The following is a 288358-nucleotide window of genomic DNA, read 5'->3' as shown; positions in this document are numbered from 1 at the left end:
TCCAGCCATCCCACTCCTAGGAATTTACCCAAATGAAATGAAATCAGCATATGAAATAGTTATCTGTACCCCCATGTTTATTACAGCTTAATTCACAATTGTTAAGCAATTGAATCAACCCAGATGTCCATCAACTGATTAGATATAGAAAATGTGGTACTATGGAATATTACCCTGCTGTAAAAAAGAAATATTTTGTATTAAAAATGAATTCCACTGGAAACTATTATACTTAGTGAAACAGGCCAGTCCCCAAAAGAGAAATGCCATGTTTTCTCTGATCTATGCTAAGTTATAGAGTGCAAAAAGTGTAGCATGTAACTATTTTCATTTCAATCTGCATAAAATGATCCTTGTGCATGAACTGTTGAGTCTAAATGAAATTAATTATCATCTTGTTACCATATAGGAAATTTTAGATATTACATTTTCATTTGTTCTATTTCATTTAAAGAAATTATGAATTACTGACAAAAATTCTGTAAATGGGTGAAATGGTCATTTATGCATTCAATTATTATTTATGGCCATTGTCTATATTCCCATTAAACTAGGAGTTTTTTTTGCTTTTTACTTGTTAAACTTCTTATTTAGTGAAGTATTAAGCTTTTTTACTGTGGTATAAATTTAAAATATCTTATCTCAAAAACTAAAATAAAAAAGAAAGGTAGAAGGGAGAAGGGTCAGAGGGAGGAAGGGAGGGACGCAAAGAGGAAGAGAACATCATTATATACTTAGACTTGTATCTACAGATCATATTGAAACTGTTAAAATTAATTAAAATTAAAAATAAAAGTGAAAAAAATCTTTTCAAACAAAAAACCTACTACAGAAACCACAAACAGCAGCATTACCTGGTAACTGGGAAAGCTACATAAATTTTGGTGTTTAATGTGAAATGAAAATGCAGGACTCTTTGTTCATAAATTACTAAAAGAATTAAAATGCTAACAGCAGAAGATTAATTCAAGTGTATGGTCCTTGGGCAACTTCACAGGTCAAACATCTGTGACTCCAGCTCTGCCTGGGATCTTTTTAAAAATACAAAACCTCAGATACCATATCAGACCTACTGAATCATAATATTCACATCAGCAAGATCCCTAGATGATTCATATGTACATATGTTTTGAAAAGAACTGATTTACTAAATGATTTTAAAATGATACAGTAATTTATACATAGAAATTATTCATCCATATCCAACTAATTCTTTCTATAAAAGAGAAATGCACTGTGAATTTCTTATAAAACTGTTCACAAAATAATTGAAAATTTAGCATAGTCAACTAATATTCTTCCATATACCTAACTAATCTTCAAATTAAATTATTTGAATACATTTTGAATTCCTTCTCTCAATCTCAAGGCAACAAATTGGTTACTGAGTGCTGACCATTCCCTCTCACAGCATTTTCTCAGTCTTGCAGCACCTATATTGGCTAAGAATGTTCATTGTGGAGCTGAGTGCGTGGGTTTGTCTGCTGGCTCCACCTCTTACCAGCTGTTTGGTCTTGTGTAGGTTACATAATTATCCATCTGTTTTGATTACTTCTGTTAGGATCATAATTCAAACCATTACTATGAGGATTAAATGAGCTTTTATATGTTAAACATTAAATTAGTGTTTCACACAAGGTAAACACTTACAAGCATTACATAACATGATTATCTATCAATTCTTATCACCTTTATCATTCTTTGGGTCCTCATAATCAGTTGCCTGAGCTCTTGAAACATTAACTGTTCTCAACACGATGTGGAAATCAGGATTCGTGGCACAGTTTAGGGGAACAATGTTCACCCTGCTGCTGCAGTATATAAAAGACAAAAGGGATTGGGGTATGTGTCTGTGTGTGTGTGTGTACGTGTTTGTGTGTTTGTGTGTGTGTGTGAGAGAGAGAGAGAGAGAGTGAAAGAGAGAGAGAGGGAGAGAGAGAGAACACAGAGAAAGAATCAATTTCTTGGGAATCAGATAAAGGTAAAAATAAATGAAATCAGCATGTAAAAAAGAAGTCTAGAAATTGTGTGTGATAAAGTTAGTTGAGTCCAAACAGATCTTGAGATTAAGGGTGAGTAAATTTTAGAGCAGGGATCAGCAAACTATAACCATTGGGCCAACTCTTGCCTTTTTACAGTATATTTTTTTGAATACAGATTTATTGGAACAGAGTTATGCTCATTCTTGTCAGTGGCTGCCTTTCCACTGCAACTGTAGACCATATGGCCTACAAAATCTAAAATATTTACTATCTGGCCTTTTACCAAAAACAAAATAAAACAAAAATCCCTCCAAATTGGCCTCTGAGTATGAACGAATGCAGGCAGAATTGGTCAGGTTTTCAGACAAAGTACAGTCATTAAAATAATCTTCCATAGCTGGCCTTTTGGATTTGCAGGTTAAGCTGTTGCTTGCAACATGGACATCCTGTATGGGTGCCCATTCAAGGCATAGCTGCTCCACTTCCAATCCAGCTCCCTGCAAATGTGCCTGGGAAAGCTGCAGAGGATGGACCAAGTGCAAGATGTCCTGCACCCACTGGGAGACCTAGAAGAACCTCCTGGCTCCTGGCTTTGGTCTGGCCCAGTCTTGACCATTGTGGCCATCAGGGGAGTGACCAACAGATGGAAGTCTTCTCTCTCTCCATCTCCCTGTCAATCTATATAACTCTGTCTTTCAATTAAGTAAATAAATAAATCTTTAAAATTTTTTTTTCCAGAATGGAAAAAAATGAAGTTGGAAGGAAACCCTGGTTTTCTGATTGAAAATCAGGTCCTAGAAAGTAAGTGGGATTCAGGCCTAAGGCCCAGAATATTCAGGGATTTTACTGTTTCTTTTCATTCCTGAATTATTTGGGGATTCATTCCCACTGAAATTAGTTCTAAAACATAACTTTAGGTAAATAAATATTATAATAAATCTGAGTGGCTCCTGTGGACTCTAGGGAGGCATAGGCAAGTTGTCTGCAAGTTTTGTGGTTATTCTAATGGTCAACATGTCACAAATATTATCCTAAAGCAATCCAATTGTATAATGTTTTAACATCATCATAGTACAAGCTCAAAACTCTGATAGATGTATCAATTTTTTCTTGAAACTCATGTAAATTAGAAGTTCAGAGATGTCTGTGAATAGTTGGCTTTGGCTATGAAAATATCTGGTTTTGAACTCAGATTTTGCAGAATTTGTTTTTATAACCTGAAAAACCTCTTCTTGTCTTTCTCCATAGAGTAGGTTATAATTCATCCAATAACAGCTAATTCACACACCATCTGTTCTGGAAATTCTTTCCATAGCCTTGCAGGTATAATTAGTTATTCCTTTCACTGCAAGTAGAGAAGATCATGTAATAACCCAGGGAGTTAGTGGACACATGAAGCAGAAATCCAACATAGCCACATGATATTCTCTGAGACTGGATGTCTTTTACATACAACAAGCCAAAGTAACAGAGACTCTTCTCAGAGTTGGTGGGAATACAAAGTAGATGCCCACCATTCCTGGGCCTCATCCCAAGAGTGATTTCACATAGGTAAACTCATATAATAGATGTTCTTCCTGAGATTAAAGTGTTCAACAAACAGGTCCCATCCAGAATATGTTAACACATATCACCATCTGGCACTCAATGCTGTGGTATTATAAGTTAGTAGGTAGTGTCTCCTCAGCATAATATGGAGAAACGCCATTCTGTGAAACAGGCATTTTGCAAGAAAGAGGAGAATATAATAAATAAATTTGGAGGGGTGCTACCATCATAACAAATCATAAAGGAGAAGTTCAAAGCTTTTTGTCCTCCTTTATTCCAATTGTTAAAGTTTGTCTGTGTCCCTTTTGAAATAAAGGCATTGTAAATATGTTGGTTCTAAGAGGTGGGTCCTTTCAGACATGATCAGGCCATGGGTTTTCCTCCTTGTGCATGATATCAAGGGAACACAGGAAAAAAAGACTTCACACTGCTTAATCTTGGAATTCTCATCCTCCACACAGTGAGCAGATAAATTTCTTCTCTTTACAAATTATAAATTCTTCACTTTGTAATTATGGCATTTTGTGATAGCAGCACACAATCACTAAGGTCATCATTCCGCTTTGTGGATGAATTTTCCTTTCACAGTTTCTTTTGATTTACAAAATAGAGATAATTTTACACCATTTTTATAATTCTGTGGTAATATATGAGGAAGTGTAAGTGAAAGGCTTAACACAACAACTCATCAATAGCACACTCAATTAGTCATTTTTATTGTTATTCTTTGTTTATAGGAGGAGTTGGTATTTTATTGGCAATAACAGAAAAGATATGAAGAGGTTATGGGCATCGACTTAGCTTCAAAAAAATTATAGTATTAGACAATATGGCCAAAAGTATGGACTAAAGTATGCTAGAATAACAAATAACTCCCCAAAATTTCTGCTCAAGATAATCAATCTGTATGTCTTTTATAGCCTGAATTTCTACTTCAGGTCAACAATAGGGATGATATGTGAGAGGTGAGAGTGCTAGTCTTTCTGGTCAATCCCTTTACGATTCATATCAACAAAGGGTTTATTTACCTTGACCTATGTTTGTGCAAGAGTAGGAGACGAATGCATTGAATCATTTGTCTTAAATTTTCTGGGCAGAGGTAACACATTTCAGTTACACTCCCATTTCATGGCCCAAAAAAGCTATATGTCTAACTGTATCTTCAAATGGATAGAAAGAAATCTTAAACTGAGGATGAAAATTAACAAATTGGAAATGCTGGCTGAAGGGACTAATGGTCACCCCAGAAAAATTGCCAAGAAAAGTTGATGGGTTTGCTTTCTCATTAGGTTAATTTGCCTGATAAGAACAATGTTAGGCCCAAAGAAGTTCCTGTATCCCAGGAGATAAATAAATACAAGTATATCTTCTCTAGCCTCATAGCAAAATAGATACCCCAAATCATTCTATTGCTAAAATGCTGAAAAATATTGAATATAATTTTAAAAGGAAGAGTTTAAAATTCATGTCTCAGCTAGCAATAAAGCAAGAGTAATCCTCAGAGGCAGAAAGCAAATAGAAAGCATAAATCTAGTGTAATAAGTGAAATAAAGTCCATAGCTTCCCTGGGAAAACTTGCAGATTCCTTAATATAGAGCTTTGATTTTAATAACATATGTGTGCCCCGAGCCCAGACAAAGTGAAAGATCAGATCGGGGACCACAAATAAATCTGAGATATAAGGGTAACAATCTCGGGGAAAGAGTAAAGCTGGGAAAACAAATAAAACAAGAAAGCAATCATTTACAATGCCACAATGTTCAAAATCTTGCTTGTCTTAGCTTTGAGTTTCAGAAATTTTAAAGCAGGCTGGTACTCATGTGGTTTTGTGACCCATTTTCACTTACCTAAGTACTCTGAAAACCCCAAGAGGAACAAAACTGTTTAAAGTCATCCCACAAGGTTATCGTGTGGTGTCAATATTCTAGGTACCAAAAAAGAAACATGTAATATTATCTAAAGAATGAAAATTTGGTCTGATTACATGGATTTCTAACAAATACAGGTTTTTGTTTTATCTGGAAGTCAATTCTCAATCAAAACAATGAAAAGCAAAGGAGGAAGCAGGGCAATATAAATGTTAGTTGATATGGTGGACAGCCTAATCAAGTAAGAATAGTTTAGATGTTGGAATTATACCCTACAAGTGGAAAGTAAAAACATTTAATGGGCTAAAAATAAAAAAGGAAATCTAAAATATGGAAATAAGGAAGATAATAAAATGGATTATTCACAGTAAAAAATGTCTAAATATACATCTTAGACATATAAATGACATTGAAATTGAAAGCTCTAATATTTTTTGTGGGATAAATACATATAATATAAAAATATCATATAAGTAAATCTAATGTGTTTAGGTTAGTGGCTTTAAGTACATTTGCAATGTTGTATACAACACTTTATCCATCAACTCAAAGAAAATCCAATAACAATTAAACAAGGAGGCTTTTTTTCACATTTTTTGAGTGTTTCAGAATAGGTTTCAATTTTTTTTAACTTTTATTTAATGAATATAAATTTCCAAAGTACAGCTTATGGATTACAATGGCTCCCTCCCCCATAACTTCCCTCCCACCCGCGACCCTCCCCTTTCACACTCCCTCTCCCCTTCCATTCACATCAAGATTCATTTTCGAATCTCTTTATATACAGAAGATCAGTTTAACATATATTAAGTAAAGATTTCAACAGTTTGCACCCACATAGAAACACAAAATGAAAAATACTGTTTGAGTACTAGTTATAGCATTAAATCACAATGTACAGCACATTAAGGACAGAGATCCTACATGAGGATGAGTGCACAGTGACTCCTGTTGTTGACTTAACAAATTGACACTCTTGTTTATGGCATCAGTAATCACCCTAGGCTCTTATCATGAGTCGCCAAAGCTATGGAAGCCTTTTGAGTTCACCAACTCTGATCATATTTAGACAAGGTCGTAGTCAGAGTGGAAGTTCTCTCCTCCCTTCAGAGAAAGGTACCTCCTTTTTGATGACCTGTTCTTTCCACTGGGATCTCACTAGCGGAGATCTTTCATTTAGGGTTTTGTTTTGTTTTTTTTGTTTGTTTGTTTTTTTTTTTTTTTTTTTTTTTTTCCAGAGTGTTTTGGCTTTCCATGCCTGTAATACTCTCCTGGGCTTTTCAGCCAGATCCGCATGCCTTAAGGGCTGATTCTTAGGCCAGAGTGCTGTTTAGGACATTTGTTGTTCTATGAGTCTGCTGTGTATCTCTCTTCCCATGTTGGATCGTTCTTTCCCTTTTTTATTCTATCAGCTAGTATTTTCAGACACTAGTCTTGTTTATGTGCTCCCTTTGGTCTTAGTCTTATCATTATGATCAATTGTGAACAGAAATTGATCAGCGGGACTAGTGAGATGGCATTGGTACATGCCACATTGATGGGATTGAATTGGAATCCCCTGGTATGTTTCTAACTCTGCCGTTTGAGGTAAGTCAGCTTGAGCATGTCCCGAATTGCACATCTCTTCCCTCTCTTATTCCCACTCTTATATTTAACAGTGATCACTTTTCAGTTAAGTTTCAACACTTGAGAATAACTGTGTATTGATTACAGTATTCAACCAAAAGTATTAAGTAGAACAAATAAACAACAACAAAAAATACTAAGAGGGATAACGTATTAAGTTGTTCATCAACAGTCAGGGCAATTGTTCTTTAAATGTTAAATAGAATTCACTAGATAGATCACCTGGTCCTGGATTTTCTTCTGTTGAGAGGTGTCTGATTATTGATTTAATGCCTTTAGATGTAGTTTTACCAGGTGGGCATCGGGTACAGTGAGCTGGACCTACTCCAGGGATGATGGCAGCCCATATCAGAGTGCTGGTTCAAGTCCTGACTACTTTTCTTCCAATCCAGCTTCCTGCCAATGCATCATGGGAGGCACAGTGATAGCTTAGGTTCAGAAGCCCCTGAAAACTGTGGAGGATATCCAGATGTTCCAGCCACCTTGCATCTTCTTGGCCCAGCTGTGACTTTGGCAGGAATTTAGGGAGTGAACCAGTGTATGGAAATTTTCTCTCTCTTTCTGTTTAACACTGATTTTCAAGTTGGAGAAAATAAATAAAAATTAAAAAGTTATAATTCCATTCAGATTTTTTAAATTTATTTTTTATCAGCTTTATTAGTTTGTGGCTTCTTAAATTGTTTTTCATTTCCAAGTTAGCGAATTTGTTGGTATAAAATCATTTTAACTTCCTTTAGGGACTTAGTCAATCTACATTGATTTGTTCATTTTAAAAATCTTTTCAAAGAACCAGTATATGATTTATTGATTTTCCTTATTGTTTTTCCATTCTCAAATCTTTTACTTCTTGCTTGGTAACCTTTGTTCATCTTCTCATTTTAGCTTTGTATTTAGTTTATGTTTCTTTATATATTATTATTTTTTAAAACTTTTATTTAGTAAATATAAATTGCCAAACTACAGCTTGTTAATTACAATGGCTTCCCCTCATAACTTCCCTCCAACCAACACCCTTCCCATCTATTGCTCCCTCTCCCATTCCATTCACATCAAGATTCATTTTCAATTCTATTTATATACAGAAATTCGATTTAGTATATATTAAATAATGATTTCAACAGTTGGCACCCACATAGAACATAAAGTGTAAAGTACTGTTTGAGCACTAGTTATAGCATTAATTCACATTGGACAACACATTAAAGACAGAGATCAACATGAGGAGTAAGTACACAGTGACTCCTGTTGTTGACTTAACAATTTGACACTCTTGATTATGGTGTCAGTAATCTCCCTAGGCTCTTGTCATGAGTTGCCAAGGCTATGGAAGCCTTTTGAGTTCGTCAACCTCAATCCTATTTAGACAAGGTTATTGTGGAATTTCTCTCCTCCCTTCAGAGAAAGGTACCTCCTTCTTTAATGGCCCATTCTTTCTACTGGGATTTCACTCGCAGAGATCTTTTCATTTAGATTTTTTTTTTTTTCCAGAGTGTCTTGGCTTTTCATGCCTAAATTACTCTCATGGGCTCTTCAGCCAGATCTGAATGCCTTAAGGGCTGATTCTGAGACCAGAGTATTGTTTACAATATCTGCCATTCTATGAGTCTGCTGTGTATTCCGCTTCCCATGTTGGATCATTCTCTCCCTTTTTTATTCTCTCAGTTAGTATCAGCAGACACTAGTCTTGTTTGTGTGATCCGTTTGACTCTTATACCTATCAGTATGATCAAATTTAACTGAAAAGTGATCCCTGTTAAGTAAAAGAATAGGAATAAGAGAGGGAGGAGATGTACAATTTGGGACATGCTCAATCGGACTTGTCCCAAATGGTGGAGTCAGAAATGTGCCAGGGGATTCCAATTCAATCTCATCAAGGTGGCATGTACCAATGCCATCTCACTAGTCCAAGTGATCAATTTCAGTTCACAATTTTAGTTTATGTTTCTTTTTAACTTTCCTCAAGTTATCTTCTCCCTTCTGTATTTTTTCCCTATTGGTTGGTCAACAGTATGTTAATTTCCACATATTTGGGAATTTCAATACACAGCAGACTCATAGAATGGCAGATGTCCTAAATAGCACTCTAGGCTTGGGATCAGCCTTTAAGGCATTCAGATCTGGCTGAAGAGCCCATGAGAGTATTTGAGTATTTTAGGCATGTAAAGCCAAGACACTGGCAAAAAACAAACAAACAAACAAACAAAAAACCCTAAATGAAAGATCTCTGCAAGTGAGATCCCAGTAGAAAGAGCGGGCCATCAAAGAAAGAGGAGGAGTGAGCTTCCACTTTGACTATGGCCTTGTCTAAATTAGATCGAAGTCAGCGAACTCAAAAGGCTTCCATAGTCTTGGCAACTCATGACAAGAGCCTAGGGAGATTACTGACGCCATAATCAAGTGTGTCAAATTGTTAAGTCAACAACAGGTGTCACTGTGCACTTACTCCTCATGTAGGATTTCTGTCCTTAATGTGTTATTCAATGTGAATTAATGCTATAACTAGTACTCAAACAGTATTTTACACTTTATGTTCTGTGTGGATGCCAACTGCTGAAATCTTTACTTAATATATACTAAATTGATCTTCTGTATATAAATAGAATTGAAAATGAATCTTGATGTGAATGGAATGGGTGAGTGAGCGGGTTTTGGGAGGGAAGTTATGGGGGGGAAGGCATTGTAATTCACAAGCTGTAGTTTTGAAATTTATATTTACTAAATAAAAGTTAAAAAATTCTGCTTTCATTCCATTTTAATTGGAAAAGACACTTTATAAGATTTTAGCCTTCTTAATATTGCATTTTTGTGATCTAATATGTGGTATGTTCTAGGAAAAACTTTCATTGCCCTTGGAAAAAATGTGTATTCTTTTCTTACTAGATAGAATGTTATATATATGTCTTTTGGGTCCAATTGTATTATAGTGTTATTCAGGTCCTCTGTTTCCTTATTGAGTTTGTTTTCTATTATTGACAATAGCAAATTGAAGTTTCCTACTGCTACTGTGTTGCCATTTACATCTCCCTTCAATTCTTTAAATGTTTTCTTCATATGTTTGTAAGATCTGATATTAAGGTGCATATATTGTTATTGTTATACTTATTATATCATCAAGGTCAACTGGAATTTTCTAACTATGGAACATTTTATCTCTTGTGCCAATTTTGACTTAAAATAAAAAATAATAACATCAATTGTAACAAAAATCAAGTGCAACAATCAGAACTAGACAAAGCGTTTAAATTGACATCTCTTCAAATATGATGTGCATATGGATAAGAAATTACAAAGTAATGATTAACAATATTCATCATTAGAGAAATGCAAATCAGAACCACAGCTAGATATAACTTCACACCTATTAAGATTACTACTATAAAAAAATGACAGCCTGAAGAGTACCAATGTTGATAATGATATGCCCACAGTTGATGGGGATGTGTAAATATTGGGTAACTCCTATAGAAATAAGCAAAACCTTCTTAAAAACTTAAAAGATTGGATTAGCATATTATCCTGTAAATCTATTTCTGAGCATATATCAAAAAAAGCAGAATCTTGTAGAAATATATTTTCACGCTTATGTTCATTGCACCCTTATTCAGAATAAAAAGATAAAAACATCCAAATGTCCCTTAATGGAAAAATGGATAAACATATGGTGCATACATAAGATGAAATATGATTCATCCTTAGAAAAGAAAATTCTGACATATAACACAACATAAATGAAACTTTTGATATTGTGCTAAATGAATAAGCCAGACAAAATTGACAAATACTTTTTATGCAGAATCTAAAGTAGTCAAATCCATATGAAGAGAATGTAGAATGGTAATATCTTGGGGATAGATACAGGAAGAAATAAAGATACTGTTTCTAAAGATAACAGACCATTCAGAAATATACACAAGATTTTCTTTTAAGTTTTTGCAACTATATATATATATATATATAAAATCTATATATGTATATAGAAAAAGAAAGAGAGAGAGAGAGAGAAAATGAGAGAGAGAGAAAATCGCATCCACTCTTTCACTGCTTAAATGTCTACTACATCTAGGGCTGGGACAAGTCAAAATTAGGGACCAGGAACTCCATTCAGGGCTGCCATATGGATGACAGGAACCCAGCTACTTGATACAATGCCTGCTGCCCCTCATGGTGCCCAACGGTAGGAAGCTTGAACCACAAGAAGAGTCATAAGACTGAAAACTGGGGCTCTAATATGGTAGATGGTCATTCCAAGAAATGTCTTAACTGCTGTACCAAATGCCCACCACTGAATACATCGTCTTTTTTATCATCTGTTTGATTAAAAACAATTATGAGGTGGTCCATCACTGTGGTGTATGTTAAGCTTCCGCCTGCAGCACCAACATCTCATATGGGCACCTGTCCATATCCTGGCTGCTCCTCTTCCAATCCAGCTCTCTGTTGCGGGCTGAGACAGCAGTGGAAGATGGCCCAAGTGTTTGCACCCCTGCACCCTCCAGGGAAACCTAGGAGAAACCCCTGGTTCTCGGCTTTGAATCTGCTCAGCTCCGGTTGTTGCTCCCTCTCTCTCTTTCTGTAACTGTACCTCTCAAATAGGTAAATAAAATCTTAACAACAAAAAAGTAATTACAGGGCAAAGATCAGATCCAGAATAGGAGAGCACTAAAAAGTTACAAGGACAAAAGTCATGGAAAAAGAGAGGTGCTGGGCCTCAGAACATGGTGCCATCAAATGGGGAGCCTCGGCATACTGAAAAATTTAAAGTGAAGAAAAGAGACCCAGAAGCAAGATCTTTCTGAAATTCTCCTCTCTCTTTCTCTTTCTTCTCTTCTTACTACAACATGGCCCATAGAAACTAGAATATTTTTTTTCCCCTTGGTGAATCACAGAAACTCTAACAGCTCTCCATTAAAACCCATATATGTCTAGAAGTATTACTCTAACTTTCCCTTGAGCTTCCATGTAAGAGTTAGCCATAAAAAATTATCTGAACTACTTTGTCTGAAAGTAAGACATAAGATCCTCATTCCAAAAAGGACCTGCTCTGTACCCAGGAGGAAGGAATTACACACAGAGAGATCAAGACTGGTAGCCCTTGCTGAGTTTCTTGTCTCACTCCATGAACTTTAGATGACTTTTACAATCACTTTTCTACACAGCTGTTCATTCTTCAATAAATCTACACACAAAAATGTGGAGTTTTCAATGTGTCATGAAAAACATTAAATAAGTATGTATGCTTTCTCCTATTAATCTTTCTTTGCTTGTTTCATTTCAGACCTAACCAAGAGTCCTAGAAGGATGAGGTAATTTTTCTCCTTTACATAAGACATTGCTTAGAGTCATTAATGCAATAAATATACAACAATGTAAATAATTATTTTTTACTTTAAGCTATTTTAATATTTATTTTAAGTTTTTAATTTTATTTTGCTAAGCAGATTTTGCTTTATTTCTCTTGCTTATATTTCAATATTCCAGATTTGTCTCCACTAACTATCAGCATAAGGATCATATGGGAGTTGTTTTTTGGATAGATTTTTTTCAGATTCTTGTTTCCTTATATATACTATTATACTATTGATATAATGAAAAGTAGTTTAAAATATAAACTCTTTGTAAGTAGACTATAGGAAATGGCTTCATTTTTCCTAACCAAATTTCGGTAGAACAATTTAAAAAATATTTTGTAGTATTCACTGAAATTGAAGATAGAAATACTTATAACTCTGCAGTTCTATTCCTATGGGTAAAACCTATGGAAATCCATGCTTGTTTGCATTAGAATATATGTTCAAGAGTATTCAAACTAGGGATAGATGCTTAGCCTAGTGGGAAGGATGCCTGTATCCCATATTGGAGAGCCTAGGTTTGATTCTCTGAAATGCCTCCTGGTGCCAGCTTCCTGCTAATGCAGACCCTGTGAAGCAATTGGTTTCCAGAAATTCAGGTGGGAGTCCTGGGTTGAATTCCTGGCTCCTCATTTAATCCAGAACCAGTTGTAGCCATCACAGTCCTTGGGGAATTGAACCAGTGAGTGGAAGCTCTCTTTCTTTGTCTCTCACAAAAAAAAAAGAAAAGAAAAGAAAAGAAAGAAAAAAAAGCAAAAAATTTTAAAAAGTCCATAGTAGTAATAGTTATATTAGAAAAAATGAAATGAAAGCCCCTTGTGAATCTACTGTAATATAATGAATACAGAAAACATGAAATATTCTGGCTATGATATACAACATAATGAAAAAGAACAGCATGAATAAATCTTAAAGATACAAGTTTGAATGACAGAATGGAGACGTGGTGAATAGATCATGTACAATTTCAATTTTTTTACAGGCAGAGTGGACAGTGAGAGAGAGAGAGACAGAGAGAAAGGTCTTCCTTTGCCGTTGGTTCACCCTCCAATGGCCGCCGCGGCCGGCGCGCTGCGGCCGGCGCACCGCGCTGATCCGATGGCAGGAGCCAGGAGCCAGGTGCTTTTCCTGGTCTCCCATGGGGTGCAGGGCCCAAGCACCTGGGCCATCCTCCACTGCACTCCCTGGCCACAGCAGAGGGCTGGCCTGGAAGAGGGGCAACCGGGACAGAATCCGGCGCCCCGACCGGGACTAGAACCCGGTGTGCCGGCGCCGCTAGGTGGAGGATTAGCCTAGTGAGCCGCGGCGCCAGCCAGGAAGTATGTATGGTTTTTAAAAAATGAATTGTGAATGCTGTTAGAGTACTGGTGCCATGGGGATGGGTGAGGGATAATGACTGGTAAGGCAGATGTGGAGACATTTGTGGTTCTTATTTTTTTGATGATATTACTATGACTTGGGATGAAATGAGAGGTCATTTACAGGACTGTCTACTTGTGATAACTGTGATATATAGAGTTGAAATATTGGAAATATACTTGGATATATGTACATGGAATTTGGGGTGTAAGTCTGGCTTGAGGCATCAACTAAGGAGTCTTTGGTGTGGACACATAAAGTAAAACCATAAATATGAATGAAATATGGAACCATGCTTAATTTCTGAAAGGGAAAGGAAGAAAAGAGGAATGATTTGTTGTGGGTTGAATTATTTCCCTCAAAACTCAGAGGGAAGTTTTGGTCCTAACCCCTAGTGTCTCAGAATGTGATGCTAGTAGGAAATAGAATCAGTGCTGATGCAATTAGAAGGAGACCTGGACATATAACATGCAGGAAAAATGCCTCATAAAGAAGAAGACAGTTTGGGGTGATGCAGTGGAAGCCAATAACCACTGAAAAAGTAGAAGAGAGGCATGCAAGATTCTTCTGCACATATCTTAGAAATAATCAACCCTCTCAACACCTTGACCTTGAGCTTTTAGCCTCCAAAACTATGAAATAATTATTTTTTTCCAAAGTAAATTAGCCAATCTTACTGATTTCAGTAGCCCTAGGAAATGGTGCAAGGATAACCTCCAATATTAAGATTCTAAAGAAATGAGAATGAGTCAAAATTGAGGTCAATTTTGTAGAAATAAAATCTGTAGCATCCAAGTAACAAGTGTGTAAGTAAGGACTGGTCAAGAGGTCTAAATTGATGGGAATGGAGAATTCATCATTGGATTTATGAAAGTTAAGCCATCTGTGATATGACCAGATATATTTTTAATAAAGTGGTAGAAGGCAAGCATTCATTAATGGAGTTTAAGAGAAAATAAGAAGAGGAGTAGAAAATGGCTAGACTTGTTAATTCTCATGAAAAGTTTATAGATGAGCAGGGAAATGATTCAACAACATATATTACATTTTTTTTAATGTGGAAGAAAAAGGAGCATGATTGTAAACTAATATGAATTATCCAGTAGTGAAATATATATATATAAACTCTTTGGAAAATCAATTTAGATATTTATATATAAATTGATACATAAATAAATATATATTTATTTATTATAAATATAGTAACTATTATTATAGAAATAATATATTATAAATATATTTATTATATATAAATAAATGTTATATAAATTATATATATTTATATATATAAATTGATTTTCTAGAGAGTTAAAACTAAAATTTTGAATCCTGTCATTGAGATCCTACTCAGAATAGATATTGGGAAGACCTCTCTTAGAAAAACAGATATTTTACTCACAAAAAAAAAATGGACTGCATACAGGAAGGAGGCACCTAAAGACTTTGGAGTGTAGATGAGGTGGGACTGGTAGTAATTCTCCTCAGATTATTAGTTTATTTACATGATACCAGAAACAGAGATAGAGACAGACATGAGAAATGAGTTCTTTTGGCTGATTCACTCCCCAAATACCCACAAAAACAAGGACTAGGCCAGGCCAACACCAGGAAGCAAGATTTCAATCCAGGCCTCTCACATGAGTATCAAGGACTCGATCAAGTGAGTCACCACTGCTGCCTCCTGGGGTCTGCATTAACAGGAAGTAGGAGTCAGTAGCCAGACCTGAGCATTGAACCTAGGCAGTTCAATATGGGCCACAGGCATCTTAACCGTGTAGTATTCACCAGACTGAACATTTACCCCCTCCTCAGATTTTTTGACTTTTAGTTTCTAAGGTTAACTAGGATCTAACCTTTCAAGAATGAAGGAGATGGTGCCTTTCTTTACTTTTCTTTTCTTTCTTTCCTTTTCTTTTCTTTCTTTCTTTCTTTCTTTCTTTCTTTCTTTCTTTCTTTCTTTCTTTCTTTCTTTCTTTTAAAGAGAATATGTACAAGGTTAATGAAAAAAATAGAAACATTAGAGGAATGGAACTTCAAGAACCCATTTGAGTTCAGAAGCCGTGAATGTGAAGTGCCGGAATTTAGTAAAATTGTTCTCTTACCAGACATGGCTGGGTAGTTCACTCAGCTGGCCTTATGAAAGCTAGGTAGAAGAAATAATAGACTAGCACAGGAGCCATTGATATCTTGTAGTTGTTCTGTGGGTGAACAGCTGGGAGATAAATTTAGAAAACATTTCCTGAAATCCCTTATTTGCCAACAGTGGCACTAGTGGAATTTCTTTACTAAAGACTCTTCCCAGAAAGAATGAATGCTAAATAAATCTTCATTTCTCTTTTAATTATGGCAGATTTATAGGGAAAAATCACAACATAATAAGCTACATCTGTTTAAATAATGATTAAAATGGTAGAAGTATATAATAAATCCATATATGGTAGAAACAGCAGTAACTAACAATTTAAATGCAATTATCTCTAACAATGTGATTTGCACGTGTAGATTTTCATCTATTTCCTACACTTTCTCTGTCAGGTGGTTTTGTCTTCCTTTTGGTTATTAGGAAACTAAGCTTCAGAAAGATTGTTGTGATTTGTTTTAATTTTCATGTATCCCTTAATTTGCTGCTTGACCATTAAAACATGAACAGTCATTATAGCAGTTGTTCAAAATAGTATGCTTCTTGCTAGTCTTCTTGCCTCAGCAATGTTTAATTTAATTTCAGAACAAACATGGATTTAGCATATTATTTATATCTAAAGAAGAGAAACAGATCTTTGGAGACATTTCTCCTAAATGCATGTGAGTCATAGCAAAAGTACAAATGTATGAGATATTTGCTCTGTTTTTATTGAATGAATATTATCATAATTATCAAGGATTAGGACAGAAGCAAATTTCACAAATGTAAGCTAAACTACATCTCTTATGTTGTTGGTTTTGCTCATTTTTAACTTCTATAATACTGTATTATAGAAGTCAGAGTTTATTCAGGAATCAAGACATTTTAGTAGATAGGATTTAATGTATAGAACTGGGTTCTTCTGAAAACACTGGCAGGTCTGGGTGACTAAAGGTCAGAGAACTGTTACTGGTGTTAGGGAAATTGGAAAATACAAACTGTGAACTCAGCTGTGGAACTGAAGAAGGTGATTTGAAAAAAGCTTCCCAGGGTGCCTCTGAAACTAGCAAGTACTGCCTGGCTCCACATGTATCAGCCACTACCGAAAGAGAAAAATAACTTCCGCTTTCTTCCTATGTAATTTCATACAAATGCCTATTATTTTCAAAATCTAAACTGGAATTCTGCTGACAAGAATCTGAAAATTGTAGTTTTTAGGGTTTCTAAGAGAAGGTTTGGAATAATGGGGATAGTGTTAAATATCAACAAACCACATATCAATCAGTTCTCTCCCTTGGATTTCTGGTATCTGAAATATTTTATTTACATTTAAATTTAGAATGATAATAAAGTCAACATCAGGTATCCCTCTGCTCTGGTTTGTATTTTTATGTGTCCCCTAAATTCATACACTGAAAGTTAATGCTCTAAGTGTATTTCAAGGTGGGCCTTGGGGTGATAATGTCAAGAGGGTGGAATGGAATAAATGCTGTTAGAAAAAGAAAAAAAAGAAAGCTCAGAGGAGTTAATTTGCCCATTACACCTATGAAAAACACGGTAAGATGTCCCTCATCATATAACGAATCTACAGGAATCTTGACTCTAGACTCCAGAACTGTGAGAAATATATTTCTGTCTCTATAAGTCACACAGTTTATGCTAACTTATTGTAGAATGGTCAACAAACCAAAGCATCCTCTAAGATGCTATTAGCTTCTTTTTTTGCTGTATTTTTGGTTTTGGTGTTATGTTCTTTCTTTCTTGGACTAACAGTCTAATACACATGAAGATGCATTTACCTACATCTGTAATATAAAAAGATACAAATTCACATCAATTGTGTATCCAACTCTGTGTGATACTTACTGCATTTCTAGTTCATTCACAAGATTCATTTACATTCTGTAACTTTAATAGAAAATGATAAATCTAAAAAATTATGCTTGTGCTTATGGAAAATAATGTTAGAAGAAAAAGAACAAAATGAGAAATTGTTAATATGTATAAATCCAACAGCTAACCAGGAAATGGTTCACAAAGTGAAAATAGTTACTTGAAGAAGAGGACATTACTTTGCTTCAAATGAATAAGAACCACACATTTCATCCTTGTTAATGATGGACACTTTGAAATATTTGCATCCTTAGCTTCACAATTTCGAATTGGCTGAGCATCTTATGTTTACTGAAGAGAATTTACTTTCTCTGATCCTCACTTAAGTTCTGTGGCTTTGGGCTTCTTGGTAAATGGCTGGCAGTTGCATGATCAAATACGGCTCAAACGTGGCTGCAGAGTGCTAATGTTGGACCGCTGTAGAATGCTGCCTCTTTTTCAGTGGTAAAGTATAAGGTTTAGCAAGCTTGCTTTCATTTAGGAAGGGACTGCCAGAAAAGCTTTCAACAGCTTAATGTATAATCAGGATGGGCTTGAATTCTTAAACTTTGTCTTGACAAGCATGTGTCTGACTAAGTCACATGTGGTATTTGCTGCAGCTTTCCTGCCTGATTCAATCAACATGGTAAATTAAGATAGTGTTTTAAACATACATCCTGTTTATCAAGGCCTCTGCCCTCTATTGTCAGGCATTTTCCTTTGGATAGCACACTCATTGATTCTTACACACATTCTCTGATTTTCATGGTATAAATTAGCAAAATCACATTATGAAATATTTTGGTTTATATATTTTCTATTTCCAGAGTAAGGTGGAAGTTTTTTTTTTTTTTTAATAAACTGAGATTTGACTTCTGTTATGGTCTATAGAAATCAAAATTAGGTAGGGATGGGTCTTGAGGACCCATCTAACAGCTCTTTAGATGGTAATCATGTCATCATAGGATTTTCCAGCATGAGGAGGAAGATCATAGATAGATGCAAGGAATTGATTCAGCAGGGAGAAAAAAAAAAAACAATAAAATTTGGAATTCTAAAGTATTCAAAATCAACAGGATTCAACAAATCCTACTATTATAAATTTCTGTGTCATTTTTAAATTTGCTGTTAAATGCATAAACTTGCATATAAGAGCTCTGAAGAAACTTTTTATTTCAACTAACTGTAGTTTTGGACACTGAATGATTAATGTGGATCTTTTCATCACTGATTCAGAGATAACAGGAGAGAGGAGATTCATTGAAAGGAGCAATGGAAGTGTCTTTTTTACATTTAATTTAAATTTGGTTTTTCTATCTTAGCCTGGACCCAAAAATTTAGAGTTCTAATTTTGTCATTTATTTTATTAGGCTAACCATCATCAGCAGTAGCCATCATATTGTGGTTATAGGTTTTATTTCCACTACATTGTACTTCTACATCAATATCCATCATGGTGTCCCAATGCTGTACCTTTAAGGATTTTTTTTTCTGGTAGTAAACTATAAGCATGCCAAGGTCTACTAGTATTCCATTTATCTTAGCAATGATGTTATTACAGTTTTCAAATAAAATTGGATCTGATAACCGATTCCCATTTTCCTGCTCTAACCCATTTATGCTATGAAATTCTGTGTCAGTGAGGGGTTTGGTTTGAAAAACAGAAATCACTCTACGTATCTTAGTGGGAACAAATGTAATACAAGGAATTAGAGACTTACATCTGAAAGACTGACAGAACATAGGCCAAGGGAGGCTCTGCTGGAGTTTTTGCAACTAGGAAGTAGACACATTGTGAGAAATGCCAGGGGAGTACTGAAGCTTGAGAATCAAAATTTTCCAGGCACCTGTTGAGAGCTTCATAGATGTTGTCTCTCATCCAATTCCTTGATGTCTCTAAAGGAGGGAAACTATCTGATCTCTTCTGTGTCTTAAATCTCAAACCCATATTTTCAATGTTGCAGTGTAATCAGGATGTCTATAGATAAAGAATGCTGGAAGATAGTCTAGGTTTTCAGATTCTGTGACACTGGGAAGTAACTTAGGTGGTTGAGAAATGCAGTGCATACTTAAAACATATGTGATTTATTTTTAAACAAACTTTGCATAAGGGTCATCAATATGGGAATTTCTCACAAACCATGTTATTTGTTACAGTTTCTGACAATTACTCAGTGAGTTTGACATGGCAACTCTGCCAAACAACCATGCTGAAGTGTCTCACATTGACCCACTTTTCTCTATCCCACTCAGTAGTTTTTAAATCTGCCCATCATCATCTCTCTTTTGGTTTGCTACAACAGCATATAACTACTCTCCCTCCATGAAGAATCATTTGCCCCCAACATATTCTTTCTGAAGTAGGGGCAGTATGTTAAACCACAGAGTGATTATGACATTTTATTACCCAAAATGCTCAATTTTCCCCAGTGTTATTATGCTAAAGAAAACTTAGGAAATGATCCAACTAAATTTCACTATTTGGAAGTTACTTTTTTCTAGCTTGAATATTGCTACAATTTGTAAATAATATTTTTTATACTTCATTATTTGTGATTCTTAGCTACATGCAAAATTCAAATTCTTTGATTTTTTTTTCATTTTTTCCCAGTTTACTCTGCATTTTCTCTACACTGACAAATTTTCTATGTCTGAATAACTCTAACCCTAAGCTTAACAGTCTAACTTCTCATCCAAATAATTTCTTTCAAAATTTGATTCAACCAAGACAGGACAGCAGTGTCTTCTGCAGTCAATAACTTCAGTCATTCCTATTCCACCAACACTGGTGTCACAACTGGGATCTGCATTTCTTGAAGTCTGTTAGTAATTTCTTGGGCATTGCTGTTTAGACCATGTAAAAACTCTCGTAATTTTAAATTTGACCTCAATTTATTATCTTTTGATACTGTCATCTGCTGTGGCCCTTTAGCACATGATTCAAGTATTCTTTTTATTCTAAATCCTTGCGTTCTCTACAATGACTTCAAAAAATCATATTTATCTATCCTACTAAATGCCTCATTCTTATAGATGCTTGACATCCCGAATTCCAGTTCTCTCAATATCGATCCTACCTTAGACAACTATCCCTGTGGTCGTGCTCTGGATTTTATTATCACTTACAATTTTATTACCACTAATAAAATAAGTTCTAAAGTACTAATTTCTGATCACAGGCTCTGTTCATTCCAGCTTTTCACTTCATTACTTTCATTCTATACTATGTTAATTTTATTGTACCTTTAGATGTTCAATTTCTCCTTCACTTTCCTCCCATTCCCCTTGCTTCAGTTTATTTCCTGTGAAACCCTGTCTTAGAAGTCTTATCAACATTTTGTTTATAATTTCCTTCTTTGATTAGGTAATCTTATTTATTTCATTTATTTTTGCTTTCTCATTTACATGATTTTGGTATTAATACCATAAAAATAATTTGTTCAATCAAGTATCTACTACATCTTCTGAGTATCATGGAGAAAATCATAGACCCTGAAGGGCTGCTGGAGAAAATCATAAATCCTTAGAAACCAATACATCTGTAAATTGTTTCCTTCATTCTCATTAGACACTCAGCACTCACAGCAGCCATTTTATTTGTTCCTGTTCATCTTGCTTTCATTTTTCATAACACATATTGATTCTTCTTCAAGACCAAAAAATATTTTACTATCAATGAATTATTCCCTTTATTCTGTATACTCTTTTTGAATGAAAATATCTCGTCTATAGTTTAGTTACTTTCTATATTCTCATAATTTTGAAATATCCATCTTTATTCAAGACCTTCTGTTTGAACTTCAGATTTATATGTTCAACTATACAATAATTACCTGCACTAGGATATTCCATATTTACTTCACATTGAAGAAAGCTGGAGTTAGCAACCAAAGTCTTTTATTGAACCCATAAGCTCCAATAAAGAATGTAGGTGTCTTAACTGAACTCTTAAGTCTAGACCAAATGCTCAGCATCATACACGTAATTCTTAATTTTTAAAATTTATATTACTACTGATTCTACTGTCTTAGAGCCCTTGAATCTAGTTTATTTATTTATTTATTTATTTGACAGGCAGAGTGGACAGTGAGAGAGAGAGACAGACAGAGAGAAAGGTCTTCCTTTTGCCATTGGTTCACCCTCCAATGGCTGCCGTGGCTGGCGCGCTGCGGCCGGCGCATCGCACTGATCCAAAGCCAGGAGCCAGGTGCTTCTCCTGGTCTCCCATGCAGGTGCAGGGCCCAAGCACTTGGGCTATCCTCCACTGCACTCCCGGGCCACAGCAGAGAGCTTGCCTGGAAGAGGGGCAACTGCTACAGAATCTGGCGCCCCAACAGGGACTAGAACCCGGGGTGCCAGCACCGCAGGTGGAGGATTAGCCTATTGAGCCGCGGCATCGGCCCCTTGAATCTATTTTTAATATTTATTTTAATTATTTGAAATGAAAGACAGAGAGGGAGAAGAGGAGAGAAAGAAAGAAAAGGGCGGGGGGAGAGAGAAGAGAGAGAGGATCTATGACTTCTATTTCCAAAGCTGGGACCAGATAGAAGGCAATAGCCTGGAACTCCTTCTGAGTCTCCTACCTGGGTGGTGGGAACCCAAGTGTTTGATCTATTATTCACTGATTTCCTAGTCATGTTAGACAGGAGCTAGATTGGAAGTGGAGTGACCAGGACTCAAACTGGCACTGGATATAGGATGTTAGAATTGCAGGTGTTAGCTTAACCAGCTGTGCTGCACAACTGGCTCTAGATCTCTTTATTTCTCCAACACCAGTGTTACTCCCTACGCAGAACATTATACCTTTCTGTGATTCTCTAAAACAGTCTTTCGGTTATCCATTTCTTCAACTTGTTTAATATCTATACATTTCTACCGTTATCACAGTTAATTTTTTTCAAATACAAATTTTGTGATGTAATTTCCCTGCTTCGAGTTCTTTTTTGGCTCTTAAAGACCCTGCATCAAATTCTATGCTTCCTGGTGTGAAATAAACAACTCTCATTTGAACTGTCTCTTTTCTACTTCCCTAATCTCATTTATTGCCATATCTCCTTATTTTTTTCAAGAATTGCTTAGGAATTGTGTTGTATTTTGTGGCCCACAGGCCATGCACGTGTAGTTCCATATGTCTGGAACATACTAACTATTCCAGTAGTACCCTGTGATTGTATGTCTGATAGCACATTTTATTGCAATCTTCTATTTACTTGCATATGTTTTCCCATCAACTTTTAAACTCTTGAGAATAAAATTTTTAAAACATGTAGTACTGGGATAAAAGAACAGACTAATATTCCCAAAAATATAAATTTGTTGAATAAATTAATTTAATAAATATCTAGTAAACAAACATATTTTGCTGCAGTCTTATAAACAAGAGTTCCTTTGTTCTTTGTTTTCTGGTAAAATGTTAAAATCTCTATTTAGATGTATAAATTATTATAATGGCATTACTTCATAAGCAATGATGTTTAATATACTATGTATTTAGCCACACTAAAATATAAGCTGGATTTGAACACCATAAATGGATTCATCAATTTAACTTGTACATAATACACAGTTCACTATCTTTGATATAGATGAATTAATAAAACCAAATTATTCATCATGTGCCAGCTGATACTTTGCTCAATTTATAATATATAATAAGGCAGATGTGGACTTTTTAAAGAAAGCAGGAATTTACCAGTTTACATAAGATTGTATGCCAACAGTGAGACTAAAGGTGATTGTACAAAGACATTCATTTGAATTTCCTGATATTAAAGGTGAAATGTAGACTATAGGAGTAATATACATATTTCCTCAATTTACCACCCTCTTTTGTCTGATGACTTATGGATTATCAAGAGTCATTTTTTATTTCCTCCCAGTTTGTCTGAAATTCTATCCTGGAAGATTTATTATGAGTTTAAGATGTCGATCACTTAATATTTACATTTCATTGTAGTTTTCTACTAATCACATTGTGTTTGTATTATTTGTTTGAGAATCTAGATGTGACAAAATATCTCTGTGACATGATGAATATCATGCACCTCTGCTTTTATAGGGGCTACAATTTACTTTTCCAAATATCAGTGCATGTAAATTTTTCTGTGTTAGTTTTATGACACAAGTTAAATGCACTTGAGTGAATGTGTTTATAAAATTTCATATATGATTTTATTTTATCAAGTATTTTAGAGAAAATTTGCCCTAAAAAGTCTTAAAAACAATGAGAGACTCAGCTGTACCTTTCTCCCATGAACTGCAGATGAGTTTAATCTTAGAAACTAAATAAGTTCAACAAGAGCATGCCATCTATCACACCTAAACAAAGTCCAGCATCCCCCAGTTTAACCTATTCCCATTTTAATAACACAGTGGAGAGATGTTTTCTCCCATAGTGCACACACCAAATTTGTTATTGATTTTTCTCTGCTGATCCTGCAGGCACTGTTCCCACTTTGTGTCTCCCTTTGTTTCTCCAAAACTTCTGCAAACCCTCTAAGTAATGTATTCACAGTAGAGATTAGGTCATTCCCTTGTACAGTTGTACTCTCATTTGGCTGCTAAGATATTCTTGCACTTTATATGTTCAGCAGCTTTTATGCCTAATTCAAGCAGTCCAAAACATACTCTCCTTACTTGCCTTAGTGTTACTACCATGTAATTCAAGCTACACTTACCACTTCAGGCATCCCTGCTTACATAGTGAACTGTTTTTAAGAGTATTTCCACTGTTCTAGCCTTATTCTTTTACATAAATGATAATTAATAATTCTCATTTTACATGAGTTTATTTCCATTAAATAGGCAGAAAATTTTTTCATGATGTGCTGACTGAAATGACAGTTCATTGATGAGAACTTTCTAAATCAGCTTAATTGTATGCTCGATCACTTCCTGATTATAAAACTGCCATAAGAAAGAACACGGTAAACCCTAAAATAACTTTGATTCTCATTTTAAATCACCATGGAATCAGCCCTGCCTCATAGTTGGTTGAATCCCTCCCCCACAAGAAGAGGAAGCATGAGTTCTAAATATCTGCAATAGTTTTGATCAATTTTCAGCACTGAGGTTATGTTTATGTCAGTGCATTATCCATCACTGACCATTGGTTCCATAAATCTGTGTGGCGTTACAGAATGCACTGTGAAAAATAGTCTGCATTTACATTCTCATAAAAATGGACAAGTTGTAGTTGTCACAGTAATAAAACACAAACACTTGACCACCACCACCAACAATAATGAGGTCAAGAGGATTGAAAATCTCCTATCTGAAAGAACTCCACCTCTGGGGTAATTTCACTTCACATTCCAAACAGGGATGTCAGGACTCAATAGTCAAACACTTTGAGGAAGGGAGACAGTATGTTCTGTTTTCCCTTTGTTAAATTTCTTAGGCTAGATGACTTGTGATCCACAAAGCATTATATCATCATATTCACCCCTTGTATGATTTTTACTGATTTTCTTTTGACTTAATAGAAACCTAAAATATTGGTTCTTGAAAAGTGTTGAATTTCTTCATCTGACACCTCACCTCTTGTCCCCAATTCCTCCTACATTAAGACAGGCAATATCACAGGGTCTGGAATAGAAAAGACCTGGTACAAATGACCTGAATATCATCCAGGCAGATACTCTGGTCTTGGATGTTACTGTCACTGTCAGTGTGAAAAGTGAAAATGAATAAAATATGATGCTTACCCAGCATACTTTCAAGACCCCAAGCTGTGCCATTTGGAAAGAGGTCACTTGAGGACTAGTTTGAGTGCTTTATATAAAAGGTAGTGTGGGCAAATGAAGAGCTTTTGCCGCTTTTAATAGCTTTTAGTGTCATATAGTTATCCATACATGTGCTTTTCCAATTTATTCTCTGCTGGCTTGTGTTTACATTTTTGTCAATCAATCTTTGCCTTTTCTTTGTGTTCATTTTTGAGAAACTGTCACATGAATTATGTCCATTAAATCTTAGTGCCAGCAAGTCTCAGGTAAGAATAATTTTGTGTTTAAGCTTAGAAAATGGAGGAATGATAGAATAAATTCCTTGAACAAAATCTACTTTTTTTGAGTTATATTTCAATCTTTGGAAAAGCTGTTCTTTTCTAAGATTACAAAGCTAACAATTTTGCAAAAGAAATAACAATTACTTTCGAAAAATTATTTTAACTTGAAGAAATCTAGGTTACATAAGATTTATGATAAGAAAATCTATCAAAGTTCTGAAAAAAAGACTTTCTTGTTATTTTTCCATTTACTTATACAGCAAATATTTTTGAGCATTACCAAGTAATATTTACATGCTAAATGGTAATAATATGGACATTTACAAAAAGATATTTTAGTTTACTTCTTGTAGTTTGATTTCTAGTTAGAGATATATTAATAATAATTATAAATATATTTGTGTCATAAAAATATGCATAGATTTTCTAAAGAATGCAAAAAGATCTCATTTAACCTAAGAGCCCAAGTGATGTATTTTCTGTGAAAACAAACTTAGTTTGTTGTTTGAAATTAAAATGGAGGCATGATGTTGGACAATGCCATATAAAGAGAGTAGCAGGTGAAGAGCCCCTCATATGCATAAGTATAGAAATGGAAGATTGCCTGAATAGCAGAGAAAGACATTCAGGGTGACTTTACAGTATGGTCACAGCAGTAGTGAGGAACCAGACTATACAAGGTGTTTTTGGCCAGTCTAAAGATTTTTATTATAGGAAAAACTTGAACCTATTGAAAAATTTTTTGAAGATCTATCTAGTGAAATGGCAGAGTGACAGGGAAACAGAGAAACAAAAGGAGAGAGGAGAGAGGGAGACAGAGAATATGGGAGAGAAAGAGAAGAAGGAAATATTCTTCATCTGCTGGTTCACTCCCTAAATGACCACAACAGTCCAAGATGGGCAGGCTAAAGCCAGTAGCCATGGACTCCATCCTGTTCTCTCCCGTGGGTGAATAGGCCATCATCTGGTGCCTTTCCAGGTGAATTAACAAGAAGCTGTATCTGATTCAATTCACTGGGTCTTGAAATGACACTCTGATATGGGATGTTGGCACCACAAGTGACTGCTTAACACTCTACACCACAACCCTGGCTCCTGAAAGGGGTTTAACCAGGGAAATGCCCTAATTACGTTTGTGTTTTGAAATGATCATCCTGTGGCATTCTTTCTTTCCAGTAGGAAAATAATGATAATTTGATCGAAATCAAGGGAGTTTACTTACATGGATCCACTGGAGAATTAGAAAGTGTGGGGAGCAACTCGGACTAGACTAAGTTACTGGAATTAAGACTTATTCTATGCATCTGCTCTCCCACAATATGGCGCTGAGAAGGGAGAAACAGCTTCTACACAGCTGCCTCCAGTTCAACCAATAAACTGTAGGACCTACTCCTGATTGGAGGAGAGCAGCGTACTCAGCGTGTGGGTAGCAGAGTTGGGATTGGTGGAAGGACTATAAAGGAGGAGAGAGACAACATGCACCAGGAACATCTAAGAGGAACACCTGTGCAGCCCCCGAGAGAGCCGGCCGGCGGTGTGCCGCTCCCCTGCGGAATTGGGAAGGTGGCAGGGGGAACCGCCCTTCCACGGAGGTGGAAGGGACGGTAGCCAACCTGGGAAGAACCAGCAGCAAACCCGGGGAGGGCCGAGCAGACAAAAGAACAGCGCAGGGTCCTGTGTCGTTCCTCCACGAAGACGGGGAGCGACAGAAAGCAAAAATTTCAGGGCATTGTGTTGGAGTGGAAATTAGGTGTGGAAGGTGAAGTTTCTAGCTTGCAAAATGGATTGATAATGATGCCATTCACTGAAGTAGAGAGATAAGGTGGAGAAGAAGGGTAGCATGGTACCCAGAGCGAAGGACTGAAATGGAAATGTGGAGCTATTGTCATATGAATAATAAGTAACATCTTGGGAAGGTGTGAAATTTCTTGAGAAGAATTTGCAGTGAAAAGAAAAACCCTAGGATAGGTCATAACTTAATATATTCCTGCTTTTAGTGTTGTTTTCTCTAAGTAAGTGAGATGAGCAAGTTAATATGTTAATGGAAAGAATACAATTAAAAGAAAAACTTTTTATGAGAAAAAATGGAATGGTAAAGAAAATACTTTACATGTTAAAAGGAGTGAAGCTACAAAGCACATAGATAGCAAGAACAATATAGCTTGCACATGCAAGTGTATGAAAAACATTACTATGTGTTCTGCTTGAGGCAAAAAAGCATTTTGGATTTTCCACTTCTTCATTTTTTGATATTTAATTTTTCCACAGTGACAATATGGAATGCTCACAGGTTTATTATGAAGACTAAATGAATTAGTATATAAAAAACATCCAATATAGTTCCTGGCATAGAATGAAGACCATAGATATAGATACAGATATAGATAATATAGATATAGATAGATAGATAGATGTTTAAAACAAGTGATTATATATATACATATATAGAAATAAGTGGTATATATATTGCATGGAAATATTCTGTATCATTATTATTTTCTCTATAAAAGAGATGGCTCTCAGAAAATGAACAAATTTACTTATGTACCTTTGGGGTCAAACTCAATTTAGAAAACAATACTCAATTTATATCTAGTGATCAGAATTTAAGTGAATCTTACAACATGCAGGTAAGAAGTGTGGTGTTTACACACTAGTGGAAGGATTTTCTAACAAGTGGACACCCAGTTCCAAGCATTGAGTTAATATACTCTAAGATAACAGTAAAATTTGTCCGGTTAAGAGCTGTGGGGGATGTAATCAAATATTTGCTTTGAATGGATTTTCAATGCTGTATGTAGAATGATGACAATAGCATTATCCTTTCATAATATTATGTGTACTCTTTCCCACTTTATTTATCCAAAACTCTCCCGAATCAACAAGGTTGGATTTTGCTAGAGTCTTTTGATCAAATGTTATAATTGAATCATGCTGGATTCAGGACTTCAATCAGGTAATTGATAGGAGGGCAAGAAAAGTGCGTAATTCTCTAGTTAATGGAAGGTCTTATTCAGTATAGTAGAGATAGATGCAATTAGTTTTGATTGAATTAAATTTGTACCTTGTTCTGTTAAGCTTTTTGGTTTCCTATGGACTTCCTATTTTATGATGAGTGGGAGAGGGAGAGGATGAGGTGAGCTTAGAGAGAGGGAGAAGGACAGGGATAGAGATAGGAGACAAGAAGGGGAGGGAGAGAGAGAGGGACAGTAAGAGGCTTACTTATTAATTTTTTCTTTCATGTCTAGATTCCTAGGATATTCTGAGGACAAGTCATACTCATATTCATTGAGAGAAGTCATAGTTTCCACATGTAATAATTTTATTCAGACATTTTGACATTTTTAATATGGATAATTAATCTAAATATCACGATCAGTAATAGTTTTATTTCTGATTTATTTTTAAATTTAGGGAGTGAGATTATAGAGATTTCTTGTTATATTCCATGTCATCTCCATTTTTCCAAATTACCAAAGTTGTTCAAAGAAATATGGGAAAATGCAGAAACAGTAATACTTAGGACTCCTACTTTACATTATAGGTGCTCAAATATTTGCTAGATGAATACATATACATATATGTGTGCATATATATGCTATAAAAGTATTTATGTTCATTTATTCACCAGCAGCTCCATGTCTGCAGATGATAGAAAATGATGTTAGGACACAAACAATATTTCATTGTCCTTAGAAATAGAGGCTCTAAAGCCGGCGCCGTGGCTCACTAGGCTAATCCTCCGTCTTGCGGCGCCGGCACACCGGGTTCTAGTCCCGGTCAGGGCGCCGGATTCTGTCCCGGTTGCCCCTCTTCCAGGCCAGCTCTCTGCTGTGGCCAGGGAGTGCAGTGGAGGATGGCCCAGGTGCTTGGGCCCTGCACCCCATGGGAGACCAGGAAAAGCACCTGGCTCCTGGCTCCTGCCATCGGATCAGCGTGGTGTGCCACGGCGGCCATTGGAGGGTGAACCAGCGGCAAAGGAAGACCTTTCTCTCTGTCTCTCTCTCTCTCACTGTCCACTCTGCCTGTCAAAAAATAAAAATAAATAAATTAATAAATAAAAAGAAATAGAGGCTCTATAAAATCAGCCTATAATAATACTTGCGTGCTACAGTGGATTAGTTCTACTTATAATTCTACCTTGAACAAATTAATTTTGTGGAAGAGTTTAGAAATTCAGAATTGATAGTTCAAATTGGGAATTTTCTAACCTCAAAGCTTACCCACTGTTTCATTCTCACTTAATCTGACTTCCAAAATGTCGTGCAAATGTGAGATGGTGGGACCTATTCACAGGGTGAAATAATTATTTCACCTTTTGGGATATTTTGTTATACTACTAGAGTGAATAAACAAAGAAGTATAATAAAATTCTTCTTAAATTGATATTACTGGTTTTGTACTATATGTTGTTTTTATATGATGAAGGCATAGATATATTCTCTTTAATTAGTTAATTCCTCAAAAAATCTAATTCCCAAATTTGGTCAAGTGCATCTAATATAGGAACTTGATAAAGGTGTTCATAATAATTGTTATTCTACCTTGTTCCCACTTATCACATTTATAGCCAAATATTTTATGTAAATGAGGCTGATACTGTGGTGTAGTGGGTAAAGCTGCCGACTACAGTGCTGGCATCCCATATGGTTGTCGTTTCAAGTTCCAGCTGCTACACTTCCCATCCAGCTCTCTGCTATGGCCTGGGAAAGTGTGGAAGATGGCCCTAGTCCTTGGGTCCCTGCACATACGTGGGAGACCCAGAAGAAGCTCCTGGCTCCTGGCTTCAGATCGGCTCAGCTCCAACCATTGTGGCCAACTGGGGAGTGAACCAGTGGATGGAAGACCTCTCTCTCTCTCTCTGCCTCTTCTATCTCTGTGTAATTCTGACTTGCAAATATTAAAATCAATCTTAAAAATTCATGAAGTTACCTGCTTAATCCTTGCATTTTTAACTAAATTGTAAGAAGTACAAAGGCACTTTAAAGAGTTCATGGAAGGCCGGTGCCGTGGCTCAATAGGCTAATCCTCCACCTAGCGGCAACGGCACACCAGGTTCTAGTCCCGGCGGGGCGCCAGATTCTGTCCAGGTTGCCCCTCTGCTGTGGCCCAGGAAGGCAGTGGAGGATGGCCCAAGTGCTTGTCCCTGCACCCCATGGGAGACCAGGAGAAGCACCTGGCTCCTGCCTTCGGACCAGCATGGTGCACCGGCTGCAGCGCTCCAGCTGTGGCAGCCGTTGGAGGGTGAACCAATGGCAAAAGGAAGACCTTTCTCTCTGTCTCTCTCTCACTATCCACTCTGCCTGTCAAAAAAAAAAAAAAAAAAAAAAAAAGAGTTCATGGAATTGGAATTAAAACACTGGTTTATTTTGGTAGAAAGCGATTTTGAAATCCATGATTTTTTTTTTCATAATATGCAGCTTTCATGACCATTTTGAATACTCTCTTGTTTGGAAGGATTTCAAAATTTTTTCCACTGAAATAAATTTATTTTAATTCTATTCTCTATCAACTTACTTAACAGGTAGAGAAAGAAGAAAGAAAGGGGGATTGAGAGAGAGAAAGAAGAGAGAGAGCACAGGTATATTTCTATCTGCTCCTTCACTCCCTAATGAACTTCATTGTAATGGGGATGAGGGGGGCTGAAGCTGGGAAATGGGAACTGAATCCAGGGCTCCTAAGTGAAAAACAGGACTCCAACTACTTGAGCCATAACTACTGCCTCGCATGCTTTTCATTAGCTGAGAGCTGGTCAGTAGATGGAGTTGGAATAAGGAAATGAACACTGGTACTCTGGTGTAGGATGTGGACATCCTAACAGATATTTTAGTCTCTAGGCCAAAGGCACTCCCCTCTGTGAACTTTTTGAAGTATCTTGGTACATGAATTTTGGGCTCCATATGTGTTTTATCTATCACATGTAATAATAATGCAAGCAGAATAAATATCAAGGCATTCTGTTGCTTAAATACAAATTCTAATGTATGCTCCAAAAATTTAATAAATTTATTAATCAATATATATTTGTACATATTCAACGCAGACTTTCTGCTATTTCCAATGAACCACAAATTACAAATTCTAGTGGGTTGAATAGTGTGACCCTCCCCCCAAATTCATGTGTACTCAGAACTTCAGACTGCGTATTTCAAAATTGAGTCTCTGAAGATGTAGTTAGTAAGGATAGTATATTAAATTCATTTCATGAATAGTGCCCTTCTAAATTTAATAAAAAGTATCCTTATAAGAAAAGGAGAGGATATGAACACCATGTAGGCAATATTAAGACAGAAGAAGAAACTGGAATTCAGTGCCATAGCCATGGAATTCTTGTAGCCACTGGAAGCTAGAAGAGAGTGAAGATTCCATAGTAGAAGATCAAAGTCCTGCTGCCACTGTGATTTCAGACTTATATCCTCCTTCTGTTTCTGTTGTTTGCTTATTTACACCACTGGATTTTCTGTATTTTTAAATGCCAGATCTGAAAACTAATCAGGTACTTGAAAGTATAGGTGGAGTCTTGTTCAGTATTTAATTTTTAGGATCATCTTTGATAATATATGTGAGTTGCATAGAATAATTAAAACAAGTTTAACAATAGGATAAATTTCCCTAGTAGGGTCATAAGTAGATAAATATAAATCAGTAGTATAAGAAAGAATTAGGAAAATTCATTAAGTGAGTAAATTTAATACAGCACATTTAAATGAATCAGACTCACATTCACGGCTAAAATAAAAACATCCAAAAGATTTGTCTTTCTTTTTTAGCAATATATTTATTTCTTAGAAATTTAAAGTAGATCAAATGGCTTAAATTTTTTTTCTACATATTTCCTGAATGGTACCTTTATATTGGAAATAGTTTAGTTGACAGCTTACCATTCAATATTGATTAAATGACTACTTAGAATATAAAAACTAATGAATAACATATGCAATGTCAATAATGATTTGGAATAATCAAGGAGATAAAGAATATTAAAACTGAAAACTGACATTTTTCTACCTTCTGAAAGAATTTTTTGAGGAATGATTTCCAAGAAAAGACAAGCATGATGACTTTTTTAAAAAAAAAAAAAGATTAATTTTATTTATTGGAAAAATAGAGTTACAGATACAGGTAGAAACAGAGAGGTCTTCCATCTGTTGGTTTATTCCCCAGATGGCTACAATGGCTGGTGTTGCACCGATCCAAAGCCAGGAGCCAGAAGCCAGAAGCTTTTTCTGGGTCTCCCACATGGGTGCAGCAGCCAAAGGACTTGGGCCATCTTCTACTGCTTTCCCAGGCCATAGCAGAGAGCTGGATTGGAAGAGGAGCAGCCGGGACTAGAACTGGCGCCCATATGGGATGCTGGTGCTTCATGCCAGGGCTTTAACCAGCTGTGCCACAGCACGGGCCCAAGCATGGAGATTTTCTAGAAACTTTACATGTAACTCCAGTGATTAATTTTTGTCAAAATATTATTTGTTTTTTTAAAAAAGTTAAAATATCTGTTAAAAGATCTGTGGTTTTCTTTGTTCAAAAATCAATATGCAATCAAAAATTAAATGAATATGGCAAGTTGGAAAACCTTGTTGTCTATGTTTGCCCATTGAATTATCTTCTATTTCTGCATTATTTAGAGTTTTTTAAACTAAAAGAGCAAAAAATGGCCAAAAAGTTATATTTTTCATAAAGCAAATCAGCTTTTAATCAGCTTTTCTCCCTGTATTTCTTTTTTTTAAAGTAGTGGTATTGTACAAATTAAAAACATGGGCTTCAATGTCAATTAGAAGTTCAAATACTTTGATAAAGTCTATAATTAAATAGCATAATGTATTCAAAGTATTTAATGCAAGATGTTTCTTATAACACACTTTCCATAAATGTGAGCTGTGATTGTTCTAATAACACTGTGAATTTCTTTAGGCAAAGATTTTGTTTTATTCATGTCTGCTACACCAATACGGTGACACATAATAAATGTTCAATTAATTATTATTAAATGAACATATTATTAGAAATAAATCATCAAAGGAGTATAGTCATCTAATATTTTAATAAATTTAAATTCTACAAGCAAATAATTCAGATAGTTTCACATTATAAGTGAAATAATAGCTATTTCTTAGTAGGTATTTATTATAGGCTGGAACCATTAGAAGCTTAGGACACATCATTTTATCTGAGCTTTAGACGAAGTCACTGAAATCTGTGAGACATTTTAAGCTAGTTTTCACTTTAAGAAAATAAAAATAGGGATTAAGAGAGTTTAACTTTTTCTCTTGCAATCAAATAAGTTTGATATTTGAAATCATATCAAAAGGGATGGAAATAAATATTATTTTCTAATCTACAAGATTAATGAAAACTGCATATATGTTTTAAATGTTCTCAATTATAACCAAAATTTTGAAGGGAAAAGTAGTTGTCTAATAAGCCATGATTATGTACATGAATATACGTGAATAAATATTGGTATTTCTGGCCTCTATACCGTAGAAAGAATCTTGTGGTCCCAGGCTGTGGTGTAGCAAGTAAGGGCACTTCCTGTATCATCACCAGAATCCCTTTCAAGTGCCAGTTTGATACCAGTTTGTTCCACTTCCTATCTAGCTCCCTCATAATGGGAAAGTAGCAGAGCATGGTTTAATTGCTTGGGCACCTGCACCCAACTCTGAGAACCAGAATGTCCTGGCTCCTGGCTTTGGCTGGGCACAGTTCCGGCTGCTGCAGCTATTGTGGAGTGAACCAGTGAATGGAAGACCCCTCTCTCTCCCTCCTTCTCTGTGTGTGTGTGTGTCTGTGTGTGTGTGCACACATGCGTGTGTGTGTTTTTCCCTCTGTCTGTAGTTCTACCATTCAAATAAATAAAAAAAATCTTAAAAAAAAAGAAAAGGGCCGGCACCATGGCTCACTAGGCTAATCCTCCGCCTGCGGCACCAGCACCCCGGATTCTAGTTCCAGTCGGGGCCCTGGATTCTGTCCCGGTTGCTCCTCTTCCAGGCCAGCTCTCTGCTGTGGCCCAGGAGTGCAGTGGAGGATGGCCCAGGTCCTTGGGCCCTGCACCTGCACAGGAGACCAGGAGAAGCACCTGGCTCCTAGCTTTGGATCAGTGCAGCGCACTGACCGCAATGCACCAGCCTTAGCAGCCATTTGGGGGGTAAACCAACAGAAAAGGAAGACCTTTCTCTCTGTCTCTCTCTCTCACTGTCTAACTCTGCCTGTCCACAAATAAAATAAACAAACAAAAAAGGAAAGAATCATAATGGTTTTTCTGAAGCATGCACACACACAAACACACACACACATGCAGAACCCAATAATCTACCATTTGGGATGTTAGGAAGGCTTGATTGATTCTGGTTCCTATGCTATTGCAGGGCTTTTTCTTAGCCCTGTACTACCCTAACTTGAAATAATTAATGATAATTCAAATTAACAGTATTTATCATTTAATTTTCTCTTGGAAAAAGCTTATGATTATTCTAAAGTGAAAAGGGGTCTGCTCTTACAAATTGATGATAATACGGAATAATCCAAGAATTTTAGCAATGCTATACCAAAAATTTCTGAAAGTGCCTTTTTTGCTATAGTAATTAGCTCTGCGTGTCATTAAGAGGCATTGTGGGGCAGGTATTGTGGCATAGCAGGGAAAGCCTCTGCCTACAATGCTGACATCCCATATGGTTTGCGTTCCAACTGCTCCATTTCCAATCCAGCTCCCTACTAATAGCCTGGTAAAAGCAATGGAAGATTACCCATGTGCTTGGGTCCTGCCACCCATGTGGGAGACCTGGAAAAATCTTCTGGTTCCTGGCTTTGGCCTCACCCAGCACTGGCTATTGTAGCTATCTGGGAAGTGAACCAGCTGGTGGAATGTCTCTCCTCTCTCTCTCTCTCTCTCTCATTCTTTCAAATAATAAATACATTTTTCAAAAGTCATAGTGGAAAATATTTTTCTCAACTAAATTTTTGCCTCTCAGAATACTTAAACACAATTATACTTCATTTATATTGGTGTTGAATCAAGAATTATATTGATATTTTACTTTTAAATGGCAGTAATGATTCACAGACACATTTAATTACAGAAAATACTTCAGAGATCCTTGTTGGCTCACTGATGGAGAAAAATACAACAATCATTTTATGATTCAGTGATTTCATTGAAACAGGACTTTTATGCATCAAGGTTTAGGTGCTGACTTAATAAATCAAGGAAAGGGACTCAAAGAAATGATGTTACTGTGGCACTATTTTGGGGTTAAAACTTTTTTTAAAATTTATTTCCATGTATTTCATAAACACAACTTTAGGAACATATTAATTCTTCCCACCATACCTTACCTTCCACCCACACTACCACCTTTCTTCCTCTTCGCTCTCCTGTTCCCAGTCTTGTTTTTTATTAAGATCCATTTTCATTTAACTTTATTCACAGAAAATCAACTCTATTTTAGATAACAATGAGAAAGAAAAAAAAAAAAACTGTTCCTCAATGGTACAGACAAGGATTGTTCAAAGTCATTGCATCTCAAATGTATTTTCACTTTCTTTTTGGAAACTAATTATTTTTAAAGAAGAAACCAAAAATTGTACATCTTTTGTGAGCACTTAGACACAACTAAAACGTATGAGATGTAAGGATATCTAATACACTAAAATGAAGTAATTCTTTGAGAACAATTTTACTATTAAGTTTCATAATAAAACTCTTTGAGGACAGAAGTCCTGCATGGGAAGTTAATGCACAGTAACTCCTGTCGTTTATTTAATAATTAACATTCATATATATGACATCAGTGATCAATCAAGGCTCTTGGCATGAGCTGCCTAGGCTATGGAAGCATTTGAGTCCACAAACTCCATCAGTATTTTGACAAGGCCATATGTAAAGTGGAAGTTTTCTCCTCTGTTCAAAGAAAACTACATCCTTCTTTGATGAGCACTTCTTTCCACTGAGTCTCACATACAGATGTCCTTCATGTAGAACATTTTTGCCGCAGTGTCTTGACTTTCCATGCCTGAAAGTCTCCCCTGGGTTTTTCAGCCAGACCAGAATGCCTTAAGGGCTGATTCTTAGGTCAGAGTGCTACTTAAGGTGATTATAATTCTATGACTCGGCTGGGTAGACTGCTTCGCATGTTGGAGCATTCACTCTTTTTTATTATTATCAAATGTTTAGTCCTATTTATATGATCACCTTAACACTGAATCCTATCCATATGATCTCTATAACAATAAAATGTCATTTTTACCACCCAGCTTAATTGGATTTGGGGTCCCATGGCAAGTTTTTAAACTATACCCTTAGAAGTAAGTCCTTAAGAATGTATGCAAAACTGTACTGCTTTACAGTTACAAACTTCATGCATTTCACAATTACAACTTTAGGATCATGGTGATTTATCCCACTGTGCCCATCCTCCCACCCCCCATCCTCTTGCCTCTCTTATTCCCCTTCTTATTTTTAACTAAGATATATTCTCAATTAACTTTACATACATATGGTTAACTATATGTTAAGAGTACAGCAATTATTATGAAAAAAGGATAAGCAAAATAAGATAAAAGGAAAAGAAAAAAAAAAAAACTATTCCTCTACAGTCAAGACCAGGGCAATTCAAAGTCATTGCATCTCAGAGTGGTAATTTCACTTCTGTCGATTGCCTTTTATACTCTATTAATTATCACAAATCAGGAAGAACATATAATATTTGTCCTATTTGTCCCTTTGGGACTGCCTTATTTCACTAAGTTTGATGTTTTCTAGTTTCATCCATTTTGTTGCAAATGACCACATTTTATTTTTTTCTGCTGTGTAGTATTCCATGGTGTACATATCCCATAATTTCTTTATCCAGTCTTCAGTTGATGGACATTTGGGTTGATTTCATGTCTTTGCTATTGGGAATTGACCTTAAAGTTTTCATCATGAAATGGTGCATTTTCTCAAATGCTTTCTCTGTTTCTATTGAAAAAAATCATATAGTTTAAGTTCTTCAGTTTGTTAATGTGATGTATCACATTGAATAATTTGCAAATGTTAAACCATCCCTGCAAACCAGGTAAATAATCTTTTTGATGGGTTGTTTGATTCAATTGACTAGTATTTTGTTGAAGATTTTTGCATATAAGGTCATATATGTTCATCAGGATAATTGGTCTGTAGTTCTCTTTCTCTATTGTATCTTTTTCAGGTTCAGGAATTAAGGTGGTGCTGGCTTCCTATAAACAATTAGGGAGGGTTCCCTCCTTTACAATTGTTTTGAATAGTTTAAGAATCAGAGTTAGTTCTACTTTAAGTGTCTGGTAGAATTTAGCAGTGAAGTCATTCAGTCCTGGGCTTTTCTTTGTTGGAAGGATCTTTACTGCTGATTCAATTTATGTTTTGGTTATTCATTCCTTTGTTTAGGTTTTCTACGTCTTCATGACTCATTTTATGTAGGTTGTATTGTGGTGGAATGAGGCAAAAAGGTCATATCAAGATGGCCACTGAGGTGAAAAGATCATGCCAATATGACAAACAAAAAAAAGATCATGACAACGGAAACTGCCTGGCAGCAGGCTGTGATTGGATGGCTCTGGAAAAAGCCTGGCAACAGGCTGTGATTGGTTGGGGCGTAGACTGCCCCTTGACTGGATTGGCTGGTCTTGGCTATTTAAGCTGTTGTACTAACTCAAACAAACGAGTCTGCGGGCTGCTCGCCTCAGGACTGCTTTCACCCAAATCCCGGGGTCTGTGTGGTGACTCCGTGCCTCTTGTCCCCACCATGTTCCTCCTCTCAGAAACGAATCCACTGCAACATTCTTGAGAAATCAACTGCAACATTGTATGTATCCAGGAATCTATCCATTTTTTCTAGGTTTCCCGTTTTGTTCGTATATATCTCTTTGTAGTAATTTCTGATGATTCTTTTTATTTCTGTGGTGCCTATTGTTATATTTCCTTTTTAATCTCTGATATTACTCATTTGGGTCTTCTCCCACCTTTATTTTGGTTATTTGGGCCAATGTTGTGTCAATTTTGTTTATTTTTTTTCAAAACACCTGCTCTTCATTTTGCTTATCTTATTGTTTTATTGGTTTCAATTTTGTTTACTACTTTAATTTTAACTATTTCTTTTATCCTACAAATTCTGAGTTTGGTTTGCTGTTTTTTTCTCTATGTTCTTGAGATGCATTGATAGCTTATTTATATGGGGCCTTTCTAGTTTCTTAATGTAGGCACCAACTGTTATAAACTTTCCACTTAACACTGCTTTTGCTGTATCCAATAAATTTTGATACATATTTTTTTGGTATTTCTCTTTGATTTCTTCAATTACACATTCAGGAGCATGCTGTTCAGCATGTGTTTGCATATGCTCTGGAGATTCCTGAGTTGTTGATTACCAGCTTCATTACACTGTGGTAAGAGAGGATGCATGGCATGATTTTAATTTTTTGAATTTGCTGAGACTTGGTTTATGGATTAGTATGTGGTCCATCCTAGAGAAAGTTTTGTACTGGTGAGGATTCACCTTGCTCCATTTAGAGTGGCTTTCATACTGAAATCAAAAAATAACAAATCTTAGCAAGGATGTGGGGGAAAATGTTTCCACTGTTGGTGGGAATGTAAGTTGGCAAAGCCACTGTGGAAATCAGTATGGACATACTTCAGAAATCTGAACATAGACCTACCATTTAACCCAGCCATTCCACTCCTGGGAATTTACACCAGGGAAATGAAATCCATATATGATAGTGTTATCTGAACCCCCATGCTTATTGCAGTTCAATTCACAATAGCTAAGATATGGAATCAACCCAACTGTCCATCAGCTGAAGGCTGGAAAAAGAAGTTATAGGATATAGACACCTGGGAATATCACACAAGGGTAAAAAAAAAATCTGTTTTTTTTGCAATAAAATGGATGAAACTGCAAAATACCACACTTAGTGTAATAAGTCAGTCCTAAATGGAAATACTATATGTTTTAACTGATCTATTATAACTAATAGAGCATCTAAAAAGTAATCTATAGAATTGAAATTGCCTTTGAACCACCCTTGTCTCAACTGCTAAGGAAGAAATTCTATATAATACTATGTGTTGAATTCTTGTTATAGAACTAATCATATGTATAAAAAGTTAATTTGAAAATAGATCTTGGGACCAGCTCTGTGGCAGCATCCCAAATGGGCACTGGTTCAAGTCCCGACTGCTCCACTTCTGATCCAGTTCTGTGCTATGTCATTGGAAAGCAGAACAAGATGGCCCTTATCCTTGGGCTTCTGTACCCCCATGGGACACCTGTAAGAAGCTCCTGGCTCCTGGTTTCAGATCAGCACAGCTCCAGCCATTATGGCCAAATGGGGATTGAACCATCAGATGGAAGATCTCTTTCTCTCCCTCACTCTCTTTCTCTCTCACCCTTTTTTTCTCTCTCTGCCTCTCCTTCTCTCTCTGTGTAACTCTTTCAAGTAAATAAATAAATCTTGAAAATAGATCTTATTAAAAAATAAGAATGGAAATAGAAGAAGGATGAAGGCAAAGGGTGGGAGTATGGGTGGGAGACAGGGTATAGTGGGAAGAATCAGTACGTTCCTAAAACTGTACTTAAGAAATGCATGTATTATTTAAATAAAAGGTTTATAGGGAAACAAAAACACAAAAAACAAATTCCTCAAATTTGCCTTAGTCGATAAATAAACATAGGTAAAAGTTATATAGAGATCGAGAGAGCTAAGAAGTACTAAAAGTATGTAGTGTTAAGGTAAACTGCATTGCCTTTATTTGTGAATTATTCTGTGAACATGTGCATCATTCAATAGACACAAGTTTAATGCCTTTTATTGCCAAACACTGTGGATGTTTGTAAAGCAAGCATTACAAAATAGTTCCTACCATTGACATTTAGAAAGTTTTATTCTTTAATTCACAGATATTTATTGTGCATTTACTATTATGTAACATGCTGTTGCAGGGAAGACTGAAAGAATAAAATTAGGTAAAATCCTTGCCTCATGGATTCACCAAAACCCAGTGATGTTGTGTTGAAAAGAGGTGATCTCCTAGAGTGAAAGATTTAAACAAAACCAAAACGAAGTAAATAGGCAGTACAAACAGAAGTATGAGGATAATGGAATTATCCTAAATGAGAGATTGAGTTCCATTAGGTTTCTATTAGACATCATTAGATAGTACTAAGAACTATGTAAAGACTAATTTAATTTTCCAGGGATAATTCAGTCATGGAAAACTGGAAACCTTTTGTGGAACAGATTCAATTAGATAATCATAGAGAGATTCTTGAAAGTTGATAGCACCTGAAAGCTGACTTGAATTGTACAAGCATAATGTGAAAACTAAAAGTAGTCTAATGGCTGATGTTTGTAAGCACACGCAGACCCTCTAAGTCCATCATCTACTATTATCTACCAGGAGAAACACAATCAGGAGTTAAAAGAATCTATACCTTAGCATGTGTCCTTCATCTCACTACACTTGATCTTAGCCAAAGGGCTGAGAAGTGATGTGTCCTTCATCAAAACCTGAGTTTCTATGTAACCTTGATCTTTCTACACCTACACTTACTCCAGGAAAAAGAAGAAATATTGTTGGCTTAAAAAGGTCCTAATAACTGCCCAATGCATTAAGAATAGAAGCTTAGTTTTCTTTTACTGAGGCACTTTATGTTGTAATCAAGTGTGATTTTCTGCTGAGTGTTCTCCACACTTAGGCCCACTCACTGAAAACAAAGAGCTTTTTCTTTTCCAGGAAAAATCAAATTGTGATTTTGGCCATCTCTTTGTTAATTTGTTTACTTTAGATAATGATTGCTTTGATCTTTAGAACTGAGACTCATAAAATCTGTAGAGGAAGATAATATAGAATGTCCCAACACTCAGATCTCTAGGTAGTTAAATGTTACTGTAATATTAACCATAGAATTCCTGAATTATTGCTGTAATATTTCAGTAACGAGATAGAAGTTGTCAAGTCAGTACAGCCACACTAGGGAGATGTGTAAAGAGAAATCATTAGATCTAAAAAGTGCAGTTGTAGCTGCTCTAAGGAATCTTTTTATTAAAGTAATGGACCAAATGTTATCATAGTTCTTTAAGATCTCAGAAAACACTAAGTGGCACATATGCTCAGAAATAAAAATAAGTTTTCATTTCTGTATCCTATGAAATTAGCACATAGAACACCTTAGTACCTTTCATTCCAAATAATGAATACAGTAAATATACATAAAACTTAATAAATGTGTATTTTTCCCTGCAGAAGTTAGATTTAGATGACTTTAATTGGGATTTCCAGGTCATTGAATACACAACATTTCCCTGATTGCTAGTGATCCTGAGCATTTTTTCATTTGTCAGTTGGCTGTTTGGATTTACTCTTCTGAAAAATATCTGTTTAAGTTCTTTGCCCACTTCTTAACTCTGGAGTGTTTGTTTTGTGGTTGTTGAGTTTCTTGGTTTCGTTATATATTCTCATTATTAATAGTTTATCAGTTGCATAGTTCTGTTGATTGTCTTTACACTTACTTTGCTGAATATTTATTTTGCAGTGCAGAAGCTTTCTCAATTTGATGTAATCCCATTTGTTAATTTTGGCTTTGATTGTCTTTGCCTCTAGGGTCTTTGCCCAGAACTCCTTGTCTATGGTTATGTCTTGGAGAGTTTCCCCATTGTTCTTTAATAATTGATGGTATCAAGTTATACAGTAATAGATTTAGGTCTTTGATCCATTTTGAGTGGGTTATTGTAAGATAGGGGGTCTTGCTTCCTACTTCTGCATATGCAGATTCAGTTTTCCCAGCACCATTAATTGAAGAGTCTGTCCTTGATTCAGGTATTGAATTTAGTTCCTTTGTCAAAGATAAGTTGGTTTTAAATGTATGGATTGACTTCTGGCATTTTTGTTCTGTCTATCCATGTGTTTTTGTATCACTACCAGTTTGTTTTGGTTATAATTGTCTAGTGTATTGTGATGCCTCCAACTTTGCTTTTGTTACTTAAGATGACTTTAGCTGTTTGGGTTTTCCTTTGTTTCCATATGAATTTCAGCATCATTTTTTCTCTATCTGAGAAGAATGTCCATGGTATTTTGCTTGGTATTACATTGAATCTGTAACTTGTATTCATTAGTATGGACATTTTGATAACAATGGATTCCTCCAATCCATGAATATGGAAGATTTTTTCATTTCTTAATTTCTTATTCTATTACTTTCCTTAACATTTTGTAGTTCTAATCATAGAGATCTTTTACATCATTGGTTAAATTTATTCTAAGGTATTTGATTTTTTTGTCACTGTTCTGACTGGGATACATCCTTGAAGTTATTTCTCAGCTGTAGCATTGTGTCTGTATACAAAGGCTGTTGATTTTTGTGTGTTGATTTTATATCCTCTCACTTTACCAAACACTTCTATGAGTTCCATTAGTCGCTTAATAGTCTATTGGATCCCTTTTACATAGAAACATGTCTTCTGCAAATAGGGCTAGTTGGATTTTCACCTTACCAATTTGTATCCTTTTGATTTCTTTTTATTATCTAATGATTGTGGCTAAAACTTCCTGGACTGTAATGAATAGTAATGGTGAGAGTGCACATCTTTGTCTGGTTCTGGATCTCAATGGTAATGTTTCCAACTTTTCCCCATTCAATAGTACATTAGCCATGTGTGTGTCATAAATTGCCTTGACTGTGTTGAGGAAGGTTCTTTCTTTCCCAATATTCTTAAAGTTTTCATCATGAAAGGGTGTTGTAATTTATCAATTACTTTCTCTGCATCAATTGAGATCATCATATGGTTTTTGTTCTTCCATTTGTTAATGTGATATATTACATTGATTTATTTGCAAATGTAGAACCATCCCTGCATACCAGGGATAAACCTACTTGGTCAAGGTAAATGATATTTCTGATATATTGTTTGATTCGATTGGATAGTACTTTATTAAGGATTTTTGTGTCTATCTTCATCAGAGAAATGTCTCTGTTGTATCGTTTTCAGGTTTAGAAATTAAGGTAAAACAGACTCATTAGGAGTTTGGGAGGTTTCTCTCCCTTTCAATTTTTTTTTTTTTTTTGCCTTCTAAATCAGTCATCATGAATGCAATAAGATTTTGCTAGAATAATATGGACTATGTCACAATTGTGAGCACTATTGCCAGGCATGGAATTTCTGGCCATATTGGTGTGTGTTGCTGTTTCTGAATCTTTATATGTACCTTTTTGGGGGAGCATTTCTGAAGAATAATAAGCTTCTCTGAGTATCAAAATGCATGTAGGGCATGCTTTTTTCAAACTCTCTGTACCCTGTGTAGAAGGATAAAATCACACATTTGAAGGAATACAGCTATAGTGAGGATATATTTTATCTTTAAATTGTAGAGCTTGTGAATTTCAGGATAATATTTTAAGGATATTTCATACTTGTTGTTGTCATTATTGTATCTAAAGTTTAAGGGTGATGAAATAGATGATTATCTCCTGTAGTCATTTCATTTTCAATTTAAGTGCTTTTAAATAAATCATATCACCCACCACACTGTTCTCTTTCTCCACTGCAGCTGTATAGTAGATTAAGTTAGGCTTTAAGGGATTCTTTTAAAAGAAGTTCTGAATTTGCCTTCATAATGAAAATGCTGCTGTGCTTTTTCTAAACAGAAATATTCTGTCAACTCATTTGTGAAAAACATCATGGCACCACTTTATTGGTATTAAATTGCATTCAGTTTCAAATATTCAAGAAGAATGTAAGAACTTTTATTTTTAGTCTTCTCACAGAGCATAATGCACATTAATTCAAATCCCTAATGATACTAAATTACATGATGATATGAACACCCAGAGAAAGCAAAACAAATAATAAAAATAAATCTAGAGTTAAAAAAACAAATAATGTTTCTACTTCTTAAAACCATTTTGGATATATATGGAAACATATCCAAATGTCAACTTCCAAAAGGACACCATATACTTTTTCTGTTCCCCATTTATTTTTCTGATTTCTTTATATAATGTCAAACAAAACTGAATGTACATTACCATATTTAGAGTTACATTCTTTTTAAATTTTATTTAAGTTATATGTTTCATGTATTTCATAGATACAGTCTTAGGAACATCATGATACTTCTCTCCCTCCTGTCACACACCAACATTTCTTCCTCCAAATTCTAGTAGACAGCTGTGGGGAATGAACGAGAAGGTGAAGTAAACTATAGAAATCAGGAACTCATCAGTCATTCAAATTTTTCCCTAATCTGGGCAATTTCCGCCCAGATTGGCCTTGTGTTAAGACACTGATTTGGAGGCTCATGCCCCACTTTGGGTTTGATTCCAAGTTTCAGTTGCTGACTCCAAGGTCCTGCTAATGTGCAACTTGGGAGGGAGCAGTGATGGCTCAAGTCACTGACATCCGAGTGGCAGGACTGGATTGAATTCTTGGGACCAGGTATCCATTGCAGGCATTTAGGAAATGAATTAACAAATGGGGTCTTTCTCTCTCTCTCTCTCTCTCTCTTTCAAGTAAAATATGAAAATTATTCATTAACATCTAATCACTGTCATACTCACTCTAGAAATCCAGCCTATAGCTGAGAATTGTAATCTTTTCTCCCTAACTCAAATAATGTATCAACAAAGAAAAAAGTAAACTATCTTAAGGATTAATGTCTTATTTTATATATCTCACAACAAAAGCACAAAATAAGAAGCATGGCTTAATTCTTAGTTTGAGAGGCAAGGCTACATAAAAAATAAAGCCACTCATGCTTCATTGCATTATATTCACACACACATGTACACACATCAACACTAATTGAATATCACACAATGCTAGTCAAAAGAAATAATGAAATTGGAAACTTTAGACCTTCTTTCACTTCAAACCTTATACAATCTGTGCTTGTATTTGTGATTTTTGTAGATTAATTCACATTTCTGTCAAAAATAATTATGAGAGCTCTTTTAAAAAATGAGCAGAAAAACTGAATTGAAAGAAAATTATTTTGGTGCATAAAGATAAAGGTTTATTAATTTGGTGGTAAGGATAGAATGTGCTAACTTGAGAATCACTGAGTACTTATTCCTAGAGTGATATAACCTAAGAATCCTTCCCTATTTTGTATGCCATACATTTTCCATGAAATTTTTGACACAGCCTTTTAGATCGATCTATGCATCTGTTCATCTATCATCTATCTCTGATCTATGTGTGAATATTCATATATATGGCATATTCTTGTGTATGTATGTTATAAATAATATACAACGTAAGATACATAGTGTAACATAACATACGAAGGGACTGCTTACTCAGAATTTAAAGAGGCTACCGTGGGTTTCTCAATTAAGTAGCAAGGAAATGAAGGAAAGGCTGAGATCGTATTTCCCCTCTTTCATTCTCTATAATTATTTACATCTTTCTACTATTCTAAAATTAGATAAGAGGCTGGTGTTTAGCTCAGCAGTTAAGATATCCTGTACTGGGGTCAGCTCAACTTCCTATCCAGTTTTCTGCTGATGCATACCCTCGGAGGCAGCAAGTGCTGACTCGCATACTTAGGTTCTTTCCCTCCATATGGGAGATCCAGATGACATTCTGTTCTCCAGGCTTTAGCCTAACACAACTCCAGCTATTGTGGGGACCTGAGAGTGAGCTAGAGGATGGAAAATGTCTCTCTAACCCCACCTTCCAAATTAAAACTAAGAATAAAGTACAGTAAAACTGTACTAAATGAAAAGTCAAGGCAAGAGAGGACCAGTTGTGCTAATGATTGCAACTTTGTGTCTTCAAACATATTGTTTTCTCTGTCTTATGAACATAAAAGATCAACATAACTTTTGACATTCAAATGATCTAATTTCTGTCTTTGTAGAATAGTTGAAGTCTCCCTTGTGAAATTATCAAATCATCTTAGAAAATATTAGGACTTAGTAATTCATTCCTCTGTTCGACTCTCATCAAAGTCTTGCCACGATCTAAGCATAAACTCAAAATCCTAACAAGCTTGTAAAACTCTGCCTGATCTTCCCTCTGCCTCTTTACCAGCTTCACATCAAGGACTTATCCCAAACCACTTTTCGCTCCAACCACATGACCATTTTGTCAGCACTCTAAGTTTTTCAGGAATACTAAATGAAGATACTTTAAAATGTTCATAAAAATTTAATATTATGCAAGGATTTTGAAACATTTTGTACAAAAATAAACATCTTTGAATTTCATTTTTTCAGGAACCTTTGAAATATCTTCATATTCTCCCTTGTGTTCTTCTACTTCTCTGTCATTTTGACCAGTTCCCTTCAGCTCCCTCTCATTTACTGATCCCATGCTACTGTCTTTTCATTAAATAGCCTCATGGTGCTCTGTATTTTTCCTTGATAGTACACCAGGGTTTAGTGGCTATATTCTTATTCACATGAACATTTATGTCCTATATGTCTTTCCCACTATGTTTAACTTCCACAAGGGAAAGGGCTCCTCTTCTTACAGCTATTTCCTGGTGTCTAAAGGCAGTGATTTATATACAGTTAAGTGCTCATGGCACTGTGGGGCATCATGAGTTATTTATTATTTTTAAGAATTATTTTTTTATTTGTAGGGCAAAAAAAAAAAAAAGAACAGCACATGGAGAGATCTTCTACCTACTGGTTCATTTCCCAGTAGGGATCAGGCCAGGCTGAAGCCAGGGCCCTAGAACTCCACCAAATTATCCTAACTTCAGGGGCCCAAGTACTTAGGCCATCTTTCTTTCCTTTTCCATGTGCATTATCAGGGGTGCTGGATCAGAAGGGAACCTCTGGAAATCAAACAAGCACTCTGAATGCCGGCATTGCAAACAACAGCTTAACATGCTGTGCCACAGTGCCAGCCCCTATCATGAGTTCAAATAAGCTCTCTAGGATTGTGAACAAAAGTAGACATCAGCTTGATAAATGTCTTTTCCACCTTGGCCAGAAATAACAGAAATCCATAGCACAGAAGTAATGTTATCCTCATTGTCATTAAAAATAATGGATTTTCTTTTTAATGGAAAAATAAATCTTTTGGAAACTGCAGCATTTTATCATTGAAATTTTTTTTAAAAAGAATTAATAAGAATGATTAGTCCTTCTCAAATTTTTTATTCACATCATGGTTCACAAAGAGGATGGTAATAATTACATATGAGGCCAGTGTAAATGGACAAGGCAGCTTGGGTATCCTGAGGGTGAGGGAAATTGGGCACATCTGAAACTCATAAATATAGAGGAATTAGAATCATTAAGTCCTGTTAACTCTGTGCTTTAAACATTTATCTCCTATTTTTCTAGTCCACCATCATTGTCCCAGTTAAAACTTTTGTAATTTTTCACCTATAAGGCTTCAATTATCTTTTAAATAATGCTTCTAAATTTAATATTTCCATAACCTATTCTTTCATCATTCCAAAAAGTAATCTTTTATAGCAAATTTGATTAAGTCACTTTTTGGCTCTAAATTACCCAGTTAGTTCACTTTACCTCCAGCAGGAAACCTAGAGCACTTTCTCAGGTACACAAGATTATTTTTAAAAATATTATTTTACTTATTTAAAAAGTAGAGAGACAGGGAGAGAGAAGGACAGAGAAGGACACACACACACCTCTACCACCACCACCACCACCATACATCTCCTTGTTCACTATCTGAATGCCTGCAACAGAAAGAGCTAAGTCACGTCTAAGCCAGAAGCCAGGAACTCAGTCCAGGTCTCTCATGTCTGTGGAGGGGATCCAACTTTTTGAACCCTTACCTGCTGATTTCCAGGATATGCATTAGTAGGAAACTGAAATTGGGAGCAAAATGAGGATTTCAATCCAGAACTCTATTATTGGAATGAATGTGTTCCAAGCAGCATCAACATCTCTGCATCAAACTTTCTCTCTCCCTCTCTCCCTCTCTCCCTCCCTCTCTCTCTCTCTCTCTTACTTGCTGTGTGTGTTTGTGTGTGTGTGTGTGTGTGTGTGTTTCAGACTTCTCTGTTGCACAGCAACCAGTATTCAGTCATGGGGCTCTACTCTATGGGCATCTATTCCTAGTCATCTCCTGAAAACTCTATCTCCAAACGCCATATTCATACTGCACAAAACGCCTCTTCATACCGCACAATGGAAATTAAATTTCAACATGAGTTTGGGAGGGAACAAACCATATTAAAACCATAGAACCCTATCCTAATGTATATCAAAGTAAGTATTCATTTGAGATTTGTAGAAATATGAACTGAAAATATTCCTTTATTTTATGCTTACTTTTAATCACTAAAATATTTATCTCTAAAAACGTATCTTCTTACAGAATTAAGCAACTTCCAATTATTTGTTAGCTTTTTTTGTTGTTTCATTGTAATTGATTACAATGCCTTAAATTTTCTACATTTCCTTCTACTCTTCCATGTGCCTTGAGACACATGAAGATATTTCCATTCTTCACCTCCTCTAGCTATATCTTGCTAACTATTCTACTCTCCAGTATTGACCCTTCAATCTCAATCTGACCATCACATTCTGCACCTCCACCTCCAATTTTCCTTTTCTCCTTGATCCTGAAAAAAAATTCTGCTTTATTCCATCATTCTAATTTTACCAAAGTTTTCAGAAATAATTTCAGAGCACAGAATTAGATAGGAGAGAGCTTCCTTATTTGTATATATGGAATTCTACTTCCTACTTCGATATCTACTCCTGAAAAAACACACGCTATCTAGAGTTTCACAAGAATTGCATTGAGCCCTGTCATATTCAGTTAATAAAATATACTCTCTCTCAGGGCTTGCATTGTGGTACACAGGATTAAAGCACTGCCTATGACATTGGCATACCATATGGGGCCAGTTCATGTCCCACCTGCTGCACTTCCTATCCAGCTCCCTAAAAATGACCTGGCAAAAACAGCAGAGTATGGCCCAAGTGTTTAGACAACTGCCATCCATGTGGAAGATCCCAATAAAGCTGACTTAACCCACTGTGGCAATGCCTTCTCTTGACTTCATAATATTAGTCCTAGCTGTACAGACCAGTTTGGTTGCTTTATGAGTCATAGGTGGATAAAGAGTAAAAAGGATTATATTATTTTGAACTTTATGATTCAGATGCAATGGATATTTTTATTTCATTGATAAGCTACATTAGTTAGCTATAAGTCACTATTTTTTCATATAAGAGAAATTTCAATTGATTTAACAAAATATTGTAAATGCTGTAATTGTAATAAAGTGACAGCTTAAGGAAAACACAGTATCTTGGAAATACATCTCTCAATACAGCTTGCTTCTTAATGTATCACTTTTGAAAGTAATCATATTAAAATTATCAGCTTTCTATTATTATATCTACAGGTATGGATGAGTAAATATATATGCATTACAAGTTATTGCTAAAAAATTAATGCCTGCAGAGATTCTAAAATATGTGACCATTACAACACACATTGATAATGGGAGTGTAGTTGTGAGATTAGGCATCTTTGGTTTTAGATTTTATTGGAAATGTTTTCAACTTTCTTCCATGCAATATGCTGCTAGGTATGCTTACCATATACTGCCTTTATGACATTGAGGTATGTTTCTTCTATTTCCAATTTTCTTAAAGATTTTATCATGCAAGGATGCTGTATTTTATAAAATAGTTTTTCTTCATCTATGGAGATAACCATATGTTTATTATCCTTAATTCTGTTGATGTGAGGTATCATATTCATTGATTTGCAAATGTTGAACCATGCTGGCATCCCTTGGATTAAATCTCAGTTAGGGTGGGTAATCCTTTTGATTTGTTTTTGATTTGATTTGTTTTTGGATTATTTACTAATTTTTTCTTTTGTGTTGGTTTGTTGGTTTTTTTAGGATTTTTGCAAATATGTTTATCAGAGATTTTGTGGAAAGTTCTCTTGGTTGGCCGGCACCGCGGCTCACTAGGCTAATCCTCCGCCTTGCAGCATACCGGGTTCTAGTCCTGGTCGGGGTGCCGGATTCTGTCCCGGTTGCCCCTCTTCCAGGCCAGCTCTCTGCTGTGGCCAGGGAGTGCAGTGGAGGATGGCCCAAGTCCTTGGGCCCTGCACCCCATGGGAGACCAGGATAAGTACCTGGCTCCTGCCATCGGATCAACGTGGTACACTGGCTGCAGCGCGCTGGCCGTGGCGGCCATTGGAGGGTGAACCAACGGAAAAAAAAGACCTTTCTCTCTGTCTCTCTGTCTCACACTCCACTCTGCCTGTCAAAAAAAAAAAAAAAAAAAAAAAAAAAAAAGAAGTTCTCTTGGTTGTACCTGTGGTTTTGGAAATAAGGCAGTACTGGCCTAATAGAATGAGTTTGGAAGGGTTCCATAACTTTTAATAGCTTTAAGTAGTTTAAAAAGAATTGGTACGAATTCGTTCCTAAAAGTGTGGTAGGGTGGCCAGCACTGTGGCAAAGGAGGTTAAGCTGTTGCTTGCAGCACTGACATCCCATATGGATACCAGTTCCAGACAGGGCTGCTCCTCTTCTAAGTCTAGTGTTAAGGCTTCCAATTGTACATTTATTTGACTTATTGAATATTTAATTCAATTTTTTTTGACAGGCAGAGTTAGTGAGAGAGAGAGAGAGAGACAGAGAGAAAGGTTTTCCTTTTCTGTTGGTTCACCCCCAAAATGGCCGCCACGGCCAGTGCGCTGCGGCCGGTGTGCTGCGCCGATCCGAAGCCAGGAACCAGGTGCTACCTCCTGGTCTCCCATGCAGGTGCAGGGCCCAAGCACTTGGACCATCCTCCACTGACTTCCTGGGCACAGCAGAGAGCTGGACTGGAAGAGGAGCAACCGGGACAGAATCCAGCGCCCCAACTGGGACTAGAACCCGGGGTGCTGGTGCTGCAGGCAGAGGATTAGCCAAGTGAGCCACAGTGCTGGCCGAATACTTAATTCCTAATGTTTCTGATTTTTTTTTTTTTTTAGTCTGTATCTCTTTGCCAAATTTTTCATTCGTGGCATGTATGATTTCTCAATTTCATTTAACTGTTTATGTTTATGAGTGACTTTGTAATCACTCTTTTTAATTCCTTTTAAGGCATTTTGTCAAATACCCCCCCCCCTTTTTTTAGGAGGACATACCTTTCTCTGAAGGGAGGAGAGAACTTCCACTTTGACTATGACCTTGTCTAAATAACATCGAAGTCAGCGAACTCAAAAGGCTTCCATAGCCTTGGAAACTCATGGCTAGAGCCTAGGGAGATTTCTGACGCCATAAACAAGAGTGTCAAATTGTTAAGTCAACAACAGGAGTCACTGTGTACTTACTCTTCATGTGGGATCTCTCTCCTTAATGTGTTGTCCAATGTGAAGTAATGCTATAAATAGTATTCAAACAGTATTTTACACTTTATGTTCTGTGTGGGTGCAAACTGATGAAATCTTTACTTAATATACACTAAATTGATCTTCTGTATATAAATATAATTGAAAATGAATCTTGATGTGAATGGAATGGGAGAGGAAACGGGAGTTGGGAGGGTTGCGAGTGGGAGAGAAGTTATGGGGGTGGGGGAAAGCCATTGTAATCATAAACTGTACTTTGGAAATTTATATTGCTAAATAAAAGTTGAAAAAAAAAAGGAAAAAAATCCCCTTTCTTCACAGTCCAACATCAATCTACTGTTTGTTCTTTGTGGAGTCATTTTGCCTTCCTGTTCATGTTTCTTGTGTTTCTACACTGATATTTATGCATCTGGGGCATCTCTTGTTTGTATCTCTTCTGGGGGATTTATTTTTTTTTACAAATGCCTTTTTCCTGGAAATGTGCTTCTGGGGCTCAGTGGAGTGCCTAAGGCTTATTACACTAGAGCTCCAGATGTACGTTGTGGGTGGTTTCCAGGAGCTCTGGCCACTGTTGGTGAGTGGGGCAATAGTCCAGAATGGCACGAAAGATGGGTGTCGGGGAGCACATTTGCCTATAGAGGGAGGAGGCATTGCAGCCAGCTAGCAGGTTCACACACCCGCTTTTCTCCATGTGAAGGCAGATCAGTTGATCTACAGTCCAGAATTATCTCAGTGTTCCAGCAAAGTTCACCCACCCCACCATGAGCACTATGCAGAGCACCAATTCACTTTGCAGTGTGTTCCCTGATCCCACCTTGAGATCCCTCTTCTGTGTGCAGGGAGCTCTTGGTCTCTGCAGTCAGACTGGGGTGGTGCACAGGAACCCAGCCACACCCATGATTTTCTTAGCTCCAGGTCTTATGCCCAATACCACCAATGGGAGTCACAGGGAACGATGGATCTGCTCTCCATCCTGCAAACTGCCGTGACTGGCTGCAGGGGCCTCCAGCAACATTAGGACTGCTTGCTGATCCCTGAGCCAGAGAAGAGTTCAGAAGCAACTCTCACACAGCAAAATGAGTGTGGTGCTTTGGTTGGGACGGGTAGGAAGGAGGCAGTTTATCTTCCCATTTCAAAGCAAAGTAGTCATTCAGACCCCTGTCAGCTCCCCAGGATGGACTTGAAGTCAATGGCAACCGTGAGTTCGGCCTCGGTTAAAGCTGACAGTATCTTTCTGTGGCTGACGTCAGTGTGGCTTATCACTATTCAACCACCTTGGATCTTGCCACAAGTCCAGCTGGTGCTGCATATTTGGCACCTCCTTTTTAGAGTCTCTAGATATTATTATTATTATTATTATTATTATTATTATTATTGGTCACTCATTAACTTCACACACTTTCCCTGAAGGCCTTGTTCAAGGAATGTGTCAGGCAATACAGGAGTGTTGGGTTAAGCAAAACAAATCTCTTCAGAGATGTACAAGGAAAGGAGCAGCTGTCGAGATTCTTCAGGCTGACCTCTTCAAGCAACTATGTATTTCTGTATGTAGTTCTTTAACTAGGAACAAACATAGCAAACAACCAATTAATATCTTATTGACTAACACTTTGGCTTCACACTGTACGAGTGCACTGCATATCTCATGATGATTGGAATCACATCCAAATAAATTGTGAAATAAGAAGCTGTTTGTAATATAGCTTAGTTCATTAAGGTGTGATCACTGTACTAACAGTACCAGCAGTATCTAGGAACATATTAGAAACGCCTATGCTAAGAAGTTATAATATTTCATTTGGGAAGTTTTGTTAAAGCAAAATAGTATGATGAGGTCATATGTGTGTGTGTGTGTGTGTGTGTAGGGAGAGAGAGAGAAAAAGAGAGAGGTGGAGGAAGAAGAGAGTTTTTATATATGTAAATATTTGTATTTTTATATTTCTGAATAAAATCATAATGATTGAAATAATAAACATCCATGTGTCTACCACCTAATTTTCTAATTTATAAAGCTTGCAATATAGGTTTTAGATTTGTTTTTGGCCAGCGCCGCGGCTCACTAGGCTAATCCTCCGCCTTGCGGCGCCGGCACACCAGGTTCTAGTCCCGGTCGGGGCACCGGATTCTGTCCCGGTTGCTCCTCTTCCAGGCCAGCTCTCTGCTGTGGCCAGGGAGTGCAGTGGAGGATGGCCCAAGTGCTTGGACCCTGCACCCCATGGGAGACCAGGATAAGTACCTGGCTCCTGCCATCGATCAGTGCGGTGCGCCGGCCGCAGAGCGCTGGCCGTGGCAGCCATTGGAGGGTGAACCAAAGGCAAAGGAAGACCTTTCTCTCTGTCTCTCTCTCTCACTGTCCGCTCTGCCTGTCAAAAAAAATAAAAATAAATAAATAAAAATAGATTTGTTTTTAATTATAATAAAATATTATAGATAGTTTTGAGCTAGCACTGTGATTTCTATCAATGCAATCACTGTATATGGTGTATATAATCCTGTATATGGTGCACATTTTTGTAAGCATGTTAACTATGCTTTTATATTTATGAGGAACATCAATTTTTATAAAGTGGATAATACATTAATGGTATTTTGCTTTTTTCTTTTCTCAACCAAGTGTCTTTTCTTTATTTTTTCTTTTTGCTATTCCAAAGTTTTCACTATTGTAGTAAATATAAGTGATGGTAGTATTCATTCAGGTATTGATCTTGATTCTTAACAAAATGCATGTAAAATTAGTACCACAAATAATACTATTGATTGTATGCTTGTGGTCCCTTATGAGGTTTAAAAACTTGTATTTCTAGTTTGCTGAATACATTTCTAAAAATCATGCATTATTTTTCTTCCTTTGTTGAAATTATCATATTGCATTTTTCCTTTAATCTGTTACTGTGTTGATGTTGTCCTTCTTGCTGTGACTTCTTGCTACTGAGTTGATGATAATGATGATATTCATGAGCCAGAATGTACAGAGGATCCACAAGTCACTGCATGCTATTGGCTAGATGCCTCTTCCTTCACTCAGTGTCATCATGAGCAGAAATAAAGAGGTTGCCAACAAAAACTCAGGTACTCAAGGCTCTGTCACCCATGTATGTCCTTCCTCATGACCACAATCTGCCAGTCTAGTACTCAAGGGCAAATTAAGATAAAACTAATCACCTGCCTCTTCAAAGAAGTGAAACAAAATACAAATCTTTTTATGCTTTTTGTTTCTGTTTATTTCAATTACTAACTAGCCCAAGACTTCACAAACATCAACTGTCTCTTGAACTCTTATCCACTCTGCTTATCTCTTCATCTGATACAGTCTTTGCTAACTTCTGTATCCATAAACACATTCACTCTGGAATGCAATATCTGTCATCATCTGCCATCATCAAAATCCACCCCTTTTCTGCAACTTCCTTTCACCTTTTTTCTATGATGTAATCTGCCTGTCCTCTGAGGCTGTTACTTCTCGTGCAGTTTTTTCAATTATATTTTTCTCACTGTAACACTTTGAAATTTGTAACATCAAACTTTATCATATTATTACACTTCGTTTTTGTAATTCATTGCTATCCATGTCTCTTCTTTTTATTTTTATTCATTTGAAAGGGAGAGAGAGAGAGAGAGAATCTTCCATAAGCTGGTTAAGACTCTAAATGTCTGCAATGGCCTGAGCTGGGCCAGGAGCCTGGGTTTCCCACATGGGTGCACTTGCTGCATCTTCTACTGCTTTCTCTGGCACATTAGCAGAGAATTGGATCTGAAGTGGAACAGCTAGAACTCAAACCATCTCTCTTATATGAGATATACAAACTTCATGCATTTAATAAATACAACTTTAGGAATATAGTGATTCTTCCCACCCTACCCGCCTCCTACCCACTAATCATGTTTTTAAGATTTTTTTTATTTACTTGAAAGACAGAGTAAAAAAGGAATAATGGGGGAGGGAAGGGAGAGAGGGCGAGAGGGAAGGAGGGAAAGAAAAACAGAGACACACAAAGAGAGAGAGAAAGAGAGAGAGGGAGATCTTCCATCTTTCATCTACTAGTTTACTCCCCAAATGACCACAACAGCTCTGTCTGGCCATGATGAAATCAGGAGCAAGGAACTGGATCCTGGTCTCCCACATGGATGACAGTAGTCCAAGTACTTAGGACATTATCTGCTCCCTTCCCAGGAACATTAACAGAAGCTGAATGGAAGCAGAGTACTTGTGACTGCTATGGGCATGATGATAAATGATGCCAGAACCAGAAGGAGCAGCCTAAACTCCAGTGCCACAATGTCAATCCCTATCTCAATAATTCTATGGTAAAAGTTTACACCACCTGTGATGTGTGTACCCCATCTTTGGCCAGCACTTCTGTATGTCTACGTGGTTTAACTGTTAGGGTATTTGAATATTTGAGTCTGAACATATATGAGGTTACCTTTTTACCTTTTATTTAATGAATATAAATTTCATGAGTACGTCTTGTAGAAATATAGTGATTCTTTCCATCATACCCACCCCCCCCACTACCTTTTCCCACCTCCTCCTCCCTATTCCATTCCCAGTCTCATTGTTCATTATGATTCATTTTCAATTAACTTTATCCATGGAAGACCAACTCTAAACTAAGTAAAGATTACAACTATTTGCACACCTGCATACACTAAGTAAAAAAAAAAAAAAAAACTGTTTGAGAGCAAGTTTTACAGTTAAATCTCATAGTACAACTCATTTAGGACAGAGGTCCTGCATGGAAAGTAAGTGCACAGTGACTCCTGCTGTTAGTTTAACAAATAGCACTCTTATGTATGAAGTCAATGATCACCAGAGGTTCTTGACATGAGCTTTCAAGGCTATGGAACCTTTTGAATCTGAAACCTCTCTAAGTATTTAGACAAAGTCCTAAGCAAAGCAGAAGTTCACTTCTCCCTTTAGAGAAAAGCACATCCTTCTTTGATGGCCTCAGCTTTCCATTGGAGTCTCATTCACGGAGATCTTTCACATAGGGCATTTTATTTTTCTTTTACCACACTATCTTGGCTTTCCATACCTGAAATGCTTTCATGGGCTTTTCAGCCAGACCATATGCCTTAAGGGCTGATTCTGTGCTCAGAGTGTTACCTAAAGCGATTGTCATTCCATGAGTCTGTTTCGTGGACTGCTTCCCATGTTGAAATATTATCTCCATTTTAATTCTATTATTATTACCAGACACTTGATTTTATTTATATGGTCCCTTTAACATGTAATCCTATCTATATAATCACTTTAACACTTAATATGGTCACTTTAACACTTAGGGTGGCATTTCTACCACCCAGCTTACTGGAATTAGGGTCCCATGGGAAATTTTTAAACTGTTCACTTTGTACTAAGTCTGTAGAAACAAATGCCGAATTATGCAATTTTAAAGCTACAAACTTCCTCCTCCCTCTCTTATTCCCTCTCTTATTTTTAACTAAGATCTATTTTTCATTTGACTTTATACACATATGATTAAGTATATGATAAGTAAATAGTTCAATCAATGGTATTAAGAAAGAAAACAAAATGATAATAATAAAACTGCTCATCATCAGACAGGACAAGGACTGTTCAAGTCATTGCTTTTCAAAGTGTCAATTTTACTTTTACATGTTTCTTTTTAGGAGCTCTGTTAGTTATTGCAGATCAGGGAGATCATATGGTATTTGTCCCTTTGGGATTGGCTTGTTTCATTAAGTATGATATTTTCTAGATTCATTCATTTTGCTGCAAATGACTGAATTTCATTTTTTTACCACTGTATAGTATTGTATGGAGTACATATCCCATAATTTATTTATCTAATCTTAAATTGACTGGCATTTTGGTTGATTCCATGTTTTAGCTATTGTGAATTGAGCTGCAGTAAACATGGAGGTACAGATAGCTCTTTTATTTGCTGATTTCATCTCTCTTGGTAAATTCCCAGGATGGGTTGGCTGGGTCATATAGTAGGACTATATTCATATTTCTAAGGTATCTCCAAACTGCTTTCCATAGTGGTTTTACCAGTTTACATTCTCACCAAAAGAAAATTACAGTACTTTTACTCCACACTCACCAGCATTTGTTGTTCGTTGATTTCTGTATGAAAGCCATTCTAACTGGGGTGAGATGAAACCTTATTGTAGTTTGAGTTTGAATTATCCTGATAGGTAGTGATCCTGAGCATTTTTTTTTTCATGTCTATTGGCCATTTGGATTTCCTCTTTCGAAAAATGTCTGTTTAAGTCCTTGGCTAATTTCTTAACTTGGTTGTTTGTTTTGCTGTTATGGAGTTTCTTGATCTCTTTATATATTCTAGTTATTAATCCTTTATCCATTGCATGGCAAGAGGTTTTCCATCAGCTGGTTCACCCCCCAAATGACAACAGTGACTAGAACTAGGCTGGACCAAAGCCAGAAGCCAGGAGCTTCTTCCCCATCCCCCACATGTATGCAGGAGCCCAAGGACTTGGGCCATTTCCTACTGCTTTCCCAGGTCATAGCAGAGCTTGATTGGAAGTGTAGCATCCAGAACTCAAACTGGCACCCATATGGGATGATAGCACTGCAGGCAGCAGCTTTACCCACTGCTTCACAGTGCTGGTCCCAGCCTCTTCACCTTCCTGACTGTATCTTTTAAAATACAGAAGTGTCTCAAATTGATGTAATCCCATTTGTGAATTTTGGATTTGAAACTTGTGCCTCTGGGGTCTTTGGTTTCAATTTTGTTGATTTCTCCTCTAATTTTGATTATTTCTTTCCTCTGACTAGTTTTGGGTTTGGTTTGTTGTCGTTTTTCTAGATCATAGAGGTGCATTGATAGTTCATTTATTTGATGCCTTTCTAATTTATTTATGTAGACACCAATTGCTATAAACTTTCCTCTTAACACAGCTTTTGCTTTATATCATAAATTTTGATATATTTTATTGTTTTCCTCATTTGTTTACAGAAATGTTTTGATTTCTCTTTTGATTTCTTCTATGACCCACTGTTCATTCAGGAGCATCTTGTTCAGTCTCCATGTGTTTGCATGTGTTCTAGAGATTCCTGAATTGCTGATTTCCAGTTGCATTTCATTGTGTTCTGAGAAGATGCATGGTATGATTTTGATTTTTTTGAATTTTCTGAAACTTGCTTTATGGCCTAGTATATGGTCAATTCTAGAGAAAGTTCCATGAGCTGGTGAGAAAAATTTGTATTCAGTGACTGTAGGGTGGAAGGCTCTGTAGATATCTGATAGATCTATTTGGTCTATAGTGTCAATTAAATCTGTTCTTTCCTTGCTGCTTCTCTTCAGATTGATCTGTCCATTGTGGGGTATTAAAATCCCCCATTACTGTTGTATTTGCATCTATCTCTCCCATTGGATCCATTAACAATTTTTTGATAGCTTTAGATACCCTGTAATTAGGTGGATATATATTTAAAATAGTCACATCTCCCTGTTGAATTGATCCTTTAATCATTATATGGTGTCCTTCTTTGTCTCTTAACAGTTTTTGTGTTAAAGTCTATTTTGTCTGATATTAGGATGGCTATGCCAGCTCTATTTTGGTTTCTGTTAGCATGGAATATCTTTCCATCCTTTCACTTTCAATGCATGCATCTTTGTTGGTGAGACGTGTTTCTTGTAGGTAGCAGATAGATGGATTTTCCTTTTCAATCCATTCAGCCAGTCTGTATTTTATCTGGGGAGTTTAGACAATTTACATTCATGGTACCTTTTGTTAATTACCGACTTTGTGCTGCCATGTTTCTGTCAATAGAATTAATTATGTATTTTGGGTTTACTTTGTGGTTGTGCTGGGTCCTTTTTTGCATTCATCTTTTTTTCCTAGTGAGGCTCCTGTCTCTGTGTTTCTTTATGTAGTATATCCTTGAATATCTTTTGTAGGGCTGGGCAAATAGTTATGAATTTTTTCAGTTTCTGTTTGTTGTAGATCCTTATGTCTCCTTCATTCATAAATGAAAACTTTGCAGGACACAGTATTCTGTTTTAACACTTTTTTTTCTCGTAGGACTAGGAATATATCTTGTCATTTTCTCCTTGCCAGTAGGGGGTCTGATGAGAAGTCCTGAGTGAGTTTAATAGGTTTTCCTCTGAATGTAATTTGACATTTCTCTTGTGCATATTTTAAGACTGTTCTTTTGTGTTATACTGTGGTGAGTTTTACTACGATATGTCATGGTAAAGATAATTTCTGATCATCTCTTTTGATACTTATCTATACCCCTATTTTTATGGCAACTCAATTCACAATAGTTAAGATATGGAATCAACCCAGATAAACTGTGTTCTAGATAAAGACACTGAGGTGTATATATATATATATATATATATATATATATATATATAGTATGGAATACAATATGAGTAAAATAAAACAGAATGGGTCAATGTCATTATCACAGAGTGAGTTTGCAAAGCATTTACTTTTACTTTTTACTCTCTCTCTCTCTTTCTCCCCCTATCTCTCCAAATTGTGCTATTCACCATGATTTGATACAGCAACAGCAAAATGGTCTTCTCCAGCATGGACTGTGGTATTCTGTTAAGCCATAGAAAAGTAACACTCAGTAATGTGCTTACCTAGAAAAGGCCCATGCACAGGTTGCAACTTGAGATACTGTACATTAATATATAATTTTAATATGCAGCCCAATAGAAACTAATTTGCATGTTATAATTACCTCTCCAACTGTCTTTCATAAGATAAATACATAGCCATTAACAAAAGTTTAATGTATTACAATTTTTTGCTAAATAAATTTGCCTTATGATATTGCCTAATCTGTTGAAAGAAATGGCAAACCCCTTGATGCTTCATTAAGCACAAAGAATTGGGAATATTTGAAGTTTTGATTTTAGTGTGAAAGAATACTTCATAGCAGTAGCTAAATTAATGACATTGTTTTTCAAATAGTTGCTACACAATAACTCACAGCTTATTAAAATTATTCATTTAGGTTAAATTAGGTCTTGGCTTATGCAAAGCTTGCTTTGTGACAATCAAGATGAGAAACAACACAGGATGCACAAAGAGAGATTACTTTTTATGCTTAATTCATCTTCTGATGTGTTGGTTTCTATCATTTCTAGGAAGAATAGGGAATCAATCCACTAATATAGAAACAGAAATGCTGAAAAACAATTTCCCAATCCCCTAGGAGGAACAGAGAACAGAGAAACTTATATAAAAAATGTGTGTTTGAACAAAAGTTATTTTTTTTTAAATTAATAAGCAACACCCACTTAATATGAGATATTAATAGGAAAACTGGGATGAGGAGTATTTGGGAATCACTACCTCACAATTTTTGTTTTGTAAATAAACTATTCTGGAATAAAAGGTTTAAAATGTAAAAATAAAATTATTTTCAATGGGCACAAATCAGGGAAAATAGGACTTTTAGATGTGACTATAGGGGGCAGCACTGTGGTGCAGCTGGAAACACCACAGCTGGCAGTGCCAGCATCCCATATGGGTGCCGGTTTGAGTCCCAGCTGCTCCACTTCCCATCCAGCTCTCTGCTGTGGCCTGGGAAAGTACTAGAAGATGGCCAAAGTCCTTGGGAACCTGCACCCACTTGGGAGATCTGGAAGAAGCTCCTGGCTCCTGGCTTCAGATCGGTACTGCTCAGACTGGTGTGGCCAACTGGGGAGTGAACCAGTGGATGGAAGACCTCTCTCTCTCTGCCTCTCCTTCTCTCCCTGTGTATCTCTGACTTTCAAATAAATAAATAAACTTTAAAAAAAACATGTGACTATAAAAGTCAAGAAACCAATATCAACTATGAAAGTGTTATTCTGACAAATTCTTGACTGCCTAATGTGTGACCTGCTGTATGATCAGACTACATTGCACTTCCACTATAATCTGCCCTGGTGAGATCCAAGTGCTAGCTCATGTGCTAGCTCAGCTGGCACACTCCCTAGAGCCAATGGAACCAACAGCAGTCCCCACCTCCACATTACCTTTTGGCTCAGGTGAAATAATCTACTCCACCTTCCCCACAAGCTGAGATTCTCACATGCTCTCAAGATGAACTCAACTTTCAATTACTCTAAGTGCCTTTCTGGAATAATACTTCTTACAATAAATTGTATTCTGTTCATCTTAACAATTTGATCTATTAAAATTATATTTGTTGCCCGGCACCGTGGCTCAATAGGCTAATCCTCCGCCTGCGGTGCTGGCACACCGGGTTCTAGTCCCTGTCTTGGTGCTCCGGATTCTGTCCCAGTTGCCCCTCTTCCAGGCCAGCTCTCTGCTGTGGCCAGGGAGTGCAGTGGAGGATGGCCCAGGTCCTTGGGCCCTGCACCCACATGGGAGACCAGGAGAGGCACCTGGCTCCTGGCTTCAGATCAGCACGATGCGCTGGCCGTGGCGGCCATTGGAGGGTGAACCAACGGCAAAGGAAGACCTTTCTCTCTGTCTCTCTCTCTCTCTCTCACTGTCCACTCTGCCTGTCAAAAAAAAAAAAGTATTTGTTTATTTTTATTTGAAAATAACGGAGACAGGTTTGTGAGGTAATTAACATTCCACCACCTCGTTAGTTCCCCACATGTTTACCACAGCAGCCCAGGAGCTCGGTTTTCCATCTGTATATCCCACATGGGTAGCAAAGACCCAAACACTGGGCACCATCTGATGCCTCCCAGGATGCACATTTGCAGGAAATTACATTAAAAGCAGAGGGGCCAGTGCGCAAAGAAGGTGTTCTGAAGTAGGATGTGGCCATTCCAACCAGTGACTTAACTGCTGTGTACTTGGTCTGGAAAAGTAAACTCATACACACTCACAGCTATCTCTTATCCTGTCTACACCACAGAATACTATAAGATAGGAATTATTAGGGTTGGTTATGGAAACAGATCATCTAGGTTTGAACACTGAAACTGCACACTCCAGCTTTTTCATCTTGCCCAATAACATACTTTATAGGATGGTACTTAGTATTATATTGAATGAGACAGTGTAATTTAAGTTTGAATTACACATGTGAACATAGTAAGCATGTAATAATGATTGTTAAAAGTCTAGATAATTTTCCTACACTTCTTATATAGCTAGTTTTACAATTTACTTGTTTTTTCATCTTAAAAATCTCTTGAATAAGTCCCCATTTTTCTGTTATCACAATCAATTCCTTATGTTATTATTATTTATAGTCATAACTAAAATATTGCAAAAATCCTCTAACCAGTCAAGTGTATCTTCATTTTTATATTTTGGATAATAGCTTACATGCTATCACAGGCCCATGTGTTAAAGATCTGGTTCAAAAAGTCTCATGTTAATGGTTAATGGAATAAAATTAATAGTTGAAGAATTAGTGGTAGAAATGATCCAATTATGGTATCCTGGAAATGGACCCAGTGGTAACTCTCTAGGTCAATGAGGGCCTAGGTTTTTCTTGAAATAAGGTTGGTTATAAGAGCTGATTTGGGCATGATTCTCTGCTTCCTGGTCCACCATACGATTCTCCATCCACACACATTCCATGACTCAGCAATTGCCAGACTAATGAGGCTCCTTGATACTTGGCTTGTGAACCTCTAGAATTGCAAGCAGTAATAAAACTTCCTTTATAAGATTCTTCTCTCAGGTGTTTCAGTTTTAGTAATGAAAACTTGACTAACATAAGCCCCTATAACCTGGTCTACCTCCTGATGCCACAGTGCTTTTGCTAAAATATGTGTTGTGACGTCCAGTGAAAACATAACAAACAGTTCACTTTGATACCACAATCTGCCTATTTGCAATGCCAACATTACATATCAGAGTACTGGTTAAAGTCCAGCTACTTCAATTTTGATCCAGGTTCCTGCTAATGCACCTGGGAAAGCAGTAGATACTCAGGTCTCTGCTACCTATGCAATGTCACCTGGATGGACTGCCTGGCTCTTGCTTTAGCCTGGCCCAGCCTTGGCTATTTTGGGCATTTGGGGAGTGAATCAGTAGATGGAAGATCCCCATTTTTCTGTCTCTTATTCTCTCTTTCACTATACCATTTGAATGAATGAGTAAATAATAAATAAATAGATAGATAGATAGATAGATAGATATTTAGAGCTGTAAAATAACTGAAGAGATCATGAAATGGACAGAAAATGCAAACTCCTAAAAGTGGCTGACATGGACCTCTTAGGCAATTGTTTATAGCTAGCACAATGAATACCCACTGGGTATGTGCTCTGTGCCAGGCATCATGCTGGGGTTGGAGTTTACACAGATGAAAGACACTGATGATAGTGGCAACATAAGGAAATGAAATCAACTTTATGTTATATTATGATTAGGGTTATGAATGAGATACACTGTAATTAAGGCAGAAGACTGCTGCTCTAATGACTGATATTTCTGTTACTAATTGCCACCCCAATAAGAATTCCAATAGTTTTAAAAACACATTGAGTACAAGCTGGCGCCACGGCTCAATAGGCTACTCCTCCGCCTGAGGCGCCGGCATACGGAGTTCTAGTCCCGGTCAGGGCACCGGATTCTGTCCCGGTTGCCCCTCTTCCAGGCCAGCTCTCTGCTGTGGCCCGGAAGTGCAGTGGAGGATGGCCCAAGTGCTTGGGCCCTGCACCCGCATGGGAGACCAGGAGAAGCACCTGGCTCCTGCCTTCAGATCAGCGCGATGTGCCGGCCGTGGCGGCCATTGGAGGGTGAACCAACGGCAAAAAGGAAGACCTTTCTCTCTGTCTCTCTCTCTCTCACTGTCCACTCTGCCTGTCAAAAATATATTGAGTACATACACTTCAAAGTGTTTTATAGTTCATCCTGACAACTCTATCAAGTGAACACTACTGTTATATATCCACAAATGGGCAATGAATCCAGTCAAAACTACTTGGTTGTGAAAGCTGTGGGGAGCTGGTGTGAGGTGGCTTGTCTGATGATCTAGTTAGCTGTGTCTATTTATCTTGCATTTTTCAACTTTCATATGCTAGTTGCAAATGTATGAAGAATATGTAGTGAATTATATCTTTTGTTTAGTACAATAATTCAGTCTATTTCATTCAAGAGAATGTAATTTAATTGCCTATGCTTTATCCACTTCCCTAAAGCCATAGTCTTAAGATCTCAAACTAAATGGTATTCCTGCGTCAAGGCACACAGTCATCATATTGCCCTATCCCATTTCTAAAGGAAGAACATGGTATGTTCCCTTGGTAGACATACAGCTATTGAAAATCAAATGATACAGGCCAGACAAATTGTCTCTGTGTAGTTCACTGCTGGATGAATTAATTGCTTTTTGTGTGTTTCTATGTGAACTGTCAGTCCATAGTGGCATATTACTGGCAAGAGAGAGAACAACCGTTTCATAAAGCTTTCATGAAACATTTCTACTTGTTGCTTAAGTGGAATGTCTAAAAATGTCTCATGTGGACTGAATAGAGGCAGTAATTAGAGTATTTTCAGGTAGAAATGAGTATTAATTCTATTATTGCAATTGTTAGTTTCTTATGTTTTCTACATAAATGCTTTTATCTAAAGTACTAATATTTTTAGTCCAAAAGAGTAAAAATTCTCCGATACTCTGCTAATATTAATAATTTTCTGAAATATTTTCTCTCATTTCATTTATGAATATAATGATGGATAATCAGAAGTTAGCACACAGTCTAATTTTAGTCACATAGTACACAATAAAACACTGTCCCATTCCTGGATGGGAGATAGAAGGCTATTCAGGCAGTAGCTGGTTTCTGCTATCAAAGTCATAGGGAGCAGTTAGTGGGTAAGATTTGGAGTTAGAAAAGGCTGTGTTGCACCCTAAGTCCGCTGTTCACAGGTTTTAAACCTCTGTTACTCAGTTGAAGTTTGCTGTGAGGGTTAGACGAGGTCATACTTGTGAAAACAATACTGAGCTCCTTAGATCTTTGATGTGTGACCATTTTTTTTCAATTTAACTGATATTTGTTCTTGGCCATAGTACCATTTTTAAAGTTTAATTTTTATTGAAAACTGTTTATAGATATTATATGAAGAATCTACACTGTTTCACACTAATACTTGACTCACATAATAAAACTTCAAATTCTATAATATGGAAATCAATGCAATTGTTGTTCAATGATTTAGCAAATGAATGAATGATAACTTAAGTGATCTGGAACTTTAATCAATGAAAGTATAGAGTTGCCAAAAACATAATGTACTTTGTTTTTCATTTATCTTTGACATTGTGAATATTGAATCTTCATGAATCTGTAGAGAATTCCTATTTTCACAAAGAATTGTGTGTGTTTATGAATAAGGTGTTTGCATTTATACCACAACCTACAAACCTTAACGCATAATAAATATCAGAATGTGGAAAATCTAGGATCCCGTGCTGCGGTGCAGTGGGTTAATGCCTTGGCCCCAAGTGCAGGCATTCCATAGGGACGCCGGTTCGGCTGCTCCACTTCCAATCCAGCTCTTTGCTATGACCTGGGAAAGCAGTGGAAGAGGGCCGAACTCCTTGGGCCCTGCACCCACCATGGGAAACCCGAAAGAAGCTCCTGGCTCCTGCCTTCGAATCAGCGCAGCTCTGACCATTGCGGCCAATTGGGGAGTGAACCAGTGGGTGGAGGATTTCTCTCTCTCTCACTGCCTCTCCTCTCTCTGTGTAACTCTGACTTTCAAATAAATAAATAAGTCTTTAACAAAAATAATGTGGAAAATCTCATGACTGGAATATTGAGGCTCAAAGTCAATATTTCCAGGTAAAAACTGATGGATGAGATCGCGTGATTCCAGGTATTTACTAGAGAATATCAAAGATTTTCTTTTGACAAAAGAATATTCACTTCAATTGAAATTCTGAAAACTACTACTCAAATATATTTATGTAAAAATATAGATAACTCTCTTATACATTTAAATTTCTATTGCATTCTGACTTTCTCTCCCCTTCCTCTGTTCCTTGTTACCTAAAATTTTATAAAGAGCATTAGATAATCTGAAAAAATACCCTTTGAAATTCTTTATTAATTTTATCTCTTCCATAATGAAACTGATTATCTATTAAGTTCTGTAAAATATGTCTTAATAGTTTAGGATGATTATATTTTTCAAAAAGACAAATGCATAATTTCAAAAAATCCCAAATGAAATAACATGAATTTCTCTCTTGGTTACTTTTAAAAGAAGCTGTGATAATATTCATCATAAATCCAACAGCAGAATGTAGAAGATATGAGAAATCCAAAGATGATATTCCTTCTACATTTTGAGAATTAAAAATTACTTCTTCAATTATTAAAATTGATGAAATTTCAACATAGTAATAAAAAGTTATCACAATTCCATGGTAATTTGCAAAAACGGTTATATAATAATAGGTAACAGAATTTTATAAGCATTATAACATCTTCAATGCTTATTCTAATATAAACTAAATCATTTTATGAACATATTTTTGCATTACTTAGAGTAACAGGTTTATTAAAGAGGAAATTAAAGCTGTTAAAGCATATCACTGTGGAAATTAGTGAAACAGCCATGATTCGTAGGCCACAAGTGCATTTTCCAGTAGTCCCCTCATTTTTCACAAGTGAAAGCCAGTGCATCACTCACTCTATAACTTGGAAGGAGATTGAAGCCCAATGAGATAATTGCTGACCTTGCATTTCTTTATCAAGCACAAAAGTAATAGTATGTTTTCACTGAGTAAGTGTTAAACCATTGCTCAGTTACAATTATGTTTGACATATGTCCCTAATAAATCTATTTGTAACATTGATTAACAAAAGTTGTTTGCCTTAATCTAGTAGAGTTACTATCATATTTTTTAAGTTAGTATAGTTGAGCTCAATGATAATCGGGTTACATTTTATATATCAATTCTAATTAACTGATAGGAAGTGGAGCTCTGTGTTAAGATTGTTGGGGCCTTGGCTTCTTTCTAGGGAATAAATATCAGCAGATATAATGTGTACCTGACTTAAAAATAACTGATGACGAATGATATTTATATATATATATATATATATATTTCAACACTCAGATAAATAAATTTCAACACTCAGATTATATATATATATAATGTTGAAATTACATTACTTCACTATCATCATCATTACCATCATCATCATTGTTTGCCTCATATTTTCTTCAAGAAGTTAAAACATTTTGAAATCATTTACCTTTGTTTTAAAATTATTATTTTAATATTAATATCTCGAGGGTCCTTGTCATCCATTTAGATAAGATTTCTAAGTATCAACTATTTGTAAATGAAACACACAACATGATATGCGTTAGCATTTACTTAGAGAGTGAGAGAAATATGCAGGAAAGTGAGGGCTTTGTAACAGGGAAAAGGAGTCAGAAATTAAAACTGGGAATTGCATAACAGGCTTTTCTAGGGAGTAGACCAGAGGCTGCAAGGGAGAGAGAGCATGGGGGCAGGAGAGCAGCTCTGCGGGTCCAAGGGTGGAGCAGGCATCAAAGGTGGCCAAAAGGCTGCCGTGGCCAAGAGACACTGGGGTGAGCAGAGGGGCAGGCTCGGGGCTCCAAAAGGGAGTGGTTATGTAGTGAGTGTATACAGGTGAGGTCACATAGGTGCATGAGACCATGCAGGGGGAGAAAAGGCATGGTTTTCCAGCTCATGAATCTAATTTAATCCTGTCTGCCCATATCAACTTTTTGCTTAATATTTAAAGCAGTTACATTTAATCTATAGCTGACATCAATCTCATAACACTACATGAGCTTTTCCAATTAAATTCTTAATTTGAGGAACAATCATTTATTATTTGTTTTGGATTCCCCTGTGTGCATAATAGGCAGGGGTATTTTATAGTGGGGGCGAATGTTTATGTGTATGTGTACCTACACACAATAAAGCAAAACGCAAGCCTTGTCTGAACATGCCACAATTATGTTTACTTTAGTACATCTGTAAGTCTGTCACTGCAGCGCAATACAATGTGAAGGTTCCCTGAATGCATAATTTTCTTCATTAGTTCTTTAATTAAAAGACAGTTCTTTTCCTATCTGAAGTCTATCATTCTAATATATGGTCTATATTATTTCTATGTTTCATATAATGACTTGCAGAATTTATTTTCGTTTCTCCATTTTAGCAAAGTTATGTTTATATAATATATATTTAAGGTTTCTATATATAATATATAAGATATTATATATACTATATTAATATGGATATCATATTTATATATCTATATATTATATTTATATTAATTATATATTATATATTATGTACCTATATATAGGAACCTTATATACATATTATGTATTATATATTACATTATTATATTATTATAGTATTACATATTATATTATATATAATTATAATATTATATATAATTATATATAATTATATATATTATATATAATTATAATATTATATATATATTATATATAATTATAATATTATATATAATATAATATATAAATATAATATTATATATATATTATATTATATATATATTAAATATAATATTATATATAATTATAATATTATATATAATATGTATTTAAGGATCCTATAAAATTAATTTCTGCTGAACCAACTGTAAATATACTGTGTTTGTCTACTTGGTATAATTGGATGTATATCTACACAAGTTTCATTCAATTTTCACAACTGTTTGTATTCAAATTCTAGGTCTGCCAACTTCACATAATATGCAGTTCTATGCAAACTGCTTAAATTTGACTTTGCTAATCTATAACACATAGATGAGAAGAGTAATCTTCATTCATAGCTATAATGAAGATTAAATCAGATTCCAGATCTAAAGCGGTAATATCGATAAAGTCAAACTCAGAAACTGAAAAAGGAAAATAATTTTATTTGGGGTTTTAGCAATTGCAATATTGAAGATACAGGTTCAGATAGTTCTGAATCAGTGTTCCAAAGAAGGTTGGAAAGTGGGAAAATATATGAGCTATTTAATTTTGAGAAGGAACAGGGTCTATGTGATTGGTAGAAGATAAAGAAACGCATGCATAAACAGAATGAAAATGCTCATAGAACAAGAGGTTGAAAACCTCTTGGTGTACATCTTGAGCCTCTAGATACAATGTAAATGTACAGTTCTTTAAGTCCCTCCACATGCTTTGGACAAAGAGAAGAGGTGACTGAAGTTAATATTTCAGGCAGCGGGTAGGGAGGTGTATAATTCCTGCTTCCGAAATGACCTCTTGACTCCATTTCGGGCAGCTCTTTTGATGTTGCTCTCATTAGAATTTTCCTTTTATTTTCACAGTAACTAGGAAATTTGCTCTATAGTATACAAAACCACGTTTGCAATTATCCTTGGGGTGGGAGGGACTTCCTCTCTTAGAGGGAAAGCCATGCATTTTTAGTACAAAACTTTTGGATTACAATTTCCTATATATTTTATACTTTAACAAGTACAGCCAATAGTTTAGCTTCAGTTTCACCATCACATTGATGTCTTATTGTGTGTAATGAGTTTTCCCTACTATGTTTAAAAATTGTGATATTTTTTCTATGTTGTTAGAAGTTACATGGGAAGTAGCAGAAGTAGCAGAAAATACTATACACAGTCTGTTATTATGTCAGAGACAGCTTCTGAAATTCTCTGTATTTAATAGATTTCAGGGATAAAATGTTTCACCTTTCACCATAAATTGCTTTACTTTAATTAATGAGCTATTCCCCAAACAATTCTTGATTTCTCATTTGGAAGTGGAGTTCTTTTAGTTCTTAACTCCAAACATTTGGCTAATGATTTTCCAGTGCCATTTACTCATAAACACGCCTTAAGATTATCTTTTGACTCATCTGTCCTTCTAAAGAAAGACAATAAAGCATTAACAGTGGCTTTCTGTGGCTATAAAGAAGTCCTAAATTCTTTAAACAAATGGTTACAATCTTGCTGTCTCATCTACTTATTGATGCTATAGCTCCCTGTCATCAGAGTGCTGTTGAACTTGCAGTGTCTCAGAGTTACAGATAAGCTTTAAAGAGTAGAGATAACTTTTATTTGTTATGGACCATAAAACTGGAGTCTCCCTGACTATCTGACAAGGAGGCTTCTGATGATGCGTGTTCAGTCAAGCAGAGCAAAAATCGAAATAGGTCTGAAGGGCATGGTCCTGGAGGCATCAGCAGTATAAAACATACACAATAGACTATGAGGCAGTGAGATAAAATTAGAGAACAAGGAACACAGGAACCAATTCTTTCATGGGAAATTGTACCAGCATTCACAAATCTTTTCATCGGGTTGTCTGATAATGTCTATTCAACATGATTTAATGAAAACAAAATCTGGCTAGCAATAGATTTCTCAGGGCTTATCATATATATATATATATATATATATATATATATACACATACATACACACACACATATATGATCAATCTACAGTAAACTTTTAAAAATTCTTTGTTTTTAATTTTAATTTTTAACAGACTCAATGTGATTTTTAGACACAATTCCAAGAATATAGGTCCTACATATTGTGCACACACACACACAGGTATGCACTGTATGATGATGTTTCAGTCAACGATGGACCACATAAACAAACTCAGTCCAATAAGATTATATTTGGGCTAAAAAATTCCTATATTATATTGTGGCATCATAACTGTCATAACACTTTAGCACAATACATCATTCACATGTTGGTGATAATCCTGGTACAAACAAAACTACTATACCATCAACTGCATAGAAGTGCAGCACATACAACTATGCACAGTTCATAATGCTTGATGATGGTAGTAGATGACTATGTTATTATTCATTTACTATATTATATTTTTCATAATTATTTTAGAGTCTTCTCCTACTTACAAAACTAACCTTGAAGGCCAGTGCTGTGGCGTAGTGGATAAAGCCACCACCTGCAGTGCCAGCATCCCATGTGGGCACTGGTTTGCATCCTGGGTGCTCCAGGTGCTCCATTTCCAATCCAGTTCTCTGATGTGGCCTGGAAAAGCAGTAGAAGATGGCTCAAGTCCTTAGGCCCCTGCACCTAAGTAGGGGACTCTGGGGAAGCTCCTGGATCCTGGCTTTCAATCGGCTCAGCTCCAGCCATTGTGGACATCTGGGGAGTGAACCAGCGGATGGAAAACCTCTCTTGCTCTTGCTCTGCCTCTCTATAACTTTGTCTTTCAAATAAATAAATAAATCTTTATAAAAATAAATAAATAAGCCTTACTATAATACACTATACAGTATTACCCCCCAAGAGTAGCTTCATATATATTGTTTAATGAGTATCTTAACTATGTTTTCTTTTGGCTGATTTAATATTATGTTATTTTGTTCATGGTCTTAGGAAAATAGGCTATACTATACAGCCTAGTTGTATATTTGGCTGTATCAACTCTCATATAGGTTTCTATAACTATTCTCTATGATGGTGGCACAGAGACAAAATTGTTTAAAAAATACATTTCTCAATGTGTCAATACAATTAAATTATATATGAATATATATATCTTATTCATATGATTTGTTCTATTAAGTATTTTAAAACTAACTTTATTTTGTTAATTGTGAAATTTAATGTCCTTTTAAATATTTGTCTGAGGTTTGGAAGGAATCTATAGTGTTAAAATAATTAAATATTTCATAAAATATTGTATCAACTCATGATCCTCTGATAACCAATTACAGAGACTAGAAGCTATCCATCATGTTTTTCCATATATCTGACTCAAATTCTTCTGAATGAGTGCAATCATTTGTTTAATGCATATAAGTAGGAGTTAAAATATGGTGAGGAGAATAAACTATCATTAAGAACACACCAGTTCCCGGTTGCTCCTCTTCCAGCCCAACTCTCTGCTGTGGCCTGGGAGGGCAGTGGAGGATGGCTCAAGTGCTTGGGTCCCTGCACCCACATGGGAGACCCGGAGGAAGTACCGGGCTCCTGGCTTCGGATTGGCGCAGCGCCGGCCATAGCGGCCATTAGGAGAGTGAACCAACAGAAGGGAGACCTTTCTCTCTGTCTCTCTCTCACTGTCTATAACTCTCTCTCTGTCTCTCTCTCTCACTAACTCTTCCTCAAAAAAAAAAAAAAAACAGTCAAAATATATATGAACAAATTACATAAATATGATGCTTATAGTCACAATTTTATTTCATGAAACGTGATTCTCATGAGAGCATAATTATATTTGTAACAACATATAATTAATCTATAAATATTGTTTAATTAATTTCCCACTGTATGTTGTCTAAAACGTTAAATGGATTTTTGGCTTCTTCCTAATCTGGTTACCAAATCCGAGAACAGAGAGAAGATTTCATTGCTTGAATTCTTTAGATAATCACTACAGTTGACAAGGCTCAGACAGAGTTACAAAGACCCTTAATTACATCGTTTGAAATCATCTTTAAAAATCTGTTTAAAACCTGCAGCATCTCCTTTTAATAGTTTTGTTTAATTGGTGACTGTCAGTTTTCTAGCCAGCTCGTTAGTTATTCCCTCTTCCCTAGTACTGACTCTGATAAAACTGCTCCAAATTATTGGATATGATTCCATGCACTGGCTCTTAAATTTAAGATTCTATTTGCAATGTTTGGAATGACGAAAGAGGCACAGATTTTGTATTCTGTTGAAGTAACCTATGGTGTTCTCTTAATGTCTCTATTAGGTTCTAATCGTTTAAAAACAGCTGAATTTTTTTGTTAAGAGTTATAGTTTGTTTAGATTCGTGCTTATTCTAAAACATTTGAGTAATCATCTTGTAATAGTGATCAAATCTGGTCTGTATTATGTTGCGATGATAAGGGATCCTATTTCTACTATATATTTTAAACTCCTTGGCACCCTTGACAGTAATTCAAAAAATCAAACTTCCAAGATCTTTGAATTTTGACATTTCCAGTTGGGCTCCTGAAGATATCAAAGGATATATGTCTCTCATCTCATAGAGACGCCAACTAATCAAGCTATTTGGATTATATTCCAGGTACTGCCAAGATGTGAATTGATGCTAAATTTTAAGTTATGATAATAAAAAAGGCTCCTGATACAAATGTCCAAAATGCAAAAAGTCTAATGATCTACGAGACCAGATGGTTATCTTAATGAGAATGTCTCAGTAGTCTAAAAGGGTTAAATGTTTTCTAAAATCCCATAGGTGCTTTCAAAAATATGGCATGGAGTAAGCAAGTGCCTCTTCTTGTTGGTTAATGAGTTTATAATTTTAAAACATGGCTATTTAATGTTTTTTGTCATTCGTAGTTTCCTCTTGGTTTCCTTTCCACATCCACTCTGAGTTTCTTGACACCATTGTCTTTCAGTAACACCTAGTTCTCAGGGGAAGTGAGAAGGAAATATCAACAAAACAACTTCTGGAAGTTATCCACAGCAACTTAGAGTTGCAATGTCTTAGGCCTGCTCTCTGCTTCACAGTCAACAATTTTGAATAATGGCTTTAATTCTTGTTTCCTTGTTCAACCCTATGTGACAACTTCCACTTGTTACCTCTATAAATAATATCCTTCCAAATTACTCACACCTGCTTCCCCTAGTGCAGGTGCAAATTGGATCCAAAAGATCACTGAAATCTAATGAAAGTTATGTCCTAAGTACTTGGCTAAAATCTAGTTCGTGTCTTTTATTCCTCCCTGTCTGCAGTTAACCTATTCAATATTTCAACAGAGAAGTTTCTGTTTTATTATTATTTTTAAGTCTTTCAAAATGAGCAGTACTTTTTTTCTTAGATCATCAGTTCTCTAACATCTCCCATTGTATTTCTGTCTGTGTTTATTTTCTCTGGTATATCTGGATACATCATTTTTGTTAATGAGAATTTTTTCAGTACTGCTTCAAACTGACATCATTAGAATAAAAAACATTTTAATTAAAATGGAGGTTTTATGGAAGCTTTTGTCTTCTCTTTGATTATACCTTGTCCTGGTTTTGTTCACTTCTTTTCCTTTTTTGTTTAATCATTTCTTTTATGGGTGAGTAATTGAATAAATGAGGCAGTTATTGCATGCAGTGTACTCTCAAACATAGTGAATTTTAAAAGAATTTATTTCTTATATATTTTATTTTACACTGAGAAGCAAATCCCAGACATCGTTCTAACCTGGCATATTCTATGTCATGATTGTAACAATCTTGATCATGCACTAATAATAGCATTCAGAGCATCAGAGACGTTGAAGCCTCTTATCCCAGTGCGATCTTTAAAGATTCTAGGCTGCAGACACAGTGAGCTGCTCAAACATCTAATACATTGTCATGTCTTCATAATTTTGTTCAGGTTCATCCTTCCCTGAGATGGAAAACTTACTTATTCCTTAAATCTAAATTCAAATATCATTTCTCTGAAGCAAGTGAAAAATTTGTGCTTTCTCCTTATTGAACTCCTATGAATTTAAATTCTATGTTCATTGTAACACATATTTATTTGTCCTTGAATCAGAATCAACTCTTTTCATGTATGCCTCACAACTATATCACAAACTCTAGTCAGAACCGCCCTACAGCCCCCAAATTGGGTATTCCAGTTAGTTAATTATATAATGAAACCAAAACAATGCTCCAATAGAAAGAGAAGCTGGTGGCTAACATATTACTTTCTTTTTCATATGATTTGAAATATATAATTGTTATAAGATGTGTTAGTAATTGCATATTCAGTGATTATGGTATCTAGCCACTATGCAAGTCATTGTGGATAAGATTAATAAGATGCTTTCCACATGTAAGAGTCTAGTGAAAATTGCGGAAAATAGAGAGATAATTGTACTTTTTTATGAAAAATATGAGATGGAAAAGTTAATTCAAAATGACAATAAACCAACATGAAGGCAATTTTCCTAACTAAGATAAGTCAGGGAAAGTCTTCTGCAAGAGCCTTGACATAAACTTAGTTTTTAACGTTGGAAATGCATTGATGAGATACAGAGAATATAGAGGACATTCAAGATAGAGGACAATAATTCAAGATATAGCTGATTACTAAAAAATATCACTGTTTGGTGTTGACAGTAATTTTTATGGAAAAGCAGTCAGTGGTGATGGGTGGTACTGGTGGTGAGGTGGGTACTATAACTTGGAGTGACTTGAATCTATTGTTAGGAAACTTTGAATTGATCACACATACTGGAAATGTCCTAAGTGCTCCCTGTAGGACTCCAGTATTTTCAGGAATTAATTAAAAGGGGATTCTCTCTTCATAAATGTTTAAGAGATTATGTGGCTACAAAAAATTAAACAGATGTCTTTACTACAAGACTTCTCAAAGTTGCAACACAAATATATGTATTGTGACTATTCAAAAAGGAGATCTAATCCTGAGAATTTTATAAACATCCCTGTTCCCATGCATATGCTTCCTCTTCAATGACCACCAATCAACAGCTTCTAGAATCTTTGTGTTCTGTGATCTGTGACTTGGGGAACGTTGAGGGGACAGGGGAACACTCTGCTACAGATAATGAGAAATCATGAAAGAGAGGTTTGTAAATGATTATTATGTTGGTTTTGGAGAGTAGAAATGAAGTGAAAGGATAAAAGAGATATAAGGAATACCGTGGATGTCCTAAAAAGTATGAAGCATTGAAGTAGTTACGTATCAAGAAAAGATAGAAGCAAGAAAATACATTGGGGAGATTTCTTAGAGGTATAATCAATAGGAGTATGAATTAAATTGGGGGAAACAAAATTCAGGTATGATGTTCAGTGTTTTAACTTATGTGAGTAACTCCTTGTGGGTTGCCAATAGTCTGGTTATGGAAGTAGAAATTTATTTAGATAAGTAAAGTAAAAGGTCATTTTGGTTTTGAAAATGTCTATTTTGAGCTTTTAGTGGAAATCCAGATAGATATATCTGGTTTGAAGTGAGATTTAGGACTCAAGATTTTGGCAGAGTGACCTCAGCTGGAAATAGTGTTTATAAATCACTATGAAACCTGTGGAAATGATCAGTCATCAAAATGAGGTTTTCATCAGTCTTTGGTTTCAAAGCGTGTATACTTCCTTAATAATGAAAATTATGGCTGACAAAAGTTGAATGAAAAATGTTTCAGACAATTAAAAAATGTTTGTGAATATCTTCATTTTGCAGATAATAGAAGGTTATTTTTTCTAAGAATTCTTGCTCTCATAATATAAACTCTATTCAGAAAATCAACGATTCACCCTGCAAGTATTATACTTTATAAAAAAGACTAAATCCTATGTCATGGATGAAAACATTGGTAGTATTTTATTCTACTTGTTTTGATTGTACCTTGAGACCTGAGAGTACCTCACTAGATGCATTTTACAGAGCCAATGGGACAAAAACGTGTTCAAATGTAAACAAGTTCTAACACACTTTTGATCAACACATATGTCCTTAGGGTAAACATTTAGTCCTAGCTGTGACCAAAGGGTGACAAATTAGTAAGTGATGAATTATTTGTACTAACACTTCTGTCTTCATATACTATACTTCTTAAAATATTTAGACAATGTTAGGTATGGGGATTTAGATTGCATGTGTTTGGAAATTTACATCTGCCTTTTCTCAAATGCTATTTCCAGTAGAAAACACCATTGGCACCTGGAAATGTATACACATGCTGATCTAATGCCTTTCTTAAATTATTAATGCTGAGTTTATACTTGGTCCAAGTTAGTATAAGAAAAAGTAGCAAAACTCAGAATTTATTAGGGTTGTTAATATAGATAGCAAAGCTGTGTTATTTTCATATTTATGTACAAAAATGGAGTTTTGTATTACTACAAAGTACATTGGAACAAAAATGCACTAATTCTGCAGAAAGTATGAAAATAAAGAAGTGATATTGATAAAGGAATGAGATTAATGAAAACATTTTAATTTTTATGTCAATTTGAATATATTTCAAATTTTAATGTTTTATTTATACTGTACAAATGACATTTATTATGGGGAACAACTCATTGTAATACATACAATATGGCCATGTTTTTAAAAATGCAAGATTAGGAATAAAGAAAAAGTAACAGTTTGAAAATTTTATAACACTATAGGTAAGATTTATCCTCTGAAATCCACTGTAATTAGCACTAAACAGTATAGAAAATTAGCAAGTTGTGTTGAATATGTTCACCAAATCTAAACATGGGGATAATATAGATACAGTTGAAATTGAAGTTCTGTGAGTCCTTGAGAATACAAAAGTTGATTGGGTCATTCTGTGAGGAATACTTAAGGTGTCTAGGTCACTAATGTTGAAGTTTAGACTAAAAAGGTAACAGTTCTCAATGTAACATTTTCTCCTTTTCCATTCTTCTAGTAAGAATACCAATGTCCATTTATACTATAGGGCAGTAAATTGACAAGATCGTTTTAGCATCAACAAGAGATAATTGGAGGATAATGCTGTAGCCTGCCTAGGAGTTAGGAGCATATGAGCATATTTCAAAAAAGAAAAAATGAAGGATAGAGGTCATGTATTTTCCATGAACTTTTTTTTCTAAATTTCAAAAGTTGATATTTATTAATTTATAAAATGTTATAATAGAAAACAATGCAGGTATCATAATATAAAATATTTTTAGAATTCCAAATCTACCCAATCATTAAAATCAAGATATTTTTACAGTAAGCAAAATCTGGATAGTCACCAATCTTTGTGCAAAACATCATCCCTACCCACCATATATATGAGATATATGATTAATACAGTTATATCTGATTTCAGTTATATTTATTATTCAAAAATAATTCTAGTTGACCCTGAGCTAATTGTCAGTGTAAGCAGTTTCTGCTTGCTCTATATCTAGGTGATACTGGATGAGTAAATATTGAACTTTATTAGTAGCAGGAAAGTGTGCAATGCTGTTTATTCCTCCAACTATAAAAATATATATTTCTAATATTTTAATATATTTCAATCATTGATCAAAGGGACTATTGGTCAAGCAATTCACATTTGTATAACGATTCCCAAGGACTTAGGTAATTGAAAAGCAACAATATTGTCTTCATATACAGATATACAAAATTAAATGGGAGGGGCTGGTGCTATGTAAGAGGAAAAACACACTATTCTTCATCAGTAGAGATAGGAGCCATAAAAAAATCATTGAATCTCAAAATATCAACCTAACTGCTATACATTACATTTTTGGGTACTCTATTATTACAATCAAGGAAAACATATGGTATTTGTCTTTTGAGGATTGAATTATTTCACTAAGAATAATGGTTTCCACTTGCATCCATTTTGCTGTGAAAGACAGGATTCCCTTCTTTTATATGGCTGAGTAGCATTTCATGTTCTCTCTGTCACTTTCCTTGTGTGTGTGTGTCTGTTTATAATGTTAAATATGATGTTTATATTGATATGATAGTATATATGGTGTATATATATATATATATATATACACACACACCATATTTTCTTTATGCATTAATCAGTTGATGGACATCTGTGTTGAGTCCATATCTTAGCTATTGTGAATTGTGCTGCAATAAACATGGGAGTACAGATAGTTCTTTCATACGCTGATTTTATTTCCTTTCAGTAAATTCTCAGGAGTGGGATTGCTGAGTCATATGGTAGATCTATTTTCAGATTTATGAATTATCTCCATACTGTAATCCACAATGCCTATACTAGTTTATATTCCCAGAAACAGTGGACTAGGGTGCCTTTTTCCTAATATAATCACCAGCATTTATTGTTTGTTGATTTCTGAGTGGGGTGAGGTGAAACCTCGTTGTGGTTTTGGTTTGTGTTTCTGAATGGCTAGTGTTCCTCAGCATCTTTTCATGTTTCTGTTGGCCATTTGAATTTCCTCTTTGAAAAAATGCCTGTTCAAGTTTTTTGCCCAGTTCTCTTAATTGAATTATTCATTTTGTTGTGGAATTTCTTGAGCTCTTTATAGAATCTGGATACTAAATCTTGATCAGTTGCTTTTTACAAATATTTTATCCCATTCTGTCAGTTGCCTCTTCATCTGTGTTTCTTTTGCAGTGCAGAAGCTTATCAATTTGATATAATCCCATTTGATTGCTTGTGCTTCTGACGTCCTTTTCAAGAAGCCTTTTCCTATGCCGATGTCTTGCAGAGTTCTGCTCTACTAATTTGATGGTATCATTTCAAAGATTTAGATTTCTAATCCATTTTGAGTTGATTTTTGTATAAAGTTAAGATAAGGGTCTTATTTCATAATTCTGCATGCAGAGATCCAATTTTCTCAGCACCATTTGTTGAATGGACACACACACACACACACACACACAATGCGGATGAGAGGGAGAGAGAGAAATATTGCAAATGGTGGTTAATTTTCAAATGGCCACAATGGCTGGGGCTGGATCAGGCTGTAGCAAGGAGCCAGGCATTCCATCTGAGTCTCCCACATGGTTCAAGGGCCCAAACGCTGGGTCCATCTTCCAGTATTTTTCCATGTGCATTACCAGGGAGCTGGATTGGAAGCAGAACAGCCAGGACTTGAACTAGCACTTATATGGGATGCCAGAGTCACAGGAAGAAGTTTAAACTGCTGACTAGTTTTAGCCCCTCCAAGAACTTTAGAAAGAACTTTCATACAATAGGAAGTATAGCTGGTTACAAAATCATGGATGTTTCTTCACTTATGTAACCAAAATATTATAATATTTAATTGAGTAGCTGTTATTCCTTACCAATGAGAGTAGTTACTGGTTTTGATAATTCACAAGAAAATGCACTGTAACCTTACTTCTGATTAATACAAGTGGTACATTTAGTCACGAAAATCCCTTTTGGAATAACCCGTTCCTTACTTGTTGGATAAGGGGGGAGTTTGCGAGTGTCTGAGATAGATGAGTGGCTGAATACAGCATCAATTTGCAAATTGGTTGCACATTTTCCCAATAATATAATTGTTATGGTATACATCAGCCGAACGTGATCTTTGCCTCTTTGTCTCTCCAATATTATGTATACCTTAAACTTGGTAAGATAGTAAATTACAACAGGGGCCATGCTATAAAAGATGAATAATTATGAAGAGTTTATGGGAGATTTTCCCTAGGGTAACATGACCTCGTTAGGTGTAAGTGAGGCAAGGATCAACTGACCATGGTTGCTACCCCAAAAGCTCTTTGTTCTGATAATGTTCTTTATCCCCTTTACCCCTTGCCCAATACTCTTATGTTCCTTCCCCTGGAGAACAACTTAAGATATAGAGCTTCCAGTTTTCGTCGAACAATTGAAGTTGTTGCTGAAAAATCTCAGAAAGAAAAGTGAACCATTAATAGGAAAAGATGGCAAATTAATGAACTAGACTTGATGATCCCAATTTTTTTCAGAATTAAATAATCATGTGGGAAATATGAGTCTGCAAGCAGAACTTATGAACAAATGCCCTTTAAATGCAAACTGCATGATATTTTTCATAACAAAAACATTGTATAGCATCTATAACACTTAGCTTTTAGAGTTTTAATTATATTTTTGATAAACCTCTTTGTATATGTTAATATATGAGCTGCCCATAACCAGTGGTAATAAATTTAGAATCCTTACACACAGTGTTATTCCCAACCATATGTGAGAACATCAATTTTAGCAACAATTTAAAAAATTTTGCTAAACATATAGTGACTTTTCCATCTCTACTAAAGTATACATTGGAAAATTAAATAGCTCTTATTTAAAGTCAGCAGGAAGTTTAATAGAGTTTTGTGTTAAACGCCTAGTCCTGAAATGGTCACATCGTCTTTCACTACTTACAAAATTCTTTGATGTGTTCTTAAGGGTTAGACATCTTATCCTGCATTCAGTTACTTCCCTTGGTTTCTAAGTGGTGAATTTCATTTGTCACTTTGTATAGGTTATGATGCCCAGGTGAAATATCATTCTAGATATTGCTGTGAAAGTATTTTTAAGATGCACATAACTTTCAAATCAGTGGATGCTGAGTAGAGCAGATTATCATCTTTAATGTGGGTGGACTTCATCTAGTAATTTAAAAGCTTTAAAACAAAAAGGCCAAGAGGGAGGATTTCTGCCTCCACATTGTAACAGAAATTCTTCCTAAGTTAGCAGCTTCTAGTTGTCTGACTACATTGTGCATGTTTTGTAGAAGATGTTTATTTATTTGAAGGGCTGAGCAACAGAGAAGGAGAGACAGAGAGACATACAGAAAGACAGAGAAATCCTCCATCTTCTAGTTCACTATTCAAATAGTTCCAACAGTCGGGTCTGGACCTGGCCAAAGCCAGGAGTCAGGAAGTCCATTCTGGTCTCCTACATGGGTGACAGAGGCCCAAGTACCTGGATTATCTTCTGTGGATTTCCCAGGAGCATGAGCACAAAGTTCAGTTGGAAATGGAGTAGCTGTGATGGGAATCAGGACTCTTTTTATATGGGATGCTGATGATGGTCACTGTGCCACACTGTTGGCCCCTGCAAATTTTTAACTTTTCAGCTCCCCAGAATTATCTTTGTATATGTACATCCTAAAGGCTCTTTGAAGAACCCTAATAGATTTAGCCTGTTTTCTACAATTCCTTCAAAGACAAATATCTGATTCAATAATGTCCACATTACCCTAATGTCATCATTCCTGGGCCTTACTGTATATACAGTAAGTAGCTGGGATAGCTTTCGAGGTGGGCCTGGGCCACACCCGGGAGCAATTTACCTGATCAGCAGATGGCAGGGATAGGGAGAAATGTGCCTGGGGGCCCTGCTGCCTACCAGCAGTCAGGCTAACTATGTGGGCTAGGCAGCCTCACAGGATCGCCCACAGGTAGGGACCCCAGTACTGTTTCCTTATTTTCTGCCTCCCAGAAACATATGTGAGAAGCTGGATCTTCATGCATAAGAAACAGAGGTGGAACTCAGTCCTAGGCATTTCAATATGGAATGAAGGTATCCCAAAGAGCTACTATGCCACAGCACACTTTCTTTATTTATTTTTAAAATGATTTGTCCATTTATTTGAAAGTCAGAGCTACACGGTTCACTCCCTGGATGGTCACAATGGCTGGGGCTGGCCATGACGAAGCCAGAAAATTCTTCTCGATCTCTCATGTTGGAAACAGGGGCCCAAACAATTTGGTCAATACTCTGTTGCTTTTCCCAGGCTATTATCAGGGAGCTAGTTCAGAAGTGGAGTAGCTAGGACTCAAACTGGCATCCATAGGTGATGCTGGCATCAGAGGCAGCAGGTTTATCCACTGCACTACAACACTGAATAGGGAAAGGACATACTGCTTTAGGTGAGGGAAAAATCGTAGAAAACATGTGGAGGAAGTGCATTTCCAGGGGAGAGTTGGAGAGAAATCAGCTGTGGAAATTCTACATTAGAAAGAGGGACACTGTAAATCAGCATGGAAGGTTCAGACATGCAACAACAATTGTGGAAACAACACACAATCCCTGCAGCTGAGAGGCAGACGAAGCACCAGCCCTGGAAAGAGATGAGTGAAGACTGCCACTAGTGATATTACTGGAGGGAGAGCCTGATGGAGCACACTATCTTTGAGTCTGGCCTAGAACCCTACATGGGGAGAAGGTACCCACCTAACCCATGAAAAAAAAAGGACACATTTCTTTCTTCCCTTCCCCCCAGCAAGGGCACCTGGTAACTGGTAGGGAAAAGGCATCATTTTGACACAAATAGCAGCTGCAGTGGATCATGGGTATGCGTATGACCAGGGGATTTTATCTGAGGGAAAAATCTGCATTCTCCACTGACTTTGAGTCTGGCTGGTAAGGGATGGGCACCCACATGGGAATGTGAGCTCCTCCCAGACTCACAACATATTACAGACTCTGGGGCTCAAACCGCCAAGGCGGAGTACACACACACAGATGGCTGTGTGAGCATCTCTGCTCTCTCCATGGATGGGACAGGATAGAGGTGCGGAGTGGATCCTCTGCACACCATGATTCTGGGAGTCTTGAGTGCTGAGACTATGGGAACTCTGTGACTGCCAGATTGGATAGTGTGTAGCTGGGTCTCTGGGCAATCATTGTGTATGTCCTCAGAGTCTCAGAGATCCCTGATTGCCTGGGGTAGGTCATTGCAATGGGATCAATGCTCAAACTGAAGAATGCACAGATCCTTTGTGCAGTTCATGTGGCAGTGCTGGTGAGTGTTGCACACACTGTGGGCTAACACTGGGCATTGATTAGTTGGAATACAGGAAGTGAAAGTATGATTGCACCAATAGATGTGATCATAACCTCCTCCTCCCTGCTGACAATAGAGAAGACCTACCATGCCCAACTCGGTTGTTACACTGGATACTCATTCCAATGTGTAGTACTGACCACAGGTTCTTGGTCTCACCCAGCACACATGCCTGAGTATTCATTGAAAAATTAGACAATCCACTAAACCACAGAGGCATAGTTCAAATATAAAAACCATCAGAGGGAAAAACTAGCAGGTATTTCTACAAATGTCTGAAAATAAATGCACAAATTCAAGAACCAAGAATAAGAAAGACAACATGATTCCCCCAAAGGGATACAACATTTCAATATTAGACTGTGAAGACAAAGACATTGATGGTATGCCTGAAAAAGAACTTAAAAGATTGATCATAGGAGTATTCAGAAACAGTGAGAATCAAATTCACGAGTTAATAAAATCCATATGTGATGTGGAAGAAAAATTTTCCAGGTAAATTGACATTTTGAAGATAAATCAAGCTAAAATATTTGAAATGCAGAATTAAATATGTCAAATAAAAATACTGTGGAAATTCTTAACAACAGATTTGGTGAGGGAGAAGAAAGAATATCTGGGCTAGAAGACAAATTTTTGGAAATGTCTCAGTCAGATAAAAAAAGAAGAAATTAGAAAAATTAAAAATAATGTTGGAGATTCATGGAATGCTATACACAGATACAACATATGGATCTCAGGAGTTCCTGACAATGTGTAAAGAGAGAATGGATTAAAAGGCCTCTTCAGTGAAATAATTACAGAAAACCTCCACAATTTGGAGAAGGAAAGGGACATCCAAGTGCAGAAATCACATAGAACTAGTAATGGACATGGCCAGAAAAGATTTTCACCACAACACATTATAGTCAAACTATCAACAGTAAAACATAGAGAAAATATTCCAAATTGTGCATGAGAGCAATGACAGAATACTTTCAGAGGATATCCAATTAGACTCACAACTGATTTCTCATCAGAAACCTTACAGGCTAAGAAAGCATGAAGAGACATAGTCCAAGTCAAAAGAGAGAAAAAAAAAAAACTTTCAACAAAGAATATTGTACCTTACAAATATCTCATTTATGAATGAAGGTGAAATAAAGACTCTCTGTAACAGAAATTGAAAGAATTTTTCATCACTTGTCCAGCCATTTAAGTGAAGCTAAAGGATATGCTACACACAGAAACACATAAAAATAGTCATCAATATGAAAGAACATGAAGGTAGAAAATCTCTCAAGAAAAACAAAAAGGAGGGGCCCGCACCATGGTTCACTTGGTTAATCCTCCACCTCTGGCGCCAGCATCCGATATGAGTGCTGGGTTCTAGTCCTGGTTGCTCCTCACCCAGTCCAGCTCTCTACTGTGGCCTGGGAGGGCAATGGGGGACGGTCCAAGTGTTTGGACCCCTGTGCCTGCATGGGAGACCAAGAGGAAGCACCTGGCTCTTGGCTTTGGGTCAGCACAGGGCCGGCTGTGGTGGCCATTTGGGGAGTGAAACAACAAGGAAGACCTTTCTCTCTGTCTCTTCCTCTCACTGTCTGCAACTCTACCTGTCAAAAAAAAGAAATCCAAAGCAAACAATGAATACTTATGGAAAAATGGCAGGGTCAAGCCGTTACTTATAAATAGGAACCTTGAATGTAAATGGCTTAAACTTTCCAATTAAAAAATACAGACTGACTGAATGGATTAAAAAATAAGACCCATCTATTTGCTGCCTAGAAGAAACACACCTTACTAACAAATATAAAGGCAGACTGAAAGTGAAAGGATGGAAAAGATGTTCCATGCTAATGGAAAGCAAAAATGAGCAGGTATAGCCATCCTTATATCAGACAAAATAGACTTTTAACTTAAAAACTGTTAAAAAGAGACAAAGAAAGGCATTATGTAAAGCTTAAGGAATCAATTAAATACTATAGTAAATGTATATGTACCCAATTACAGAAGGCCTTGCCATTAAAAAGACATATTAATGTATCTAAATGGAGACATAAACTCCAACACAATAGTAATAGGGGACTTCAACACACCAATTCCTTCAATGAACAAATTAACTAGACAGAAAATCAACAAAAAAACAACAGAAGTAATCTAAACTATAAACCAAATGTACCTGATATCTACAGAACCTCTCATTACATGGTTGTAGAATATACATTCTTTTAATCAATGCATGGAATTTTCTCTACAATAGACCACATGCTTGGCCCTAAAGCTTCCCTCAGAAAATTCAAAAAGAGTGCATACAAACCATGCATTTTTCCTGACCACAGTGGAATGAGCTGGAAATTAGCAGCTCAAGAATCTTGAGAACATATGCAAACACATGGAGATTGAACAACATGCTCCTAAATGAACAGTGGGTCATAGAGGAAATCAAAAGGGAAATAAATAAAATCTTTGGAAATAAATTAAGATTTCAGTACAGTATATCAATATTTAATGTAGAGAGCAAAAACAGTATTAAGAGGGAAGTTTAGGACCAGGATTATGGCATAGTGGGTTAAGGCACCACAGCCAGAGTCCCATAGGCATGCTGGTTCAAGTCCTGGCTGCTCAATATCTAATCCAGTTCCCTGCTAATATGCCTGGGGAAACAGGAGAAGATGGTCTAAGTACTTTGGCCCCTGTGCCCATGTGGGAGATCTGGATAATGGTCCTGGCTCCTGGTTTTGGTCTGGCCCAGCTCTAGACATTGCAGATATTTGGGGAGTGAACCACTGGATGGAAGACTTCTCTCTGCCTCTACTTCTCCTTTTCTGTAACTCTGCCTTTCAAATAAATAAACAAATATTAAAAAGAGGGAAGCTTACAGTAACTGGTGCCTACATAAAAAAATTGGAAAGACATCAAATAAATGAGCAACCAGTGCATCTCCAAGGACCTAGAAAACAACAAACCTAAGGGACCAGCACTGTGGTGCAGCTGGTTAACGCCCTGGCCTGAAGCACTGGCATCCCTTATGGACACCGTTGAAGACCCGGCTGCTCCACTTCTGATCCAGCTCTCTGCTATGGCCTGGGAAAGCAGTAGAAGATGGCCCAAGTTTTTGGGCCCCTGCATCCATGTGGGAGACCTGGAAGAATCTCCTGGCTCCTGGCTTCAGATCGGTACAGTTCTGGCTGTTTCCGTCAATTGGGGAGTGAATCAGCAGATGGAAGACCTCTCTCTCTCTCTCTCTCTCTCTCTCTCCCTGTCTATCTCTGCCTCTCCTCTCACTGTGTAACTCTAATGTTCAAATAAATAAATAAATCTTTAAAAAAAAAAAAACAAACCAAACCCAAAATTAATCTGAGGAAATGAAGAAAGAAATAGTTAAATTAGAGAAGAAATGTACCAAACTGGAAACCAAAACAATACAAAAGATCAGTGAAATGAACAACTATTTTTTGAAAAAATAAACAAACTTGAAACACCACTGTCCTAACCAAAAAGAAAAAATAAAAAAGAGGATAAGACCCAAATTAACAAAACCAGAGATGGAAAAGGAGATATAACAACATATACCACAGGAAAAAAAAAAAAACTATCAAGAATTACTACAAAGAGTTGTATGCCAACAAATTGGAAAATCTAGAAGAAATGAATAGATTTATGGACACATACAATCTACAAAAATTGAGTCATAAACACACAGAAAAATCTAAGCAAACCAATAACCAAGACTGAGATTGAATCAGTAATGAACACATTCCAAACACAGAAAAGCCCAGGGGTGGATGGGTTCACTGTTGAGTTCTAACAGACTTTTAAAGAAGAATTAATTCTAATTTTTCTCAAGCTATTCAAAACAATTGAAAGGTAGGAAATAATCCTAAACTCCTACTCCATCTATGAGCCAGCACTTTAATTCCTAAACCAGAAAAAAAAAAGCAACAGAAAGGAGATCTATAGGCCAATATCTTTGATGAGCACAGATGCAAAAATCCTTAACAAAATAGTAACCATTTGAATCCAGCAACATATCAGAAAGATCATTCACCTGGACCAAGTGGGATTTATCCCTGATATGCAAGGATGGTTCAACATATATAAATAAATGTGACACATCACTTTAAGAAATTGAAGAATAAATCTGTATGATTATCTCAATAGATTCAGAGGAAGCATTTGAAAAAATGCAACATCCTTCCATGATAAAAACAGGAACATGTGAATAGATTAAGAAGTTGATAGACTTGTTAATCAAAGCAATTATAATTTAAAAAGTCAATGATGCACTCTGAAAAAGTCTCAAAAAGAAAATGCTGATTACCTTTAAAGAAACTGTTATTGTTGCTTTTAGACTTTTCAATAGTGTTCTGGATAAAAGATGCTTATGGAATAATATATTCAAATTGGTAACAAAAGGAACTTTACATGAGGGATTTTATAGTTTGATAACCTAGTATCTAAACCTGAGATGCTGTTAAATGTACTCGCAATCCTGATTTAACTACCTAGAGTAAGGACAGAGGATGAATTTGAGAGTGCAAATAATGGAGAACATGCTAAAGTTCTGGCAAATCTATGCATATCTAATGGACCACATTGACATTGTTGAGCATGAGAACATCATAGGGAGAGAGCATTTGGCCTACTGGTTCAGATATCCTTGAGGGTCCGGCACTGTGGTGCAATGGGTTAATGCCTTGGCCTGAAGTACCAGCATCCCATATGGGCACGGGTTTGAGACCCAGCTGCTCCAGTTCCTATCCAGCTCTCTGTTATGCCCTGGGAAAGTAGTAGAGAATGGCCCAAGTCCTTGGGCCCCTGCACCTGCATGGGAGACTGGGAAGAAGCTCCTGGCTTCTGGCTTTGGATCTGCACAGTTCTGGCCGCTGTGGTCAATTGGGGAGTGAACCATCGGATGGAGGACCTCTCTTTCTCTGTCTCTGCCTCTCCTCTCTCTATGTATTTCTGACTTTCAAATAAATAAATAAATCTTTAAAAAAAAGAAGCCGGCGCCGCGGCTCACAGGCTAATCCTCCGCCTACGGTGCCTGCATCCTGGTTTCTAGTCCCAGTTGGGGCGCCGGATTCTGTCCCAGTTGCTCCTCTTCCAGTCCAGCTCTCTGCTGTGGCCCGGGAAGGCAGTGGAGGATGGCTCAAGTCCTTGGTCCCTGCACCCACCTGGGAGACCAGGAGGAAGCATGGGAAGACCTGGCTCCTGGCTTCAGATCAGCGCAGTGTGCCGGCTGCAACGCGCCGGCTGCAGCAGTCACTTAGGGTGTAAACCAACGGAAAAAGGAAGACCTTTCTCTCTTTCTCTCTCATTGTCTAACTCTGCCTGTCAAAAAAAAAAAAAAAAAAAAAAAAAAAAAAAAAGATATCCTTGAATTGTATTGGAATACCTGAGTTCAATCCACAGTGCCACTCCTGATCCATATGCCTTTGCAGACCCTGGGAAGCAAGAGTGATAGCTCACACAGTTGGCCTCCTGCCATTCATATGAGAGATCTGGATTATGTTCCAAGCTCCTGGCCATGTGGGTATTTGAGGAGTTCAGTAGATAGGAGAGTGGGCTCTCTCTCTCTCTCTCTCTCTCTCTCTCTTTCTCTGTCTGTCTCCCTCTCATCCTCTCAATTTTAAAAAACAGTAAAATGGTAAAAAAATTTAATAATAGTGAATTTTGATAAGGTTTCTAATTCACTTTTTAAATATTTTTCTTTAAATTTATTTGAAAGAGTTACAGAGAGAGAGGGAATGATGGGGGTGGGGGGAGAGAGAGGGAGGGAGAGAGAGATTGTCTCTCCAGATGGCAGCAATGGCCAGGGCTGGTCCAGGCCAAAGTCAGTATCCAGAAGCTTCATCCATTCTTCCATGTGGGTGTCGGGCCCAAACACTTAGACCGTCCTCTGTGGCTTTTTCCAGGCCATTAGCAGGGAGCTGAACTAGAACTGGAGTAGCTGGTACAGGAACGAGTGCCCATATGAGATACTAGCATCATGGTAGCTGCTTCACCCTCTACACTACAACAATGGCCCCAATAAGATTTTTTTTTTAATTCTGGAAATAAAAATTTCATTTAATAGTGAAAGGTAGAAAAAGATATATTATTAAGCACAAAATAAAATAGCAGAATAACTTCTAATATATTTGAGAGGAAGAAATGTACATACGCTAAACTCATCCAGGGAGAGGGACATGGTGATGGAGAAGAGAAGGGAGGAAATGGCTAGGACAAGGAAGAGGAAAATACCAATAATATTTTGCTAAGAAAGTCCTCTTTAAACAAGTCTATAATAAAAGTAATAAAATAAAAAACAGTAAAACCTGTATCAAAAGCAAGCTTTATAAACACTATAGACAAAGGGCCTGCATTGTGTTTCAGCAGGGTTAAGCTACAACTTCTTTGCTGGCATCTAACATCAGAGCACCAGTTGGAGTCCAGCTTTTCTACTTCTGATCCAGCTACCTGCTAATAAGTCTGGGGAAGCAACAGAATACAGTCCAAAGAAAATGGGCTCCTGGCTCCTGACTTATCAAAAAACCTGGGCAACTGCACACACATGAGAGACCTAGATGGAGTTCCAGCCCACTGGCTTAACCCTGACCCAGTGTGGCAGTTATGGCCATTTGGGGAGTAATAGGCAGTTGGAATATATCTGTATATTTCCTTCTCTCTTGGACACTCTACTTTTTAAAAAAAAAGAAATATAGATGAGCAGTGAAAATTTAAAAATGAAAAATAGATCATGTACTTAAGTCTCTCTAAATATATATAGACCATAATTGAAAAACCAAGAATTCTGGAACCTAGGAGAGAAGCCAGAACTATATTAAAGTAAATGGGATGGCTGAGGGTGGGAGTGAGGTTATGAGGGAAAAAGCTACAACAATGCAAAAGTTGTACTTTGTAAATTTACATTTATTAAATAAAAAAAGAAAAAAGAAAAGAAAAAAAAAGTAAATGGTTTGGGATTTTAACACTTGCCGAAATCTGAGAGATTTAAAAACATCACAGGTAGGAATATGAAATTCAGTTCAGGGCCAGGTGTTACCAAGCAGCTGCTTAAACCATAGTTTGTGATGTCCACATTCTATATCAGAGTGCCTGGGTTCAAGTCATGCCTCTGCTTCCTATCCAGCTTTTTGCTAATGTACCTGGGAGGCAGCAGATGATCCAAGTACTCGTGTTCCTGCCACCCACATGGGAAACCTGAATGGAATTCACAGCTTTTTGTTTCAGCCTGGCCCAGCTTCAGCTCTTGCAGGCATTTGGGGAGTGTACCAGCAAATGGAAGACTCGCTCTTTCTCTCTCTCTCTCTTTCACTCTCTCTCTCTCCTTTCTCTCTCTAACCTCTCAGGTAAATAAACAAATCTTTAAAAAAAAAGAACTGCAGTTCAGACTAATATAACTTAACATGTACTTAGTAGCTGATAAACAAATAGCTATTCTTTGAGCGAATCATATGGAATAATTTCTCTTCCACACACACACACACACACACACACACACTTGACTGGGGGTAGGCCTTGTGCAAACAAAGTCTATTTGCTTCAAAAACTATCACTATCATATAGATAATACCTTTTATGTCAAATTGCAAAAACTAACACATCTATGTCCGAGTACCAGAAAGAGCAGCCTGTATATTGGGAGTACAAATAAGGGATCACACATGACTTTTCAATAAATTTTTTCATCATCTGTTAAATATTTATCCCATCTTTCCCTCTCTCCCCCCACACTCTACCTGCTACCAAACTCTTCCTTAATTGTCCCTTCTGGCCATTCCCTGCCCCTTCTCAAAGGCTGTGCTTTAGACTACTGGTCAGCACTACTCTCAGGGTTGCACCACCAGCCTTGGTATTATGGTGAATGTGATTCTCCATATTATTAGGTTTGAAATTGAAAATGGGAAGGGGAGTGTTTGGTTTCCATTGTTTTTATCCTGCTTACAGAATTTCCTTTTTCATTTTTCTTCTTCTTAAAAAAACTTGTTTTATTGCCAGTGAATTCTATGTCTTTTTGGAAGGAGGAGAAAGGGTTGGCACCTTGAAGCTTTCCTTTTGACAGGGCATAAACCAGAGACATTCTGACTGCTCTGGGATTCTCTGTGATGGGGTGATATGGATGCAGCTCAGGAAGCATTCCCACAGAGATCCTTATAGGCTATCAAGACAGTGTATCTGATTGCAAATCAACTACCCAACTGCTAGAACTAAAATAATTGGCTGAGGATTAATCTATTCTTGTGGCTGATGCCAATAAGCAAGTGTGTTTTTACACAATTTATTTATGGAACACATATTGATTTCACTAGGGCTGCATGGCCAGCCACTGCAAAGAGGAAATAAACAATTTCTTTCAGTGCTTTTAGGAATCTACCACCATAAAAGAGGCAGTATATTTTGAAGTGAATATCACTGAGTACTAATAAAGTAATGAACAGTGCAATAAAGAATACTAGATGAAATCTTTCTGGAAACCAAGCTATCATATGTGTTGATTTACATGTGAACAATGTAATCTGCACCATCTGAATTGAAAGGAAGAATGCACAGGTACAGTCAACCACTTACATTATACAAATAATGTTGAGAATAATTACAATGGTGTTATGTGTTGGTACAACAGTGAGAATCATTTATATCCCTTAATTAATAAGAGTGATATTATTGGAAATAAAAGGGACAAATTACATGTTAGAAGAAAACACTTTTATATAAACACTCACACACACACACATCACTTTTATATATATATATATTTAAATATAAACACACAGTTTATAATGTGTACGCTAAAGTAAGTAAAAAATATTAGTATCAGGATTCAAACAGAAAGTATTGTATGTGCCTGGTTCGCCTTAATCAGGTGCAAATTTGAAACTCCTAACAGAAAAAGAGAATTATATTTAAATATATAAATTGATTTTATCATCTGCAACTAAACATCTTCAAATATGAATTATTTTAACTGATTTTACAAATAATAAAATAAAAATAGTATATTTGGGAAATATTCCAATACTGCAGAGGGCGGATATGCAAAAATAAATGAAATGTGGTGACTGATAATGTGTTAAGGAGTACCAAGAGGCTCTTTTGGCCCTGCAAATACATGTATACTCATCCTGGGGAGATATGGAAAACTGAGGTATCCAAAATATTAATAACTTATATGACATTTTGATTACTTAAAGTAGTTGTTAGTCTCTATGGTCTCTATCAATTAAGGTCATATAGAATTTCAGGAGACAAATGTCATATGAATATAAGATTTTGGTTAAATAAGGAAATTACTGGGAAAAGACTATGGTTGAGGTAGTTGAAAACTTATGAAGGCATTATTCACTTTTGCTTCGTGTTTATAACAATTTGAGTCTGGAAACTATGTCATAGTATTTACTGTTATTAAATGATCAGAGTAGCCACTAAATAACTGCTCTTGACACCAAAGTCTTTTAATACCTGATCCATAGATGTTTTGATTGTTAGAGTTGGCAAGATATCACATATAAAAAAGTAGTAATCTTCTCACAGCTAAGCCAAGTTATATTTTCTATACTGTAGTTCTGTAATACCTAATAAATTTGAAAATAAATAAACTCTATAAAACCAACATTCCATTTGCTGTTTATTTACTTTAGAAACACTTGTATACTTGAATGTAAGGACAAAAATTTATTACAATAGTGATTAATACTGAAAAAATCAGAAACATTCTAACTTCCAGTAATTAGAAAAACTATGGTATATGTTTGGTGGAGTAACATATAATTATAATGATGACCTAAATCTATGAATTAGGTCACTGTTTACCATGATACTTAGGTTTTAAAACCAACATTGAGTGAAAATTTGTAATATGCCATTATGATATGAACAACCATAAAGACTACACTCTCCAAATAATTTGTTCATGGAGATACATACATGGTCAAACATACACTGAAAGGACACACATGGAATGTATTTTGCAGGTCGAGTATTGCTTAGATGAAAAACTTGAGGTCAGAAGTGTTCCGGCATTCAGATTTTTTTTTTTTTTTTTTTTTTTTTACAGGCACAGTTAGACAGTGAGAGCAAGAGACAGAGAGAAAGTTCTTCCTTCCATTGGTTCACCCCCCAAATGGCTGCCACGGCTGGTGCAATGTGCCAATCCAAAACCAGGAGCCAGGTACTTCCTCCTGGTCTCCCATGTGAGTGCAGGGCCCAAGTACTTGGGCCATCCTCCACTGCCTTCCCGGGCCGCAGCAGAGAGCTGGACTGAAAGAGGAGCAACTGGGACAGAACCAGTGCCCCAACTGAGACTAGAACCTGGAGTGCAGGCGCCTTAGGCGGAGGATTAGCCTAGTGAGCCGCAGCACCAGCCATGGAATTCATATTTTTTAAGATTTTAAAATATTTGCTTAAGCATTATGAGACATTTTCTATATGAGATCCAAAGTTAAATATAAATCTACTTATGTTTCACATATACATTAAACATATAGCCTGATGGATGATTTTATATAGCAATTGTAGACATTATGTACACATATGTATTTTTTCTTGAAAAGAGTGATATTAATATCACAGGGTTTAATGTACATCTTAATTTCTCATTCATCATATCACCTAATCCTCTGAAAATTCTTGGATGCTTTATGCTTTTATTTTCTTTAATTGCATAAGAAGTAAACATGAAAAAAGAGTTTAAATTTTAAAAAATAAAAAGTGAAAATTTCAAGTAAATAAAAATCAAATACTCTTAGTCATTACTTATATGTGAAGAAGACCATATCTCTGCTAGCTTTTGAATATCATTGTATAATATTTTCAAATAATTGATAACAGTAAAAATTACAGTACTATGGAACTGTCAATGTAAATATAAAATTTATACATACTACTATAAATTATAGTAATAGTAAAATATCTGAAAAGCAAAGTAAAATAGAAAATGGCATTAAATTTTATGGAAATGACAATTCAAGCTTGTCATTTGGGAAGAAGTTAAAAAAATTATCAGGTAATATCCCGGTGTTTCATATTATTTACTAAAATTCTGATCTTTAGCATTGTTCTCTTCCATCTGTAATTGGGATTTCCTATATAAAAGAATTGAACTTCAAACATTGTTAGAAAGATAAACAATGAAATGTTACTGTATAATTGTGCAAAACAAAGCTAAAGTATGTACATCCAAGAGAAAGAGAAGGGATATGTTTCAAAGCTATTGCTTGTATACTGGCATTTTCCCACTTGCATGACTCAAACACTTGACAATGCCCTAAGCAGCAAGAAGTGTTTCTGGTGGTAGTACTCAAGATTCCATTATTAGTGAAAAAATACATATCACCATAAAGCTGTTGGGGCTATGTTCCTTGTCCTGTAATTCTCAGGCAAAACAAAAGGATGAATATTAAAGGGAGATAAAAGTGATGTGTGTGGCCATGTGGCCGGCGCTGCAGCTCACTAGGCTAATCCTCTGCCTGTGGGCTGGCACACTGGGTTCTAGTCCCGGTCAGGGCACCGGATTCTGTCACAGTTGCTCCTCTTCCTGTCCAGCTCTCTGCTGTGGCCCGGGAGTGCAGTGGAGGATGCCCCTGCACCCACATGGAAGAACAGGAGAAGCACCTGACTCCTGGCTTAGGATCAGCGTGTTGCGCCAGCCACAGCGCACTGGCCCCAGTGGCCATTGGGGGGGTGAAACAACAGAAAAGGAAGACCTTTCTCTCTGTCTCTTTCTCTCTCTCACTGTCCACTCTGCCTGTCAAAAAAAAAAAAAAGTGATGTGTGTGTTTGTGTGTGTGTGTGTGTGTGAGTGTTTAGGAAGGTGGAAATGGTGTTTTTTAAAAGATTATTTATGTGAAAGAGTTACACACACACACAGAGAGAGAAAGAGAGAGAGAGAAACATCTCCCATCTGTTATCTCACTCTTCACTTCCCAAATTACCTCAATACCTCAATGGTTGGGGCTGGGCCAGGCTGAAGGGAAGAACCAAGAACTCCCTCAGGTTTTCCTGTGTGGGTAACAGAGGCCTATGCTCTTGGGTCATCGTCTGCTGCTTTTCAGGAGCATTAACAGGGATCTGGATTGGAAATGGCACATCTGGGACTGAAACTCATACTCAAATGGGATGGTAGTGGCTTCACTGCCTCACAACTATACCCCTGAGAAATGATATTTTGAGTAAGGAGTGAGTATTCATTAGTTTTTTCCAGATCTAGTGGGCACTGCTGGTAATTAAAGATACTTGAGAGCTTACATCTGAGATGACAGTGTTAAATTAATCATATGATTGAGTTATCTGGGGTTTCTGTTTTAAGATTTATTTATTTGCTTGAAATTCAGAGAAAGTGGGGTGAGGAGGATAAAGAAATAGAGAGAAAGATATCTTCCATCCATGTGTTTAGTCTCCAGATGGTCCCAAAAGCCAAGGCTGGACCAAGTTGAAACCAGAAGCCAGGAGCTTCTTCTGGTTCTCCCACATGGGTAACAGGGGCTGAAGCACTTGGGTCATCTTCTATTACTTTCCCCAGACCATTGACAGGGAGCTGAGCTGGAATGAAAATGGAGCAACTGGGACTTGAACTGGTGCCCATATGGGATGCCAGCTTTGCAGGTGACAGCTTTACCCACTATGCTAAAACCCCAGACTCAGAACCAAACTTAAAACCATAATTGATGAAAATACTGTTTTGACAGGGTTAGTAGTTAGTGTTGGCACAATCATTTATTGTGTCTGTGTTGCTTGGGAATCTGTGCTTGACTCTCCTGCTGAAGTAACATCATCACTTAGATAAAGTTTGCTGACACAAAACATTTATTTTAATCTGACATTATTGGCACAAATGTATGGGAAGCTGCGTTGTCACAGATGGTTACTTCTGTCTTAAACCCCATTCGTTCTTGGTAGCATTTATCATATTTAGCATCTCAATAAAATTTTCTATCATTGCTAAATTATAGAGAATATAATCAAACAAAACATCAATGATTTTCCATAGAATAAGACTATTTTTCCAAAATTCACTTTTTATCATAAAAGTATATCAAAATATGGGGCTAGCCTATGGCTTATTGGGTAAAGCTGCTGTCTGCAGTGTTGGCATCCCATATTGGTACTGGTTTTAGTTCTAGCTGCTCCACTTCCGATCCAGCTCTCTGCTATGGCCTGGGAAGGCAGGGGAAAATGGCCCAAGAGAAGCTGCATCAGAGACCCAGAAGAATTTCCTGACTCCAGGCTTTTGATTGGCCCAGCTCCAGCCCTTATGGCCATTTGGGGAGTGAACCAGAGGATATAAGAAATATCTCTCTCTCTCTCTCTCTCTCTCTCTCTCTCTCTCTCTCCCTGTCTCTCTCTCTCTCTGCCTCTCTGTAACTCTGCCTTTCAAATAGATAAATAAATCTTCAAAAAATGTATAGAGAAAAATTACGCATAAAATATATCAATTGTATATTTTTAAATGTTCATATGGGCTTTCTAAAAAAATTTTATTTTCTTGAAAGGTGCAGTGATGGGGCAGGGGGCAGGAGAGAAAGAAAGAAAGAGAGAATGAGAAAAATCCTCCATCCTCTGGCTCACTCTTAAAATGTTTGCTATAGCTGGGGCTGGGCCAGGCTGAAGCCAAGAGGCTGGAGCTTTAGAGGTCTCCCACGTGAGTGGCAGCAGATCAAGCCCTTGGACCATCTTCTACTGCATTCTCAGGCTTGTTAACATATAGCTGGAACAGAAGTGGAGCAGCCAGGAGACAAACCAACGTCTTTATGGGATGCTGAAGTTGCAGGCAGATTGTTAACCCAGTATGCCACAATGCTGGCCCCAAGGGACCCAATCACTTGAGTCACCACCTCTGTCTCCCATTGTCTGCATTGACAGGAAGCTTAAGGCAGGAACCTTAGCCAGGAATCAAACCCTGATACTCCAATTTGAAACGTGGGTGGTTTACTGACTAGGCTACCCACCCACTCTAACTTTTGTAATTTTCAATTCCTAAGGCTATTTTACAACAAACTTGATCCCTGGAAATGTGTTGTTTACCTCATAAACTTATCTTGTCTCTTCATGAAGTGGTGATGCCTGTCATTTAGTTAGAGGTGAGAGAACCCTTATTTTGTGAGACTTGAAGTTAACTGTCACGTGAATCTGTTGGACATTAACTCATGTTAATCCTAAGTTCAGATGTTGTAGCACATTGAAATTTAAAGTTTTGTTCAAATAAATTAGTATATTGACAGATTAATAGGTTAAGTAATATTGTTATTGCACAAATATGTGCATCCAAGCAATTTTCTTTCTTTTTTTTTTAATTTTTGACAGGCAGAGTGGACAGTGAGAGAGAGAGAGACAGAGAGAGAGAGAGAGAGAGAGAGAGAGAGAGAGAAAGGTCTTCCTTTTGCCATTGGTTCACCCACCAATGGCCGCCGCATCATGTTGATCTGAAGGCAGGAGCCAGGTGCTTTTCCTGGTCTCCTATGGGGTGCAGGGCCCAAGTACTCGGGCCATCCTCCACTGTACTCCCTGGCCACAGCAGCGAGCTGGCCTGGAAGAGGGGCAACCTGGACAGAATCCAGCGCCCTGACCGGGACTAGATCCCGGTGTGCCGGCGCCGCAAGACGGAGGATTAGCCTATTGAGCCACGGCACCGGCCAATTTTCTTTCAACATACCACAAATTTGATTAGTTGAGGAACAGATGTAAGCATCTTGAAGTCCAGAACAAAGAGGAGTTTTGTTAATTTATACATTTTTCATAGAACTTGAGATTAAACAATTTTTTAAAAAATCAGTATTCTTCTAGTCACTGAATGTTATTTTAAATAAATTGTTTTAGTATTTGTTCTCTATCTCCATCATAAAATATTCATGAAACTGATTTTCCAGTGGTGTGCACAAAGTCAACCTGAGTTTTATATATTCATACATGCTTTGGGTGACAGTTTGTGAATCAATATTCTCTACCATTGGGCCCTAATTCATTTTTACCAACACATTTTGCTCTTCCACACTTGGCACTGCTGTCTTCACTACAGTTGCTTGAACTTGTCTAAAGGCCATTCCTTACCCTGGCCTGAGAAATCACTGTTACTCACAGAGCAAATAGGTGGTATCAGCCAGCGCTGCGGCTCACTAGGCTAATCCTCTGACTTGCGGTGCCGGCACACTGGGTTCTAGTCCCTCCAGCTCTCTGCTGTGGCCAGGGAAGGCAGTGGAGGATGGCCCAAATGCTTGGGCCCTGCACCCCATGGGAGACCAGGAGAAGCACCTGGCTCCTGCCTTCAGATCAGCGCGGTGCTCCGGGTGCAGCGCGCCGGCCGCGGCGGCCATTGGAGGGTGAACCAACGGCAAAGGAAGACCTTTCTCTCTGTCTCTCTCTCTCTCTCTCACTGTCCACTCTGCCTGTCAAAAAAAAAAAAAAAAAATAGGTGGTATCTACTTCTTACTCCAATTCTACATCTGATGCATAAGCCTCTTTTTAGATAGGAAAGCATTGCAGAGTGACCCAACATAAAATCACCTCCCGTCTTCCTGACCTTCTCACACGTTCCTGATTTCTTTACTTCCCCAGATGTGTTTGATCCATCCATATTCTGTTTCACATGTTGACAGCCACTATACCACCTGGAAGCAGAAAATGGAAAACAGAAGTGTAATAATGAGAGCTTCATTAATCTCTAACGAAAGGTGAAAGAAATTTGAGGGTAATATTCAGTATTGATAGGGAAGAACAAACCATTGCACATTTTTTTAAAAAAATGCATTATCCAATGCCATGAACATCTCACATTTTCCATTTAGTGCTCTCCACTGCAATTTTGAAAATTCTAACATGAGAGAAATAGGAGTGATAGGAAAGAAATACTCTGATTTCCTCTCTGTATCTACAAAGCAGCCAAGTATAAACCACATGAAATTTGGGTATAATCAAACTCACAAGTCAAGTGGAAAATATACAATGTTTAAACAGGTTTTTACTGAGAGGCAGAAGCAAGCATACAGTAAATAAAAAAAAAAATTCTAAAAAAAATTGGGAGAGCCATATGGTTAGTTGAATTCTGTTTTCATTTGTTTTCTGTTGTTGTTAGCAAGACCTGTGAAATACCCCCAACCGTACTAGCATCTGCCATTTAGTGACACTCATTTCTTTTTGGATGATACAATGCAGTACCTATATGTTAGAGTCATGTCAGTTTTTTTCATTATGTGATAAAAGAAAATAATATTCTGTTAATCATATTGAAGATCAAATTTTGGGCAATTAGAGAAAAACTAATAAACTCGCCAAGAAGTTTTCTGTGTTTTCTTTCTTCATTATTTTCAACTTCTTATCCACTTATCAACTCACTTCAATCTGCCCTTAGTCTCAGTTTTCATTAGAATCACCAATGACTTACCTCCTTGTCTCTAAGTTTGCGGGGAATATTCCAGTACGCTTTTCAATTGACCTTTCAGTAACACTCCACATTTTAAAATAATCCACCCATAAAATATTCTCCCCCCAACACATCATTTTCCTGTTCCTCTGACGTCCGTCATTATTTTTTAGCTTCTCGTTTGGAAATGTTACTCTATTCATGTTCATTAGACATTGGATTTACTCAATGTTTATTCTTTGGTTCCTTTCTTTTTTCATTCTGTAACTTGTCCTTAATGAATTGATCTCCATGCTTCAATTTATACCCTATCCCATCATCTCACACATTTTCAAGCACCAATCTAGAACTTGTTGAACTTCACTTTCAATCTAGAGTACTGAATACTGAATTCTTCCCTCACTCCCAAACCTATGAAAAGTATCTCTATAGGAATAAACGTTTACACATCCATACCTAACACCTTGAATTCTGTGTATCACTTTATTTCCTAATGTTAATTTGTAAATTTTTCCAAACCCATCTATTGACCGGCATCTTGCTATCATCATTTTAAGATAAACTGTCATCCACTCCAAACTATGTTAGCACTGTCCTTTAAAGGGCTTTGTCCATGTTTACTTTTTTCTCCACTTTTCAAAAAATACTACCTATGATATCTGGCTGCTTCTTAGTTGATTTCCTCCTGACTTCCCAAATTCAAGGCTGTATTTCCGCATTCCTTTCCTCAAAGTCTCCCTGTCTTATTCTTTCACAATAGGTTTTGAAATCAGAGATGACCCCCTAAAATTTATACAAAAATGTGGCCCTTTAAAGTTCCCCAGAAGTGCCATCTGGGGTGCCACATACGCTACCAGAATTTGGGTTGCCATACGATATCACCATATGCTTATTAATAAATCTCCAATGTTAATAAGCCCTAGAGGGTTCTTGCCTAGTATTTAAAGAAGAATTCTAAATACCGGCACAGATAAACGAAGAAGCATGGTACACTTTAAGCCTTTATTTAATGAGAAAGATGCATAAGAGAGTGAGAGCTTTATTTAAGAGAGAGAGGTAAATCTGGGTTCATACCGAGCACAAGGAACCAGCCATGAGGAGGAGCATCTAGGCCTGGAAGACTAGGGTGGGTGGCCTGAAGGCCACGCACCCTGGAGGTGCAGGACTACAGCAAGCCCCCTCCTGGAAAGAGGCCAGGGAAGAAGAGAAGGTGGGACACACCTTGTCCCAGGCTTTTAATCCACTTCCAAAAAGGAGTGGTTAATTAACCTGATTGGCTGGTGGGCACCCAGGTGTGGCCAGGTAGGAGCATGAGGTCACACAGGGGCTTGGTGAAGGTATTAGGTAGGGCATGAGGTCACACAAGAATGTGGCGGAGGCATGGTCTTCCAGCTCACAAACCTGATTGATTTTAACCCGAATGCCTGCCTACCTCAGGTTTGATCATTTTTTTTTTTTTTTAAGTCCCTGCTTTCTAGCACATGGCCATATATACACATAAGAACCCAGACAGAAAACTTCCTGTCATGCAATCTGGACATGTACAGAAAAGGGAAAATCTAAGTGGCAGAACCAAAGAAACCAGGGCAACACCAGAACTTAAATATACTGGGACTCTTTCAGAAGCAGGAGGCCCCTTAAACACAGAAATCCGGAATTAGAAATCCATCTTACCAAGCTGGCCTCTTTCCAGTCCCCTCCATTCAGAACTTGTCTTGCTGCCCATTTCAGCATACCAGTTTTTCTCCTACCTAATGCATATAGCTTTCCCCAGCCCCCTGGTCAGCAAGTCCTAGTTGAGCCATTTTTCCTGCTTCCTTACTAGCCAATAATAAACCTTTGTCTTCTCAAAAGATCAGCACCTTTGGCAGCAATGGTTAACAAACAGACTTTACTCCTTATCAATAACTTCTATTATTTTAATAAATTTACATATTTATTAGGAAAATACCAAATTCCTTAGCCTGTTGTTCAAAGCATTAGATGCAAGATCTTCAAAGAAGTTCATGGAAAATGTGTACCATGAAACATGTATGCACCATGAAAAAGTATTGCACCAAAAGAAACCTATGTATAGCTCCATTTTCCACACACTTTTTGAAGTGCCCTCATAAGAATGGATCCCTACCTCAGTCATCTCATTTCTCAGAGGTGTTTAGCTCACATCCTGTATTGGCCTCAATTTTGTTTCCAATCATGCCATTAACCGGCTTTCTTGAGTTCTCCTTTGCCTGGCTCACTGCCACCTCATCCTAAAGCTCTCTCATTTTAGGGATTAATTTCCTTTCATCCCTTTGATGTTCCTGACTGGTTCAAACCTCTCTGGTATGTGATTTCATAGCATGCTGCACTGCTTGTTCATATTGGTTATTATAGGCATTTTTATTTTTTACAGGCAGTGTGGACAGTGAGAGAGAGAGACAGAGAGAAAGGTCTTCCTTTTGGCACTGGTTCACCCTCCAATGGCCGCCGCAGGAGCCAGGTGCTTCTCCTGGTCTCCCATGGGGTGCAGGGCCCAAGCACTTGGGCCATCTTCCACTGCACTCCCTGGCCAAAGCAGAGAGCTGGCCTGGAAGGGGGGCAACCGGGACTAGAACCTGGTGTGCTGGCGCCACTAGGTGGAGGATTAGCCTATTGAGCATGGTTTTTATAGATCCATGTAATCATTTAATTCAGGTAAAAGTTGTTAAGTTTCTGGGGCAAGTCTTGTGGTGCAGTTGGTTAAGATGCCACTTGGATGCTCACCTCCCAAACTGGAGTGACAGGATGGTGTCTATACTTCACTTCTCATTCAATTTTCCTGCCAATTAGAGCTCCTGGCTGGTGGCTTCTGCTTGGCCCAGCCCTGACTGGGACATCTGGGGAGTTAACTAGCAGATGGAAGATCTCTCTCTTGGTCTCTGCCTTTCTCTTTGCCACCCTGCCTTTCAAATAAAACATTTTTTTTTTTAAAGTGTAAATTTCAGTCTCAAAATAAAACTCATTCTGAGCAAGCTCAGTAACAGTACTGTGCTGTTACTGAGCAGTAAGACAATATTAAAGGTGTGTTCTACGTTTCTATTGTGTATATTCACATTTGCTTCTCAGAATTGCTTTTCATTTTATTATCTCATAGCTTGAAATATGATGTATGCTATATTTCTACCTGTAAAGCCACTTTTCCTTTCCCTTCGTACTGTTAAGTTTTAATGAAAACAATAAAATAAAGCAAAATAAACAAGACAAAGAGAAAAATGGAGCAAAAGGATTTGACTGCTTTACTTTGAATGTTTTAAGAAATCATTTTAAATCTATTTGTTCTTTTTTGTATTACCACAGTGCATAATGACAGTACTTGGAATTAATGTGCATTCACATGCATTACAATGGGTATTTGCTGTAACTTAGCAACAGCAAGTCATGGCTTCTTCAGCTTGTTGATTTCCATTGCTGGACCTGGAAGGCCATAGGAAATTCAATTTACTCTAAATTTCTTATGTTAGCAGTTAAATGTTAAGCTCCTGTTTACAGAAAGCTCTTTTGTGAATTGCCAGTTAGAATTCAGCAAACACCCTTCCTCACAGTAGGAAGTGATAGCCATTTTCTTCTTGGGGCAGGGTAGGAAAAAACAAGTTCTCTGTATCACTTCTTCCTGTCCCCATATTCTCTCCCTGAGACATCATGATTCTGAAACAGAAAACACAGGGGAATTATATCAGCTCACAACAGTTAGAATGGACATTATTGAATTACTGCACATTAAATTTTAATGTCAAAAAAGCCCTCTCCTGTATATTCTTGTGTGTGTATATGTGTGTGTGTGTGTATGTGTGTATAAACACCTCAAAATTGTGAAAAAGGAAGTGATAATGTTTACCTAAGAAAATCTTTGGGGAAAAGCCCTTCTTATAATCTTCCCTCAAATTTTGTTTTATTTCTTCAGTAATTTGATATATAATTATGTAAAAATGATTAATTATCTTAGCATGTTATCTTTAAAAATAATGTAGCTTTTCTCCTTGGTAAGATTGAGTTGAAATCCCCTGGCACATTTCTAGTTCCACCATTGGAGGTAAGTCCGAGTGAGCATGTGCCAACCTATATATCTCCTCCCTCTCTTATTCCCACTCATATGTTTAACAGAGATCACTTTTCTGTTAATTTTAAACGCCTAAGAATGATTGTGCATTGATTACAGAGTTCAATCAGTGGTCTTATGTAGAACAAACAGAGCAACAACAACAACAACAACAACAAAATACTAAAAGGAATAAAATAGTAAGTTGTTCCTCAACAGTCTAGACAAGGGCTGATCTTGTCATTGTCTCTCATAGTGTCCATTTCACTTCAATGGGTATCATTTTAGATGCTCATTTAGTTGCCATCGATCAGGGAGAACATATATTTGTCCCTTTTGGACTGGCTTATTTCACTCAGCATGATGTTTTCCAGCTTCCTCCATTTTGTTACCAAGGAGGCAAGTACCAATGCCAGCGCACTTGGTAAAGTGATAAGTATAAATACACAACCGATCAAAAAGATAGGGTATGTATCGATGAGCTTTCACAAATAAGGCCAGTGTAAGCAACTAATGAAGGATAGAATTAAAAGGGAGAGAATGATCCTGCGGGGGAAACAGGACACACAGCAGACTCATAGAATGGCAGCACTCCTGCCTCAGAATCAACCCTTGGGACATTCGGATCGGGCTAAAAGGTCCATGAGAGTCTCACAGGCATGGAAAGCCATGACACGGTGGCAAAAAAACAATCTAAATGAAAGATCCTGGTGAACAAGACCCCAGCAGAAGGAACAGGCCATCAAGGAGAGAGGCACCTTTATGAAGGGAGGAAGGAAGCTCCACTGTGATATGGCCTTGACTAAAAAAGTTCAGAATCGGTGAACTCAAGGGGCTTCCATAGCCTAGACAGCTCATAGCAAGAGTCTCGGGTGATTGCTGACGTCATAAATAAGAGTGCCAATTGTTAAATCAACAACGGGAGTCACTAGGTACATGCTCCCCACGTAGGATCTCTGTCCTTAAATGTGTTTTACTATGAAACTTAAAAACAACACTACTAGTCGAACAATACCCTATACCTTGTGCAGTTGTGTGAGTACAGCCTGTTGAAATCCTTGCTTAGTATATACTAAGTTGATCTTCAGTATATGAAGGAAATTGAAAATGAAACTCGATGAAGGGCGGGATGGGAGAGGGAGTAGGAGAGGGGAGGGCCACGGGAGGGAGGGAGGTTGGGGGGGAGCCACAACAATACAAAAGTTGCACTTTGTAAATTCACATTTATTAAATAAAAAAACTATATAACAAACAAAAAAAAGAAAAAAAAAGAACTTAATACTTTACCCTTTTAGTATTTTTTATGTTTTACTTAAAACTATTGGTTGAACTCTGTAATTAATACACAGTTACTCTTAGGTGTTTAATTAATGCTATAACTAGTACTCAAATAGTATTTTACACTTTGTGTTTCTGTGTGGGTGCAAACTGTTGAAATCTTTACTTAATATATGCTAAATTGATCTTCTGTATATAAAGATAATTGAAAATTAATCTTGATGTGAATGGAAAGGGAGAGAGAGTGGGAGAGGGAGTGTTTTGGGTGGGAGGGAAGTTATGGGGGGGTATTGTAATCCATAAGCTGTACTTTGGAAATTTATGTTCATAAAATAAAATAAAATAAAATAAAACTGATTTACCTCAAACGGTAGAGTTAGAAACATACCAGGGGATTCCAATTCAATCCCATCAAGGTGGCATGTACCAATGCCATCTCACTAGTCCCAGTGATCAATTTCTGTTCACAATTGATCATAATGATAGGACTAAGAACCAAAGGGATCACATAAACAAGAATAGTGTCTGCAAATACTAGCTGACAGAATAAAAAAGGGAGAGAATGATCCAACATGGGAAGCAAGATACACAGCAGACCCATAGAATGGCAGATGTCCTAAACAGCACTCTGGCCTCAGAATCAGCCCTTAAGGCATTCTGATATGGCTGAAGAGCCCAAGAGAGTATTACAGGCATGGAAATCCAAAATACTCTGGCAAAAAAAAAAAAAAAAAAGTTTATCTTTTTGACATTTGATAGTTCCCTCTTCAGTTTTCAAGCATTTCTTATTTGGTTATTCATGTTTGTTAACTACAAGATCCTTTTAACATATAAAAAGAGCAGCTGTATTTTCAATATTACTCTCATTAAATCAGAAGTAGTTGTGTGTGTGTGTGTTCATTTTTTATTTATTTATTTATTTGAAAGTCAGAGTTACACAGAGAGAGAAGGAGAGGCAGAGAGAGAGAGGTCTTCCATCCACTGGTTCACTCCCCAGTTGGCCACAATGGCCAGAGCTGTGCTGATCTGCAGACAGGAGCCAGAAGCTTCCTCTGGGTCTCCCACACTTGTGCAGGGGCCCAAGAACCTGGGCCATCTTCCATTGCTTTCCCAGGCCATAGCAGAGAGTTGGATTGGAAGTGGAGCAGCCGAGACTCTAACTGGTGCATATATAGGATGCCAGCAGCTTTACCCGCTACTCCATAGTTCTGGCCCCAACATTCATTGTTTTTTAACAGAACAAACAGAAAAAGCATATATGTAGAGTTCTTGCACAATATACATAAAATAAATATTTTCTGATCTTTCTGTTATTTTTAAAATTGATTTTTTTAGCTAGCCAACGACACTTTTTAACTTTTTTTAAATATTGAAAATTGCATAAAACCACAAGACGGCTTGAATAAATATGTATTATTTTGGAAAAACTACATGCTTTTAAAGTTTATTCATTTATTTTCACCTTATTTGAAGGGCAGAGAAACAGACAAAAAGAAATCTTTTATTATTTGATTCACTCCCCAAATGTTTGAATACTACATTGATTTGTAGTTGGGAGCTGGTAACTCAATCCAGGTCTCCCATGTTAGTGGCCAGATCAAAACACTTGTGCCATCACATGCTGCCCCCGGAGTTCCCAACAGCAAGAAGCTATATTGGAAGTGGAAAAGCCAGGACTTTAACCAGGCATTCTGACGCAGGATGCAGGTGCCGAAATAGCATTCTAATTTCTGTGGCTAACACCCAATCCCCAAAACTATATACTTAAGGCTGGTATGATTACCATTTTTAAAATCAAATAATATTGCCTACAGAAAAATATAGCTAAAGAAGGGATTGATATTTGAAGGAATGCTATAAATAGACAACTGAAAAATTTTAGAGTACTATTCGTTCTCTTGCAAAGCTTATGGTGACTCATTTTAAATAATGATCATGAGCATCTTCAATTTTAAGTCATTTTTCTTCCTGCTGCTCTCTGCTGCTACTGTAGAGTAAAAGATGAGGTTTTATTGTTTATCAAAACATAGTTTATATTCCAGTTTAAGACCTTCAATACTACTGGATAATTACTGTACTTCTCTCTGATGGCGCTCATGAAATACATTTCATTTTTCACAGTCTCATCAAACTCAGCATCATCACCAACTTCCTACTTCTAGAAAATGCTACTTCTAAAAAATGCTGTTTTTCTTTATTAAACTGGAAGACAGAAGGCATAATTTTAGTTAATTTCTTATCTTCAGTCATTCACTCATACAGCATAAGGTTTTAGTCTTCCCTCTGTTGTTTATAGTGGATAAACAAGAATGGAATATGACTTTTATCTTGAGTACTCCAGAGACTGATGGAAAATACATATGAAAGCAAAGGACAATGTGATTGTGGTGTGCAGGGGTATATAGTATATATGCTGCAGGTACAGAATTAGACACACGGTCATTCTGACAGAGAAGGCTTTATAAATTATGAATACATATTGGCATAAATCCTGGAAAGAACATTTCAAGCAAAGGCATCCCCATGTAAAAAGTTTGCAAAGTTTGAAACAGAAGTTGGATCAAGAACTACAGTTAGTTATTATGATAAAATCAGGGAACTAAAATTTCAGTTGCTCATTTTAAGACTTTAACTTGAGAAAGAGTATAACTTGGTTCACAGTCTGAAAAATTGAAATAAGGATAGCAGTTTGTGGATTTTTTACAATAGTTTAGCGAATAAATGACGATGTCTAATATGAGGCAGGACCAATGAAAAGAAAAAGGGGTATCATAGATACTGAAGAGCTTGAAATGGAGAAGTTTGGAGACAAATTAGATGTAGGAGATGAGGAAGGGAAATGGGTCAATATTGTTACTTTTCTCTGAGAATTGGAGTATAGGGAAAAAGTCAATTTCTGAAGGAAAGATATTAAGTTTTGTTTTGGTCATATTGAATTCTAGGTACATTTAAAATGTGCAGAAGGAGACTTTTAAACATTTGAATACCATTTTGACTCCAAATATGCTAGTAGGCTTTCTCCCTTCACACAGCCTTAAAAAAAATCTCCACAAGAAATATTATTTGTACTTGAATTTATACCACATAACTCATATTCTGAAAGTGTTTTTTTTTTTTAATTTTTTCCAATTTCTTCAAAGCATTGAAGTGATATTGAGAGAACACATATTAGCCTGAAATAACTTTAATCAATGCTAATTTGAAATACTTGCAGAAGTCACCCATAAAAAAGCAAAATAAGAAGTAAAGAAAATTAACACCAATTAGTCATTATTCCTGGGAGCATGACCTTACAGATTAAGGCTGCATATCACTATAAATAAGGTTGTTAAATAATTTATAGATGTAATAAATGGTTATAGTAAAAGTTACAAAGATATTCAAAAAAATGTTCTGAGATTATATGGATGGTTTACTTATGACTATGGATAAAATTATAAATGACAGTATAATACATAGTTCAACATTGCCCTCCTATCTATAATTATGAAGATAATATCCATAAATATCTGTGTTACATAAATTCCAAAATGTCATTCCAGTAATGTGAATCTGAAGTTGAAAACTAAAGTGTGAATAAAATAATTTCATTATTATTTTATATGAAATGTGGTTTAAATAAGTATGTATAAGTAAATTAAAGATTATAATTGGACTCTTGAATACTTAATCTACAATCTGAAGGTAGAGCACATATTAAAAATTCCCTTTGGTAATATAGGAGATGACTTTACATTTGTGTTTCTCTTGTAGCACATATTAAGTAGATTTCAAGCTTTCAATTCTGATATGTACCATATCTGCCAAATAATGATCGGGAGCACATACCATGTGCATTAAATTATCAACTTTTATTTTCCATTAATAAAAATTCTACTCAACCAGATTTGCTCAGTTGGTGGAATTTAATTTTTTCAAGTTCTTACCATCCTTTCAGTTTCCTAAAATAACTCAGCCTAGCCTTAAAGTCAGATCACAGCACTAGAGTTCACAGTTCTCAACACTTAGTCACTTCCTACCTGGGATATTGTATTAAAAGTCATATTACTCCCAACTACTAACTTTTGTTCTGCTTTAATTTAGGGATGTCCTTTCTGGTTTCAAAATACAACTGCCCTCTTGATGCAAATACAGGCATTGGCCAGAGACAATCTTTGCTATGCTTCACCTACAAATTAAAGTCTTTAGGTGCTATAGTAGTCATAGTGGCTGCATAATCAGCACTTAATGTTCAATGGACAAGATCTTACAACCACAATGGGAAGTCAGTTGATGTTATGGAAGGATGAGGCCAGGAAATGAAAGAAGCAAAGCCCATGAGCAATATTTTAAAACCTTCACTCAAAATCCTGAATCTGCTTAAGTTCTTGCTATGTGATTCAGTGACACTCCTTTATTATTAAAGCCATTTTGAGTTCAATTTTATTTTATGTGTAACCCAATTCAACTTTATTAATATTTAATATCCTGCATTCTTCTTCAAATATTGTCATTTCCCTTTCCCATTGTAAAGGCACTCTCACTGGTCGCTGTTCTCCTACATTCACAGCACCTCTCAGCTGAGTGTGTATGGAAATTGTTATAACCTTGTTGACTCTGCCCTCTCTTATTAGTGGCTCTAAGTGTCATATCATGACTTTCAAGAGCTTTATATTCTAGTTCTATTTAAATTCCCAGAGACATCTCGAGACATTTCTGAAAGCACTGTCTGTTCCAACTATTGTCCCCTAAGTACACGTCTCTGACAGCTTGTGGTTTGTAGGTTGGTTTCTCTATCAGATATGCCTTTTAACCTTTTCTCTGGTGAGTAACCTATTCCTCCTGCAGTACTCAGATCAGTTCTAGGAAGCACCTGATATTCACCTACAGAGTAAATCATTACCCTTTGTGTGTTTCTTTGGACCCTTGATCATTTCACTATTAATTAATTGTCTTTTACTTATACACATTTACTTGATGCTTAGCGGATAATACAACGGCAAGGACTGTGTATCATTCATCTTTGTTTTTTAGGAACCTAGCAGGAAGTATAACAAACATAGATGAATGCTAGATGAAAATGAAAGAAAACAAAGGAAGTAAGAGAAGAGGGAAGATAAGACAGCTTTTGTGGAAGAAGAAAAGTCTGAGTGTTGGAGACAATTTTTTCAAATGAAGAGTATAACTAACACTAACTGCAGATGACCGCTATCTGAGACTTAATTTACAAAATCTGTAAATGTTCCTCCACTAGGAATCATGGATAGGGCTTGCTATTTCAAAGTAAAATGTATCATATTAACTTGACTATTATAAAAATCAGCTTATTCCTAAAGGTCCAAGCAAGAAGAAAATCCAAATACATTATTTTGAAAAGCCATTTTGATCAAATAATGAGTTCTTAGCAATGCATCAGTAAACATGAATGTACAGACTAGCATGCGATTCATTGGGAGAAGAAGGTAGTAACTAACGATGACCATGCCCTCTATGGGAACTTGTTCAGAAGATTACAGAGAATATTCTGAAATGGAAAAGAAAAAGTATTATTTCTATCTTCATTGTTACTTATAAATATGTTTTCAACCAATTAAGATTTTTTTAAAAAATCAATATTCCTGGTATGGTTTGAATATGGCTTATCTAAAACTGATCTTGCATTTCAAACTTTATTGTGAAGTATTAGGAGAGTAGAAACTTAATCCAACTATGGTGTTTAAAGCAGGGCCTTGGGAGATGAGTAGCATTTGACAAGTTCATCAGGGTGGAATCTGTGATTGAACACTTAATAGCCTTAGAAGATGATATACATAATGCCTTCACTGCCTTGGAACTCCCCCAGCAATAAGGGATCATTGGATATGGGACGCTAAACTTGCACCAGAACCGTAAACTAAAATAAAAATACTCTTTTTATAACTTATGCAACTGTTGTGTTCCTGCAATGGAAAATGGACTGACAATTCCTTTATCACTGTAAGAACTAAATATTTCTTTTTTGTTTTAATGTTAAGCTCTGGTCCTAAGATATTCATCAAGTATCATTAAAAACATTAAAAAATCATGACACTTCTAATTTGGGGGGGTAATTTTAAGCATTCCAGACAGCTGGATTGATTATAAGTATGAATATACCTACCTGATACAGAAAACTAATTTCCAAGGAGAATAATTAGAGGACTTATCATTAGTCTTACAGGAGCTGTTTAACATCATACTAGGGACTGTGAGCAAATCCAAATTTTTCAGTCTGGAAACATTCTTCCTTGCAGAAATCAAAGTCCAGGATGGCTATATATGTATAACTGAAAATACTCAGCTTACCAAAATCAATAACACTTGAGATTATAAAATAATATTTTATTAAAATGGGTGCTTATAAAATTCCATTATAATAAAGTTACAAGGGTATACTTCCTCCTATAATTTCTATTTTGATAAATGGCATTATTTTCCAAAATGTCAACCAACCCACAGAGCAAAGTCCATTTGACTTCTTCCCTCTTTCATTGTTTCTATTTCCTAATTGTCTCTTTACTTTATATTTACTCAATGTCTCTACTTTTTTGCCATCACTTTCCTCAATTGTATGGCAATTCCTCAAAAATTAAACAATTACCATATGATCCAGCATTGCCACCTCTGGGCTAGATGCAAAAATAAGGGAAAGCAGAGACTAAAACAGATTTTCTTTGCCTTTTTTTAAAATTAAAAAAAAAATTATTTATTTTTTTGAGAGTTACAGAAAGGAGAGACAGAGACAGAGAGAGAAAATTATGTTTAATGCCATATACCAGTCACAAAAAGCAAATATTGCATCATTCTATTTATATGAAGCACCTGGAAACTTGAGTTCATAGAGATGCAAAGAAGTAACATGCTAGTAAGCTGGTGGGGGACTAGACAAGTAGTATATAATGGGTACAGAGTTTCAGTTTAGAATGATGAAATAGTTCTAAATATGAATGGTAATAATGGTTGTACAATGGTTTTATGTATTTAATGCCACTAAACTTTACATTTAAAAATAATTAAAATATAATTGTATACATGTTTATCACAAACACAAAATGAATGATTAAAAGTAGTGCTCATCAACATATTATTTAATCAAATATTAAAAGATGAGAGGCTTAGCCATATAGATGCTCCATGGTAGGAAGACTATGTTACTAGACTGGAGTACAGAGAAGTAAGGGGGAGGGAGTACAAACTGATATGGATGTTAAAGCTGAAAACTGTAATAGATAATAGATTTAGAAATATACCAGTCACTGTAGTGAGTAGTTATTGGAAACAAAAAGTTGTCATAGGGCTGTGGTCTGAAAACCTTATTTATGAAATATGCAGGAGAATTTTATGGAATATGTAGGAGGAAAGTATTTGGTGAATTCTCAAATAAAAGAAATATTTATAAAGTTTTGAGTTAAAAAAAATCTTTCATCTACCCACACTTTATAAACAGCAAAATGAATTTTATAATGGACCAAAGAGTGCTAGAGTACTTACAGATTTGTTGAAAGTTTTGCAACGTAGATGTCCTGTGTAAAGATTTCTTATTATCTTGTTTGAACACAGAATATATTGTGTCTGTTTTCACACAGCTTCTCCATTTACTCAAAGGAGTCTTAGTTTATATCTATTAGATCCCCAATTTGAAACACATTTCTTCTTTATGGTTGAAGATAAATGCAATAATTAAAGTCAGGTTTTGTTTTTTTTTTATTAAAAAGATACAAACAAACCATCATGAGTCCTGGTTCACATTTATTGAAAATTTCTCCTTCTTTTTCCATTCTAAGTAAATTAAATGAAATGGCTTCCAAGGTTATTACTATAAGCAGGCTATATCTGAGTACAGGGTATTGAATTATAATCTACTGTAATCCCATTAGAGATATGCCACTCTTAGTCTTCTGTTGTGATTAGACAATTAGATACAAATGGTTTTTCTAATGGATTTGCTACAAGACATTAGTGGAGGAACATTTTATCTTAGCTCCTTTATCTTCCCTTTGAAGTATAAACTATTAACAGTTATAAAATTCTACTAATTTAAATCTTTCATTGATGGATTTTTAGTGATAATTTGACAGATAGCACTATTTTAATTGTTAAAAAAGATAACTAGATACATTTACCTTTTTTCCTATATCATTAATTATTGTTACTATATTTCAAGTCCTTATTAAGCTTTATTCCTGGATTAAGGCAGGAGTGTCCCAATTGGTTTCTGGTTCTAGATTCTCTCATCCACACTACAAAGTACACAGTTTTTATGGTCAATCATTTTAAATCAGCTCTCACTAAATTACTCCTTTGCTTTAAAAATAGGGTTTGCTTCCTAAATATTGGCTTCCTTATATTGGTTAGTGATATGAATCTTGTTTATGCATAAAAATGGATAGCTGTGTCTCTATTGCAAAATAAGACTTTTTTATTGACTGTATAACAAATATGCTTAATTTATTTCTTCATCTACCTATTTATTAACTTTGTTTTTTTCTTTGAAGTGAGAAATTTTTTGTTAAAATTATAATGTATTTCCTAATAGATAAAATTTCATATTCACAGCCTGGGAGAGATCTCTGGAAAATGTGCAGGTACATAAAAACTGTTATGACATAGCTATTAAAACTGTTTCATGTTTTGGGGCCTAACCTATGGCAAAGCGGGTTAAAGCCCTGGCCTGAAGCGCCGGCATCCCACATGGGCACTGGTTCTAGTTCCAGCTGCTCCTCTTCCCATCCAGCTCTCAGCTATGTCCTGGGATAGCAGTTGAAGATGGACCAAGTCCTTGGGACCTGCACCCACATAGGAGACCTGGAGGAAGCTCCTTGCTCCTGGCTTTGGATAGGAGCAGCTCCAGCCGTTGCGGCCAATTGGGAAGTGAACTATCGGATGGAGAACCTCTCTCTCTCTGTCTCTACCTCTCTCTGTAACTCTGTCTTTCAGATAAATGAAATAAATCTTTAAAAAAATTGTATCATGTATGTGTCTAAGTGTATGTTTATGTGTATGTGTGTATGTATATATCTATCTTAAAGTCATGTCAAGTTTTATATATATATATAAATTTAAAAAATCTTTACTAGAAAAATGATTTTGTCTCAAAACAGCAAATAAATATATTTCAACCCAGCATAGTATAACCAGCCTTTCATTGGAGACAAAGCTATAAACAAAGAAAAAACTGGAATGTAAGTGAAAATTTATGAAATGATGATCATACATTGGATATCATGTAGAGTAAAAGTCTTATCACTTGGAGAAGGGAACAAAAGAGATTATTCATACTATGTTCCTGGCTTTCTGCCTGGAGTCCTTTTCCAGAGGGGAAATTTGTCCCAAGTAGAAACTGCAATTTTGTTGAGATAAAGAAATAGAGGTAGATGTTGAGTCAATTGATATAGCTGGAACTATTAGGCTAGATGGTAAGAAAAGAGTAACTCAGAGAAATAGTTTCAGACATCTGCACTAGGATCATCTAGAATTTTACTCATCATTAATCTGCATATGTATTAATTGAAAAATCATGTAATTAAAGAAAATAATATTTGTTGTAAATTAAATAATGAGCCATTTCCAGGGCACCACAAGGCCGAGAGAGAGTACAGCAACTTATATTAATACTTTGGGGCCAAGGCTGTGGCTCACTTGGTTAATCCTCTGCCTGCAGTGCCGGCATCCCATATGGGTGCCGGGTTCTAGTCCTGGTTGCTCCTCTTCCAGTCCAGCTCTCTACTGTGGCCCAGGAGGGCAGTGGAGAATGGCCCAAGTGCTTGGGCCCCTGCATCCGCATGGGAGACTGGGAGGACGCACCTGGCTCCTGGCTTCGGAAGACCTTTCTCTCTGTCTCTCTCTCACTGTCTAACTCTATCTGTCAAATAAATAAATATATAAATAAATAAATAAACAAATAAATAAAATACTTTGAAAAACCAGTGGGGACCATAAAACAGCCATGCCTTAGCAATTGTGCTAACTCTGGCGAAACCTGATATTAAATACAAATTTTGAAAAGATCAAGCTGTTATGCAAAGTATTTACCTGCTTACCAAAAAAAGCAATTCATTCTTTAAAAGGAGAAAACTAAATGCAAGATTTAGCAACCGAATACAGTGACTGGGAACAAATGAAAATTCACTAGAAATGTATGCTGCTTTTCTCTGGAAGCCATTAGAACCTACCACAAACTTAGTGGTTTAAAGTATATACAGTTAGTATTTTACAGTGTTCTTGATACACACTGAATTGAAATTAAATGGTTTGAGATGTTACATTCCTTTCTGGGACCTCTGAGAATGAATTTGTTTCTGATATATTTTTAGTGGAATTCAGGTAGGTCCTTGAAGTTTTAGGATTGTGGTCTCCTTTAGCCCTATTTACAGTCTCATGGCTGGGTAACTTAGAGTCATTCTCAGTTTCTAGATCCTATAGGACTCCTTGGCAGTTGACTCCCTTCTTCCACTTCCAAATCCAGTGATTGGATGTGGATTCCTTCTTTTCAGCATCTTTCTGAACTCAGCCCGGAAAAGCTACCCAGCTTTAAATAAGTCTTTGAATAACAATTAGTCTTTCAGTTAGATGAGCCCTTGCAACTATGTGAGGATAATGAAACTGATATTCTATACAGTGATGCAGCTGTTAGATAATATCTGGCCCTAGTCTTCCACAGTCTCCTACCCTTCCTCCCTTATTAAAGTTTCGTGCTGCTTTCACTAAAATTAACTTACTAAATTGAGGAAGTAGCATGGCCAGACCTACAGGGTCCTTGAACACAAGACTGATGAGGTCATTCATCCTCCCTACAGATACCATTTTGATGTTTGATCTTGTCTTCAGGAGTTTCTTTTCCAGGAACCTGAGTGCTGAGAAAGAAGTAACTGTCACCAGATGACTGGAGCCCAATTTGCCTTCATCACAATTCTCAGAAGAATAAGAATCAATATCATCAAAATGTCCATTCAATCAAAGGAAGGCCACTAGTGGACTTGGGCACAAGCTGAACATATTCAATTCCAACTTCAAACCATAAGACATTTTATCCCATGAGGGCTGACATTATTGTGGTGTAAGGGGTTAAACTGCCCATATGGGCACTGGTTCAATCTCCCATGCTCATGGATTGGAAGAATCAATATCATCAAAATGTCCATTCAATCAAAGGAAGGCCACTAGTGGACTTGGGCACAAGCTGAACATATTCAATTCCAACTTCAAACCATAAGACATTTTATCCCATGAGGACTGACATTATTGTGGTGTAAGGGGTTAAACTGCCCATATGGGCACTGGTTCAAGTCCCTGCTACTCTATATGTATTTTTTTAAAGATTTATTTATTTATTTGAAAGTCAGAGTTATACAGAGAGAGAAGGAAAGGCAGAGAGAGAGAGAGAGAGAGAGAGAGAGAGATTGTCCATCTGGTGGTTCACTCCCCAATTGGCCACAATGGCCAAAGTTGCGCTGATCTGAAGCCAGGAGACAGGAGCTTCTTCTGGGTCTCCCAAATGGGTACACAGGCCCAAGAACTTGGGCGATCTTCCACTGCTTTCCCAGGCCAGAGCAGAGAGCTGGTTGGGAAGAGAAGCAGCCAGGACTAGAACTGGCACCCACATGCAGATGACATGATTCTTTATTTAGGGGACCCAAAGAACTCTACTAAGAGACTATTGGAACTCATAGAAGAGTTTGGCAAAGTAGCAGGGTATAAAATCAATGCACAAAAATCAACAGCCTTTGTATACACGGACAATGCCATGGCTGAGGAAGAACTTCTAAGATCAATCCCATTCACAAAGCTACAAAAACAATCAAATACCTTGGAATAAACTTAACCAAGGACGTTAAAGATCTCTACGATGAAAATTACAAAACCTTAAAGAAAGAAATAGAAGAGGATACCAAGAAATGGAAAAATCTCCCATGCTCATGGATTGGAAGAATCAATATCATCAAAATGTCCATTCTCCCAAAAGCAATTTATAGATTCAATGCAATACCAATCAAGATACCGAAGACCTTCTTCTCAGATCTGGAAAAAATGGTGCTGAAATTTATATGGAGGCACAAGAGACCTCGAATAGCTAAAGCAATCTTGTACAACAAAAACAAAGCCGGAGGCATCACAATACCAGATTTCAGGACATACTACAGGGCAGTTGTAATCAAAACAGCATGGTACTGGTACAGAAACAGATGGATAGACCAATGGAACAGAATTGAAACACCAGAAATCAACCCAAACATCTACAGCCAACTTATATTTGATCAAGGATCTAAAGCTAATTCCTGGAGCAAGGACAGTCTATTCAATAAATGGTGCTGGGAAAATTGGATTTCCACGTGCAGAATCATGAAGCAAGACCCCTACCTTACACCTTACACAAAAATCCACTCAACATGGATTAAAGACCTAAATCTACGACCTGACACCATCAAGTTACTAGAGAACATTGCAGAAACCCTTCAAGATATTGGCACAGGCAAAGAATTTCTGGAAAAGACCCGGGAGGCACAGGCAGTCAAAGCCAAAATCAACTATTGGGATTACATCAAATTGACAAGTTTCTGTACTGCAAAAGAAACAATCAGGAAAGTGAAGAGACAACTGACAGAATGGGAAAAAATATTTGCAAACTATGCAACAGATAAAGGGTTAATAACCAGAATCTACAAAGAGATCAAGAAACACCACAAAAACAAAACCAACAACCCACTTAAGAGATGGGCCAAGGACCTCAATAGACATTTTTTCAAAAGAGGAAATCCAAATGGCCAACAGGCACATGAAAAAATGTTCAAGGTCATTAGCAATCAGGGAAATGCAAATCAAAACCACAATGAGGTTTCACCTCACCCTGGTTAGAATGGCTCACATGCAGAAATCTACCAACAACAGATGCTGGCGAGGATGTGGGGAAAAAGGGACACTAACCCACTGTTGGTGGGAATGCAAACTGGTCAAGCCACTATGGAAGTCAGTCTGGAGATTCCTCAGAAACCTGAAGATAACCCTACCGTTCGACCCAGCCATCCCACTCCTTGGAATTTACCCAAAGGAATTTAACTTGGCAAACAAAAAAGTGGTCTGCACCCTAATGTTTATTGCAGCTCAATTCACAATAGCTAAGACCTGGAACCAACCTAAATGCCCATCAACGGTAGACTGGATAAAGAAATTATGGGATATGTACTCTGTAGAATACTATACCGCAGTAAGAAACAACGAAATCCAGTCATTTGCAACAAAATGGAGGAATCTGGAACACATCATGCTGAGTGAAATAAGCCAGTCCCAAAGGGACAAATACCATATGTTCTCCCTGATCGGTGACAACTGACTGAACACCAAAAAGGAAACCTGTTGAAGTGAAATGGACACTATGGGAAACGGTGACTTGATCAGCATAGCCCTGACTGTTAATGAACAACTAAATACATTATCCCTCTTAGTAGTTTTTTTGTCTGTTCTACTTAATATGACTGGTTGAATTCTGTAATTAATACACAGTTATTCTTAAGTGTTGAAAATTAACTGAAATGTGATCCCTGTTGAACATAAGAGTAGGAATAAGAGGGGGAAGAGATGTATAATTTGGGACATGCTCAAGCTGACTTGCCCCAAATGGTAGAGTTAGAAACATACCAGGGGATTCCAATTTAATCCCATCAAGGTGGCATGTACCAATGCCATCTCACTAGTCCCGCTGATCAATTTCTGTTCACAGTTGATCATAATGAAAGGACTAAGAGTCAAAGGGAGCACATAAACAAGTCTAGTACCTGCTAACACTAACCGATAGAATAAATAAATGGGAGAGTGATCCAACATGGGAAGTGAGATACTCAGCAGACTCATAGAATGGCAGATGTCCTAAACAGCACTCTGGCCTCAGAATCAGCCCTAAAGGCATTCTGATCTGGCTGAAAAGCCCATGAGAGTATTTCAGGCATGGAAAGCCAAGGCACTCTGGCAAAAGATCTCTGTGAGTGAGATCCCAGTGGAAAGAACAGGTCTTCAAAGAAGGAGGTACCTTTCTCTGAAGGGAGGAGAGAACCTCCACTTTGACTATGACCTTGTCTAAACAAGATAAGAGTCGGAGAACTCAGAGGGCTTCCATAGCCTTGGAAACTCATGACTGGAGCATAGGGAGATTACTGATGCTATAGACAGGAGTGTCAATTGGTAAAGTCAACAACAGGAGTCACTGTGCACTTACTCCTCATGTAGGATCTCTGTCCTTAATGTGCTGTGCATTGAGATTTAATGCTATAATGAGTACTCAAACAATATATTTCACTTTGTGTTTCTATGGGGGTGCAAACTGTTGAAACCTTTACTTAATGCATACTAAACTGATCCTCTGTTAAAAAAAAAAAGAAATTATCAATTCCCAACTTGACTCTCACTGGGATTAAACATGACAATAGGTCTGCTCTGATTTCATCATCATTTAAAAAAAATCATCTATTATTTTTCACTTTATGTTTCTGTGTGGGAGCAAACTGTTGAAATCCTTACTTAATGTATACTAAGCTGATCTTCTGTATATTAAGATAATCGAAAATGAATCTTGATGTGAATGGAAGGGGAGAGGGAGTGGGAAAGGGGAGGGTTGTGGGTGGGAGGGACGGTATGTGGGGGAAGCCACTGTAATCCATAAGTCGTACTTTGTAAATTTATATTCATTAAATAAAAGATAAAAAAAAAAACAAGAAATAAACCAATAGCCAACATATCTTAACCTGTGGTATACAGCTTAAGCATTAATAAAAGAAAAAATTGATGCCATTGAATGCTTGTGTTCAGAAAAAGCTATTTATAATCAATAACGTAAGCTTGCAATATAAGAAAGTAGGAGAAAAAGAGAGAAGCAGAAAGAGAGAGAGAGAGAGAGAGAGAGAGAGGAAAGGAATGTCTCTGTCCTTCTCCAAACCCCAGAAGTTCTCTGCAAGTATTTCACTAAAAAGGACTTCTAATCCTTTCTCTCTCTCCATGCCTTCAGGAACTCCTAGAACCCAAATGTTTTTTTTTTTTTAATAGTATCCTGTAGATTCCCAACAATATTTTTTAGATTTCTATTTTCCTCTTCTTTTCTTTGGTTTGACTGTATACTTTCATGTGCTCTGTCTTCTACGTCCGATATTCTCTCTTCTGTTTCATTGACTCTGTTTTTAAGACTCTCTAATGTGTTCGTAATTTGATCTATGGAGTTCTTCATTTCATATTTCTCTTCACTATCACACTTTCCTGTTCTACTAGTTTCTGCTTTTCATTTTGATTCCTCCTTAAGATTTCATTTTCACGAATTAGATTTTCTATCCTGTCCAGTAAGGATTTCCATTGCTCAAGCATTTGTTTTTGAAAACTTCTAAATGTTCTTATCATAAATTTTTTGACATCCGTATCTTGCATTTCTTCCATCTCATCATCTTCATAATCTTGGCTTGGGGTGTCTTGTTCTTTTGGGGGTGTCATAATGTCTTCCTTGTTCTTGTTTCCTCAGTTTCTGCGTTTGTTGCTTGGCATTGTGGAGATATTCTTTGGATTCTTCTTCCCTCACTGTGGTGTTTTTTTCTTATTATACTATGACTGTATTAAGTGGACTGTCTGCTTTTGATGGAGCCTTAGAGGCTTGAGATGGGTGTGGCCTGAGAGCTCTGTTTGTTTTCTCAGGGTTAAGGGTGTGACAAAGGAGATACTCCCAGGTTAGGCATGGTAAATCACTCTCAATTTCTTTTTTTTTTTTTTTTTTTTGATTCAGAAGGGAAGTAATTCCGCACAGCTGAACAGGTAGTTAGCAGGTAAGGTAAATACATTTCATGTATTTCATGAATGCAGATTTAGGAGCATAGAGATTTTCCCACTCTACTAGACCTCCACTAGGTTCCCACATTGTTTCCTCCTTCTTTTCTTATTTTTTAAAATTTTTACAATGATCTACTTTCAGTTTATTTTATACTCATAGGATTAACCCTACACTAAGTAAAAAATTCAACATATAGCTAAAAAAAAACAAAGCCCTGTTCCTCAACAATACAGACAAGGACTATAAATAATTATTGAATCTCAAAATTAATTTTTATCATATATATTTAATTTTTGTCATATATATTACATTTTTTTACTCTATTAGTTACCACAAATCAGGGGAAAATGATATTTTTTCGAGACGTACTTATTTGACTAAGTTTAAAGGTTTGCAATTACATTCATTTTGTTTCAAAAGTCATGATTTTATTCTTTTCTTATGGCTGAGTAGCATTCCATGCTACATATATATCACAATTTCTTTATGCAGTCATCAGTTGATGGACATCTGGGCTGATTCCATATCTTAGCTATTGTGAATTGAGCTGCAATAAACTTGAGTGTACAGATAACTCTTTCAAATGCTGACTTTATTTCCTTTAAGTAAATTCCCTGAAGTGGGATTGCTGGGTCATATGGTAGATCCATTTTCAGTTTTCTAGTTATCTGCATACTGTCCTACACAATGGCTGCAATAGTTTACATTCCCTACAAGAATAGATTAGGCTACCTTTTTCACCAAATACTCCCAAAACTTACTGTTTGTTGATTTCCGTATGAGAGTTGTTTTAACTGGGGTGAGGTGAAATCTCACTTTGGTTTTGATTTGCATTTCCCTATGACTAGTGATCCTGAGCATTTTTTCATCTGTTGGCCATTTGAATTTCATCTTCTGAAAAAATGCCTGTTCAAGTACTCTGACCATTTCTTAACTGGATGTTTACTTTGTTGTTGTGGAGTTTCTTGAGCTCTTTATAGATATTAATCCTGTATAAATTGCATAGTATACAAATAGTTTCATCCATTCTGTCAGTTACCTCTTCACTTTGTTGAGTGTTTTCTTTGCTGTGCAGAAGCTTCTCAGAAGATGTAACCCTATTTGTCTATTTTGATTTGGACTGCCAAAGTGCTTCTGTGGTCTTTTTCAAGAAGTCTTTGTCTATGACAATATCTTGCAGAGTTCTCTTCTACTAATTTGGTAGTATCAGGTCATAGACTTAGATACTGGATCCAGGTTGAGTTGATTTTTGTTTAAGGTGTAAGGTAAGGGTCTCTTTTCATACTTTTGTCTGTACAGGTACAATTTCCCCAGCACCATTTGCTAAAGAGAGTACTCTTTCTCCAGGGATTTAATTTAGATGTTTTGTCAAAGATTGGTTTGTGGATTGATTTCTGGACCTTCAATTCTGTTCCATTGTGCTACATTTCTATTTTTGTGCCACTAGCAGGCTGTTTTGATTATTTTTGTTCTGTATTATGTCTTGAAATCTTATATTGTGATGCTTCTGGCTTTGTTTTTGTTGTATAAGATTGCTTTAGCTATTCTGGATCTGCTATATTTCCATATGAGTTTTAGCAATGTTTTTCTAGATTTGAGAAGAATGTTGTTGATATTTTCATTGTGATCACATTGAATCCGTAAATTGCTTTTGATAGTATGGACATAATGATATTAATTCTTACAATCCATGAACAAGGAACATTTTTTCCATTTTTGTGTCTTCTTCTGTTTCTTTCTTTAATGTTTTGTGATTTTTATCACATAGATCTTTCACCACTTTGATTAAATGTTTTCCAAGATATTTAAACTTCTTCTATCTTCTGTGATCTTACAAGTTGTTTCTCAGTAATGACATTGGATGTACAAAGTTTATTGATTTTTGTGTGTTAATTTTACATCTTGCAATTTTACCAAATTGTCTTATGAGTTCCAATAGTCTCTTTGTGGAAGCTTCTGAATATCCTATATATAGAATCATGTAATCAGAAAAAAGGGATAATTTGACTTCCTCCTTTCCACTTTGTATCTCTTTTGTTTCTTTTCTTCTTAATGGCTCACATTAAAACTTATAGGAATATGGTGAATAGCAGTGGTGAGAGTGGGCAACATTATCTGGCTCTGGATCTTAATGGAAATGTTTCCAACTTTTCCCATTCAATATGATACTGGCTGTAGGTTTCTTATATATTGCCTTGATTGTCTTGAGGAATGTTCCTTCTGAACCCAATTTGATTAAGGTTTTTATCATGAAATTATTTTGTGTTTTATCAAATGCTTTCTCTGCATCTAATGAGATAATCATATGACTTTTATTCTTCAGTTTGTTGATAGGATGCCTTACAGCTATTGAATTGCATATGTTGAATCATCCCTGCATACCAGAGTGCATGTTCTTTCCGATGTGTAGTTGGATTCAATTAGCTATAATTTTGTTGAGGATTTGTGCATCTATGTTCACCAGGGTTATTGGTCTATAGTTCTCTTTCTTTCATGATACATTTTTATGGTTTAGGAATTAAAGTGAAGCTGGCCTAATAGGAGTTTTGGAAGATCCCCTCCCTTTAAAAGTTTTAAAAAGCTTAAGAAGAACTGGAATTAGTTTTTCTTCAAATGTCTGTTAGAATCCAGCAGTGAAATAATCTGTTTCTTGGCCTTTCTTTGTTGGGAGAGCCATCTGTTTCGGTTTTCTGTGTCTTCATGATTCAATTTTGGTATATCATGTATTTCCAACAATCTATCCATTTCTTCTAGGTTCCTGATTTGTTGGCAGATAGTTGTTTCTAGTTATTCTTGATTATTCATTTTATTCTGTGATATCCATTGTTATATCTATTATTCATCTCTGATTTTATTGATTTTTTTATTTTGATCTTCTTCTTCTTGGTCAGTTGGGCCAATGTTATATCAATTTTGTTTACTTTTTATTTTCAAAAAATAGCATGTCATTTCTCTTATCTTATAGACATCAGTTAGTTCTTTATAGTATAGAAAAACTCAGTTGTTAATTTTCTATCTAATTTATCTGTCTACTGATTAAGTGGGGCATAGCTGGGTGCTGGGGAATCACTTTGGCTTCAGAGGATCAAATCTCCCTGACAGCTTGGAGTGGGTTATTGCAGATGGTTCTTTCCTCACAATGAGGACCGCATAGATCTTTAGTGTGGTTAATGTGGCAATGTGGGCTAACCTTGATGATTAATCTCCTTGGTAGAAAGAAAGTTAGGTTGTGATTACACCAACAGATATGATAATAATCTCTCACCTGCTGACAATAGAGGAAATCTACCATGACCAATTTGTGTCACCCTGGATTCTCACCTCACACTGGAGCACTTAACAGAACTCCCTGGCTACACCAAGCACATGCCTCTTGGTAGTCACTGAAAGATCAGACTCTACACTATGAAGCAGAGCCATAGTTCAGAGATAAAATTCAGCAGAGGACAAAACTAACAAGTGTTTACACAAATGTCTAAAAATAAATGCAGAAATATAAGAAACTAGAACAAGGAAGACAAAATGACTCCCCTACTAGAACAGAACAACACATCATCATTTGCATGTGAAGATGAAGAGATTGATGAAAAGCCTGAAAAGGAATTGAAAAGAATTATCATAGGATTCCTCAGAAACAATGAAGTAAGTTCACGTTAAAGAATCTATACATGGCATCAATAAAAAATTTTCCTGTGAATTTGAGATTTTGAAGAGAAATCAAACTGAAACATTAGAAGTAAGAATTTAATATGTCAAATAAAAATACAGTGGCAAGACTTAACAATAGACTTGGTGAGGCAGAAGAAAGAATATTTGAGCTAGAAGACAAATATTTGGAAATATCTCTGTCAGACCAAATAAAACAAGAGAAAAAAATTGGATAATAAAATTTTCTTTTCTTTTCTTTTTTAGAAATATGCCCACTGAATAATGACTTTCCCCCTTACCTTTAATCGTGGTGAGAAACACCAGGGCTTAACTTTTTTTTAAAAGGTAGAGTTTAATTCTTGCTTTTCTTTGATTGATTGATTTATCTGAAAGTCGGGGTTACACAGAGAGAGGAGAGGCAGAGAGAGACACAGAGAGAGTGAGGTCTTCCATCCACTGGTTCACTCCCTAGTTGGCCGCAATGGCTAAAGCTGCTTATACTGCATTCCCAGGCCATAGCAGAGAGCTGGGTCAGAAGTGGAGCAGCTGGGTCTGGAACAGGTGCCCATATGGGATGCCAGCACTTTAGGCCATGGTGTTAACCCCCTGTGCTACAGTGTTGGCCCCATGTAATTTTCATAATTAACATTTATAATATCCTAAAAATCTGAAATACTTGTCAAGAAATATAAAAATGTACATAATAATCTATAAATTTAGAAATTAAAATATTACTGACAGAAATTGAAGACTACTTACATAAACAGATAATTATGTCAATGTATTAGAATGAATGAATTTATGATATGTAAACTATGTATTAATAGAACTGTGTGTATATATAATGGAACTGTGTATTCATATTAATAGGAATTGCCAAACTGAATATATATTGACCCCACTAGACTGACATAAAAATGGTTTTGGTGAGTCATCTTTTAATCATTTCATTAATGCAATATCTATATATCAAGAAAAAAAATCTTCCAAGTCTTCATTTTCTGTGGTTAAATTTTTATAAAATCATTCTAAGTGCTATCAAATGTTTTTATTTATAATTTCTGCTAGTAGAATTTTAAAGCATGTCAAATTCAAAATACATTCCAGTTGTTTCAAGTAGTTTGATGTAAACCACTAAGCTTTAGAGCAGCTGTAGCCAACCAAACTTGGCTCATCTAGATTTCTGCTATCTGTATATGAGATGACAATTTTTTACTTAGGAACCTTAGAATGGCGAGCTTCTACCATTTAGCTACTGCTATGTACAATCACAACCAGCCAAATCCATGAGTTCCTGGCTTCTTCCACAGTTTCTAGAATTAGATAGAATTATTTCCATTGAGAACAGTATCTGACTTTAGCAGAAGCTGTGAGATGGAACTTCGCAGAAGATAAAAATGCAAGGAAGATACGTTCTCAGTTTTTCTTTTCATATCCTGTTGTTCTAAATAAATAACAGATTCTGTTTTGTTTTGTTTTGTTTCCTATACTGCCTCTTGAGATGCCTCATATGGTAAAGCAACATGTACCTTTGTGATTGACTATGAGAAATTGTCCAATACGGTATGTATCAACTTGTATTGCTTCTTGTCTTTCTTCTTGCATTTCTTTCTTTCTTCTTTTAACCTTTTTGTTTTAACCTTTCCTGGTTTTTATGATGAAGAGGTTGCAGACTTGTAGACTGCATATAAAGAAACTACTTTTATCTATAAAATACTTTTTAAATTTTTTCATGGCCTTATCATTATTTAAGTATTATTTTAAGTAGGTAGGTAGAATAATGCCCACTTCCTCCCCATTTGCAGTCCAAGGATGCCCACATTATAATACCCAGAATATGTAAATATTGTGCATTCCATGTAAAAAGATATTGTGTACCTGTTTAGGTTAACCATTGTTGAGATAAACTTTTGCATTACCCTGGTGAGCCTAATGTGATAACAAGTCTTTTTTAGAGAAAGAGAGATGCAGAAGATTCAGAATGATACAGTATGAAAAGATTCAGTTGGCCACTGCTGGCCTAGAAGATAGAAGGGGCCAGAAGTCAAGGAGTGTGGGAAGCTTCTGGGAATATAAAAGAATGGGTGCCTAGATCTCCACAAAAGAACTCAGTCCTGCCAAGAGGATTTCATAAAATATTGTTAGTAAATATTTCCAAAGGTTTTGATCATTAATTTAAAAATATTTTGTTAATATTTTCAGCTACCTTCTAAATGAGGGTTCTCCTACTTGTATAGTTTCCATTTGATTTGATGTCTCTTTCCTCAATTTTCTAGGCAGCTCCTGCAAGCTATTTTTCTCCTCTTCGGTTTTGGCAGTGCTTTGATTTGATATTAAATGTTTTAACTTGACATAATTACATTGTTCCAAGTAATGCAATTATTTAAGGTACCAACTCTCCTATTCAAGGTTATTATTTGCATTTTTGATTACTCACTAAGGAAATAAAGATTTGTTTTTGTTGTTATGGTCTTTTGGATTCTCTGCTTCTTTATTGTGTTAAATCTTACCTTAAATCTTACAAAAGTTAAGCTTGCTTTTGTATATCTACTTATTTTTAAATGTTCGAATAATGTCTTTGTAACTATAATTAAATCTGGTCTATAACTGGATAAATCACCCTGCTTGAATATATAATTATTATTTTCACAGTGATCATGAGTACTATTTTGATGAAATTTTTAATATTCTGATATCTTTGACAATCTTTCATAATTAAAGTTTCAAATTAAGTCTTTTGACCTTTACAGTTTCAGCTGGGCTATGGAAATCCTTAGAGGATGCAGCTTTCTAGTTTGTAGAAATGATAGCTAATTAGGCCCATTTGGATAGTGTGGAAAGTATTGTCAACTTATAAAATCATAAACTTTAAGTTACATTTATATCTGTAAGTTATTGATATAGATTCTACAGGTTATATAACATTTATAAAATTCGGTGGTCCAGATATGATATTATCATTCATGATTGTTATCTTAATAATAAAGGACCTGGGAGTCTTTGAAAGATCTTCAAAACTGCCCCTCTCATTATGGACCCAGATGCCTGGAATGAATGAAATTTCTAAAATTTCACTTCTACAGATTACCTTTTAGGTACTCTATTAGTTACCACAGATCAGGGAAAACATATGGTATTTGTCTTTTTAGAACTGGCTTATTTCACTTAATATAATGTTTTCTAGTTGCTTCCTTTTTTAATATTTTATTTATTTTTATTTGAGAGGTAGAGTTACAGACAGTGAGAGGGAGAGACAGAGAGAGAGAGGTCTTCCTTCCGATGGTTCACTCCCCAAATGGCCACAACGGCTGGAGCTGCACCAATCTGAAGCCAGGAGCCAAGAGGCAGGAGCCAGGCGCCTCCTCCTGGTTTCCCACGTGGGTGCAGGGGCTCAAGGACATGGGGCATCCTCTACCATATTCCCAGGCTCATAGGAGAGAGCTGGATGGGAAGAGGATCAGCTGGGACTAGAACCAGTGCCCATATGGGATGCTGGCACTGCAGGCAGAGGATTAACCCACTGCACCATGGTGCCACCCCAATTGTTTCCACTTTAATGAAATTGACAGGACTTTTTTTTTACTGCTGTGTAATATTCCATGGTATACATATCTCATAATTTATCCAGTCATCAGTTGATGGACATCTGGATTGATTCTATATCTTAGCTATTGTGGATTGAGCTGCAATAAACATGGGGTTACAAAAAACTCTTTCATATACTGATTTCATTTCTTTGGGTAAATTCCAATAAGTGCGATGTCTGGGTCATATTATAAATCTGATTTATGAGAATTTTTTCATGTTAATGTGATTATTTGCAGAATTTTTCTGAAGATCTATTCTCTTCATAATATAATACAATTTAAAATATTGGCATATCTAAAAATCTGCACAGAATGCTTGACTTCCCAGGCTCTTTTTCATTAAAATCTCAATAGATTACATACCATAGTTTAAAAGAATCTAAATATTCCTTGGTTAGGCTTGTTAACTTTGATAATTTTCTGAGTCTGAAATTACTTTATGTTAAATCAATTTTTGTTGCTGTACTTATACAAATAGTCAAATATGTCTGTTATTCATTTATAACTCTGTTCATTGTTTTTAAGAAGGAAACTTAATTTGTTATCCTCTTTTAAACTCTTGTTGGCTTGTTCTGCATTCTCTCTTTTGAGTTTGATTCTTATTTCCAGTCAGAATTGTATAGAAGTATAATTCCAAGATGTGCTGTACTAGCACTGAGACGATGGCTCTTATCCAAAAAACTGAAAAAATTAATTTTAACAATCTACTTCTGTTGAACAGCCTCGAGATCCTTACTTCCAGAGTCTCACTGTTGCTCACATATGGGGTAAAATTGTTTATGACTCTGCTTGTTGATTGTCAATCATACCCCACCCCCATCCACTGACTCCCTACATAGGATCAGCCAAAACAGAAAGCAGGACAAGACTCTGCTGGCAACAAGGGACAAGCAGGACTAGCTACAGAATGACTGAACAACAGTATTTTAGAATAGTAGGTGACAAGGGGTAATATAAAATTTCAGATGAAGACACTGGTGTCTATCCTAAGCTAAAATATATACGGCCAAGGTGTTATGAGGGAAGGGCTCTTGTGCATGATTGTCTGATAGTAAATACCATAACAGACTGAGAAGGCTGAATCTACAGATAGCCACCTTTGAAAAAGGAAAAATGATGCTTAAGTAGCCATGATGATTGGTATTCTCACATTTGATGCTAGAATTTATATGTAGCACCAACAATGGGGTGCAAAGAAACCATTTGAACTATTTGTGTATGATATAAAGATTAGAATTAAAAATATTGACTCAGAATTTTGCAAATAAAGAAACTGCTAACTCAAAAAAAAGTTCCTCAATTCTCTAGCTAAGCTAAAGGTATATTTAAACAATAGGAGTCTTACAATATATTGTAATGCAACAGGATGATGTCTGTGTAGAGGTCTGTTCTTCCTGCTGTGCTTATGTTAACGCTTTATCCCAGGTAAAATTCAGAAGTACTAAAATTATGATATAGATCATGCTGCTTTAGGAGACTCTAGATGTCGCATCCACTCTCCAAAGAGTTGGAGATTGGCTTTCAATTTTATTTTCCTAGATGCCATCTGGAATCAGTTTACAAAGTAATTTTAAAATTAGGATTAAAAATCCAGGAAACAGGATTGATATATTATGTAAGTGTTAAAATAATTTTATTCTGTATTCAAAAACTTTGTAAGTAAACATCAAAACTAACAACTAAACAAGCCTTTGACTAGCACTCTTTTTTTTTTTTTTAAAGATGTATTTATTTAATTGAAAATCAGAGTTACACAAAGAGAGGAAAGGCAGAGAGAGAGAGACAGAAAGAGAGATGTCGCTCCCCCACTCGCGGAGGAATGACACCGGTCCTTCCCGGATTTGCTGCTGCTCCCCCGCCTCCCCAGAGGAGCGGCACCCCCACCACTCCCCTGCTTTCTCGGAGGAGGGCACCAAGGAGCTCTCCGACCGACTCTCTCAGGGGTCAGGGGGCCCCGCATGTTGTCTCTCTCCCTCTTTTATAGTCCTCTCCCACCAATCCGTGCTCTGCTGCCCACGTGCTGAGCACCCCGCTCTCTTCCAATCAGAGGTTGGATCAGGAATCAGCTAATTGACGAAGCAGCTGTGTAAGATTTGTTTACTCCCTCTCAGCCCCATATGATGGGAGATCAGACACATAGAGTTAGTTTCAGTAAACAGTCTCAGTACTTATTTCTCTCCCGGGTGCCCCGCCATGTTGCGGGAGATGGACCCTGCTCCCCACAGAGAGAGAGAGGGAGAGGTCTTCCATCCGATGATTCACTCCCCAATTGGCAGCAACAGCCGGAGCTGCGCCAATCTGAAGCCAGGAGCCAGGAGCCTCCTCCGGGTCTCCCACGCGGGTACAGGGGCCCAAGGACTTGGGCCGTCTTGTACTGCTTTCCCAGGCCACAGCAGAGAGCTGTATCAGAGTGGAACAGCTGGGTCTTGAACTAGCACCTATATGGGATGCCAGTGCTTCAGGACAGGGCATTAACCCCTGCGCCAGAGCACCAGCCCCATTGACCCGCACTCTTTTAAAGGAGAGAACTAAATAAGATACATTTTCTCTATATCAAAGCTGTCTATCCCAAAATCCATCATTTTGCCTCAATTCAGCAGGACGCAACCCAAATAGAATCAACACCTTTGTGGATATGGAATGAAACATTAAAAATGGAGAATTTTCATTCATACAGAATATACCTTACTTTTCCTCTTCACATTCTGATGAACAGCAGCCAACTGTTGAACTTATGACTAATTAGGGTATCGGTTCAGCTGAACAGATACATAATGCTTGCTTGAGAATTCCAGACACTACCCTTGTGAAGACACCTGAGACTGTGAAGTAATTTGTCCTTCGCTGATCAGCATGATGGCAAGATGCAAGTGCTCTCTGTAAATTCAGTGAGTCCATTATCACCTGACCTGAGACAAATGTATAGTGACCATATCCTTTGTTCCATTTGCTCCTGATTTCCTCCTATTCTCCCCTTTTTGTTCCTTTTGAAAGTCTTCTCATTAGCTTGCGATTTGGGAAGAGCATTTTTGGGACCACAGGTGTATGTCTTCCCACAATAATGCTGGCTTCTTGAATAGACCTATTTCCTGGTATCAGCTCTTGAGGATTGGTTTCCCAATGAGGAGCAGTGCAGGCATAGTTTTGTCTAATAAGAACATAACAAGCTTTCATTTTCTTTGGAAAGCATGATATTACTTTTTACATCAAGTTTGATTATTTCAAAGACAGAGTGACATACAGAGACAGACATAGATCTTGCAATATATTGGGTCACTCCCAAATGGCCACCACAGGCAGGGGTGAGCCAGGCTGAAGCCAGGAGCCAAAAATTCCATCTGAGTTTTCGATATGGATGGCAGGAATTAGACCACTTTGCACTGCTTCTCAGGTACAGGGAGCTGGATTAAAAGCAAAGTAGTGGGGACTAATCTGGCACTCTAATATGCGAAATGAAACTTCTAAGCAGTGGCTTAACCCACTGTGCCACAATACCCACCACATCTTAGTACTTAAAATAATTTAATTACATTTAGACAGTTAACGCTGGAAGAAAATACTGGAGCAGGAGATGTTCCCATGAAATCTGTTGGATCGTTGTCAGGTAATGAAGGTAAATGAACATCCTAGCTAATTACTAATATCAATTTTTTTCTGGTGTCATACTATCAATTAAATAATTCATCATTGCTATGTAAAACTTATTGAATAAAATATGACACTATATATTGCCACTGCACATCATTAGTGACAGAAAATGAATTTAACAAGATATCTTTCATTCCATATTAAGTTGACCATACATTTAATTATGATAGAGTTCATAGATGTGGGTAGATTCTCTGAGTTTGAAAAACATAAAATATTGCAAAAATATTGAAAGAAGGTATAATGTAAGTTTTCTATGCTATTACTCTATTCTAGTTTTAAATTAAGCAACTTTAAACATCATTATTTTGTCTATATTTCTTAAGACAATACTAAATTTTTTCTTTGATACAATAAACTTTGGCTTTAGAGTTTATTAACTCTAAACATAGAATTTATAAACAATGATATTTATCCAAGTGTCAGTTTGGCTTTTGGTCTTTTATATATATATATATATATATATATATATATATATATATAAGGATATAACATGATATCTTGACATAAAATTACACTAGGACTTTATAACAGTAACAGGTTTTACTAATAATAGTCTTTGTCAAAATACATCCACCTTAACAAAGATTACCTCCTATTATTGACATTTTCTTCATAATACTTAAACACTTTGTACACTTTACGTGTATTTTTGAATGCTAAATTTTTCTGCCAGTAAAGATTATTGGAATGTAGGTAGAAGAAGTTTATGGTAACCAGAATGGACAAATTATGTCACAGTATAAAATGTGCTCAGTATAGCTTAGTGTATCTTCATTGTGATGGACTCACTATGCTGGATTGGAAACCCCATCCTAGGAGCACATGGGCGAGTAAAAAATCCCAGGGAATATTCACATTTAGATACTTTGTCCCAAGCTCCAAAGATTTCTCATTATTCTTCTTAAATTTCTTAATCATTGGGTTAATCATGTAATTTTATGATTAAATATATTTTAATCATATATGTAAGTGATTACTCATAAAAAACAATTACTCTGGTAACAAAAAGGAAAGTGGGAGTGAAACATTTGATGAAAAATTGATTGCATTTTACTTTTAATATTATATTTATTTAGAAAAAAGAATAATTCAAAATAATAATGTTAATATAATGAGAAATTTTTAAAAGATTTATTTATTTATTTATTTGAAAGGCAGAGGGATAGACAAGAAGAGGCACAGGCAGAGAGAGAGAGCTGTCTTCCATCTGCTGGTTCACTCCCCAAGTGGCCACAACAGCTAGAGCTGAGCCAGGAGCTTCATCCGGGTCTCCCAAGTGGGTACAGGGCCCAAGAACTTATCTTCCACTGCCTTCCCAGACACATTAGCAGTGAGCTGGATTGGAAGTGAAGTAGCAAGGACTCAACCCCTCCCCCGCCCCTCGGGCCCATATAGAATGCTAGAGCTGCAAGTGGTGATTTAACCCACTATGCCATGGCACTGGCTTTGTGAGAAAATTTTTGAATCATATGTAATATATAAAATAGTGACTATATCATATGTGAATAAAATAGGATGGCCTAACAATGAACAGATTTCTTGATTACCTGAATCAAAATCAAACAGCATCATCACATCTGACAGTTTTTATTCACATTCTGAAGAAAATCAGCCTCAATATGATACATGTTAAATTATTAGCATATTTTAAGAATTAAAACTAAAATTGTCTATATATCAGGAAATTCACTATTTTAATGACTTTAAAACATACCTTCCTAGAACTGTGCCCAATACAATATTTATTTTCCTAAAAATATTTAACAACGTTCAAGTCTACTAAAGAATAAGTTTAAGAAATAGTGATACCTGCATTTTATTAAGCATCAAAATAATTCAGATTTTAAGCTAGACACAGTATAGAGTAGAAAGTGAGCAATGGTGCCTACATTGTGGCACAGCTGACTAAGAAGCCTCCTGCCATGACAGCATCTCATATGAGTGCCCGAACAAGGCCTGACTGATGCATTTCCAATCCAGCTGCATGGTGGTGTGCCTTGGAAGGCAGCAGAAAATGGCCCATGTGCATGGACCCCTGCAATCCATATTGTAGACTATGATGTTGTTCCTGGCTCCTAGATTTGTCATGGCCAAGGCCTGGCTGTTACATACATTTGAGACTGAACCACTCGACGAAAGAATCTCTCTCTCTGCCACTCTGTATGTGTCTGTCTCTCTCTGTCTCTGACTCTCTGCCTTTCCAATAACTAAATAAATAAATCTTATTCTTTTGAAACTGAACTATATCAGTGGTGCCCACCCTACTTTATTTCTCTTGTTCCTCCCTTTCTAGCTCTAAATTCTCTCTCTTGAGCTTCTCTTTTGAGATTCGTCTCACTCTGAGTGCTCTGCTCCTCCTTGCTTCTTTCTTGCTTTAACACTGCTAGGAAAATGATACCAGAAGCAAGCTCTGAAAATGCCTAGTGGCTAAAGTAGGTTTTGTGTACTAAATGTCTAAGGTAGTTATTTGGTTAAATCCCATCTGACAGGATTGAATAGATGCATGAAATTGTAGTTTGTGGAGATAAGAAAACTATTTTTAAGTTCCATGTAAGCTTGAAGAATGAAAGTCTGTAAACTAACTATAAGTTTATAGGGCTGTATATTGAAATATATTCAAAGATGGAAATCTACACTAAGTTGATGGACAGTCGTAACACTCAATTGCTGTATATTAAAATATACTCAAAGATGGAAATATATGAACAACTACTTATTTTTAAACTGAATTTCCCTCAATAGCTGACTCATTGTGAGGAGTGAAAAACAAAATTAAAAGTTTGTTTTAGTCTAATGATGTTTCACTTGAGTTTAAAATTAAAAATGTGGAAATTATATACACAAGTTTTTTGTTATTTTCATTAGTGCATTTGATATTTCTGACTTTCAAAAATCTAATGCAAGTGAATGGTTTAAATGATTCAGCTTTCTACAATTTTTAAATTGGAAAATGAAATAATGTTACCAGGATTTCTTGAACTAGCCTAACTTTAAAAGAAGTTTATAGCTAGCAATCATTGCACAATGATGAAAAGTATAATTATCATTTAATCATTACTGGTGAAATGTTCTGAACCACTCTATTCATGTAGGTTTTTGCCACACAAATTATCCATAGACTTTAGTGATTAAGAATGGTAACCGGGGCCAGCACTGTGGCGCAGCGGGTTAAAACCCTGGCCTGAAATGCCAGCATCCCATGTGGACGCTGGTTCTAGTCCTGGCTGCTCCTCTTCCAATCCAGCTCTCTGCTATTGCCTGGGAAAGCAGTGGAAGATGGCCCAAGTCCTTGGGCCCCTGCACCTGTGTGGGAGACCCAGAGGAAGCTCCTGGCTCCTTCAGATTGGTGCAGCTCTGGCCGTTGCAGCCATCTGGGGAGTGAACCAGCGGATGGAGGACCGCTCTCTCTCTGCCTCTACCTCTCTCTGTAACTCTGTCTTTCAAATAAATAAAATAAATCTTTAATAAAAAAGAATGGTAACCAATGGGCTGACACTGTGGCATAGCCATGGGTGCTGGTTCGTGCCCTGGCTCCTCCACTTCTGATCCGGTTCCCTGTTGATGGCCTAGGAAAACAGCAGAAGATGAACCAAGTGCTTTGGACCATGCTGCCTACATGGGAGACCTGGAAGAAGCTCCAAGCTCCTGGCTCAGGAGGCTGGGCCCAACCCTGACTGTTGCAGTCATCTGGAGAGTGAACCACCGGATGGAAGATACCTCTCTCTCTCTCTCTCTCTCTCTTTCTTTCTTTCTCTGTGTGTGTGCGTGCATGTCACTCCTTCATTCTGCATAATTCTCACTTTCAAATAAATCTTTAAAAAAAGAATGATAACATTTATGACAGTAACTGCTTATATGAAGTACTTGAGCAATCTATTTGGCATACCTTAATACTTTGACAAAGTGGAACCCACGCCATTCTATGGATTTTTTTTAACTTTTATATAATAAATATAAATTTTGAAAGTACAACTTTTGGATTATAGCGGCTTTTCCCCCCATAATCTCCCTCCCGCCCACGACTATCTCATCTCCCACTCCCTCTCCCATCCCATTCTTCATCAAGATTCATTTTCAATTATCTTTATATGCAGAAGATCAGCTTAGTATATACTAAGATTTCAACAGTTTGCACTCACAGAGTTACACAAAGTATAAAGTACTGTTTGAATACTAGTTTTACCGTTAATTCGCATAGTAGAACACATTGAGGACAGAGATCTTACATGGGGAGTAAATGCACAATGACTGCCGTTGTTGATTTAACAATTGACACTCTTATTTATGACGTCAGTAATCACTCGATGCTCTTGTCTTGAGCTGCCAAGGCTATGGAAGCCTCTTGAGTTCACAAACTCCGACCTTATTTAGACAAAGCCATAATCAAAATGGAATCCACAGTAACATTGTATTGAAATTAAAAGACTAAAAGATTTCACCCTAAAATAAAGAATACATGCACATTCTCTCTTGAAACATCTATTCAAAATTATACTGGTAGTATTAACCAAGGAAGGGGGCAAAAAGAAACAATATAAGTCATCTAAATTGGAAAGGAAGAAATAAAACTTTCTACTTTCAAGGACGAAATATATGATTTTGTATATAGAAAATCCTAAAGAATACACAAATCTAAACACATAATTATTAGGGCTGTAAACAATTTAACAACATTGCAGGAGACAAGATCAATAAACAAACGTATGTTCTATTTCTATACAGTAAATCTATTGTTTAAAAAGAAGTATGTAACAGACTGTCTCATACACTGGTGGTAAAAAAATAAATTGTTACAACTTGTCCAGAGTATAATTTAATAAACTACATCAGTGGAATCAAATCATTAATTATATATCTAAAATGCCAACATAAAGAATTAATCATAAACTCACATATGTGTATTTTATATGCATTAATGCCATATATTCTGACTTAAAATATTAAAACACTAATATATCTAAATGTTATTGCTAACAGCATAAACACATAAATTGTTTTATAATGAAAGGAGATATTATTTTTCAAAGAATTTTTTTTTTTCATTTTTAAGACTTGACAAAATTTTTCCTTGAAAGATTTAATATAAAAACAGAACACCAGGGGCTGGCACTGTTGTATAATGGGTGAAGTTGTCACCTGCAGTGCTGGAATCCCATATGGGCACGGGTTTAGTCCCAGCTGCTCCACTTCCTATTCAGCTCTCTGCTCTGGCCTTGGAAAGCTGTAGAGAATAGCCAAGTTCTTGGGCCCCTGCACCCGCCTGTGAGACCTGGAAGAAGCTCCTTGCTCCTGGCTTCTAATGGCTCAGTTCCAGCCATTGCAGCCATTTGGGGAGTGAACCAGTGGATGGAAGACACTCTCTCTGTCTCTCTCTCTGTCTCCCTCTCTGTAACTCTCCCTTTCAATTAATCAGTAAATAAATCATCAAAAAAGGTTTAAAAGAAAGTCTCTCTCTCTCTCTCTCTCTCTCTCTCTGCCTCTCTGTAACTCTCCCTTTCAATTAATCAATAAATGAATCTTTAAAAAATGTTTAAAAAAGTGTTACACCCTATTTTATACAGAGGGATCTTTATTATACTTTAGTAAATTTTCAGATGTTTCTAGAATGATATTCTATTACTTTATGGAGTATTAATGATGTTGTTATTGAAAGAAATTCCCCACCCAAATTATTCAGTCACCAGATTACTCCTGCATTAATTTTTTTAAAAAATCTAAAATTCATGTATTATTTTTTCCTAAAACAGGAAATAGTCATCCTTTTATCAAAGACATACATTTCTCCTATGTTTTCAAAAACACTGTGTAGAAAAAAGACTAGTCATACCATTTATCCTATTCCACCAAACAAAAACATGCAATCAAAGACACACATACCCTTAGTTCCAACAAGATGGAAAACTTTTGAAAATATATATCTGAAGATTTGCATTTATACTTCAATATCCTAGCTTGGAGTTATGATCTACTGTTGATATTATATTCTCTACTACAGAAGGATGTAGCTCTTTTTTAAAGATTATTTATTTGAAAGGTAGAGTTAGAAAGAGAAAAGAAAGAGAGAGAGAGGGAGAGGGAGAGGGAGAGAGACAGATTGATTTTCCATTTGCCTGTTCACTCCCTAAAGGACCACAACAGCCAGGGCTGGGGCAGGCCGAACCAGGAAACAGGAGTTCATTTGGGTTTCCAAGGTGGGTTGCATGGCCCTAAGTACTTCTGTTTTCCTAGAAACATGAGCAGATAATTTGATTGGAATTTGAGCAGCTGGGATTCCAAAATGCACTCACATGGGATGTCAACGTTGTAGACTGCAATTTAACCTGCTGCTAGCTCCCTCATTTTTCAATTTCTAAGACAATGATTTTGATTTTAAAATCAGTAGAAGATAACTCTTGAATTAAGAACTCTATTTGGGTTTATTGAATTGAAATAAATAAACTTTATCTTACGGTTTAAGATATTGGATTGATGCAATACAAATAAACTATGTATTATGATAAAAAAGATGTATCACAATGTGCAATATTTGAATAACACAAATAGAAGTTATTATACATGTTATTTAATATCTTCTACAAATTTCACCATTTTTTAAAAATTGAAGTTCTTCACTTTTTTGTATAAAGAGTTAGCATGACATTTTATAGTGCTGATACCTTGGAGAATCCACTCAAGCAAATGGACTTAGTCCAACTTAGTGAGACCAATATCATTTGCTTATGATGGAAACACTGGCAGCACAGCTTGAGGCTGTGTTTCCGGCTCAGGCCATAATGGTTTGAGCAGACACAGCAAGCATGGGAACCCTGGCAGAATTTTTGCGGAAGGCTCCAGTAAAGCTGCTGGTGACCCATCTTGCTTTCAGGAGAGCAATGAGGCGAAAGGAAACGGCAACCACATGCATGTGCTTTTCAATTGTTAGGGGACAAGGCTTACTCAGAATGCAGTGCTGAAAGATGACGCAGGTGCAATTGCAGAAATATATATATATATATACATATAAATATGTAAATATGTGATACACAACCATTTGAAGTTAACTAAAAACAGTTTGTAATGGTTTGATATTAATTTGGTGGTATCATTTAATTTGTAGAAGATTTTAAGTACTATCAAAAGCAAGTCATTGAGGCTGGTGCTGTGGCACAGTGAGTTAAAGCCCTGGCCAGAAGCACCAGCATCCCATATGGACACTGGTTCTAGTCCCAGCTGCTCCTCTTCTGATCCAGCTCTCTGCTATTGCCTGGGAAAGCAGTAGAAGATGGCCTGAGTCCTTGGGCCCCTGCACTCATGTGGGAGATCTGGAAGAAGCTCCTGGCTCCTGGCTTCGGATTGGCGCAGCTCTGGCCGTTGTGGCTATCTGGGGAGTGAACTAGTGGAGGAAGACCTTTCTCTCTGTCTCTATGTCTTTCAAATAAATAAATAAATCTTAAAAAAAAAAGCAAGCCATGGATCATGGATCATCTTAGCTGGGATTTTAATTGAAATCAAATCTCAAAGCATTTCTAACATTTAAATTCTATAGTAATTTTAAATATTTTGTTTATAGAACAATACATTTTTAAGAATTTGCTTACTGTATAATAAAACTCTGAAGTGAATCTATCAATATAGAATATATAAATAGAACATATTAATATGGATCGATCATTCAACTCTAGCTTTTTACTTCTTTACCTTAGAATTGTTTCACATTTTTTGACACAAAATTCAACTAAAACTCGTTGGTGCAACCTGTGAGAAGAATCATGGGCTAATGAGGGAATCGATAAACATTTGCTATTTAATCCATCGTGCATGGGGAAGTAGCTATTAGACAAACCATGGAAAGAACAGCTGGTCTGCTCATTGGAAACAAATTCTTATTTACTGGGTTCTTTCCAAAGATGCTAACCACATACTCCCCAGGTGCCTCAGTAGTGATTGTTCCCTTTACAATCATTCTCAGCTGTGGTTTTAATGGAATTATATGAGCAATATTTATTGCCAAAATTGGATAGAACTTTCTATATGCTAATTATATTCAACACAAATAGAACTCTTCAAGTATAGCTCAGTCAATGATTTTCTGATTACTGAACAGCTGCAGTGGATATTTTTATTTGTCATATATTATCTTCCTTTATTTCTTTTAAAATAAATAATCCTTATAAATGTAATAAAAATAAACATTTCAAATATTTTTATGATATTCAAAGTACAGAGACTATTGGCTATGGTTTACCCACCATTTTCTATGCTACTCTACAATATACAATAATTTTAGCACATTTTATATTGTTATTTATTTTCCCCACTTATTTTCAAAGCATTTTACTCACATGCAAAGGAATCTTTAGATAAGTCCCAATATTAATATATTTAATATAATTATTTCTTTCTTCTGATTTTATATACATTCTTTTAACTTAATTTTTGCAAATGAAATGACAGAATATCAAGGATCTCTCAATTCTATAAAACGATGTTAATCTTTTGCTGCTAATTATCTCTTTTGGATCAATAGTTGTTATCTAACAACTATAATCATTTGTGCCTCTACACATATGAAGTATTGCTTTTGCTTCTAGCAAGCAACGATATACAGCACCTCGGATGGACAGCATGTCTTTTGTTGCTGCTTCTGCTGTTGTTGTTGTTGTTAAAGTAGATACTTAGAATCCAGGCTGCAGTTTCCAGTGCCCAGCTAATGGCTTAATATAAAGATCATCCCAAGATGGAGAACTCACACTAAAATTCAGATGTCATTGCTTTCATTATCTGTATGTATGTGTATGTTTCTGTATGTATGTTGGTTTCCAGTAAAGAACAATTCAGGAATGCACCATATCAAATGACCAATGTCTGATAATATAACTAATGCTACCACTTAATAGCTCTCTACGCAGTCTTTGAACCATGGCTTATTTATTATATAGTCCTACCTATTTGCAATGCTCTCTCCATTTCAACAGAGATATTCTTCATCTTAAGTGTTTATGCTAATCAACTCATAATGTACAATCATTTTAGACTTGCAATTATCAAAATACAAAACATTGCTTTACAGCAAACTGTACACTGATAATGTAGAAGTGATTAATCTCTCCAGTATTGTTCATTTGTTGCTATGGAAATAGTGCTCTTCTACAAGGCCATTAGTAAACATTATACTAAGATTGCTGCCAATGACAGAGTCAGCCTTGGCAAGCTAAGAAACAAACACAAAGCGGAATATTGCAGTCATACTCTGCCATTCCTCTGCACACCAGAGTGTGGAGAGTGTGGTTTTTATTAGTAGAATTTTTTTTTTTTTTGACAGGCAGAGCAGACAGTGTGAGAGAGAGACAGAGAGAAAGGTCTTCTTTTTGCCGTTAGTTCACCCTTCAATGGCCACCGCGACCGGCGCACCGCACTGATCCGATGGCAGGAGCCAGGTACTTATCCTGGTCTCCCATGGGGTGCAGGGCCCAAGCACTTGGGCCATCCTCCACTGCACTCCCGGGCCACAGCAGAGAGCTGGCCTGGAAGAGGGGCAACTGGGACAGAATCCGGGGCCCCGACTGGGACTAGAACCCGGTGTGCCAGAGAATTAGCCTAGTGAACCGTGGGGCCGGCCAGAATGTTGTTCATTGAAATAAATGAACTTATTTCTATTACAGAACATACTGATAGAAAATTGATTGCATTTTGATATTGGGAATGGACACAATTAAAAGTGTATAAATTATTTAATAATTCAAATTTTTAAATGAATGTGTATAGGCAGATTATTCTTAGGGTTGAACATTTCTTAGATTAAAGTGAGTACTTGCTATATTTCTTTATTTTGACTCTTCAAAAAAGATACATATTCCATTTTTTCAAAGACATTGTGATGATGTTAAATATTGAACAAAAGTTAAGGTTAAGGTAGCACAGGGTGTATTATCTAGGAAAGAGAGGCAGAAGCCAATTGGATTAAATGTAATACATGTGATCACACTGAATAAAGTGACATATGAGACATAAGTACAATAGTTTTCATATTTACTACTCATAACTGAGTACTCGAAATAATCCATTTTTGAAAATACAATGCACTCATGGCATGGAGTGAAGCAATCACCGTGATGCACATTTAGTTGACAGAAAAGTGACTTTTTGATAAAATTGATATTATCTAAGCAATAAAGATTAAGCCTATATCATTCTAGTTAAAAGGTTTAATGGATCTTTATTTTCATTAATGGAAGACTATTGTTATAATTAACACTTGACAAAGTATTTTTTGAATTTAACATGATACACAGTAATTTTAAATTATTGAACAGAACTTATTAGAAAAATAATGGTATTAAATTAGTTGTCTTTGTGCTTTTAACCGTATTTCGGGACCGATCTAATATTTTGTGAACTACTGTTGAAATTCAAATTAGGTGAAATCTTTAGATGTAGCACTGTACTCTGGAGTCTTGCATCATTTATTCATGCATTCACTCATCCAACCACTCATAATTAAATATTTGAGGGTCTTAATTGGTTCTGTTTTAAGAATGACAAATGAATTACATGCTCTGTCTGCCCTTAAAGAACTTCTGGGGGTCGGCGCTGTGGCATAGTACACTAAGCCTCTGCCTGTGCACCGGCATCCCAAATGGGCATTAGTGTCCCAGCTGCTCCTCTTCACATCCAGCTCTCTGCTGTGTCCTGGGAAAGCAATAGAAGATGGTCCAAATGCTTGGGCCCCTACACCCATGTGAGAGACCTGGAAGAAGGTCCTGGCTCCTGGATTTGGTGGCCATTTGGGGAGTGAACTAGTGGAAGGAAGACCTTTCTCTGTTTCTCCCTTTCTGTCTGTAACTCTACCTCTCAAATAAATAAATAAATAAAATATTTTAAAATAAACTAACTTCTGGTCTCTAGGAGTGGGAGAAACACAGGTAAGGTAATTAATGAACTAAGTATTTGAAGGAGTTTTATGCATATTTACTTAGGTAGTCCAAATGAATAATTTATAATAAGTTAAATTTATCTACAACATAACTGATTACTTCATTAGTTGTCCATTTCAGAATTTTTAAAAAATATTTGGCAGTTGAGGCCAGTATTTTGGCACAGCAAGCTAAGCTGTGACCTTCAATAAAAACATCTAATACAAGAGTCCCAACTGCTCCACGTCCAACAGAACTCCATGCTGATACACCTGAAAAAGCAGTGGAAGGTAGCTCAAGTACTTATGCACCTTGTTATACATTTAGGAAACATTAATGAAATTCCATGCTTGTTGCCTCAGCCTGCCCCAGCTTTGGATGTTGGGACTATTTGGGGAGTGAACCAGATCTTTTTTTTTTTCTCTCTGTCTCTCCTTCTTTCTCTGTCACTATGCCTTTCAAATAATATAAAATAAATCTTAAAAATAAATTACTTGGGGCTGGCGCCATGGCTCACTTCGCTAATCCTCCGCCTGCAGTGCCGGCACCCTGGGTTCTAGTCCCCATTGGGGTGCCGGATTCTGTCCCAGTTGCTCCTCTTCCAGTCCAGCTCTCTGCTGTGGCCTGGGAGGGCAATGGAGGATGGCCCAAGTGCTTGGGCCCTGCATCTGCGTGGGAGACCAGGAGGAAGCACCTGGCTCCTGGCTTCAGATCAGTGCAGCACGCCGGCCATAGCGGCCATTTTTTACTTTTACATTTTTACTTTATGCCTTACATTTGGGAAGTGAACCAACTGAAGGAAGACCTTTCTCTCTGTCTCTCTCTCTCACTGTTTGACTCAGCCTGTCAAAAAATAAATAAATAAATAAATAAATAAATAAATAACTTGGGAGTTTATATAATTATCCTGTGTTGAAGCTTTCAAGAAAAAGCTTTTGTCTTAAACTCTATATTATCTAGTATTAAAATGGCTACCACTGCTTGTTATTGATTTTTCCATTTTCATGGAATACCTTTTTCCATCCTTTCATTTTCACTTTGTGTGTGTCTTTATTAGCAATGTGTATTTCTTGTCTGCAGAATATAGATAGGCCTTGTTTATTAATACATTCAGCCACTCTGTATCTTTTAATTGGACAATTTATGCCATTCATATTCAAGGTTATTATTGATAAGTAATGATTTGGTCCTACCACTTTTTGTAAACATTCCTAATACTTGTTTTCTGATTTACTTTGTACTTTTGTGGAGAAGTTTTATATCTTCAAATTCTTTAATGATTATCTTATTTTTTCTTTCAGTCTGTAACATCCTTAATGATCATTTGTTTTGGAAAATATTTCACCTTCATTTATAAATAAGAGCTTCTCTGGGTACAGTACAAAAATAGTAGTATTTGTACTATTTCTAATATTTCTCTCCTAGCCTAGAGGATACCTGACGAAAAATTTGCTGTCAATTGTATTGGTGATCCTTTGAAAGTAATCTGACACTTCTATCTTGCATATTTTAGGATGGTTCCTTTATGCTTTACTTTTGAAAGTTTGATTATAATGTTTTATGCTTTTTTAAAAGATTTATTTATTTGAAAGCCAGAGTTACACACAGAAAGAAGGAGAAGCAGGGAGAGAGGTCTTACCTCCACTGGTTCACTCCCCAATTGGTCGCAATGGCCAGAGCTGAGCCAATCTGAAGCCAGGAGTCAGTAGCTTCTTCTGGGTTTCCCACACAGGTGCAGGGGCCCAAGGACTTGGGCCGTCTTCTACTGCTATCCCAGGCCACAGCAGAGAGCTGGATCGGAAGTAAGAGCAGCCTGGATTCAAACTAGTGCCAATATGGGATGCCAGCACTGTAGGCAGCAGTTTTACCCATTATGCAACAGTGGCGGCTCCTATAATGTATATATTATGTTGAAGACCTTTTCTGATCATGTCCATTAGCCATTCCATGTGCTCCCTGTATTTGGCTATCCATCTCTTTCTCCAAATTAGTGGTATTTTTCTGCTATTATTTCACTAAATGGGCCTCCTTATCTGTTCTTTATTTCTGTACCTTCAAGAACTCTTAAGCTACATATATTTGGCTTTTTGATGGCATACTATAAATCTCAAACACTATTTTAAGTTTTTGTATTTTTTTTTTGTTGTCTGACTGAAATATTTCTAAAGATTTATCTTCTTGTATGGATATTCTTTGTTTGGCCTCATCTATTTTATTGTGGATCAAGGTTCTATCTAAATCAAGACCTGAAACCATCCAATTACTTGAGGAAATCATAGGTAAAACAATGTCAGACGTTTGCATAGGTAATGGTTTTTTGGATAAACCCTGAAAGCACAAGCAATAAATGCAAAAATAGATGAATGTGGTTACAACAAGCTAAGAAGTTTCTGCACAACAAATGAAATGGTCAATAAAGTGAAGAGGCAACCAGAAGAACGGGAAAAATATTTGAAAATTATAAATCTGGTATTGATTAATATCCAAAACATACAAAGGGTTCAAGAAACTCAACAACTACAAAACAAACAGTCTGGATAGGAAAAGGGATAAGTATATGAACAGGCATTTTTGAAAGGGTAAAATACAAATGGCCAACAGACACATAAAAAATTCTCAGGATTTTAAGCCTCTAGGGAAGTACTAATAAAAACTACAATGGGGTTTCACTTCACCAAAGTTAGAATAGATACTATTCAAAAATCAAAAATTTGCAAATGCTGGTGGAGTTGTAGTGAAAAAAAGGCACTGTACACTATTGGAGAGAATGAGCAACAATGGTTGTTCTACTTACTAGTTGTTGAGTTCTTTATTCAGAGGAAGATTAAGCTTGTGATTATAAAGTTAATTGAAAGTAGGTCATTTCAAAAATTAAATGAAAAATATTTCATATTTCATAATATAAATTCTTCCTACTATATTCATCAAAATGAGTATCACAAAATCATTTGAAGTTTCATATTATACCTAAAATGTTTTAATTCATTGCAGTTAATGAAGGATGGTGAATCTGGAAAATATTTCACATTGGATGTAGACATGGTTATTTGCTGTGTTCATTAAATCATTATGTCATCACATTTTCATGAATTGTTCAATTTAAGCACATTAATTCAAACCCAATTCTTTAAGAATTTATGTTAAATAATATACAAAAATCAAAACTATGCCTTAAATGTTTTATACATATTATTAAATTGTTATCATATTTTATTATTTTCCAAATCCTAAGCAATATGTATTTGAGTTCTGTTAATCTTCACTTGCAGGATAACGACATTTACATTTAAATCGATTGGGGTTAATTGATAACATATAGCTTGCGACTTATATTGTATCAATACTATTAAAGTCAGCTAATATTTGACAGCTATTAGGCTGTAAATGAGGAGAAATAGCTTTCAAGATCTAATTTGGACAGTGAAACTCATTTTAATCTAATAAGCATTAATGTGTGACAAAGTTGCTAGATTCCCAAAGGAATCTTGGAACACATTTCTTCTGGCTACATCATTATGGAAATTTTGACCTTTGATCTTAATTAGGCAGTCACATTTATGTGATAGAAGTCATTATTTTGGTCAGATACTACCCATATGTATTTTATGCATCAATTGTTGAAAACATACTTTTATTCTTTTAAATAAATGGGAGAGTAATAACATTTTTTGTGAGCTAAAGACAAGTTGGCTCTTAGCATGAGTTTTTTCAATGGGGAAAATCATTCTTGAAAATAAAATAAAGCAAGTGAAGTTGCAGACAATGGCAGCTTTTCAAACCTAAAACATTGGCAGGCAGTATTAAGCCCAAAAATCCAGAGATGTTTTCTCAGTGTTAATGTGATGTTGGTGGTAGTAGTACACAAATGCAAAGGCAAGCATAAAGGTAACAATAGTGTATTGTCCGTTTTGGAACAGGAAAAACGAGTCATGTGATGTGATTAATATTAAATATCTGATATTCCCTATTGTGATTTCGAAGAAATTTTACAAATATAAAGTAATGAAATTGTTTTAATCATTGCCATGTTTATTTTCTGCTTCATATGTGAGTGAAAATAACTAAAATTTCATTTCAAGGAAAAAAGCAAAATTTTGTATCTTTTTTTGCTTTCTTCTTAAAGTGGTTCAAATATTTTGAGAAGGAAGAAAACCCAAAATATTATCATTATAAAATATTCTAACTAGAGCAAAATAATGTTTAAATATCTGTCTTTTAAAATTAATATCGCTCATACATAGATTAAGGGAAATATTTCTAAGTATTACTCTTTTGTCTTCTGAGCGTTTGTGTATCTAATCGGAGTGCATATTAGTAAAAACTGAGTTTTAACAATATCAAATTCTAGTCCACTTTAACAATAAATGAGTATATTTTCTTTTCTTCGTGTGCACTCCACACAAAGATCATGTGAGCACAGAACCAGATACCACCTTCCTCCTAAGTCAAGAGAACAGACCTCAGAATGAAGTATGTCATGTTGCACCTTGATCTTGAACTTCTCAGTTTCCAGAATGGTGAAAACTTTTTTCTCCTGTTTAACCTACCCAATCTATCACATTTTATTATGATAACCAAGGATGACATACATTTCTCTTGTATTTTTTGGAAGAATTTGCAAAGGATAAATACACATTGTTATTTGAATATTTGGTAGAATGTGACAGTGATGCCATCTGGGCCTAAGTTTTTGTTTGTTTTGTTTTGTTTTGTTTTGTTTTTATTTTGGTTTTTGGTAGGATTTTGTAAAGTATGAATTCTATATCTATACTTGAACAATTTAGTGGTGACATTTGCTCTCATTTTGCTGTCATTGTTGAGTTTTTCCTTTATTTCTCATTTTTCTAGGTCAACATAAATCATTCATAGTTATACCTAAATTCCCTCAGCCTGTTAGATATTACCTTATATCCGTGTGTGTGTGTGTGTGTGTGTGTGTATGGCCTAGAGTTCACAGGTCAGTGAGTTTATGATTTCTTGTGCCCCTTTCAAACAAAGACTAGTAGCTAGGTAGCTCCCTTTGATCATTTCTGAGAGCTCCTCTTTGGGGATGCTCGGTTTTACAGATATGTCCAGGACAGCTATGTTAACATTTTAAAATCTGGTTTCCTAGGAGTCACCACCAGATCAGAGTAGTTCGGTGTTCAATGTTTGCTTATGGGTTCTGTTTAAGTCTCTTAAGACAGTGGGGCTTCCACAACTGTGTTGACTAGCTTTGGGCAACTTGGAGAGTGCTTTCAAGCCCACATCACATTGTACACTGAGTACTCCTTTGTGGTATGTACCACAGCATGTATGTACCACAGCATGTATGTACATGCTTCCCACCCTTCAGCACTGACTGTTGCACTAGGATTCTTCTTGACTGTCTCTCTTTCAAGGACTTTCTATAAAACTTCTTCTGCTGTGTCCAGTTATTGAAGTAACTAGTCTCCTCTTAAATTGTATCCACCAAGCTTCCCATTGTTTTTATCAAAAGATTTGGGGAATAGAATTCTTCCATTTTTTCTTCTAAATACAGTCTGTCCTTTTAGGCAGAACTGCAGAGTCCTTTGTCCTATGTCTTGCCTTTCCTTGTATGCAGAAATCCTGAATCTTTGCACTGTAGCTGGAAAAATGACACAGCTTTTCTCAGAGTATTTATTATTATTAAAGCACCCTGCTTTAATAAATAACATATCAGGAAGATATAGAAACTTTTGGTTTTCCATGTTTCTTTTCCCTGTTTCAATGCTGCAGCTTAGAAGTATGCTGGGGAGGATAATGGAGGCCCCAAAATCAGTAGTCTGCTAGGCCCAGGTAGGCTTCTTAACAATGACTGAGGATTGGGCAGGAGAAGACAGATCCAAGTCTGCTGACTCTGTCAGCTTGGAATAGACTGTTCTGTCACAAGGCACTGAGCCAAGGGGTGGTAGAGTAAGAAATATCAGAAGTCTGCCAATCCAAGGATTAAACTATAGACCCAGATGGGAAGCTGGTGGGAAAGGAAGCTCTTATCTTGTTGCCTGCACATGGTAAAGTAGAATTGTTTCAACACAGGGTGGGGTTGGAGTAAGCAATGTAGTGACTGTGTCTCAAAATCCACAAACTCTCGCAGTCCTCATTGAGAATTCAAAGTTTTCCTAAATGAATGTTCCTCTATTCACCATATGTCCTTAAGATAATTTCCAAAGGCTTAAAAATGTTAATGCATATAAAATTGCATTATTTAAGTTTTTGTTTTTCTGGGAATAGCATTCAACAGTTTCCTTACTTTATCATACTACAAGTTCCCAACTTTTATTCTTAATTATCTTTTTTCTACCTTGCTTAAAAATCACTTGAGGTACTTTAAAAATATTGATGCCTGTGTTCTATTGCCCAAGATTCTGATATAATTTATAATTCCTATCAGGGTACCAGAATTTCAAAAGCTCTCTAGATGACTCTAAATTGTGTAACAACATTGAGAGTCAATGTCTTTAATCAATTGCATATTCTTCAGCTATTTTTGTTTATTAGAAATTTGATGCTTGGGCATAATATCTAGCTGTTAAGATGTCGCATCCCATAGCAAAGTGTCTGTGTCAGTTTTGACTCCACTGTCAATTCCTGCTTCCTGATAATATGCACATTGGAAGGCAGTGGGTGACAGCTTATGTAGTATGGTCCGTCACCCATGTGGGAGATCTAGACTGAATTCCCAAAGCCCAGCTTCAGCCTTTGTGAACTCTGGCTGTTATGGTCATTTGAAGAGTGAAGCAAAAGATGGGAACTCTCTCTGTCTCTTGCTCAGTCTCTCTCTCTCTCTCTCTCTCTCTCATTCTGCCTCTGAAATAAATTAACATACATTTCTTTTCCAAAATTATCTTACAGCATATCTAAACTCCAGTGCATGTGTCCTTGTATCTTATTTGAGTCATGAAGAAACACACAGAATACTTGTTTTGAAGATTTATTTATTTATTTGAAAGAGCCACACAGAGACAGGTAGAAACAGAGAGAGAGGTCTTCCATCCATTGGTTCATTCCCCAGATGGCCACAACGGCCGGAGCTGTGCAGATCCGAAGCCAGGATCCAGGAGCCTCCTCTGGGTCTCCTACGCAGGTGCAGGGGCCCAAGGACTTGGGCCATCCTGTACTGCTTTCCCAGGCCATAGCAGAGAGCTGGACTGGAAGTGGAGCAGCTAGGTCTCAAACCAGCTCCAATACCGGCACCTCAGGCCGGGGCATTAAGCTGCTGCACCACAGTGCCAGCCCCAACCAAATACTTTCTACCAGGTTCTTTTCTTTATCTAAAGGCATTACTCCATCTCTCTAATGTGCTGCTATAAATATATACATATGATTCTTGACTTACAATAAGCCTCCAAGAAACTCATGGAAAGTACAATATATTGTATTAAAAATTCATTGACTACACCTTACCTAGAGATCATTGTAGTTTACCCTTTGCCTAATTAAAAATGCCCAGTGTTCATTTGTCTACAATTGGGAAAAATAATCTAATGTCAAGCTTATTTTTCTCCAAAAAGGGCTGGCAACACAGTAAACAGTAGAGTATCAGTTGTGTATCCTCCTTATCATATGGCTGGCTAGATGGCTAGATGCTGTGGCATCTTCTGGTACCCAGTACCAAGACTGTATCACTCACTAAGGAGGAGATCAAAATGTAAAATTTTAAGTATAGTTTCTACTGAATCATATCACTTTTTCATAACCTTCTAAAGTTACAAAATCATTAATCAAAGTATCGCAAAGTTGTGGAGGATCTATATTAGCCTACTGAACATAAAGTTCTCAGAATTGTCTTCAAAATGTACCATGATCAACAAAAAATAATGTTTTCCATAATATTTTCAATTCTTCTACAACACACCTAGCTTATACAGCAGGTCCTTCACTGGTTTGTGTGGGTGGGTGGTTTTTATTGGTCCCATAGCGATCAACTAAAGCCCTTCCCCTCATATTATAAAGGAAAGAGGAATTTGGCCTGGGAAGAGTGGCAAGGGAACAATCTTTAAAGAAACAGTTCCTAGGGGCCTATGTTGTGGCTTAGCAGATAAAGCCACTTCTGCAACGCCAGCATCCCAAAAGTTTGCCAGTTTGAGTCCCGTCTGCTCCACTTCTGATCCAGCTTTCTGCTAATGTACCTGGGAAAGCAGTAACAGATGATCCAAATCCTTCATTTCCTGCATCCACGTGGGAGATCTGGAAGAAGCTCCTGAATCCTGACTTTGGTCCAGCCCAGTTCTAGCCATTATTGTCATTTGGGGAGTGAATCAGCTGATAGAAGATCTCTCTCTCTCTTCTCTTTCTGTCTCTCTTTCTCTTTGTAACTCTGTTTCAAATAAATAAATAAATCTAAAAAAAGAGTAAGAAATAGTTCCTAGATAATTACTGGCCGAGTTTTGTTGTGCATACCACCTTCAGTTTCATTCTTATGAAACCAGAGTCCAAAATGCAGGAAATGAAATTTAAGGAGGGTGGCCAGTGCCACGGCTCACTAGGCTAATCCTCGGCCTGAGGCACCGGCAGCCCAGGTTCTAGTCCAGGTCGGGGCGCCGGATTCTGTCCCAGTTGCTCCTCTTCCAGTCCAGCTCTCTGCTGTGGCCCGGGAAGGCAGTGGAAGATGGCCCAAGTGCTTGGGCCCTGCACCTGCATGGGAGACCAGGAGGAAACACCCGGCTCCTGGCTTCGGATCGGTGCAGCACGCCGGCCATAGCGGCCATCTGGGAGGTGAACCAACGGAAGGAAGACCTTTCTCTTTGTCTCTCTCTCACTGTCTAACTCTGCCTGTCAAAATAAATAAATAAATAAATTTAAGGAGGGTAGCAATGAAGAAAATGCAAAATATATTGGACACTTATCAGGAGAATTAGCTTCTAATGATGTTAATAAGTAGCTTCTGACATTTAGTATATGAGCTGAAATTCTTGGGACCTTATTGTCCTTTAGTGAAATCCAATAATTTTTCAATGAATTGAAAACATTTAACTAAATGATTCCAAAGGTACTTTTCAATATCATAATTCTGTAACTCCCCTAATTGTGGGAAGCCTTAACCATGATAGTGTGATGGTGAATGATACTCAATGATATGATTCTCAAAATCTGGTAAGGTAGTGTCCAAAGACTTGGCTTTTCCTCTGATCACCACCACGCTGTTATTTTAGCCCCAATATTCCACAATTGTTCACCTTCTCCATCTGCTCACTGGATCATCTTTGTCCAAAAATGGACAGAGGAATGGTTATGGTATTTTGGGACACTTGGCAGCAAAAATGGAGAAATCACAGAGCTGGGACTCTTTGTTATTAGCATGTATCTATCTTAGTCCATTTTTATTAAAGTTCAAAGGAATCTAACACATGCATACTATTTCTCTGTTGTATGTGACAAGGATGCATTTTCTTGGCAGGTTTCTGATTCACAGTCTTGAACTTCTGTCAGCTTTTCCACTAATTTTAGTGCTTCCTGTCACAGTTTCTTACAACTAATGATGTAAAATAAGAGTAATTATGGGAAAAAAACACTCCAGAAACTAAAGTAGTCTAGCAGATTTTATGCTTAAGCAAGTGAATGTATGCTTTTTTTGAAGTTGTGGATATATATCCTAATCAACAACTCCCTGGTTAATTCACATATAAGGATTCTCTCTTTCTCTCTCTCTCTCTCTCTCTCTCCACCCCTTCCTCTCCCTCTCTCTCCCCCACCCTTCGTCTCCCTCTCCTTCCCCCTCTCCCTCTCCCTTATAACCTGCAAAGAGAAAGCTTTATGGAAATGCAAAATCATCAAATTCTTCAAACAAATATCATGACAACATAAAAACATTTACTAATGAAATAACCTCAAATATCTTTTCCCTTCCCCCTCTCCCACTTTCCCAATAAGGAATATATTGTAGTATTAGGAAACTGAGAATTTCAAAGTGATTATTTTTACTGTTCAGAATATTTGCATTTTTTCTGAATGGCTGGTTTTGGATAAACTATATCCTTAATTCAATATTACTACGCTACACCTGGAAGAAAGTTTAAGTTGGAATTATTATATGATTGTTGTATTCTTTATTTCTAGTATTGAAAGAATTTTGGGTATTCTATGGATATCATTTAAAGAAGAGTAGACATTTTTTTGACAATCCTGGTTAAACAATTACACATAAAAGAGGCAATGGTTAAGTCCAGAATACATCATGAAAACTCCCCATTAGTTAGCTGACCAGCCAACCGGGGGCAACTTGATGTACACCTCTTATCATTTGACTTTTGTAAGGAAAATGACAACCAAGGGGATTCTTGCAGGAATTCAGCCATCTAAGAGAGGTGGCTATATTTTATTTGCTAAATTAGAGCTAAGATATTTTACCTTGTTTACAGTCTTAAGATGAACTTATTTGGAATGTATATGTTAATAATAAACATAGGCTCCAAAAGGCAGATGACTGGATACTTTGCCACATTAGTTGAAACTTTAGGTTTCTGGATCTTAAAGCCAAAATTTACTTTAAAAACCCAGGCATCTATTGATGATGGACTAACACCACAGTGGGGAGAGAATTTCTAAGGAGATTATGACACAATATGACTGGCCAGCAAGTTCCACTTTTTTATGGAAACATTTATACAGAAAGCCAATTTATTTTCAGACTATTGCTTAGTAACCACATAGAAAGAATAACAGGAATGAACATTAATGCAACTCTCCTTATGAGAAAAACATTGTATCTATAAACAAATTTTAATCTTTCCCACTGAGAAATTCAAATGTACAATTGCCTATACAAACTTTTAGAGAAATAAATCAACTTCCTTTATACCTGCCTTTATCCTTAGCACCACCAAAACTCACTATCACCAAAGCAAAAGTAAGTAAGCAAGCAAACAAAATCTTTAGCCTTTTTACAAGTCATTGTTTTTGATATTTAAAAGATCATAGACATGCTTAGGTAAAATCAATTAGCATTCCAAATACACTTCAACATTTGGAGAAATCTATCTTTCAGAGAAATATTCATATGATACAATCCCCTCTATGGGAATCTCCTACCCAAAAAACTACATATAAATGATAAATTGTTTCTCCATTCAATTAGTGTTTGTTTAGCATTTAGTACTTATTTATTTTTTTTATTTTATTTTATTTATTTATTTATTTTTTTTGACAGGCAGAGTGGACAGTGAGAGAGAGAGACAGAGAGGAAGGTCTTCCTTTGCCGTTGGTTCACCCTCCAATGGCCGCCGCGGCCGGTGCGCTGCGGCCGGCGCACCGCGCTGATCCGATGGCAGGAGCCAGGAGCCAGGTGCTTTTCCTGGTCTCCCATGGGGTGCAGGGCCCAAGCACCTGGGCCATCCTCCACTGCACTCCCTGGCCACAGCAGAGAGCTGGCCCGGAAGAGGGGCAACCGGGACAGAATCCGGCGCCCCGACCGGGACTAGAACCTGGTGTGCCGGCGCCGCTAGGCGGAGGATTAGCCTAGTGAGCCGCGGCGCCGGCCCAGCATTTAGTACTTATATATATAATCACTGCTGAGACTCCTTTTGTTTTACTCACTGTGTTTTTTTCTTTGCTATTTTCTGCCCATTCACTTCAGAGGGCACTTACTGCCTTGATGAACAATCTGAAAGAGAGAACACATCATTGTATTGCTACTGTACGCTAAATTCCACACTTGATATTACTGCGGGCATAAATTCAGTGGTAGAAAATAATCAATTCAGGACACAAAAATAGTTTTGGCAGAATCAATCAGTTGGCAACTTTGTGTATTACTGGAAAATATCATTATTTGTAGTTTTAGCTGGAACTCAGACCTAACATTTCCAATCTTATTGTTGAACTACAACTGATCTAATTTCATGAAGTAATTGATCTGCATTAGAGTATTTATAACCTGCAAAGAGAAAGCTTTATGGAAATGCAAAATCATCAAATTCTTCAAACAAATATCATGACAACATATAAACATTTACTAATGAAATAACCTCAAATATTTCTTGTCATCTAATACTTATTCAGTATACATTTATTCTAACAATGTCAAAATCTTTGTTGTTTTCAATATGTTTGTGTCATAAATACAATACTAAATATGGTAATGTGAAAAGTAAAACCACAAATGTGTTAAGGGATTTGTTACTTCACTTGGTGATTTTGGAGTGTTTTTTTTTTCTTTTTTTTTTCTTTCTTCTTTTTTTTTTTTTTTTTTTTGGACTGGTAGAATTATAGGCAGTGAGAGAGAGACAGAGAGAAAGGTCTTCCTTCCGTTGGTTTACTCCCCTAATGGACGCTACGGCTGGCGCTGGTGATGTGCCAATCCGAAGCCAGGAGCCGGGTACTTCCTCCTGTTATCCCATGCAGGTGCAGGGCCCAAGACCTGGGCCATCATCCGCTGCCCTCCTAGGCCACAGCAGAGAGCTGGAATGGAAGAGGAGCAACTGGGACAGAATCTGGCGCCCCAACTAGGACTAGAACCCGAGGTGCCAGTGCCACAGGCAGAGGATTAGCCAAGTGAGCCACGGTGCCAGCCAGCTTTGAAGTGGTTTTCAAATTGTACACAATCTCATTGACTACTGAGATTCTGAAAGCTGAATCTGGCAATATTCAAAGGAAAGAAAATCAATAGAAGTTTCAAAAAAAAGGTGAATTAAGTAAGAATATTGAGAAGTTTTTTTTTTTTTTTTTTTTTTTTTTTTGTATTTAAGAGGCAGAGAAATTGACAGGGGGAGAAAGAAAGAGAGACAGATGTTTCATCTGTTGACTTACTCCCCAAACATCCACAATAGCAGCCAGGGCTGTGCCAGGAATCCAGGTCTCTGATGTAGGTGTTAGGGACCCACACACTTGAGCTATCACCTGCTGCCTCCCAGGTGCACATTTCACAGGTAGCTGGAACTGGAACGGAGCTGGGCACTCAAATCCAGGCATTCCATTATGGATTGTGAGCATCACAGTCAGTGTCTTCACCTTCAGGCCATGTACTTGTGTGGGTCGGCTGTTTTGAAAATTGGTGCTGTTTCACTTTTTTGCTGTTTGTTAAAGATTACTATCTGAAAAGTCACCCTCAAAATGATAAATGCATGGTAAAATGTATGAGATATTGTACACAATAAAAACTGTAAATAGAAGAGTAAATTATGTTCAGATACTATAATTTATATTTTATGTTCCTAAAATCTAGCTATAATTATATAACCCCAATATTAAAATACAATGTAAAATTAACTAATTCTGTATTATTTTCTCAAGTTAGCATCCTAATAAAACTTTTCATCTTTATAGTTTGAAAATTGCTTCACATTTGAGATGAATTTGTTTAAAGTACACTCCTCACATAATTTTTTTTTCATGCAGAAGGAATTTGCCATTGGTTGTTAATGATATAGGTAATTTTTGTTTCATCCTTTTATTCAAGATTTTGCTTAGTACCTACTATGGGCCAGGCACTGCTGTAATTACAATAAACAATCCTGCTCACATTAGCTCATAATCTCATGGGAGACTATAAAGAGGTAGATATATCAAGAAATAGGATTTGTTATAAAGAAAAGATAATCAAGTTTAAAGGCCTAGAGAGAGAGAGAGAAAGGACTCCAAGATGATCTTTCTCCCATGGTGGCACTTTTGCATGGATCTGAGGATAGAACAAAAAAATGTGGAAATCCAAGGGAAAAGGCAGAGGAAAGAATTTTTCCCAGGCAGTGGAAAGAATTCATTCAAGTTATCAGTTTGATGACACAATGAAAGTGCTTTGCAAGGGTAGTGAGGCAATGGTGTGGTGTCGTATATAGAGAGAAAAGTGGGAGATGGTGTTAAAGACATAGCTGGGAGTAAGATCATGTCACGCTATAGATTTTAGATTTTATTCTCAAATTAAAGGTAGGATTATTAGAGTTTCTGAGCATATAGGTAAAGTGAATGTCTTTTATTTTAAAAGAATAACTACATACTGAATGGAGAACAGAGGTATCAGCAGGCAAGGGCATGAACAGGATGGAACATGTGAAAGTTTTTGTTCTTTTTGCTTTAGAATTTGTATTATTTATTTATTTATTTGAAAGATCCAGTAGAAGTGAGAGAGAAAGAAAGACAGAGCTCCTGTGCACTGGTTCATTACCCAAATGTCTGGGAGATAACAATGCAATACAGGTCTCCCTCATGGGTGCCAATGACCCAATTCTTAAGTCATCGCCTCTATGTCCCAAAGTACACAATTGTAAGAATCTGGAATTAGGAGCCAAAGCCAGTAGTTGAACCCAGTCAGCTGCTGTGAAGGACACCGGTGTCCTAACTAGTGTCTTAACTGTTAGGTCAAATGCTGACCCAAACATTAGAAAAGAGCAGGATAAGAAAAAGGCTGATTAACGATAAGGAACAGAACAGAAAAAATGAAGCAAGATACACATGTGCGATGACTTTGATCACATCTAAATTAACAGTACTCAGGGTTCGAGTGAGGGTGTGAGCTTGGACTACATACAATCTGGCATACATCTATTTGTTTGCTTCTGTATTAAAACACCAAAAGAAATCCTCATACCATTTAATTAATGAAACCCTAGGCCTAAAATTGTTGAGAAATTGAGGAACCAAGAAAGAGCGCCTTGAGAGCAAGGTGTGTTTACTGTAAACTTCTGAGGAAAATTCAATATAACTATTGAAAAAAATGATCAGTCAGGACTCTAAGTCTTAGAAACTGTAGAGAGCACTTCAGAGTCTCCCTAGTTGAGGATAGCTATTCTAGTGAGACTCTATAGAAAATCAATGACTCATACATTAGTGCAGGTTTTGTGGTTTTTCCTTTTTTTAAAAAATTTAAAGAAAAACTTTATTGAAGATATGAAAAACAATTATGAAAGCATCAACTTTTCTAGAAAAACCTAGCCACACAATGCATTATGTCTATCGTGTTACAACGTGCATCCACCCACACAGTTTTCTACTTGCAAAGCTCAGGAAGTTTTTCAACCATTTCCATCTCTTGTTGTCATACATTCCCTGAGGCAAGGTTAAAGTTGTCAAAGTCCTTATGGCTTCAGAGGAAGCTTAAACATTCTCTTAATCATTTTCGCTTTCCTTGGAACCGTCTGTGTGGTACAACAAAGAAAGGACCGCATACAGAGGGAAGCAAAACATGCTGACCACCTTGTGTTCTAGGTGCTTTGTAAAATGTTACAGGAAACTGGGGAGGAGCTTACAAGAAAAACCTACAAAAAATTTATGCATAATCGGTGAATGCTAAAGTGATGTTTTTTCCGCTAGCAGGGACTGCTGAAAAGAAGTTATACCAACTAGCGCTTGTTACAGATGAGAACTACTAAAAAACTTGTTTTAAAACCAAAAGTTCCTAATGAGTCATCTTCACCTCTCACATGGGGAATCACTAATTTCTTGTATAAATATTGTTTTACAGTGTTCGTCTCTAGAAATTTGTTGCTAAAGTGTGTGTGTCTACTCTGAGCAGAGCCCCGGTCCTTCCCACCTACTTTAAAGGTATGAGCATGTAGCACTCAGGGAGGCAGCCAGAACTTGCTTGTGTCTTGAAAACTCAGCTTTGTTCGCTTTAGTCTCTGGCATCTAAAACGCTGGCTGCCTGATGGAGCACTTCGTCCTCTCACTCTGTCGTGCTGGGACTCACTCTTCTCACTATCAGCAGGTCCAGGACATCTCAGAAGTGAGGGGCAAATGTGACAGTAACACATCGTCTTATAAGAATCACTGTCCTGTTAGCTAAGAAGAATTCATAATTATGGTTGACATATGTTCAGTGTTGGCAAGGCTAAACCTCATTTCCCAGAGAAGTGGAAAACGGAGTTGACATTAAATTTGAAAATTAAAATTCCTAACCTACAAGTCATATGCCAAAGCTTGCAGTGAATTGCAGCTCTCCATGTGATAAAGCTATTCATCACAACAAAAACAAGCTTCTCATATCTCTATCAGCAATAAATTATCCCTCGAGATTTCTTAAAGCATAATATTTAAGATCTTAAAATATTGTGAAAATTTTTACACCAACATTCTTCCCAGGGTTTTGTAGTTAAAAGTCCCAGAATTCTTTTTATCTTTTCTTCTGCCTAACCAGCAGGTGGGATGAATGGTTTAGTTTAGTCCACAGTCATTTTGGCTCTAAATAATGTAAATGAAACACCCTACGAGTAATTTGTATCAACTAATGCCCTCTAGAGGACCTTACACTATGTCCTTGGGGAAGTTTGTCACTTTTATTTGATCTTATAAGAATTATACTCTGACAAGTACACTATTAGAGTGTGACTAGTAGTATCAACTTAATTAAGGTACTGTCAGCTTTTCTCTGGTTTGCACAGTTTAATGTCTTAGTCTTTTATAATCAAATCGGCCAGAAAATCGGTGTTAGGCCTACTACCTTCAGTTTGTTTTCTTTCGTAACAGAGTAACTTGAATTTCAGAGACCATCAGTCATTGGGTATTAGTATGGATGGAGGTATAGTCTTTTGTATTTTTTTGGATATGCGGATCACTTAATCACAGATGTCCTTGTAATCCTAGTGTATATATTAATATTAATATATTAACATATTAATATGCTATATTCTAAAATAAAATTAGTGGATTTTATGCTGCTGGATTAACTTTCTAAATAATACATAAAATATCAGACCTTTGAGTGATACTAACATTTTGGAGAGGACTTCTGTTTCTTATAAGAATTACTTACAATTTCTAATGTTTGGACTATAGTAGCGTTTTTCAGTGGAGAATGGCTCTGTGTACCATAGAACTGTGTCAATTTTTACCAACTATTATAATTCAAAATTAACAAATGGTTTACATTTAGACATTATAACTTTTTGCAGATAGAAGAAAGTATAATAAGGGAACAGTACAGAAAGATTATTGAAATTTCATATATTAAAAATTTCATTATATAATTAGTTTTGTTGTGCACACAGACACAGACACTTTATATAAAAGCTTATGTATTTATTTTCACTTTATATGAAAAGTAGAGAGAGAAAGAGCCAGAGAGCAGAGAGCACTTCCTTCAGGCATTCATTTCTTTTGATGTTCAAGTCCTATACTTCTTTTTGCTGAACCCATTATTATTGAAACTATTATTGTATAACTGACTTCTCTCTCTTCATTTCTATGAATTTTTGCTTCATGTAGTTTTATTATCAGTAAAAATAATATCTATTGCTGAATCAAAAATTGTATTGTTTGGTAATATCCTTCTTTGTCTCTTTAAAGTCTGTTTTGTCTGTTATTAGTATAGCTATCCTTGCTTCATTTCTGTCACTATTTGCATGGAAAACTCTCTTCTACTCTTGAATTTCTTTGTGTCAATGAATGTAAAATGAGCCTCTTATCCACAAAATACAGTTGAGCCATTGTTTCAATTCAATATACTAATTTCTGATTACATATTAAATACTGAATTCTCAGTTTTTATGAAGCTCAAAAGAAGTAAGATATTTCCCACTACTTTTAAGTTTAGTGTTTTCCACCATAAGTTTGAAACTCAGCTTCATTTTATTCTCCAGGTTTATCAATCTTCAGTTTTGTATCTATTTGTTTCAAGGAACTTACAATCGAAAGAGTGTATCCTATCTGAAAAACTAAAATAAGAAAGAAAGGGATTAAGGAAAGAATGAAGAACAGAGGATAGAAGAAAGGAAGGAGGGAGGGAAGGGAGGAGAAGAACAGGTAGGGAGAGGGAGGGGGGAAGATGGGAGGTGGGGGAGGGAGGAAGGGAATATCTTTATATACTTAAAATTGTTTCTACTAACTACATCAAATCTTTTCTGTTTGTATTAATATTATATTAACATGAAAAAGTGAAAAAAGAGTGACACCTGACAATGTGAATATCACATGTTATAGAAGAAATGACAGCAAAATGCAGTAAGCACAACAGAGGAAGTGGTTAATTGCCATTAAGGGTTCAACTTAGAAGGATATTCCTAAAAAATAAAGAAATGTTTTCCAATTGAAATAGCAAAAGAAGGGCATTCATGTTAGAGAAATCCATGTTGATAGAGTCCAGTTTAAATAATAAAACAAACACAGAAACAAACAGAAAGAAGCTTTCTTCCATTCAATAAACATTTTTGGAGCACCCACTATGTGTCAGACATCTGTACATGCGCTGTAGTCCCAGTGATCAATTTCTGTTCACAATTGATCATAATGATAGGACTAAGAGTCAAAGGGATTACATAAACAAGAATAGTGTCTGAAAATACTAGCTGATAGAATAAAAAAGGGAAACGATCCAACATGGGAAGTGAGATACACAGCAGACCCATAGAATGGCAGATGTCCTAAACAGCACTCTGGCCTCAGAATCAGCCCTTAAAGCACGCAGATCCGGCTGAAAAGCCCATGAGAGTATTTCAGGCATGGAAAGCCAAGACACGATGGGGAAAAAAAAAAAAAAAAAAAAAAACACCTAAATGAAAGATCTCGTGAGTGAGATCCCAGTGGAAAGAACAGGTCATCAGAGAAGGAGGTACCTTTCTCTGAAGGGAGGAGAGAACTTCCACTTTGACTATGACCTTGTCTAAATATGATCAGAGTTGGTGAACTCAAAAGGCTTCCATAGCCTTGATGACTCATGACAAGAGCCTGGGGTGATTACTGATGCCATAAACAAGAGTGTCAATTTGTTAAGTCAACAACAGGAGTCACTGTGCACTTACTCCTCATGTAGGATCTTTGTCCTTAGGGTGCTGTACATTGAGATTTAATGCTATAACTAGTACTCAAACAATATTTTTCACTTTATGTTTCTGTGTGGGAGCAAACTGTTGAAATCTTTACTTAATGGATGCTAAACTGATCTTCTTTATATAAAGAAAAATGAAAATGAATCTTGATGTGAATGGAAGGGGAGAGGGAGTGGGAAAGGGGAGGGTTGTGGGTGGGAGGGACATTATGGGGGGGAAGCCATTGTAATCCATAAGCTGTACTTTGGAAATCTATATTCATTAAATAAAAGTTTAAAAAAAATAAAAACTAAGAACAAAAAAGTCAAAATTAAAATATATATATATATATATATATATTTAAGCCCAGTCAACATGAATCATTTCCTTAGGTATAGTATCAGTAAGGTTAGAGGAGGAAATATCATGCAAAGAGGCCTTGAATTTAATCCGGGAAGCAGTGAGTTTGTCTTGTAGATGTATTCAGATGAAGAAAAAAGAAATGAAGCATGTTTGCAATTCAGAAAGATCAACCTTGATCTCTGGGGACAGAGTCTATTTGTCCTTAAGAATGGACTTAGCAAACTACTGCTAAATCATGTATTTTTTTTCTACTTGTATTTATACTGAATTTTTTTATTTTGTTCCTGAAAATAATTAGAGATAGCAAATTATCATAGCCAAAAATCAGTTAACTGAGACAATAAATGGCAATGGAAAATCAGGAGTTCTCACATCAAATAGGCTTAAGAACAGTTTAGTTACATATTGAGAAAGGTTGATTAATGAAATCTATGCATTTTCTAAAGACAAGTCTTAAAAAGCAATAAACAAATGTGCAGTTCTTTCTTATCCCCTCTATTGTACCCAAAAGACAGCTCTTTGCTGTTTTAATTTCGTAGTTCAGTGCATTGAATCACATCCTAGTCTCCAAGTTCTCTTGGTTTAAATAAATTTGATTCTAATATTCTTTGAGAAATTGGAATCACAGAACTTGTAGTAATTTTCCCTCTACTATTTATGCAATATATTTAAACTCTTTTATACTTGTTTTATAAATGCTATGAACAGCTAAGGGTTTTAAAAGGCTCATACATATTAATAATAGCAAAGTTGTTTTATCACCTTAGTAAGAACTGTATCTTTATTCAATTGTGCTGTGCATATCTGGCTCATTTGTGGCATATGGTTTTGGCTTATAAATATAGTGTGTTGAATAAGCATGAAAGGAATAACAGTCGGTATTTGTTTTAGATGACACATATAATAGGCAAAAACATCAAAATAGTGGTTAAACTTCAGTCCCAATGTTCACAGGTCACTTGTCACAACCTGCAATGTCATGCCTCTTTTAGACCAAAACAAAAAAGCTGCCTGAAGTACAGTCATGCTTTAAGATGCTTCTACAATAGCTGTCTCTCTGAACAGAATTTCTGAGGCTGTCCAAAAGTAGCAATTTGCCAACAATTTAAAAATACATGGTGACATGATGTATTTATTTGACAATATAATGCAATAATAGACATACAGTAGGATGATGTTGTAAAGGAAATTATCATTGGTAAGTGCTCTTCCCTACAATTAATTTCATATGTGTGTGGGGAAAAATTCTGATTGACAAAATGATTATGAGTGGGTGAATGGACAAAGTGCATGGACTGGTATTGTCGTATATCTGCTTTGTACATTTACAGAATCTAAATTAAATATGCCTGCAAAATAAATACATTTTGGAGATTTCCCCTTCAGAGGAAAATTCAAGTAAAATGTAATTTCTTTAACATGTTAGTAGGCTCATTCACTAAATTGAAAGAGATGAAGATTTGGATATGTATAAAGACAGCAGGGCCTGCCCCTGGGCTCACTAGGCTAATCCTCTGCCTGCGGCACCAGCACTCCGGGTTATAGTCCCTGTTGGGGCGCTGGTTCTGTCCCGGTTGCTCATCTTCCAGTCCAGGTCTCTGCTGTGGCCTGGGAAGGCAGTGGAGGATGGCCCAGGTGCTTGGGCCCTGCACCCGTGTGGGAGTCCAGGGGGAAGCACCTGGCTCATGGCTTCGAATCGGCGCAGTGTGTCTGCCGTAGCAGCCATTTGGGGGGTGAACCAAGAGAAAGAAGACCTTTCTCCTCTCTGTCTCTCTCTCTCACACTCTAACTCTGCCTGAAAAAAAAAAAAAAAAAAAAAAAACTGCCATACCCTAACACTGCAGTTATTTCTACTTTCTTAATATTATATTCCTGAACATCACCATATACATAGATACATACAAACAGATGTATTTAAAAATTCCCATATCTTTAGAAATCATTAAAATGACCTAGAATGTTAAAATAAAATTCTGTGCATAATTTCATTTAAAAATGCTTATTGAGTATCTTCAATGCAAAAATTAATATAATTTCATTATAATTACATAAATGAAATCATGTAGACTACTAACATATCCAATTAAAATACAATAAATCCTCAAATGTATGAATTCCATGCAAATAAAACTTATGCAGAAAATATTTATCCAATATGTATGACGTATATTCTAAATATGTAGAAATGAATGTAATAGAGGATAAACTTAAATTTAGAATTTTTTGAATTAGAGCTTTTATTAAGTTAATTTTAGATTCACTTATAGTTGTAGAAGTCATAGAGATCTCCTTACAATTTGGAGCTTTTCCTAGATTCGTCCAATGGTAACATCTACAATTCAGTATAATCACGAGGATGAATACATTGACGAAGCATATAGACTTCATTCAGAATTTCCCAGTTTTAATTCTGTTCAAATGTGTGTTTGCATATATGTTAAGTTCAGTACCCATTTATTGCTCTCTATGTGGTCTTCCACAATAAAGATAAAAAGAGTTCCAGCCCACTTCCAACCAACACAACTGCCGTTCCACATTTCCTATCAAATCACTGGCAAACACTAATTTCAGTTTCATTTCTAAATACTTTAATTAAAAAATGTTATGTGAGTTGAATCATACTGTGTGTAATCTTTGGAATCAATTTATTTCACTCAGGAGTATGCCATGGATATTCATTCAAGTTGTGTATTATCCTTTTCCCTTCTTTTTTGCTGCAGTGTCTTATTATCCAGGATGGATATACCAAGGTTTGTTGTGGCATCCACAAATTGAAGGACATCTGGACAGGTTCCAGTTTTTGTTATTACAAATAAAACTATTATGACCATTAATGAAAAGATATTTAAATGAATATAAATTTTCACTTCTCTGGAATAAATAACCAGGAATGTAATTGTAGGGTTTTATTGTAATTGAATATGGTAATTGTGCATAAATACTTTTAAGAAACTGCTAGCTTATTTTTCTGATTGGTTACACAATTTAGCATTTTACCAGCAATGGATGAGTTATCCAGGTTTTCTGCATCTTCAACAATATTTGGAGCTGTTATATGTATTTTTTTTTATTTTAGGTATTCTGATACTTGGATAGATGTACAATGACATATCACTGTAGTTCTAATCCCATTTCCCATCACTAAAGATAGGAAACATTCTTTCGTATCCTTATTTTCCATTTGTATCTCCATTTCATTTAAATGTCTGTTTGTATATTTTGTTCATTTTCTAATTGGATTACTGATTGTCATGTTTATTGTTGAATTTTGAGAGTATTTATATAGTTTTGATATTAATCGTTTATCAAATACATGATTTGAAAATATATTATCCCAATCTTTATTGTGTCTTCATATACTCTGCACTTGGTCTTTTGCAAAACAAATGTTTCTAGTATTGATAAGGCTAATTTTACCAATTTTTCCTTTTATACATTGTGCTCTCATTACTTAGAGTAATTACTCGCTGCCTAGTACTAGATCCTATGATTTGTAATTTTATTTTTACACTTAAATTCATCATTCATTTTGAGTTATTTTTTGTGTAAGATGTGGAATTTTGATTATTTTTTTTAAGTTTGTTAATGTCCAATTGCTCCAGCATTATTGGAAATTTATCCATGTAAAACAGTCTACTTCAAAGATTTTTTAGAATGATTTGAGCTATTCTTGGAAATAATGTGTTCTTTTTGTATACTGGAACTCTTTTAATACTGTTGATCGCCTCTATGAATATTTCTCTGGTTAAGACATTTGCCACCAGGTAGAAATATGCTACATTTTGTCAACCATTAGTAGCCATCTAAAGCATCTTGCTTCAAATAACTATTAAGAACAAGAATGTATTTATGGCTAATTATATGCCATTTTGCTCTTTTAATATAATATAATCCACTTAAAGCAAGTTAGATGTAATTTTGAAAGAATTGCCTGTTGTGCATAGCTTTATCAATAAGAATGAAACTGGTATGCTAGATTTATCTTTATCCAGACAGAAATATAATTTTAGCATATTATAGTGAATTATCAAGATATTTTGAATACTTATTTAAAATATTGCAGAGATTTTTTTTCATCAAATAAATTCTATATTGGCATCTAGGGTAATCTTGTCACACATACACACACACAAATGACTTTTCAATAATTTAACTAATATGAATTTGGTGGTAATGTTCGATAGAATATATCTTTCTTATATACTTAAATATAAAATAAAAGTATCTATAGGTTCATTTAATGAGTATATGTTGAAGACTCTCTGAAATGATTAGATTAGCAAGACCAGCACTGTGGTGTAGTGGGTAAAGCTGCCACCTTTGACATATGTATCACTGTGATGCTAACATCCATCCCATATGGGAGCCAGTTTGAGTCCCAGCTGCTCCATGTCCAATCCAGCTCCCTGCTAATTCCTCTGGGAAAGGATCGGAAGATGGCCTTAAGTTCTTGGTCTCCTGCCACCCAAAGTAGGAGACCCAGAAAAAGCTCTTGGCTGCTGCTCTCTGATGGGCCCAGCTCCAGCCTTTGGGGCTATTTGGGGAGTGAACCACAGTTTGGAAGATCTCTCTCTCTCCCTCTCTCTGTAACTTTGCCTTTTGGATAAATAAATAAATCTTACAAAAATTTTTAAATTAGCAAAGTATATTTTTCACTAGGTACACAGTTACTTTTGGCAAATAAGAACAGTATAACAATATAAGCTTTCAAGGATGCTTTATCAAGGAATTGGTAACTATTCAGGTAAATACTCATAAAAATGTTAAATACAATAGGGAATACTAATAAAAGGCAATTCAAAAAAGCATTGATTTAGAAATGGAATAAATCATAAGGGAATGCAACATTTTCACCATTTTTATTTCTCATATTGATGGCTACTTCTCTTCACAGTTGCAAAATGCTGTTGTAATTCAGGTCCTATGTGTGCAAAGAAATGGACTTAGAGAAAATAATTGAAGATGAGGCCGTTATATATTATAAATCAGATTATTAGTAATGTATAAAAATTGTATATTTTTTCATAATATTTATATGCAAAGAAAACAGAAAAATAAGGACAATAGAAATGTAACTATGCTTTCAAGGTCTTTGGGATAGTATCAAATGATCTAAACATATGTAATGAGATTGACAGATGAAAAGAATAGGAAAAATGTGGAGAAAAAATACTTCCAGATAATGATGGAGAACTTTCCAAAATCAAGTTATCCACATCGATATGTATGAATCTTAGCAATCCCCAATAAGAATGGAAATAAAAAGAACTCTTATGTTTTGGGAAAAATAGAAACCAAAGAAAAACAAGGCATAGTAAAGGTAGCCAGAAAAAAAAAATCAAAATACAAGAAATACAAATTAAAATGACAATCAACTAATCTGTATCTCATAATAATGTTAAAAGAAGGTCTTTTAAAATAAAATAACATGATAGTTTAAAGAAGAGTTTTAGGATTTCCAAAAACTACACTTTTTTTTAAAATGACCGGATTTGTGTCTCTAACTCCATAATTTGTTTACTGTAAATTAATTGCATAGTAATTCAGATTAAGCTTTAGATTAGCTTTTAGCTCAGTTTATTCTGTACCCAAGTTACCTTGAACAAATTACACAACCTCTGTGAAACTTATTATTTAGTATACTAAGTGGATTCGTGGAAGTCTAAATGAAAAAAAGTAGATAAGTGACCAAGTATATTTCCTGGTTATCAATAAACTGATAACATATCAAGTAATCCTATTTGTTGCCTTTTTTGGCATGTAACATTTTATATATACTTTTTTTTTTTTTTTTTTGACAGGCAGAGTTAGACAGTGAGAGAGAGAGAGAGCGAGAAAGGTCTTCCTTTTTCTGTTGGTTCACTCCCCAAATGGCTGCCACGGCCGCGTGCTGCGCCGATCTGAAGCCAGGAGCCAGGTGCTTCCTCCTGGTCTCCCATGCAGATGCAGGGCCCAAGCACTTGGGCCATCCTTCATTGCCCTCCCAGGCCACAGCAGAGCTGGACTAGAAGAAGAGGAACCGGGACAGAACCAGCGCTCCAACCGGGACTAGAACCCGGGGTGCCGGCACCACAGGTGGAGGATTAGCCTAGGGAGCCATGGTGCCGGCCTTGTATATACTTCTAATATGCTATTTTATAAAATAACTGAAAGAAATACATATGTTTTGTATATAGAGACAGCTTTATATAGAGTTAGTTATGTCAACACAGATAAATGCATAATAGCAAATTAAAATGTTATGTGTGATATGAATATGATTTAGAATCATATTCTTAGAACTTATTAAGCATAAAATATCCCACTATGGGGCCGGCGCTGTGGCTCAGCAGGTTAACACCCTGGCCTGAAGCACTGGCATCCCATATGTGTGCTGGTTTGAGACCCTGCTGCTCCACTGTCTATCTAGCTCTCTGCTATAGCCTAGGAGCAGTGGAGGATGGCCCAAGTCCTTGGGCCCCTGAACCCTCATGGGAGACCCGGAAGAAGCTCCTGGTTCCTGGCTTCAGATTGGTGCAGCTGGCCGTTGCTGTCAATTGGGGAGTGAACCACCAGATGGAAGATCTCTCTCCCTCTCTCTCTCTCTCTCTCTCTCTGCCTCTCCTCTCTCTGTGTAACTCTGACTTGAAAATAAATAAACAAATCTTTAAAAAAAATTTCACTATATCTAGTTGCAAACTTGGTCTAAGCTAGGTTCTCTATTTAAATCAATTAGAGATTTGAAACAAATGGGGAAATTTTATCATAATTACTATTGACTAGGCTTGTCTGCAATCATTGTGTTTCAATTAAAATGAGGACTATCTCTAAAAAATAAGCAAGTGAGATGAAACTGCACTGTTTCAACATGTCTTCAAATATGTCTTCAGAAAATTTTTATTCTTCAAGTATTATGACTTAAACATAAAATTAATAGATTCAGCCTAGAAACGTCATAAGATGAAATCTATTCTTAAATCTCTGAATGTCTTAACATAATTATGTCTCCTATTAAAATGACTTTATTCTAAATGGAGAATCAAGCCCACTAAGTATATGTACAATTTGCAATTCAATTATGAAAAAAGTTCTTCACTAAAAATAATTAGGTGGAATTACTCCCCAAGTGTAGAGCTTTAGTCAGTATAATGGAGAATCTTTTAGTATGTGATCCTCTTTTGATTTTCCCCTCAGCAAACAGATAAAGAATTGATCTTACATAAAAACAAGAGAATTGAGTAACTAAAATTACTTCAGGATTTCTGTAATCATAGAAAGACAAATAACAATAATAGAAATTCAGATTTTTAATCTTTCGATAAATACACACACAGTTAATGGTATATTTAATCTGTGGAAAAATAAATATTGACACTTAATTTTTCCTGTTTATGCAAATATCCTCTAGAGAGACAACTACTTCACTTTTTAGTATTTCTGTTTTTGTGAAACCCCATTGGGTTTCTATTAATATAGAATCACATTTTCTTGTTTTTGTTTTTATCTTCTCAGAGGTTTAAAAAATTTCTCTTCCTCTGTGGTTAAAAAAGAAGATGTGTGCTAAGTGAAAGCGCCAGACAGCTCAGATCTCTGTTGTGCCTTCTCCTTGCAAGAATATTTCATGCCCTCTACTGGCCTCGCCATCTACTTCCAGAATCTTTGTTAATCTTTTCTCCCATTTTTAAAAATTCTTTAAAAATTTTATTACTGTGTGATAAATAAACATTTCTCAACTTTGGCTGTCTCTCCACATTTTCAAAGAATAAGAAATTCCATCATTCTGGATAAGGTAGTTAACTTCTCATTTCCTATATTCACTCTTCCTGCCGGACCTCAACACAGGCAGCCTGGATCAGTTAAGCACTACATATTGTTCCATACTGTTGTCTGTTCTCTTTGACTCCATTGTAGATTGAATTGAACCGAGTGATAAAATAATACTTTCTTTTTCAGTTCTATTATCTTATCTGATCATTTACAACAACAGTGAGTGAATGCTTGATATGATTTACAGACTACATCTTATTTGCTTGGAAAATACTTCTAAGGGTGCATGACATGGGGTATTAAATTCCATTGTATTGTAGGCTATATTATACTCAGCTTGTGATAGGTTGACTTTTAGGGCATTTGGAAAATGAATCTCAGGATATACTTATTTAATTAGTCATGTTTATGATGTATAGTGTAATAATTTGATACATATATAAAATAAGCATTTTAAGGATTAATTTATTTCTCAAAAATTATTTATTTATTTATATATTTGAAAGAGTGACAGAGAGACAGAGGTATATTTCATATATTGATTCACTCCTTGAAACAGACAGGATTGTTCCAGGCTAAGGCCAGGAGGCAGGAACTCCATGTGAGCCTTCCATATGGGTGGCAAGAACCAAAGTTTTTGGACCATCATCTGCTAAGTTCCCAGTCACCTTGGCAGGATGTTGGATTGTAAGTAGAGTAGCTAGGACTGGAACTAACACTCTGATATGGGATGCTAGTGTGCCTAGTAGGGGCTCAACCAGATGTACCAAAACACTTGCCTTAAGGATTTACTAAATTAAAAAAAAAAATTGGAATGGCAGAGGAACAGACAGACACAGACACATATACAGCAAGAGTGCCCATTTGCTGATTCATTTACCAAATCTCTGCAACATCGAGGATGAAGCTTGGTAAAGCTGGGAACTGGGAACTCAATCAGGGTGTCCCATATGGGTTGCAAGGGCATAATCATTTGAGCCATCACTTTCTACCTCCTAGATCTGTATTCTTAAGAAGCCAGAACCACAAACCAGAGACTGGTATGCAATCCGAGCACTCAGATATGGATGTGGGCATGTTAATTGCTTTCTTAACATCTAAACCAAACACTCCCACCAGATTCTTTTAGAATCCAGGTGGCCACGAAACAGGTCACCTTTTTAATTTGTTATATCAGACTACACCTAAGAAATAAGAGACTGATGTAATGGATATATCTTCTAGAGATAACAGATTAATATTAATTTATTTAATATGGTAACTTTCTCATGATTAAAATTAGTATTTTTAGATCTTGAAATTCTTTGTCTAAACTTAATTAGAAGCCTTTGATATTTGCTCAATGTAGTAATTTTGTGTTGCATTAAGCTGCCATCTATATGCATTTTATAGAATTCTTCAATGATATGTGAACAATGGCTTAGGGCACAACTGGTAAATTCTGTCCTCTATTAAGAGAGAGTTTCAAAAATTAAGACATAGTTTATGAAATGAGATTTTGGCTTAGAAGTAAATTAGTGTGCTGTTCAGAGAGCTCTAGGTAACATCTAGGTGTCATGTTATATGGTCCCTAGTGTCTTCAAAGAAACATCAGCATGTAGAAAGTCAACGGCTGCATCTGGTCATAATAGTTCTTCCTTCACAGTTAATGGCATTATCCAAAGAACTTCATACTCTTTCCATGACTGACTGTAGGTTTAACTATTACTAAATAGTTTATTAAAAAATAATATTGGGAGAAACTAGCTGTGGAGAAAGGATAGATCTCCATTCTTTTTTCTATATGTTAGCAATGCTTTTGCACCTTTGCTGGATTTCTATAGTCATCTGTGCATTTTTTCTCAGAACGGAGAAGAAACTAATAATGTCATACTACAAAACCTGAGCCATAATTACTCATGGTTGATGTCACTGTCAGTAAAATGGTCATGTTCTCCTATATGGCCATCCACTGAAATTTAAAGCAGTTGAGAAATTTAATTTAAGGCTTGACTTCCTGGGTAGATTCTGACATACCTAACATTGACGTTAAATCACAGAATGGATGGAAACCCTATTTATCCCTTTAGTATAGGCCATGTGTTTTTTTTCTTTAGACATGAAGAGCTCTGATTTTGAACCAAGAGAACATAGCAAAATGAAACCAGCAACAAAATATATTGATTTACATTGCTATAATTTTTCTGCATTTATGTGATTATCTCTCTTGGAGTTCCAAAAGATTAATAATACCAAACATACCAAATAATCAAAATCTCTTTATGAACAAAATCTTTAAGAACACATAAAAAAGTTCTCTTCCAAAAGAATGACGATATTTCTATTGTCTTTCAACTGGTATCTTTCTAAATTTATATCTATCAACACTAAAACAAGCAAAATGATTCTGGGTTTATGTTTGACTCATTAATCACCAGGATATCTACATATTTAGAATAAAATGATCACAGTACATTTAAAAATTAATGCATATATTTTAAATTAATTAAGTTAAAATGGGTGCTTATATATTAAAGTTTGTGAAAAATTTATAAACATGAGATTGTTTTGGATCAGTCAAGTATTAATGTAACATTTTTTTAGAACTAGCATATTCTTTTGTATTGACCTTTTGAATGATTACCATGCCATATGTTATGTAATTAGCAATGAGAACAGTTCAATTAATATTTCCATCTGGTCTAAAATATGTTTAGAAAATAGACTTTCCTCTGGGTATCAGATAGAGACTATGTTTCATGGCATAAAATGGAAAAATTCAATATAATAGTAGTTTGAATGTGATATCAATTTACTGCTCTCACAGAAAATAATTGCAGAAATAGACACTGCAAAGTGGGTGACACATTTCCACCATTCCTATGAGACACATAGATTGCATTATCTCATCTTTAGCACCTTTAGGCTTTAGTTAGTTCTATTTGTCCCAGATGATTTCAGTCATCACATCCATATGCAAGGTAGTTGTATTAACAAAAGGAGGAAGAAAGGCCACAAAACCACTTTGAGAAGACTTTCTGGAGCTCCTAAAAATTCTTGCCATTGCAACTCAATGGTCAGAATGTATTAAAAAGGCCGCAAATAGTAGCAAGAGAAGTTTGGAAATATAGTCTTCTGACTGGGGATCAAGGGGATCTGTTACTATAGACCATGTGGAGAAAAAATTGGAAAGAATAAGGGAAGCGTGCTATAACATTTGAGAGATGAATTGTCTCAAAATAATTTGTAAAATATTGTGAGGTGTACTTGGAGATTTGAAAATTATGAAAAGGAGCAGCTAATGCTTTTATATGTAGCTACAATATTTTGACAAGTTCCATCTATTTGTACTTTTCAAAAAATTTTAACTTACTGATGATGCTGATTATTGAATGTAAAATGGTAACTGGTGTCAGTTAATCAAATAAAATTTTATTGCTTCCTTTTTCTAAATTTTGCATAATTAGAAGAGAAAAATAAGACATTTCCCATGTTACTCTACTCTATTATATTTTGGAAGTTTAAGTGGAGAAACTCCAGGTAATTATAAGCCAGGAAATGGGCAGGAGTGTCTGTTGGCAGTGAGAACAGAAGAGAGAAACTAAGATTATCACTTAAATGAACAATAAAAAATCATGCAGTAAATTTTAAAAGTCACTTGATCTGCTTTACACATGATTCTATTTTATAAATCATAGTAGAAATATTTTAATAATTTTGTTGTTAGGACCTAACATCTCAGAATCTCTTCAATTCCTTCTTCACAATGCCTTTGAATTTAGAATCTGCTATAATATTTGGATAAGGCAATAGGCAACAATTAACTAGCTTTCCCAAAGGTGTAAATCCATCTAAGAATATTGCTCATGATGTGTAACTTTATTAAGTGTGTCCCATTAATGCTGAATATTTTCTTTTGTTAAATAAGCATATATCATCAAATGAACCCCAAACTTATTATGTAAATTTATATATAAAATATATATGCCTATAATTTTGTGTGTATATATGGGAGAGATACACCGTGTAAATGGCTGTCTAAATATACCAATAGTGGTGGGTGCTTGGTCTAAGAGCTAAGACACCATTTAGGATGCCCTGTTCCACATTGTAGTGCCCACGTTGACATTTGACTCTGGATTCCAGCTTCTTGATAATACAAACATTTGAGGCAGTGATGATAGTTCAAGTAGTTGAGTTTCTGCCACCCATGTCGGAGAAATGTGGAACTGAATTGAACTGAATTCCTACCACCCGTGTGGATTATGTCCCTAGCTCGTAGCTTTGGCTCAGCCTGGGCTGTCTGCCAGCACTTAGGGAGTGAAAGCATGTGTGAGAATTCTCTCTCTGCTTGCTCTCTCTTCCTCATTCCCCCATTCCCTATCCCTCTCCTTCTATATCCTCCTGTTCTTTCCCTTCTCCCTATTTCCCTCTTAGACAGATAAATAAAAATAAAACAAAATTATTAATAAAACAACAAAATATAATATACTAATCTTTCAAAACAAATAATTCATTATACTATTTAAACTCAAATGTGGCAATAATGTGTTATCTAGCCATAATTTTAGTTAACTGTTTTCAACATGGTTCTCTTTAACTTCTTTTTTTTTTTATTTTTTTAAAATTTTTTGACAGGCAGAGTGGACAGTGAGAGAGAGAAAGAGAAAGGTCTTCCTTTGCTGTTGGTTCACCCTCCAATGGCCGCCGCTAATCGAATGATATATATCCATTACGAGAACCCTTTGAAAATAATGTGAAATGAAAGTATTTTCAGAGAATAACAAATTTGCCAGCATATTGAGTACTAAAAAAAGTGCAAAAAAAAAAAACAACATGAGTTCTTTAGGTAGAAGAAAAATGATTTCAATTGAAAATGTAAAAATTCAAGAAAAACAGATTATCAGAAGATTAAATATGTTAATGTCTATAAACATATATTAAAAATAAAAATAAGAATGGCTACTGGAGTTTCTACTCATAAAATTAAAATCCTTTATAAAAATAATGTAAAATATCTGAAAAGTATCAATAGAATTTTAAAGTCCTAATTTTAGTAGTGTATGAAATTAGGAAAACTATCAAATGTAATTCAACAATGTGTTTTGTAATCCTTTTTTAGCAACCTAAATATGCTAAAATAATATGCTTCTGACATATTAATACAAAATAAAAATGGAATTACTGAGATATGATTAATCCAAAATTAGTTCTTATGAAAAGAAATATACCTGAACATGTAAATCCTATGAAACCTTTATTAATCAAAAGGAGTTAAAATTTCTAAGGAAAAGGTGAAAATTTTGAAATTGATTTCAGAACCACAACAACGATGTAATGTTTAAAGGTATCTGTTTTAAAAGATTTATTTATTTATTGGAAAGGCAGAAATACAGACAGACAAGAAGAAAGATAGAGATAAAGATAGAGAGAGAGAGAGAGAGAGAGAGAGAGAGAGAGAGAGAGAACAATATCTTCCATCTGCTGGTTCACTCCCAAAATGGCCATGATGGCCAGGGCTGTGCCAGCCCTAAGTCAGTAGCCAGGAGCTTCTTCGAGTTCCCCCATGTGAGTTCAGGGGCCTAAGCACTTGGACCTTCTGCCACTGCTTTACCAGGAGCATTAACAGGGAACTGTAACAAAAGTGGAACAGCCAGGACTTGACCTGGTGCCCATATGGGACGCTGGCATGGTAAGCAGAGGTTTAATGTTTTATTTCACAATGCCAGCCCCGAAACAGTACCATATTAATCTAAAAGCCACAGAGAAATTGAGAACAAGTGTATGAAAAATATACTTTGCAAACACTAACCACAAAATTCCTGCTTGAATCGATATTAATACTAATTAAACACAAATAGACAAGAAGCACTATGACTAGCAAATACTATTTCATAATGATAATATTGATTCACCAAGAAACTAGTGCAACTATAAGTTTGCTAACTAATTAATGTAGAGGGAAACTTAGTGAAACTTTCTCAATATTTGATTAAGAAAACAGAGTAGGTCCTGGGAAGAGGTCATTACTGACCGAAAAATTTGAGTTCCTGCCATTGACACAGAAGACCTGGATGGAATTCTTGATTTGTAGTTTCAGCCTGGCCCAGCCCAGGCTGTTTTTGTCAACTGGGGAGTGAACCAGTGAATGGAAGATCTTTCTATCCAAATGCCTCTTTGTGTCAGACTACCTTTCAAGTAAAAAACAAGTGGTAAAAAGGAAAGTAAAAAAACAGACCATCAGCAATTTCATAGGAGATTTGAGAAATATATTAACTAACTTGCACTTAATTGTGTGTTTGTGTATGTATGTTTGTGGGTTCAAACTGTATCTAAGAATTACAGAATTGGTGTTCTAAAAAGCTTGACAAGCATTTATGAGAACAAACAATATGCTGGGCCATGGTGACAATTTCAACACATTTCAAAAATTTGAAATCACTTCTGCTTTGACACATACACAAAAAATTAAGAAGGAAAGAAAAATGGTAGTTGTATCGATTAGGAGAGGGGAAAATGGAGAATTGATGTTTAAAGGGCATGGAGTTTTAGTCATGCAGGATGAAAATACTTTAGAGAGCGGCTCTTGAAATTGTGCTTATAGATTCCAATACTGTATCATAAACTTAAAAAAATTAAGAAATCTTACATTATTAAAAAAAGAATTAAGATAAGCATCATGATTACCAAAAGAAAAATCTGAGTAGTAAAAATTGCTTGGAATTTAAATCAGTGATTTAATTTCCAGCTCAAGAAACTAAGAAACCCTAAAGATAAGATGATGAATAGTTAAAATAGAAGAGCAGAGAATATATGTGAAAAAAGTTTTTTTTCCTGAAATGGTTCACAATGTTAAAAATGATTAGTGGTTGAATCAAGAAAAAACTTGGTAGAAAAAACAAATAGTTGCTATTACAGATGAAAAAAAGATATTATTATAGGATTAAAAGTAGGTTAAAGCCATAAACAACTTATACTAACGAATTTTATAACTTGGATGAGTTGCAAAATTTCCTTTGGAATGGTCATTCGGCAGAAGCATCAAACAATTCAAGCTGTTACTTGAGATGCTCCTATCTCATATTGGAATGTCTGAGTTTTAGTCCTGGGTCTGCTCCCAATCCCAGCTTTCTACCAAGGCAGACTATGGGAGGCAACAGTTGATGGATGACTCGCTCAGTTGGGTCCCTGCCATGCTTCAGTGACACCTGAGTTGAGTTCCAGGCTCCTGGCTTTGGCGTCATCCTGCCTCAGTCTTTGTAGGCATTTAGGGAATAAACAAATCCATGGGAGATCTTTCTCTGTCTCTCATTCTCTCTCTACCTTTCAAATAAATTATATTTATTTTATATCATTGTATTTATATAAATATAAACTTTCAAAAATTATAATTTTTAAGTTCTTAAAAATTCAATTTAGTAAATTGCTAACAGAAAGATGAATATAAAGTCTATTTAATTCTACATGAATAATAACTACAATCTATAATAAAAATCCTTCTAATGCAGAAAATTCCCCATGGTTTCACCAATGAATTCCTATAAATTCCTGAAATTTCTAAAAATTTATGAGATGTGCAAATGTATATATGAATTTAAAGCTTCAGTAAAAATAATCAGATGGTAATAATAATTCTCTCCTCTTCCAATTCTTTTTGATCCATCTTGAACTTATTTCATTTATTACATGAGTATGATAATGACAATACCACCCTTCTCACTTGATTGTGAGGAAAATGACATACTGATTAAAGGACAATATAAGTAGGTATTATTATTTTCATAATTATGGTAATATTTCTTACATAGTAATTTACTATGTTGTGAGAGACTACAAATAGGTGAAAGAAGTTAGGAGAAGGACAAACACTGAAGAGGAGGCTTTAAATCTATTTTTCCATATTGTTATAATATAATATTGAATCCAGGGAGATATTTTTTATCAATACTGTATGTGCTTATAAGTGCTGTTTTGAGTGAAGAGAGAAACATAATATTGCACAATTAAATATCAATATTTATAAATACTCCTGAGTCTAATGTTGAGTTAAGGAATACTTTGTGAATTCAAAAATTGGTTGAAGTTATAAATATGAGATCAATCTCTATATCAAGGATGTAACTTAGCAAACCTTCTTTTACACTGAAGGTTAATTTTATAGTGCCGGTGCTGTGGCATAGCGGGCAAAGCTGCTCCTGCAGTGCCGGTATCTCAAATGGGCGCCAGTTCCAGTCCCAGCTGCTACACTTCCAACCAGCTCTGTGTTATGACCTGGGAAAGCAATAAACGATGGCCCAAGTCCTTGGGCCCCTGCACCCCCGTGGGAGACCTGGAAGAAGCTCCTGACTCTTGGTTTCAAATAGGCGCAGCTCTGTCCATTGCGGCCAATGGGAGAGTGAATCAGCAGATTGAAGACCTCTCCTCTCTCTCTCTCTCTCTCTCTCTCTACCTCTCCTTCTCTCTGTGTGTAACTCTGACTTTTAAATGAATAAATCAATCTTTAAAAAAAGATAAATTTTATATAAAGGATATATTGAATTATATGAAATTGTATATATCCAGAAATTACTACTCATAATATATTGAACTTTTATACTTATTATGTATAATATATAATACTTTTTATATTATATTTCATTGTTAATTTTGCAGATATGTATACTGTAAACTAAAAAGTTGGTTGCATCTTAATTTTTCACATATATTGATGGCATTATTATTTTATGATTATATTATACTTCAAACTTTCAGATTTATTTATTTAAACTTTTTTTAAAAAATAGATGTATTCATTTTAAAGGCAGTGTGATATAGACCAAAATGGAGAGTGAGAGAGAAAAATAAATCTTCCATCTGCTTGTTCACTCCTCAAATGACAAAAATGTCCAGAGCTGGTCCATTCGGAAGCCAGGAGCCTGGAGATCCATCTAGGTCTCCCACGTGTGTGGCAGAGGCTGGAGCACTTGGTCCATACTCTGGGGCCTTCCCAGGCACATTTCCAGGGAGCTGGATTGGAACCAGATCTGCTGGGACTTGAACAAGTGCATGTTTGGAGGCTGTCATTGCAGGAGGCAGCTTAGCTCACTGTACCACAATACCAGCCCCTTCCAGATTCTTTATGATCGTTAGTTATATAGTAAAATTCTCTGAATTGGAGTTTCAAATGTTTTAGTATTAAAATATTAAAATGAGAAAACTAATGCATTTCAACCTTAAATTTTGGCATTTAAAACCTTTTACTTGATTAACAAAATTATTGTTAACAAATTCTATGAGAATTAATAGCATATTCAAAAATAGTGTTACCCTACCAGAATATATTTGGCATTATAATAATTGTTTAACGCTTCAGATTTTAAAATACTTTTGTTGATTTCTGCTTTGTTTCCTAATAATTCTACTCTTTAATCGAGCTTTATTATCCGTCATTTAGTAATTTTCATTTTACCCAATTCTCCAAGATCTTACCAACTTGTCTTTAAGATATTCACATCTTTTTTTTTTAACTTTTATTTAATGCATATAAATTTCCAAAGTACGACTTATGGATTACAATGGCTTCCCCCCCATACCGTCCCTCCCACCCACAACCCTCCCCTTTCCCACTCCCTCTCCCCTTCCATTCACATCAAGATTCATTTTTGATTATCTTAATATATAGAAGATCAGCTTAGTATACCTCAAGTATGGATTTCAACAGTTTGCTCCCACACAGAAACATAAAGTGAAAAATAATAGATGATTTTTTTTTAAATGATGATGAAATCAGAGCAGACCTATTGTCATGTTTAATCCCAGTGAGAGTCAAGTTGGGAATTGATAATTTCTTTTTTTTTTTTTTACAGAGGATCAGTTTACTATGCATTAAGTAAGGATTTCAACAGTTTGCACCCCCATAGAAACACAAAGTGAAATATATTGTTTGAGTACTCGTTTTAGCATTAAATCTCAATGTACAGCACATTAAGGACAGAGATCCTACATGAGGAGTAAGTGCACAGTGACTCCTGTTGTTGACTTTACCAATTGACACTCCTGTCTATGGCATCAGTAATCTCCCTATGCTCCAGTCATGAGTTTCCAAGGCTATGGAAGCCCTCTGAGTTCTCCGACTCTTATCTTGTTTAGACAAGGTCATAGTCAAAGTGGAGGTTCTCTCCTCCCTTCAGAGAAAGGTACCTCCTTCTTTGATGACCTGTTCTTTCCACTGGGATCTCACTCGCAGAGATCTTTTGCCAGAGTGTCTTGGCTTTCCATGCCTGACATACTCTCATGAGCTTTTCAGCCAGCTCCGAATGTCTTTAGGGCTGATTCTGAGGCCAGAGTGCTATTTAGGACATCTGCCATTCTATGAGTCTGCTGAGTATCTCACTTCCCATGTTGGATCACTCTCCCCTTTATTTACTCCATCGGTTAGCGTTAGCAGGTACTAGACTTGTCTATGTGCTCCCTTTGACTCCCAGTCCCTCCACCATGACCAACTGTGAACTGAAACTGATCACCTGGAACAGTGAGATGGCATTGGTACATGCCACCTTGATGGGATTGAATTGGAATCCCCCTGGTATGCTTCCAACTCCACCACTTGGGGCAAGTCAGCCTGAGCATGTCCCAAATTATACATCTCTTCCCTCTCCCATTCCCACCACCATGTTCAACAGGGATCACATATCAGTTAGTTTTCAACACTTAAGAATAACTGTGCATCAATTACAGATCTAAAACAGTCATATTAAGTAGAACAGATAAAAAAACTACTAAGAGGGATAATGTATTAAGTTGTTCATTAACAGTCAGTGCTATGCTGATCAAGCCACCGTTTCCCATAGTGTCCACCTCACTCCAACAGGTTTCCCTCTTGGTGTTCAGTCAGTCGTCACCGATCAGGGAGAACATATGGTATTTGTCCCTTTGGGACTGGCTTATTTCACTCAGCATGATGTGTTCCAGATTCCTTCATTTTGTTGCAAATGACTGGATTTCGTTGTTTCTTACTGCAGTATAGTATTCTACAGAGTACATATCCCATAATTTCTTTATCCAGTCTACCGTTGATGGGCATTTAGGTTGGTTCCAGGTCTTAGCTATTGTGAATTGAGCTGCAATAAACATTAGGGTGCAGACCACTTTTTTGTTTCCCAATTTAAATTCCTTTGGGTAAATTCCAAGGAGTGGGATGGCTGGGTCGAACGGTAGGGTTATCTTCAGGTTTCTGAGGAATCTCCAGACTGACTTCCATAGTGGCTTGACCAGTTTGCATTCCCACCAACAGTGGGTTAGTGTCCCTTTTTCCCCACATCCTCGCCAGCATCTGTTGTTGGTAGATTTCTGCATGTGAGCCATTCTAACCGGGGTGAGGTGAAACCTCATTGTGGTTTTGATTTGCATTTCCCTGATTGCTAATGACCTTGAACATTTTTTCATGTGCCTGTTGGCCATTTGGATTTCCTCTTTTGAAAAATGTCTATTGAGGTCCTTGGCCCATCTCTTAAGTGGGTTGTTGGTTTTGTTTTTGTGGAGTTTCTTGATCTCTTTGTAGATTCTGGTTATTAACCCTTTATCTGTTGCATAGTTTGCAAATATTTTTTCCCATTCTGTCGGTTGTCTCTTCACTCTCCTGACTGTTTCTTTTGCAGTACAGAAACTTCTTAATTTGATGCAATCCCAATAGTTGATTTTGGCTTTGACTGCCTGTGCCTCCCAGGTCTTTTCCAGAAATTCTTTGCCTGTGCCAATATCTTGAAGGGTTTCTCCAATGTTCTCTAGTAACTTGATGGTGTCAGGTCGTAGATTGAGGTCTTTAATCCATGTTGAGTGGATTTTTGTGTAAGGTGTAAGGTAGGGGTCTTGCTTCATGATTCTGCATGTGGAAATTCAATTTTCCCAGCACCATTTATTGAATAGACTGTCCTTGCTCCAGGAATTAGTTTTAGATCCTTGATCAAATATAAGTTGGCTGTAGATGTTTGGGTTGATTTCTGGTGTTTCAATTCTGTTCCATTGGTCTATCCATCTGTTTCTGTACCAGTACCATGCTGTTTTGATTACAACTGCCCTGTAGTATGTCCTGAAATCTGGCATTGTGATGCCTCCGGCTTTGTTTTTGTTGTACAAGATTGCTTTAGCTATTCGAGGTCTCTTGTGCCTCCATATAAATTTCAGCACCATTTTTTCCAGATCTGAGAAGAAGGTCTTCGGTATCTTGATGGGTATTGCATTGAATTTATAAATTGCTTTTGGGAGAATGGACATTTTGATGATATTGATTCTTCCAATCCATGAGCATGGAAGATTTTTCCATTTCTTGGTATCCTCTTCTATTTCTTTCTTTAAGGTTTTGTAATTTTCATCGTAGAGATCCTTAACGTCCTTGGTTAAGTTTATTCCAAGGTATTTGATTGTTTTTGTAGCTATTGTGAATGGGATTGATCATCTTTGGTAGAAGAAAAAGGAGAAACAATGCATTCTTTAGCAACTAGGTTTAAAACACAAATGGAACTTAATCATATGTCTTCAATTTTACCATGGTTCTTTGAAGTGAGAAAAGAATGATTCCTCCTAAGGAGAGTAGTCGTGGAAAGCAGGTGAAAAGCAGAGCTACATGGTAAATATGTGTTAGCTCAACACTGATTATAAATCATTCCTATTGTTGTTCACATATAAACTAGAGACTATAGTGTCAATTGAATACCACTTACTATAGAGTAATATTTGATGAGACAAATCCACCTTGGATTTTGTAGAAGGAAAAATAGATACTGAAAATCAAAATTATCTCAATTTAAGGTCTCACGCAGAGTAAAACTGTTCTGAAGATCTAGTTGAAAAATCAACTTAGTAAATAAGAATTCGTATTACCTAATTTGTGTGTTAAAGTAGTTCAGATTCAAAAAAGATTATGTTCTCCAGACAGTTGCATTCATTTATTTTATCACAATCAGAATGATATTAAAGACTAGTACAGCCAGAATTGCGGAAATGATTGATACAGATGTCATTATGCTGGAATCCCCATGAAGGACCTATACTCAGGAAGAGATGTTCCTACAAAATAACAATTTTCACTGTAGATTAGATAACTGTGCAATTTTCTTCCTTTGTCTATTCTCAGACTATAACATTATCATAATCAAGTCCCTGCCATGATCTGTAGCACAAAATTCTGTGATTTCTTAATGTTCAATGATATGGCCAAAAACGCAAATCAATTTAAAGTGGAAAATGGTCCATAGGAAACTCAATAAAAGTAATTTTATTGCTGTGTATAACAATTTATACATTCCTATAATGATGGAATAAATTTTGTGTGAGACAAGGTAGCATTTGAAGTAAAGCATCTACCATTTGATTAAAGGGGAATTTATAGTAGTTTCTAATAAGCACTTAACACTAACTAGAACTGATAATTTATATTAAAAGTGCATTATGTTCTGTCCATTAACCATGCATAGTGCTAATATTTTTGTTGCATTATCAATTTCATTTTCTGTGAAACTTCAGAGATAATTTTTAAGCTGCTATTTTTTCTCCTAGTATTACAGAAAGAGAAAAAGCTGTGTCATATATACTGCTCTCAAAGGCTTTGAAGATGAAAGATATACTTTTAGGTGTTTCACTCAATCTAATAATTGCCCATGACTAAGCATTCCTGCATGAATACACTAATGCTTAATTATCTTTGGAAAGTAAAAGGAACTATCACAGAAGCTCAATTTGTACTGCAGTTGATTTGAACTTTCTAATAATGCACTCAGTTGGCTAAGAGTACATTTTGGTAATGTATTATTGGTAGGTCAGTATTTGTAGACTACTCATAAGCATTTTCATCATAAAGCAAACCATTTATCTATAATTCAGATGAAAATAAAGTCACTAAAACATGTTGATCAAACAAGAATTGAAGTTCCACTGGAGATGGTTGAAATACATCACTAAGAACTCAAATAAGATTTTTGAAAAATTGAAGAAAGAAAAGGTGATTGAGCTTCAGCTGGAGGAAGAGATAGGATCAAAAAAAAAAAAAAAAAAAAAACCCGGAGAATAAAAAAACTGAAGGCAAAGGATGATGGCACATCTGAGAAACCATTTCTACCATCTTCTTGTCTTCTATTTTGCATCTTTCTTAATTTTTATATAAGTTCTTACACAAAAGATACAAAAGGGCATTATATAGTCAGTTCTATTTCAAATATTTCTTATGAATTTGATTCTAATGATAAAGCTATTATACAAATTACTAATTTTTATCAATAAATGAATACTGTAAGGTACAATGAAGAAAGGGGCAACATTTCATTGGAGAATAAAGCAATAAACTTATTTTACAAATCAACAGCCGGTGCCCCGGCTCACTAGGCTAATCCTCCACCTTGCGGTGCCGGCACACCAGGTTCTAGTCCCGGTTGGGGTGCCGGATTCTGTCCCGGTTGCCCCTCTTCCAGGCCAGCTCTCTGCTGTGGCCAGTGAGTGCAGTGGAGGATGGCCCAAGTCCTTGGGCCCTGCACCCTATGGGAGACCAGGATAAGTACCTGGCTCCTGGCTTCGGATCAGCGCGGTGCGCTGGCCACAGCGGTGAACCAACGGCAAAGGAAGACCTTTCTCTCTGTCTCTCTCTCTCACTATCCACTCTGCCTATCAAAAAAAAAAAAAAATCAACATACAGTGATAGACTACTTTCTAAAATGATACATTTTTTAAAAGCGATGATAATTAATTAAATTTTGCTCATAAGTACTATTATGAACATACCATTACATTTGCTCTACAGCACTTAATATTGTTTGAAGTCTGAGAAGGCACAATGCTAAGTTGTCATTTGGGTATTGTCCAATTAGCTGTTTGCTTTGCCTTTTTCTAGAGAATGTGGTAATATATATGAGGGGTATTCAAAAAGTTCATGCAAAAGATAGTTAGGAAAAAAACACTGCCTGGATTTGCACCATACTAATATTTTAATTCAATTTTCCATAAACTTTTTGAAGAACCCACATACTTATATTTCATTGCTGTATCCACTTTTATAGCACATTCATGTCCTTTTGATACAAGCCCTATCAAAAATCTCCTTCAAAACCTGTGGTCTTCACTGATCTGTGTGGGAGATCAAATTGCCTCTTTCACCATCTTATTGACTTCAGGTGCTTCTTTATTTTCTAATTTAGTGATAATTTTAATTTGTTTACACTTTTTAATTATCTTCCAAGTACATATACACCTATCTACTGTAACTAGCAATCTGAAGAAGAAAGTCATTGTCAACTGATAACCCATACATTTCCCAACTTGCTGGAACAAAAATCTCAACCAGTTACTTCCTCCATTGCAATCTTTGTAGCTACTAAATATATTTCTTCCACTGGAACTATAGACAAACATCATGCCACCATGATGTCTTCTTACATAGTCAATGAAATCTTCACTGTGTAACAGTCACTGCCATTTTTATTTTTCAATTTTTTTAAAGAATTATTTATTTGAAAGTCAGAGTTATACAGAGAGAGGAGAGGAGAGGAGAGGAGAGGAGAGGAGAGGAGAGGAGAGGAGAGGAGGGGAGGGGAGGGGAGAGGAGAGGGAGAGGGAGAGGGAGAGAGAGAGGTCTTCCATATGATGGTTCACCCCCCAATTGGCCGCGATGGCCGGAGCTGTGCTGATCCAAAGCCAGGAGCCAGGAGTTTCTTCTGGGTCTCCCACACAGGTGCAGGGGCCCAAGGACTTGGGCCATCTTCTACTGCTTTCCCAGGCCATAGCAGAAAGCTGAGTCAGAAGTGGAGCAGCCAGGTCCTGAACTGGCACCCATATGGGATGCCAGAGCGTCAGGCCAGGGTGTTAACCCACTACGCTACAGTGCTGGCCCCAAGATTCTTAGTCTTATGTTTACAGAGGTAGCCTATGTGGTTTCATGCATACATGTGTTGCTCATTGTTCTTTCATCATTATCAGCAACATCCGGAGTTATTAATTTTTTTTTTGTTAGAAGTAGGTACAACAGAGACAGATGGATTGGTCTAACAGCTATGATACTTTCTATACTGTAAAATAAACACATTATAACTATAGGATGGTGGAATTTGTAAAAAACTGTTATAAGGGTGAGTGTCACCGCAACCTCATGCAGGATTATAATCCCAGATTGGAGGCAAGTGAACCAGGAATGGCCCAGCTCTGAGAGCAACAGAAGCTCCCTAAATGCAGTGGTACAGGCACAGCCTAGGGCCAAGAGTTTCTGCACATCTGCTCAAAGGCAAATTCTTCCCAAGTGGAGAGTTTTCCTGGAGAAATATGTCAAAAATAATCAAACAAATGAGTAAAAATGGCATTATTAAAATGAGGGGTGGGGAATCATTGAAACAGACTAAGTTGAATAAATAGGCTCAGTAATATGTATTACAAATGCATAGGAGCGGCCGGCACTGTGGCTCACTTGGCTAATCCTCAGCCTGTGGCTCTGGCACCCCAGGTTCTAGTCCCAATTGGGGCGCCGGTTACTAGTCCCGGTTGCTCCTCTTCCAGTCCAGCTCTCTACTGTGGCCTGGGAGGGCAGTGGAGGATGGCTCAAGTGCTTGGGTCCCTGCACCCGCATGGAAGACCGGGAGGAAGTACCGGGCTCCTGGCTTCGGATTGGCGCAGTGCCAGCTATAGTGGCCATTAGGGGAGTGAACCAACCGAAGGAAGACCTTTCTCTCTGTCTCTCTCTCACTGTCTATAACTCTCTCTCTGTCTCTCTCACTGTCTAACTCTGCCTGGCAAAAAACAAAAATTAAAAATTAAAAAAAAATGCATAGGAGCTTCAGGGGGCTGGTGGCTTTGGGTGATGGATTAAGTTACTGCCAGAGACTCTAGTATTTCATATCAGGGCTGATACCAGTTCCAGCTGCTCCACTTCTGTTACTCTCTCTGTACTTGGGCCCCTGCACAGATGTGGAGGATCTGTATGGAGTTCCAGGCTCCTGGTTTCAGCCTGGATAGCCCAATGAATGGATGGAAAATCTCTGTCTCTGTAACTCTACCTTTCAGATAAATAAATAAATAAATCATTTTTAAAAAAAGTGTAAAAGAGCTTCAAGAAAGATAGGAACATTTTTGAATACATAAGGCAAAAACAAGTTAATATCATCAAATATATATATAAAATGTTTATGTAATATATTTTCTTATATTTATTATATTTATTATATAACAAATGCAATGTTGTAAACTATACAATTGTTAAGGCATTGGTTGGGATGCCTAAAATATCATATTGGGGCATATGAGTTCAAGTCCCAGTTCCACTCCTGATTCCGAGGAGGCAAAGATAGTAGGTCCAGTAATTGGGCTCCTGTCACCCTTATAGGAGAACTGAATTGGATTTCTTGCTCCCAGCTTTGGCCTGGACCATTGCCTGTTATTGATAGCATTTGGGGAATAAACCAGCTGATAGGAGTTCTCTTCATCTGTCTCTCTGCATTTTAAATTTTTAAAAAATGCAAGAAAAAAATTACACCTCAAAAAATTCAAACCCAATGTTTTTCTATAAATAAAAGATGTAGCTGAAAAAATAGAGTCTACAGAAAAGATAATGATAAAGACTAAGCAAATGCATTCAGTAAGAAAGACGTTATGACCATGATTCTTTAGAATGAATTTAAGCTAAAAAAAAAAATTTAGTGGGATAAGAAATGTATTTTAACTTCTATATGACATTATTAACTATTAAGTTAAATTGTGATTATTTATATATCATATAATAAAGTAGAAATAATAATGAAGAGATTGGAATTGTGGCATAACAGGTTAAACCACCACCTGCAACAACAGCATCCTATGTGGACAGCAGTTAATGTCTCTGCTGCTCCATTTCCAGTTCAGCCTCCTGTTAATGTGCCTGGAAAAGCAGTGTAAAATGGCCCAAATGCTTATAACTCTGCACCTAATTGAGAGACTCAGATGAAGCTTCAGGCCCCAGGCTTTGGCCTGGTCCAGCTCTGGGTGTTGTAGCCATTTGGGGAGTTTACCAGCAGATGGAAAAACTCTGTATTTTTCCCTCTCCATATCTCTGTAACTATGCCTTTCAAATAAATAAAATAAATCTTTAAAAAAGACAGAAAGAGTGATGAAGCAAGGCAAAACCTGATGGGAAACACCATTCTCAGTCCAAGGCAGTTACACATTTTGGAAAAAATAAACATGAATTTAGGTAATATAAGCCACATAGCCAAGGTAGATTTAAAGGATACATGGAACTTTTACTTACTATCTTATCAAGCTTATATGGATTAAAATGCATTTTATGATTATTATATTACTATTCATGAATTTACACAAAATAGAATGAATTGAAAACAAATATCTGTATTTTACCATGATGTAATCACAAAATTAAAAGATTAAAATTATCTTTCTCCAGGACATTAAAATACATTACTAAATAATTTCTTGATTAAAGTGGAAATTAAAATTAGGCAATTTGCTAAAATTATAATATATAAATGTTTCACATCACAAAACAATAAGCTATTAAAGAGTTAGTCAGAAAAAACTCATATACATATAGGTTCTTACAGTAACAATCAAGACTGAAAATAAATGAATTAAAAAATTAAAAAATCAGTATAAGGAAAATGATAATAAAAATTGAATTCTAAAAGAATAAAATGATACTTTGATGTATGCAAAGCATGGAATGACAATTTGAAAAATATTCACATGCCTGAGTAAAACTATGGCAGAATATTTGATATATCCTCATCAATTAACCTGCTATTATAAGGATTGTCAACATCACCTTACTTTCTGAACCAAATGGTGGGTACAAATATCGTGTCACTTCTGTTTGTTAATGGAATTGTAGAAAAAAAGAAAATCAATTAAAAAAACCCACAAAATTCGAAGTCCTGTATCAAATCCATAAAACTTACCCATTTCATTCTATTCCATTTTTCCTCAGTCATGTTTTCAGAACACTGCCTACCTCTGCTATTTCCAGAATCATACAAGTCTTTTGGACATCAATTCTTATAATCTCTTTTACTTAAACTCTTCTTAATATACCAGAACTGACTGTCACGTTTCATTGAAAACCCTGCATTATCTATAGTAGGTCTCTTCTGTGTTTAGTCCTATGGATTTTTTTGTCATGTAACCATTATCAACAGATTTATGACAATGCCGTATTGATTTTTTCCTTCATACCCTGCATCACATTCTCCTTGGTACATCTTTTACAAATATACTCTTTTTTTCTCCTTAACTTTTTAAAAAATTTACTCATGCTTAAATATCTGCTCTTATCTTGGGTGACCTCATCTAAACTGATGACTTCCACATTTCTAGATAAGAAGTTCTCTAGTGTGCAAATATATTCAATTACCTCAATTCCCCAAACATGAGAAACTGAATTCGTTATCCTCACTCTGAAGTGTTCTTTCTTCTGTTGTCATTTTGGTAAATGAATCACTGTCTTTTGCTTAAATGAGAACTCTGATAGTTATCCTGGTTCCATGTACCTTATTCTTGTCTCATTTCAGAGCAATCAGTAAATTCCATGTGTCCTAGCATTGTAATAATTCATTTAGTTAGCTGCTACACTGTCTTTTCACTGTCACAGCTTTAATGCCTATAATTCTAATTTGTTAGCTTGGGTAATAATATTAGTAATAATATAACAATAGTAAACTACTAGTAAGCTATGATTATAGCAAATAATAAACAGTTTTTTAGTGTGGTTAACTCCAAGTCATGTCTCATGCTGCTTCAAGAAAAAATTTTATTATTTTATTATTTTCTAATTATATAAAATCTCATTAAATTATGTACATGTAATGATGATAGAACAAGTAACCCAAAACCTCATAATATAAATGCCTTCAAATTTACCTGCTTTTTCTAAAAGGAATGCATTAACACATTAGATACTCAAGGATACAGCAAATGCATGATAATGATTACAAAATAATTCTCATCAATTCACTTTTTAAAGTGATATTAATGCAAAGAGGACAGATTCAATATAATTCATAGATACAGTTATAAGAATAAAATGATTCTTCCCTTGGCTGCTCCACTTCTGATCCAGCTCCCTGCTAATGGCCTGGGAAAGCAGCAGAAGATGGCCAAGTCTTTGGGCCCCTGCCACCCACATGGGAGACCTGGAAGAAATTCCTGGCTCCTAGCTTCAGCTTGACCCAGCCCTGGTCATTGCAGCCAAATGAGAAATATACCAGTGGATGGAAGATCTCTCCCTTTATGTGTCTCTCCATGTATCTGCAACTGAGTTTCAAATAATATCAATAAATATTTTAAAAAATTAAGATTTGTAGAGCAGATAAAAAAACTACTAAGAGGGATAATGTATTAAGTTGTTCATTAACAGTTAGGGCTATGCTGATCAAGCCACCGTTTCCCATAGTGTCCACCTCACTCCAACAGGTTTCCCTCTTGGTGTTCAGTCAGTCGTCACCGATCAGGGAGAACATATGGTATTTGTCTCTTTGGGACTGGCTTATTTCACTCAGCATGATGTGTTCCAGATTCCTCCATTTTGTTGCAAATGACTGGATTTCGTTGTTTCTTACTGCGGTATAGTATTCTACAGAGTACATATCCCATAATTTCTTTATCCAGTCTACCGTTGATGGGCATTTAGGTTGGTTCCAGGTCTTAGCTATTGTGAATTGAGCTGCAATAAACATTAGGGTGCAGACCGCTTTTTTGTTTCCCAATTTAAATTCCTTTGGGTAAATTCCAAGGAGTGGGATGGCTGGGTCGAACGGTAGGGTTATCTTCAGGTTTCTGAGGAATCTCCAGACTGACTTCCATAGTGGCTTGACCAGTTTGCATTCCCACCAACAGTGGGTTAGTGTCCCTGTTTCCCCACATCCTCGCCAGCATCTGTTGTTGGTAGATTTCTGCATGTGAGCCATTCTAACCGGGGTGAGGTGAAACCTCATTGTGGTTTTGATTTGCATTTCCCTGATTGCTAATGACCTTGAACATTTTTTCATGTGCCTGTTGGCCATTTGGATTTCCTCTTTTGAAAAATGTCTATTGAGGTCCTTGGCCCATCTCTTAAGTGGGTTGTTGGTTTTGTTTTTGTGGAGTTTCTTGATCTCTTTGTAGATTCTGGTTATTAACCCTTTATCTGTTGCATAGTTTGCAAATATTTTTTCCCATTCTGTCGGTTGTCTCTTCACTCTCCTGACTGTTTCTTTTGTAGTACAGAAACTTCTTAATTTGATGCAATCCCAATAGTTAATTTCGGCTTTGACTGCCTGTGCCTCCCAGGTCTTTTCCAGAAATTCTTTGCCTGTGCCAATATCTTGAAGGGTTTCTCCAATGTTCTCTAGTAACTTGATGGTGTCAGGTCGTAGATTGAGGTCTTTAATCCATGTTGAGTGGATTTTTGTGTAAGGTGTAAGGTAGGGGTCTTGCTTCATGATTCTGCACGTGAAAATCCAATTTTCCCAGCACCATTTATTGAATAGACTGTCCTTGCTCCAGGAATTAGTTTTAGATCCTTGATCAAATATAAGTTGGCTGTAGATGTTTGGGTTGATTTCTGGTGTTTCAATTCTGTTCCATTGGTCTATCCATCTGTTTCTGTACCAGTACCATGCTGTTTTGATTACAACTGCCCTGTAGTATGTCCTGAAATCTGGCATTGTGATGCCTCCGGCTTTGTTTTTGTTGTACAAGATTGCTTTAGCTATTCGAGGTCTCTTGTGCCTCCATATAAATTTCAGCACCATTTTTTCCAGATCTGAGAAGAAGGTCTTCGGTATCTTGATGGGTATTGCATTGAATTTATAAATTGCTTTTGGGAGAATGGACATTTTGATGATATTGATTCTTCCAATCCATGAGCATGGAAGATTTTTCCATTTCTTGGTATCCTCTTCTATTTCTTTCTTTAAGGTTTTGTAATTTTCATCGTAGAGATCTTTAACGTCTTTGGTTAAGTTTATTCCAAGGTATTTGATTGTTTTTGTAGCTATTGTGAATGGGATTGATGTTAGAAGTTCTTCCTCAGCCATGGCATTGTCTGTGTATACAAAGGCTGTTGATTTTTGTGCATTGATTTTATACCCTGCTACTTTGCCAAACACTTCTATGAGTTCTAATAGTCTCTTAGTAGAGTTCTTTGGGTCCCCTAAATACAGAATCATGTCATCTGCAAAGAGTGATAGTTTGAGTTCTTCCTTCCCAATTTTTTTATTTTTTATCTGCTCTACTTAATATGACTGGTATAGTTCTGTAATTGATGCACAGTTATTCTTAAGTGTTGAAAACTAACTGATATGTGATCCCTGTTGAACATGGTGGTGGGAATGGGAGAGGGAAGAGATGTATAATTTGGGACATGCTCAGGCTGACTTGCCCCAAGTGGTGGAGTTGGAAGCATACCAGGGGATTCCAATTCAATCCCATCGAGGTGGCATGTACCAATGCCATCTCACTGTTCCAGGTGATCAGTTTCAGTTCACAGTTGGTCATGGTGGAGGGACTGGGAGTCAAAGGGAGCACATAGACAAGTCTAGTACCTGCTAACGCTAACCGATGGAGTAAATAAAGGGGAGAGTGATCCAACATGGGAAGTGAGATACTCAGCAGACTCATAGAATGGCAGATGTCCTAAATAGCACTCTGGCCTCAGAATCAGCCCTAAAGACATTCGGAGCTGGCTGAAAAGCTCATGAGAGTATGTCAGGCATGGAAAGCCAAGACACTCTGGCAAAAGATCTCTGCGAGTGAGATCCCAGTGGAAAGAACAGGTCATCAAAGAAGGAGGTACCTTTCTCTGAAGGGAGGAGAGAACCTCAACTTTGACTATGACCTTGTCTAAACAAGATAAGAGTCGGAGAACTCAGAGGGCTTCCATAGCCTTGGAAACTCATGACTGGAGCATAGGGAGATTACTGATGCCATAGACAGGAGTGTCAATTGGTAAAGTCAACAACAGGAGTCACTGTGCACTTACTCCTCATGTAGGATCTCTGTCCTTAATGTGCTGTACATTGAGATTTAATGCTATAACGAGTACTCAAACAATATATTTCACTTTGTGTTTCTATGGGGGTGCAAACTGTTGAAATCCTTACTTAATGCATAGTAAACTGATCCTCTGTAAAAAAAAAAAAAAAAAGAAATTATCAATTCCCAACTTGACTCTCACTGGGATTAAACATGACAATAGGTCTGCTCTGATTTCATCATCATTTAAAAAAAAATCATCTATTATTTTTCACTTTATGTTTCTGTGTGGGAGCAAACTGTTGAAATCCATACTTGAGGTATACTAAGCTGATCTTCTATATATTAAGATAATCAAAAATGAATCTTGATGTGAATGGAAGGGGAGAGGGAGTGGGAAAGGGGAGGGTTGTGGGTGGGAGGGACGGTATGGGGGGGAAGCCATTGTAATCCATAAGTCGTACTTTGGAAATTTATATGCATTAAATAAAAGTTAAAAAAAATTAAGATTTGATTACCTTTATAGCTTTTTACATTTTTAATGCTTGTTCCTGTGGATAATTGTTTCCCCAATTATACATGCAACCAAAGCATGTTAAAATCCTAATTTTTTTCTATTTTCTCAACTTTCATCTGTGCATATATAATCAATTGTGGTATAGAAATGTATACAAGATACGCATAATCATTTCATATTCTCATTAATTCTTTTAACATAAAAAAAGCCTTATAAACATTTGAAGCTCAAAATAAATCCTAACTCTCAACATACACAAAAAAATCACCTCAAGATGGATCAAGGATCTAAATGTGAGATCAGAAACAGAAATGGCTACAAATATAGGGGAAACACTTTAACACACTGGGGCATGAGAAGAATCTGTGGCATAAAATTCCAAAAACAGGCAACAAAGCTAAAGCAGACAAACCGGATTATTTCACTCAGAAACTGCTGCACAACAAAGGAAACATTTGAGTAAAGTGACATCTGCCAAAGTGGTAGAAAATACTTGAAAACTACTTACGAGTCAAACTGTTAGTATCTAGAATATATCAGCAACAACAAAAACCTCAACAACAAAATGACCAGTTCAGCTATCAAATGTGCAAAATACCTGAATAGACAGTCCACAAATAAAGAAGCACAATTGGCCAAAAAATATTTGAAAAGATGCTCAATATCACCAGCCATCAGGGAAATGTCAATCAAAACCAAACCAAACCAAACCAAACCAAAACAAAACAAAAAACAAAACAAAACAAAACAAAACAAAAAAAACGAAAAACCCAGAGTAACAAATGCTGAATGTGCAGAGGGGAACTCTTAAATACTGTAGGTGGGAAAATAAATGAGTGCAGCCGTAGGATGCTGATTCTTAAAAACTAGACATGGAACTTGCATGTGATCCAGCAATCCCATTAGTACGCTGGGGATGTGCCTGTGAAGTCAGTGAACAATGGTCCAAGTGAGTAAGCCCCTGCCACCAACATGGCAGACATGCAGGTAGTTCCTTGCTCCTGGGTGTAATCTGGCCTAGTCCTGGTTATTTCAGTCATTTGGGAAAATTTACTTCCTCTCTGTCACTCTGCAATGCAAATGCATAAATTAAAAATGAAATAATAGAACACACATTGAATTGAAGTGGATTTCAGTTGGAGCTAATTCACTCAGGCCTGATTGTCAGGCTTGATTACATAGATGTCAATCAAATATTATATTGTGTGATTCACCAAGAGGATACACACTTAACGACGTGAACAAGACTAAAATGAGAACTCTCAGTGTATTATTATTATTTACCTGAGGCATGAGTTTTAGATCTATTTTTATTATGAACTGCTTTGAAAAATTCCTCCCTATTGGTTTTTGACAGTCAGAATACATTAAAAAAAAATTGTCCTTGAAGATATTTAAAAACTTTTGTTATAAAACTCATTTATGGTCCGGTGCCGTGGCTCAATAAGCTAACCTTCCACCTTGCGGCGCTGGCACACCGGGTTCTAGTCCCGGTCGGGGTGCCGGATTCTGTCCCGGTTGCCCCTTTTCCAGGCCAGCCCTCTGCTATGGCCCGGGAGTGCAGTGGAGGATGGCCCAGGTGCTTGGGCCCTGCACCCGCATGGGAGACCAGGAGAAACACCTGGCTCCTGCCTTCGGATCAGCGCAATGCGCCGGCCGCGGTGGCCATTGGAGGGTGAGCCAATGGCAAAAAGGATGACCTTTCTCTCAGTCTCTCGCTCACTCTCCACTATGCCTGTCAAAGAAAAAAAAACTCATTTACACCCCTAAAATTACTAAGAACCATAGGAGCTTTAGGATATATGGAAAGCATTAGTTAATAATTTTTATATTAGAAATTAATATAATTAAAACCTTCTATTTTAAAATTAATAAAATTGATAGTGATGATCCTATTATGTGGTAGCATAGATAGAATTGTTATAGAAAATAAGAGTTACTTGCCTAAAACAAACGTAAATGAAGTGAGAATATGTCATTTTCATTTTCACCAATCCCTTTAATAGATGACAGCTGGCTTTTCATCTGCTCAGTCATTCACAGATACAGTTTTAATCTTTACTTCTTTCTTCAGTCTGTTGAGATATGCTGTTTTGGTTGAAGTATGTGAAGAAAATATAGCATCAGACAGCTCTTTAGCTAGAAAAGGGAAAAGTAATTTTACCCAAAGTTTTCAGATAATTGTGGCTATTCATTGATATGACACTCAAACTTGACAAATGATAATTTATTAAAAGTTGTATTACTTATTCTGAGAATGAACTTTTTATACTCTATTTTTATGAAAATCCCTTGGTTTATCTTGCATTTTGAATGGATATAGGCATAATTCCAGAAGATGGAACGAGGTTTTTTGATTTTGAAGAGGGCGTTAGAGTGAACAAGTTTTCCAGCTTACCTGCTATTTTCAGTTAGGATGAAAAATAGCACATCCTAGACAAAAAACGGCCCCTAGTAAAGATGAACAATTAGTCACTATAGGAGTTACAGTATTTATGTAGGCTAGGAAGAATTGGGTAGCACTGAATTATAGTCAGAAACATCACTATGATGCTATAAATCACATTTAACTAATATATATCCAAATGAATAGATTCAGAAATAGTTATGTCGATACCTCTGGGTATGCATATGTGTGAACAAGCATTAGTACAAAGGTACACATACGTGCTAGCTAATTACTAGTTCTACCTAACAAGAGGGACTAGAAGGAGTGGAACCCCAACATCCATGAGCAAAACTAGAGTTCTGATACAAGTTTCTAAATAATACTCTCCAAGAAATGGGAATCATGGGACCAGCTCTGTTGCATAGTGGGTAAAGCCACCGTCTGCAGTGCCAGCATCCCATATGGGCGCTGGTTTGAGTACAGGCTGCTCCACTTCCGATTGAGCTCTCTGCTATGGCCTGCAAAAGCAGTAGAAGACAGCCCAAGTCCTTGGGCCCCTGCAGGCAAGTGGGAGACCCAGAAGAAGCTCCTGGTTCCTGGCTTCGGATCAGCACAGCTCAGGCCATTGAGGCCAACTGGAGAGTGAACCAGCAGATGGAAGACTTCTTTGTCTCTCTCCCTCCTTGCCTCTCTTTCTCTCTCTGTTTAACTCTGGATTTCAAATAAATAAATAAATAATTTTTAAAAAATCACCAAAAAAATGAATCAAGGCTCTTTGGTGAAATGTTTGAATCTGTGATTGGAGCAGGGAAAACATAAAATAACACCATGGCAAGAAACTATAGTCCTATATTATTTAATGACAGGGACACATTCTGAAAAAAATGTGTCAATAGGCAAATTTTTCATGATACAAACATCATAGAATATACTTACACGTATCTAGATTTTGTAGCACACCTAGGTTGTATGGTATAGTCTACTGCTACTAGATCAGAAACCTATACAGCTTGTTACTGTATTGAATATCATAAGCTCTTTGTAACACAATGAGAAGTATTTATGTATCTAAATAAATGTAAACATCATGAGATTTTGTTATACTTCGGCTCAAAATATTCTTTTGCTATGGATGATTGTACTAAAAAAATAAAACAAACAAAACAAAAGATCTAGACATATAGTAGGGTCAGAATGAAAGGACTTACAATGGCCAAAGTTGAGACAATCTGGGAACAAAGTAAGTAAAATATCTTTGAATTATATCCCAAAATATAAAATAAATATACATGACTCCACACTGAACTATGTAATACTTTTAATTGACTTTATGATCACAAGCTTAACACTCCACCAAATAGATTTCAACAAGTAGTAGGTAGAAAAACCAATGTTCCTCAGAGTATAGATAACAGAAATAAATAATAATAAAAACCTCAACATGTAAATTTCACTCAAATACATTAATTTTTTGGCTCCAAATATTAGTTACCACAAATTGGGGAAAACATGATATTTGCATTTTTTAGACTGGCTTATTTCACTAAGCATAATGATCTCTCCAGTTGCATACATTTTGTTGCAAAATCAGGATTTCATTCACTTTTAAGACTGAGTAGTATTCCATTGTGTATACATATCATAATTTCTTTATTTAGTCATCAACTGATGGACATCTGGGTTGATTACATATTTTAGCTAATGTGAGTGAGCTGCCATAAACATGAGGATACAGATAACTCCATATTCTCACTTCATTTTCTTTGGACAAATTTCCCAACTGGCCACAACAGCTGGAGCTGTGTTGATCAGAAGCTCAGAGCCAGGAGCTTCTTCTGGGTCTCCCACTTGGGTGCAGGGGCCCAAGGACTTGGGCCATCCTCTACTGCTTCTGCAGGCCATAGCAGAGAGCTGGATTAGAAGCGGAGCAGCCGTGCTCGAATTGGCCCCCACATGGGCTACTGACACTTCAGGTGGCAGCTTTACCTGCTACAACACAGTGCCAGCCTGGCATATTAATCGATTTCCAGATGTATAATTTGCCAATATTTTCTCCCATTCTATTGTCTCTTTACTTTGTTGAGTGTTTCCTTTTCTGTGAATAGGCTTCTTAGTATGATGTAATCCCATTTCTCTATATTTGTCTTTATTGTCTATGCTTCCAGGGTCTTATCCAAAAAATCTTTACCTGTGCCAGTGTTTTTCAGTATTTCCCATTTTCCTCTGGTAATTTGGTGGTTTCAGGTATTAGATTTAGTTATGAGATGCTTTTTTATAGGGTGTAGGTAGAGGTATTATTCGACATTTCTGCATGAAGATCTGATTTTCTCAAAACCATTCATTAAAGAAACTGTCCTTTCTCCATGGAATAATTATAGCTCTTTCGTCAAAGATCAGTTGGTTGTAGAAGTGTGGACTAATTTCTAGGGTCTCTATTCTGTTGCATTGGTTAATATGTCTAGTGCCAGTACAAAACTCTTTTGATTGTAACTGTCCTACAATGAGTCTTGATATATAGTTTTGTGATGTGTCCACTTTTATTTATTTTGTTTTGGATTGTTCAGTTATTCTGTTCTCTTGTGAGTCCACATGAATTTTAGGATACTTTTTTCAAGATCTGAGAACATCTTTGGTATTTTCGCTAGTATCACTTTGAATCTGTACACTGTTTTGGGTATGATGGACATTTTGATTGTATTAATTCTTCTATTCCATGAACATGGAAGATTTATCATTTTGTGTCTTTTTTCTATGCATTTCCTTAATGTTTCATAATTATTCTATAATTTAAAACATTGTGTTAAATATAAGTATCTCATATCATCCAGATTCTTTTTTTGGAAGGCAATGAGATATTGTTTTGCATATAAATATACTACAGATTCACATATAAATAAAATCCAAGTCATGAATGGGATGAATAATGATATACAAAGCCTATGGTGTTTCATTGTATCATAGTGAGCTTTAAATTATCTGTTACGGCTTTAATTTTTTCCAGTTGTGAAAATGTGAACTCATAAGAATACCTTTTCTCTAAGGTACATCCTACTTTCTTTATTTTAAGAAACATGATAGTGATTATAGGTATTTGACATTTCTATAGTGTGCACTATATCATTATTAAATTTAACCATGGGTAAATAATGTGAAACATAAATTATGCACTGATTTTCAATTATCTAGAAAATAAAAACATTTACTTTGCCATCATGTAGCACATAAATAATTTTTATCCATGGAACAATGTGTTGATATAATTATTGGACTGGATGGTTGTTTGTGAATATTTGAAAATTAAAATGAGTACATGAATTTACAACCTTCTGTTATGTTTCTTATAAAATTTTATTGTAAATATGTTAAGTATTTTATGGAAAACTTTCAAATAAGCAAGAAACTCCAGGTCTAGATTATACCAAGAGCTTGAAAATATTTTTTTTCAGTATAGCAAATACGTTTTTTATTTCTTAATAAAGTTAATTCCTTCGACTGAGTCTGCATAGTGTGCGGGTTTCCATGTGAGAGTGAGACCAAAAACACAAGCATATTGAAATAATTAGTTCTTTGAATATTTAAACAGTGTAGTTGTGTCACTTTCTGATGATTCTTATATACAGGTAAACAAATACATATAAATTTTACCAATGTAATGGATAGATTGGAGAAAGTTACATTTGTTCCACTTCTGAGTGTTAAAGAAAACCTATAGAGTACATTTTTTGATCCACATATTGTAATTCTTGTGAAATCCTAATAGGTTATAGGGACAAAACAATAGTTGAAATTAGAGCTTACTTAGAACTGCCTAGCATTAACAAGCTCTCTCTTCAAGCTTTCTTCTTCATAGTCTGCAGAAATAAAATTCTGGATTCTTTTTCAGCTTTTCAGATCAAAATACCGATTTGTATTTGAAAATATATAAAATACTTCTTTTTGTGCACCATAAATAAAACCTAGAATGAGTTATTAATGGAGAAATCATTTATATCAACAATGCATTTACAAAAAATAAATTAAAAAATCCAAGCAACTGAACTTAAAAATCAGAGACATGTGACTCTCTGGAGATTCAGATCGCAGACATCCTCACCCCTCTACCTCTCTAACCCTTCCTCCCTTGGTAACTTTCTGCTGATATTTCCTTCTTTTCCTGGTCTATCACACAATGGAGTGCCCCAAAGATCAGCTATTACCATGAAAGTAAATGCATTTTCATCCACTTTCATTCCCTAGGTGATCTCATCCAAATGTATTTTTGAAAAAAAATAAAATCTAAAGACTAACGATCAAATTTATATCTCTATTTGAGTCATTTCTTCATGAATGCTGTCTTTATGTCTTTCTTTATTTATACACCCATTCGCCTCCTTGAAGTCTCTGCTTGGATTTTTAATAAACATTTGGAAGTTAACATGTCCAAAAGAAAACTCACATCTTTCCAAACCTCATCTTACTCATGGTATCCCCTATCTTAGAGAAGGTCAGCCATCCTTTAAGGTGCCCATATCAGAATTTTTAGTGCCATCCTTAACTCATTCTTTTTCTCCCATTCCTCACTCTTCATATTGCTGAAAATTCTCTTGTGTTGACCTTCAGGAGATATCCAGATTCTGATCGATTTTCCCTACCTCAACTTTACCAACATACCAAGTTCCTAGCCTGGGCAACGGCAATAGCTTTCACTCAGATTGCTTTCCAGTTGAGTCTCAATGAAGATATTGGGTCAGATAATCCTCCTCACCTCAGAACGTCAGAATCAAGGTGAAAGACAGTGGAATTAACTTTAAACCTTGTGACATCATACCCTCTTAACTTGGCTGATTTTCCATTTTGCTACAGACCGCATAAGCAATTGTGCTTTGACATGTTGACCTTTTCCCTACTTTTCAGGAATACAACTCCACAGTACTCATTTGAACCAACAGTTGAGATGGTTGCATCACGTTTGAGAATACTATTTGGGTCACCACTCCAGCTCCTGGCTCCGTCTTTCAGCTATGTAGATCCTGGGGAGCAGGAGGTGATAGTTCAAGTCTTAGCCATACACAGGCCGAGTTCCTTGCTTCAGTCTTCAACCTTGGCCTAATCCTAGCTGTTGGAGGCATTTGGGGAGTAAACCAGTAGATGGGAACACTCTGGTTACTGACTCTGCCTTTGCTTTTGTCTGTCTGTCTATTTCTCTTACTCTCTCTGTGTTTCATATTAAGCACACGCAAAGCAATACATATACATGCAGCAAGACAGCCCTTTCCCAAAGATCAGCTCTCCTGAATTACTTAACTCAATCAATAAATTTTTAATATAGACTGTGATATTTACCATCTACTAGGACTTTCTAAAAATAAAAATAAAGATTAAATCACTTTTTCAAAAATCTGCTATTCAAAAAGACGTTGCCACCTCTTTGCTTTTTGGCACTTGCTACCATCATGTAGAACACTTATCTTCAGAGCTTACTCATGCTCCTCCTCCAGATTTTTAGTCAAACATCATTTTCACCAATAGGCCTTTCCTAACCACTTTTTATGAAGCTATAATAATTTTCTGCTTACCTTTTTTCTATAGCACTAAGATTAATTCATTTTATTGATTTACTTTGTTAATTTGCTATCCTCATAAGTATTTCTTTTCTAGCAGGTAAAGATTATTATTTATGTTTATCTAAATGGTCTCTTTCACTTAATGTGAATGCAACAAACATAATGAACAAATATGTTGACTAAATGTGGACATGTTTTTGGAGTGACTAAGTTATTGGTATAAGTAAAGAAAGTGCTCCATGAATAGAACACTGGGAATTTCTCATCTAACTATGTGAAAGTAAAATGAGTATCATTAAGAAACCTGGAAATCTTGTTTCATACTAATTATCTAATTTAGTATTCAGGTTGAATCACAAGGTTTTTTGAAAATGAGTCAGAAAGGACAAATGAATTTCATCACTAACAAGAATTCTTAGCTAAATTGCAGTTTTGCTTTAAGGCACAGTAATTAAATTTCCTTGATGTAATATTATGTTGCCTCTTTTTCTAGACTTGTTTCATTACTAATTGCCCTTAATTTATTATTGATCACTGAAAACTCCTCCCAAGCTTTCTATCTTCTAAATTAATTTCTCAAATCTAGTCAATAACTCACTTATAAGCCAGGTTCCATCACTTCTATGTTGCAAAATTTTCCCTTAAATTAAAATTAAATTTAAAGTTTTATTGTAAATAAGCTGAAAATTAATGAGCATATCTCACTGTATCATTTCAGAGTACAGAAAGTGAAATGGGAGGTTTCCTTCCTCTTATGAATTTTTCAAGAATATACTGTATAGTTTGTTTATTCTTGTTTTAAATGTTCTTCATCTTAAGATTTTATCTTCTACAATGTGTATTATGTGAAATCTAACAAGACAAATAAATATTTGATTCAATAGTGTGTGATGAAAAATGTAAATGGAAGAAGGGCAGTTAAAATGACAGTGGAGGTGGGCATTTATTGAGAACCTGCTTGACATGCCCACATCACATATGATGGTGTATAGCTTTGAGTTTCTGCTTATTTCTGATTCCAACCCTCTGCTAGAGTGCATCCAGAGTGGTAGCAGGTGATGTTTCAACTTCATTGGGTCCCTGCCACTCAGGTGGGAGACCAGGATTGAGTTCTCAGCTCCTGGCTTCAGTCTGACCCATCTCTAGATGTGTGGGCATTTAAGGAGTCAGCCCGCAGATGGAGGATCACTTTTTCTCTTTTTCCATCTCCCTGTCTCTCACAGAAATAAAACTAAGTAATTTAAATAATGATGAAGATATTTTTGATATAATCTTTTATAATTTCCCAATCATTTGATTGACATGCCCAGATGTCAGTTAATTTTAGAATTATTTGTAAGTACATGCACTAATATGTATTTTTCCATATCAAGTGAGAACAAAGACATCCTGAATGGAACATAATGAATAGTTTGTAAATTCTATGTTAATAGCCACTGCCATTTTATTTTATGCCGTGTTATTCATATTCAAACACTGATGCCATATTGTTTCAGTCTGTTTTTTCTGCCATTTATCTTCTTCCTTTTGAATTCTCAACTAGACACAGAAAGATAAAATTAGAAATCTCCTGAGATACTTTTTAGAATAATGTTTCACTTATAGTTGAAACAAAGAAATTCAAATCAGTAACATGGATTCCCCCAGGTGAAAATGAATTTTAGTTGTATAAATATCTTAAGTATACATGCTTTATTCTCATCCAGTGTTATGTTTCCTGTACCAAACAAACCTTCTTGCTTTCCAGCACACAAATAGAGAATCTGCAGGTTCATTCCTTTTGCTCCTTTGATCAACATGAATTCTTATGCATTGAAAATACTTTGCCATTATATATTCTATCATATGTGTATAACATTGTATTTTTCCAGGATACATTATAGCTAGTATCAATTTTAAATATCATTCCTACTAAAGGCTACCAAGATGCTCTTCAGAAAACTAGAATTACACAGTACTTCATATCTCTAACACTAGTAAGCTAGAAGCAAAGTTAGAACAGCACAAATTAAATATAAATCATGTGTATATCCTAAATTCACTGTGAAAAATTAAACCTTTGAATTTAAAGTAAAAAAAGAGTTAATAAAATAACATTTTAATAATTTAAAATGTCCCTTTAGTGATACAAAAACACTTTTTTTAAAAGATTTATTTTCTTTATTTGAAAGATAGAGTTACAGAGAGATGTGGAGACAAAGAGAGAGGTCTTCCATCCGCTGGTTCACTCCCTAGATGGCTGCAACAGCCGGAGCTGCGCAGATCCGAAGCCAGGAGCCAGGAGCTTCTTCCGGATCTCCCACATAGGCGCAGGGGCCCAAGGATTTGGGCCATCTTCTACTGCTATCCCAGGCCATAGCACCACAGCAGAGAGCTGGATCGGAAGAGGAGCAGCGGTACTAGAACCGGATCCCACATAGGATGTCAGCACTTAGGCCAGGGCTTTAATCCACTGTGCTACAGTGCCGGCCCCACAAAAAATATTTTAAATTGCAACTCTTGCTCTGCAAACTAAGACATCTACAAAGCCTGTAAATAATAATTATAAAAAAATTTCCGAGACTCGCAATTGCATAATAGGCAAATAAAACATTTTATACATGAAATTTTTGTTGAAACAACTATTTCATTCTAAAACTATGTGCACTGTAAACATGCACCTCACTATTATCTTTTCATGGATTTCATGAGACAATTACAGTGTAAGTAGTGTACAGTAGTGTAAGTCCTTGTATTTCCCAGGCACATTCAGTGTCACAATGAAATGTCTTCCAAATTCAAATTTCAGAATGTTTGTCCTAGTTTATATATATCACTCCATTTACATGAAGGAAATATTCACAGAATAGTGATTCTTGAGTGGTCCCACTCAAAAAATGTTATGTTCTGCAGTTTAAAGAAACAGACCAAGTGTGCATGTGAATCATGGAAAATGAATATATGAAGGGATGCATCATGCCAAATGTTAGCATATTATCTTTTGTTTGCATATCCATGTACAGTGAATATGCCAGTGCTGTCTAAGGATGCTGTATATGTTACCATATCATGCTTGCCCTCCAAGCACTTGGCACTTAGTATGCCTATGCATGGACATAATTATTACATTGGTTGGCATTATATATTGTTTTATAAAATTAGTGTTATGTGAATAATTGAATAAAACAACCCTTCTTCTACCCCAATTCTCTATCTTCCCACTTTCCTCAGAAACCCTGCATTGCCAAGGCCAATCTCTGTTATCAACTTCTGTCCAAAATTATCTTTAGGCAAATACTCTACTTTTCCTTGTTAAAGTATGTTTATAAACTCTTGTCCTCCATTATATTTCACTTAATATTTGATTTGGAGTATGTTCTCATTTTTAATTGCTAGGTGGAATTCCAGATTATTGATGTGTCATAATTATTTAGCTCCTTCCTTACATTTTGCACTGTTCACCTACCCTTGATGCTGGACTAGACCTACCATATATGTCTCTGGATTAGAAAGCAGTGGAAGTGACCCTGACTGATTTTCAAGGCTACATTAGAGGAAGCAATAGTTTTCTTCTCTCTTCTCTCTGCCATCTCTTCTCTGTGGCTCTTACTTTTCCTTTGTGTTTTGATCTCTGTACAATTTAATATTTTATCCCTTTTAGTATTTTTTGTTCTAGTTAATACTATTGATCTCTGAGATTGTGTTTTAAAAGAACATTTACTAGAAAACTTTTTTTCAGAAAAAAATTTCGTATGAGAAGAACTTATTCTTGGAAATTTCTACCAATACTTTAAGAGTTACTCTTGTTGCATTTTCCTTATGTGTAAATCTTCTTTCTGAAAATTTCCCTGGACTACACTAAAATTGACTAATTAATGAGTTAGAGCCAGAATTCATTTAATTAAACAAAGATAGTTTTTTTTTTCAGGGAAGATAAGTAATATTTCTGTTTTATTTCAAGAGGAGCAGAAAAGAGAACTAAACAAACATGAAACAGAGAAGGAGTCGTTACAATTGGAGCGATTGACTAGTACAAAAAAAAAAAACGGAGTTTATCTGAGTGTGAAGACATGCTTGGCAAATGAGATCTGTGAACAAATAAGCTTGAAGCCTAGAGATGGTGAAAATGGTAAGCTGTTGTAATGGATATAACTTACAATGCCAGTTTTGAAATGTACACACTTCAGTACTCAGAATTTCCTGAATATATTATGTTTATTATAAAAAAGTATTTTTTTCAACGTGTGTCTAAAATAGTATAGTCTTGTTTGTTAAAATATTAAGTTAATTGAAAATAGATATTCATAAAAATAAGAATGAGGATAGGAGAGAGAGGAGGAAGAAGGGTGGGAGTGTGGGTGGGAGTGAGGGTAGGGTAGAAAGAATCACCATGTTCCTAAATTGGTTTATATGAAATATATGAAATGCATAAAGTTTGTATTTCTTAAATAAAATTTAAAAAATTGAACTAAAAATACTATTCTTAAAATTAAAAAGAGGTGCATGTTTGGCCTAGTGGTTAACATATTTCTTGGGAATCTCATGTTCTATGTCAGCATGCCTGGGATTGAGTCTAAGCACAGTGCTGGATTCTAACTTCTTGCTAATGAATACGTTGGGAGACAACCAGGTAATTGCTCAATTACTTGGGATCCTGCCACCCACAAAGGAGACCCAGATGCACTTTCTGGCTCCTTCCTAGCTTCGTCCTGGGCCAATCTCAGGTGTTGTGGGCTTTGCAGTGTAAACCAGGATATGAGAACTCTATCTGTCTAGGTGTCTCTCAATTAGTTAAAATTACTAAGAAAAACAAACTATGGTTTTCTTAACAAATACTAGTAAGCTGGTAAAACTCTTAAGAAAAAGGAAAACAATCACTAAAGTAGGTGGGCAGCTTTGACAGATGACTGTCAGCTTTGAGAAGTAAAATGATCTTTCAATAACAAGTGACAATTCTCCCATCCCCCTACTCATTTAAAATGCAAGCTTTATAACTTTTTCAACTTTCCTAAAGGGTACCTCTCTTGTAAAGTTATGCACTAAGGCAAAGTCAATCTTCATAATACTGTAATTTCCGTGCTACAATAGTTGGTGTTGCAGGTAATTTCAAATAAACTTACATGTTCTCATTAGGAGTCATCTTTCCTGAAAACAGAAGGACTTGCTGGCAAAAGAAATTTTGTCTATAAATCTGAAACTAATTTCTCCAGTGCACTCTTGTACGATTACACAAATATCACTCCTAGGTTAAATTCTGCCTGAAGAATATATGTAGTAATTTATATGCTTTTTTTTTTCCTAACAACATATTACATATCATACAACAAAGAAGCCAAAATTGACCTTGAATGTGTTTTTTTCATCATACAAGAACTCAAACAACACAAACTTTGTTCTGCTAACATGGATATGTCTTACAGAGATATGATGATAATATATTTTAAATGCTGTCTCTATGATGCTTTATTACAAACACTTATATAAAAATATCTAGCAAGCACTAACTAATAAAAATTACTTAGGCAAGCATAAGTGGCTAAATAAAGAATGTTTGATAAATTACAAGTGAACATTCATATACATGCAGACCTCTTCCAGCTAAATAAGCTCTTATCTGGAAACAACATAAGTGGCCAAATGTAAGATGTTGTCTTAGTATGTTTGGAATAATATATCCAAAAATACTATACACTTTTTGTTTTTTTTAAATAACAGTATTTATTCCCAATATCCCTAAAGCCTGAGCTTCCAAGATCAATATGCTAAAGAGAATCCTCTTCCTGGATTCCAGATAGAGGGCATCTTGCTTTATCCACACATGGTAGAAAGAAGTGATCCCTGTTAAATATAAGAGTGGGAATAAGAGAGGGAGGAGATGTATAATTTGGGACATGTTCAATCGGACTTGCCCCAAATGGTGGAGTTAGAATCATGCCAGGGGGTCCCAATACAATCCCATCAAGGTGGCATGTACCAATGCCATCTCACTAGTCCAAGTGATCAATTTCAGTTCACAATTGATCACATTGATAGGTCTAAGAGTCAAAGGGATCACACAAACAAGTCTAGTGTCTGCTAATACTAGCTGATAGAATCAAAAAGGGAGAGAACCATCTATCATGGGAAGCGGGATACACAGTAGACTCATAGAATGGCAGAAGTCCTAAATAGCACTCTGGCCTCATAATCAGCCCTTAAGGCATTGGGATATGGCTGAAGAACCCATGAGAGTATTTTAGGCATGGAAAGCCAAGACACCCTGGGGAAAAAAAAAAAGAAGACCTAAGTGGAAGATCTCTGCTAGTGAGATCCCAGTGGAAAGAGCGGGGCCATCAAAGAAGGAGTTACCTTTCTCTGAAGGGAGGAGAGAACTTCCACTTTGACTATGACCCTGTCAGAATAAGATCGAAGTCGGCGAACTCAACAGGCTTCCATAGCCTTGGCAACTCATGACTAGAGCCTAGGGAGATTACTGACGCCATAAACAAGAGTGTCAAATTGTTAAGTCAACAACTGGAGTCACTGTGTACTTACTTCTCATGTGGGATCTGTCCTTAATGTGTTGTCCAATGTGAAGTAATGCTATAACTAGTACTGAAACAGTATTTTACCCTCTGTGTTTCTGTGTGGGTGCAAACTGATGAAATCTTTACTTAATATATACTGAATTGATCTTCTGTATATAAATAGAATTGAAAATGAATCTTGATGTGAATGGAATGGGAGAGGGAGCAGGACATGGGAGGGGTGTGAGTGGGAGGGAAATTATGGGGGGGGGAGCCATTGTAATCCATTAACTGTAATTTGAAAATTTGTACTTACTAAATAAAAAACAATAAAATAAAAAAGTATAAAAAAAAGAAAGAATGAACTCAATCTATTTCTCTCCGCACAAAGTCACAAATCTCAGCATGGGTCTTTCACGTTCATGGATTTCAACTATACCTAATAGTATCCCAAATGACCTAATCTTTTAATACCATTCCGTAGGCCATTAGGACTTCAGCATATGAATATTATAGGGATCCAAACATGAAAATAAGGTCAGGGCCATGTGGGTAAGCCAGGAGAAAATTTGACAAAAGAATGCAAACATTCACAACTTTATTGCTAGAAAGCATCTTCTGAAAGGCAGGGAATGGAGCTTTCAGTCATTCTTCCTTAGATATTTAAATAAATTTCTTGGTGAGTCAACAATTATCAAGGAAGTAGTTTTTAAATAATTTTTGAAAGAGTTACAAAGAAAGAGAGATAAGGAGAAAGACACACACACACACACACACACACAGAGAGAGAGAGAGAGAGAGAGAGAGAGAGAGATTGATTTTCCATCTAGCTTTTCACTTCACAAATGGCTGCAACAACTGGGCCTGAACCAGGCTGAAGCCAGGAGCCAGAAACTTCCGCCAGGTTTCCCATGTGGGTGCAGGGGCCCCAGCTCCTGGGCCACCCTCCTCTGCCTTCTCAGGCAGATGAGCAGAGAGCTGTATGGGAAGTGGAGCAGCTGGAATGTGAACTGCGTGCCCATATGGGATGCCAGTGTTGCAGGCAGTGGTATCACATGCTTCAAAACAATGCTGGCCCCCAATGAATTAATATTAAAGACAGCTCCTGGGAGAGCCTAGTGATGCAAAAAGCGGTGGAGAGAGCCGGCGCCGTGGCTCAATAGGCTAATCCTCCACCTTGCGGCGCCGGCACACCGGGTTCTAGACCCGGTTGGGGCGCCGGATTCTGTCCCGGTTGCCCCTCTTCCAGGCCAGCTCTCTGCTATGGCCAGGGAGTGCAGTGGAGGATGGCCCAGGTGCTTGGGCCCTGCACCCCAGGGGAGACCAGGAAAAGCACCTGGCTCCTGGCTCCTGCCATCGGATCAGCGCGGTGCGCCGGCTGCAGCGGCGGCCATTGGAGGGTGAACCAACGGCAAAAGGAAGACCTTTCTCTCTCAGTCTCTCTCTCTCACTGTCCACTCTGCCTGTCAAAAATAAAAAAAAATAAATAAATAAAAATAAAAAATAAAAAAAAAGAAAACTTAAAAAAAAGCGGTGGAGAATTCAAAGACTGCTCTATAATCTAACATTGTGTGAATATGAACAGGCCCATGGAACTACTTGCCTGAATCTAATTTGTCATGTTTTCTGTTGCTATACTTATAATATTATAGTAGGAATGCTATAAAGCAGTCTGGTCATACAAGACTTTGTCTTTCAGATAGGTAGACATTTTGGCTACCACTAAACAATTTCAGAAGAAGACGTTACTTCAACATACTCTAATATTTAACTAGTTAAACTGGAAAACTCAGAAAAAAAGAAGTTCTTACAACTAACTTTATTTTTTGCAATGCTATAACAATTTTCAGTAGCATGGGCGTCAAAATTTTATTAAATAATTTTGGGGCTGGTGCTGTGGCATAGCAGGTAAAGCCACCATCTGTAGTGCCAGCATCCCACCTGGGCGCCGGTTTGAGACCTGGCTGCTCCATTTCTGATCCAGCTCCATATTAATATGTCTGGGAAATCAAAAGATGGCCCAGGTCCTCCGGCCACTGCACCAGTGTGGGAGACCTGGAAGAAGCCCCTGGCTTCTGATCTCAGATCAGCCCAGCTGAGGCCATTGCAGCCATCTGGGGAATGAACCAGTGCATGGAAGATCTTTTTCTCTCTGCCTCTGCCTTTCTGTGATTCTGCCTTTCAAATAAAAAAATAGATCTTTAAAAAATTTCATGAGGTACACTGATCTCTTTATTCTATATCACTTATCTTTTAAAATGATGAAACAAAAATTCATCTCATCTTAAATAAAATTAGAAATTTTGAAGATTGATTATCAGGATTTGTTTCTATGAGATTCAAATGATTATTCATTTGGTAAAAATGAAAGCAATCACTTATCAATCCTTATATCTTGTGAATGAAAATATCTTGAAAGCCTAAACTTACCAATAAAATGAAAGGACATAGTACAAACAAAAAAACTGCAAATTTCTCATTAACATTTGAAGGCATAATTAATCTTAGTATTTATCAATGAATGATGCATTTTAAATGAAATACATTATTTACTTACCTGATTGGTAAAGAGTAGGTAAAATAGATAACAAACTATAGTGGTAGAAATTGAATTGTCATAGATTTCTTTGTTATATTTTATTTTGTAGAGAAGATGTTCACATATTTTGATGCAGTACAATACCTTCCACACTGAGGAAATAATAAGATATTGGTTATAACATTTAAAAAATTGAAAAGGACTAAATACACACTAATAAAAATCACTTAATAAATTATGTACATTACATTAATATAATTATTTTAATGCTACTAGGTATACTTTTTAAACACTGAATAATGAATGATAGTGAAATACTTTGGATATTCTGTAAATCAGAAAAGTACTATACTCAGGAAAACTCTTGACATGAATATATATGTGTATGCATATGTAGTAATCATACATATGTGTCGTATATTTTAATTATTTGTGTATTTATGTATTATATAACAAAATGCTACAAAGGACCTGATTCACTTACATTAAATGGAAAAAAATCATGTCATACCTTTAACATCATCTTAATGGACATGATCTTAGAGATGATTTTGACAAACGAAAATTGGAATCTGAAAAATTCAAAATACTGAGCAATTATTCCAGAAATAATGTATTAAACAAAAACATGTAATTAAATTACTTATTTTGACTAGATTATGATAGGCTGGCATGTAGCACCACATTTTAATTTAAATTTATTTTTTTAACTTTTATTTAATAAGTATAAATTTAATAAATATAAATTTCTAAGTACGGCTTATGGATTACAGTGGCTTCTCCTCCCATAACCTCCCACCCAACCGCAACCCTCCCATCTCCTACTCCCTCTCCCATTCTATTCACAAGATTCATTTTCAATTATCTTTATATACAGAAGATCAATTTAATATATATTAAGTAAAGATTTCAACAGTTTGCACCCACACAGAAACACAAAGTGTTAAGTATTGTTTGAGTACTAGTTATAGCATTAATTCACATTGTACAATACATTAAGGACAGAGATCCTACATGGGTAGTAAGTGCACAGTGACTCCTGTTGATGATTTAACAATTGACACTCTTTTTTATGGCGTCAGTAATCACCCGAGGCTCTTGTCATGAGTTTCCAAGGCTATGGAAGGCTTTTGAGTTCGCCAACTCTGATCTTATTTAGACAAGGTCATAGTCAAAGTGGAAGTTCTCTCCTCCCTTCAGAGAAAGGTACCTCTTTCTTTGATGGCCCGTTCTTTCTGTTGGAATCTCACTCATAGACTCACAGAGATCTTTCATTTAGGTGTCATTTAGGTGTTTTTTAATTTTTTTTTTTTTTTTTCCAGAGTGCCTTGGCTTTCCATGCCTGAAATACTCTCATGGGCTCTTCAGTCAGATCCAAATGCCTTAAGGGCTTATTCTGAGGCTAGAGTGCTGTTTAGGACATCTGCCACTGTATGAGTCTGCTGTCTATCCCACTTCCCAATTTGGATTGTTCTCTCCTTTTTAATTCTGTCAGTTAGTATTAGCAGACACTAGTGTTGTTTATGTGATGCCTTTGACTATTAGTCCTATCAATATGATCAATTGATAAGAACATTAAGAAGTTCTCAAAAACAAATTCTGGAACTACACAAATCCTTAATGGGCAAGATAGAAAATCTCTCTCGTGAAAATGAAATATTAAGGAGGAATCAAAATGAAACGAAACAACTAGTACAACAGGAAACTGTGATAGTGACGGAAGTGAAGAATTCAATAGATCAAATGAAAAACACATTAGAGAGCCTTACAAACAGAATGGGTGAAGCAGAAGAGAGAATATCGGACTTAGAAGACAGAGAACAGGAAAGGATACAGTCAGACCAAAGAAAAGAAGAGGAAATTAGAAATCTAAAACATATTGTCAGGAATCTTCAGGATACTATTAAAAAACCCAACATTCGGGTTCTAGGAGTTCCTGAAGGCATGGAGAGGGAGAAAGGATTGGAAGGCCTTTTTAGTGAGATATTAGCAGAAAATTTCCCAGGTTTGGAGAAGGACAGAGAAATCCTAGTACAGGAAGCTCACAGAACCCCTAATAAACACGACCAAAAGAGATCCTCACCACGACACGTTGTAATTAAACTCTCCACAGTGAAACATAAAGAAAAGATCCTAAAATGTGCAAGAGAGAAACGTCAGATTACTCTCAGAGGATCTCCAATCAGACTCACAGCTGACTTCTCATCAGAAACTCTACAAGCTAGGAGGGAATGGCGAGATATAGCCCAGGTACTAAGAGAGAACAACTGCCAGCCCAGAATATTATATCCTGCAAAGCTATCATTTGTGAATGAAGGTGAAATAAAGACTTTTCATTGCAAACAGAAATTGAAAGAATTTGTTGCCACTCGTCCAGCCCTGCAAAAGATGCTTAAAGATGTGTTACACACAGAAACACAGAAACACGGTCATCAATATGAAAGAAGGTAAAGGAAGGAAACCTCACAGCAAAAGATCACAGGGAATTCAAAGCGTATATTAGAACTTATCTTTGGCAAATGGCAGGGCAAAGTTACCACTTATCATTAGTCACTTTGAACGTGAATGGCCTGAACTGTCCAGTTAAAAGACACCGTTTGGCTGATTGGGTTAAGGAACAAAACCCATCTATTTGCTGCTTACAAGAAACACATCTTTCCAACAAAGATCCATACAGACTGAAAGTGAAAGGCTGGAAAAAGATATACCATGCCAACAGAAATGAAAAAAGAGTGGGCGTAGCCATCTTAATATCGGACAACATAAACTTTACCACAAAAACTGTTAAGAGAGACAAAGAGGGACACTATATCATGATTAAGGGATCAATTCAACAGGAAGATATAACAATTATCAATGTATATGCACCTAACTACAGGGCACCAGTTTATCTAAAAGATTTATTAATGGACTTAAATGGAGACTTAGACCCCAATACAGTAGTACTGGGGGACTTCAATACTCCACTCTCAGAAATAGACAGATCATCCGGTCAGAAGTTCAACAAGGATACAGTAGATTTAAACGACACTATAGCCCAAATGGATCTAACAGATATATACAGAACTTTCAATCCTACAGCTTAAGATTTTACATTCTTCTCAGCAGTACATGGAACCTTCTCTAGGATTGACCACATACTAGGCCATAAAGCAAGTCTCAGCAAATTCAAAAGAATTAGAATCATACCATGCAGCTTCTCAGACCATAAAGGAATGAAGTTGGAAATTAGCAACTCAGGAATCCCTAGAGCATACACAAACACATGGAGATTGAACAACATGCTCCTGAATGAACAATGGGTCATAGAAGAAATCAAAAGAGAAATCAAAAACTTTCTGGAAGTAAATGAGGATAACAGCACAACATACCAAAGCTTATGGGACGCAGCAAAAGCAGTGTTAAGAGGAAAGTTTATATCAATAGGTGCCTACATCAAGAAACTGGAAAGACACCAAATAGATGAGCTTTCAATTCACCTCAAGGATCTAGAAAACCTACAGCAAACCAGACCCAAATCTAGTAGGAGAAGAGAAATAATTAAAATCAGAGAAGAAATCAACATGATTGAATCAAGAAAAACATTACAAAAAATCAGCCAAACGAAGAGCTGGTTTTTTGAAAAAATAAACAAAATTGACACCCCATTGGCCCAACTAACTAAAAAAAGAAGAGAAAAGACCCAAATCAATAAAATCAGAGATGAAAAAGGAAATGTAACAACAGACACCACAGAAATAAAAAGAATCATCAGAAATTACTACAAGGACTTGTATGCCAGCAAACAGGGAAACCTATCAGAAAGGGATAGATTCCTGGACACATGCAACCTGCCTAAATTGAACCAGGAAGACATCGAAAACCTAAACAGACCCATAACTGAGACAGAAATTGAAACAGTAATAAAGGCCCTCCCAACAAAGAAAAGCCCAGGACCAGATGAATTCACTGCTGAATTCTACCAGACGTTTAAAGAAGAACTAACTCCAATTCTTCTCAAACCATTCAGAACAATCAAAGAAGAGGGAGTCCTCCCAAATTCTTTCTATGAAGCCAGCATCACCTTAATTCCTAAGCCAGAGAAAGATGCAGCACTGAAAGAAAATTACAGACCAATATCCCTGATGAACATAGATGCAAAAACCCTCAATAAAATTCTCGCCAATAGAATGCAACAACACATCAGAAAGATCATCCACCCAGACCAAGTGGGATTTATCCCTGGTATGCAGGGATGGTTTAATGTGCGCAAAACAATCAATGTGATACACAACATTAACAGACTGCAGAAGAAAAACCATATGATTATCTCAATAGATGCCGAGAAAGCATTTGATAAAATACAACACCCGTTCATGATGAAAACTCTAAGCAAACTGGGTTTGGAAGGAACATTCCTCAATACAATCAAAGCAATCTATGAAAAACCCACAGCCAACATCCTATTGAATGGGGAAATGTTGGAAGCATTTCCACTGAGATCTGGTACCAGACAGGGATGTCCACTCTCACCACTGCTATCCAATATAGTTCTGGAGGTTCTAGCCAGAGCTATTAGGCAAGAAAAAGAAATTAAAGGGATACAAATTGGGAAGGAAGAACTCAAACTATCCCTCTTTGCAGATGACATGATTCTTTATTTAGGGGACCCAAAGAACTCTACTAAGAGACTATTGGAACTCATAGAAGAGTTTGGCAAAGTAGCAGGGTATAAAATCAATGCACAAAAATCAACAGCCTTTGTATACACAGACAATGCCATGGCTGAGGAAGAACTTCTAAGATCAATCCCATTCACAATAGCTACAAAAACAATCAAGTACCTTGGAATAAACTTAACCAAGGACGTTAATGATCTCTACGATGAAAATTACAAAACCTTAAAGAAAGAAATAGAAGAGGATACCAAGAAATGGAAAAATCTTCCATGCTCATGGATTGGAAGAATCAATATCATCAAAATGTCCATTCTCCCAAAAGCAATTTACAGATTCAATGCAATTCCAATCAGGATACCGAAGACCTTCTTCTCAGATCTGGAAAAAATGGTGCTGAAATTTATATGGGGGCACAAGAGACCTTGAATAGCTAAAGCAATCTTGTACAACAAAAACAAAGCCGGAGGCATCACAATACCAGATTTCAGGACATACTACAGGGCAGTTGTAATCAAAACAGCATGGTATTGGTACAGAAACAGATAGATAGACCAATGGAACAGAATTGAAACACCAGAAATCAACCCAAACATCTACAGCCAACTTATATTTGATCAAGGATCTAAAGCTAATTCCTGGAGCAAGGACAGTCTATTCAATAAATGGTGCTGGGAAATTTGGATCTCCACGTGCAGAATCATGAAGCAAGACCCCTACCTTACACCTTACACAAAAATCCACTCAACATGGATTAAAGACCTAAATCTACAACATGACACCATCAAGTTACTGGAGAACATTGGAGAAACCCTTCAAGATATTGGCACAGGCAAAGAATTTCTGGAAAAGACCCGGGAGGCACAGGCAGTCAAAGCCAAAATTAACTATTGGGATTGCATCAAATTAAGAAGTTTCTGTACTGCAAAAGAAACAGTCAGGAGAGTGAAGAGATAACCGACAGAATGGGAAAAAATATTTGCAAACTATGCAACAGATAAAGGGTTAATAACCAGAATCTACAAAGAGATCAAGAAACTCCACAAAAACAAAACCAACAACCCACTTAAGAGATGGGCCAAGGACCTCAATAGACATTTTTCAAAAGAGGAAATCCAAATGGCCAACAGGCACATGAAAAAATGTTCAAGGTCATTAGCAATCAGGGAAATGCAAATCAAAACCACAATGAGGTTTCACCTCACCCCGGTTAGAATGGCTCACATGCAGAAATCTACCAACAACAGATGCTGGCGAGGATGTGGGGAAAAAGGGACACTAACCCACTGTTGGTGGGAATGCAAACTGGTGAAGCCACTATGGAAGTCAGTCTGGAGATTCCTCAGAAACCTGAAGATAACCCTACCGTTCGACCCAGCCATCCCACTCCTTGGAATTTACCCAAAGGAATTTAAATTGGCAAACAAAAAAGAGGTCTGCACCCTAATGTTTATTGCAGCTCAATTCACAATAGCTAAGACCTGGAACCAACCTAAATGCCCATCAACGATAGACTGGATAAAGAAATTATGGGATATGTACTCTTTAGAATACTATACCGCAGTAAGAAACAACGAAATCCAGTCATTTGCAACAACATGGAGGAATCTGGAACACATCATGCTGAGTGAAATAAGCCAGTCCCAAAGGGACAAATACCATATGTTCTCCCTGATCGGTGACGACTGACTGAACACCAAGAGGGAAACCTGTTGGAGTGAGGTGGACACTATGGGAAACGGTGACTTGATCAGCATAGCCCTGACTGTCAATGAACAACTTAATACATTATCCCTCTTAGTAGTTTTTTTATCTGTTCTACTTAATATGACTGGTTTAATTCTGTAATTATCACACAGTTATTTTTAAGTGTTGAAAATTAACTGAAATGTGATCCCTGTTGAACATGGGAGTGGGAATGGGAGAGGGAAGGGATGTATAATTTGGGACATGCTCAGGCTGACTTGCCCCAAGTGGTGGAGTTGGAAGCATACCAGGGGGATTCCAATTCAATCCCATCGAGGTGGCATGTACCAATGCCATCTCACTGTTCCAGGTGATCAGTTTCAGTTCACAGTTGGTCATGGTGGAGGGACTGGGAGTCAAAGTGAGCACATAGACAAGTCTAGTACCTGCTAACAATAACCAATGGAGTAAATAAAGGGGAGAGTGATCCAACATGGGAAGTGAGATACTCAGCAGACTCATAGAATGGCAGATGTCCTAAATAGCACTCTGGCCTCAGAATCAGCCCTAAAGGCATTTGGAGCTGGCTGAAAAGCTCATGAGAGTATTTCAGGCATGGAAAGCCAAGACACTCTGGCAAAAGATCTCTGCGAGTGAGATCCCAGTGGAAAGAACAGGTCATCAAAGAAGGAGGTACCTTTCTCTGAAGGGAGGAGAGAACCTCCACTTTGACTATGACCTTGTCTAAACAAGATAAGAGTCGGAGAACTCAGAGGGCTTCCATAGCCTTGGAAACTCATGACTGGAGCATAGGGAGATTACTGATGCCATAGACAGGAGTGTCAATTGGTAAAGTCAACAACAGGAGTCACTGTGCACTTACTCCTCATGTAGGATCTCTATCCTTAATGTGCTGTACATTGAGATTTAATGCTATAACGAGTACTCAAACAATATATTTCACTTTGTGTTTCTATGGGGGTGCAAACTGTTGAAATCCTTACTTAATGCATACTAAACTGATCCTCTGTAAAAAAAAAAAAAAAAAAAAAGAAATTATCAATTCCCAACTTGACTCTCACTGGGATTAAACATGACAATAGGTCTGCTCTGATTTCATCATCATTTAAAAAAAATCATCTATTATTTTTCACTTTATGTTTCTGTGTGGGAGCAAACTGTTGAAATCCATACTTGATGTATACTAAGCTGATCTTCTGTATATTAAGATAATCGAAAATGAATCTTGATGTGAATGGAAGGGGAGAGGGAGTGGGAAAGGGGAGGGTTGTGGGTGGGAAGGATGGTATGGGGATGAAGCCATTGTAATCCATAAGTCGTACTTTGGAAATTTATATTCATTAAATAAAAGTTTTAAAAAAAAAGAAAAAAGAAAAGAAAATGTACAAAATTTGCAGGGAAATGGATGAGTAGTATATGGGAATTTTTGTCTGTGATTTTTAAAATGTATTATAAATTTATTCCAAAGTAAAACACTTATGTAATAAAAATAAATCATGATTTGTGAATTAATTATTCAATGTATGTTAATAGTTACTCTGGGATAGTGAGAAAATCCTCTTCATTCTGGCATGAACAGGGCACAAATTCCTAGTGGATTCTGTGGCATTTGTCAGGTTTAATCACCATGTAATCTAATATCTACCTCAGATTCTGAGCCTGCTTCATGTGATGACTGATGGCTTGATAGTTAATTGATACATTGATTACTGAAGATTGTTGCTAGAAGATTGTCACATTTGCCTAATACTTTAATGATTGAAATTAATGTAGTAATTTCACAAAAAGGACATTTTATTAAATTGGTGTCACATAGTTATTTGAATTAATTCTGATTTATATGCTAAAATAATATGAAAATCTACCAGTAAATATTATCTTGAAAAGTACATTAGCTGACAATTTGATTAGATGTTGATACAAACGTATAAAAATTTAAAACAAACAACATACAAAATATTTTATCCAGGTATTTGAACCACTTATGCCATTTCTGATAAACAGAAAAATTGTGTTGCTAAGACTTCTGAAATTACTATTAGTAATACCTATTTCTTTTTTTTGTTTTTCACTTGGAGGCACTTCTTTTGTCTGAATATCCTAACAATTGGAGAAAAAGTAATGCCTTGCTCGTTACATCTTTGTCAATGCACTATTTTTGATAAAATTATCACTGACTTTAATATGTGGGTAAACAATAATAAAATTCAGGTTCACTTTATTGAATTAATAGAGAATACTTTCTATGTTATTTAATAGTTTATCTCCATGTCAAATTATTCAATGAAATCAGCCATAATTTTTCCCAGAAATAGTACTACTTCATTTTTTTCAATTAGGGAAAAGTGCCAGCAGAAAAATAACATCATTTATAGTTATGTGATTAAAATGATTGAGAAAGAAACAATTGCATTTTTATGAAATGTTACCATCATATAATGAAGACATAATATAAATAATATATTCACTTATGTTAAATTAAAAAGAAGACAATCAAAACTTTATAATTTAATGCATAATGATAAAATGGGATGTTTTGTTACAATAGCTTTTTCTATGAATCATAAATATTATAATTAGTTAAAAATGAACAAATATACTGTTTGGCTTAAAGGAATATAGATTATAACCATGATTAAAATAGAGATAATTCCACTGAATTACCATCTCATTATCAAGTTTTCTCTGTGCATTCGATGAAAAGTGAAATATATATGTTAAAACTAATTGGTGGGGGGACGGCGCTGTGCCTCACTTGGTTAATCCTCCACCTGCAAAGACAGCATCCCATATGGGTGCCAGGTTCTGGTCCCGGTTACTCCTCTTCCAGTCCAGCTCTCTGCTGTGGCCCAGGAGGGCAGTGGAGGATGTCCCAAGTGCTTGGGCTCCTGCACCCGCATGAGAGACCAGGAGGAAGCACGTGGCTCCTGGCTTCAGATCAGGGCAGCGCTGCTTCGGGAGTGAACCAATGGAAGGAAGACCTTTTTCTCTGTCTCTCCACCTGTCAAATAAAAAATAAAAAAAAAAAAAACTAATTGATTAATCAATTAGCATGAGTCTATTTTTAGTTAACAGTAGGTAAAAATGTGTAACATTCTTAAGATGAAAGCAAAAAAAGATTAGCTTTAATTATAACCCATATTTATTTTTTATTTTTTTAATTTTGACAAGCAGAGTGGACAGTGAGAGAGAGAGACAGAGAAAGGTCTTCCTTTGCCGTTGGTTCACCCTCCAATGGCCGCTGCAGCCGGTGCGCTGCAGCTGGTGCCCTGCGGCTGGTGCACCGTGCTGATCCGAAGGCAGGAGCCAGGTGCTTATCCTGGTCTCCCATGCGGGTGCAGGGCCCAAGCACTTGGCCCATCCTCCACTGCACTCATGGGCCACAGCAGAGAGCTGGCCTGGAAGAGGGGCAACCGGGACAGAATCCGGTGCCCCGACCGGGACTAGAACCCCGTGTGCCAGCGCCACAAGGTGGAGGATTATCCTATTGAGCTGGGGCGCCGGCCAATTATAACCCATATTTTATGATATGGTTTTATCTAATACATTTTACACTTCTTATTAAAATGCACAGAAATTTTATTGAAAAGTATGTAAAAATTTATTAATAATTTTATCTATTATAAAAATAATGAGCTGTCTATGAAAATATCACCATGACAATTAAACACATTAGTATCATTGAAGCGTTTTTGGCTTTTGTGTTTACCTAATATAACCCGAGAGATGAGATTGAGAAAAACAAAATAACTTCCATTGAAAACGATGCAAAGAGCCATTGTTTTATTTTCAGTGTGTATTATAATTGTTCTTTTTGCTTTCTTATTAGAGGACTCTCTGATATGAAAATTTGTTCTATGATAATAGTGGGACATGAAACAGGTGCACATGTTAGATGAAAACCACCTTACTAGACAATGCCCCAAGTCTATTTGATTATAGATAACCACCACAAATTTCTAATCTCACTTTCCAAAGGCCATACTACCCCTTATTAGAAATGTATATAAAGCAGTGAAATACAGAAACTCTACAAAGATTGCAATATCCTGATTATTTTAAAGAAAAACACTATTTCTGAAATTTTCCTTTGTCTTATACCATAAAGTTGTACTCCCACAATTAGCCACCTAAATTTTAGTTACATTTCCACATGTAATACTGCATGTAGCTGCCCAAGAAGTAGTATAACAGCCACGATGCATTTCTGTTACAGTGTTCCTTCGTCAATCAACCTCTCAATACTTGCCTCACTAAACCAACTGCTCTCATTTTTATCTGTCACTAGATTCTACTAAAGATTCCGGAGTAAAGTAATAAAAGTTGCCAAAAAGCAAACACCTATATTTTCTAGCTTTAGTTAACATTGCATTGTGTCCCTGATGTTGACCCAGATTAGCTACATTTGCTGAATTATTGCTTCCTGATTTACTGTTTGACCTCTAGATTACATTGCTTGTGTAACTTAGTGTTTTGAAAAACATCATTTTTCTTACCATTATACTACATATCCTGTGTCCTGCTTTCTGTTTCAGATTCACTTGACAAAAAAGAGTACTGCCTGACTTTTCTTACCACTTTTACATATACTAACAAGGCAGATACAATAAATGACGATACGAGTGATAAAGAATACAATATAAAACCACAAGCTCCACATTACTGAAGTTCTAATGCAATACACATAATGAGAGTTATCTTTTCAGATCCTGAAATTATTTCCAGATTGATATATACCTATAAATTCCTAGTCTCTGTTAATCTGGAAACTCAACTATACGCATTTCATTTAACTAAGTCCTTACACTAGGAATAATATTCAATAAATGATTACCTGAACAAATTTTACATGTCCTTATGTAATTTGTCTATAATGTGACTTTCATAGAATTTCAGTTTTAAAAAATTAGTGATAGCCGGCGCTGCGGCTCATTAGGCTAATCCTAATGATAATCCTTGTGGCGCCGGCACACCGGGTTCTAGTCCCAGTCGGGGCACCGGATTCTGTTCCGGTTGCCCCTCTTCCAGGCCAGCTCTCTGTTGTGGCCAGGGAGTGCAGTGGAGGATGGGCCAAGTGCTTGGGCCTGCACCCGCATGGGAGACCAGGATAAGTATTTGGCTCCTGCCATCGGATCAGCGTGGTGTGCCACGGCGGCCATTGGAGGGTGAACCAACGGCAAAAGGAAGACCTTTCTCTCTGTCTCTCTCTCTCACTGTCCACTCTGCCTGTCAAAAAAAAAAAAAAATAGTGATATGTTTTAAAAACTTTCAATTATGTCCATATGCCTTTCTCACGGAGAAATGTTTTCTTCATCTACACAGTTATACCAGTTTTTTTTATCAAATCATATTACCCATTTTTAGTTAATCAGATCAATATATGTAAGTGACTTGCTGATGATTCATATGTCTGTTTGAGAATGTTCATAAATTATTATCAAATGGAGCACCCACAATGATATGTTAATAATACTTTGAAAAATCATAATGCATAATGATAATCCTGAATCGGTGGTACCAAACTTTTACCTATGATTATTCTTGTAATCTTCAGCTGTTTGTCATCTGACTGCAGTAATTTATTTATGCTACTTTAAGAAATCTAGAAAATAAATTTTATTTTTAAGGAATTTTTTTAAATATTTATTTTTTTATTTAAAATACAGAGTTACAGAGAGAGGTAGAGACAGAGAGAGGGGTCTTCCATCTGCTGGTTCACTTCCCAGATGGCCGCAATGGCCAGAGCTGCACCAATCCGAAGCCAACAGCCAGGAGCTTCTTCCAAGTCTTCCTCATGGGTGTAGGGGCCCAAGGACTTGGGCCATCTTCTACTGCTATCCCAGCCCATAGCAGAGAATTGGATCAGAAGTGGAGCAGCTGGGACTAGAACCGGCGCCCATATGGGTTGCCAGTGCCTCAGGCCAGGGCTTTAACCCGCTGTGTCATAGCACCGGCCTCTTCAAGGAAAATTTTATATGATGCAAGTCTTACAGGAAATTATTTGATGTGAATATGAACACAATTAATGAATTCTTCATGATGAAATATCTTACTTTTTCTTAATAATTAAATATTACAAAACTGTTGGGGATATATTTGTGGCTTAGTAGGTTGTCACTCACCACCTTTGATACTGGCCTTATATATGAACAACTGGTTCAAGTCCTGGTTGCTCCACTTCTGGTCCAGCTGCTTGCTAATGCCCCTGAGAAATTAGTAGGAATTGGCCCAGGTGCTTTGACACCTGCACCCATGTGGGAGTCTTGGATGCAGTTTCAGGCTGCTCACTTTTGCTGGGCCCAGACTTGTCTGTTGCAGTAATCTGGAGAGTGAACCTATGGATGGAAGATCTATCTCTCTTTCCTCTCTCTCTTTCACTCTTTCTTTTCCTCTTTCTGTGTACATTTACCTTTCAAGTAAAAACAAATAAAAATTTTAAACATATTATAAACTATTGCATTACAATATTTATTGACTTAGGAATATTCAACAGTCAACATTACAATAAGACTAATTTAGCAATTGTTCCTTGCAGTTGTTTTGAGTTTAGATTTTCAAAAGAAGCAGAAATATTTGCTACTTAAATTTCCTTTTGTCACAAAGGCAAAACCTAAATTATCTAAATCTAGTTATCTAAATGTAACTAAAACTTCGTTAGTCAAACTGATAGAATTACACATTATATAGTATATCAAGTAGCCTGAGAAAGTGTACATATGTTATATTTGGGGAAAATATAACTTAAAAGTAATTAAGTTAACTATTATTTTATCACCCACAGATAGTGACTGACATAGGGAAAATTTCTTTCCATTTTTCAATTTCTGTTTCTGTATGTTTTATGACACTATGTTAAACTTTACAAAGCACAGAGTTATCTTAAACTTCCAAATACCTATTGTCACATATGAAAATAAATTTTTGTGAAGAACATAAATAATTAAGACATTAAAATAAAATGATGTGTTTCAGTTATGTCATCATAATAGGCAACAAAAACTTCTCTCATAAAAATAGACTGCAAAGATACTGCTATGTAGGATATTTTTAGATTCAATATGTTTTCTTTTTCTTGCTTATTTTTTATATTAATAGAGTAAACAAAAAAGATTTCTCACTTTTTCAGTCTAGTTTGGACTAATTAAGGAAATATTTTGAAAGCAAATGAATCACATTTTAGCTATTCACAGGGACAAAGTGATCTTGTAATTCAGAGAAAATAAATAAAATGAAGTGAAAAAGTTACTGCAGTGATTTGAAATCTAATCTAAGAACAAAGAAAAATTATTCACAGCTACTCTAGTGTTGACAGTGGGTGGTCATGACTGCATGAGATTTTCATCCTGAAAAGAAGATTAGGCTATGGGGTGAAAAATATTTGAGAAAGCAACTAAGAAGTCCTTCAACAGATGAATGGATAAATAAATCATGGTAAATACACCTAATGGAATACTCTGGTGATTCAAATAAATTAGTTAGCAAGCCCATAAAATGTAGATAAATTCGAAATGTATATTGATAAGTAGAAGAGGACAATCAAAAAAGACTATATATTCTAAACTATCACATGACATTATGGAAAATGAAAATTATAGAGAGAGTAAATAGAACAGTAGTTGCAAAAATTCATATACATTGAATAAAGGAAGCATAGGGTAGAAAATATATTTCATGTGATATTGTGATGGTGGATACATGACACTATGTATTTTTTTAACCTTTTTTTATTATTATTTTTTACAGGCAGAGTGGACAGTGAGAGAGAGAGACAGAGAGAATGGTCTTCCTTTGCCGTTGGTTCAACCTCCAATGGCCGTAGCGGCTGGTGCATCGCACTGATCCGAAGGCAGGAGCCAGGTGCTTCTCCTGGTCTCCCATGCCGGTGCAGGGCCCAAGCACTTGGGCCATCCTCCACTGCACTCCCGGGCCATAGCAGAGAGCTGGCCTGGAAGAGGGGCAACCGGGACAGAATCCAGCGCCCCATCCGGAACTAGAACCCGGTGTGCCGGCACCGCTAGGCGGAGGATTAGCCTATTGAGCCGTGGTGCCGGCCACTATGTACTTTTCAAAACTGAAATAAGTATAGAGCAGGATGAATTTGAACATATGGAAAAATATTTGAAAAGTTAATTGAGAAATCAGAGGATCCTTGAGTGGGATAAAACTATGAAAAAAGCAACCTAATTGTATTACAAAACAATCTAAATATTTACTTGATTTGGTGGGAGAAAAGGTGCTACTCTAAATTACTGGAAATAAGTGAGAACTATTAAACTAAAGGAAAAAATAACTATACATAATCATTGGGCTATAGTTATTAAACTTTTTGAATGAGGATGAGATTGACAATTCTGATGCTGTTATTCGTTTATCTTGAAGTTGAACAATTAAGTAAATATGTTATTTATGAAGGACCCAGGTTTCTCACAGTTGGAGTGGAAATTTATAGACAGTTATCAATTTGATGATGGATTTGAGTTAGAGATATCAATTAAAACTCATGCTAAACTTAATAAATAAATATGGCATATGCAGAAACATTTAAATATACATATATGGGGGGGGCGTTAGTACAAACACACATATTCTCTTACTCTACCTGAAAGCCTGACACTGGAAGCAAAAAGCACTCCTACTATCCAGACTTTTCTTTCAAATACCTTTCTCCAGGAAACAAGGTAACTTTAATAAATAATTCTAAGGTAGGACTGGAGCAAGAAATATATATAGGATGAGCCCAGAGCATTCCCTAAGGCCAGAGAGTTAAAAGTGCTCAAACAAAACGTAGTGATGAGTTTTGTTAAAAGAGCCTGGACACCAGCAGAAAGAACTCCAGTGGTGAAAGCTGGGGTAATATAAGCAACAATATCAATGTAATAATACTGGATCGTAAGCCAAAGTATAAATAAATACACATGAGTCCTTATTGATTTCTTGGAATCGCTTCTATGATTTCTGATCCTTATATATTAATAAATAACAATGTAATAAAATAAAAATAATAAGAAAAGGTCCAGAAGTGACATTTCCCATACAGAAAAATTCCAAACAAATGTGTTTAGATATTCTGTATGCTGTATCATAAGTGAGTGGGTTGATGATTTTCCATTCCTATGTATGGGTTCCATACAGTACTGCCTTCAGTGATGTTGAAAGATAAAATGAGTAACTGTATAGTGGAAAAATGAGACCAACAGTAGCTCAAGAATGATATAAATATTGATGTTATGTGAATTTTACAGGGATCTTCAAAGTTAGTGAAAAACATGTTTTATGATAAAATTGTGAATTTTTCACATTTTTGCAAGATTTACTTATTTATTTGAAAGTCAGAGTTATACAGAGAAAGAAGGAGAGGTAGAGAGGTGGGGAGAGAGAGAGAGAGAGAGAGCGAGAGAGAGAGGTCCTCCATCCACAGGTTCACTCTCCCATTGGCCACAATGGCTGGAGATGTGCCTATGCAAAGCAAGGAGCCAGGAGCTTCCTCATGGTCTCTCATGCACATGCAAAGGCCCAAGCACTTGGGCCAACCTCCACTGCTTTCCCAGGCCATAGCAGAGAACGGGATTGGAAGAGGAGCAGCTAGGACTTGAACTGGCGCTCACATGTGATTCCGGCGCTGCAGGCAGCAGCCCCACTTGCTATGCCACAGAGCAGGCCCCACCAAATATTTTAAATTTCATTTCTCACAAAGTTTTGAAGTACCCTTGTATATACTCTTGATATGAAGTGATGAGAATTGTAATTTACCTATGAAGTTAAAAAAAAAGAAATGAAAAATTTAAAAAAGAAAGAAAGAAAGAAAGAAAGAAAGAAAGAAAGAAAGAAAGAAAGAAAGAAAGAAAGAAACCCATGCAAGTATATAGGTGTCAGAAATTTATGTTAAACAGAACCAGGGCTGGCGCCGCAGCTCACTAGCCTAATCCTCCGCCTTGCGGCACCGGCACACTGGGTTCTAGTCCCGGTCGGGGCGTCGGATTCTGTCCCGGTTGCCCCTCTTCCAGGCCAGCTCTCTGCTGTGGCCCGGGAGTGCAGTGGAGGATGGCCCAAGTACTTGGGCCCTGCACTCCATGGGAGACCAGGATAAGTAGCGGCGACCATTGGAGGGTGAACCAAACGGCAAAGGAAGACCTTTCTCTCTGTCTCTCTCTCTCTCACTGTCCACTCTGCCTGTCAAAAAAAAAAAAAAAAAAAAAAAAGACCAGAACCAGAAATTACTGGTATATATCTTGTGGACATTAGAGGGATTATTCCTTGAGTTGTCTAGCTTGGGCTAAGATTATGAATGTCTTGCATATTTCATGTGTGACTGGATCAACCAGATGGAAATACTAAATTGAGAATTTTTACTTGAGAATAAATTGAACATTTCCACCTAGCAAAATATGTAGAGAGATTGGGGCAAGACTGTAAATTCTACAGTTTTATGCTTGTATTGATTCTGCCAAGAAAGCTGAGAAGGAGAAATAAGAGATGGTTTGTTGTGTCAGATGGAATATAACAGCAGTTGTTATTACAAATTAAAGTAATTGAAAGATGGAAAGCATTGCTCAGTGGAGTAAGTCCTGAGCTAGTGACAGAGAATTAAAGAGTCCTTTTGGCAGAATAGGTTAATAAGTATACTGGTTTACCATAAATTTGACTTGAAGATCCCCTAACCTTTTTACCTCTTTACATGCTATGTACAATATTTGCACCAAAAAGAGAGCAATAAAATCTGTATTTTGGAATGACTGGATTAGAAGCAAATTTGATGAAACTTTTGAATGTTTTAGATCAAAAGAGATAATATAATATCCTAGGATTGCACTTATATTTATGGCTTCCATTATTATCTGTCTTTCATGGCTCATACCAATAAACTTCATTATCAACTATACTCTCAAGCTCGGATTCACCTATATATTCTACTGATGTGGGTAACTTAACATGTCTGTATAATGATAAGATGATAACTTATTTTCTTTGCTCTCTTGCTTGTGTATGATATGGAAAACACCGAGTTGCCATTAACTATATAATACTGCTATGTGTCATGTCAATAGTGGTAGCATTTCAACTTTACAAATGAAGAGAGAGGTTTAGAGAAATGCATTAACTTTTTGAATATTCCAGAGCTAGTGAATGTTTTAACCTGGAAGTCACATGCCTACTTTCACAAACTTTATTAGCATGATGGGGTTATATTACTTTCTAAAAGAATAATAATAGTAATAAGGTAATAGTTTATAAATGAAATTTTGTTTTATCATCTATTACTTGTTTCCATCAATGGAATCTTCCTCAGTTTGGTCCCTTAAGCCTGGAAAATTTGCAGGTTTATCCTTGCTTCTTTACTTTATATTTCTTTATTTTCATTTTATTTGAAAGGCAAATAAGCTGGCACCGCGGCTCAATAGGCTAATCCTCCACCTTGCGGCGCCGAAACACCGGGTTCTAGTCCCGGTCGGGGAGCCGGATTCTGTCCCGGTTGCCCCTCTTCCAGGCCAGCTCTCTGCTGTGGCCCATGAGTGCAGTGGAGGATGGCCCAAGTGCTTGGCCCTGCACCCCGTGGGAGACCAGGATAAGCACCTGGCTCCTGCCTTTGGATCAGCGCAGTGCGCTGGCCGCAGCATGCCAGCCATGGCGGCCATTGGAGGGTGAACCAACAGCAAAGGAAGACCATTCTCTCTGTCTCTCTCACTGTCCACTCTGCCTGTCAAAAATAAAAAATAAAATAAAATAAAATAAAATAAAATAAAATAAAATAAAAAAGGCAAATAAACAAAGAGAGAGAGATAGAGATCGAGAGTGTTCTTTCTGCTGGTTCACTTCATAAGTGCCCTGCCAGATCTGTGGCAGCCCTAAACGAGGAGCACATGGGACATTAGTTGTTTATGGAGTACTGAAAGAAAAGTGGAGAGAGAGTTTATTGGATATGTATAAAGAAATAAAAAAGGTGATAGCAAGCTGTTTCCTAAACATTTGATTGAAATAGCAATCATTCATATTTTGTGGACTTATAGTTTTTCTATACAGACACAGCACCCATGAAATTTTAAATAAGTAAATATCCCAAGTAGAAGTAACACTGTAAACCAATGGAACCTGTATTGAGTAGCAGGATTTAGCATTGTGCTTTGTGGTCCTGGTACAATAGTATAAACACCTCGAAAGCATTGCATGAATACAGGTCTTTGTGTACATCTTCAGATAATCTGATGCAGTTACTGTTGAGTGGGCTTCACACACTGATTTATTGTAAAGGATCCTTTTGCTGATTTGAATGTACAGCCATCTGGTGTGAGAAACAGGATTGTTGAATACTTTGGCCTAATCTATTAAAAATATATATGTATGTATGTGTGCATGCATGTGTACATTAGTTTGCAGCTGTTATTTCTGCTTTTTGGTTGAGGCTGGTTAGCTTTTTGAATAAATTCTAATGGTGACAGCTGTCCATCAATTAGGAATCTCCATCTTACTTATAAAAATAATCTTAATAGAAAATAATCGTGTTTCTTTTTATTTCCCTATAATCATCTGTATAATTAATTTTGTGCTATGCAGTCTTTAAATTGACAGATCATAATGTGTAAGAACTATAAGAGACAAGGCAAATCATACTCAAAAGCTGATTTTTTCCCAGAAAACCAGATTTCAATTAAATAAATCAACCCTGCTTTCACCATTAAGTAAGTTGTCTAAATATAAGTTGTATTTCTGCTTAGAGCAATGCCGAGGCCACAATAAGCATAAAAATTTTCTTCTATAGTATTTGCCAACTAAATGGAGATACTCATTGCTTTTTTTTAGAGAGTTGGATAGATAAAAATCCCAAACTAGCATATTTTCAGCCAAACTAGAACAGGCATTTCTTCTATTTTATATCTATAAAACATTTTGATATTTAAACTTCTCAAGACAAGAAGAGTGAATATCTAAAAGGAAGAAATGGGTATTGGGTGAGAATGATATTTATAAATTAAACTCATTTGATTTAATTAACCAACAAGAAATTAGCAGGACATTCTTTGAAAACAGATTTGCACAGAGTTCATATCTGACATGAAAGGGAAATGCATCTGAACAGTAATGATTGTTTATTGCACTGTGCACTCTATATTTATTCTACTATCACTAGGAGGGATTGACACTATCTTGCCCACAGTACTCAGGCAAGATGGCTAGAGAGCCTTTAAAATGACAGGCTGTGCTTTGCATTTAATCGAAGGAAGAGGTCACTGCTTGGTAACCTAAAGCTTATTATCTAAAGAAGCACAACAGAGTTTTGAAAATAATCATAAGAAGAATCTTCAAAAAGTTCACAGAAAATATGTGTGATGAAAACATGTTAGGAAAACCATGCATGGACTTCCAAAATTTTTACACCAAAATAAACTCATCTTTTAATACCATTTTTTCACCAAATTTTTTTAAAATTTATTTATTTATTTGAAAGGCAGAATTACAGGGAGGCAGAGGCAGAGAAAGAGAGAGAGAGAGATTCCGTCCACTGGTTTACTCCCCAAGTGGCCATAACGGCCAGAGCTGAGTTGAGCTGAAGCCAGGAGCCAGGAGCTTCTTCCGGGTTTCCTACCTTGGTGCAAGGGCCCAGGCACTTGGGCCATCTTCTATCACTTTCTCAGGCCATAGCAGAGAGCTGCACTGGAAGTGGAGAAGTAGGGTCTTGAATGGGTGCCCATATGGGATGCCGGCACTGCAGGAGGTAGCTTCACCCCACTACGCCACAGTGCTGGCACCTCCACCAAAAATTTTTTTAAAGATTTATTTATTTATTTAAAAAGTGGAGTTTCAGGATATATATATATATGTGTGTGTGTATATATATATATATGTGTATATATATATATATATATATATATATTCTATTTGTTGGTTCGCTCCCCAGATGGCTGCAGTGGCCAGGGTTGGGCTAGACCCAAGCTAGGAGCCAGGAGCTTCTTCCAGATCTGCCACAAGGGTGCAGGAGCCCAGGCACCTGGGTCATCTTCAGCTGCTTTCCCAGGCATATTAGCAGGGAGTCAGATCAGAAGTGGAGTAGTCAGGATTCCAATTGGTGCCCATATGGGATGCTGCAGTTTCACCCTTTACTTGTAGATCAGTTCCTTTTTCTTTGTCTTTTTTAATACATTAGATTCTCAGGGTCACAGCCAGTGCGTGGTAATTACTACAACACAATTATCATAAATTCTCATGTTAATGTGATTTTAATACACAGAAAAAAAATTAATTCAATTCATAGATATAATTTTAAGAATATAATGATAGTTTGATAATTTCTTTCTTTCTCCCTCTTCCTTCCTTTTTTTAACTTTTGAGACAACATAGTTTTAGAACATTACAGTCAAAAGTTTTATGCTGCCCTAAATAAAGAATTTAACAAGTAAAATTAAAAAAACCGTAGTTCAGCAAAAATATAGGCAAGGATTATAAACAATAATCAATTGAAAACATGTTCATTTCCCTTGGATACAGTAAATTTTAAAATAAGCTCAGATCATTAAATCTATAGTAGTATATAATTTTCAATCACTGATTTGACAAAGATAGACAGCAGTTTCCCAAAAGTATATTTGCAGCAATCTGATAGACACAGGAATTTCTTCTTTGTTTCTGTTTTTTTTGATTTTTTCTTTTTTAATTTCAGTATCCAAAGATAAGGGAGAATGCAGTATTTGTCTTTCTTTGTCTAGCTTATTTCATTCAGTATGATGTGCTTTAGTTGCATCCATTTTGATGCAGTGGTAGATTTCATCCTTTTTAATAGCTGATTTGTATGCCGTTGTGTGTGCTTCTTCATCCATTTTCTCTTTCCTTCATCTGGTGATGAACATTTTGGCTAATTCCATATTTTGGCTTTTGTGAGCAGTACTGCTACAAACATGGTGGTGTAGGTATCTCTTTGTTACAATGTATTCATATGTTTTGGGTACCAATCTAGTAATGAATCATATGGAAATTTAAGAAATCTCCATATTGTTTTCTACAATGGCTGCATTAATTCACATTACCATCAACAGTGTATGAGGGTTCCTCTTTGTATCCTGGCCAGTATTTTTTACGTTTTGTCCTTTTGAATAATAGCCATTCCGACAGGAATGAGGTGATATCTCACTACATTTTCTGGATGGCTAGTGATGCTGAGCAAGAGAAAAGAAAAAAATTGGGGTTAACAATCTTCAATTTTAAAAATGACAATCTTTTCCTGTAATAATGGAAAAGAAAATAAGCAAAGTTAATAAATAAAATGCTAACAAAAGCCTTTTTAAGTACAAAGCCAAAAAAAACAAAGGTCTTCAACCACTTAGGGACATCCATGAATTCATATCTTTTCTGAAAGTAGTAAGTCTTATGATCTGGTCATTTACAGACAACTTCAAGGAGAGTTTATGGTTGTGTGCCATTCCAAGAATTCCCTGATTAATAGCTTCCACTTTTTTCCAAGCATTGTTTCTCACTTTATTTTTTTACAATTTTTTTTTATTTAGTAAATATAAATTTCCAAAATACAGTTTATGGATTACAATGGCTTCCCCCCCCCCATAATTTCCCTCCCACCTGCACCCCTCCCATCTCCAGCTCCCTCTCCCATTCCATTCGCATCGATTCATTTTCAAATATCTTTATATACAGAAGATAAATTCGGTATATATTAAGTAAAGATTTCATCAGTTTGCACCCACACAGAAACACAGAGGGTAAAATACTATTTCAGTACTAGTTATAGCATTACTTCACATTGGACAACACATTAAGGACAGATCCCACATGAGAAGTAAGTACACAGTGACTCCTGTTATTGACTTAACAATTTGACACTCTTGTTTATTTTTAACTCACTCAAAGGAGCCAAATGTGTATGTCCATGCAATAGAGCTACTTTGTTTTGAAAATGTAAATCATGCAAAAATCTAAATTTAATTTTGGTAGCTAATTGTAGTACACCATACACCATCAAACAGGGAGACAAAGATTCATTCACTAAAGGCATTATGAGGTATTCTGTTCTTTTTCTTTTCAAAATGCTGCTTAGAAATGAACATTGATAGTTGAGAGATGTTAAAATAAAAGAAAAAATACATAGGATGGATTCATAGTAAGATGAACCTAGGAGAATAGTAACTAATAATAGTTATAATAATAATGATAATAATAATAATAAAAACAAGTGATCCAGCAAGTGACTCTTGACATTATAAAGGATGACTTTGCCAAGTGCAAATTCTCAAGATACTGAAAGACTTATTACTGAAATTTATATGCATCTTTCCAACAGGTGCCAGTATGAATATCTTGCTATTGTGTTGAGAACATCAGGGAGAATAGGAATGGAAAAAGAATTTCAGTACATGTATCAATTCTAATTCATTGACAGAACTCTGAAAAAATATACACATGAGATATATTTAGGGGTTTTATACAGCCTTCACAAGAATGAGCTCTATAGTCATAGAGCCACGTTTGCCATAAATATGGGTCAAAGGAAAGATATGAAAATTCAGCCAATCCTGTGCAAGACACCTTTTTCAGGTAAATATAATTAGTAAGCAAGAATTAAATATTTAGGTTCTAAAAGTGAAAAATTGTTTGTTGGTGGAATACACATATACATAAATACTTTATATTTATATATTACTTTTTGTACATTGTACAACTTTCTATTATTATATAACATAATTTATGTATATATTTATATAATATACTGTGTAACTAATCATGGGATTTATTATTAAACATGTTATATTAATTTATTGGTATATTTTATATGCTATACATAATATATTGCTATATCTTATATATTAGCATTTCTGTTTTAAAGAGTAACTTTTTCTCTGGATAGGCTAACAAAGTTAAAGGTTATGATAAACAGGGCAGATTATCAAAAAGTAAAAGGATATGGATTTACAACTACATTCCTATTTTATAATTCTGAGAAGAAAAGGTACACTCATAATTTCAAATTTAGGAGTTGTATACAAGGGAGTAAATGCATTGATAAAACTTGATCTTGTGGGGCCAGCATCATGACATAACAGGTAATGCTGGTGTCTGACACACTGGCATCCCATATGGCCTGTGGCTCTATTCCCAGCTGCTCCACTTCCTACGCAAGTCCCTGCTAATGTGCCTGAGAGGGCGGCAGAGGATGGCTTGAGTTCTTGGGCCCCTGCACCCAAGTTGAAGACCCTGAGAAGCTCCTGGCTCCTGCCTTTGGACCAGCCCAACTCAAGCCATTGCAGATATTTGGGGAGTGAATCAGCAGATGGAAGATCTTTCTATATATATCTCCCTCTCTGACTATAACTCTCTAACTCTGCCTGTCGAACAAATTAATCTTTATATAAAAAAACTTGATCTTGCATTTTTGACAACTTTTTCAATGGTCTGAAATTTTACTTAATTGGCATCACAGCTGTAAAATTACATTCTTCTCTTCCTCTGTGTGTAGAAGGAGTTTCCTTGATTGGCTTAGTTGCAAATTTATATCAAACTCTTTGGATTAGGCATTAAGGATAAGGCTCAAGAACACAGTATCTGGAGCTAGACTGCCATATACCATGAAACATGTGGAAATTAATCATGTATATTCCATGTGCCTTACTGTCTTCCCAGGTAAAATGAAGATCCAAACAACATGTTTATCAGACATGTTCACTGGACTAAACAACTGACATTGCATTAGTTCTATACCAATATTATTGAATACTTTTGGCAGCTTATTTATTGTTGGTTATTATTATTTAAACTTCAATTACCTTAATCAAAGAGAGTGAGACAGAGACAAAATGTTCTATCTAATAGTTCATCCCTTAAAAACAAACAACAGCCAGAGTTGGGTCAAACTGAAACCTATAGTCAGGAACTCAATCCAGGTTTCTTACATGGGTAATAGGGACTAAAGCACTTGAGCCATCATTTGCTACCTCTCAAGGTGTGTATTAGCAGGACGCTGTAATTGGAAACAGAGCTGGAACTTAAATGTAGGCCCTGCTATATGAAACTTGGTCATCCCAAATGGTGTATTTACTGCAGTCAAATGTTCACCTTAAGTAACTCATTGAATGTATCTAGATTAGATAATTATCATCATCATCATTGTTTAGGACTTATTTGGTGTTTATTGTATCCAAATATGGTTTAGAATACTTTAAATGTATTAACATTTTGTTAAAAGATTTATTTATTTTTGTTGAAAGGCAGAGTTGCAGAGAGGTAGACACAGTGAGAGAGGGAGAAAGGGAGGTCTTCCATCCACTGGCTCATCCCCCAAGTGGCCGAAGCTGAGCCTATCCAAAGTCCGGAGCCAGGAGCTTCTTCTAGGTCTCCTGTGTGGATGCAGAGCCTCCACTGCTTTCCCAGGTCATAGCAGAGAGCTGGATCAGAAGTGGAGCAGCCGGGACGCGAACTGGCACCCACATGGGATGTTAGCACTGCAGGAGGCACTTTACCCTCTATGCCACAATTCCGGCCCCTGTATTAACTTTTTTATTCCCATAACAATCCTATAGGGCATACTTTATAACTATAAAATGAAGTACATCGAAACCATAAATATTTATACTTATGTAATCTTTGATGCAATTATATCCAAATGGCATAAGCTTCCTTCACAGAGACAAATTAGGTAATCAAATTAAAATACAGAGAGTTAAAATCCAGATTATAATCACATAGTGCCAAAATAATAAAGTATAAAATCATTTGTTTTTTATCATTAGAAGATAAACATCAAAGTCTATCTTGCCTATTTATTCTCTACAATTACTGACCAATTTGTCTAAACTTATCTTGAATTTTGTTTGAAGATAAATGAATTTGTTACAATTTCAGATTCATTTATTTATTCCTCCTGACTTCTCAATATAATCCTTTACCCAAAATTGATAAGATAAAATATACTGCTAAGGTAAGCAGAGCACTATACATAGGGTTTACAAAAAACTAGAAATACTAAAAAAAGATAGAAGAAGACATATATTTTTCAAAAGAACAAATTTAATGGTGTGAAGTTTATCATTATCTAAATTCTATCTAAACATAATAGTCCCTGGGGTATGAAGAGAAACAAACCAGGAAGTATTTTGGAAGTATTGTTCAAAAGACACAAAATTTCAGTGAGGTGGAACATATTCAAGAGATGTATTGTATATCATTATGAATTTAGCTGATAATAACATATTGTGTATTAGGGAATTGACAAAAAAGTAAATGTTAACTGGTCTTCTCAGAAAAAAATAGGCAAGGTATATGTTACTTAGCTTGATTTAGTTACTACGTGATATATATATAAATCCATACTTCAAAAATTTTGAGAAAAACAAAATTAAAAGATGAGTTTATTTTAGCGCAAAATTTTTTGAACACTAATTTTTCATAATATGCATTTCCATGACTTTTTGAAGACTCCTTATATGTAAGGATTTCGCAATTTTTGCACCAAAATAGCTTCATTTATTTCATTTTCACAAACTTTGTGACACCCTCTTGTATATCAAGGCATATCTACATCATAAATATATGCAACTTTGCTGTGTACAAAAATATATTAAGATTTTAAAAATGAAGAAAAAATAAACTAAACGTTCTTCCAGCTAGGTTTGTTTTCCTTTTTGTCACTTATTCATTTGAAAGTTAGAGTTACAAGAGATAAATAGTCTGTCTTTTGGTTCACTTCCCAAATCCCCACAAGAGCTAGATTTGGCCAGGGCAAAGTCAGAAGTCAGGTACTCCATCAGGATCTCCCATGTGTATGGCAGAGTCCCAAGTACTTGGGCCCTCATTTTCTGCCTCCCAGGAGCATTAGGGGAAAGCTGAATAAGAGCCCAGAATAGTCCAAATTCAAACCAGCACTTGCATATGGTATCCAAGGGATCCAAACGGCTCCCTTACTTGCTGTGCCACAAGGCTTGCACATTTCAAGGAAATTATTTTTTTTTAAGATTCATTTCTCTGTCTGTGGGTTTGCTTTACAACTGGTTGCAATGTCCATAACTGAGCTGGTTGAGCCCAGATATAGGCACTCCATCCAGGTACACAGCATGTGTGTCAGGGGCCCAAGTACATGTGCCATGACCTGTGGCCTTTCTGGTAGCACATGAAGCAGGATCAGAAGTGATGCAGTAGGGACTTGAACCAGCTCTCTGATACAGGTTGACAGAGTAGCAAGTGGTTTAACTCACCATTTTTATTGAACAAAAACTAGACATAGGAAATCAATTCATCCTTTTCAAAAAGACTTTTTTCCTGGTTACTATTTTAAAATTTAAAATTCCAGTTTCTGAATCAAAGTTTCTTTGGTATATATTTTTTCTGTTTATGTTTAATTCATTGTCATATACAGTACATCCACAAGCAGTCACGACTTTAATATGTTTTAAGTACATTTGGACAAATAAGAGGCAAGAAATCGCAAATACAATGATTAAGATTGAAAATTGACCCTTTATAGTGTCCATTTCATTTCAACAAGTTTCCCCTTTGGTGCTCAGTTAGTTGTCGCTGATCAGGGAGAACATATGATATTTGTCCCTTTGGGACTGGCTTAATTCACTCAGCATGATGTTTTCCAAATTCCTCCATCTTGTTGCAAATGACCGGGTTTCGTTGTTTTTGACTGCTGTATAGTATTCTATAGAGTACATGTCCCATAATTTCTATATCCAGTCTACTGTTGATGGGTATTTGGGTTGGTTCCAGGTCGTAGCTATTGTGAATTGAGCTGCAATAAACATTAATGTGCAGACAGCTTTTTTGTTTGCCAATTTAATTTCCTTTGGGTAAATTCCAAGTAGTGGGATGGCTGGGTTAAATGGTAGAGAAACAGTGACTTGATCAGCTCTTGTCCTGATGGTTGATTTACAATGTAATACTTTATCCATTTTAGTATTTTTTTTTTTTGTTCTAGTACCATTGGTTGAACTCTGTAGTTAACACACAATTATTCCTAGGTGTTTAAATTTTAACTGAAAAGTGATCCCTGTTAGGAATTTGGAAAACATTATGCTGAGTGAAATAAGCCAATCCCAAAGGGACAAGTACCACTTGTTCTCCTTGATAGGTGACAACTAACTGAGCACCAAAAAGGAAACCTGTTAAAGTGAAATGAACACTATGAGAAACGGTGACTTGATCAGCCCTCACCCTGACAGCTGATGAGCAACTTAATATGTTACCCCTCTTAGTATTTTTTTTTGTTTGTTCTACTTAATACTTTTGGTTAAATACTGTCATCAATACACAATTCTTCTTAAGTGCTGAAACTTAACTGAAAAGTGATCACTGTTAAATATAAGAGTGGGAATAAGAGAGGGAAGAGATGTGCAATTCAGGACATGCTCAAGCTGACTTACCTCAAACGGTAGAGTTAGAAACATACCAGGGGATTCCAATTCAATTCCATCAAGGTGGCATGTACCAATGCCATCTCACTAGTCCCAGTGATCAATTTCTGTTCACAATTGATCACAATGATAGGACTAAGAACCAAAGGGATCACATAAACAAGAATAGTGTCTGCAAATACTAGCTGATAGAATCAAAAAGGGAGAGTGATCCAACATGGGAAGTGAGATACACAGCCGACCCATAGAATGGCAGATGTCCTAAACAGCACTCTGGCCTCAGAATCAGCCCTTAAGGCATGCTTATCCGGTTGAAAAGCCCATGAGAGTATTTCAGGCATGGAAAGCCAAGACACTCTGGGGAAAAAGAAAACAAAAAAACAAAAAACAAAAAACAAAAACAAAAACAAAAACAAAAATATCCTACATGAAAGATCTCCGCGAGTGAGATCCCAGTGGAAAGAACGGGTCATCAAAGAAGGAGGTACCTTTCTCTAAAGGGAGGAGAGAACTTCCACTTTGACCATGGCCTTGTCTAAAAATGATCAGAGTCAGTGAACTCAGGGGGCTTCCATAGCCTTGGCAGCTCATGACAAGAGCCTAAGGTGATTACTGATGCCATAAACAAGAGTGTAAATTTGTTAAGTCAACAACAGGAGTCACTGCGCACTTACTCCTCATGTAGGATCTTTGTCCTTAGTGTGCTATACATTGAGATTTAATGCTATAGCTAGTACTCAAACAGTATTTTTCACTTTATGTTTCTGTGTGGGAGGAAACTGTTGAAATCTTTACTTAATGTATGCTAAACTGATATTCTGTATATAAAGAGAATTGAAAATGAATCTTGATGTGAATGGAAGGGGAGAGGGAGTGGGAAAGGGGAGGGTTGTGGGTGGGAGGGACGTTATGGGGGGGAAGCCATTGTAGTCCATAAGCTGTACTTTGGAAATTTATATTCATTAAATAAAAGTTTAAAAAAGAAAAGAAAATTGACCCTTTAGTGTCTTTGTGTTCTAGAGATAAAACATACTATCTTGAAGCTAGTGTACAAAAGGAAAGGAAAAGAAATAGGAGTCTGTTACTCTCACAAAGAAAAATTAATTCCACCTGCTAAATTCTCTCGTGTTTCCAGGAGATTGGAGAAAAGAAATAGAGATGATCATGGGTGTGGGTATACCAGTTGGCACCCATGTTCATTCATTGCACTGCATAGAATTAAGTGTCCTGAGATTACAACTTCTTTATGGAACACTAAAACTATTTATTTGAAGAACAAAAATAACTTGTGCCCTAGAAGCAAAAAACAAAAAACAAAACAACCAACAAAAAGAAACCTACAAAACTGAAAGTTGTGACTGTTAATCTACAATGTAGAATCTCTTATTTTAGAGTCATTTCTACATATTACAGCAATAACAGAAGCAGTGGCATAAGAACTACTTTAAGAAATTGAAAATTTGGGAAAATTAATTAAAGTTATGTGCAATACACTACATGAATATCTTAAATATTGCACATTATCAAGTAAATTATTATTGTAAGCTGATTGCACACTTTATGATAAATATAGAGCAATCCAAGGAATACATATATGCAACACTCTATTTTCCCAATAAAAATACAAAAATATTTTAGCCAATGAAAATGTAATACCCTAAAATTATTATAGTAAAAAATCTATTTGCAGGGCCGACGCCGCGGCTCACTAGGCTAATCCTCCACCTAGCGGCGCCGGCACACCGGGTTCTAGTCTCGGTCGGGACGCCGGATTCTGTCCCGGTTGCCCCTCTTCCAGACCAGCTCTCTGCTGTGGCCAGGGAGTGCAGTGGAGGATGGCCCAAGTGTTTGTGCCCTGCACCCCATTGGAGACCAGGATAAGTACCTTGCTCCTGCCATTGGATCAGCGCGGTGCGCAGGCTGCAGCGCGCTGGCCGCGGCAGCCATTGGAGGATGAACCAGCAGCAAAAGGAAGACCTTTATATCTGTCTCTCTCTCACTGTCCACTCTGCCTGTCAAAAAAAAAAATCTATTTGCAGTATTTAATACAATAAAGAAACAAATATATTTTAAAAATGACACATATATACATACCCATATTGTGTGTATATGTGAAAATCCTGTTGATGTTTTTTTGCAGTCGGAAATCAATTATATGTTTTTCTCTTAATTTTTTAAGCTGTAGTTTGACTCTAACAATGTTTGCTTGAGCAAGTTAGTGCTTTCGAGCAAATCATTCTCTTGTCTTCTATCTAGCCTTTGTATTTTCAGAATCCATAAAGGTTACAAACTTTCACAATTTGATTGCAAGTCACTACTAGCCTTATTTGTAAGATGATATTGTTTCTGATATCTATAATTGATAATATTACCTCTGTGATCATTTTAATTTTGTTAGAATGTGTGAAACTAAAGTTGAACTTTATTTATTTATGTTTTCCTAGTGGATGTGCAGTAAAATTATCTGAAAGACTATATTTATCAAATGAGAATATTTTGTGACTCCTTTGCTGAGTCTTCTATTTTGTCTCACTGACCTGTGCTTTTCTTCTTTCACAGAGATCAACCAGTGTTGAGGCAGTCACACAATAAGTGTTGAAATTAGATTGAATATTCCCACATTATTTTAACATTTGTTTCAACTATTCTTGTTTCTTTGTTTTTCAAAATAGGTTTTAGAATAATGTTATGTATCTGCAAGAACTCTTGCTGGGTTTTTGATAAGAATTGCAGGAACCTGCATATCAATTGGTAAGAACTGACATTCACTAATATGCTGTGTCTCTTCACTTGTTTAGACATATACATTTCTTTCCTCAAGACTGGGTACTTCTCAGCATTGAAGTCTTCGTGCATATTTTGTTAGATTTATGCTTGTATTTTCTTTTTGAGTGATTGTAAATGATGTTTCTTTTAATTTTTTAAGGTTTTTTTTTTATTTCTAAATGACAGAAAGAGAGAGAAAATCTTTCATCTGCTGGCTCACCTCTCCAAATGTCAACAACAGCATGGGGTGACCTGTATTGAAGCCAAGAGCCTGAAACTCATTCCAGGAATTCCACTTATGGGGGAGGGACCCAAATATTTAAGCAATTAAGATTGCCTCCCAGGTGTGCATTAGCAGGAAGCTGGGATCAGAAATGTAACCAAGTCTCTAACCCAGGTACTCTGATATGGAATGCAGGCATTTCAATGGTCATCTTAACTGCTATGCCAAATATCTTCTCCCCATCAAAATTATATTTTTAATTTCAGAGTCTGTATGTCTATTGCCAGAATGAAAGATCTTGAAAAAAATCATGAAAAATGCATAATAAGAAAAAATTAGGTTAAATTTCAAAATTTTTGCAGCAAAGTAAACTCATCTTTGAATTTTACTTTTTCATGATATGTTTGAAGTTAACTTCTATACATACATATATATGAATGTATCTCTTATTATTTTCTACATGAACAATCGTATCCTCTGAAAATAGGAAGCTTTATTTATTTCTTGGTTTTACTATAAAACATTTAGAAAATTCAAGAAAAAATGAAAAGGTTTTTGTTTTTATTTATTTTATTTTTCTTGCTGTGTTTGTTCTTCCTTCCAATGCTCTAACATTTTCTTCTTTTATCAACTTTTGCTTCTATCTAGAGATCTTTTGGCCATTATTTTAAGTGTGTTTGAGACAAACTCAGTTTTCTCCCATCTGAGAATAACTTGATTTTCCCTTCATTCTTGGGGGATGTTAGGAGTGGGTTGAAAGCCATCTTGGTTGAAAACCATCTTCTTTCAGCTCTCAAACAATCATGCTCTTCTTTTTTTTCTGGCCTCAGTTGCTTCTGATTCCAAAAAAAAAAAAAACTACTGTTGTCTGTATTAATGTTTGCTTAATATGTAAGTTGCCATTGCCTTTAAACTGCTTTCAAGTTTTCCATTTCTTGCCTGTAGTTTTCAAAAAATGGCTATGCTGTGCCTTGAGAAGTATGTATTTGGATTTATGAAATCTGCAATTCGCTTAGTTTCTATTTTGATAATTTGAGACATTTATATATTTGTTTTAATTTGAAAGACAGTTACAGAGAAAGGTAGAGACAGAGAGAGGTCTTCCATCCGATGGTTCACTCCCCAGATGGCCTCAACAGCTGGAGCTGTGCCGATCCGAAGTAGGAGTCAGGAGCTTTTTCCAGGTCTCCCATGTGAGTACAGGGGCCCAAGAACTTGAGCCATCTTCTGCTATCCCTGACCATAGCAGAGAGCTGGATTGGAAGAAGAGCAGCCAGGACTAGAACTGGAACCCATATGGGATGCCAGAGCTTCAGGCCAGGGCATTAACCCACTGAGCCACGGCACCAGCCCTGAGACATTTATATATTTTGTTTGGACAGTATTGTATAGTTATTCTAGTTCTTCTATACTACAACTCTGCTGATGTGCATATTAAAACTTTTACTACATTCCCACGTGTAGTTACAGCTGTGGTCATTAATTTTTTCTTTTTGAAAATATTGTATGTATTAATTTTATGTGAGTCTTTATGTGACAGAAAGAAAGAGACACAAAGAAACAGATTGACAAAGAATGAGCTTCCATCTGCTGATTTGCTACCCAAATGGCAGTGAGCCCAGAACTCAATCCAGGTCTCTCTTGCAGGTGTTAGGGACTCAAGTACTTGAGCCATCACCTGCTGTCTCCTAGGATGTACTTTAGCAGAAGGGTGGAATTGGGAATGGATTCAGGACTTGGAACCCATGCAGTCCAACATGGAATGCAGGCATCTTAACTGTTGTGCTAAATTCCTGTCCCTACTGATTTTTAATACCTGCTCTCTAAAGTTGAGAATGGGGATTCTTACTGTTCTCTCGCAGAATCTCTCTCTGACTCTTTCCTTTGCTCCACTTGGCTACTGAGAACAACCACTGATGCGTGTGCATGTGTGTGTCTGTGTGTTTGTAGTAAAGTTATAGTAAACTTTTATATTTGTAAAATCACACTGATTTAGTAATTTTATTTAAAATATTGATTATGTCTTTACATTGAATTGTCAGTTACAAATATAATATTCATATATAACCTTTTTAAGGTATAAAGAGGCTAAGTACTGAATTTCCTAAATGTATACGGGTTTACTCATAAAATAAGCTGAGGCAATTATATAATATCAACATTATGAAAAATATAGTATGTTTAAACAAAATGGATATTTCATTTAGACAAACATTTTTATGCCAATAATAATGATACTTGGGTAATTTTAAATTATAATTCTATGGAAGAAATTAATGCATAATCAAAACATACTGTAATATTTCTATTCATGATCTTTGTAAGTCTGCAAAGTTGCATCTATACTAGAGTTTTCAATTATCTCTCTCTTTACTTTGCCTATGAAAGAAATGTTAATTTAGTTAAAAGTAATAGTTAGTATGTTTGATTAGGATTACACTAGGAGCCATAATGATAATGGGTTACAACACTATGCACACATGCTTGAATGTGGTGTGTGTGTGTGTGTTTGTGTGTGTGTGTGTGTGTGTGTGAGAGAGAGAGAGAGAGAGAGAGAGAGAGAGAGAGATTGAGAAAAAAAGAAGTTTTTTCACTGAAAAACAAGGTGTAAGTTGATTTCACTACATGAAAGTTCATAGTAATGGGAAAAAAAGAGTGAATTTTATTCGCCATAGTTTATAATATGTGCATACAAAGAAGCAATGGAATGTGTCAAAATCTAGTTAACGTTTTTCATATTGGATGAGTGTATTGGTTAGTCTCTGCTTTCAGTGTCTTGAACAAAATGAGTTTGTGACTTCCCAGAATAAAATTCTCCATGTGTATTAAATGTATCATGCTTGATTACTAAGAAATGTGAGGGATGAGGATTCTTCACAAATAAAGGATCTAAACTTCCATACAAAAGTGCTTTGGTTTTTGTTCATTTTAACCAAGTGAGCCACAGCACCAGCCCATTTTTGTTCATTTTAAATTGTCTTGTGACTTTGATTAAATAAGTCATGCTTCTCAGATACCTATAGTACTATTCTAATTAAGTATACCTCTTCTGATGACATTATTTTTAAAGTTTGTGTTCTCGAAATTATATCCTAAATTTAGCAAAACTAAAATAACATTTTCAGAACATCCTTAAAGCTAAAATAACATCTTGGAAAAATCACAGAAATTTGTTCTTTCACCAAATAAAAAGATTTGTAACAAAAATTAAATTCTTTCATAATGTTTCCTGTGTTTACAAATTGGTTCATGGTGGATAGACTTTTCAAATCTGTAAAAGAAAATGAAGTCTTTTTAAGTAAATACATTAAAATAAATATTAAGTAAACATTTCAGTTAGTATACTTTTTTAAAATTTCCTCAGTATATGTCAATTTTCTTAATGTCTATAACATACATTTTCTTTCAGAGGAAAATTTGATTGATATCTTAGGAAATAGCTATTTTATTCTCTATTTTGGTATTACTGTTTACTGTTCTAAATTGTCCGATTTCAGTTTTATCATCTTAAAGCCATTTTTACTTTATTCTGATGCTTGTCTGCAGAATTTGGCACTTTTGACAAAGTAGGAGAATCTCAGAATATCATGAAAAAGCCTGTAAAATTTATTTTAAATAGTATTTCAAAGAACATCCTCCTCTGAAGGACATCATGCCGACAAATTTTAGTCCTTTTCAGTGTTCTGAGTGAGAATTTTCAGAACTGTTTCATACTGGAAAATAGCTCATGGAAGAGGGCTGTGGACCTAAGACATAAATATATTATTTTCTGGATTTGTAAATGAAGTGATATAATTAAAGCTTTTTCTTGAGTCTTACTACTTTTTATGACAACACTGGTATTTAGCTAGATTCAGTATACATTTTTCTTTCTTTTACCAGAATAATTCAAAAAATTGAGTTTGCAAGAAGGCTTCGCATGGACTATAACATTTTATAATAATTGCTACTTAATCAAGCATAAAAATCTCTATTGAATAAGAAGGATTGACTTTATATAAAGAATTAATATTAGGCAACCATCTCAGGAAAATTAGCCTGATAGCCTGGTTTATAGGATACTTGTTTTACAAGTAGTAAGAAAAATCACTACTTGAGAAGTTAGAAACCTGAGAAAATTTGGAGGACCTCAAAAAGAGGGTGATTCACTCAAGCTTACATGCTTTTGGGAAAATTACATGAAAAGTGTGTCGTGGTTTTGGTTTTCTAGACCTTGAATAACAGATAACAGAGGACTACAAAAGTCTAACCCTGTGATTTAGGAAATCTTCTAGAGAGAAGTTAATTTGATGGCTTTAGTGTTTGTTCTAAACTGTATAATGTGTGGCTGATGCTGTGGTGTAGTGGGTTAACTCCCTGGCCTAAAGTGCTGGCATCCCATATGGGTGCTGGTTTGAGACCTGGCTGCTCCACTTCGGATCCAGCTCTCTGCTATGACTTGGGTAAGCAGTAGAAGATGGCCCAAGTCCTTGGGCCCCTGCACCCATGTGGGAGATCCTGAAGAAGCTCCTTGCTCCTGGCTTCAGATTGGTGCAGCTCTGATTGTTGTGGATAATTGGGGAGTGAACCAGCTGATGGAAGACCTCTCCTCCTCTGTGCCTCTCCTCTTTCTGTGCAACTCTTTCAAATAAATAAATAAACCTTTAAAAAAAAAAAACCTGTGATTTGTTTGCAAAGCAACTTATGGTGCAATAAGATAGTCATGTTAATATATAAATATTCAGATTATCCAAAGTATTTGCTAAGATCAATTAAATCACAGACAATATCTTTAGAGACATACATCATTCCATATAGAAAAAGAATATGCTTCTATAATAAAGAAACATTAAGAAACCAGAAGGATTTAAAATAACTAAATTAAGTTAAATTAAGTTAAATTTTCAAAAACTTCCTTCAGTGTTAAATGTTTAATAAACAACACAACAGAAATGAAATGGAAGAGAATATTTAAATGGTGCACACATTTCAGGAAATGACTCAATAAATCCATATCTGTATCATATTTCAGCATACTTGGAATAATGAAAGGAACCTGAATATTTTCTGAGATTTACAATTAAGTATTAAAACATGTCATGGAAAAGAATTGGAAATAGAGTCTGGTGTTGTGGTGTAGTATGTAATGCCACCGCCTGCAGTGCCAGCATCCCATATTGGCGCTGGTTCGAGTCCTGGCTGCTCCACTTCTTAATCAGCTCTCTGCTGTGGCCTGGGAAAGCAGTAAAAGATGGCCTAAATCCTTAGGCCCCTGAACCTGCATGGGAGACCCGGAAAAAGCTCCTGGCTCCTGGCTTCAGATATGCACAGCTCCAGCTATTGCAGCCAACTGGGGAGAGAACCCGTGGATGGAAGACCTCTCTCTCTCTCTCTGCCTCCCCTTCTCTCTGTGTAACTATGACTTTCAAATAAGTAAATAAATCTTAAAAAACTAATTGGAACTAGGAATGACAGAATTCACAGCAGAAATACTGAAGTGAAAAGTGAATGGGAGAATAAGCTGAAAGAGAAACATTTCCAAAATAGAATTCTGGATCAAATCAAAATATCACCAAATTTGTGGTTTAAATAAAAACTTTTCTCAATCATGTGTTCTCAATAAGTTTACCTCCCATGAATTATTTTTGGAGGCTATTAGATCAAGTGTTCCATCAAACATGAGGACAAAAGGGGCTGGCAATGTGTCATTGTGGGTTAAACTGTTGTCTGTGACCCAGGTATCACTTACGGGTGCCAGTTTATGACTAGATACCTTCATTACTAATCCAGCTACCTTATAATTTGCTTGAGAAAGCAGTGGAAGATGGCCCAAATTCTTGGGCACCCGCCACTTTCATCGGAGACCAAGATGAAGCTCCTGGTTCTGTTTTCGGTCTTGCCTATCCCTGGGCATTGCAACCATTTGCTGAGTGAACCAGAAAATGGAAGCTCACTCTCTGTCTCTCTTCCTGTCTCCCACCCCATCTCTACCTTTATCTCTGTAATTCTGCCTTTCAAATACATGATAAATCATTAAAAAGTGAGGACAGATGCACATACTATTGAATAAAAGAAATATATGGAAGATAGTAAATACACGGATGATTAAATAGAAAATCCAAGATGATATAATGTTTCATGTGGACAGAATAGAGTGGGGAACTAATAAATTTAATTTCATCTTTTTTTTTCTGGTGGAAACCAGTAGATAATATGCAAAAAGGAAAAGAAGAACAATATATTATAATGCTGTAACCAAAATGAATGAAAAGCAATCAATTTTCTCCAAATGATCTCCCTAGGAGAATGGAAAATAGTCATTCAAGAGCTGGAGAGAGAATCAGTAATATCATGTGGGATTTGAAACAATACATAGGGGCTGGCGCCATGGCTCACTTGGTTAAACTCCCGCCTGCAGCGCCGGCATCCCATATGGGCACTGGGTTTTAGTCCCGGTTGCTCCTCTTCCAGTCCAGCTCTCTACTCTGGCCTGGGAGGGCAGTGGAGGATGGCCCAAGTACTTGGATGCCTGCACCCGCGTGGGAGGCCAGGAGGAAGCACCTGGCTCCTGGCTTTGGATCAGCGCCGGGCCGGCTGTGGTGACCATTTGGGGAGTGAACCAACGGAAAAAAGACCTTTCCCTCTGTCTCTCTCTCTCACTGTCTAACTCTAGCTGTCAAAACAACAACAACAACAACAACAAAAAAGCAATATACATACTATGGTTTGTCTTTAGATCATATAAATCTATCTGCTTTTACTAAAACAATATGCAAGTATTGTTGTACTAAAAACAAAAGTTAAAATAAAAAAAAAAAAAAAACCAGACCTTCAAATCCTTAATGAGGAAAAGAACAATGAATTACCCAAAACTGTAATGGGAAATAATCTAATCTGGAAGAAGGATGAAATAGATAACAACTACAAAAAAAGGTACTGAATTTTCCCAGCAAACAGACAGATAGGTAATTGATTCTGAATTCTCTGAAATGCTTATCATTTGTGTAGGAATATAAATTAATAGAGCTGCTATGAAGGTCAGAAATAACATTTGACTTTCTATAAACATTTCCATAGTTATATTCAGAAAAACAATCCTAGTAGTATACAGAAAAAAATATTAACCCTTCCTGGATTTTCTTATAAATAGTGGGAGAAAAATAGCCTAAGTATCTGTTTCGTAATGAATCAGTACTTGGAAAATCATGATAAAAATATCCTGGCAATTAATAAATGTCAATAGATGCAGATATTGTGATTGTCATTATAATTTGATAACTATTTTATATTATAATATAATAACAAAATAAGTGACAAATCTGAATAAATAGTGCTCATTTATTCTCATCAAATTGAGACATTTACCTAATTTATTGTGGGATGAATGATTCATGATTACAGTTTGTGAGGTGTATGTATATGTTTGTGTGTGTATACTTACATACATTACTCAGGGGCCAGCTTTTGGCACAGTGGGTTCAGGTGAGCTTGCAGCATTGACATCTGATAGCAGAATGTCAGCTTGAGTAATGACTACTTTGCTTCTGATCCAACTCCATGCCAGTGTGACTGGAAAAACAGCAGTTTATTGCCCATGTGCTTGGGCCTCTGCCAACCATGTAGATCAGGATAGAGTCCAGAGCTCCTGGAATTGGCCTGGCCCTCTCCCCTGTTGTTGCATACTGTTTGTATACTTGGTGAACTAGAGCACAAAAGTTACCTGTTTCTTTCTCTCTCCCTCTCCATCTATTGCAATCTGTCACTCCTTCAAATAAGTAGTCAAATCTTATAAAAAACAAGCATAATGCTGAAAATTGTTTTAATTGGCAATATTTGGAGAGACTTTTATATTTCTTAGTTCTTCTGCAAATTTTTCAAAACTGTCTACTGATGACCTCTTAACATCTGAGAAAAACAATGACAGTGGATGTGGGGATAGCCATATATAAGTTTAAAAAGTCAAGGCTGGCACTAAGGCATAGCAGGTAAAGCCACCACCTTCCATATCAGCACCCGATATGGGTGCCAGTTCAAGTCCTGGCTGCTCCACTTCCATCCTAACTCCCTGCTAATGCTCCTAGGAAAGCAGTGAAAGATAGCCCAATTCCTTGGGTCCCTGCACTCGTGTGGGAGATCCAGAAGCAGCTTCTTGTTCCTGCCTTCGACCTGGCACAGTCCTGATTATTGTAGCCATTTGGGGATTGTACCAGTGGATGGAAGACCTAACTCACTTCTTTTTTTTTTTAACTTTTGTTTAATGAATATAAATTTCTAAAGTACAGCTTATGGAGTACAATGGCTTCCCCCACATACCTTCCCTCCCACCCGCAACCCTCTCCTTTCCCACTCCCTCTCCCCTTCCATTCACATGAGGATTCATTTTCGATTCTCTTTATATACAGAAGATCAGTTTAGCATATATTAAGCAAAGATTTCAACAGTTTGTACCCACATAGAAACACAAAGTGAAAAATACTGTTTGAGTACTAGTTATAGCATTAAATCACACTGTATAGCACATTAAGGACAGAGATCCTAAATGAAGAGTAAGTGCACAGTGACTCCTTAACAAATTGACACTCTTGTTTATGGCATCAGTAATCACCCTAGGCTCTTCTCATGAGTTGCCAAGGCTATAACTCTCTCTCTCTCTCTCTCTGTATCTCTCTACCTCTGCCTTTCCTTCTCTGTAACTCTTTCAAATACATAAATAAATCTTTTTAAAAAGTTTAAAAAGTTATGAAAATTTCAAAAACAATAAGATTTTCAAGGAACTACAACGAGTTAATATTTTCCCCAACCAAGAAATTTTATGTCAGATTTAAGAAAAACATCCTTTGCAATTAGATATTGCGAAGCTTCCAGCTTCATTTTGATTTTCTTTTTTTTTTTTTTTTCTTGTTGCTCAGGAACAGTTTGACTAATCTTTTGTGATTCCATATGAATTTTAGCATTGTTTTTTTTTTCTATATCTGCAAATAATGTCGTTAGTATTCTGATAGAGATTGCATTGAATTTGTAGATTGCATTAGGTAGTATACACATTTTTTTTCCAAAATTTATTTATTTATTTAAAAGGTGGAGTTCGAGAGAGGCAGAGGCAGAGAAAGAGAGAAAGAGAGAGAGAGAGATCTTCCATCCCTTGCTTCACTATCCAAATGGCCACTATGGCCTGAGCTGGGTCCAATCAGAAGGCAGGAGCTTTGTCTCGGTCTCTCACAATTATGCAGAGGCCCAAGTACTTGCTCCATCTTCTACTGCTTTCTCAGGCCACAGCAGAGAGCTGGATTAGAAGTAGAGTAGCCAGGTCATGAATCCACACCCATATGGAAATTCCAGCACTGCAGGAGGCGGCTTTACATTTTATAGCCCTACCCTAGCCCCAATACAGACATTTTAATTATATTAATTCTTCAAATTCATGGATAAGGTATGTTTTTTCATTGTTGTATTCTTAATGATTTATTTCATCAATGTTTTTTAATTGAATTGTAATATTTCGTTTCTTTGAATAAATTTATTCATAAATATTTTTACTTTTTGCGGTTATTAAAATTAGGATTTCTTCCTCAATTTATTTTTTAGTGAGGTTATTATTAGTGTATAAAAAAGCTACATTTTTGTATGTTGATTTTGTAATCTGCAACTTTACTGAATTGGTTTATCAGTTCTAACTGCATTTTTGGTGGAGTGTTTAGGTTTTTCCATGTACAACATCATGTCATCTGCAAACACGAATATTTTGAGTTCCTCCTTTCCAGTTTCGATACTCATTATTTCTTTTTCTCCCCTAATAACTCTTGCTAATTCTTCTTCCACTACCTTGAATAAGAGTGATAGAAGTGAAACTCCTTGTCTTGCCCTGGATCTAGGGGAGATGTTTACAGCTTTTTCTGTTCATTATGATATTGGCTGTTGCTTTGTTACACAGAAACTTTCACTACTAAATTGTTATTTTCGTTTTCCTAGATTTAAAATACTGTCATATGGTAAATTACTTAATTCATTTCTAAAAGGAAAAGGACTTAGAATTTTGTAATTATTGGATTCTTTGTATTTTTACAAATGTAGACAGTAACTAAAGGAGATATTTTCCACCTTGTAGTTTAAGTAATTTCCAGGTATGAGATTCCAATGTATCACAGGTATTCAATAAGAGTAGAGAATAATTAAGTTCACATTAAAAAAGAAAAATCTGGATTCCAAGAAAGAAAAATAAAATCTGAATTTGTAGAAATTAATAAATAATACAATAGTTGTCATCCTTGAGCAACATGAGACTATATCACACACATCATGGAGAAAATGAAACAGAAATTCAAAGATAACCATAAAAATATATCACAGATATGTGGCCTACAGTTATTGAGCTTGTTATCAATAAAATTTAGTATATTTTATATTTTAATTTATATTTTCAGCTTTTACCAATCAAATTTTGTATAGTTTATATTTTGAGATAGTTACTTTCATCTATCTTAGTGTTTCTTGCTTCTGAGTTCTTAAAAATATGTGCTGAAAGCAACAAATCCAAAACTCTTTGAATAGTTGTATACAGAAAAATATGACAGAATGCAGTTCAATTATTTGTATTCGCATTCTTCAGATGATAATGTTTACCTCTGTTTGTGGTTTCCCCAGAATCCTTCAGCACAGCAAGAATAGAAAACACTTTTATAGTCAAGAGTATGTGCTATGAATTAAGCAGGAGTTGGTTCCAAAAACTCATGGAGACATCTGAATCCCAAAGTCTCATGTTAACTGTTTTGGATTGATGTTAATGATTAATGGGTAAGAGTGGATGTTTATCCAATTGTGAATTTGGGGTTTTTGGGAACTGATTGGACTGAATAAGTTTGCTAGGGAAGAGCCTCTTGATAGCATCATGATGGGGTTTAAGAAGAGAAAACCTAGAGGAGAGAGGAAGCAGGTACTGTTTCTGTCTGTCCCTGCTGCCCCGTTTGCCATTCACACCTACTCTGTCATTGGCAGCCTTCACTAGTGAAAGGCCACCACAAAACACACTGAATACCAGAGTAAAAGGAAAAGTTTAAGTAGGGGGAGGGAGGGTGGGGACCCAACAAGCCACTCTCCACGCAGAAGAGATCAGCCTGCCGACCCCCGACCCCAATAAAACCTTTCCTTTTACTCTGGCGTTTGGTGTGTTTTGTGATGTCCTTTGATTTGTGCTGTGACTTGGATCCAGGCTCTCCCCTCAGGGATCTGAACTGCCTCCAGATCCTAGATGGACTCTCCTCTTGCTTGTCTTCTGAGTAATCTCATTCCTCCCCAGTTGACCCAGAATTTTAAACAGCATCACCCCATCTTTCTTTGTAATCAGGCATGGTCCATGTAATGACCTCGACAACCAGTCCAAATGGCTCATTTGACCCCAACATTATTTGAGATCTCTGTCACTTCTGTAAGCATTCAGGAAAATGGAAGGAGATTCCCTACATTTAAGCTTTCTACTATCTCCTGACTAAACCTTCTCTCTGCACTGCCTGTTCCCTAGCTCAGGTGCTCTTGACACTAAGGCTCCTATTAAAGAGTCAGTTCCAAAGCCCCTTTGTTCTACATTTGATACTGCCGATGAGTCCCCACCTTCCCACCACCCAACACAGGTGCTGGCTCAGCCTCTTCCCGCTCAGGCCCTGGCATAGTCACCTCCCATGCAATGACCTCAAAGCCCACTCTTTGCTCTGGCTCTCATCACAGCTCCCATTCCTGCCCAGACATTTTAGGAAGTGGCATCTGTTTCTGCTCTGGCTCTCACTACACCTCCCCTTCCAGGAATCCCAGGAAGCAGCATGCATTTCTACACCCCTGTCTCCTATAGGCCCTTATCTCAAAACCAACCCTTGCCCATTTGTACTCTTCCTCTTCCCCCTGTCTTATCTAAAACCCAATCTTTGCTTCAAATTTTGCTCTTCCCTGTTATTCCAGGCCAGCACACTGTTTCTGCCCTGGAATCACCCAAGCACTTGATGCCCTTCTCCTATTCCAGTCCTCGAGTTATCTGCTCTCATGTCGCAGCTAGGGAGCCTGCCTCTGTGTTACCCTTTCGAGGCAGAGGGAGTGGAGGGTATAGTCAGAGTCCATGTTCTTTTCTCACTCAGAAACCTGTCACAAATTGAACTAGATTATTTTACCTCTAATCCCACCACACATTCAAAGGATTTCAAAACCTAACTCAGTCCTAGGATCTGACTTTCATGATGTTTTTAATGATCCTTTCTAACACCCACTCCTGGAGGAGCAAAGGCAAGGCCCATCTCCATGCTGATGAGGCCCATCAAGCTGACTCATCCCATCCATTAGGTGTAGATGTGGTCCCAGAATAAGACCCCAACTTGGATTATAACTCTCCTAGTGGTGTCACTGCTAGAAATCATTTTATTACTTGTCTGCTGACAGGACTCAAAAAATCCACCAGAAAGTCTGTAAATTATAATAAACTGGGAAAAGTTACTCAAGAGATAAAGAAAAATCCCTCTGCCTTTTTGCAATACCTTATGCACACTCTCATCCATTATACTAACCGAGACCAGAATCTCTTGTAAAGCACTACCTTCTCATGAATCATTTCTTTGCCCAGAGTTTTCCAGATATCAAGGCAAAGATAAAACTGCTTGAGAAAGGCCCATTAACCCTTTAGGCAGAAATCCTAGAGGTGTCTTTTTTTTTTTTTTTTTTTTTTTTTTTATTTTTTTTTTTTGACAGGCAGAGTGGACAGTGAGAGAGAGAGACAGAGAGAAAGGTCTTCCTTTGCCGTTGGTTCACCCTCCAATGGCCGCCGCGGCTGGCGTGCTGCGGCCGGCGCACCGCGCTGATCCGATGGCAGGAGCCAGGAGCCAGGTGCTTTTCCTGGTCTCCCATGGGGTGCAGGGCCCAAGCACCTGGGCCATCCTCCACTGCACTCCCTGGCCACAGCAGAGGGCTGGCCTGGAAGAGGGGCAACCGGGACAGAATCCGGCGCCCCGACCGGGACTAGAACCCGGTGTGCCGGCGCCGCTAGGCGGAGGATTAGCCTAGTGAGCCGCGGCGCCGGCCCTAGAGGTGTCTTTAAAGTATATAATGTGAGGGACAAGAGAGCTCAAAAGGCCAAATTTCAAATGCTGGCCAAGGCCTTTCAATACCCTGCTGCCTCCAGGAGTCCAGTCGGGTCCCTGGGATCACACTTTAAATTTGGCCAAATGAGCCACTGAGCCAGAAAGTGTCCCAGCCCTAGGGACTCACCAGGTTCTTATCCTGCATGTTGCCAAAAGGGCTACTGCATTGTCCTCTTGTCCATAGGGTCAGTGGCTATCTACTCCATGCATGCCCAATTTGACCTTATGTGGCTGGCTATTGAGGACTAAAGGAACCCAGACTTCCACCACCCAACTATGACCATCACTCCATGGAAGTCCAGGGTAATTGTAATGGTAGCAGCTAGGCCAGTTTCTTTCTTTATTGACACTGGAGCAAACTTCTCAGTCGTTACCTGGTGTAGGAGCCCACCTCTGCTATTTCAACCTCCATAGTTGTGGTGGAGGGAAAACCTTAACAGACTCCAACAGACTTCCAACCTGCTCTGCATAATTAATATGATGCCCTTTCTCATTCTTTTCTCATTATACCTCAATGTCCTACTCCCTTCCTGGGAAGAAACACTCTCTATTAGTTTGATTCCCAGGTAATTTTTATCCTCTGACCATTGGCACCATCCTCCAGCTTGCCTTCCCCTCCCTTCCTGTTACTGTTCTACAAGGACAATTCTGGCCCAACCACCCTGCCTACCTCAGGACCCCTGTCCACTGTCAACTCACAGGTAAAGGATATTAGCCACCCTACAGTAGTGGCTTATCATTTTCCAGTAAATTAAGGTTTGAGAACTTCTGAGCCTCCATACCCCTTGCCCCTCTCCCCTTTGAGGGTTAATGTTTATCATCACTAAATTCCTCCTTCAGAGTTACTCTGTAAAACCATCCTGGCAGAAAAACAGTAACAACAACAACAACAACAACAACAAAACCTTAATGGATCCTTTCACCTAGTCCAAGACCTGTATCTTATCAATTCTATAGTGGTTCCCATACATCTAGTAGTACCCAACCCATACATCCTCCTTTTCTCTGAACCTGCCTCCACTTCTAAATTTTCAGTTCTAGACCCTGAAGATACATTCTTCATTATTCATCTCCATCCCATCTCCCAGGATCTATTTGCTTGCTTGTGGACCAATCACGATTCCTGTGTCTCCACTCAATTAACCTGAACCGTCCTCACCCAAGGGTTCAGGAATTGCCCTTACTTGTTTGGTCAAGCCCGGGCCCATGATCTAGACACTCTTGATTTATCCCACCCCTTCCTTCTCCAGTATGTCAATGACATTACCCTTTGAAGCCCTTCAAACCTATAGAGCCAACAACAGGCTGCTATTCTTCTTAACTTCCTAGAAGCCAAGGGGTATCAGATATCCTATCTTGGTGTACACCTTTCCCCATTTACAAGGCCATAACCATGGACAGGAAAAGTCTCATCACTAACCTCCTACTTCCCTCTACCAAAAAAGGAAATTATTTCCTTTCTAGGCCTGGCAGGATTCCTATGTTCATGGATTCCAAACCTCTCTCTTCTAGCCCACACTCTACAAAGCTACCAGGGGATTCTTCCAATAGCCTATCATAACCCCAGTCACCTCACAGTATCATAAACTACAACAGGCTATTCTACAGTCCTCTGCCCTACACTTAGCAGATATCACCTGGTCTTCCTCATCTATCTCACTGAAAACAAAGGGGATAGCTTTGGGGGTTCTTGGCCATCAAAGCAGTCCCTCTTTTGCCCCTGTAGCCTACCCCTCAAAAACACTATATCTCACAGTCAAGGGCTGGGAACCCTGTTTACAGGTGCTAGTCTCAGCAGTGGTTCCCATAGAGGAGTCAAAAAGTTGACTTTGATTACCACTTACTATGCTTCTCCTCTTATCACCTCTCATAACTCCTAACCTATACAGGCCTACAGTCTCTCTCACCATCCCACATTCTGGCCCTACAGGTGTCACTAATTGAAGATACTACACTCACTTTTAAACCCTGTCCTCTCCTTAATCCAGCTACTCTTCCCCCCCCCCCCTTTCTTGCCATTTCTAGATCACACTGCTGTTTCCTCCTGCTGTACTGAGACCATTCAACACCTATTACCCCATCCCTTAAACATTCAGGAAGGTCCCTTTGTTAAATCTGCTCTGGTATGGTTTACAGATGGAAGTTCAACTTACCATCAAGGAATCAAAAGGGCAGGATATGCTGTGGTTTTGACCATTGACATAGTTTATTACTGGACCAGTCCTTCCCAACACTTTTAATCAACAGGATGAATTTTATGGCCTAACACATGCCTTCATGTTGGCAAAAATAAATCTATCACAGTCTATACTAACTCCAAATATGCCTTCCACATCCTCCTGTTCCATTCAGTCATCTGGAAAGAAAGTGGTCTTCTTTCCACAAAGGGAACAGCCTTCTCTAATGTGACTTACAACACTTCTGTCGGGGGAAACAGGACACACAGCAGACTCATAGAATGGCAGCACTCCTGCCTCAGAATCAACCCTTGGGACATTCAGATCTGGCTAAAAGGTCCATGAGAGTCTCACAGGCATGGAAAGCCATGACACGGTGGCAAAAACAATCTAAATGAAAGATCCTGGTGAACAAGACCCCAGCAGAAGGAACAGGCCATCAAGAAGAGAGGCGCCTTTCTCTGAAGGGAGGAAGGAACCACCACTGTGATACGGCCTTGACTAAACAAGTTCAGAGTCAGTGAACTCAAGGGGCTTCCATAGCCTAGACAGCTCATAGCAAGAGTCTCGGGTGATTGCTGACATCATAAATAAGAGTGCCAATTGTTAAATCAACAATGGGAGTCACTGGGTACATGCTCCGCACGTAGGATCTCTATCCTTAATGTGTTCTACTATGAAACTTAAAAACAACACTACTAGTCGAACAATACCCTATATCTTGTGCGGTTGTGTGAGTGCAGCCTGTTGAAATCCTTGCTTAGTATATACTAAGTTTATCTTCAGTATATGAAGGTAATTGAAAATGAAAGTCGCTGAAGGGTGGGGTGGGGGAGGGAAGGGGAGAAGGGAGGGCCACGGGAGGGAGGGAGGTTGGGGGGGAAGCCACAATAATACAAAAGTTGCACTTTGTAAATTCACATTTATTAAATAAAAAAAAACTACATAACAAAAAAAGAAGCAGCTATTCTATCAAAACTAATTGAAATTTTCCATTACAAAGCTCATCAAACTGATAATTCCATTGTCCTGGCAGATAATAATAAGGAAGATCAGGCACCCCATCAAGCGGCTTCTCTCCCCTCCTTTCTAGCTCATCCACTGTACTAATAAATCACTGTCAAGACCAACGACCCCAACAGCTCTCCACCCAGGCCATTCTATTTTACCTCCATCATTTGTTTCATCCCAACCTTCCTTCCTTACCATCATTTGTCAAACAATCTCTCCCTCTCATGCCACAGGATACCAAGCATCTTCAACAACTCATTTCTTCATGCTCTATATGTCAACAAACTCTAATTCTAACTTCCATCCTCCATCCTTCCCTTCCCATCACCTAGAGGATATCTATCAGAGTCCCACTGGTGAATTGACTTTACCAATATGCCCTAAGTATGACACTTTCAGTAACCCTTGGATACCTTTCTCTGGATGGGTACCACTAACAAGTGAGCACCAACAGTATCCAACATCTTTTTTTTTTTTTTATTTTTTGACAGGCAGAGTGGACAGTGAGAGAGAGAGACAGAGAGGAAGGTCTTTTTTTTTTCATTGGTTCACCCCACAATGGCCTCTGCACCGCACTGATCTGAAGCTTCCTCCTGGTCTCCCATGCTGGTGCAGGGTCCAAGGACTTGGGCCATCCTCCACTGCACTCCTGGGCCACAGCAGAGGGCTGGACAGGAAGAGGAGCGACCGGGACCAGAACACAGTGTGCTGGCACCGCAGGTGGAGGAGGATTAGCCTATTGAGCCACGGCACTGGTCTAGTATCCAACATCTTACTTCAGGAGATCATCCCCCATTTCACAGTCCCAGCCTCCCTCCCATCAGACAACAGTCCTGAATTTATATCACAAGTAACCCAAATACTGAGTTAGACACTCAACACCCCTGGCATTTCCATATTCTTTATCACCCCTCCCCAAGTTCTCAGGGAAGGTAGAAAGGACAAATAATACACTGAAAGAAGCAGTCTAACCAAATACTCCTTGAATTTAATCTAGACTGGACTAAACTTCTTTCCCTAACTCTGCTCAATATGAGGGCTCTTCCATAAAGGCCTCTCAACCTTTCACTTTATGAACTAATGTATGGACATCCCCCAGTTCCTCTAGCCATACACCAACAATCTCCACTCTTAACACCCTATCTGCTCTTGCCTCTCCTCAGATATCTTCAAGCAGAGTTACGGAAATATAAATATACCTACTGCCCAGCTCCAGGTCGAACCACCTCAGATAGCTTCCCGCCTATTTTAGTGGGTGATGAGGTCTTCCTATCCTCTTCATATCCCTCCTTGTCACCTACTCCCACTAAGCTACAGGATAAATGGACCAGACCTTACCAGGTTGTTCTCACTACCTCTACTACAGCAAAATTATAGGGGATCCCTTATTGGGTTCACTTTACCCACCTTAAGCATTCCCCTTCCTCTCATTATGCAGTTATTCCCAAAGGGCCACTCACACCCAAGTGTACCTGGACTCAAGCTCCACCACCAGTGGTGCCCAGAAACTCAGACCCTTCTGTACTTGATAAAACTGCCTCCAAAAAAGGTGACCACCCAACCATCTGCGATTTCCAACACTGGATAAGTACTGATCCTTGCTTATACCTCTACAAACTTTTCCTACAACTTCTGTGGGAGGAATATCAAACATATTCCTTGCCCATCTGCCCCTCCTGGCTCCTTTTGAATATTAAATATTTCTGCTTCTACGGAACCTTCTTAGTCTTCACTGCACTTGAGATCTACACTTTCCCTTATCTCCTCTTACTATCTCACTCCTTCTCCCACACTCTTGATAAAACTCCTAGTGACCTCTTCACTTCTGCTTCACTTTACCACAATGAATTTCTCAATAATCTCATATGTTCCGCTGTTTTGTGTTTGTTCTGCATCTGCACTGGCCCCAGGAACACATTACACACGGCAATTTCAGATTTATACAACTTCCACTCCTGCTAAATTACTTAACTCCACCTTCTGCCCCATCATGGGCTGTGTAGGCTCTATCAATCTGTGTTTTAATTTCACTTAGTCCTGCTCACATAATTATTTTGACTGGACAAGATAAATTTTATCTGGATTGGAAAGACATCTATAATACCATAATACCTCTGCTTAACCAAAGATAACACAGGCTCATGTAATGATGCTTACTGGAAATGTTGCTCATCGTGGTCCTGTAAGTACTACCATACCAATCACAGATATGGCATCCCAGGAAAACAACTCTCCAAGGTCTTGCCCCAAGATGACAACATTCTCAAAGACAGCTAGGACCAACCCCTTTTAACTTTCACTATAACAGATCCCTACCTCCATGTCTGGCAAGATGGAGTCAAGGGATGCATCACTTTATATATAGGCTCCAATATATCTAATCCTCATGGAGCTATAAAACTTATCAGGGCCTATGCTCAGCTCCCAGCAGCTTCTACAGATGTGGTGCCTGATATAAACTTGTCCCAACTTAATTGACTTGTTCCAACTAGTTGACATGGTCAAATCCCCTTTAACTTGGCTACAACTCCTGGATCTGTTTCTCACCCTACTTTATCAGCTTCAATGCTGATAAACGACAATACTTCATATGTACTCCCCTTCGGGAACCTACCCTTGCAACTACTCTAATCATTAATGTTTCTGTTTCTCGAAACTCCTGTACCCCTAATCCTTAGAAAATCTTTGATAATCCTCTACATTCTGTAGGACAAGATGCAATATGTTGAGCTACCATTATAACAGAACAACCCAGCGAGCTTATGTCACATAACATTCCCTATGTTGTCAATATAACTGTCACTTTCACCACTTCCTTCCCTAACCCACCTGGAACTTAATTTCTTTGTAATTATACCTTATACACCTGCATCAACAGATCTATCCATGAGTATTGGGGACCTTTTCCCCTCACCTAACATTATATGACTAGTCAGAGTTCCTTTTTATAGACTAACCCCTCTACTCACAAGAGACAAGTAGCCTTTTTCACAGACTTGGTTGGAATAAGCTTTGCAGCTTCCGTCTCTTCTGTGGTAATCTTGGGAATTGCTCTAGGCCTCAGTGTTATCTCAATTACCAATACCAAAAACAACTCCAACAACTACAAGAGGAGGTCACCAGGTCCACTGAGACTTCGGCAGATGCTATTGAGGGGGGTCTTCAAAATCAGATCACTTCACTAGTGGGTGTAGTGCTACAAAATAAGTGGGTGGGCACTGGACCTTATAACAGCTGAGAAAAGGATAATTGTGTTTTTCTGGGAGAATAATGTTGCTATTATGTTAATAAATAGGACCAGGTAAAACAAAATGTTAAAACTCTTCAATAATTTGCCATGTCTATCAAACAGCCTTCACTAGGATCCAGGCATCCCCTCATTTCCCACCTTGTATGTATTCTTCTCATTACTTGATTGATGCCACTGCAGGGGTCACTTGCTGGCTTGCATATTGCCTTGTTTGTTCAAATGCTTACAGGAAGTATTAAGAAAACAAACCAAAGTCTTCACTAATCAGGTGTCCAACTGGATGCTGTTGCATGGATATACTCAGCTCCCCACCCAGGAGATCATGGCTTGAGATGTTGTCACATGCCAGCAGAGAGTGACTCGTCGCCACATGCCAGCAGTAAGTAGCTCCAGAGATAGATCATCATCCCTCCATCCTCCTGGGCTTTTGGGGCTGATGTAATTCCATATAATGCTTTTTTTGTATAAAACAAAAGAGGGAAATGTTAGGAAAACCAGCACCATCTTATCTGAGTTGGCATCTTAAGCCTTGGGTGCCATTGTAGGCCTGGACCCAGTTGCCATTCTGTAAAATAGGTTTTGGTTTCTCTGAGATAAGCTTCACTTTCCTAAGTCCAGCCTGGTTTACTAGAAATCAGATGACCAAATGGGCCAACCATATGCATTGCCCTCATTCACCCAATGGAATCTGTGGCTCTTACTTCCTTATCTCCGCTAGACTATATAAAATCTGTTTTTTCCAGCATAGGCTGCTGCTCTCTCTTGCACAGGGAGGCAGCCTTTCGGGTTCCCCCCACCCCAACAATAATGCTTTTCCTTTTACTCTGGTATTAGATGTGTTTGTGGTGGCCTTTCAACTAAAGTCCATGCTAATGAGACTGCATGATCTTGACCTGTTAACCTCCAAACTGTGAGCCAAAATAAACCTTATTTCTTCCCAAATGGCTTCCATCTGGTATTTTAGTTAAAGTAACAAAAAGCTGACTAATGCAGTGATGACAGGAAGAAATAATTGTGGCACATCTACAAAAAGGAACAGAGATATTTTTCTGTCATTTGAAATACTATGTGGAGGTGTGATTATAGACTTGCTATTATAGAATTAGATTTCCATACACATATGTTCATACTATGTAGAATAAAAGAGCAGGCTTTTAAACACATTGTACATCTTTTGTAATTTTAAACATACATGCATATTCAATTACATAATATGCTCATATGAGAAACAATCAATGCATACATTAAACAATGACACACATGAAAAATAAACAAAGTCTGAATCATTGTGCTCAAGTCTGGTGTATCTGATTACACATTGTAAATAGCTATTTTTACTCATATCTAATTATGTGATGTAAAATAATAAACAATCTTATTTGTACTTTTCAAAAAAAGCATTGACATACTTGTAGCACACTTGCGCACAAATAGCTAGTCAATTCAAATCTTAGTAGCATTTGCTGATATTTTTAAGAACTCTGATTTAGTCTCAATTTCCCTATATGAACTATTTTTAATTCTATGATTTCAATTTCTTCCTTAATGTAGTGACTATCATTTTTGGCAGGTTGATAACTCTCAATCCTTCCATTTCATCTCTGCTGCAAATTTTCATTACACTCTATGTCTTCTGTTACTGCTTTGAGAAACTACCATTACCAAATATCTAATCAAATTCTAATTACTAAATTACCCTTTCATCATTGGAGTAGATCTTAATTCTCAGTGGCAAGGAGGAAAGGAGTTGGATGTAGTTACTGGAAAGAGTATTTAGAAAAAGATTAGAAATTATACAAAGTATATTTTAATATAGCTCATTGTGTCATCACCTCCAACAATTTGCAATCTTGAGAAATTTTAAAGAATTACTTTTCTACACTGTACAGATCACTGAAACCCCCAAACGAAAGATTAGAAACCTTTACTATATGTACAGATCACTTGGGATGCTTTTAAAAATCAACAATCTTTACTTCACAGATTCTGTTCATATAATTTGGGTTTGACCTGAGGAACATGAGTTTTTTAAAAACAATCATTGCAAGTAATTGTTAGGTGAGTTACTAAGTGACCACACTATAGATACAGAGATTTAGCATTCTTTTGTAAATAATAGTCGAGTAAAGAATGGTTAGAGGAATATACTGTTTTCCTAAAATATTTGCTTGGAAACTAGCTTTCTTTCTCTTAAGTTCATGATTTTTAAAATATTAGATTCAATTATTTTTATAATGTTTATTTATTTGTTTTATCCATATGTTATTTATTTATTTATTTATTTTATCCATCATTTGTCTCCTGGGATGTGCATTAGCAGGGACATAGGAATATGAAATCAGCAGCAGATATGGGACTAGAACACATGCACTCTAATATGGCAAGCCACTGCACAAAATAAATATTATATTCTTTTAAACCTATTGAAAATTACCAACAAATAACTGAAATGGAGAAATGGTAATTTTTGCAAAATTATGGTGTAGTAAGTTATTTTTACAGATACTCTCAATTTGATGACCATATAATAATATAGTCATTTTATTCCTCTAAAATAATCTATACCTAAACCATTATTTTCAAATTTTATGAATGTAAGAGGCACATTAATTTTATGCTAGGAAGCTTACATAAGAAAAGTGTGGAATTTCTAAGAAAAGTAAGTTTACTAAGATGTATTACTTGTTCTTCATTACCATTTAAATATGGCTACTTCAGTCAAAAAGTGGTTATAATATTGGCCAAGTACATAGCATTTATTTGGAGGGAAAAATTGAGAGTCATTTGCCACAAAAGTATTTTGGAACTTTAAGGGGGAAAAGAAGCCTTGCAATTAAAGAGCACTTTTTAAAGAGAAAGGTGTACTTATGTAGATTTTTAAAAATCATAACCTTTGAATAATGATTTGTTACTGAATGCCTTCCACAGGTGTTCAGGTGTTCTGAATAAGCGATTTGTCAGGAATAATTGGTAGGTTATATTACCTTAAGAAAAGGTAGTTATTTCACTGGTGAATAGAAGAAGGAGGTATGTGTGGGTAGTTTTATATTCACATTTGCTAGCAAAAAAGATGCTATACATAGTTTATATAATTTTCTGATATTTTCATAGTTGTAATTTAAAATAAAATTTATGACATTAGCTATTTGGCAGTTGTTTTATAAGATAACTTCTTGGGTTTTTAAGGATATGAGAAAACCCTTAAATGAAATCCAAACAGACATAAAAATTAATTAGTTTTTCATAGTGAGTGAAATTTTATGAGCCACTCCCATTCAGTGAATTTCATCTGCAACCAGTAAAAGTATCTAAAACAAAGGTAGCTTTTGTGTGTTAATCAGATTGCTTTTACTGAATAACTTTCTTGTGGGTCTCATCGCCCCATGTAATTTAGAAGGATAAGCACTTTATTATCTGTCATGAATGGGCATTATGATCTTTTTGTATCATTTGGAGTCAAGGATTCTAAGTCCCGTGATAATACTTTTGTTTTTTAATTATACTGCCATTTTAATCTATAATGAAATGTGGCTTAAAATGGTATGGTACTTGTTTGAGGGACCAAATTGAAAATCTGGTTGCATACTTCACTTATTACCAGATTCAAATCTAATATACAAGATGGTGTTATTGGTTAATATTAATATTTTTGTAAAATAAACAGAATTATTAATTGGGGCCTAATTCAGTAAATAAAAGACATGAGCACAACCTACAACAGATCTACAGATGAATGAATGTTTAAAACCATTTTATTTAGGAACATCAGTGTAACGTGTACCCTTCTCCATAGTTTTTCTGTTTTGTCAATTGCTGTGCACAACTTCTAAACAATTTGTTTGTATTAACATTATTTTGTGTATTTTTTTCTTTTTTAAAAAGCTTAAATCAGCTTCTAAATTATAGTATCAATGACCAGTTCTGTACAATTATAATCACTTAAATTGGAAATGTATTAAAATATTTCTACATTATCAAGTTTATTAATTCACATCTTACACATGCACATCACATTAATATTAACCCTGCAATCATTTGCTTGATGAAAATTAAATTGCTACATTTATAAATTAATTCAACATACATCATTTATCTGTGTCTCTCTCTTTATGTGTTTGTGTCTCTTTCCTAATTCTTCCAACTTTCATTTTCATCTGTGACAATTCAAATGTTATGTTTGTAAAAATGATATACAAAATATAAAATGTAACTGAGTTTGAAATGTGTATTAAAACCAAATATCTGTCTTTTTCTAAGCACCTTCTCCCAGACCTCAGAGGGAGTTTTTTGAGATATCTTGGAAACTTCTGGAGTTCAAATCGACTGATGTATAACTTATAAAAATTTTTATTCCATGAAAGAAAATTAGCACACTTTTTTCATGTTTTATTTTCTTTTCAAAACTGGGAATCAGCACTGATTTAGATATACCATAATTCTAAAACATATTTGTAACTATAAATGTCTACATATCTAAGGACAAAATACATTTATTTGCCACATTATACAAATAGTAAATGAATGAAATTTTCTATAAAGTTAAAAATATATATATATATATATATAGAAGTGACTGTGGGTTAAAGACATCAAGAGCCATAAAGCTCCTAACCAGAGCTGGGTCCTTTTTGAGATTTTATTCTCTCAAAGCTGCTCCCACAGTCAAAGTCTCAGCTTTCCTCACAGGAGGAACCCTGCAACCTTGGGCCCTTGAGTTCACCAAATTGCCAAATGGCTTTCTGATTGCTTCTCTGGAAAACTATGCTCCTGCATCCAGAATTGGTTTGTTCATCAAAACAGGTAGTAGATACGAGGACTCCAACAACTTAGGGACCTCTCATTTGCTGCCATCCAATTTGACTCCTAAAGAAGTTTCATCTTTCAAGATAACGCATGGAATTGAAGCGGTTGGAGGTACAAGAAGTGTGATTGCAGTAAGGGAAAATATGGCCATACACCATGCAATGCCTGTGGGGCCATGTTGATATTCTAATAGAGTTCCTGTTCAGTGCCACCATAAACCAGAACTCAGTTGTGGGGAAGTACCTGCACTCCAGTCTCATCTACAGATTGGCAAAGCTGTGGCTTTTCTGAGTCCTCTGTCTAATGCCATTGAGAATCTGTGTGCTGCAGCCTACCAGAATACCTTGGCTAATTCCTTGTATTGTCCTGACGATAGGATTGGAAATGTGACAGCAGAGGAGTTACATCACTATGTTCAGAACCACTTCACAAATGCAAGATTGGCTTTGATTAGACTTGATGTGAGTCATCCTGTCCTCAAGCAAGTTGCTGAACAATTTCTCAATATGAGGAGTGGGCTTAGTTTGGCTGGTGCAAAGACCAAATACCATGGAGGTGAAATTTGAGAATAAGCTGGAGACATGCTCATCCTTGCTGCTGTTGTAGCAGAAAGTGCTTCCATGGGAAGTGCAGAAGCAAATGCATTTAGTGTCCTTCAGCATGTCCTCCATGCCAGACCCCAAGTCAAGAGGGGGCAGCAATGCCAACAGCCTTGTATACCAGGCTGTTGACAAGGGCACTCAACAGCCATTTGATGTTTCTACTTTTAATGCCAGTTACTTCCATTCTGGAGTCTTCAGGATCTTCTGGGAAGCAGCTGCTGGAGATATTATCAAGGATTCCTACAACCATGTAAAAATAGTTGCTTAAGAAAACCTCTCCATTGCAGATGTGCAAGCTGCCAAGAACGAGCTGAAAGCTGGATACTTAATGTCAGTGGAGTCTTCGGAGGGCTTCCCAGATGAAGTTGGATCCCAGGCTCTGAATGCTGGTTCTTAGGTGCCATGGTTCAGAGTCATTCAGAAAATTGATTGGGTGGCAGATGCTGATATTATAAATGCTGCAGAGAAGTTTCTTTCTGGCTGGAATTCAATGGCAGCAAGTGGAAATTTGAGTCCTTCACTTTTTGTTGATAAGTTATAATATGGAAGTATGTATTACAGGACAAAGCTGAACATTTTCTCAGCCCATGACAGAAAGCACATCAAAGTTAAAAGTCTCTAACAAAGCATCTTTTCTTTTTGTCCGCATGTATGCTGGTAATTATTCCCAGCTGACTTAAAGTCATTAAAACATCCAAATTAATGTTAAAATATAGATAGATAGATAGATAGATAGATAGATAACCACATCCAGCCTATTTTTCTTACCAAAAGGAGGCACTGTTCAACAATTGGGAAAAAGTCTTCAGTTATACATATATAATTACACAAGTACAAGTGTGTATATATATATATAAGTACTTCTACTTGTATGCATACGTACATTTGAACTTCTTTAATAATATATAAAATGTTTGTTACCATTTGTAGTTACAAATACATATTATAGTGAAACATGGATTATATTTTAATAAGCAAAATATTTCAAAAATATTGCTTCTCTGAGATAAAAGGACATGAGGGAGGCTTTATAATAATTTCCTAAAAAATAAACTATAAATAGAAATATAGGCTCATTTTTAAAGATTTACTTATTTGAAAGGTAGGGTAACAGAGAGAGAGCATAAAAGATCGCTCTTCCCTCCTCTGGTTCACTCTCCAAACAGCCACAGTGGCCAGGGTTGGAATAACCTGAGTGAAGACACTGGAACTCTGAGTATTCCATGGGAGTGGTGGGACCCTAGTACTTAGGCCGTCTTCTGCCTTCTCAGGAAACTGGATGTGAAGCAGAGCAGCGAGGACTCAAGCTGCCTGACTGTGGAAGCACTGGAATAAAGAAGTGGCAGCACAGAGACTCTGGGAAAGCCAGCAAAGAGAGAGGAAAAAAACATACTGCAGTTCCTACCTGGGATTCTGGCTGGAAGAACCCCAGGTTGCCAGGGAAACATAGGCAAGCAAACTGGCGGCCCTAACTCTAGGAGCATTCCACCGTCCTTAAGGGCTATAATCCAGTCTGGAAAACTGACTGGCACCTTAAAGGTTGCTTTATTTAAAAAAAAAAATAAAAAGAACCCATATCATCACATCCTCCTCCTCCCCTCAGGAGCTACTTACTACAACATGGTAACTGTTAGTTTCTGTTCTGCCTCCTGGGCTAGCAGGCAACCCCATTGCTGCCAGGAGTCCCTGGAAACAGTGTGTTTCACATGGCAGAAAGTAGGCCCCTCTGCCTCTCACAACTATGGAGTTGCTGTGCACAAGCCCCAGAGCCATATTTGTTTGCTGTGCACAATCCAGGAAAATTCTACTCTTTTTTCGTGGGATTCAGTACTGGGCAGCTGACAATATACAAGCTAAGGTGGGATCCGAGGAAGTTCTTTATTGTTCTTGTGGCTCAGGACTCCGGGTTGCCAGGTCACAGTCCCCAGTATGAACCTTAAATAATCTATAGACAGGCAGAGTATGGCCTTTCTGTGTCCTGAGACACTAGGACTTTGAGCATTGGTGCTACAGTCTCTGCAGTAACCAACAAACACCTATAGGTCTTGGAGAATATCAGATGTGCGTTTCATCGCTCCAGGAACATGACTATCAGTGAAAATTACAAAGCATAACCTGAACTTGCACTGAGGGACCTGGGTAAAGCCCCCGCTGACCCAGCAGGACGGGGACTGTTATTATGAATGCTACATTCTCCAGAATCACCTGCATTCTTCCCATAGCACCCTCACTTCACTCATGACTGAGACTGAAGCTGCTTATTCTTTTGGAACAGCTTCTTTACCTCTGACCAGAAACTCAAGAAGAAATATTATGGTTGTCTTGTCTCTAGGAGTAGAGAGAGGGCAAAGAGGGAAATTTGGAATTTTGAACTAAAAACAAATCACCAGCACATTCCTTATCTTTAACTACTGAGTAGTGTTATGCATGTGACTATCAACTTTTAAACTTTCTTACAATAACACCAGGAATGACCTGGTTTGATTAGAATAATGTAATTATTGCTCATGCAAATGAAAATATTTTAATATTTCCACCAAAAAGGAGTGAATAATGGTGCATCAGTCATGGTGACCATCTCGGGATGATGTTAATCCCTCTCTTATCCAGATCCTTGAATATCTCATAGCTTGAGGAGGAGGAATTATCATGCAGAAATAAATGCCAAAAAGCAAGAGTGCTGAAAGGCACACCTGCTGTACTTTTTATTTACATAACTAGAAACTAGTATATCATTGATATTTATAAGATTTGTAATGTTACTACACTTTTCATGCCCTCTTTGCCTTCAGGCAGCACCCACAGCCAGTTATTGATCCGATGAAGGGAACAAAATCTCCATTGCGAAAAATCTGAATCTTTAGTGGTGGTCTTTATTTTTTAGGTATCTCACAATTTATCTAACTGCTATGGAACATGGAAGTAATAAGAAACTCACCTGGCACCTTAAACTAAAGGCACAGAACTCTGCCTCTAGTGTATAGAAGAATCAAGTTCTCATTGCCTTTACGATTAAGCTATTGGACCAGCACATTGAAGCCTTCCTGTTGTTTGTTGGTTCAATATTGTGTGGAGCCCCAAATTACTAGTGGCCAATTTTAACTTAATTTTAAGGGAACTATGGCTGTGTCCCTGGGAGAAGCTTTGGGTTATTTCACTGTGAACCATCATGGAACTGGAGTGTTGAGGGTCTAATATGTGATGAATGGCTTATCAAGCATCAGAAGTACAGAATTATCTTCATTTCTGCTAGGTAATTACAAGATTTAGAAAATAGAGTCCCAAGTATAAATATTTTCAAACAACAAATACTCATTTTCCTCTAATTTTAAATATCCACTATGGAGTAGTTTGAGACACTATTCCATGCTATTCTCATTTCTATACTCAGACTAGCAGAACAGCCATTTCATGTTTTATTAACATATGCAGTATCAAAACAAAAGAAAATATAACTAAACCAAATGATTATCGAATGTGTAAATTAAGCTCACATCTCAGTGACCAAAGCAAGTCACATGGCTGCACATTATTTCTAAGGCTTTGGGAAAATATAATGCTACAGAGTAAGTAAAAGATAAACTAGTTATAAGTGGTGAACAGAGCCAAAGTGACTGATAACACACATTTACTTGGTTTCCCTTCCTCATATAATATATACTCTCTCTCAAATAAGCCTACCCCGAATAATCATTAATTTTTAGCATCGAGCTCAAAATCCAGCGTTTTGGGCAGTGTGGATTATTTTCCCCAAACAGAAATCTGGCTGTTTAGATTTATATCTGATTGTCTTTGGGATTCTCAGTACTATAAGCAAAAAATACACATTACTTTACCCCACACTCCTACCATGGAGAACCAGGGTATGTGCATTCCTGTGGTAAGTGCTGTGGGTGGAGGTGGGGTTCTGCAGTCTCTGTGCTGCACTCTATTTTCTGTTGCTATAACAGAAGATCACACACTGAGTAATTTATAAGCAGAAAAATTTATTGCTCTCTGTTGTGTTGGTTGGAAAGATACCTAAGCATACAAAGAGTATAATTCCAACATCTGCCAAGGTCTTTCATGCTATGAGCAAGTAATGAAGCATTACAGAAAGGGCAGGAGCAAGAACACACACATGAGAGAGAGCTCATGTCCTAATAAAGATGAGCATATGATAGCTAACTCATTCTTGCAATAATGGTACTAATGCATTCATGAGGGTGAAGCCCCCTTGACACAATCACCCTTTCAAGATCCACCTCCCAATACCATTGTGGTGATGATTAAATTTCAACATGAATATTGTACGCTTCTACATGTCGTCTTTGGGTGTTGGGTTCGCATTTGGCTTGCTTCTTGGAATAATTCATCTGCCTATAGATTGTGTTAAGCCTCAAGTGTGATTTTTCTCTTACATGTTGGGAAGTTTGGGGCAATAGATGCTTTAACAAATGTAATTGGTCTCATGTTTTATGACAGTTAGTTCAATGCCCCAGTGATCAAAGCCCTAGTTCTTTTCTAGTTAAATGTGTTTGTGTTGCTAATTTATCTATGCATCTCTCTCTCTCTCTCTCTCTCTCTCTCTCTCTCTCTTTCTCTTCTCTCTTTCTCTGTGCATGCTATTTAGTTTTTTCCCTTTATATGTTTAATTTCAGATAATTTCAAGCTTTGGGAGCACTACACGTTTGCTTCTTAAAACATTCTGTACAATTAATGGATTTAATTAGTGGCATCTCCTTAGTTGGACCTTTAGCCTAGGACACAATAATTCACATTGAGCTTTTAACAGTACAAGCATCACGTAGTCTAGATTATATCCTCACTGTGATGTATTTTCCATTTGCCTCTTTTGTTCAAGACTTTCCTAGATTTATCTTTCAGCATTTCAATTGAAAAAAAAAAATTCCAGAACTGCAAGTTCATGAGTTTCTGAACTCTCTCTAGTCCAATTCAGCCTTGTTTGTATATGATTCCTTTTCTGATTTTATCTCTTCCTTAAGCTGCTTTGTCATAGTCTACCAAGAGCAACCAACACTCACTGCTACTATTTTGTTTTATGACTTCTGTCCTTCGAGAATAAACTCATTATCTACATGAATCAGTTCCAAAATTACCACAGGCAATATTTCACGAATGATTCACTGCTACATTAAAAGGGCCACCATCCTTCCAGTCACTGAAAACTTGTTTACTTGTTGCCTACTATAGTGTTGATCATTAAATGCAGCATGTAGGGGACCATGTACATGTGTGCGCACACACACACACACACACACACATGCACATGCACCCATGCCCATATGGAGCATCTTAAAAAGTTCATGAGAAAATGCATGGAATTCAAATTTTTATATCCAAGTAAATTTATTCCTTAATTCAATTTTCCATGAATTTTTGAAGCATTCTTGTATGTCTCTGTGTGTGTATACGCATCTATTTACATGTTCATTTATGTATATTAAATGAAGCTGCATATGTATGCTCTCTTTCTGTTTTTGACAGTATCAACTTATTGCTACAATGTATTTGAAACTTTCAAGATGATCTCTCTAATTCTTTGGTAAAATGCCATAAATCTCAGTGTCTCAATTCTTAAAACAATAGAGGCTCATTATGTATGTCCTTCTCTGGTTGGCTGAAGCAGTGTCCTCTTATCATCACACTGGACAACACCTGTTCATTACACAAGAGAGAAAGAGAGCTATGACAAATTGCTTCTTATAATTGCAGCTTGAAGTAGCATATATTATTTCAATTTTTATTTTACTGTTAATATAATATAGACATTTTAATTTTCAAAAATATTGGAGTGTGCAATCTATGTACCCACATACTTTATGAAATGCAATGGTTATTTTTCCTATATACCCTCCTCTTATTTCCTAATCATATATATTTTGGTAAGGAAAGAAAGAAAATCAAAGTGAAGTCACTGTTTCAAGGGTATTTGTACCATTCAAACAGTGTTGGGAGCTAGGATTAGATAAGGTAATCACATAAAGTGCTTAGCACAGGGCCTAGCATGTGATGATGAAAATGAAGGTGATTATACTACTTTTCTATCACACTGTAGCACATTTTCATAGATTCAGCAGCTGAGGACAACATAAAGGTATTGCTCATAGCTATGTCAGTCCTGCATGTGGTGTGGTCCAGCTTGGGTTCTCCAGGCCACCCTGTACATGGCTAAAATCAAGGTACTGATTGGGCTGGAGTCATATGCAGCTACTTTGAAGGGTCAGCTTCCAAGCTCATTCCAATTGATGAGCAAATTTTGTTCCCTGGACTGTGGGACTGATGCCCTCGTATGCTTGCCTGCTGAGAGCTGGGGTCCTTTATCAGTTCAAGCCATTTGCATTCTTCCTCACATGGTGTCTCCATCTTCAAGCCAGCAAAAGTGTATCCAATCTCCTCTGTGCCAGGAACTGAATGCCTCTCCAGCTACTTGCTAGAGAATACACAAATATCAAAGGGTCCACCTGAGTGGTTGAGAATCACTTTGATTGGCCAGTGTGGGCCATTAAATCCATCTGCAAACCTCTTTCCAAGAAGACCTAAATCATTGTTCAGTTGAACAAGCAGAGGGCAAGAATCTTGGGGGAGGGTGGGTGTTTTTACGTATCTACCTACCATAGTGATAAAGAGGGGATGACTCAGACTTTGGAACAATTTGTGGGATTGTGGACAGCTGAAGCTAAGTGTGGAGGCAGAGGAAGAAATTTCCTAATTCTTCCGCATCAGAAAATGGAACTCATTTCTTTGACCCTGAAAAGGCAGGGAAGGTTCGTAAAATGGGAAATACACAGAGAAGGAGAAGAACTAAGCCACAAGGCAGAATTGAAGGATTTGGAGAATCAGGATGTTTAATATCACATTTCAGAGTTGTGATTTATTGATTTCTCAGACCACCCATTAGTATTTTGTGTGATTGGCTTCCTTTAAACATTTGGCAAAACTGAACTCTGGGGGCTGAGTAGATGCTTCCTGGAGAAAACATTCTGAGATTATCCATGCACAACTTATGGGATGCAGAAAAACATGGAGCGAAGAGCAAGAGGTGGCCCCAGGAATTAATTTATGTAATCTTAAAATGAGCATCACGCTTTCCACAAGTTTTAAATGAGGGTTTGTGGCAATCTTCCCTGATCTCAAGAGGCACAGCGGTCATAAAATAATTTCAGTTATATGCAAAACATAACTATCTAGGGCACCCAGAATTGATCCAGTCAAATCTCCTGTGTTCCAGGATCAGACAGCACACATATTTTTTCCTCCACTTGGCAAGTCTATCCATCTATCCACTCAGTGGTACTTGAGATAACCAAGGTGTTGTTTTGGAATCTGAGGATTCAGTGGTCAGTAAAGTCCCTGGCCTCCTGGAGCTTATGATCTATTGGTGACAATGGGAGAAATTGAGGGAAGACAGTGACACTGCCTGTGGAGCTCAGAAATTCAGGGAGTGCTGGCCCAGGAGGAGGCTGAGCAGTAAGTGAGCTCGGAACATTTTGTGATTTGTGTTATTTCCTGTTTTGCTAAATCTGCTTTGAAATCCCATTGGTAAATACTTCAAGGACTTTGAATTATTAATGACATGTGTTCTCAATAGATGTATAGAAGAAAACCACAACTTCCAGGATTTCCAAGTGTGGCCAGCACTACAAGGGAGATCAAAGTGGGTATCAGAGGCCTGCTGGGAGCAGTACTCTGAAAAGTCTTCTTGCCAGCACTGTTTGATTCCTTCACTGATGGGAGTTGGTTCTATCAGCTAAGCCATCTCTCCTCTCCAACCCCAGCTCGGACTCTGGCCGCACCCCTTTCTCTCCTAGGTTTCAGAACAATAAAGAATGAATTTTCCTCACATAAACTATGTCCTGTGTTGTAGGTAATGGAGTGTCCTGCAAATGCTGAATTTGGCAGAAAAAAAAAGACAATACACAACATGGAGCTCTGTATTCACATCACAGCAGGGCACAGCAGTGGCATCTGGATTAAGGAAGGTATACAGCGCTTGAAGTGTGAATGCTGCCTCTATTTAAAAGCTCTGGAGAACACAAAATGTTTCTCAGAGAGAGAAGTAAATTAAGGGAAATATGACAATTAGCATAGTTGCAATTTCATCACCCTAGATTGGGCTTCCAGCTCCCAGCCTGTATCACACACATTGTAAACCCACAATAATTATTTTGGAGTGCACGAATGATGGATAAGGAAGATAATGTACTTTTCTTTTAATAGTCTACATAGAACAGTACTCCAAAGCTAGAGTGTTGTCTCTCTTGTCTCTCAGCTAGAACTTTAACTTAGTATCTGATAGTAACTTCCAACATTTTTTGAGAGCCAACTCTTTCAAGATGATAGACTATGTCTCTAAGGCAGTTAATTTCAAGGATGTGGGCCACCAACACAGTTATTTTCATGAAAACTAATTTTCTTGAACAGAAGCAGTCCTCTTTATGATAGTGTAACAATGAATACATGCCATGAGTCCATAAATAGTGATTAGCATTATCATCACCAGCAGGAAGACATTCAGAAATGAGCGTCTTTTCCAAAGAGGAAAAATTAGCTGTCTATGATAATGTGATCCAACATTCACAATCTGTCTTGAGTGACTTGCTGTCTCTGGTCTTAGGAGATTAAGTGCACATAGAGGTGTGGTCACATCAATGTAGAGAATATCTTAATTCATTTGTGCTGCTACAATGAAATACCTCAAACAGAATAATTCATAAACGGTGGAAAGGCATTTTTCACAGTTCTAAGGATGGGAGGTCAAAGATGCAGGTGCATTTGGTCAGCTGAAAAATTTCTTGCTACATCGTCACATAGCAGAAGACCAAATGGGTAGCTAAAATAATCTGAGAGATTTCATTTTAGAGGGCTTAAACCATAAGCAAGAGAGTAACCCTCATTGCATCATCATCATTTCAATACTATCACTTCCAGGACACCTAAAATTTGGAGGAGACCTATTCAAGTGAGAGCAGAGATGGAACTTCTTATTGGGGGATGCGGGTGAAAACTCCATTCATGACATACTTGCGTCCTTTAACTTGGGTATGTTGAGCAAACTTTCTAAAGCAAAGAAGGTGAGATGATAGTCAAGAAAAGTGTCCTTTTGTCTTCTTGATTATTTCTAGCCTCCTTTGTGGTGAGTATAGATTGCGAGCATTTGTGTGATGTGTAAATATGTACGTGCTCTCATACTTACTCCACGTTATCTAATTCTTCGATTGTCCAGAGTTTCTAATCACCAACCAAGCTTCTAATTCTGTTCCTTTGAAGTTCCTGAACATCTGACTGAATTATTGGTCATTTTTTACACAGTAATGTGGGAACTTTTTCCATCTATGCCCATCAGAGTGAAAAACAAAAGTATTTTGCGACTGCCCACTAGGAAGATTTCTCCTTATCATTGTCCTTTAGGGACTTTTCTGAGTTGTACTTTTTAATGTAACTACATCAAATTCCAGATGAGGTGAGCACAGCATGAAAACCCATCTTTAAACCAGCTGTAAATTTTTTATTTTGTTTTCTTTCTCAACTAATTGCTAGGATAATTCACAGAGCCATGGGTATAGGTTGTCTATTGAGCTATTTTTGAAGGACAGTGTATATACAACATGAGAATGAAAACTGGCAACCTAATGCTATTGCAAAGAAATAGAATTTAAAGCAGAATAAGTATAATAAGTGAAATAAATAAATTTCCATAGAAATGCTTAATATGCAGATGCTGAAATGAAAAAAAAAACTTTAAGAATGTATTGCATTTTAAATGATGAGAAAACATGACTCAGAGTAAAAAAAAAAAACACACAGAAGCAAAGTATAACATAAATCAGAGGCAAATCACAATGGGTAACACTCTGCATCAAGTGATTATGCCATAGATTAGAAGATAAATCTTGCAGATTAGAAGATAATCAAAATTTGAAATGCTCAGTGGAATGTATGTAGAGAAGAAAGCATTTTTATCAACATGACTACAGTTCTGAGTTTAATTTGGTAAAATGCCTTTCTTAAACTCAGCTCTCTTCTACTGATTTTCAAAGAAATAATGATTTAGAAGAAAGAGCTACTCCCTATAACATTTGTTATTGTGTGCTTGCTAGTTTTCTTAAACTGTTAGATTGGAGATATATTAAATATTAAGTTGTACTACAAACTTTTCAGTCAAAATAGTGATACGACAGGCAAATTTGTAAAAAATAGATTTTAAGAGTATTTATGATATTTCTGATAGGTAAGTCATATATTATAAATTGGCTGTAATATTTTTTCATAAAAATATCTGAAACCCACCATAGACTCTACATCAGATAGAGAGCTTATTTTTCCATTTACTGTGTGATTTTGCCAAGTTATATTATTTCTCTGTGTCTCAGTTTCTTCATTTGAATATATATACGTAATAATATTACCAACATCCGTCAATGATTATTTTTATATGGATTGTCACTAAATTCATATGCAACATAAATTGATGTTTCTCATGGGCTGTATTACGAGTTATAGTTTATGGCACAGAACCTGTCAGTTACATTCTCTGAATACAAATACATCTCTTTATTTTCTGCAGAGAGGAACTAACTGCTATTTTACACTGTTCTTATCTCATAAATAGGACAACGTTCTATTTACTCTCTCAAAATTCCATTTTATTATACTATTTTATATTATTTACACAGAGAGATTTTTTCCATTCACTGGTTCCCTCCCCAAATGTCAACAACACACAGGACTGGGCTAGGGTGAAACTATCACAAAGAACTCAATCCAGGTTTCTCACATGACTGAACTACTTGAACCATCACTTGTTGTTTACCAGAATGTGCATTAGTAGGATGATGGAATCAGAAAAGAGCCAAGAGTTGAACCCAGGCACTCCGATATGGATGTCCCAAGTGGTTTTTTTGACTGCTAGTTTAAGCACCCACAGTTGCTCTACTATTCTTGCATGATCAAAAAGCCTTCCCTTTATTAGATAAGTTTGTTTTAGTTTACATTGTTTTGAGTACAAGATTTTTTGTTCATAGATATTGTTGATCTTCTAACAGTTTTATTATATTTGTTGACATATAAGCATTATAGACCAGGAAACATTTTCATTATGATTATCATTACTTATTAAGGTATTTCAGTGTACTTACTGGGGTGAACAATTGTATAATAAGTGAATAGCTAAACCCCAAATCATTTTAGAAACAAATAATGCTAGATTGCATTATAGCATCTTCATTTAAGCAACTTGAATTCTTTTTTGTATTATCTCAGTTGCAAATGAGAATGGTTCTTTATTTAGTTCTATCATTATTTTGGACACAAAAAAATGGCTGAAGATTAATGTGTATTTTACAATTTACAAATAATTTGGAATAACATTTGCATTCTCTGTCATTCCCAGAAAATTTTAGACAATATTTCCTAAATGTATAACATTTATAAGTAAGTACTTTGCCACCTGCTTTTAAAATGATATTTCAAGGCAGCTATGTTTCCAAATTAAAATGTAATTTTAGTTCTATAAAATGTATGCAAGTCTTTGTTATCAACAACACTAAAATTTCCTGTGCCATGTTCACCAATAAAGGAAGGTCTGGCTAATGGGATAATAATCTGTGTTTACATAATGCAGGCTTCAGATTTTACTGTAATATAATGAAAAGTGATTTGTATGAGGTTTCCAATTTCAGGTACATAATTGCTTCTTCCAATTATCCTTAGCAGGCAATTTTTACAAAATACTTATTTATGAGAAAATATTTCAATTGGCATAATTATTTTGAGGTTTTGTACATAATCCTTCAAATGTAGTTACGGCAAACAGACTCTCTAGGTTGACCCTTATTGAGAAGAAATTTACATCTCAAATTTGTATCTCACCTTTTACACTCTGAATCTCTACACTATAAAACATTGAATATCAATTTAATTTGACACAAAGGGCTGTATTTTTTTAATAAAATTTAGCTGCAGCATTATATTTTGAAACTGGATTTTTACTTGTGGATTATAAATGCTCCTTTATTTTTGTCTGATTTTTTTTTATCTTTGACTGTTTTTTATTATCATACTGAAATTTCACTGTGCATGGTAGTAAATCAGAAAGTTTGTGGGAAGTGTAATTAAAAGGAAAATTTATTTTGATGCAAAACATCAAAATCTGTACAATTTTTTTTCATAACAAGCATTTTCATGACCTTTCTGAAAAATCTTTCAAAAGAACTTTGCATATGCTATTACTATGCATTCTTATGCAACTCCTCTTTTTCTTCATAGACTGAAATTGTCAAACTTAAATATACCTTTATATTGTGCCAAGATATATGGGAGACAGAGGCATATTAATGTAACTATATTTTCAAAAAAAATTCTGATTAGCTCCATTTGTATTGTGTACTGTATCATTTGTTAAAATGATCAGAATGAAAATATTTGAATTATCAACTAAAGTAAATAGTAGCAAATAGGAAGAGGTCAATGATATTAATGTTAATTTTGAAATAACAGAAATAACTTTAATGTAAGGCACAAACCATCAGTGTCTATCAGTTCTTAAACCTTAAATCAAGCACTAAAATGAAGCTATCAAGTGATTTCATTCTAAACTTTATCCAAAACTTTTAGCAACTCAGTATATGATATGACAAAGCATTGCTGTTCAAAACAATATGTAAGCATTGTAATCATTCCTTACTATCACACAGTGGTGATAGGACCTACTTGGATATCAAAATTCACAGATCCTCAATCCCTTACTTGAAATTGTGCAGTGTATTCAGATACCCTGTCCCCTTCATACTGTATATCTTAAGTTTAGATGAGTCATAATACCTACTATGATGTGCATGCTTTATAAACAGTTGTTACATTGTTTAGGATATAATGATGAGAAGTCTATTTCCCCCTAAATTATTAGATCTATATTTGGGAAGTAGATCCTGCAAATATATAGGACATATATATGAAAAGCATCAGCTCATTCACTCATTCTGTCATACATGCTTAACAAATGTATTTTAATGCAATCTCATTGTAATTCCAAAGGCATTTTCTTTTTCAATTGCAAAACAAAGATTATTATGTTATTACTTTTTCAAATTCGAATATGGATGTTCAGGTTGGAAAGGTAAAGATTTAGTTCACAGTCTTCAACATCCACTTAAACTCAATCTCTCCTGAAAATGGTTTCTTGTAAAATTAATTTTAATTCTTCTCTTAAGTAATATACCAAAATCACCTTTTCACATAATTTTTGACTCCCACACATAAACATTATTGATGTCTTAAGCCTTTCCTTGACATTTGCTCTACCACCACGCAGTTCTTCCAACTGTGACTTCATTCAGCCATCAAGGTGGATTGATTTGCATTCTTCTCACTCTTCTGAATTGTCTATGCTTTCTCATAAGTCTGAAAGTTTAAAAAAAAATTATAAACATGAAAGCTACTCTTCTGAACAAATGTTCCTATTGTTGTGGGGAACTTTTGACAGGACAAATATCGAGATTAGTATCCCAATGTAGGGTTCATTTGATGCTCTAAAATTAAGTAAAATTTGAAACTCAGAGTTACACAGAGAGAGGAGAGGCAGAGAGAGAGAGGTATTCCATCTTATAGTTCACTCCCCAATTGGCCGCAACAGCCTGAGCTGCGCCAATCTGAAGCCAGGAGCCAGGAGCCTCCTCTGGGTCTCCCACGCGTGTGCAGGAGCCCAAGGACTATGGTCATCTTTTACTGCTTTTCCAGGCCATAGCAGTGAGCTGGATTAGAAATGGATCAGCCGGGTCTCTAACTGGTTCCCATATGGGATGCTGGCTTTTCAGGCAAGGGCGTTAACCCACTGTGCCATAGCACCGGCCCCGCCAAGTATTTTCAATATTCCACATGCATTGACACATCTAATACTTGAGACACACATAATAGTACATAAATCAAAGCTAGAAAATAAAAATTACCTTTAAATTTCAAATGTATTATTAACATGTATGTATTATTTTAAAATCAATATCTATTCTGTTTAAAATTAAGATCAAATTGCTTATAGAGAGCTGATTTATTTTTGTTTATAACTCATGACCAGAATTTTCCATAACTTTCAATGTCATTCAGTGTTTTTTAAAAATGTGTATTTATTTTCAAGGCAGCATGACACATACAGAGAAGAAACAGAGAAAGATTTTCTGTATATTGTTTCACTCCCCAAATGCTCACAACAGTTGGATTTAGGTCAGGCCAAAGCTAGGGGCCAGGAAACCCATCTAGGTCTTCCATAGGTATGGCAGGAGCTCAAGTACTTGGGACATCATCCTTTGCCTCCTAGGCATGCATGCAGGAAACTGGATCAGAAGCATGGGGTAGCTTGTTGTTGAACCATGCACCAAGATATAGGGTACAGGGATCTCAAGCTGTACTTTAAACCACTATGTCACAACATTCACCCCATTCCATGTTATTTTTAATGGAGGAAATGTAACTTCTTTGGATGTATAATTATTTATTTTTTGAATTTCTTAAGACATGTAAATTGTATGCTCCTTTTGATTTTATAAATAGAATTACAGGAAATAACACTGTATACAATTTTTTAAATGTCTATAATTTCCTTAGGAGGGACAGTGTTGTGGCTAAGTGGGGTAAGTTGCTGCCTGTGACTCCAGCATCCTATATAAGCACCTGTTCAAGTCCTACCTGCTGCATTTCTGATCCAGATCCCTGCTAATATGACCACAGAAGATTACACAAGTACTTGGGGCCCTGCCACTTGTGTAGAAGACCCAGGTGAATTTCCAAGCTCCTGACATTGGTCTGGCCTAACCCTGGAAGTTGCAGTTATTTTGTGGGCCGATGGGGTCGGGGTGGGGGGCAACCAGTAAATGGAAGCTGTCTCTGTCACTATCTCTCTCTGCCTTTTCCCTCTTGTATAATTCTGTCTTCCAAATATACATTAATTTCCTACCAGCTTTTTTTCTTATAATGATGTTTTCCCCCTTGTGCTAGTCTTAGAAATTTAAATATCTCCTGTGTTTTTCCAAAATTCAAATTTAAAATAAGACTTTTATTTTGTATTTTGTATTTTATTTTGTATTCCTTTGATTGCTAATAAGGGAACACTTTTCTTCACATATCTTCTTTAGTAAAAGCTATTAATATTTTCACTTTACATAGAACTAGTTTCTATTGGTTTTATGCATAAAGATGTTTTAAATATTACAATCTAAACGTTATTCCTCCATATTTTTACTTATTTCAAACAGATTAGACGTTTATTTTCTTATATCTTATGTGAAAAATAATGCTTCAACAAATTATTTAACATTATCAAATAATCATTTCTTTCTCCACTTTTCAAAAACTTATCTTAATTATATATGGTTTTCTTATATTTCAGAGAATCTACTTCTGGGTTTTATTTTTATTATCCTTAGCAACATGCCTACATTGATAGCATTTAAGTATATTCTATTATTTGTAGGATAAATTTTGATGAATAAGTTTTCATTTAAAAATATTGAGACTTTTGTGGATTGATCTTCTCAGGTGAAATACAGACTGATATACCATCTTAAAAATATGTGTAAGAAATTGAAATTTCAACAAATGGAGACTAGAGGATAGCCTTTAACTTTGTACTTTGTACTCAGAGACCTATATTTGAAGCAATTCTTCTGCTCACTAAGTACAGAAAAATTAGAAGTAGACTGAACAATGAGTTCCTAGTCCGATACTTTTCAATTGTAAATGAAGGATAATAATAATATAGACCTGGTATGGGTGTTATGAATTTTAAAGAGATAATTATTTTAAGTGCTTATCTGAAAACTTGGCACTAAATTATCATTGAGTAAATGGTTGTAGCATTAATCTAATTTGTCAGAGGAATGAATAAGAATGACATAGAGTGATTTACAGATCACCCTTAGACCACTTCCTTGGATAATATGGACTGATTTCATTTTTTATATATATCTGAAAATTAAACTACAAACTCAGTCTCCTCTGTCAGAGCAAAAAAAAAAAAAATAAGACCACACTTAATCAAGAAAAAAACTGATTTGATATAACATAATAACTATAGTTACATAGTATGGTAACTACATCTGTTATGAAATTCTGGTTTACCTTTTGTTAAAATAATGACTTCCGGTGATCTATGCCTGCCTTGGCCCATGCCTTTTTGCACTGTGACATTACCATTGTGCTTGTCAAAAGGTGAAATTACTTTTTCTACCTCCATTGACTCTGAGCATAGAACTTGCTTTTACCATAGAACATGGCAGAAACAGCGTGCATGGTCTACAGCCAAAGTCTTAAGAAGACATGTAATTTACACTCTCATCTTATGAGAACACTATGTTGTGCAAACCAAATCCTGAGGGAGGCTGAGATCATCCAGGAGAGCACAGCTGAGGATTTATACCAAATGCAACTCATGTTCCTTGCAGCCTGCAGATCTGGAAGAATGTAGGCATATGAGTGGCTCCACAAGATTAAAATTGCTGAGATCACTGAACACAGAATTTTGGTAAATAAAGTATCATTGTTCTTAGCACTAAATTTTAGTGTAGCTTCTCTCATAGTAATACAAAGATAATACAAAACCAGGCATGCTATGAGTGGCAAATTCTCTGTCCTTGCACTCAGTGCTTACTGCATCCACCTTTCTAGGGTGTGGTCTGAATAGAGGGGAGAGAGTGCTTTTTACCGTAACAAGGCAAACCAAAGAGCAAAAATTCTCAAACTTCATTTCAAAGTTATTTCAAGTTCCATTTACAAATGTCCAAATCACGGTTGAAGACTATAGACATTTCAAAAGGTTCAATGAACTACTGAAAAATTCAGGGTTTAGGGAGCACAGAGTGAACAATGTATAAACTGGGAGAAGGGTCCAGAGATACTGAATCCAAATCAAAGCTGTCATCTTCCTTGCTAACTCCCAAACTCCATCTACCTTATAACTTGTATTAAATAGTTGCACTATATAGTGAACCTAAAAATGAATGTTTAGAAATAAATCAGCCAACATAGATACATTAAACATAATTTAAGAGGATGATGTGTGTATATATATACAAACACACACACACTCACGCTATGAAAGCAACAATACTTGGACTCTGACAAATAGAAATTCAGAATGAGAAGTACAAATGCTAGACAAGAAGACACCAAGAATCCTTAAAGCAGGATTTAAAAATATATATTTAAGTAACAGAAAGAGAATAGATGTAATATTAAAAGAAGACATACAAATAGACAACAGGTACTCAGCATCACTAATTGTCAGAAAAATGCAAATCGAAAGAATGAGGGAAGGGCTAGCCGCAGGTAAAGCTGCTGCCTGTGATGTCAACATCTCATATGGACATTGTTTTGAGTCCCAGCTACTCCACTTCTGATATAGCTCCTGCCATTATGCTTGAAGTAAGCAGAGAAGAAAAACAAGTGCTTGGGCCCCTGCACCCATGTGGGAGACCCAAAAGAAACTCCTGGCTCCTGACTTCAGTCTGCCTAGCCCTAGCCATTGCAACTATCTGATGAATGAACCAGGGGATAGAAGATATCTCTCTCTTGCTGTCTTTCAACTCAATAAAATAAATCTTTTTTCATTAAATTCTTCATGTTATATCTATGAACTATTTTGAATCTGTTCTCTTTGTATTAATATTGTGTTAACATGAAAAATAAAGTATCAAAAATGTGTAATGAGACATCACTTCACACTGCTAGGGTGGCTGTTGTCAAAAAAAGTGGAAATGATAGCAAGTGTTGACAGGGATGTGACAAATAGGAACTCTTTATACCATTAGGAATTTATCCTAATTTGAAGCTTTGTTTGTTCTTGTTTTTCTTTACTTGAGATATATCATTAAGTTATTTATTTGTCATCTTTCCACTTTTTTATGTTGGTTCTCATTGATATTAACTTAACCTATTAGTAATGCTTTTGCTTTATCCCATAAATTTTGATATGCTATATTCCATTATTTAGTTTCAAGAAAGTTTTTTTATTTTCAGCTTTTATTTTTCAGTGACAATTTTTTCATTCAAGAACATGTTATTCATTCTACAAGTATTGGTATAATTACTAGAATTTTTGTTACTGTAAATTTTCTGTTTTATTCATGTGTTCAGAAAAGATACATGATGGGGCCAGCTTAGTGGCTTAGAGAGTAAAGCTGCCTCATGTGATGCTGTCATCTCATATGAGTGCTGGTTTGATTCCCGGCTGCTCCACTTCTGATCCAGCTCTCTGCTAATGGCCTGAGAAAAACACCAGAAGATGGCTCAAGTGCTTGGGCCCCTACCACCCATGTGGGAATGTGAGAGAGCCCGATGAAGCTTCTGCCTCCTTGTTTCAGCCTGGCTCAGAGCTGGCCATTGCAGCCATCTGGGGAGTGAACCAGTATTTGGAATCTCTCTCTCTCTCTCTCTCCCTCTCTCTCTCTCTCTCTCCCTCTCTATAACACTTTCAGAATAAACAAATAAATCTTAAAAGAGAACCAATACATGATATAATGTATCATGTATTTTTGTGACCTAGTATGTGGTCTTTCTTAGAGAATGTTCCATCTACTGATGAGAAGAGTGTTTATTCTGTAGCTGTTAGAGGAACTGTTCTGTAAATAGGTATTATATCTATTTGTTCTATGGTGTAGATTAACAGTTGTTTCTGTACCATCTTTTTAGACTAGATGATTTGTACATTGATGAAAATGGAATGTTGAAGTCACAGAATATTATTTTATTGGAACCTACATCTCTCTTTAGTTCTAGCAACATATGGTTTATAAAATTGGGTCCTCTAACATGTGCATCTAAATTTATAGTGCATATCTTCTCATTGAGTTGATCCCTTAATCATCATATGACCTTATTTTTTAGTTTTTATCTTAAAGTCTATTTTGTTTGATAGAAACATAGCTACTCAACCTCACTTTTGACTTCTGTTTGCACAGAATGTCTTTTTCCATCATGTTGCTTTCAGTCTGTCTGTCTTCATATTTGATAAAAGTTTTATTAGATGGCATATTGATAAGTCTTTTTTGTCATGCATTTAGCCATTTTGCTTCTTTTAATTGTGGAATATAAAATAACGCAGTAGCTAAGAAAAAAAGCTATATGGGATTTCTCAAATAATTCAAAGCAAAAGTACCACATATCCAACTATTCCAATGCTGGGCATATCCAAAAATTGAAATCAAAATCTTTAGTAGGTATTTGCACTCCCATGTTAACTGCAGCATAATTCATGATGGCCAAGACATGGAAATGTTCTAAGTGTCCATTGGCCAATTAATGCATACAGAAAATAGGGTATGTACATTCAGAGAAATGTTGCTCAGCCTGAGAAAAGATGGGAACTCTACTATTTGTGACTTCAAGGGAACTATTATTAGTGAAAAAAACAGTCACAGAAGGACAAGTAATGCAAAATTCCATTTATATGAGCAGTCTAAAATAGTCGAAGTCACAGAAGCAGAGAATACAATATTATCTGCCAGCTATTGGGGGTTGAGGGAAATGGACATTATTATTGTTCACAGATATATATTTTTTAGTCACACCAGATGAATGAGTTCTGGATGTAAACACAGTTTACATGAGTTCTATGATGGAACATGGTGCCAATGGTGAACAAAATCACATTATATACTTAAAATTTTGTTAACAAGGTAGATTTCATATTAAGTGTTCTCACTACAAAGGAGACATAGAAGCAAAGGGAAATAGAGAAAAGTTGGGAATTGTTGGAAGTGTCAATTACCTTCATTATGGTGATGATAGCATGAGGAAGTGTGGTAAAGATTCAAAGATAAACACAATCATGTACATAGAAAACATTCATCAGGAAAAGAAGCACAGACAGTGGAATCATGAAACAAATAGCAAAAAAGAAAGAGACAACCAAACACCTAAGTAAAAATAATTTAAAAAGAGAAAATCAAAATATTTATTAATTTTATTATTATATATTTGAAGCAAAAAGAGCCTATTTCCACCTGTGCTAAATGCAACATCTTATAACAAGAAATTGTCTTTATTTCTTAATCATGTGACAAAACAATAAGGACATATTTCCCAAAACCTTGTGTCTTTGTTCTCTTGTACCAATATTTATTCATTTCCTCATTGTTATTTGGTTTCTTTCCAATTTCCTCATATTTTTTGGCTGTTTTGCAGACAATTAACATGCTGTTTCATTGATTTTAATTTAAAATATGAATAATATTAACAATTAAGTGAAGAAATTCCTTACACTGTGTATTTCTCTATTAAAGGTTTTACTTATCAAAGTATATCATTACTTGTTGCATAGCTGTTTTGCAATTCAGTCAGATAACTTAGTAAGTGATTTATTTCTTTGGTTTTCTTATCAGCAAGCACTAAATTCACATTCCAATTCTGATGATCATTAGTGTGTTAGATAGTTAAAATCCCTTAGACACAGATTTCTTGCTCACACAAAAAATTATATACTATCTGCCTGTTATGGGGATTAAAATGAATATTAATGTTACACATTGTCATACTTGAAAAAATATTCCATCTTTGATATAAGTACAAGATTTAGGGAAAATAGCATTTGATGAGCAGAGTTCAGAATATCATTTCCAAAGTTCTGCATCAGACAGTACAGAAATTTAAGGGCCATATCTGTCACTCCTCACCCAACAAACCAACAGTTGAACTACAAGTGGAACCTCTTGGGTAGAAAGAGTAACTGAATTCCTTGAATAAAACATTTTGGTTTATAGATTATACATGAAAACATGGAAATATTTTAAATAACAAACAAATAAATTCCATGACATACTAAAAATGGTCTAAAAATATAAAGCAAAATAAAATAAAACAAACTATGTTTAACCAAGTACATACACACACACACACACACAGGTGAAATAACAGAACATCTGGGATTTATTTCAAAGTTTCAAAACAATGCACTGGTGAGAGTAGTGAGAAAGTTGCAGAGGAAACCTGATCAGTCCTGAGTTAGCAATTATCATATCCATGCACTGGTACACACACACAAATGGTATCTCTTCAATGACAAGACAATAATTGCTCTTTCATTTTTATTTTTCCAAAAACAATGATACTAATGTCCTTTTCATGTATTCCTGAGAGTCTTCTTTGCTACACTGCATCAAAACAGCCACACTTTGTTTCTCCCCCCACCCCCAGTGGATCAGCATTTACAGTCAGTCTCGCCTACTGCCTTCCCTCGAGTTTCCTTTCTGTGTCTCAGAAATATTCTGGACAGTTATGAAGTTTTATGATATCTCCTCATGGATAATCAATTTAGTGGATCTCCGTTTCTGGGTGACAGTTTTGTTACCAGCTCCTGTGTGGAACAATTCCTTTGTTTCAGTTTATAATTGGCTCCCTAGCCACAGGGTTTTATTCCAGAATGTTTCTCAATTTCTAAGCTTCTTTCTCCAGCTTTAACCAGGCACTCTTACTCTTTTACCTGTTCAGTTTACTGTCTTTATGAAATAAAGTTACAAAAGAAAGATATCCCTTCAGGTATCATAATGTTTTTTTTTTTAATTTATTTTATTGAGAGTAGAACTGGGCTGTGATTTCTATTTTTTTAAGCAGAAGCTAAATCTCATGACAATTCTGAATCCATGGTGATTTTCATTTGTTTCATGAAAGATCTAATTTGGACTACATGTCCACACATATACAAGGATATTTCAGAAAGTCTATGGGAAAATGGAATTAAAAGATACATTGATTTTGGTGCAAAAATTGAAGACCATGCATTTTCCATGAACTCCTAGAAAACCATTTATATTTATTTCTCAGAGTTTTGATATTTTGCATTGAAATCTGTTATGTTTTAATTTTATAATATTGATGAGAAATAACACAAGAGTCATTGTTCATTTTCACAAGTTTTGATAAATAGTTCACACGTACCTTTTGCCTCATTCTAATTTCTCGTACATCCTTCTGAAAACTGTATGTGGGTAAAAATCATATGAATGCATACTATTTACTGATTTGTTTTTAGAGTGTGTGTGTTTCTTATCTTCCCTATAAATTTGTTGCCATCTAAAATACTAGGATTTTATAGTTTTTCTGCCAATTTAAAGTAAAAGTAGGATCTAAATTTTAAATGATTATTGTATTTCCTTTATATTCATCTTGCATATTTCTTTTCTTTGGCTTGTTTGTTCACTCTGTGT

General features: G+C 36.4%; 1 pseudogene; it reads left to right on the top strand.

The window, feature by feature from the left end:
• The first annotated feature begins 68431 nt into the window (after positions 1-68431).
• On the top strand, positions 68432-266709 carry LOC100346110 (cytochrome b-c1 complex subunit 2, mitochondrial pseudogene; annotated as a pseudogene).
• The last annotated feature ends 21649 nt before the right edge of the window (positions 266710-288358 follow it).

Source organism: Oryctolagus cuniculus, chromosome 10 (assembly GCF_051225735.1).
Source record: "Oryctolagus cuniculus isolate XC-2025 breed Fujian yellow rabbit chromosome 10, ASM5122573v1, whole genome shotgun sequence".
In the NCBI taxonomy this organism is placed as follows: domain Eukaryota; kingdom Metazoa; phylum Chordata; class Mammalia; order Lagomorpha; family Leporidae; genus Oryctolagus; species Oryctolagus cuniculus.
The sequence above is the reverse complement of the archived record's forward strand: the minus strand, read 5'-3'. Positions and strand labels throughout refer to the sequence as shown.